The sequence below is a fragment of the Lithobates pipiens genome, unplaced genomic scaffold, assembly GCF_037356315.1.
Source record: "Lithobates pipiens isolate NorthernLeopardFrog02 unplaced genomic scaffold, aLitPip1_a1.2 Scaffold_24, whole genome shotgun sequence".
NCBI lineage: Eukaryota > Metazoa > Chordata > Amphibia > Anura > Ranidae > Lithobates > Lithobates pipiens.
Window position 1 is genome coordinate 16,704,927 of NW_027507786.1, and position 288,358 is coordinate 16,993,284.

The 288,358-nt window shown below is 45.4% G+C and overlaps 4 protein-coding genes across 5 annotated transcripts; 1 reads left to right on the forward strand and 3 right to left on the reverse strand.

The window, feature by feature from the left end:
- Positions 1-17,950: 17,950 nt before the first annotated feature.
- Positions 17,951-144,345, forward strand: LOC143929689 (uncharacterized). 2 transcript variants are annotated; one of them, XM_077453634.1, is made up of 8 exons: positions 17,951-18,073; positions 29,969-30,331; positions 52,279-52,599; positions 80,849-80,941; positions 92,501-92,608; positions 108,961-109,059; positions 120,789-121,253; positions 142,039-144,345. In XM_077453634.1, exons 1-8 carry the CDS (start codon positions 18,016-18,018, stop codon positions 142,086-142,088), a joined length of 1,557 nt encoding a protein of 518 aa, XP_077309760.1. In that variant the 5' UTR covers positions 17,951-18,015; the 3' UTR covers positions 142,089-144,345. The 2 variants fall into 2 exon arrangements, with proteins under 2 accessions (XP_077309760.1, XP_077309761.1); XM_077453635.1 differs by lacking the exon at positions 29,969-30,331.
- On the reverse strand, positions 65,851-74,568 carry LOC143929688 (uncharacterized). Its single transcript, XM_077453632.1, has 5 exons — positions 71,579-74,568; positions 71,414-71,491; positions 70,933-71,001; positions 70,708-70,797; positions 65,851-66,373 (listed from the first exon to the last, which is right to left on the reverse strand). Exons 1-5 carry the CDS (start codon positions 71,769-71,771, stop codon positions 66,003-66,005), a joined length of 801 nt encoding a protein of 266 aa, XP_077309758.1. The 5' UTR covers positions 71,772-74,568; the 3' UTR covers positions 65,851-66,002.
- Positions 144,346-204,074: 59,729 nt separating the features above from the next.
- LOC143929577 (vomeronasal type-2 receptor 26-like) lies at positions 204,075-217,040 on the reverse strand. The gene is made up of 5 exons (XM_077453457.1): positions 216,612-217,040; positions 214,525-214,752; positions 207,753-207,980; positions 205,707-205,830; positions 204,075-204,979 (listed from the first exon to the last, which is right to left on the reverse strand). The coding sequence occupies exons 1-5, from the start codon at positions 217,038-217,040 to the stop codon at positions 204,075-204,077; spliced, it is 1,914 nt and encodes a 637-aa protein (XP_077309583.1).
- A 25,200-nt stretch (positions 217,041-242,240) lies between these two features.
- LOC143929578 (vomeronasal type-2 receptor 26-like) lies at positions 242,241-272,077 on the reverse strand. Its single transcript, XM_077453458.1, has 4 exons — positions 271,331-272,077; positions 267,602-267,829; positions 245,428-245,551; positions 242,241-243,488 (listed from the first exon to the last, which is right to left on the reverse strand). The coding sequence occupies exons 1-4, from the start codon at positions 272,075-272,077 to the stop codon at positions 242,584-242,586; spliced, it is 2,004 nt and encodes a 667-aa protein (XP_077309584.1). The 3' UTR covers positions 242,241-242,583.
- Positions 272,078-288,358: the final 16,281 nt, after the last annotated feature.

The window sequence follows — 288,358 nt, forward strand, 5'->3', positions numbered from 1 at the left end:
TCCTAAACCTTCATGGTTTAGGAGATATTTGCACTTCATGCAGCTGGTGATGTCACTGGCGCATACGCTCTGAAGGGACGGTATATCCGTGGCAGCCCTTCAGAGCTCCGTGCCACGGTCTTTGACTCCCAATCACATGTGCGGGAGTGACGGGCTGAAATCAGACCTGAAACAGTGAATAGAGAGGCCACCGGACTCCTGCTGTGAGCCGCTGTGTCCCTCAGTGTATATCCAGCCTCACTCTGGTTAGAGTTTGCCAGGAAGGGAGGGGGGATGAACCATAGGAGGGCCAATGAGTCCTGCCATGCTTTTTTTTTTATATTCCAAGGGATATTTACATTCCTTGTAATAGGAATAAAAGTGATCCAATTTTTTTTTTTAAAAGGACAGTTTAAAATTAAAAAATAGAAAGTAAAATAAATTAGAAGGAATAAAATAAATGTAAAGTGCCCCGTCCCGCCGTGCTTGCACGCAGAAGCGAGTGCAAACTTAAGTTGCTCCCACAGATGAAAACGATGTTCAAACCACACATGTGAGGCATCGCCACAATCGCTAGAGTGAGAGCAATAATTCTAGCACTAGACCTCCTCTGTAACTCAAAACATATAACCTGTAGACATTTTTAAACCTCACCTATGGAAATTTTTAAGTGACAAAGTTTGTCGCCATTCCACGAGCGGGTGCAATTTTGAAGTGTGACATGTTGGGTATCAATTTACTCGGCGTAACATTATCTTATCACAATATAAAAATAAATGGGCTATAACTTTACTGTTTTCTTATTTTAATAAGTGTATTTTTTTCAATAGAATTGTGTTTGTGAGACCGCTGTGCAAAAACGGCGTGATATAAAGTATTGCAACAATCACAATTTTATATATATATATATATATATATATATATATATATATATATATATATATAATGTTTGGGGTAATTAACCACTTAAGGACCGCCGTATTGCCATTGTACGTCATCGCAATGGCACAGGCAGGCAGAAGCACGTACATGTACGTGCCTGCCTTCCAGCGGGTGGGGGGTCCGATCGGACCCCCTCCCGCTGGATACGGCAGTCCGGTTCACTGCAGGAGCGATCCGTGATGAGGGGATGGCCGTTGGTTTCTGGCCACCCCCTCTGGATCGCTCCTGGCCAATGAGAAGCTTCCTCCCACTGTATATTGTTTACACAGGAAGGAGGAAGTGATGTCATTCTCCTCGGGGCGGTCTTTTTGACCGGACTACGAGGAGAAGACTAAAAGTAAGTGCACCAAAACACTACACTGACACATAGGTACACATAGGTACACAACCCCCCCCACACCCCGATCCCCCCTCCCCCCCAGTCACAGTGTCACTGATTGCATTGATCATTTCTTTACTGATCACTGCATTCAGTGTCAGTTGTAACAGTTAAAACTGTCAGGGCAGTTAGTGTTAGGTCCAGGGTAGCCCCCTATCACCCCCCAATAAAGATTTAACCCCCTGATTGCCCCTAGAGTTAACCCTTTCACCTCCTTTTGCCAGTGTCACTAAGCGATCATTTTTCTGATCGCTGCATTAGTGTCGCTACTGTCGCTAGGTAGCTAGTTATTTTTTTAGGTTCACCGCCAGGTTTTTATATCGCTAGGTACCCCGATATACTACCCAATAATGGTTTTAACCCCCTGATTGCCCCTAGTTAACCCTTTCACCCCCCTTTTGCCAGTGTCACTAAGCGATCATTTTTCTGATCGCTGCATTAGTGTCGCTACTGTCGCTAGGTAGCTAGTTATTTTTTTAGGTTCACCGCCTGGTTTTTATAGCGCTAGGTACCCCGATATACTACCCAATAATGGTTTTAAACCCCTGATTGCCCCTAGTTAACCCTTTCACCCCCCTTTTGCCAGTGTCACAAAGCGATCATTTTTCTGATCGCTGCATTAGTGTCGCTACTGTCGCTAGGTAGCTAGTTATTTTTTTAGGTTCACCGCCAGGTTTTTATAGCGCTAGGTACCCCAATATACTACCCAATAATGGTTTTAACCCCCTGATTGCCCCTAGTTAACCCTTTCACCCCCTTTTGCCAGTGTCACTAAGAGATCATTTTTCTGATCGCTGCATTAATGTCGCTAGTGTCGCTAGGTAGCTAGTTATTTTTTTAGGTTCACCACCAGGTTTTTATAGCGCTAGGTACCCCGATATACTACCCAATAATGGTTTTAACCCCCTGATTGCCCCTAGTTAACCCTTTCACCCCCTTTTGCCAGTGTCACTAAGCGATCGTTTTTCTGATCGCTGCATTAGTGTCACTAGTGTCGTTAGGTAGCTAGTTATTTTTTTAGGTTCACCGCCAGGTTTTTATAGCGTTAGGTACCCCGATATACTACCCAATAATGGTTTTAACCCCCTGATTGCCCCTAGTTAACCCTTTCACCAGCGATCACAGTATAAGTGTCACTGGTGACGCTGGTTAGCCAGTTAGTTATTTAGGTTCCCCGTCAGGTTTTTATATAGCGCCAGGGACCCCCATATACTACCTAATAAAAATATGAACCCCCTGATTGCCCCTAATTAACCCTTTCACCACTGATCACCATATAAGTGTTATGGGTGACTCTGGTTAGTTTGCTTTTTATAGCATCAGGGCACCCACCATTTATTACCCAATAAAGGTTTAACCCCCTGATCACCCGGCGGGTGATATCAATTAGGTTTTAGGGTCAGGGTCTGAGTCGCCCCAGGCAGAGCTAGGTTAGTGCCAGTACCACTAACACCCACACGCAAAGCATAAACCTCCCGTAGTGGTATAGAATCTGAACAGATCAATATCTGATCTGATCAGATCTATACTAGCGTCCCCAGAAGTTTAGGGTTCCAAAAAAACGCATTGTTAGCGGGATCAGCCCAGATACCTGCTAGCACCTGCGTTTTGCCCCCTCCGCCCAGCCCACCCAAGTGCAGTATCGATCGATCACTGTCACTTACAAAACACTAAACACATAACTGCAGCGATCACAGAGTCAGGCCTGATCCCTGCCATCGCTAACAGTTTTTTTGGTAGCATTTTATATTTAAATCCGGAAGGCAGTGCTTGGTTTTCGGGGTCCCGTACGTGGCTAGGCTCCCAAAAAGCCCCCCACATGTGGTATCCCCGTACTCGGGAGAAGCAGCAGAATTTATTTTGGGGTGTAATTTGACTTATGCCCATAGCATGTGTGAGCAATATATCATTTAGTGACAACTTTGTGCAAAAAAAAAAAAGTTTGTAATATTCCCGCAACTTGTGACAAAATATAAAATATTTCATGGACTCAACATGCCTCTCAGTAAATAGCTTGGGATGTCTACTTTCCAAAATGGGGTCATTTGGGGGGGTTTTGTGCTATTTTGGCATTTTATGGCCTTTGAAACTGTCATAGGTAGTGAGGAGTGAAATCAAAAATTTGCACCCTTTGAAATCCTGAAGGTGGTGATTGGTTTTCGGGGTGCCGTGCGCGACTAGACTCCCAAAAAGTCCCACACATGTGGTATCCCCATACTCGGGAGAAGTATCGGAATATATTTTGGGGTGAAATTCCACATATAACCATGGCTAGATTGTAAGCTCTAACGAGCAGGGCCCTCTGATCCCTCCTGTATCGATTTGTATTGTAAGTGTACTGTCTGCCCTCATATTGTAAAGCGCTGCGCAAACTGTTGGCGCTATATAAATCCTGAATAATAATAATAATAATAATAATAATGGCATGTGTGAGCAATATATCATTTAGTGACAACTTTGTGCAAAAAAAAAAAAAGTTTGTAATATTCCCGCAACTTGTGGCAAAATATAAAATATTCCATGGACTCAACATGCCTCTCAGTAAATAGCTTGGGGTGTCTACTTTTCAAAATGGGGTCATTTTGGGGGGTTTTGTGCTATTTTGGCATTTTATGGCCTTCAAAACTGTGATAGGTAGTGAGGAGTGAAATCAAAAATTTGCACCCTTAGAAATCCTGAAGGTGGTGATTGGTTTTCGGGGTGCCGTGCGTGACTAGACTCCCAAAAAGTCCCCCACATGTGGTATCTCCATACTCGAGAGAAGTAGCGGAATATATTTTGGGGTGCAATTCCACATATAACCATGGCATGTGTGAGCAATATATCATTTAGTGACAACTTTTTGTAAAAAAAATTTTTTTTTTTTTTTTTTGTCATTATTCAATCCCTTGTGACAAAAAAAAAAAATATTCAATGGTCTCAACATGGCCCTCAGCAAATAGCTTGGGGTGTCTACTTTCCAAAATGGGGTCATTTGGGGGGGTTTTGTGCTATCTTGGCATTTTATGGCCTTCAAAACTGTGATAGATAGTGAGGAGTAAAATAAAAAATGTATGCCCTTAGAAATCCTGAAGGCGGTGCTTGGATTTCGGGGCCCCGTACGCGGCTAGGCTCCCAAAAAGTCCCACACATGTGATATCCCTGTACTCGGGAGAAGCAGCAGAATGTATTTTGGGGTGTCTTTTCACATATGCCCATAGCATGTGTGAGCAATATATAATTTAGTGACAACTTTGTGCAAAAAAAAAAAAGTTTGTAATATTCCCGCAACTTGTGGCAAAATATAAAATATTCCATGGACTCAACATGCCGCTCAATAAATAGCTTGGGGTGTCTACTTTCCAAAATGGGGTCATTTTGGGGGGTTTTGTGCTATTTTTGCATTTTATAGCCTTCGAAACTGTGATAGGTAGTGAGGCGTGAAATCAAAAATTTGCACCCTTAGGCCGCGTACACATGAGAGGATTGTCCGCCCAACGTAGTCCGTTTCTTCCAATTCATCCATTTTATGTGCCAATACACACTTCTCAGTTACTAATTCCTCCTGCTGTAGCTGGTACCAAGCGTGCAGGGCCAAGCTGCCAAAGGTGGACTAAACCAAATCCAAGTTGTAATAGGAGAGCCATCACCTCTAAATAAATACCCCCCCATAACAGGTCCATTCTGCTTAAATTATATTTAAAGGAAAATGTTCACTTTAAAAAATAAATAAATAAATAAATAATGCAAATTTTTTTGCTGGTAAAAAAATATATATTTTTTCATTTTTTGGAGCCTGTAAAGCATCAGCAGATCACCGGTGCCATGCAGGTCTCATCTAGATCTCACAGTCAAACGAAATCTCCTGCACTCAACAGCAGTGTGATGGCAATGGAAGAAGCCTGGAATTCCTATGGCTCCCAGTACATGCATGGCCCTTGCTGCCCTCCAAGGGTCAGGGGATACCCAATGGAAACACTGTAAAAGAATGTCACCTCTAGATCTGTCAGTATATCTGTGTACCCATACATCCTGTACGGGTAAGATGATACTCACTGACAGGAAGAATCAATAAACTACCACAGAACTCGCTGTGCTCGGTCATTTAGAACTACAAGTCGCCAGCTGCAAAGGATGGCACGGCTGTATTGATTTCTAAAAGTGACAGCTGGTATGGGAAACCTTTCCCTGTACTGCATTTTTTTTAATTGTATTTCAGTGTAAATATGAGATCTAAGGTATTTCTGACCCCCCAGAACTCATATTTAAGAGGTCCTGTTATGCTTTTTTTTTCCTATTACAAGGGAGCTTTACATTCCTTGTAATAGGAATAAAAGTGATACAATTTTTTTTTTTGAAAGAACAGTGTAAAAAATAAAAATAAAGCTTGGCATTCGCTTCTACACACCGAGCTCGCGTGCAGAAGCGAACGCATATATGAGCAGCTTGAACAAAAAAATCACCCTATGTAAATGGGATTATAAGTGACCACCAACACCACACACAAATCAAAAACATGAATATTTTATTAACAAATACAGAACAAAAGATACACATAAATACATTAAAACCAAAGGGGCCACTAAGCAAACAGTGTCACCTTCGGGTGTGGGGCCATCAGCTTAGAGTATGATTAATAATTATTGGTTGTTTTTTTTTTTTTTTATGTAATTATGTGTTTTGCAACACCATTGGGACATTGTTTGCTTAGTGGCCCCTCTGGTTTTAATGTATTTATGTGTATCTTTTGTTCTGTATTTGTTAATAAAATATTCATGTTTTTGATTTGTGTGTGGTGTTGGTGGTCACTTATAATCCTATTTATATAGGGGGATTTTTTTGTTCAAAATATATCAGGGATGAGACCACCACACTAGAATCTTTTAATCCACTGAGAGCCCTTTTCCCTCTTTCGCATATATGAGCAGCGCTCCCACATATGAAAAAAATGTTCAAACCACACATGTGAGGTATCACTGCGACCGGTAGAGCAAGAGCAATAATTATTGCCATAGATCTCTTCTGAATTTTTTAAATGTTGCCTATGGAGATTTTTAAGGGTAAAAGTTTTTTTTTTTGGTTGCAGAAATGTATGTACCAATAAAGATTTTATTTATTTCAAGTGTACAATCAGTAAAGCATTTGTACATACTTGAGCAAACTATATATTCAACTTTAAATAGAACATATTGCAGCGTTGAAGTTTTCTATGGCGGATGTCTCAACATGAGAAACATTTCCTAAGACGGTATGAAAATCAGCAGCTCAGTATACATCAAGAACATCATATTCTTTTTTTTTTTTTGAGTTTCAAAATTTTATTGAACATAAAACTGCATGTACAGCTCAAATCACATAAGAGTCGAGGGAAACAATGCATTGTCAATGCCAACAAACTTAACATGTCATAAGAGTAATTCTGCGCAGCAGATTGTAGAGAAAGAAGAATGGGATATAGAGGTGTTAGGCATAAGAGCATGATACTCTAGCGAGAAAGGAATAACTGGCGGGGAGAGGCTGCCTCAATTCTCTCCCCCTCAGAGCATCCAAAAAAGGGTAAAGAAAGGGTGGAGGATGAGCGGAGAAACAGGTGTGTATGTCATTAAAGAAGAAAAAGAGGGCAGAAATACCTATATGCTATAAGCAAGCACACCGTAGAGGGCTCAGTCTCGTGCCTTATAGGGGTCAGATGGGTTTCCCTCCCCCCACCCGGAAGAAAACATTGACGGGGGGGTTCAAGTGAGAATATTAAGATCAAGAGTGTAACTGAGCTCTAGAGTCTTGTAACCAGCATTGCCAGTTTGCATAGAATTTACCCAATTTCATATGTGCTTTCGCAAACATGAATTCCATCAGCATATGTTCATTTAATATTATGATTACATCTGGGATGGAGGGAGAGCAAGATTGCTTCCAGCGACGGGAAATGGCTAGTCTAGCCGCTATAAGTATGTGCGTAATTATGGTGTGAAATTTAGAGGGCCAAAATATAAGGTCAAGACCAAAGAGAGCCGTCTGCGGTGCCAGCTTGACAGTAACACTTGTTATGCTCTGGATGAAGGAGGAAATTCCGGCCCAAAAGGTAGTTATGGGCGGGCATTCCCACCAAATATGGTAAATATGTCCGTCTTGGTTACACTCTCGCCAGCACTTTCTAGATTGGGATGGAAAAATCCTCGCTAATTTAGTCGGGGTGTAATACCACTTGTAAAGAATTTTCATCACAGTCTCCCAGTGTGACACATTTCTGGATACTACTGCTGGAAAACGGATTGCCCGGTACCAGGTAGCCGGAGAAACTTGTAGGTGTAAAGTTCGCTCCCAAGATACAATCGCCGGAGTGGAGCATTCCGGGCTGGGCTTTGTCAAAAGACCATAGAAGTATGAAATACCCCTTAGTTTGGTGATCGTTGAGGTAAATGCTTGTAATGCCGCGTACACACGAGCGGACTTATGTCCGACAGACTTTCGAAGGAGTTCTGACGGAGTTCTGACGGAGTTCCGGCAGAGTTCTGACGGACTTTCCGAATGAGCGGACTTGGCCACACACAATCACACCAAACTCCGACAGAGTCGAACGTGATGACGTACGACTCGACTCGAATAAGGAAGTTCATAGCCAGTAGCCAATAGCTGCACTAGCGTCGGTTTTAATCCGTCGGAATAGCACACACACGAGCGAATTTCTCGGTAGGAGTTCGGTCGGAAAAATTTGAAGCATGTTCCATTTCTAAAGTCTGTCAGACTTTTGCGAATCAAAAGTCCGTTGCAGCCCACACACGATCGAATAGTCTGCCGGAATCATTCCGTCAGACTTTGGATGTTGAAAAGTCTGCTCGTGTGTACGCGGCTTTATATGTCCTTAGTCAGAGAACCGCTCGACGTATGTACAGAAGAAATAGCATGACGGATCCGTAGGTAGATGTAGAAGTCTTTACTAGGAATGTTAAAGGCTTTAGAGAGTTGAATAAAGGACTTTAGGTGACCATTTTGAAACAAGTCTCCGGGAGTTTTTATGGCTTTTGAGGCCCAGCTATGGTGCGGTAAATCCTGGGACAAGAGTGAAATGGAGGCAAGTGGTAGTTGATATAGAGCTTGTATGTGCAGGCCGCCCGTGGACTGTACGATTGCTTTCCAGTTGTTTGTGAGGGCTTTGACCGTTGGTAGGAGAGAGTGTGTGGGGTGCAAACCCATCCAGATGGCTGCAAGTAAGTGTGATGGAGGAAACGACATATCTGCAATTTCAATCGAGGTCCATGGCAGAGATGAGGTTGGATCCCATAGTTTCCTGGTTTGGTCCAAGATAGTGGCTTTGTAGTATGCCCTAAGATCCGGGACTCCCATCCCAGCATATCTAGTCGGGATGCTCAGCAATGGGGATCTAATACGTGATTTGTGGGCCGCCCATATAAACTTATTGACAATCCTTTGTAAACCAGCTATATCATGTTTCAGAATAGGTAAAGGTAAAGTTCTGAACAGAATATGCGGTAACAAAAACATTTTAGCCAATGCAATTCTTCCTGCCCAGGAAGCTTTAACAGAGAGGAGTGAGGTAGCAGTCTCCTGAAGTTTCTGGGTTAAAATAGAAATATTGGTACGCAACATCAAGGATGCTGGGGAAGTCAGTTGGATGCCCAGATAAGACACGGAAGAGTTGGGTGCCCAGGAGAAGGGAGAGATGGACGATATATTCGTTTTAAGACAAGCGGGAAGGGATATGCCTACCATTGCCGATTTGGAGTGATTCAACTTATACAAAGAGATTTGGCTAAAACTTTGTAGAAGAGCACAAAGCGAGGGGAGAGATTGAACTGGGTCGGTGAGCCAAATGACTATATCATCCGCATATAAGCTAATTTTGTGGCTACATTTGTTGATTTCCAAACCTTTGATGTCCGAGTGGGATCTAATGGCTTGCGCTAGCGGTTCTATCATTAATGCAAAGATTAATGGTGAAAGAGGGCACCCCTGACGAGTCCCGTTCATAATCAGAAAGGGAGATGAGAGTAGTCCTGAAGTCAGGACTCTGGCACTGGGGGTAGAATATAGTCCTAGTATGGCTTGGAGGAATTTGCCCGTGATGCCGAATTTTTGAAGAACCATTTTCAAATAGAGCCAGTTGACCCTATCAAATGCCTTCTCTGCGTCTAACGTTATTAGTAGAGAAGGCATTTGATGATGCTCTGCCCAGGGGAGCATGTCAATTATTCTACGGGTTCCATCTGAGGTTTGTCTTGAGGGGATAAAACCCACCTGATCTGGATGGATCAGGGTGGAAATGTAGCTCGCCAACCTAATGGCTAGGAGTTTTGAATAAAGTTTGGTGTCAGTATTTAGCAGAGATATGGGTCGATAATTTACGGGGTCATGGGATGGTTTGCCTGCTTTATGAATGGTGGTGATAACCGCCTCTAGGGATTCTGAGGGTATCTTCCCAGTCGCTAAAAAGTCATTAAGTGTGGCACATAGATGAGGTAGCAATTGGTCCAAATAGGTTTTATAGTAGCCGTTAGTATACCCATCAGGCCCAGGAGCTTTGTGAAGGGGGAGGTCCTTTATTGTGTCAGAAAGTTCTTGATGGGTAAAAGGCCGGGATAGAAGTTCTAATTGCTCTGGGGAGAGTGAGGGGAGCTGAAGTGGGTCCAGAAATCCAGATATATTCCCCACCTCAGGGTGCGGTTCTGAAGGGGAGCTGGAGAGATTGTACAGCTTAGAGTAGAAAAGACTAAATTCCTCGGCTATTTCTTTGGGATTGCTAATTTTCTGTCCCTTCTGGTTTAGGAGAAAGGGGATCCTATTCTGTGCGGCTCTTTTTTTATATTGTTGTGCTAAGTGTTTTCCCGCTTTATCACCTTGGGAGTACCAAGTGAGTCTTAACCACTTCAGCCCCGGAAGGATAAACACCTTAAGGACCAGAGGTCTTTTTCCAATTTCGCACTGCGCTGCTTTAACTGGTAATTGCGCGGTCATGCAATATTGCACCCAAACGAAATTTGCGTCCTTTTCTTCCCACAAATAGAGATTTCTTTTGATGGTATTTGATTGCCTCTGCGATTTTTATTTTTTGCGATATAAATGGAAAAAGAGCAAAAATTTTGAAAAAAAAAGATATTTTCTTCTTTTTGTTATAAGAAAAATCTAATAAACTAAATTTTAGTCATACATTGAGGGCAAAATTTATTCAGCCACATGTCTTTAGTAAAAAAAATGTCAATAAGCGTATATTTTTTGGTTTGCGCAAAAGTTATAGCGTCTACAAACTAGAGTACATTTTCTGGAATTTACACAGCTTTTAATTTATGACTGCCTATCTCATTTCTTGAGGTGCTAAAATGGCAGGGCAGTACAACCCCCCCAAATGACCCCATTTTGGAAAGTAGACACCCCAAGGAAATTGCTGATGGGTATGTTGAGCCCATTGAATATTTATTTTTTTTGTCCTAAGGGATTGAATAATGACAAAAAAAAAATAAAAATTTACAAAAAGTTGTCACTAAATGATATATTGCTCACACATGCCATGGTTATATGTGGAATTGCACCCCAAAATATATTCCGCTAGTTCTCCCGAGTACGGGGATACCACATGTGTGGGACTTTTTGGGAGTCTAGCCGCGTACGGCACCCCGAAAACTAATCACCACCTTCAGGATTTCTAAGGGTGCAAATTTTTGATTTCACGCCTTACTACCTATCACAGTTTCGAAGGCCATAAAATGCCAAAATAGCACAAAACCCCCCAAAATGACCCCATTTTGGAAAGTAGACACCCCAAGCTATTTACTGAGAGGCATGTTGAGTCCATGAAATATTTTATATTTTGCCACAAGTTACGGGAATATTACAAACTTTTTTTTTTTTGCACAAAGTTGTCACTAAATGATATATTGCTCACACATGCTATGGGCGTATGTGAAATGACACCCCAAAATACATTCTGCTGCTTCTCCTGAGTACGGGGATATCACATGTGGGGGACTTTTGAGAGCCTAGCCGCGTACGGGACCCCGAAATCCAAGCACCGCCTTCAGGATTTCTAAGGGCATACATTTTTTATTTTACTCCTCACTACCTATCACAGTTTTGAAGGCCATAAAATGCCAAGATGGCACAAAACCCCCCCAAATGACCCCATTTTGGAAAGTAGACACCCCAAGCTATTTACTGAAGGCCATGTTGAGACCATTGAATATTTATTTTTTTTGTCCCAAGGGATTGAATAATGACAAAAAATATTTTTTTTTTTTTTTTTACAAAAAGTTGTCACTAAATGATATATTGCTCACACATGCCATAGTTATATGTGGAATTTCACCCCAAAATATATTCCGATACTTCTCCCGAGTATGGGGATACCACATGTGTGGGACTTTTTGGGAGTCTAGTCGCGCACGGCACCCCGAAAACCAATCACCACCTTCAGGATTTCTAAGGGTGCAAATTTTTGATTTCACTCCTCACTACCTATGACAGTTTCAAAGGCCATAAAATGCCAAAATAGCACAAAACCCCCCCAAATGACCCCATTTTGGAAAGTAGACATCCCAAGCTATTTACTGAGAGGCATGTTGAGTCCATGGAATATTTTATATTTTGTCACAAGTTGCGGGAATATTACAAACTTTTTTTTTTTTGCACAAAGCTGTCACTAAATGATATATTGCTCACACATGCTATGGGCAGAAGTCAAATTACACCCCAAAATAAATTCTGCTGCTTCTCCCGAGTACGGGGATACCACATGTGGGGGACTTTTTGGGAGTCTAACCACGTACGGGACCCCGAAAACCAAGCACTGCCTTCCGGATTTAAATATAAAATGCTACCAAAAAAACTGTTAGCGATGGCAGGGATCAGGCCTGACTCTGCGATTGCTGCAGTTATGTGTTTAGTGTTTTGTAAGTGACAGTGATCGATCGATACTGTACTTGGGTAGACTGGGCGGGGGGGCAAAACGCAGGTGCCAGCAGGTATCTGGGCTGATCCCGCTAACAATGCGTTTTTTTGGAACCCTAAACTGCTGGGGACGCTAGTATAGATCTGATCAGATCAGATATTGATCTGTTCAGATTCTATACCACTACGGAAGGTGTATGCTTTGCGTGTGGGTGTTAGCGGTACTGGCACTAACCTATCGCTGCCTGGGGCGACGCAGACCCTGACCCTAAAACCTAATTGATATCACCCCCAGGTGATCGGGGGGTTAAACCTTTATTGGGTAATAAATGGCGGGTGCCCTGATGCGATAAAAAGCAAACTAACCAGAGTCACCCGTAACACTTATACGGTGATCACTGGTGAAAGGGTTAACTAGGGGCAATCAGGGGGTTCAAATTTTTATTAGGTAGTATATGGGGGTCCCTGGCGCTATATAAAAACCTGACGGGGAACCTAAATAACTAACTGGCTAACCAGCGTCACCAGTGACACTTATACTGTGATCGCTGGTGAAAGGGTTAACTAGGGGCAATCAGGGGGTTAAACCCATTATTGGGTAGTATATGGGGGTACCTAACGCTATACAAACCTGGCGGTGAACCTAAAAAAATAACTAGCTACCTAACGACACTAGTGACACTAATGCAGCGATCAGAAAAACGATCGCTTAGTGACACTGGCAAAAGGGGGTGAAAGGGTTAACTAGGGGCAATCAAGGGGTTAAAACCATTACTGGGTAGTATATCGGGGTACCTAGCGCTATAAAAACCTGGCGGTGAACCTAAAAAAAAAAACTAGCTACCTAGCGACAATAGCGACACTAATGCAGCGATCAGAAAAATGATAGCTTAGTGACAGTGGCAAAAGGGGGTGAAAGGGTTAACTAGGGGCAATCAAGGGGTTAAAACCATTATTGGGTAGTATATCGGGGAACCTAGCGCTATAAAAACCTGGCGGTGAACCTAAAAAAATAACTAGCTACCTAGCGACAGTAGCGACACTAATGCAGCGATCCGAAAAATGATCGCTTAGTGACACTGGCAAAAGGGGGTGAAAGGGTTAACTAGGGGCAATCAGGGGTTAAAACCATTATTGGGTAGTATATTGGGGTACCTAGCGCTATAAAAACCTGGCGGTGAACCTAAAAAAATAACTAGCCACCTAGCGACAGTAGCGACACTGATGCAGCGATCAGAAAAATGATCGCTTAGTGACACTGGCAAAAGGGGGTGAAAGGGTTAACTAGGGGCAATCAGGGGTTAAAACCATTATTGGGTAGTATATCGGGGTACCTAGCGATATAAAAACCTGGCAGTGAACCTAAAAAAATAACTAGCTACCTAGCGACAGTAGCGACACTGATGCAGCGATCAGAAAAATGATCGCTTAGTGACACTGGCAAAAGGGGGTGAAAGGGTTAACTCTAGGGGCAATCAGGGGGTTAAATCTTTATTGGGGGGTGATAGGGGGCTGCCCTGGACCTAACACTAACTGCCCTGACAGTTTTTACTTTTACAACTGACACTGAATGCAGTGATCCGTAAATATATGATCAATACAATCAGTGACACTGTGACTGGGGGGGGGATCGGGGGGCGATCGGGGGGGGGATCGGGGGGGGGGGGGTTTGTGTACCTATGTGTCAGTGTTGTGTTTTGGTGCACTTACTTTCACTGTTCTCCTCGTAGTCCGGTCAAAAAGACCGCCCCGAGGAGAATGACATCACTTCCTCCTTCCTGTGTAAACAATACACAGGGGAGGAAGTGATGTCATTGGCCAGCAGCGATCGAGAGGGGATGGCCGGAAACCAACGGCCATCTCCTCATCCCGGATCGCTCCCGGTCAGAAACGGACCGTCGTATCCAGCGGGAGGGGGTCCGACCGGACCCCCCACCCGCTGGAAGGTAAGGACGTAGATCTACGTCCTTATGCCTGTACACGCCATTCTGATGATGTATATTGGCAATACGGCGGTCCTTAAGTGGTTAACCTTCTTAGGTAAAAATCTAAATTTTTGTGAAGAAATGAGCTAAGGTCATTTCTCAGAGTACTAAGTGCTTTGGCAATGTGGGGGGAAGGAGCGTTTTTATTTGTAGTTTCAAGACTGCGTATTTTCCTTAGAAAGGATTCAATCGTTGCCATCCTTTTTTTCTTCTCCTGTGCACCCAATTTGAGGCATACTCCGCGAATGACCGCCTTGTGAGCATTCCAGAGTGTAGTGGGACTAGAGACAGAATCAAGATTAGAGTCAAAAAATAGTGATATCTCGGATCGGATCAATTCTCGAGTCTCCGGCGTAGTTATAAGCGTGGAATTCAAACGCCAGAGTGTATGTCTGGCTACGGGAGGGGAAGTGGCAATGGTGATCGATACTGGAGCGTGGTCGGACCACGTTATGAGGCCCACCGTGGCGTGACTAATTTTCTGTAGTGTCGTTTTCGAAACTAAGAAGAGATCGATCCGAGAATATGATCGTTGGGCATGCGAGTAAAAGGAATAATCCCTCTCGGTACCGTGGAGGCACCTCCATGGATCGTGGAGGTCCTCCTGTAGAGCCACATTAGAGATAGCCGTGGAATGTCTGCACTTCGTGTTAGAGGTGTCTAGCTGGGTGTCAAGAACATCATTAAAATCCCCACAGATCACTAGGTGTTCCTTGGGGTATGGCTGAATTTTGCTCAATATGGACCTGTAAAATTCTTTTTGACCAGTATTCGGGGCATAAAGATTGACCAAGACCAGAGGTTGGTTGTTAAATATGGCTGATAGGATTAAGTATCTACCCGCTGGATCTTGTTCAATATGTGTGAGGGAGAATGATATGGACGATCGTACAGCAAACATCACACCCTTCGTTTTCTTTTCAGAACGAGCGTGGAAGTATTGGGTGAATAGCCTGTGAGAGCATTTTGGGGAGTTTAGCTCAGAGAAATGCGTTTCCTGAACACATAATATATATGCTTTTTGGGCTAATGCTTCTCGCCAAAGTAAGGATCTCTTAAAGGGGCTGTTAAGGCCTTTTGCGTTTAATGAGACTATTCTAATCGACATTTCCCACGGGTAGGAGGCCTGCTATGAATCTGTGTTGCGATAGCGAGAGAGACCACCTCCACTGCAGGGATGAGTGACAACAAGAGGAGACTAGGGCAGTATGCAATGGCTAAGGTAGGTTGGCACACTTGTAACGCAGCCGCTGAGAGGGGTGACCAAGTCAGGCAGTCCTCAAGGGAGACTGAACGCCCTGACCTGGTACCTGTAGCTAGCTATGCGATCACACACAAAAAAGAAAAAAGAAAAAAAAACGGTAGAATAATAGCAAGAACAGCAAAAAAAAACAAAGAACCCAAAAAAGGGACTAGTTATAAAGTAGGGTGTTAGGAACTATCAGGTAAGTCAAACCAGTGGATGTGCATAGCACATCAAAAGAAAATGAGGAGCGTGGAAGGGGTATCACAACCGCTCCCACTCCTCCACAGCATCACTGTATATAGGTGATGTAACACATTAAACAGTAAACATAGGCAGCATAATGTAATCATATCTCTGAGGCCGCGTACACACGCGGGGACTGTTCGCTCAACCTTGTCCGCTGAACAGTGTTTCAGCGGACAGTCCGCTCGTGTGTGGGGCTTCAGCGGACAGTTTCAGCGAACAGTCTGCTGAACAAAGTTTTTCGGAATTTCCCCTCGTGTGTAGGCTTGTTCGTCAAACTAAGTTCCGCGCATGCTCAGAAAGGATTTACACGCCGAAGGTTGCATTGCAGTGTATAGGACGTCGTATTTTTCGTCCCGTCGTACGTGCCGTTCACGTCATCGCGCAAGTTTCAGCGGACTGTTCGTTCGTCGTGTGTGGGCAAGTCCATCCATGCTAATTTTGAGCGGACTGTCCGCTGAAACTGTTTGACCAACAAAGTTGAGCGAACAGTCCCCGCGTGTGTACGCGCCTAAGAATACATATTACCGCAAGGACCCCGGCAGGATCATATTATGTGAGAGCGTGAGAGTCCCAGGGCGTAGTCATTCTTGAGGATGATCTCGTACCAGGTGTGTTAGGCGGCGGCGCTTGGGGGGTCATACCCCAGTTGTGTAGTTGCTTAAGACCTTCCTTTGGCGACTTGTTGATTCCGGTAGGACACCAGGAGCTTAGTGGGATGGCCCCATTTGTAGGCCACTTTTTGTTCGGTCGAGCTTGAGCCGTGGTTGCAGAGATGTCATTAAACAGTAGCACTTTGGTAAAGGGCTCTGGCAGTGTGCGCAAGGTTCTCTCAGCACGCATAATTTCTTCCTTGGCATGAAAGAAGTGCACTCTCGCTAAAATGTCTCTGGGCACTGAGGGTGGGAGGTGTTGTGGCTTATGCAGCCTGTGCGCCCGATCTATGAGTAGATCTTGTGTCGTTAGGGATGGAACAATCTTGCGGAATAACTGGTTTAGGTACGGGATTATATCTGGAGTTGCTAAAGATTCAGATACTCCCCTTATCTTTATATTATTCCTGCGTGAGTGATCTTCGTGGTCTGTGATTTTTAATCGCATTTGGGAAATCGCTGCGGCCTGCTTATCCTGTAAATCAACCATCCTGTTATGCGCAATGGTGGCTTCAGACAGGTGTTGTTCAATATGCTCAGTGCGGCGTTCTAAGACATTAACAGATTAACTGGATTTGATTAACAGATATTTTAAGTTCCCTATGCAGTTCAGCTTGAAGTGACATTAGCATCGCTTTCATACTGTGTTCTGAGGCAGGGCTATCTGTGGAGGGGAACTCAGCAAGTGACTGTGCCTGGGGTTGCGCTAGAGAGGAACTACAAGTCCCAGCGCTGTGCTGTTTCTTAGAGGGAGGCTGTTTGTCAGGAGAGGGAGCAGGGAAATCAGCAAGCCTCTTACCTCTATCCCCCGGAGACAGGCTGTGATTGTCCAGATGATCCATTTCTTCCAGCAGCTCTGGGCCGTCAGAAGCTTCGCTCGCCTGTGAGATCGGCGGGGTCTCTGGTCTCCTGTAGGCGCGGTTGGCCCGGTCGGCGCGGTCTGCGCCATCTTGGCTCCTAGGCCTTGGAGGCTTCATGTAGAAATCCAGAAGCCTTCGGGGTCCTTTCAGCTTGGATTTTTTTCGGGACATACTCTGCAGTATGTCCCTCAGCTGTGCCCTCCGTTCCGGAGGATTTCCGTCTATGTCAGGCTGCCTATTCCGCTGAGTGAGGCTGTGGAGGAGCGGAGCAGACGCTTCAGGCGGCCATCCTCAGCAGCGGCCAGACCACGCCCTTTTAAGGGTAAAAGTTTGTTGCCATTCCACAAGCGAGACATGTTGGGTAACAATTTACTCGGCGTAACATTATCTTTCACAATATAAAAAAAAATTGTGCTAACTTTACTGTTTTATTTTTTAACTAAAAATGTTTTTTACCAGAAAAAGTGCGCTTGTAAGACCAATGCGCAAATACGGTGTGAAAGAAAGTATTGCAACGGCCGCCATTTTATTCTCTAGGGTGTTAGAAAAAAATGTATAATGTTTGGGGGTTCTAAGAAATGTTCTAGCAAAAAAAAATTTTAAACTTGTAAACAACAAATCTCCTCAGAGGCTCAGTCCTTAAGTGGTTAAAAAAAAAAAAAATATAAGTCAGTATCTTTTTATTATCTGGTTCTCTGAGCCCTTTTTATGAGTACATACACACCTTACAGAGATAACACTGATATCACGTGAAAAGTAAAAGTGAAACAAGATTCAGACAAAGCTGGCTACTTTATATATCAGATGTCTCTCACAATTCTCTTGGAGTGGGTCCAATTAGGATGGTACAATGAGGATTGGGCTGAAATTTCTGCATATGATCTTCTTTCTTCTCCTCCTCGGATCAGGTGAGTGTCCCTCTTCTGTATTTAATGTCATTGTACCCGAGGATACATTACAGAGCCGTACAATGGAGGTTGTTTTGGCAATGTTGCCATTACTGTATATTATTATCATTCTAATTACTATTATTATTGTTATTATTGTTTTTATTATTATTATTAATTACTATTACATTACAATACTGAACAACAGAGGTTCTCAGACAGTACTACAATGTGCAAAACAAAACCAAAGAAATTCCCAGCTCAACTTACCGACCAGTCTGTGACCAACCAAATTATCCTGTCTAACAGTATGTGTTAAAAACAGGGGTTTAGTCTGCACACATTTGCAATTAAAGTGTATTGGCCGAGGCACCCCGGTATTTTCTGTAGTCCTAACTCTGAATTATGAGAGCCTCCACAGTGGAAGAGCATGCAATCTTCTGACAGCCCTCCGCTCTGTGTCCAGCAATCCATATGTAGAGGTATAGGGGTTGTGAAGCCTAAACATTTTTTACCTTAATATATTCCTTGTATGTAAAAATGTTTAGGTTTCAGCATCCCTCCTCAGCCCCCCTTTACTTACCTAAACGCGTGTTTGATCCAGCGCCGTGTACTTCTTCAGATCTTCTCTCTCCTCTGGGTCTCACTTGCTTTGTTGGGGCACTGGAAATCCATTGTCTCCCAGTGCTGTCAATCAAAGCCAGCGGCGAGGGAGGGGGGGACGGGACGTCTGTGTCAATGGATGCGGCTCGGGTACAAGCATGCAGGAGTGCCCCCATGGGAAGCGGCGTACCATGGGGGGCACTGGGGAGAGGGGAGGGGCCAGGAGCGGCAGCGGGGGAAACCCGAATAGAGGAGGGCCGCGGCCGCCCTGTGCAATTCAATTGCATGGAGTAGGTAAGTATAGACATGTTTGTTATTTATTTATTTATTTAGTTAATGTTTCTACAATCCTTTTAAAGTGTATTTTAAGGGCAAATAAAACATCTTTTAATATATTTCTACAGTACATGCTCACCACCCCCCCCCCCCCGTTTTATCCCTTTAACCACTTGCTTACTGGGCACTTAAACACCCTTCCTGCCCAGACCAATTTTCAGATTTCGGTGCTCTCACACTTTGAATGACAATTACTCAGTCATGCAACACTGTACTCAAATGAATTTTTTGTCCTTTTTTTTCCCACAAATAGAGCTTTCTTTTGGTGGTATTTGATCGCCTCTGGGGTTTTTATTTTTTGCGCTATAAATGAAAAAAGACCGAAAATTTTGAAAAAAAAACGCATATTTCTTTGTTTCTGTGACAAAATTATGCAAATTATTAATTTTTCTTCATAAATTTTGGCCACAATTTATACTGCTACATATCTTTGGTAAAAATAACCCAAATTAGTGGATATTATTTGGTCTTTGTGAAAGTTAGAGAGTCTACAAGCTGTGGTGCGAATCGCACAAAATTTATCACATCTGATGTACTGGTGGCCTATCTCGCTTCTTGTGACCCGAACAAGTCAGGAAAGTACAAATACCCCCCAAATGACCCCTTTTTGGAAAGTAGACATTCCAAGGTATTTAGTAAGAGGCATAGTGAGCTTTTTGATGTTGTCATTTTTTTCCCACAATTCTTTGCAAAATTAAGATTTTTCATTTTTTTTTCTTCTCATTGTAATAGGTTATTTCTCTCACGTGGCATGTGTATACCACAAATGACACCCCCCAAAAATTCTGCTACTCCTCCTGAGTATTACAATACCACATGTGTGGGACTTTTTCACAGCCTGGCCACATAGAGAGGCCCAACATGCAGGGAGCGCCATCATGTGTTCTAGGAACATAAATTACACATCTAACTTGTTGACTATTTATTACACTTTTGAAATACCAGGACAATGACACGTGACACTGATGACAGATGGCACTGATACATGGCAATGATGACACTTATACGTGGCACTGATGACACGTGGCACTGATGACAGATGGCACTAATATGTGGCACTGATGACAGATGGCACTAATATGTGGCACTGATGACACATGGCACTAATACGTGGCACTGATGACACGTGGCACTAATGACACGTGGCACTAATGACACGTGGCACTAATACGTGGCACTGATGACAGATGGCACTAATACGTGGCACAGATGACGCGTGACACTGATGACAGATGGCACTGATAAGTGGCATTGATGACACGTGACACTGACAACAGATGGCACGTGACACTGACAGGTGGCACTGATGACAAATGGCACTGATGACAGATGGCACTAATACGTGGCACTGATGACAGATGGCACTATGTGGCACTGATGACACGTGGCACTGATGACAGATGGCACTTATACGTGGCACTGATGACAGATGGCACTGGGGACAAATGGCACTGACAACAGGTGGCACTGGGGACAGATAGCACTAACAGGTGGCACTGGGGGCAGGTGGCACTGGGGGCAGGTAGCACTGGGGTGGATGGCACTGGGGCGGATGGCACTGGGGCAGGATAGCACTAGGGCAGGATTGCACTGGGGCAGGATTGCACTGGGGGAGGATAGCACTGGGGGAGGATGGCACTTTTTTTTACTTTTTTTTTTACTTTTTTTTTTTTTTACACTGACGGCAGCTGCAGCCGTTCATCTCTCCCCTCTCACACTCTGTCTGTGTGAGGAGGGAGAGCGGCGCTGAGAGATGATCTCATATGTTTGCATATGAGATCATCTCCCATTGGACACGCCGATCGCGCTGTAAACGGCCGCTGTGATTGGCCGTTTACAGCGATCTGTGTTTGCCTGTCCCCGGGGGACACGGCGAACACAGAACTTCCACGATGGGCGCCCGCGGCGGCACGCATTGCGGAGGTAAACAACAGGACGTCCAGGGACGGCCACCCGGACGAAAGCGCCTGCTCTACGGCCGTCATTCGGCTATAGGGCGGGCATGAGGTGGTTAAACACACTGCAAGTACAGAAAAATAGGAAAATAACTGTTGAAGGGCAGACACAGTTGAGTTCTATCCATGATCTATTTGGACAGTACAACAGTACTTATACACAAAGGTTTAGCAAAATGTTAGGAAAAAATTACTACAGCAACAATTACTGGAAAAATACAAAACGGTAATAAAAGTGAGAAGCTTAGAAAAGATATATAGAGAATAACAAATAGTGGACTATGGAATGGAGGGTTATACAACTATTTGAAATTCTTTTAGAAAGGCCACATTTATTATCATGCATTATTGTCTGTAAATGATTATCCATAGTTGTAAGGTTTTCTTTTCCTATGTTAGTCTCGTTGTGAGAAATAATGGCCCATAGGTGTGCAGGAATCATGTGATGTATTTGGGCTTTAGGTGCCCTTTTTGCCTCTTTTTTTATGAGCACTATGGGGGGGGGGGTTATTTACTAAAGGAAAATCCACTTTGCACTGAAAGTGCACTGGTAAGTGCAGTCGCTGTGGATCTGAGGGGTACATGCGAGGAAAATAAAAAACAGCATTTTAGCTTGTACATGATTGGATGATAAAATCAGCAGAGCTTCCCCTCATTTCAGATCTACCCTTCAGATTTAGAGCCACTGCACTTCCAAGTGCACTTGAAGTGCAAAGTGGATTTGCCTTTCATAAATAACGCCCAAATGTATTAATAAATGAACTTTTTTATCTTTATAATTATGATTAACATTATGATTTTACCATTTAAAAGCCCATCTTTTGCAATGCTTTTCCTCTCTAACATATGCTGGTCTGGTGTCCCCTAGGTGTGGAGTGTGTGGGACATGGGATTCCCTCTCTATTAGGCCCTCACTTTAACCACTACAATGCCGGGCACTTTCGCCCCCCTTCCTTCCCAGCCCAATTTTCAGCTTTCATCGCTCTCGCACTTTCAATGACAATTGCGCGGTCGTGCTACACTGTACCCAAATGACATTTTTATCATTTTGTTCCCACAAATAGAGCTTTATTTTGGTGGTATTTATTCACGACTCCGTTTTTTATTTTTTGCAATATAAGCAAAGAAATCCAATAAAATAAAATTTTGTCATAAATTTAAGCCAAAATGTATTCTGCTACATGTTTTTGGTAAAAAAAATTCCATTAAGTGTATAATAATTGGTTTGTGTGATCACGGACATATGTACGCAAATGATCATGTACAGAGGTGCTCAGGTAATCATTGGGACATGGGATTTTAGTGGGACATATGTGATATATGTAAAAACAGCTCATACTCACTGATCACCAGCCGGCTGCAGCGATCTGCTCTCCTCTCCTCAGTGACGACTTCCGTGTGAGGAGAGGAAAGCCGATTGCCTAGCAACCGGCTGTTTGTTTTGATCACATGACAGCTGTGATTGGACACGGCCATCATGTGATTAGGAGGGCCAATCATAGAGCCCTCCTGCTGATTCAAGATGCGCCGTGTCTGGGTGACACGAGCGCATCGGGATCGCGCTGCTGCGCGGGAACGTGCGCGCGCGATCCCCCTCCTTCTGAAAGACATTCCTGAACGTCCAGACAGAAGGAGGCGGCTCCCACCTGGCCGTATATGTACATTGGCTGGGTGGGAAGTAGTTAACAAACTTTTGTGCAGTAATCATCTTCTTTATGTTCTTCTATGGTATGTGTGTGTATATATATATATCTATATATTATAGCTGTGTCCTCATCGTAAGCCGACAACCTCCTGCCCGTTACAGCACCAGCTCCGGGCCAGGGCAGGGCGTGCAGCTTACAATACACCTGTGACCCAGCTGCAGAGGACAGTGTGCAGCCTTGCCACCTGGGCAGAGATAGTGACATGTATGGGCTCAGCAGGGAAGTAGGAGGAGGTTGAAGGACACATGCCAGGCTGCGGCACTGGAGGTGTTCCAGCCAGGTCAGCTGTAAAAAAAAATTACAGGGCTTTCCTCAACCTTGGGAGAGGGGGGATGGTTTCACCTCTCGAGCGGGTGTCACCTGGGTGTGGACCCCACCCCCCGCACCCCCCTAGCAATGCCACTGTCATCTCTGACAGATGCTTCCATCTTCACCCGTTCTTCCTTCTGGAATTTGCATCCTCCGGCCATCTAATTGACTGCACCATTGTCATGAAAAGGCCCACCCGTTTGTGGCGCTGTTGGTCTCTTGGATTGCAGTACCAGTGTCCAACAGCGGGTGTCTTCTAACACCCAGGGCCTGTAATAAGAGGACCTACCTTCTGGTGGCACTGTTGGACCCTTGGGCTGTAATACCGGTGCCCACCAGTGGGTGTACTCCAGCAGTGTGGAGCAGACAGCACCTTCTGCGCTCAGCTGTTACGTGAGGCTAATCATTGGTAGTCTTATAAATACCCGGCAAGTCCTCACATGCTTGCCTTGGTATTGCTCTCTCCATGTGCCCTGACCTTGTTGCCTGAACTTGGACCTTGAGCCTATATCTGCCTGTCCTGATCCCTCCTGAGCCCATCCTGGACCTGTCCCTCTTGTCTCCTGTTACCTAAGATCCCTGCTCTGCGTCCTCTCCCTCTCCTGCTGGTTCCCCTTCCTTACCCATCTACTGATTCCCCGGTTTATGACCTCGGCCTGGCTTTTGTTGACGACTCTGGTATTTCCCATTTATTGTATATATTACTTGTTGTTTGTGGTTGGTAGTGCACTGTTTGTTTTTCACTTTTTTGTGATTTATAATAAACACTTTTGTTATTTCACCTACATGCGTTTTGGGTTTGCTCTGTGCAGTCCACACAGTCTGGTCTAATAATTCCCTGATAGTATACCAAGGCCATCCCTGACCAGACGTGGCTGCATTGAGGAACCATCCTGACCTGTTAGTCTGCCAATATGGATTTCAATGAAATCTTGTATTATTCTCTGCTGGCAGAAGAGGATGGTGAATATTGTCGCCAGCTTCTAAAAAAGTGTGTCCAGCTGATGGGAACAATCCGATCAGCTCATTCCCTGGTGGATCAGGGCTACATGTCATTTGAGGATGTTCAGCCTTTAATCCAATTATGTGCAAAGCCAGCCCTGTCATGTTATCCTGAAGGAAGTGATGATTCCCCCCCCCCCTTCAATTCTGGCTAAGTGGAATCTCGGGAATGGTTGTTAGAGGATGATCCAGCCTTTTTCATGGAATGTTATTCCTCTTGTCCACAGCAGGTGTTGTCTGATTGTATCCATTCAGTGAAATCTCTGGTTAGTCAGGCTGTGTGTGAATCAGTGTTTGTTCAACCTGTACTACAGGCATGGTCAGATCTCCTGCATTTAGCTAAGCCACAACATTCCAGCCCTGTCATTAATCACCTGCCTTCCCAAGTATCTATCTCCCCATTGCCTATGGCAACCTCAGCTACAGCCCAGTCTACTCCACTTCCTACCAAATACTACTATCCTGTCACCAAGTGTAGCACCTATCCTGCCTTCAATCCACCTGCCTCTTCTTCGCCACCTGTAACAATCCCACAAAACCCTCCTCCTGCCACTGTTCCTTGGTCTTCCTTTTGCCCATATACTTTCTTTTCTTACAGCCCTGCACCTACATACAAAGCTGCAGTGGCTAAATCAAAAAAGAAACTAAAGTTCTTTCCAACTCGCACAATCCTGCCAGTAACCCAAGCCCCCTCCGCACCAACCAACCCAGTCCAGCCTGCATGCATGCCAGTTGTACCCGGTGGCACACCTAAGCCTGACATCCCAGTTCCAGCTACCCAGCCTGACGTCCCAGTCCCAGCTACCCAGCCTGACGTCCCAGTCCCAGCTACCCAGCCTGACATCCCAGTCCCAGCTTCCCAGCCTGACGTCAGAAAGTCCCAGCTACCCAGCCTGACGTCAGAAAGTCCCAGCTACCCAGCCTGACGTCAGAAAGTCCCAGCTACCCAGCCTGACGTCAGAAAGTCCCAGCTACCCAGCCTGATGTCAGAAAGTCCCAGCTACCCAGGCTGACGTCAGAAAGTCCCAGCTACCCAGGCTGACGTCAGAAAGTCCCAGCTACCCAGCCTGACGTCAGAAAGTCCCAGCTACCCAGCCGGACGTACCAGTCCCAGCTACCCAGCCGGACGTACCAGTCCCAGCTACCCAGCCGGACGTACCAGTCCCAGCTACCCAGCCGGACGTACCAGTCCCAGCTACCCAGCCAGACGTACCAGTCCCAGCTACCCAGCCGGACGTACCAGTCCCAGCTACCCAGCCAGACGTACCAGTCCCAGCTACCCAGCCGGACGTACCAGTCCCAGCTACCCAGCCGGACGTACCAGTCCCAGCTACCCAGCCAGACGTTCCAGTCCCAGCTACCCAGCCGGACGTCCCAGTTCCAGATACCCAGCCGGACGTCCTAGTGCCTGCCTTCCAGTCTGATGTCCTGCTGCCTGCCTTCCAGTCCAATGTGCCTGCCTTCCAGTCTGATGTCCTGCTGCCTGCCTTCCAGTCCAATGTGCCAGCCTTCCAGTCTGATGTCCTGTTGCCTGCCTTCCAGTCCAACGTGCCAGCCTTCCAGTCTGATGTCCTGCTGCCTGCCTTCCAGTCTGATGTCCTGTCACCTGCCCTTCAGTCCAATGTGCCAGCCTTCCAGTCTGATTCCCTGCTGCCTGCCTTCCAGTCCAACTTACCAGCATTCCAGTCTGATGTCCTGCTGCCTGCCTTCCAGTCCAACGTGCTAGCCTTCCAGTCTGATGTCCTGCTGCCTGCATTCCAGTCCGACGAGCCAGCCCTCCAGTCCGACGAGCCAGCCCTCCAGTCCGACGAGCCAGCCCTCCAGTCCGACGAGCCAGCCCTCCAGTCCGACGAGCCAGCCCTCCAGTCCGACGAGCCAGCCCTCCAGTCTGATGTGCCGGCGTCCCAGTCTGATGTTCCGGCTTCCCAGATCGATGTCTCTGCCTCCCAGTCTGATGTTCCGGATTTACAGTCTGATGTGCCTGCTTCCCAGCCTGATGTGCCAGCTTCCCAGCCTGATGTGCCAGCTTCCCAGCCTGATGTGCCAGCCTTCCAGTCTGATGTTCCGGCTTCCCAGTCTGATGTTCCGGCTTCCCAGTCTGATGTGCCGGCTTCCCAGTCTGATGTGCCAGCTTCCCAGTCTGATGTGCCAGCCTTCCCGTTCGATGTCTCTGCCTCCCAGTCTGATGTGCCGGCTTCCCAGTCTGATGTGCCAGCCTTCCCGTTCGATGTCTCTGCCCCCCAGTCTGATGTGCCGGATTTCCAGTCTGATGTGCCAGCTTCCCAGCCTGATGTTTGGATATTGGTGTTCCAGTCTGAAGTGCCCATGTCTCAGCCTGAAGTTTCGGTGCCCGTGTCTCAGCCTGAAGTTTCGGTGCCCGTGTCTCAGCCTGAAGTTTCGGTGCCCGTGTCTCAGCCTGAAGTTTCGGTGCCCGTGTCTCAGCCTGAAGTTTCGGTGCCCATTACCCAGTCTGCGGAGTCGGTGTCCGTTACCCAGTCTGCGGAGTTGGTGCCCGTTACCTGGCCTGTTAAGCTTGTGCCCGTTTTCCGGCCTGCCGGACCAGTGCCTGGTGTCCAGCTCGCTGAGCCGGGGCCCGTCACCCAGTTCGCTGGGCCGGGGCCCGTTACTCAGCTTGCTGAGCCAGTGCCTGTGATCCAGCTTGCCCTTACAGTACTTGCTGTTCAGCCTAAGGACCCGGAGATTGCTGCCCAGCTCGACGACCCGGAGATTGCTGCCCAGCTCGACGACCCGGAGATTGCTGCCCAGCTCGACGACCCGGAGATTGCTGCCCAGCTCGACGACCCGGAGCCCTCTGTCTGCCCTGATGTGCCCTCTGTCTGCCCTGATCTGCCCGCTGTCCGGTTTGAAGTACCTGGTACCCAGCTTGACGTGCCCTCATCCGTTGTGCGGTTTGAGGCCATAAACTTTGGACAATTGCACCTAGTTGGAGCGTCCGGAGGCCGCTCCTTTGAGGGGGGGTACTGTCATGAAAAGGTCCACCCGTTGGTGGCACTGTTGGTCTCTTGGATTGCAGTACCAGTGTCTAACAGCGGGTGTCTTCTAACACCCAGGGCCTGTAATAAGAGGACCTACCTCCTGGTGGCACTGTTGGATCCTTGGGCTGTAGTACCGGTGCCCACCAGCGGGTGTACTCCAGCAGTGTGTTACGTGAGGCTAATCATTGGTAGTCTTATAAATACCCGGCAAGCACTCACATGCTTGCTTTGGTATCGCTCTCTCCATGTGCCCTGACCTTGTTGCCTGAACTTGGACCTTGAGCCTGTATCTGCCTGTCCTGATCCCTCCTGAGCCCATCCTGGACCTATCCCTTTTGTCTTCTGTTACCTAAGATCCCTGCTCTGTAGCCCATCCATCCGTCCTCTCCCTCTCCTGCTGGTTCCCCTTCCTTACCCATCTACTGATTTCCCCGGTGTATGACCTCGACCTGGCTTTTGTCGACGACTCCGGTATTTCTCATTTATTGTATATATTACTTGTTGTTGTGGTTGGTAGTGCACTGTTTGTTTTTCACTTTCTTGTCATTTATAATAAACACTTTTGTTATTTCACCTACATGCGTTTTGGGTTTCCTCTGTGCAGTCCACACAGTCTGGTCTAATAATTCCCTGATAACCATGATGACGTCTCGCATGCGCATGGGAGTCACGAACTGTGGCACGGAGCTCTGAAGGGCCACCTCGGATATGCCGTGCCTTCAGAGCGCATGTGCCGGTGACATCACCGGCTGCATGAAGTGTAAATATCTCCTAAACTATGAAGGTATAGGAGATATTCACAGTACCAACAGGTAAGCCTAATTATGGGCTTACCTGTAGGTAGACATGTGCAAAAGGAGAAAATTCATTTAGTTTTGTTTCATTTTAATTCATTGATTAATTAATTCTGTTTAGTTATAGTTGTTAAATTTGTTCGTATTCGGTCGTATTTGAAAATATTTCAACCAAATTTCAACCAAATTCGAAAATATTTCTTCCGGATTCGAAATGATTTCAACATGATTCGAAATTATTTCAACCGCATTCGAAAATATTTTTTGACCCTACTTTACGGCCATGTATCTCGGTGTCACTTAGTGCTAGATACCCCAAATTTGGAAATGTTGTAGTGCTAGTTCTATTGTGTTTGCATACCAAATTTGGTGTTTCTAGCTATAAGTGACCCCGAGATATGTGGCCCCAAATTCGGGTCGCAAAATGTCATTTTCTGCTGCAGAAAAGTACCTGGCATATTGCCCATATTTGGGGTCATTTGGTGGCAGGTGACGTGGCAAGTGGACAATCCACAACTTGGTCACATGGCACTCGTGTCAGGTCACGTGGCACTCGTGGCCTGTGTCGTGACAAGTGGACAATACACAACTTGTGGCAGGTGACGTGGCAAGTGGACAATGACATACAGCATATGCACTTGCCTTGCGATCGACATCCGTGACTTCTTCAATCAGGCATGCTGACAACTTCATTGATACCATAATATAAATGAAATAAGATGTGTGTTTTTTTTGCACTGGTACACTGTAAGTATGAAAAGTTGATGTGACATATATATATATATATATATATATATATATATATATATATATATATATATATATATATATATATAGTAAGTAACTAACTAACCATCTTCCAAAATTTCTAATTCAAATAGAAAAGATTAGAACAGAATAGAAAAAAAAAATGAATAGAGTAAAATAGAAAGAATAAACAACCATCTTCTGAAATTCGAATTTGAATAGAATAAATTTGAATTTCGAATAGTATGAATTCAAATTTTTGATATTATGGAAACAAATAGTAATCTGCAAAAGAAATTAAAAATGAAATAGATAGTATCTATATTCTATTATGTTCTATTGTTTTTCTATTCTATTCTCTATTTTCATTCTAATCTTTTCTATTCCAATTCATTCTATACGAAATTCGAATGTCGAAAAAAAAAAAAAAATGATAGATATAGATTTATATTTAGCAGATGCCAATTAGCAGCAACACATCCAACTCAACTGCTCCTATCTCCTGCACCGCCGCTCATGTTTCCGGAGCCAGCGTGCATTACAGGGGACAGGATGTAGACTGCCTGAAAGACCAGATATGACATCAGTCGCTCAGATTCTATGCATTTTGTGCACAGTGCGTCCTCAGGAAGCTCAGCTGCCATTTTGTTGGAGTGTTATATAGCAAGGGATCAGTACTGATTGGTTGATTTATAATTTTTTAACCCCGAAGGAAAAATTTGGATCTTGCTCCTTTATTGAGAAATCCCATTTACATAAATTGTACAAATTGTTTATGCTAGCCCAGGGAAAGTTTGATATTAATTGCCTGTATGTCTATTGTAGAGTCAGTTGTACTTAAAACCTGTTTTGTGTCTATTTTTTAAGGCTTGATCGCTTATGCCACGTAGACACAGTCAGACTTTCCGGCGGCAAATATGCGATTGGAGCTTGTTGTCGGAAATTCCAACCTTGTGTGGGCTCCGTCTGACTTTTCCCATCCGAATTTCCAACACACACAAAATTTGAGATCTGGATCTCAAATTTTCCAACAGAAAAATCCGTTCTCGTAAATTCCGATGACGTGTAGTCAATTTCAACACACAAAATCCCACGCTGCTCAGAATCAAGCAGAAGAGCTGCACTGGCTATTGAAATTCATTTTTCTCGGCTCGTCGTACGTGTTGTATGTTCTTGACGTTCAGAATTTCTGACCAACTTTGTGTGACCGTGTGCATGCAAGACAAGTTTGAGCCAACAAAAAAACGTGCATTTTGTTGTTGGAATGTGCAATCGTGTGTACGTGGCATAAGTGTCACAAAGCTTATAAGTTGCTACCTGTTTGTGTGAGTATAACCTGGAGTGTCAGAGGGGCTGAGGCTTTTAGTGGGGTCGAGGCAGGAACAGAAGACCCAGTACTACTAGTAGATATGATACACAAGAATTCCCGTACAATTGTCATCAATCTTTTTTGTTCTAATTTTTTTAGGTGATTTTCAGGTTCGGGGGCTGACAGTTACTGGGAAAGATGGTCCTACTGAAGCTCTTAGAGGAGAAAATGTCACCATCCCTTGTCTGCTGTCTGGTGTCCTTATACCGCTGAATCTACAAATTCTATCAGTTGTCTGGAGTTGCAAATTACAAAATGGAACTGAATACAAGGTTCATCAATTTCATGAATCCCACCATCAATCATGGAGGGACGGATCTCACATGAATGACAGAGACCTCCAACAAGGCAACGCCAGTCTTTATATACCCAACATTCAGATCACAGATGAAGGGGAATATCTCTGCTTTGTTATCACCACTCCTCATGCCGGCAGGGCTACATCTACTCTGCATGTATCAGGTACACAGTGATAATGGCAAGAAAAGACTCTAAGGCACATCTAAGACTCCACCAATGAGATGTTTCGTGATTCTTCCTCACTATGGTGGCCTGGACACCACTGATACTCTGGTGAAGAGGAAGAGCCTCAAAATATTTTAAAAGTGGTGACTTAGATGTGGAGCTTGTACGGAGTCATGAGATGTCTGTATTCCCATTGAGGTCCTGGGTAGACATTAGACATGTGCAGAGTAAAATATTTTGTTTCGGAATTTCGTTTTCGTCCGAAAAATACATTTATTTAGTTACTCCCGAAATGCGTTTTTATTTATTTTGTTTTTCGTTCAAAAATTGCATTCGTCCGAAAATCCACATGAATTACGGTCGAATCTGTCTTTGAAGGCTTATGGTGTCTGTCGAATGTATAAAGAAGATTCGATGGAGCTAGTATATAGCATACTTCGTGTGAACTTTAGAACCCTATTAAAGTCTATGGGACTCCAACGTTCAAAATCTAAAGTGCTAATTTTAAAGGCTAATTTGCAAGTTACTGTCCTAAAAAGTGTTTGGGGACCCGGGTCCTGCCCCAGGGGACATGGATCAATGCAAAAAAAGTTTTAAAAATGGCAGTTTTTTCGGGAGCAGTGATTTTAATAATGATTAAAGTGAAACAATAAAAGAATAAAAGTGTAATATTTCTTTAAATTTCGTACGGAGGAAACCTGCCTGTGTTACATCAGAGGGGTGCGGGGTCACCCATACGTCATGGGGAACCCCGGATTTCCCCTTGCATTAGAGGGGGGCGGGGTCAGGTGACGGGTGGCCCCACCCTGCGTATATAAGAAACGTCAGGCCTCCGGAATCCCTGCAGTGTCTCCTCCGTGGAGACAGAAGAAGGATGGATTCGCTGCGCTCATTCAGATGAGCCATCGCTGGAGAGATGATCGTCCGTCGCTGGATAGCAAGAGTGGATTACCACCGCTGGAATCTTTTTTTTATTTTTTTTATTTTTAATAAAGGAATTTTTCAAAAGTGTGTTTGTCTTATTCAACTATTTTTTACACTTTCTTTGTGAAATGGTAGGGGTACTTTTATACCCCCTTACCATTTCAAACGGGGGGACAGGATCTGGGGTTCCCCCTGTTAAAGGGGGCTTCCATATTCTGATAAGCCCTCCGCCTGCAGACCCCCACAACCACCGGCCAGGGTTGTGGGGGATGAGGCCCTTGTCCTCATCAACCTGGGGACAAGGTGCTTTGAGGGGTCACAGATCCCCAAAGCATCCTCCCAATGTTGAGGGCATGTGGCCTGGTACGGTTCAGGAGGGAGGGGGGGCGATCTCTCGCCCCTCCCTCTTTTTCTGTTGCATGCTCGGATAAAGGGTCTGGTATGGATTTTTAGGGAGACCCCCACGTCAATTTTTTAAAAAATTTGACACGGGGATCCCCTTAATATCCATACCAGACCCTTCAGGTCTGGTATGGATATTTAGGGGGAACCCCACGTCAAATTTTTTCTTAAATTTGAGGCAGGGTTCCCCTTAATATCCATACCAGACCTGAAGGGCCTGGTAATTGAATTTGGGGGACCCCCACGCTTTTTTTTAAATTTATTTATTTATTTATTTTTATCAATGACTTCCAATGAGTGTTCTCTGTATTACGGAGCCGACAATTCATAATAGCTGCAAGTGATTTTAAAGGACTTTTTTTTCTGCATAAATGACACTTTGTGCAGGGACAGTTCTAAGCACCAGAAACATGCGCCCCTTCACAGGCATACTATAGACACCCCACTACGAAATTTAAAGGAATATTACACTTTTATTGTTTCACTTTAATCATTATTAAAATCGCTGCTCCCGAAAAAACAGCCGTTTTTAAAACTTTTTTTGCATTGATCCATGTCCCCTGGGGCAGGACCCAGGTCCCCAAACACTTTTTAGGACAGTAACTTGCAGAATCTTTTCTCTCTGTCGAATATTTTCTCTATATAATCTTGGACTAATAGAGGTAAGTAGGGATGAGCTTCCTGTTCGAGTCGAACATACGTTCTACTCGAACATCGGCTGTTCGCCCCTTCGGCGAATTTCGAACGTTATGGGCCGTCCGCGCCAAATTCGTGTGGCGCTCACGGCCCACAATGCACTGCGTCATCGCAGTGCATTGCTGGCTCATGATTGGCCAAGCATGCACTGTGACCCCGCATGCTTGGCCAATCACAGCGCCCTGCCTGTGGCCAATCAAAGCTCAGGCTGTGTAGTACACGCCCCACACTATATAAGGCCGCCAGCGCGGCGGCCTTGTGTAGTGTGTTGGTGTCTGAAGCAGTTAGTGGATGTTCTGTGTACCTTCAACACAGTACACACCGATCGTTTATCGGCCGATTTTCGATCTTGCTCTTCTGTAGTGGTTGTTGTCTGCTTGCCCTGACCGCAGTATACACCGCTATATTCACCTCACCTATATAGCTAGTGATCTATCTTTTATAATAGAGCTTGCAGTCAGTAGTGTTAGGAGCTTGTGCGTGCTGTCTGCGTGCTCTGTACCCAGTACACACCGCTATATCCACCTACATAGCTCTTCTCTATTTGAGCCCACTTGCCATCTGCAGGAGTTATTGGAAGTTGTGTGTGCCTCCAGCACAGTATACATCTGTATATACCCCTTTATCTCTGGTGTTCTATAATAAAGGCATCTGCAGGAGTTAGTGGGTGTTGTGTGACTCCAGCACAATATACACTACCCAACTGCTGTTTTACCCAACTCCCTTCAGGCCATTACCATGTCTGGAAGGCCAGCAAGGAGAGGCAGACAGGCGCAAGCCGATAAAAGAGGGCAAGCAGGCTCTGTGTCTAGAGACAACAGTGCTGGTTGTGGACGCGGTGCATCGTCATCAGCACGTGGCCATGGGACACGCTTGTCCTTCATTTCGACAGCTGGACATGTTGAACCGCAACATGCCAACGACTTGGTAGAGTGGATGACCAAGCCCTCTTCATCCTCCTCATCCTCTCTCACCCAGTCTCAGGGTATTAGCAAAGCAGCTGCCAACGAATCGTCTTCCCTTCCCTCAATGTCATCATCAGTGACTCCTTCCCTAGACCTACCACGTCCTCCTGAGGAGTCTCCTGATCTCTTTGAGCACAATGTTGGGTACATGCTCCAGGAGGATTCCCATTGTTTTGTAGGCTCTGATGATGACACTCAGCAAGAGGAAGGCAGTAGCGTGAGCGCAGAGAGAGGGGATGCTCAAGAAGGACAGCAATCTGGCAGTCATGTTCCACAAGCTGCAGCATACTGCCAGGTTTGCTACAGCGATGAAGAGGGAGAGGATGATGAGGGCACTGATTCCACGTGGGTGCCTGGTAGGAGAGAGGAGGAGGATGAGGAGGAGGCACATGTCCAACGAGGCAGGATGCCCTCCGGGGGCCAGCTTAGGGGCAGCACACGGACTGAATCAGACCGCAGAGCTCCGCCTGTGCAGGGTGCTGCCTCTGCGCGTTATCCAAAAAATTCTTTGGTGTGGGTCTTTTTTGAGATGAGTGCATCAGATCGCACCGCTGCTATTTGCAACATATGTCTCAAGCATATCTCGCGTGGCCAAAACATCAGCCGCTTGGGCACCACATGCTTGACCAGACATATGTTGACCTGCCATGCAGCTCGTTGGCAAGCGTACCTCAAAGACCCACACCAAAGAACAAAGCGGACCTCTCCTTGCTCCTCATCAGCTGGCATCTCCAACCCCACTAGACCTTCAGTCCTCTCTGAAACCTGCTCTGAGAGGAATGAAGTTTTAGAATTAGGTGTGTCACAGCCAAGTGCTTCCGGGCACTCTGCTAGTGGTACACCCACGTCCGATTATAGCAGGCAAATGTCCCTGCCCCAGCTGCTGGACCGGCGAAAGAAGTTCCTTCCCAGCCATCCACATGCCCAGCGGTTGAATGCTAGCTTGGCTAAATTGATAGCACTTCAACTGCTGCCTTTTCAGTTGGTAGACTCGGCCCCCTTCCGTGAGTTTGTACAATGTGCGGTTCCTCAGTGGCAGGTCCCCAAATGCCACTTTTTCTCACGGAAGGCGATTCCGGCTCTCTACTGGCATGTGGAAGGCAATGTCCTTGCCTCGCTGGACAGGGCGGTCAGCGGTAAGGTGCATATTACCGCTGACTCATGGTCCAGCAGGCATGGACAGGGACGTTACCTGTCTTTCACGGCCCATTGGGTCACTCTTCTGGCAGCTGGGAAGGATGCAGGACAAGGTGCAGTAGCGTTGGAGGTTGTTCCGCCACCACGCCTCCAAAATGCTACTATTGGTTGTGACACACCTCTCTCCTCCACCCCCTCCTCTTCTTCTTCCTCCATGGCCTCTTCCAGTGCTCTATCCTCGGAACCAGCGGTGCTCCGTAGGCGTTCCAGGGGCTACACAAGTACGCAGGCAAAATGATGCCATGCCGTGCTTGCGCTGGTTTGTTTGGGGGACAGGAGCCACACTGGGGCGGATGTTTTGTCAGCTCTGCAGGGGCAGGCTGAGAGGTGGTTGACGCCATGCCAGCTTAAGCCAGGAATGGTGGTTTGTGACAATGGCACCAACCTCCTCTCCGCCCTCCGACAGGGACAACTGACCCATGTACCCTGTGTAGCTCACGTCCTTAACCTGGTGGTGCAGCGGTTCTTGGGCAGGTACCCGGGCTTACAGGATGTCCTGAAGCAGGCCAGGAAAGTCTGTGTTCATTTCCGCCGATCATTTAATGCCTGTGCTCGGCTGGCTGAGCTCCAAAAGGAGTTGAACCTGCCCAAGAACCGCCTTATATGTGACATGCCCACCAGGTGGAACTCAACGTTGGCCATGCTACAGCAGCTGCACACGCAGCAGAGGGCCATCAATGAGTACCTGTGCGACTACGGCACCAGGACAGGGTCAGGGGAGCTTGGTTTTTTCTCACCACGCCAGTGGGGCATGATCAGGGATGCATGCACTGTCCTGTCACCATTTGAGGAGGCCACAAGGATAGTGAGCAGTGACAGTGCATGCATCAGTGACACTGTACCTCTTGTCCACCTCTTGGAGCATACGCTGCGTGGAATAATGGACAGGGCACTTGAGGCAGAACAGAGGCAGGAAGAGGAGGACTTCCTTGCCTCTCAAGGCCCCCTTTATCCAGACAGTGTTCCTGCTGTGCCACCCATCACACAGGAAGAGGATGAGGAGGAGGAAGAGGAGGAGGAGGATGATTGTGTCAGCATGGAGGTGGAGGCTGGCACTCAGCATCAGCAGCAGCAGTCTTGTAGGGATGATTTACAGTCCCAAGAAACACGTGGACTTGTACGTGGCTGGGAGGAGGTAGCTGTGGATCATGTTGTCCTTAGTGACCCAGAGGACTCCGGACCAAATGCCTCAGCTAACCTACGCTGCATGGCCTCCCTGATCCTGCAAAGCCTGCGGAAGGATCCTCGTATTCTTCGGATCAAGGAGAGGGACCATTACTGGCTGGCCACTCTCCTTGATCCATGGTACAAGGGTAAGGTTGCTGACCTTATCTTGACATCGCAGAGGGAGCAGAGGATGAGACATCTCCGGGAGGCCTTGCAGAAAGGTCTGTGCAACACGTTCCCAGAGACTGGGAGGTTACAAACTCCTGGTCCTGGACAACGTATTGCTGAGGCATCGGTGAGAAGGAGTGGTGGAGAAGGTGGCCGTCTGACTGATGCTTTCAGACACTTTTTTAGTCTGCAGCCCCAAGGTATGATCGGTTCCAGCAACCATCGCCAGCATCTGATTTACATGGTGCAGGAATACCTAGGGGCAAGGTCAGACTTGGACACCTTTCCCACCGAAAATCCTCTGGCTTACTGGGTCATGAGGATGGATCACTGGCCAGAGCTTGCACAGTATGCAATTGAGCTACTGGCCTGTCCTGCATCCAGCGTTCTTTCGAAACGCACCTTCAGTGCTGCTGGTGGCTTTGTTACCGATCACAGGGTGCGCCTGTCCACCGAATCAGTTGATCGACTGACCTTCATCAAGATGAATCAGTCTTGGATCACCCACAGCTACCAAGCACCTGAAGCTGATGTAACAGAATAATTTTTTTTGAAATATCACATCCCTTCAAGACTGCCTATGCTGATGCTGAGTGACTGTCCTGTTATGTTGATTGTCTATCCCCTTCCTCCTCCGCTGATATGTTGGAAGAACATTTCTGGTTCTGGGTGATGCCATCAGCCCAATTTTTCTGCCCCTGTTTAACAGGGGCGTTTAATTACAATTTTTGATGCAATGCTTTGCAGCAGGGCTAATTCCTGCAATAAAACTAGAGTATATGGGAGAGGTTGCAGTGTGGTGGCACCAGCACCAGTGCCTAAAGCCCAATTTTTCTGCCCCTGTTCAACAGGGGCGTTTAATTACAATTTTTGATGCAATGCTTTGCAGCAGGGCTAATTCCTGCAATAAAACTAGAGTATATGGGAGAGGTTGCAGTGTGGTGGCACCAGCACCAGTGCCTAAAGCCCAATTTTTCTGCCCCTGTTCAACAGGGGCGTTTAATTACAATTTTTGATGCAATGCTTTGCAGCAGGGCTAATTCCTGCAATAGAACTAGATATATGGGAGAGGTTGCAGTGTGATGGCACCAGCACCAGTGCCTAAGGCCCAATTTTTCTGCCCTTGTTTAACAGGGACATTACAATTCTTCATATAATATTTCACAGGAGGGTCCCTTCCTGTGCCCACCCAGAGTAACTGTGAGGACTTATAGTGTTGTGGCACCAGCACCACAACCACCAATTTTTCTACCACTGTTCAACAATGGCATGTAATTACAATTCTTGATATAATCGTTCACAGCAGGGCGCTCCAGCCCCCACCAAGAGTCACTTTGAGGGCTTACAATGTTGTGGCAAAACCAACACCTTGTTCCGCCATTTCTGCAGAGCATATAGGGCAGGCCCCTACTTTCAAACATCCAACTTACAAACATCTCCTACTTGCAAATGGAAGGAGACAACAGCAAGTGAGATGAAAAAAGATGGATGACAAAACACATTATACAGGGGTGATAACCCTTCCCTATGTCTTCCAAAAAGCTTAAAAATAGTTTTTTTGACTGGAGCTACACTTTAAAAATGTACCAGTTGAAAATTACAAACAGATTCAACTTAACACAACAAACCTACACAGTCCCTGTCTTGTTTGTACCGCCTGTATACTGCTGTTTTGAGTATATAGGGCCTGGGGGCCCCACGCATTTCCTTTTTTTAATATGGGTACAGGGTTCACCTTAATATGCGTACAAGACCCAAAGGGGCTGGTAATGGGCAGGGAGGGCTACCCATGCCATTTTTCTCAATGATTTTCAACCATATTGCAGGAACCAGATATAACATTAAAACCGCAAGCAGTTTTCAATGATGTTATTTCCGTTTAATGTCATTTTGTGCAGGGACTGTTCTAAACACCGGAAACACGTGGCACTTCACAGGCATACTACAGACACCCCCCAGGCACCATATTTAAAGGAATATTTCACTTTTTTTTTTCACTTTAATCGTCATTAAAATCAGTGCTCCCTCCAAAACGGCCATTTTTAAAAACATTTTAGGCACTGACCCATGTCCCCTGGGGCAGGAGCCAGGTCCCCAAACCCTTTTTAGGACAGTATCTTGCATATTAGCCATTAAAATTAGCACTTTTAATTTCGAACGTTCGCGTCCCATAGACTTCAATGGGGTTCTAAAGTTCGTACGAATTTGGGGTCCATTCGAAAGTTCTGGTGCGAACCGAACCGGGGGGTGTTCGGCTCATCCCTAGAAGTAAGGTTAGGCACATTCGAACCACAGGTTCTATAGACAGATTGTTATTGTCAGAGTCACGTTGAATCTCCAATTCTATATCGAACTGTTATAACAATGACAACGAAAATAAAGCATTTATTTATGTCAGATCTTTCGTTTTTCGGATTCTGTGCTTTCGTTATCGTTTGTCAAAACGAAAATAGCTGAAATTCGGACGAAAACGAATGCACATGTCTAGTAGACATGTGCAGAATGAAAAAATGTGTTTTGTTTTGATTCATTATTTAAATCATTTTGTTTAGTTAAATTTGTTTTCCGTATTCATTTCATGTATTTGTTTTTTAATTTTGTTTTGGATTTAATCTTTTCAAATTTAAAGAGACAGTTTATATTATTTATATTTTATTCTATTCTATTATTATTTTTTTTTTTATTCACTTTCCTTCTGAAATTATATTCTCTTATTTTCTATTCTGAACCAAATAGATGGCCCCGGGGGACTTTATAGGCAGTAGCCAAGCAGGTAGCATAAATACAAGAAAGTGAAAGAATGTATAAAAATCTGAAGTTTTATTTAACATCATAAAATGATGATGGTATACATAATTTCCATGGATGCCCATGCTATGGTGAGCCTCTGGGGAATCTGCCAGGCCTTGCCAGATGTAGGATCCAGTCCCTCCTTTCCTGGACACTCTCAGGGGACGTGGGCTCCCACAACAGGTAAAGCCTCCCCAGCATTTATAAAGTGGCATCAGAATTTTATTGAAGAAGTGGATCAGATTGCCTAATTTCTGGGGTGACCGCCAGTGGGCCGGGGCGCTTCACTTCCATGGTGGGTAGAGGTGGAGTCTCATCCCATTTCCTCGCTCTGCTACCTTAATACGTGAAGCGAGTATGGTTGGCCAGGACGTCATTTCCGGTTCTCCCATATGTGTACTTCGGGCGGAAGTCTGGGGAGGTATGAAGAGGGAGGGGACCGATAGATGATTGGCTGACTATTATCCAACAGGAATCTAGAATGCACCATCCTCATCACTTCCGGATTCTGATGTATGGATATTGTTTAATGGATGTTAGGCTATAAAAGGGCTTGTTTTAGGTGGGATCCCTGTCTACTGAAGAAGCCCAAGCAGAGGGCGGAATGTGTGTTGGTGGGAGGAGCCAAAGCCTGCTTGTTATCTAAATTTTCCTGTGAGTGTTTTTAATCCTTTTTGGTTTTCAATACATGTGTGGAAACAGAGAGCACTAGGGTTTTTTTTAGTTTGTTTTATGGTTTATTATGCTCTTGACTGAGAAGTAGAGGGAGAGGTAGCAGCCATACCCCTGGATGGGAAGTTCTTGCTGCACCTCCTAGAGGAGGAATCGGTCAAAGGCATATTAGACTGTGTAGTGGGGTTTATTATTTAATTTAAATAACATCATAACATGGTGATGGTATATGCCATTTCCCTGGATGTCCATGCTATGGTGAGTCTCTGGGGAATCTGCCAGGCCATGCCAAATGCAGGATCCAGTCCCTCCTTTCCTGGATACTCTCAGGGGACGTGGGCTCCCACAACAGGTAAAGCCCCCCCAAACATTTATAAAGTGGCTACTCCATCATACTGATAGTCAACCTATCTGTCTACCACTCAGCATACGACACTCTGAATGAGGACATTCACACATGTAAGTTCTACAATCCTGCAATCTGTACCCTGTTTACTGTTTATATTGCTGATATATTTCCCCATCTTTGAGTTGTATCTGTTACAGATGGCTCTCAAGGATGGGGTCCCATCCTTGTCTTTGTGTTGGTCCTCATATTCATTAACATTTGCCCTTAGGAGGGCTCCCCATGTCTGATCCTTGTGAGCATTAATTGGCGCCAATAGTCATTTTCACATCCGCTGATTTTGTCTCATTGTTCCATCTGGGTTACTTTATCCCCCCCTACCATCCTATCAGTGTGAATCTAATGTGGTGGGGCAGACTTTGGAGACGAAAGTTATCAAACCAGATATGTTTCTGTTGTTGTACACGCTCTGAGTATTTTAAGTGCAGATATATACATGGATGTTTTATCTGCATTGCATTTATCCTAAGTCTGTTTATTGACATGTTACTACTATATACTTTTCGAGAACTCAAATACGCTCTGATCTTCCCCTGAAGAAGAAATAACACTATATTTTGAAACATGTTGGGACCTCTGTGGACACCTCTCCAGCTTGGCCTCCCACGAGACCGACCATGTGTTCCAGATTATTAGCATTGCTCCAATTGTGTGGTTCCATATTTGCATAATATGGTTCTGCTTTTAACCATGTTTTTGGTGTATGCCATCACCATTTTATGATGTTAAATAAAACTTTAGATTTTATACATTCTTTCACTTTCTTGTAGTTTTGCTACCTGGTTGGCTACTGCCGATAACGTCCTCCTGGGGCCCTCTCTCTGGTTTAGATTGTCTTTGGGCTGTGGCAGGTAGTGATGGACGAACTTCCGACGGGACGTTTCGCGAACGCGAAACGCGAACGGACACAAACGTTCGCGAAAACGACCGTTCGCCGCGGGCTCCATTGACTTCAATGGGAGGCGAATTTCGCAAACCTTTAGGTCGAATTTGCGGCCACGGGGTAATTATTAGGGGGTAGCACGTAGTCCCACCACCTGGACAATAGCATAATACATGTATGAGGTGAATTTGGGATCGATAACTACAAGCATTTTTTTTTTATTTGGGAAATTGTTCTGACAATTCAGGACTATGGAGCTAATGAAGGCAATGGAGGAGAGGGAAGGTCAGGGACCAGGGTAGGCAAACAAGAGGGTGCAGGAGATACAGAGCACTGACAGCAGCACCGTAATACAGAGCACTGACATCAGCACCGTGACATACAGCGCTGACAGCAGCTCCGTGACATACAGCGCTGACAGCAGCTCCGTGACATACAGCGCTGACAGCAGCTCCGTGACATACAGCGCTGACAGCAGCTCCGTGACATACAGCGCTGACAGCAGCTCCGTGACATACAGCGCTGACAGCAGCACCGTGACATACAGCGCTGACAGCAGCTCCGTGACATACAGCGCTGACAGCAGCTCCGTGACATACAGCGCTGACAGCAGCTCCGTGACATACAGCACTGACAGCAGCTCCGTGACATACAGCGCTGACAGCAGCTCCGTGACATACAGCGCTGACAGCAGCACCGTGACATACAGCGCTGACAGCAGCTCCGTGACATACAGCGCTGACAGCAGCTCCGTGACATACAGCACTGACAGCAGCTCCGTGACATACAGCGCTGACAGCAGCTCCGTGACATACAGCGCTGACAGCAGCACCGTGACATACAGCGCTGACAGCAGCTCCGTGACATACAGCGCTGACAGCAGCTCCGTGACATACAGCGCTGACAGCAGCTCCGTGACATACAGCACTGACAGCAGCTCCGTGACATACAGCGCTGACAGCAGCTCCGTGACATACAGCGCTGACAGCAGCACCGTGACATACAGCGCTGACAGCAGCTCCGTGACATACAGCGCTGACAGCAGCTCCGTGACATACAGCGCTGACAGCAGCTCCGTGACATACAGCGCTGACAGCAGCTCCGTGACATACAGCGCTGACAGCAGCTCCGTGACATACAGCGCTGACAGCAGCTCCGTGACATACAGCGCTGACAGCAGCTCCGTGACATACAGCGCTGACAGCAGCTCCGTGACATACAGCGCTGACAGCAGCTCCGTGACATACAGCGCTGACAGCAGCTCCGTGACATACAGCGCTGACAGCAGCACCGTAAGCAGCCCCAGGAGGAAGTCAGCACAGCACAGGGATGGTGTGATCCCCTCATAATAAGAACCCCCAGGAGGAAGTCAGCACAGCACAGGGATGGTGGGAGCCCCTCATAATAAGAACCCCCAGGAGGAAGTCAGCACAGCACAGGGATGGTGGGAGCCCCTCATAATAAGAACACCCAGGAGGAAGTCAGCACAGCACAGGGATGGTGGGAACCCCTCATAATAAGCAGCCCCAGTAGAAATATGACACCGCTCAACCTCTTCAAAGAGGAGGGTAGGGGCATATAGTACGGTGTGCTTTTTTGGGTCAGGGAAGTGAGCCAAATGAATTAAGAAGGTCTGTGTGCTTGATTCCAAAAATTGTTTATAGACATATACATGGTCTACTGATCACATGTGTTGAATTCCTCCGAGATCCATGCCTCATTCATTTTTAGAAATGTGAGGTAGTTAACACTGTCGTGAGCTAGGCGAGTACGCTTATCGGTCACAATCCCCCCTGCTGCGCTGAACGTCCTTTCGGACAGGACACTGGATGAGGGGCAAGCCAACAGTTCGATTGCAAATTGGGCAAGCTCTGGCCAGAGGTCAAGCCTGCCCACCCAGTAGTCTAGGGGTTCATCACTCCTCAGAGCGTCCACATCGGCCGTTAACCCAATGTAGTCGGACACCTGACGGTCTAGGCGTTCCCTGATGCTGGATCCGGATGACACCTGTCGATGGGTCGGCTGAAAGAATGACCTCATATCCGAAGTCACCAACACATCTTCAAACCGGCCTCTTCTTGCAGGCGCTGTTGGATTGGTACCCGCAAATCCTTCTCTGGGAGTGGGAATTGCTCCTCTGCCAGCGCACGCAAAAGCAGAATGCAGCATTTCTCGAAGCAAGGCCTGGAAGTGCTGCATTCTGACAGCCCTCTGCGACGGCGGTAACATTTCCGCCATTTTGTGTTTGTACCGGGGATCTAAGTACGTTGCCACCCAGTACTGGTCCTTGACCCTCATGCTTTTTATACGGGGGTCCCTATTAAAACACTGGAGCATGAAGGCCCCCATTTGCACTCAAGCGGAAGGTATGTGGTGGTGGTGGTGTTGTTGGTGGTAGTGTCTTTGGGGGTGCACATAGCAGAGAGTGAAGAAGAGGGTGCAGATCGAGAGGATGAGGAGGGTGCAGAAGAATAAGGCTGAGTGAGCCACTCAACCAAGTCTGGTGCGTCCTTTAAAGTAATTGAACGCACCTTCTGCAACTTCCCACTTTGGCTCAAGGCTGTTGCTCCTGCCCTACCCCTACCACCCCTGCGGAAGGGCCTGCCTCTTCCTCTGCCTGTCATTTTTTAAATCACCCTGTGACAAAACTCTTAGTCCCTATACCGCTGAAGGACTGCTGCAGTATAGGGCAGCGGTCAGCAGTAGTGCACGTCAACCCTATGTATTGTGGACCGATAGCGGTCCTTACAGAACAGCAGACTGTAACGCACTCAGGCCTATGTACCGTAGCACCCTATACCAAGTTACCAGTCCTTATAAGAACTTTTGTGGACCAAGCAGGTTGTGTGTTAGTGATTAGCAGACTGTACGTCAGTCCCTATACCAATGAAGGACTGCTGCAGTATAGGGCAGCGGTCAGCAGTAGTGCACGGCAACCCTATGTATTGTGGACCGATAGCGGTCCTTACAGAACAGCAGACTGTACTGCACTCAGGCCTATGTACCGTAGCACCCTATACCAAGTTACCAGTCCTTATAAGAACTTTTGTGGACCAAGCAGGTTGTGTATTAGTGTTTAGCAGACTGTGCGTCAGTCCCTATACCGCTGAAGGACTGCTGCAGTATAGGGCAGCGGTCAGCAGTAGTGCACGGCAACCCTATGTATTGTGGACCGATAGCGGTCCTTACAGAACAGCAGACTGTACTGCACTCAGGCCTATGTACCGTAGCACCCTATACCAAGTTACCAGTCCTTATAAGAACTTTTGTGGACCAAGCAGGTTGTGTGTTAGTGATTAGCAGACTGTACGTCAGTCCCTATACCAATGAAGGACTGCTGCAGTATAGGGCAGCGGTCAGCAGTAGTGCACGGCAACCCTATGTATTGTGGACCGATAGCGGTCCTTACAGAACAGCAGACTGTACTGCACTCAGGCCTATGTACCGTAGCACCCTATACCAAGTTACCAGTCCTTATAAGAACTTTTGTGGACCAAGCAGGTTGTGTGTTAGTGTTTAGCAGACTGTGCGTCAGTCCCTATACCGCTGAAGGACTGCTGCAGTATAGGGCAGCGGTCAGCAGTAGTGCACGGCAACCCTATGTATTGTGGACCGATAGCGGTCCTTACAGAACAGCAGACTGTAACGCACTCAGGCCTATGTACCGTAGCACCCTATACCAAGTTACCAGTCCTTATAAGAACTTTTGTGGACCAAGCAGGTTGTGTGTTAGTGATTAGCAGACTGTACGTCAGTCCCTATACCAATGAAGGACTGCTGCAGTATAGGGCAGCGGTCAGCAGTAGTGCACGGCAACCCTATGTATTGTGGACCGATAGCGGTCCTTACAGAACAGCAGACTGTACTGCACTCAGGCCTATGTACCGTAGCACCCTATACCAAGTTACCAGTCCTTATAAGAACTTTTGTGGACCAAGCAGGTTGTGTGTTAGTGATTAGCAGACTGTACGTCAGTCCCTATACCAATGAAGGACTGCTGCAGTATAGGGCAGCGGTCAGCAGTAGTGCACGGCAACCCTATGTATTGTGGACCGATAGCGGTCCTTACAGAACAGCAGACTGTACTGCACTCAGGCCTATGTACCGTAGCACCCTATACCAAGTTACCAGTCCTTATAAGAACTTTTGTGGACCAAGCAGGTTGTGTATTAGTGTTTAGCAGACTGTGCGTCAGTCCCTATACCGCTGAAGGACTGCTGCAGTATAGGGCAGCGGTCAGCAGTAGTGCACGGCAACCCTATGTATTGTGGACCGATAGCGGTCCTTACAGAACAGCAGACTGTACTGCACTCAGGCCTATGTACCGTAGCACCCTATACCAAGTTACCAGTCCTTATAAGAACTTTTGTGGACCAAGCAGGTTGTGTGTTAGTGATTAGCAGACTGTACGTCAGTCCCTATACCAATGAAGGACTGCTGCAGTATAGGGCAGCGGTCAGCAGTAGTGCACGGCAACCCTATGTATTGTGGACCGATAGCGGTCCTTACAGAACAGCAGACTGTAACGCACTCAGGCCTATGTACCGTAGCACCCTATACCAAGTTACCAGTCCTTATAAGAACTTTTGTGGACCAAGCAGGTTGTGTGTTAGTGATTAGCAGACTGTACGTCAGTCCCTATACCAATGAAGGACTGCTGCAGTATAGGGCAGCGGTCAGCAGTAGTGCACGGCAACCCTATGTATTGTGGACCGATAGCGGTCCTTACAGAACAGCAGACTGTACTGCACTCAGGCCTATGTACCGTAGCACCCTATACCAAGTTACCAGTCCTTATAAGAACTTTTGTGGACCAAGCAGGTTGTGTGTTAGTGATTAGCAGACTGTACGTCAGTCCCTATACCAATGAAGGACTGCTGCAGTATAGGGCAGCGGTCAGCAGTAGTGCACGGCAACCCTATGTATTGTGGACCGATAGCGGTCCTTACAGAACAGCAGACTGTAACGCACTCAGGCCTATGTACCGTAGCACCCTATACCAAGTTACCAGTCCTTTATAAGAACTTTTGTGGACCAAGCAGGTTGTGTGTTAGTGATTAGCAGACTGTACGTCAGTCCCTATACCAATGAAGGACTGCTGCAGTATAGGGCAGCGGTCAGCAGTAGTGCACGGCAACCCTATGTATTGTGGACCGATAGCGGTCCTTACAGAACAGCAGACTGTAACGCACTCAGGCCTATGTACCGTAGCACCCTATACCAAGTTACCAGTCCTTATAAGAACTTTTGTGGACCAAGCAGGTTGTGTATTAGTGTTTAGCAGACTGTGCGTCAGTCCCTATACCGCTGAAGGACTGCTGCAGTATAGGGCAGCGGTCAGCAGTAGTGCACGGCAACCCTATCTATTGTGGACCGATAGCGGTCCTTACAGAACAGCAGACTGTACCGCACCCAAGCCTATGTACCGTAGCACCCTAGACAGACCAAGTTACCAGTCCTGATAAAGAGCTTTGTGGAACAAGTGAGTTGTGAATGATTAGCAGACTGCAGCAGAAGGGCAGCAGTCAAGTATAATATTCTTTCTATATTTGGAAGAAAGAATATTATACGTGTACAAGCCTATTACCGTACCACTGATACCAGTCCTGAAAAGAACCTTTGTGGAACTAATAGTAACAGCAAGTCTTTAAAATTATCCTCACTGCCTGACACACTGCTTCCTGCCTGTCCCTATACAAATTGGCAAAAAAGAGTAGGCTGGAACGATTAGCTGGAACAGCTCTTTTGTGGACCTGATAGTAACAGCTAATGATGATGATGATGATGATGATGAAGAAAGACTAATCTGGCTGAGCTGTCCCTAAAATAGCAGCATACAGCGCTCTGTCCCTTTATCTAAACTGACAAAAGAAACTCAGGCTGCTGACCTAACACCTATACCAGTCCTGAAAAGAACTTTTGTGTACCAAATAGCTAGCGTTTTCTCTGTCCCTACTCCACACAGGATCCTTTCCCTACAGTGACAGAAGAAAGAATGTAAAATGGCCACCGGATCGGGTGTATTTATAGGTTAGGGGGAATGTCCAAGTGTCCATGAGCTGTCATGTCTCAATTGGTTGTCCTGTAACACATGATAAACGTGTCACGAAAGGTTAAAGTTCTTGTATACATTAAACACGTAAGTCCGCCGGGGCGAACGACGGAAAAAGGCGTTCGAACCCGCGGACGGCGAAAGTCGGAAATTCGCCGCGAAACGACCGCCGGGCGAACCGTTCGGCCATCACTAGTGGCAGGTAGTCTCAAGTTAGATACAAGTTAGATACAACAATAATCTATTTCAAATTATACCTTCTTTTCTAGTCTATTAAATTCAACTTTATTTTATTTGAAAATGGAATTTCTATTGTTTCTTTTCTATTCAATTATATTCATTTCTATTCTATTCTACTCAAATTCAAATGTATTCTTTAGAAATTCAAATTTTGGAAGATGATTATAGTCTTTCTATTTTACTCTATTCTATTATTTTGTCTTTTTCTATTCAACGTTATTCTTTTTTTATTCTATTATTTTATATTCTATTTATTCAAAATTAATTTATTTGAAATTAAAATTTTAGAAGATGGTTATATTCTATTTTACTCTATTCTATTTTTTTTTATTTTTCTATTCTAGTCTATTGTATTTTATTATGTTCTATTCCATTCTAATCTATTCCATAATAATGTGAATTTATTCTATTCAATTTTCAGAAGAAAGAAGTTATAGTCTTTCTATTTTATTCTATTCTATAATTTTCTACTTTATTCTTTCTATCCTATCATTTTCTATTATGTTCTTTTCTATTTTCTATTCTATTGAATTATTTTTTTATCTTATTTTAATCTATTCTATGCTTTTCTTTTCTTTTATATATGTAATATCTTTATTAGTTTAGAGTATAACAAATGCAAAAAATCATTTTTTTTAATATGACTAGAAAGTAGAAAACTAGACTAGAAAACGTAATAAAATTTGTTGGAGCAGCTGAACCTCTGGTAGAACACCTTATGCCGCATACACACGATCGGATTATCCAGCGGACTTGGTCTGGCGCCCGTGTGTGGGCTCCGGTGGACTTTTTGTTCCCAAAAGTGGCGGACTTAGAAAGAAGTTTTGACTCAAAATTGTCCTCCGGACTCGGCAGTCGGGCAGACAATCCACCCGTCTGTGTGCTAGTCCGCTGGACTTTTGAAAAGAACAGACTTGCCCACACACAGTGTAAAGGCTCCAGGTAGACAGAACTAGCGAAGGAGGTCAATGTCGTCACCTCCATCGGCGGGATTGACACCTTGCGAGCCCCGAAACCTGGTATGGATTTAAAGGGGAAGCTCTACGCCGAAAACGGCGTGGGGGTCCCCCCAAAGTCCATAGCAGACCCTTATCCATAGCACCTTGTCCCCATGTTGATGAGGACAAGGGCCTATTCCCGACAACCCTGGCCATTGGTTGTCTGGGTCTGCGGGTGGGGGACTTATCAGAATCTGGGAGCCCCCTTTAATATGGGGCCCCCAGATTCCGGCCCCCCCACCCTATTCACCTGGGGAAAAAAGTATACATAAAAAAAACACAACACAGGTTAAAATACTTTATTGGACAGCTAAGGGGGTCTTCTCTTCTTCCATCTTCGGGGGTCCTCTCGCCAGACTCCTCCACTAGCTTTCTCCTTCGTCGCCGCCGCCATCCGGGGGTCTTCTTCCGACTTCAGGGTCTTGTCCCGCTCTTCGGGGGTCTTGTCCCGCTCTTCGGTTCTTCTTGCTGAGCCTCCGCTTTCTTCTTCCAGCTCTTTAACTAGCGTTGGCCCCATCTTCTGCCACTGTCGCTTTTCTCCATGTGTGGGCAAGTCCATTCATTTCAAAAGTCCAATCGTGTGTGGGCAGGTCTGCTCGGGAAAGTCCGGCGGACCTCCGCTGCAATGTCTGGCGGTTGTCCGCCGTACTAAGTCCGCCGTACTAAGTCCGCCGAATAGTCCAATCATGTGTACAAGCCATTACTGCACCTCAGCTCCTATCGCACACAATCCCCTATAGGTAACTCAATGAAGGCCCCGCTTACTCTTCTTTTCTCCTTACCCTCTTTATTATACCCTCTCCCGCCCCCCGCCCTCAAATACCCCCACCACTTTTCTTTCCAGTATCATATATATATATATATATATATATATATATATATACACACACAGTACCTCGAAAAAGTATTCATACCTCTTGACATTTTCCAGATTTTGCCATGTTACAACCAAAAATGTAAATGTATTTTATTGGGATTTTACAAAGTGGCACATAATTGTGAAGTGGAAGGAAAATTATAAATAGTTTTAATTTTTTTTTTACAAATAAATATGTGAAAAGTGTGGGGGTCACTTAATTAGAAAATAGAGTCCACCTGTGTGTAAAGGCAGCGATCAGCAATTTTTATCATGTCTGTGACATTATGGCGGACACTTCGGACACTTTTGACGCTATTTTGGGACCATTGTCATTTATACAGCGATATAAAAAATATAAAATATTGCTATATATGCTATAAAAAATGCAGTGATTACTGTGTAAATGGCACTGGCAGGGAAGGGGTTAATCACTAGGGGGCGAGGAAGGGGTTAAGTGTGTCCTAGGGAGTGATTCTAACTGTGGGGGGGGGTGGGATACGAATGAAAGGACAGTGATCACTGCTTCAAATCACAGAGAGCAGTAGATCACTGTCCTGTCACTAGGCAGAACAGGAATAGATTTGAAACCTGTTTTATTTCTAGGTCCGTCTGACTTTTGGGAAAAAAAAGTTCGCTGGAGCCCACACACAATCGAATTGTCCAAAAGATTCCGGCGGGCCGAACCAAGTCTGCCGGAAAGTCTGATCGTGTGTACGCGGCATTAGAAGAAAAAATTGTCTGCAAAAGACTTGAGACCGGGGCGGAGGTTCACCTTCCAGCAGGACAACGACCCGAAACATCCAGCCAGAGCTACAATGGAATGGTTTACATCAAAGCATATTCATGTGTTAGAATGGCCCAGTCACAGTCCAGACCTAAATCTAATTGAGAATCTGTGGCCAGACTTGAAAATTGCTGATCACAGACGCTCTCCATCCAATCTGACAGAGCTTGAGATATTTTACAAAAGAAGAAGAAGAATGGGCAGAAATGTCCTCTCTAGATGTGCAAAGCTGGTAGAGACACCCCCAAAAAGACTTGTAGAGAAAGGGGGTTCTACAAAGTATTGACTCCGGGGGGTGCCATACAAATGCCCCTCCCCCCACACTTTTCACATATTTATTTGTAAAAAAAATTGAAAACCATTTATCATTTTCCTTCCACTTCACAATTATGTGCCACTTTGTGTTGGTCTCTCACATAGAATCTCAAAAAAAATACATTTGCGTTTTTGGCTGTAACATGGCAAAATGAGGAGCATTTCAAGAGGTATGAATACTTTTTCAAGGTACTGTATAATATTAATAATAGTGTGTGACTGTTGGAGACATTAGAGTGTAAGCTCCTCTGGTACAGAGAAATTACATGGTTTGATGTTCTTTCTCTCCGTGAAATAAGTAACACCTAATAACCTAAAAATATGTTAACCCAACATTTCATACTCCTAATATGCGCCTGCTTTAACATGTACTTGTAGGAAGAAGTCTCATATTCTCTTTGAATTGGTTCCTTTGTGTGAAACCCCTGGTGTTCCTGCCAGGTCCCCTGCTCTTACATTTCAAACTGACCACACTAGGTATGAGAGAACATCGTGTTCAGCTTTCTAGCTGTCAGAACAGCCTGTCTGTCCTCCAGTGATCAGACTGGTGCTGACATGACCTCCCCCACCCCACCCGAAATGCCTTTCACTGCAGAACAGTTTGCTCCTGCCCCCCCCCCCCCCAGATCTCTATGTAGCTGAGATCAGAGGGAATGTGATCACTTATAAAAAAAGAAAAAAAATGAGTAATTTATGTTTTTTTCTATCTATACACATACAGTGGGGATCGAAAGTTTGGGCACCCCAGGTAAAAATGTGTATTAATGTGCATAACGAAGCCAAGGAAAGATGGAAAAATCTCCAAATGACATCAAATTACAGATTAGACATTCTTATAATATGTCAAAAAAAGTTAGATTTTATTTCCATCATTTGCACTTTCAAAATTACAGAAAACAAAAAAATGGCGTCTGTAAAAGTTTGGGCACCCTGCAGAGTTAATATCTTGTACTGCCTCCTTTGGCAAGTATCACAACTTGTAAACGCTTTTTGTAGCCAGTCAAGAGTCTTTCAATTCTTGTTTGAGGTATCTTTGCCCATTCTTCCTTACAAAAGTGTTCCAGTTCTTTGAGATTTCTGGGCTGTCTGTCACGCACTGCTCTTTTAAGGTCTAGTCATAGATTTTCAATAATGTTGAGGTCAGGAGATTGTGAAGGCCATGGCAAAACCTTCAGTTTACTCCTCTTGATGTAATTCCCCGTGGATTTTGAGGTGTGTTTAGGATCATTATCCATTTGTAGAAGCCATCCTCTCTTTAACTTCAGCTTTTTCACAGATGGCATTAAGTTACCATCCAAAATTTGCTGAAATTTTATGGAATCCCTTCTACTCGTGAAATGTTCCCTGTGCCACTGGCTGCAATACAACCCCAAAGCATGATTGATCCACCCCCATGCTTAACAGTTGGACAAAGGTTCTTTTCATTAAATTCTGTGCCCTTTCTTCTCCAAACGTACCTTTGCTCATTCCGGCCAAAAAGTTCTATTTTAACCTCATCGGTCCACAGAACTTGTTTCCAAAATGCCTCAGGCTTGTCTATATGTTCATTTGCAAAGTTCAAACGCTGATTTTTGTGGTGAGGACATAGAAGAGGTTTTCTCCTGATGACTCTTCCATGAAGACCATATTTGTACAAGTATCTCTTTATAGTGGAATAGTGGACCACAACTCCAGTGTCTGCCAGATCTTTCTGGAGGGATCGTGCAGTCAAACGTGGGATTTGAATTGCTTTTCTCACAATCCTGTGAGCTGTTTGATATTTTTCTTGGTCTTCCAGATCTTGCTTTAACTTCTACTGTTCCTGATGACTGCCATTTCTTAATTACATTCCGAACAGAGGATATTGACATCTGAAAATGCTTTGCTATCTTCTTATAGCCTTCTCCAGCTTTGTGAGCGTCAACTATTTTCAGTTTCAGTTTTCTAGACGACTGCTTAGAAGAACCCATGGTGCTGATTGTTAGGGCAAGGTCAGATGAGTCTGGCCATTTAAAACCTTTGAGATTGAAATCACCTGGTCTTCCCAGATGATGATTGAGAACAATCCATGACACTGGCAGGTCTCAGTTTTGCAAAGGGGGCAGTGCATGCTATAAATTCTGCAGGGTGCCCAAACTTTTGCAAACGCCATTTTTTTGTTTTCTGTAATTTCGAAAGTGTAAATGATGGAAATAAAATCTAACTTTTTTGACATATTATAAGAATGTCTAATCTGTAATTTGATGCCATTTGGAGATTTTTCCATCTCTCCTTGGCTTTGTTCTGCACATTAATACACATTTTTACCTGGGGTGCCCAAACTTGCGATCCCCACTGTATGTTTTACCCTTCATTTCTACTTTTAACTGAATGGGTTGTTGTACAAGAGGGTTCATATATACTTTATTATAGAAACAATAAATAACAGCGTGTCTTTCCTTGTACAGTTACACCGCAGACTACACTAAATTATGATAAACACATTGAAGCTGGAATCCCGGGATCAGTTTTTTGTGAAATCAGCAATTTTTACCCAGAAGCTGTGAAGGTCCGATGGGTTAAATACAGTATGAATATGGCCACCGACTCATCTTTGGATAGAGATGTTTCTCTCACAATACCATTGAGGAACAGCGACGGGACGTATAATGCGACCAGTCTGCTGACTGTAAGGCAATCTACTGGAATTGAACCCGGAGATGTATTATTCTGTATTGTGAGCCACCGGTCCCTGAAGGAGGAAATGACTCTCAGTTTCATCATGCCAGGTAAGTAGGGTTGGAATATGATATCTGAAAATGGAAAGTATGCCCAACGTTTTTTTTTCTTTAGCATTAAAGTGGATCATCAAAGTATGAATAATTTTCAATATTTTTTATTATCAAAAAAGTACAAAATACAAATTGTTTCAAGAAATTTTAAATATGAGCTCTGGTCGCAAAATATAAAACAACAAACAATATCCATCAATGATACAGAATGCACATTTACAATGATACTGAGTGTGTTATATATATGTGACATTACATACAGTATGAGTACCTGATATGTAATGTCACATATATATAACGCACTCAATATCATTGTAAATGTGTATTCTGTATCATTGATGGATATTGTTTGTTGTTTTATATTTTTCGCGACCAGAGCTCATATTCAAAATTTCTTGAAACAATTTGTATTTTGTACTTTTTTGATAATAAAAAATATTGAAAATTGTTCATACTTTGATGATCCTCTTTACTGTAAAAAAAAACCCTTGGGGAAACTTTCAGTTTTTTAATTCCAATTTCGGGGGGTGCAGCCCCCTTCAACTCTCAATTATGTGTTTTTTTCCATGCTAGAATATGATATCTGTAGAATTTGGCGCCTACTACCACAAATTCCAGTTCCTTCAGATTAGATTCAACGATTGCTTATTGTGATGTTTGCAAAATGCTGAATTCTTGGGGAACCTTCACACGGGAACATGAACCCCTACAGGCTGTTTTTTTTTTTTTTTACTGTGTGTGTTTTCAGGTACATTCAGACTTGAGTGTTTTTTATTTTAGCTGAAGGGAAGTTACTAGGAAGAGGAGATGCTTGTTTAGGGTTGAAAAACACAAATTTTCAGGTGCTCCTATTGAAGTTATATGAGACCAAAAATGATCCATGCCAAGACCCTGTTCATGTTTTGCATAGCAGAAAACTGAAAATTGTTATCAAATACTTACTGTAATTTTCCTTTCCTGACCCATCCTCATGTCAGCACACAACAGGTTAACACCTCCTTTGGGCCCCACATGACCACCTGTTCCAAGCTGAATAAAAGACAGCCCCCCCCCCAACTAAGATGTTCGATAACATAGTCTGCAACAGGACACTAGAGAGGAAGTCCTGTGCTGATGTAAGGATGGGCCAGGAAAGGAAAATTACGGTAAGTATTTGATAACAATTTTCCATTTTCCTGGCCCACTTCATGTCAGCACACAATGGGATATACCAAAGCTAATATAGGACGGGCGTGAAATAAATGAAAAGAGACACTGACAATCAACGAAAAGTTGCAAAAACCAGAAAGAATTGATCTCTCTCGTTCCAAACTTGCTGACCATGTATTTAGTTTGTAAGGTTGAATGAAGGCCGCACCAGACCTTCAAGCTAGCCCTTACTCATATCTTCCAAGCAATCCTGGCAAAGACTGCCACCCCACTAGTCAAATAGGCTTGCAATTGTTTCAGAGCAGAAAGGCGTACTTCCTGCATGAAAAATGCAATTACCCTGGTAACCCAAGAGTGGATGAATCTTGAGGGCCTGATGGCTAAATGAAAAGATTGTCCTCTTATGACCAAGTACACTGTTAGTAACTTGACCATGTGTAAGAAAACTGAAATCTTGCTGCTGTGCACTCTTGTGTGAAAACTCAGAGGGGCTACTTCCCAGTTTTTCTGGAAACTGGATATCACTTTAAAATTGAACTTTAGAGATAGACATGGTATCCCTATCTCTGGTAAAAAAAGAAAAGAAAAAAAAAAGACATCAAAGGGCCCTTGCAGAAAAGTGTTAACATCCTTCTGTCTGAAGTAGTTGCTGTCAGGAGAACTAGTTTTACCATGAGGTACTTCAATGGAAATTAAACCTATTGGAGCAAAGGGTGCTCTCAGATCCACAGAGAGAACAAGGATTTCCTTCAAGATCATATATAGATTGTCATCTGGAAGAAGCATCTAGTCACTGGCTTTTGCACCCATCTACAGCCCGTGAAAAGATAAAATAGAGATCTGCACCTTAAATGTAGTTGTATGACAGTCCAACCTCTAGGGCTGACTGTAAAATGTAAAGGATATTGGATAGAGCAGGGAACACAGGAGAGAACACTTTAGCTGAGCAAGCAAAACAAACGTCTTTCATATAGGAAAAAAGGTATAGCAATCAGCGGAAAGGATTATGAATAATTAAAATAATGAATGAATGTATATACTGACCTGCCAACCATTGTAAGTGATTTCACAACACCTTAAAAAATATGTATATATAAATCAGTGAAGCACATAAAAATAAAAATATATTCAATAATGAATTCCTAACCTCCGATATATCCCCAAAATCTGGGCCTCCTTCATTTAACTAAACACAATGCACCCATTACCCTACACACTCTATCTGTAACAAACTGGCATCTTCCTCAATTCTCTAGAACATGCACTTGTCAGCCCCATACTTAAAAAAGCCCTCACTGGACCCATCCAATCTTAACAACCTACACCCCATCTCCCTGCTCCCCTTTTCATCCAAACTCCCAGAACGTCTGGTCTACAACCGACTAAGCGACTACCTTGCTGATAATAGCCTTCTTGATCCCCTTCATCCTCGTCCTCAACACTCCACAGAAGCTGCTCTCCTAAAACTAACAAATGATCTACTAACGGCCAAAACCAATGGACACTATTCTGTACTCCTACTCATGGATCTCTCTGCTGCCTTTGATACGGTTGACCACTAGACATGTGCATTCGTTTTCGTCCGAATGCATTTTCGTCCGAATTTCAGGTATTTTCGTTTTCGTTTTGACAAACGATAACGAAAGCGCAGATTCCGAAAAACGAAAGATCCGACATAAATAAATGCTTTTTTTTCGTTTTCGTTGTTACAACAGTTCGATATAGAATAGGAGATTCGAAGTGACCGTTCGATATTGAATAGGAGATTCGACGTGACTCCATGTGTCTATTGAACCTGTGGTCGAATGTGCCTAAGTTTCGTTTACCTCTATTACCTTAGGAGATTCGACGTGACTCCATATGTCTATTGAACCTGTAGTCGAATGTGCCTAAGTTTCGTTTGCCTCTATTACCTTAGGAGATTCGACGTGACTCCATATGTTGTCTATTGAACCTGTGGTCGAATGTGCCTAAGTTTCGTTTACCTCTATTACCTTAGGAGATTCAACGTGACTCCATATGTTGTCTATTGAACCTGTGGTCGAATGTGCCTAAGTTTCGTTTACCTCTATTAGTCCTATTATATAGAAAAGCTTCGACAGAGAGTAAATATTCGACATAGAGAGAACAGAATCGACAGAGAGAAACGATACTGGAATTGGGTGGGGGAAGTAAAATAAAAAAAAATAATGATGATGATGAATGTTATTGGCTGATTGTAACCAGAGAGGAGGAGCAGTAAACTAACAGAACACGTGTACAGCCAACTTACATTCACTTACGATTTGCTAGCAGAGAGAGACAGACACACTGAATTATTTCAGAAGACAGTCAATCTTAGCTAGTCCGTTTGTGTTCCTGAATCATTCAGCAATCAAGCATAAGCACAGCAGCAGAACAATAGTGAAGCAAGCTACAGTTGAACTTAGCTTTTTCCTAAAAATCTGATGCTATAGTGTTAGTGTGAGAAGCTTAGTGATTCTAGTGTTGCTGCTATAGCCTCAGAGGCTGCCTGTGTTGTGTGGGGATCTATTAGACTTGTGTTACCTGTCTGATCATCATCACTGTGATCGCTATCACCAGTCCACCTGTTTCTGTTCAAACGAGTACTAGTATATAATATATATACAGAAATAGCTATGTACCGTTCTGGAAACGCGAAGGCAGGTAGAGGTAGTGGTCGTGGACGCGGTCGCGGTGGACGCCTTGCTAAAAGAAGTGGCAAGGTCTCTGCTACTAGTGTCTCTGACACTTCTGCCACCACAAACATGCTGTCCACAACAGTGGGTGCCACCACCACCACCACCAGTTCTACTATGAGTTTTCCTGCCAGACCACCATCTGCTGCAGCTTCCACTGCCAGTGCAGTGCTTCCTTCTGCTTCTACAGGTGTCATGGCTTCTTATTTTTATGGGATAGGCAAGAAACCTAGTGTAAAACAAGTGGCGTTGCCTGTACACTCACAACCACCAATCACACAGCCAGTGACACTGCCCAGCTCCCCAAACAAGCAATTGAGGAAGACAGCAGCAGAGACAGAGTGCGAGACTTTTATATCATTGTCCCAAGAGAATGATTCTGAATGTGATGCTCCTCTTTCCCCAACCACTGCAGACGTTTTATACACTCTTACCCCACAAGAGTTGCAGCATGACGTAGAGCACGTGCAAGAGGAATATTCTGTGAGGAGTAGGACAGGTAGCAGTCCACTTTTTTCATCTGCTGCTAACTCCCCTTCTCCCTCTGTTATTATAGAGGAAGAATCCTGTGATGATAACACCGACCTCCCCAGCACCCCTGCAACAGCTTCCACCACTGGTGTGCTACCTGCTGCAGCTATATCAGCCCATACTACTACTAGTGATCAGGGTAAAGGGGCTGCATCCCGCCGCAGCAATGTGTGGAAATACTTCCAAACAGTGGAAGGCGGGTTCTTTGCAAAGTGCAAGTTGTGTGGGAAGCAAGTCAGCAGGGGTAAAAAGTTGGGACATTTAACCAACGCTGGTATGAACCTGCATCTCAGAAATCACCACAGTTCTACTTTACTGCGGGCAGAGGCAGAAAAAGATGGTAGAGCAGGAAGCAGCATAACAGACTCTGACTGTACTGGTGGTACCTCAGCCACACCACAGACTCAGAGCACAGCCCATAGAGAGGGTTCAATTAGGACAAACCGTCCACATGCAGTAGTTCCACTGCAGGCCCAATCAGGCTCCTCATCCTCCCAAGGACATTATCAGCCCACCCTAGATAGTTTTGTTGGCTTTAGCTCCAAGGGCATGTCAAAACAGCAGGCCAACAAGATCACCCGCCTCATTGGCCAATTCATTGCTGTTGGAGGAGCCTCTTTTCGCATGATTGAAGGGGAGCCATTTAAACAGCTGATGCATGCCGTTGCTCCACGATACGTTATTCCTGCACGAACAACTTTCAGCAGAAAGATTGTTCCAGCACTGTACCATTCGTGTGCTGCATTACTAAAGGAAAAAATGGCCAAAGCTGAGGGTCAGACAATACATTTGACCACTGATTTGTGGACAGCTCCCAGCGGTCAACATGCTTTCCTGTCTTTGACTGCACACTGGTGGCAGGCCACTGTGCCTGTTGGTGGTGGCACTACTGCAAGAGCTCAAACTTCATCAGGAAGCAGGTCTGCAGCTCAAGACCAGCAGGGTTATCAAGCTTACCTGCTGCACACAGAAGTCCGCGATGATAGACACAGCTCTGCCAACATATTGCGGGCAATTAGAGCGATGTTGGCCAATTGGTTTGGAGAGCAGGCAGACACCAATGTTTCTGTTGGGTTCATAGTGACAGACGGAGGTTCAAACATGGTCAAAGCACTCCAAGATGGATCTTTTGTCGGTGTGCGCTGTTCTGCACACATACTGCATTTAGTGGTCAAGGGTGCAATCCCAGTGGAGAAAAACAACAAGATTGCTCACATTTTGGACCTTTGCAGGAAAATTGCAGGGCATTTCCACCGCAGTGTAGTTGCTAGTCAACTGTTGAGGGAGGAGCAAGAACAATCAGGGCTCCCCATACATCGCCTGAAACAAGATGTCAGCACCCGGTGGAACTATACCCTGGAAATGCTGGAACGCATTTTGGAGCAAAAGACAGCCATCCACAATATATCATCTCACCATAGCATTGGGATTGATTCCACACTGGGACGTGATGACTGGTGTATAATTGGCCAGCTTGTTTCTGTCTTAAAACCTTTTCGCAATGTGACGGAAAACTTGAGTCAGAGCAATGCCAGCCTAGGACAGGTCATACCCTTGTTTACCTATCTCATTGATAAGATGCGATCATTCCTAGAAAGCAGTGAGCCGGTTTGTGGCAGCCCACTTCATGCCGATGTAGCGTCTTTCATCAGAAAGCTACAAGACAATTTAAAAGATCGGCTAAATGACCGTGTCCGCAAAAGCCCTGAACTCATGCTGGCTACCCTGTGTGATCCCAGGATCAAAGGTAAACTGGCACTCAGAGACAACAGCCTTTCCTACTGGAAAGAAAAACTCATTGAAAGAGTCCATAATTTGCAGCAACAAAGAGGTATGCTGAATGAGGCCGATTTGGAACATTCACCTGCAATGACTGCTATTTCAAGGCCTGACACCATCACTCAAAAACAACTGAGTGGAGCATGTGCATGTTGGGTAGAGGCACTTGACAATCTGGTGGATGCAGGTCAAGCAGCAGGTAATCGAGAGGAGAGCAGTGCCTCTGAAATGGTCAGGGCCTACCTATATGAAGCCCCTTTGCTTCCTACAGAGGACCCTTTGACCTATTGGGATGGTAAGAAAAGTGTGTGGCCTGGTCTTTGCCTGGTTGCCCAGAAACTACTATCCTGTCCTCCAACCAGTGTGCAAAGTGAGAGAGTTTTCTCTATTACTGGGAACATCCTTAATCCACACCGTGCACAACTAACACCCCATTTGATGGAACAAATAACTTTCCTCAAATTTAACCTCCCCAAGCTGGGTTACCCTACCCTTAACTTGTGAGACCCGAATTATTGCCACCATGTGAAGAAGATACATGGGGCTCAGAGGAACCATCCAAATGTTGAGGAAAAGCATTTTTTTTTATTTTCTTACCACTTGAAGTTGACATTCACAATAGCAGTTCTCTTCGGTGTGACCCCAAGATTTAAATAGAATTTGTTTTTGTCAAGCAATCCAATTACTCCCTTTATTCCTTCCATCATCCTTTTTTGTAATGAATGTGTGTAATTGTGTATGTGTAGAGTGACTAGAGTGTGTGTGATTGCATGAATGAATGTTGTGTGAATGGACAGTAGCAAGGGTTGAAGCCTTGACGTGGCGCTACTGCTCACGTGTTGCTGTCTTTGTACATACAAATAGCAACCTGTGCTAATTTAACCATTTTTTTGTATGATGGTCTGGAAATAAGAGACAATGATTATTATTGATGGAGCGACTGTCAACTCAAGGATCAGAATATGTTACCAACACAACATAGAACAAAGAAACATACAGCTGGAAACGTGATTCTATGCAAGATAGATTAGTTGGTCACTGCTGAGCTGCACCCAGATGCCCATGACCCCTCATATTTGCCATCTCTGACCCAGGGGACACCAGGGCCCTCTCTGATCCTCTGCCTGTAAGGTCTCCTGAGACCAGGTGACAGATGCACTCCATAGAAGTTAGAAGTGCACTGCTAGGTACAGGTAGCTGATCTTAGGACTGACTGCTGCGGATTGTACCCAGGGAGATTCAGGACACAGGTCTACAGGATCACTAACACAGATCCCAATGGGAGCTGGAGCATAGATTCCCCCTGGGCGCGGAGTCTAAGAGCCAGCAGGTGTTCACCAGAGCCTCCAGTGGTGAGGATGGACTTCGCAGCAGTCTGGCTCCAGGTCGCGGCCCCTAGGGTCTCACAGCTCACACTCTCAGTAGACTACAAGAGAAGGAAGCAGCAGGCTGGGACAACAATGATAGTAAGGGTATAAGGCAGAGTTCAGGGCAACTAGCAGACTGGAACAGAGTACACGCCAAAGGTTCTGGGTCACAGGCAGACAGGGATGGTTGTGGACATGCCAAAAAGTGAAGGTCACAAGCAGACAGGAATCGCTGAGAACACACCAATGTCAGTAACAGAGACAAACATAGAGCACACAGCAAGCAGGAACCCAACCACACCTTGGATACTTTAGTGGTTTCTAATCACTACTAGCTTGCAGTGCACAGGTTAATATAAGGTTCCCTGATAGGGCCTGGGGTGGAGCCATGCTAGAGGAGAGGTTATAAAAACCACCAGGTGGAAGTGTCTGGCCTCTTAGTCTGAACACATGAGGGGAGGTATTGGTAAGCAGACAGAGGAAGATCACTGCATAACAAATAACAATTACACCGCCTGTTTCATGACCATCTGCAATTGTCTGAAGTCACTGGTGTGAGTAATCTACCCTGCTGCCATGTTACTCAAGCCCTGGAAAAAGTGGAAATGATGCCTGCCCTTTGAGCTGTTTCCCCTTGTGATTGTGCTAGCCTCAGCCTGTGAACCTCTGTCCAGTTAACTGTTGCCCTCATGATTGCAAGCCTTCAACCTATGCCCTGTAAACTGTTGAGGGCTGTATGGTTAACCCCTGCTGTAACTATCTGCTGTGTATTCTGGTGGAGGGAAAGCTGAAAGGCGTGACTGGTGGACACCAGAGGCGTAACTAGAAACCTCAGGGCCCCGGTGCAAGAAATCAGGAAGGCCCCCCCAAAAAGCATTATTTTGATACTTTGTTTTTTTTTTACAATGTATAACAAAAGTAAAACATTTCTGTTTCTGATTTAAAGTTACCATAACTGTCAAGAGGAAGCTTCTATGAACAACTTTATCCATGCCCAAAAAATGCAGCTTGCCCATGTCCCCCAATGCAGCGCGTGTCCCCCAATGCAGCGCGTGTCCCCCGTGCAGCCTGTGTCCACCAATGCAGCGTGTGTCCCCCAATGCAGCCTGTGACACTAGTTCAGTGTGTGTCCCCCAGTGCAGCGTGTGACCCCCCATGCAGCTTGTGTCACCAGTGCAGCCTGTGTCCCCCAGTGCAGCATGTGACACCAATGCAGCGTGTGTCCCCCAATGCAGCCTGTGACACCAGTTCAGTGTGTGTCCCCCAGTGCAGCGTGTGTACACCAGTGCAGTGTGTGACCCCCCATGCAGCTTGTGTCACCAGTGCAGTGTGTCCCCCAGTGCAGCGTGTGGACACCAGTGCAGTGTGTGTCCACCAGTGCAGCGTGCCGTGTATCCCCCAGTGCAGCCTGTGTCCCCCATGCAGCCTGTGTCCCCCGTGCAATGTGTGTCCACCAGTGCAGTGTGTGACCCCCAATGCAGCCTGTGTCCCCCAGTGCAGCGTGTGGACACTGGACACCAGTGCAGCGTGTGGACACCAGTACAGTGTGTGACCCCCCATGCAGCGTGTGACACCAATGCTGCCTGTGTCCCCCAGTGCAGCGTGTGACACCAATGCAGCCTGTGTCCCCCAATGCAGCCTGTGACACCAGTTCAGTGTGTGTCCCCAGTGCAGCGTGTGGACACCAGTGCAGTGTGTGACCCCCCATGCAGCTTGTGTCACCAGTACAGTGTGTCAACCAGTGCAGCCTGTGTCCCCCAGTGCAGCGTGTGACACCAATGCAGCGTGTGTCCCCCAATGCAGCGTGTGACACCAGTTCAGTGTGTGTCCCCCAGTGCAGCGTGTGGACACTGGACACCAGTGCAGCGTGTGGACACCAGTACAGTGTGTGACCCCCCATGCAGCGTGTGACACCAATGCTGCCTGTGTCCCCCAGTGCAGCGTGTGACACCAATGCAGCCTGTGTCCCCCAATGCAGCCTGTGACACCAGTTCAGTGTGTGTCCCCAGTGCAGCGTGTGGACACCAGTGCAGTGTGTGACCCCCCATGCAGCTTGTGTCACCAGTACAGTGTGTCAACCAGTGCAGCCTGTGTCCCCCAGTGCAGCGTGTGACACCAATGCAGCGTGTGTCCCCCAATGCAGCGTGTGACACCAGTTCAGTGTGTGTCCCCCAGTGCAGCGTGTGTACACCAGTGCAGTGTGTGACCCCCCATGCAGCTTGTGTCACCAGTACAGTGTGTGTCCCCCAGTGCAGCGTGTGACACCAATGCAGCCTGTGTCCCCCAATGCAGCCTGTGACACCAGTTCAGTGTGTCCCCCCCAGTGCAGTGTGTGACCCCCCATGCAGCTTGTGTCACCAGTGCAGTGTGTCCCCCAGTGCAGCGTGTGGACACCAGTGCAGTGTGTGACCCCCCATGCAGCTTGTGTCACCAGTGCAGCCTGTGTCCCCCAGTGCAGCGTGTGACACCAATGCAGCGTGTGACACCAATGCAGCATGTGTCCCCCAATGCAGCCTGTGACACCAGTTCAGTGTGTCCCCCCCAGTGCAGTGTGTGACCCCCCATGCAGCTTGTGTCACCAGTGCAGTGTGTCCCCCAGTGCAGCGTGTGTCCACCAGTGCAGTGTGTGACCCCCCATGCAGCGTGTGGAGCCCAGTGCAGCCTGTGTCCCCCAGTGCAGCGTGTGACACCAATGCAGCCTGTGACACCAGTTCAGTGTGTGTCCCCAGTGCAGCGTGTGGACACCAGTGCAGTGTGTGACCCCCCATGCAGCTTGTGTCACCAGTACAGTGTGTCAACCAGTGCAGCCTGTGTCCCCCAGTGCAGCGTGTGACACCAATGCAGCGTGTGTCCCCCAATGCAGCCTGTGACACCAGTTCAGTGTGTGTCCCCAGTGCAGCGTGTGGACACCAGTGCAGTGTGTGACCCCCCATGCAGCTTGTGTCACCAGTACAGTGTGTCAACCAGTGCAGCCTGTGTCCCCCAGTGCAGCGTGTGACACCAATGCAGCGTGTGTCCCCCAATGCAGCGTGTGACACCAGTTCAGTGTGTGTCCCCCAGTGCAGCGTGTGTACACCAGTGCAGTGTGTGACCCCCCATGCAGCTTGTGTCACCAGTACAGTGTGTGTCCCCCAGTGCAGCGTGTGACACCAATGCAGCCTGTGTCCCCCAGTGCAGCGTGTGACACCAATGCAGCGTGTGTCCCCCAATGCAGCGTGTGACACCAGTTCAGTGTGTGTCCCCAGTGCAGCGTGTGTACACCAGTGCAGTGTGTGACCCCCCATGCAGCTTGTGTCACCAGTACAGTGTGTGTCCCCCAGTGCAGCGTGTGACACCAATGCAGCCTGTGTCCCCCAGTGCAGCGTGTGACACCAATGCAGCCTGTGTCCCCCAGTGCAGCCTGTGACACCAGTTCAGTGTGTGTCCCCAGTGCAGCGTGTGTACACCAGTGCAGTGTGTGACCCCCCATGCAGCTTGTGTCACCAGTACAGTGTGTCAACCAGTGCAGCCTGTGTCCCCCAGTGCAGCGTGTGACACCAATGCAGCCTGTGTCCCCCAGTGCAGCGTGTGACACCAATGCAGCCTGTGTCCCCCAATGCAGCCTGTGACACCAGTTCAGTGTGTGTCCCCAGTGCAGCGTGTGTACACCAGTGCAGTGTGTGACCCCCCATGCAGCTTGTGTCACCAGTACAGTGTGTCAACCAGTGCAGCCTGTGTCCCCCAGTGCAGCGTGTGACACCAATGCAGCCTGTGTCCCCCAATGCAGCCTGTGACACCAGTTCAGTGTGTGTCCCCAGTGCAGCGTGTGGACACCAGTGCAGTGTGTGACCCCCCATGCAGCTTGTGTCACCAGTACAGTGTGTCAACCAGTGCAGCCTGTGTCCCCCAGTGCAGCGTGTGACACCAATGCAGCCTGTGTCCCCCAGTGCAGCGTGTGACACCAATGCAGCCTGTGTCCACCAATGCAGCGTGTGACACCAATGCAGCGTGTGTCCCCCAATGCAGCGTGTGACACCAGTTCAGTGTGTGTCCCCCAGTGCAGCGTGTGTACACCAGTGCAGTGTGTGACCCCCCATGCAGCTTGTGTCACCAGTACAGTGTGTGTCCCCCAGTGCAGCGTGTGACACCAATGCAGCCTGTGTCCCCCAGTGCAGCGTGTGACACCAATGCAGCCTGTGTCCCCCAGTGCAGCGTGTGACACCAATGCAGCCTGTGTCCCCCAGTGCAGCGTGTGACACCAGTTCAGTGTGTGTCCCCAGTGCAGCGTGTGGACACCAGTGCAGTGTGTGACCCCCCATGCAGCTTGTGTCACCAGTGCAGCCTGTGTCCCCCAGTGCAGCGTGTGACACCAATGCAGCGTGTGACACCAATGCAGCCTGTGTCCCCCAGTGCAGCCTGTCTCCACCAGTGCAGTGTGTGACCCCCCATGCAGCCTGTGTCCCCAGTGCAGCGTGTATCCACCAGTGCAGTGTGTCCCCCAGTGCAGCGTGTATCCACCAGTGCAGTGTCCCCCCCAGTGCAGCCTGTGTCCCCCAGTGCAGCCTGTGTCCCCCAGTGCAGCCTGTGTCCCCCAGTGCAGCGTGTGGACACCAGTGCAGCGGTGGTACTGCAGGGGGGCAATGGTGGTACTGGAGGGGCACTTCTTACTGATCCCATCCCCCCACCGATCTCATCCTTAAACACTGTGCAATCGCAGAGGGGAGAGCTCCTCCGTTGCCTTCAATGAATTGGTCAGCCCAGTTTATTAAGTGTCTGCTCCACATCCCTTACAGTATCTCTGCCTATGGATAGGCGGGGGCGGAGCGCTTCTCTCTCACAGTCTCTCCCCTCACAGTTGATGAAAGCCCCCCTCCCCGCAGCATGAACCTAACAGACACAAACCCCCGACAGGCAGGTGGGCCCTTCACGCGTCGGGCGGGCGGCCAGTGGGCCCCCTGAAGTGGTGAACTACAGGGCCCTATCTCCCGGTAGAGGAAGACACCCAAGGGGCTCAAAGGTCCCCCTCTGAACCCTGAAGCTATTGAGACAAGCTCGCCTACATTTTACCTTGTTGGAGAAGATACAGGAATTGGCTAACTGAATTTAAGAGAGTATGGTGCAAAATCACCTCCCGTTGATACCTTATACCATAAATATCTGAAGCCCTTATGCCAAGTGCCAACCACAGGCTCCTATACATATTAAAGTGTGATGTCGATGTGAAAATCGCTCTATCTGCCTAGAGAAATACTTTCTTGTGGTTCTCCTTTTTCTTCCTGCATATTTCTCTTGGGGTGCCCCCATGAAGAAATGTAAAAAATTGATAAAGCTCCTAAGGAAGCGTTGACCAAAACACGAAACATGTAGAGCGCCAGAATATATTTAAGATTGGTTCTGTAATTAATACCCTGTCTAGCGTAATCCATTCTTATATTGTGATAGATACACACTACTTTTATTGTTAACTACAGGGCCCAGTCCCGCTTGCGACTGTTGCGACTCTGATAATTTCGCCACTGCTGGACACAATATACATGGGATTACCCTCTGCACAGTGAAATAGTGTAGAGAGAAATCTCTTAAATTTTCTAAGTTCAGCCTGATGGTTACATGTAGGAAAAGCACAATTATAAGGCCTCTACTAAGTTTATAACTATAAATGGAGTAGTTAATTTAGAGAAACAACATCACATACATATCATAACGAATCGAACTAGGAAAGCAAAATTCAAGAAAACAAGTAGTTTTAAACAACAATTTTTTTTAATGTAACAAAATATAAAAAAATACAAAAATATGTACAAATAAACAAAAAAAAACTATTTACATATCCTCCTGATCCTCCCCCGACCTGGTGAGCAGACGCTGTAGGGACATATTCATCCCAGTCATCTGCTCACCAAGGTGCCGAAGGCTCCTTCGGCACCTCTCCAGAGCCACATACTGGCGGCGATTGTGGAGGCCCAAGGAACGCCCTAGCCTCCTGATGTAGGTGTACTGCCTTTCTTGGACCTCCAAAATGCGCCGCTGATAATCTATATGTGGCTCTGGAGGGGGGGGGAGGGGGGGGGAAACCGCGGCCTGAGGCACGGAGGAGGAGGAGGAGGAGGAGGCAGCACCCATGGCTGTATCCAGGTGGGGGGGGGGATACTGGAGGATGGAAGGGCCCTGGAGAAGCTGCTGAGGAAGGACGGTCAGGCCAACCAGACGCGGGCAGGTTCGACTCATCCACATCCACGGGGTGAAGCTCAAGGATAAAGACTTCACCTGTGAGGAAAAGGAAATACATTAGATAGATAATACAATACATACATTACACATGGCTTCTGCACTCTAACCATACATAACATGGTAACATGGGGACGGTTACTTTGATTTACTTCATCGGCGCAGAGCACTAGCCTATTGTCAGATTAGCTCAGTGTCATGAATTTTGGTGATACGCAAACAACTGTGTTAGGCTGGGTTCACACTTGTGCGATGCGGGAACCCTGCGATTCCACTACGGGTTCCTCCATCGCACCCGACTCGCACAGCAGTTCACAACGACATATGCGAACTGCTGGGGAGTGTCATACAATGTTAATGACACCCCCATTTCAGTTAGCATGTCGCACTGCAAAGTGTCAGTTTGGACATGAATCAGATCGCATGGGTGCCATGCGATCCGATTCTGGTGCGGAAACAAAAAAGGTTCCAGTGCGAGTTTAGTCCGAATGCGATACGATTTCAGTCATACTATCTGTATGGCTGAAATCTCATTGCACGGACATCGCCTGCAATTTGCACTGCAGTGCAAATCGCATGCGATTTTGCACTATGCAGCAGTGTGAACTGGCCCTGAGCCTAGGTTTCCACAAATTTGATGGATAGCAATGTTAACTGTGAAGTTGACTCAGAATGCAGTTCACATGCACACTAACCCCGCTTTTCATTTAGGCCATTTTAATGTGACTTGAGGTCCATATACCTCCAGAATACACAGGCATGGCTTCAAGTTACGGCAGAATCGTGCAACTTTCAGGCTTTTCAGGCCAACACAGCCTGAAATTTGTACAATTCTGCAATTTTGATGCGACTTTAAAGCAATGCCTGTGTATTCCAGAGGTCTATGGATCTCAAGTTGCATCAAAGTGGGACCAAAGTAGTGCAGGGACTACTTTGAAGTCGCACAGATACAAATATAATACTCATTGGAAATCATAGAGTACAAAGTCGCAGGACAAGTTGCACAAGTGGAAATGGAGCCTAAATGAAAAGTGGGTTTTTGTGCATGTGAACTGCATTCTGATGGGCCAACTTTCCAGTTAACATTGCTAGCCATCAGATTTGCCCGTAGCCTTTACAGCGCATGCGCAGGAACGATGATCAGATTTTACTACCACTACCATGAGCTAGTTTCACACTTGTGCGACTTGAAAGTCAAATGCTTTTGCCATGATTTTTGCCATGACTTGAAGCAATGTTTGTGTAATCTTGATGTCTCTGCCACAAGTCGCATCAAAGTCAGACAAAAGTAGTACAAAAACTACTTTGAAGTCGCACAGATATGAACTGAACTCCTTGGTAATCATGGTGTGTGGCTTGTCATGCGACTTTGCAGTCTCAAGTAGCAGGACTAGTCGCACAAGTGTGAAAGGGCCTGAGGCTGTCCATACCACCTGATCACTGGTTTAGTGTATTTTTTTACTGGTGGTGACTCGTGATTCTTTCAGTGTACTGGGTTCTAAAAACTGATATGACTCTTTAACTCGGTAACAACTTGTATGATTCTTTATTTAACCACTTGCCGCCCACCCTATAGGCAATTGACGGCGGCAAAGTGGTTTCATAATCCTGACCGGATGTATTATGACGTGATCAGGATTATGAGGCGCGCATCACGGCGATCGTTGTTGCGGGGTGTCAGTCTGACACCCGGCAACTACGATCTCGGTAAAGAGTCGTAGTCGTACTCGTAGACGGAGAATCTTTACCACGTGATCAGCCGTGTCCAATCACGGCTGATCACAGTGTAAATGGGAAGAGCCGGTGATCGGCTTTCCCTCACTCGCATCTGTCAGACGCGAGTAGAGGAGAGCCGATCGGCTGCTCCTCTGACAGGGGGGGTCTGTGCTGATCGATTATCAGCACAGCCCCCCCGAGGATGACCACACTGGACCACCAGGGTCACCACCAGACCACCAGGGAAAAGGTAATCCTCCCTAGACCACCAGGGATGCCAGTTAGCACAATGGGTGCCAATCAGTGCCCATAATGGATGCCAATCAGTGCCCACAATGGGCATCACTGATTGGCATGCATTATTGTTTGGCACTGATTGGCATCCATTACTATAGCATAACACCAATGCCGCCTATGAGTGCCCACCTGTGCCGCCTATGAGTGCCCACCTGTGCCGCCTATGAGTGCCCACCTGTGCCGCCTATCCATGCTGACCATCCGTGCCGACCATCTGTGCCGCCCATCCGTGCCGCCCATCCATGCCAATTTGTGCCACCTATCAGTGTCCGTCCGTGTCGCCCATCAGTGCCGCCTATCAGTGCCACTTCATTGGTGCCCAACACTGCCGCCTTATCAGTGCCCATCAGTGTAGCCCCATCAGTGCCCATCAGTGAAGGAGAAAACGTACTTATTTAAAAAGTTTTGAAACTGAAACAAAAAAATATTTTTTTTTTGAAAATTTTCGGTATTTTTTTTATTTGTAGCGCAAAAAATAAAAACCGTAGAGGTGATCAAATACCACCAAAAGAAAGCTCTATTTGTGGGAAAAAAATGATAAACATTTCATTTGGGTACAGTGTAGCATGACCGCGCAAATGGTCATTCAAAGTGCGACCGCGATGAAAGCTCAAAATTGGTCTGGGCAGGAAGGTGTTTAAGTGCCCCCCGGTATTGAAGTGGTTAACTCGGTGTACTGTGAATGAACTCCTGACTCTTGTTTTAAGTTTGTATCCAGTTCCTGAGTGTCACTGTGCTTAGAGTCAGCTGATCTCACTCAAGGATCATATTACCAGGCCTGCTCTGCTATGTATGTACTGTAGTGTACTGACTGAGTGCACAGAGTGAAGTGTTTCAAACGAATCAGTTCACTCAGATAAATCGATTCATCCGACATCCAGTTCACTGAAAATAATCGATTCAAAAGAACGAATCATTCATGAACTGGACATCACTAAATCAGACATCATGAGGAAAGAGTTTAACACCCTAGGCGAAACCTAATTTTGCCGCCCCTTTGGCCCCACCACTGACTCCACCCCTTTTGCCCTGCCCATGTATACAGTACACCACCTTTTTATAGATTGCTAACATTTTGGGGGTGGAGTCCGTCACTGAGCCTGGAGGTGGTGGGTGGGGGCATCGGTAAGTCACCCAGGATTGATGTGTGCTCTAGGCCAGCACCTACCTTGTCTATAGGTAGCACTGGCCCTGTACAGGGGATATGTACACAGATAATTTAAGGCACTGATAATCAGTGCAGGCCCTTCAGTACCACCTATCAGTGCCCATGGGCACTGAGTGATACCTATATGCAGTGTCACCTCCATCACTGCAGCCTATCGGTGGGAACCCGTCATAATGGGCACAACAGGTGTACAGACCTGGGAACTTGGCTCAGGGATGGTGAGAACCCCTCATAATGGGCACAACGGGGGTACAGACCCGGGAACTCAGCACAGGGATGGTGAGAACCCCTCATAATGGGCACAGCGGGTGTACAGACCTGGGAACTCAGCACAGGGATGGTGAGAACCCCTCATAATGGGCACAGCGGGTGTACAGACCTGGGAACTCAGCACAGGGATGGTGAGAACCCCTCATAATGGACACAGTGGGTGTACAGACCTGGGAACTCAGCACAGGGATGGTGAGAACCCCTCATAATGGGCACAGCGGGTGTACAGACCCGGGAACTCAGCATAGGGATGGTGAGAACCCCTCATAATGGACACAGCAGTTGTAAAGACCCCAGAAATTAGCACAGGGATGATGGGAACCCCTCATAATGGGCACAGCGGGTGTGCAGACCTCGGGGGGGGGCAGCATTTTAGAAATTATTGGCTATATTTTTCTCCTGCAGCTGCTGGTGGAAGGGAGAGGAGAAAAAGACAATTTCAGATGCTGCAAGTGAGGGAAAATACAGCCCAGTTCTAGTAAATGGCATGCTGCACTAGTATCAGCAGCAGTAACCTGGAGAATCCCTATGGACTAGTAATGGGCAGCAGCCTGGTCACCAGCAGAAGAAAGAAACAAACAGAGCCAACACACTGACTGCCCTGCACAGCACTGATATCAATAATAGCATTGTGTGTGTAGCTGGACACTGATCATCACTCACACACATCCTCTGCTTCCAACCTGCTGTGCAGTGATCGGGGGAGGGGGGACATTCCAGGGAGCTCAGGGGTTATCAGGAAGAGCTGAACTGAACGCTGATATCATATCATCCTGTCCTTAAAGTTGCAGACAGCGAAGGAACGATTTACTGTGCCATGTAACGGGCGGGCTGAGTGTGTACAGAGCAGTCAGTGTATGCCACCAGCATTTCATATTTAAAATACTATTTCCCTGGAAAATACTAAAAAAGTTGTACTTACTCCCTGCATCTGCCGCGTCTGGCTGGTCACCTTCCAGCGCATCCCCAGCAGCCTCTCCAGGGCAGGTCTCCTCCACCTCCTGCTCAGCAGCTGTTGATCAATTTAATATAGAAAAGACAATTACAATCTGCAGTGTACAACAATCTCACACACATTAGTACAAAAACATTGAAACATGTATGATCACTCAGCAGCAGATATACCAGCAAGATTATACTAACTTACATGTGGGCGTTGCCGCCTCAGCCTCCTCCTCCTCCTCAGTCTCCCCTTCTGACTGCATAATGACGAGACCTATTTAATAATAAAGGAGAAATGATGAACTTTACAATGTTCAAGCTTTAAAGATATTACTATAAATACTGTATAAAGATAAAATTAAATAATTATCCATTAGCATGGCAATCCAAAAATAAATTACAAAAACAGTAAAAAAAAAATAAAAACAGGGAGGCACTTACCTGTCCTGGTTCCAGCGGCGAGTGCTAGGTGCACGACACTGATCAGGCGCCTCAGTTCAGAGCGGCGACGTTCTGTCAGATTACGTAAATTACACAAGCGCTTGCGTTACCTGACAGAACGTCGTAGAGGCTCCACCTGTCACTGCTTGAGTGAGAAGCAATGACATTGGAATCGACAATGGAAGGCTGGACAAATGGAAAAGGATCCTGTATTAGTGTCACTACTACAGTACTACTGTACTTACTGGGTGTTGACGCAGAGGATGATGATGACGAGGACTCCTCCTCCGGCCTCGGCTTCCGGCGGCGCTCCTGGATACGATCTTTAAATAAAATCAAACACAACATGGTGAATGCCCGATGCTTGCCAATCAAAAAACCCTCCTGCACAATGTAATGCTGACACCAACCTTGATGAGCCAGGAGCTGGCTGATCTCCTCCTCCCCTATGCCCGCTAAGAGCTCCGCCTCATGGGGGAGGAGAGGCACCCGCTTCCCTCTGCGACCCGACTGCCTGCGTTTACGTGCAATGGAGCTGCAAAACAAAGAGAGAAGAGAAACGGGTTCCATAATTAATCGACAATTGTAATCTGAAAATGACATCAACACAGGAAACAATTGTAGAATGAACCAGTAGTATGAAATGCAAATGGAATTTTTGGATTAGGCACTTTTTTTCATTTAGCCCAAGATTTTCACTTTTTTTTTATTAACCAAATTCATTTTAAGAAAAAGGTATGCTTTTTTGGTCCATAATAAAATATAAAAGAGTAAATAAATATTCATATAAATGTCCACTGTCCAGTCCACCTTTCTAATTAGGCGCTTGTGTGAACTGTGTATGGTGTAAATTACCTTTCTTGTGTCTTTTGCATTAACCACTTGTGGATTTGGACCCCTCCACATATGGTGGCAGGTCCGCAAGCTGGTTAAGTCCAGCCACCATAACAAAATATTTTTTTTTTATACTTTAGGGCCGGTTCACACAGCGGGCGATGCGAGGCGACACGACTCGCCTCGCCGCTATCTTACAAGTAGCCCCCGTTCTGTACAATGGAACCGTTCTCAGAGGAGCGACTCGAGTCGCTCCGACTCAGAAAAAAGGTTCCTGTACTACTTCTGGGCGACCTCGGGGTGACTTGCATTGACTTCTATACAGAAGTCATTTGCAAATCGCCGCTGAGGTCGCGGCAGGTCGCGGGGAGGCAAGTCGGTGTCGCCTCGCCTTGCCTGCAGTGTGAACCGGCCCTAACTTTTTTTCAATAACAAAATATGTAAAACCCAGTGTGGTGATCTAATGCCACCAATAAAAGCTCTATATGTGGCGGGAAAAGGGCATACATTTAATTTGGGTAGTACATCGCAGGAGCGTCCAATTGTCAGTTAACCACTTCCTGACCGGCACACGACAATGTACGTCGGCAGAATGCCACGGGCAGGCATATTGGCGTACAGGTATGGGCATTTCTATATGCCACCCTGCCATCGCGTGCGTGCCGCCAGTCGGGACCCCCATGAGTCCGGTCGGGGGTCCCGCGGGCTCCATCGCTGTGGGGATACCCGCGATCGTATCGCTGGGCGGATGAACGGGGAGATGCCATAAACAGCATCTCCCCATTCTGCCTAGCAACAAGTGACTGATCTCTGCTACATGTGATTGGAGCAGAGATCAGTGTTCAGTCACTAACACACAGCCACGCAAAGTTAAAGAGGAAGTAAACCCCTTCAAACCACTTTGACCTACAGGTAAGCCTAGATTAAGGCTTACCTGTAGGTCCAAGCAATATCTCCTAAACCTATATGGTTTAGGAGATATTTGGCCGAAAATGGGCACCGCTGTCTACGGCGCATGCGCCGTAGACAGCGGCGCGCAGGCGCACTAAATGCGGCAAGTCCAAGAATGGATTTGTCTAATTTGTCGACTCCCGTGCACATGCGCGGGAGTGACGTCATCGCAGCTTCGCCGAATGGCAGCAGCGGAGCTGCGAGACGCGACTCCCGCGTGCATGCGCGGGAGTGACGTCATCGCGGCTTCACCGATGTCATTGGTCGGAGCTGCGAGACGCCACCAGCAAGATGGATGCGGCGGACTACAGGGGACAGCGGCGACTTCGCTGGCTCCTGTGTCAGGTAAGTGACACATAATGGACTACTATGCGATGCATAGTAGTCCATTATGCTTTACCTTTGTAGGGAAAAAAAGAGGAAGTAAACTCATCAGGGTTTACTTCCTCTTTAAGGCCCATACACATGGTGGGACTTTTTGACAACAAACATGCAAATTAGCTGTTTTGGAGCAACATCCGACTGTGTGTACGCTCCATCGGACAAACTTTTTCTGTTTTCATCGGACTTTTGTTGGCTGTGCGAACGGACAAACTTTCTGGCAACAAAAGTGCGATGGAGCAAAGTCCGAACCGTGTGTACGCAAAAGTATCGGACTTTTGTACAAGGTACAAACACGCATGCTCAGAACCAATGCAAAAGATCAGACAACAATACAGAAGTTCACCAAAGGTAGCGCTGGAGTCACTGAACGTCCTCTTTTGAAGCAGCGTCAGTACGTTGTGACATCATTACGTTCGTGTTTGTTATGAAAAAGTCCGACCGTGTGTATACAATACAAACTTGTGGACCACGCCCTTTGTACAAAAGTCCACGGAAAAGTTTGTACAAAGTCCGACTGTGTGTATGAGGCTTTAGTAACACTCCCCTAGGACAGACTTAAAGTGGAGGGCCACCCTGAAAAACAAAAACATTTAAAAAAATTCTAAAAAAAAAAAATGAAAAAATTTTTTTTTTAACTTACCAGAAATGCCTGTTGCTAGGCACTTTATCCTAATCTTCCTCTTCCCGCGGAGATCTTCTGTCTTCTGTCTTCGTCGCGGCGTCTTCTGGGTAATGAGTCGCGCTGTGTTCTGGGAACTGTGTGTTCCAGAACACAGCGCGTCCCATTCGGAAAGCGCTGCGGGACTCGCGCATGCGCAGTAGCTGCGGGACTCGCGCATGCACAGTAGGAAACGGGCAGTGAAGCCATAAGGCTCCACTGCCTGTTTCCCTTACAGGGAATGGCGGCGCCGGGACCCGAGAGCCGAGGGATGGGTCGGCCTCGGGCAGCCAACATCGCGGGCGCCCTGGACAGGTGATTGTGTTTATTAAGTCAGCAACTGCAGTGTTTGCAGCTGCTGACTTTTTTTTTTTTTTTTTATTTGTTTTTTTGTTTTTATTTTAACCGGCCCTCCTCTTTAACCCCTACACTGCCACCCCCTGGTTAACCCCTTCACTGCCAGTGTCATTTACACAGGAATCACTGCATTTATATAGCAGTGATTGCTGTTTAAATGACAATGGTCCCAAAAATGTCCAATGTGTCCGCCATATTGTCGCAGTCACAATAAAAATCGCCGATCGCCTCCATTACTTGTAAAAAAAAAAAAAAAAAAAAAATGCCATAAAACTACACCCTATTTTGTACACGTTATAACTTTTGCGCAAACCAATCAATAATCCATAATTGGGATTTTTTTTTTTTTTACCAAAAATATGTTGATGAATACGTATCGGCCTAAGCTGAAGGAAAAACATTTTTATAAATAATTGTTTTTTATTGCAAAAAGACAAAAAAAAAAAATAAGAGAGCTTTATTTGAGGGGAAAAAAAGGCCAATTTTATTTGGGAGCCACGTCGCACGACCACGCAATTTTCAGTTAAAGCGACACAGTGCAGAATCGCAAAAATTGGCACTGTAATTTGGCATCCAAATCCTCTGGGGCTGAAGTGGTTAAAATGTAAATACATTTTTTTTTAAATAAATCGGAAACGTTACTTACCGTTTTAGGTCGCTGAATTTTTTGCGACAGGCAGTCGGGTCACGCTGGTGGTGGTACTGCTCCTCCACCTTCCGGGCAATCTCCTCCCACTTCTGCCTCTTCCACTCTGGCGTGGTCTCTCTTGAGCGGGGGCCACACAGCTGCATCCAGCAAGGAAGAGTTTCTCTTACGAGGACCTGCGACTCTATATGAGTCCAGGTGATATTCCTCTTCCTGCTGGATGCAGCCTGTTTCCCCCTCTTGCCCTGTGATCTTCTCCTCCTCACTGGCACTGGCACATCTGCTGCCAGAGTAGATGGCCCTGCCAGTGCTTCCTCCGAGGCCGAGCGCATGTTTGCGCTGGTGTTGTTGCTGCTCGCCGCCATTTTCGATTTGTCTCTGTCTCTCGTCTCTCTCCACTGACTGCCTGGACGGCGGACGGCGGACGCTGGGGCGGAGACGCACAGAAATGAACGACGCAGATTCGACATGAGCGACGCAGTTTCGACATAGCAACTTAAAACATACACGTATAATATTCGGCGGGATCGTTGCACGTTTATAATAATATTCGACGGGATCGTCGCACGTTTATAATAATATTCGGCGGGATCGTCGCAACTATACGACACTGCAATCGTACATTTCGGCAATCGAATGCTCCGCCTATAGGCTATATAGTTTAGCAGCTCCATCGAATCTTCTTTATCCATTCGACAGATACCATAAGCCTTCCAAGACAGATTCGACCGTAATTTATGTGGATTTTCGGACGAATGCAATTTTTGCACGAAAAACGAAATAAATAAAAACGAATTTCGGGAGTAACTAAATAAATAAAATTTAAAGACGAAAACGAAAAAACGAAACGAAATATTCTAGTCTGCACATGTCTATTGACCACCCGCTCCTCCTCAAATAACTGCCTTTGGTCTCCATGACTGTACCCTTTGCTGGTTCTCTTCCTACTTATCCAACCACACCTTTAACATTACTTACAATTCTACATCCTCCTCTCTTCCTTTCCCAGTTGGGGTCCCCCAAGGTTCTGTTCTTGGACCTCTCCTATTTTCAATTTACACCTCCTACCTGGGTCAGCTGATAGCCTCCCATGGCTTTCAATGCCATCTCTATGCTGATGACACTCAAATCTATTTCTCCACCCCTCAGCCCACTCCCTCTGTCTCCTCACGTATCACTAATGTCCTATCAGATATATCAGTCTGGATGTCACATCACTTCCATAAACTTAATCTATCCAAAACCGAACTTCGAATTTTTCCTCCCCCATGTGCAACTTCCCTTGATCTCTCTGTCAATATTGATGACACAACTATAAGCCCATGCCCGCATGCCAAGATCCTAGGTGTAGTCCTGGACTTTGAACTCTCCTTTAAGCCCCACGTCCAATCACTGTCCAAATCTTGCCACCTCAACCTTTTGCAACATCTCCAAAATACATCCCTTTCTAACCAATGACACAACAAAGTTCTTAATTCACTCCCTGGTCATCTCTCGCCTCGATTACTGCAACTCCCTTCTCATTGGCTTACCTCTATATAGTTTATCCCCCTTCAATCCATCATGAATGCTGCTGCCAGACTCATCCACCTGACCAATCGCTTGGTGTCTGCTACTTCTCTCTGTCAATCTCTCCACTGGCTTCCGCTCAGCCAACAAATTAATTTCAAAATACTAACAATTACTTACAAAGCCATCCCCAACTCTGCCCCCATCTACATCACTAGCCTATTCTCTAAATGCCAACCTATTTCTTCTCTTCGCTCCACTCAAGACCTCCTGCTGTCTAGCTCCCTCATCACCTCTTCCCATGCTTTCCTCCGGGACTTTTCCAGAGCCACCCCAATCCTATGGAACTCCTTACCACAATGTTTCTGATTATCTCCTACTCTATTAGCTTTTAGACAATTTCAACCCTACCCACACCTAACAACTGTATTTTCATTTTCTCCATCTGATCATCCCCTACAGCTGTTACCTTTTGTTCCACTTGACCCTCCCTTCTAGATTGTAAGCTCTAACGAGCAGGGTCCTCTGATCCCTCCTGTATTGATTTGTATTGTAACTATAATGTCTGCCCACATGTTGTAAAATGCTGCACAAACTGTTAGCGCCATATAAATCCTGTATAATAATAATAATTCAAAATTATTTATATAATACCCAAAACCGAAAAAAACAGTAAATAAATTCCCCCGTGAATTGCTTTAATGTATCCAAAAACAGTCAATAAATGAATAAATAAATAACAATGTGAACAATCCTCTGAACTTTTAAAAAAGTGTGTTAAAGGGGTTGTAAAGGTTTGTTTTTTATTTTCTACATAGGTTCCTCTAAGCTAGTGCATTGTTGGTTCACTTACCTTTTCCTTCGATTTCCCTTCTAAATGTTTTTTTTCTTTGTCTGAATATCTCACTTCCTGTTTCTCCTCAGTAAACTTCTCACCATCATCCAAGCTGGTGGTTAGTCAGCCAGAACAGCTTACTGAGGAGGAACAGGAAGTGAGAAATTCAGACAAAGAAAACAAAGAAAAAAAACATTTATAAGGGAAATCAAAGGAAAAGGTAAGTGAACCAACAATGCACTAGCTTATAGGAACCTATTTAGAAAATAAAAAACGAACCTTTACAACCCCTTTAATCCTCCACCAAGCAAAGTTCCCCCTCACCTCAGTGTACAGTAAATAAACAGTAAGCTTGTATCTCCTTACAACCTGGTCAGACAGCTCCACTCCTCGTTTCCTCCCTAGTGAGATAAGGAATCAACATGGATAGAAGAAGTCTAGCCATAGACTGAGTATAGCCTCAAATCCAAAATATACGTAATACATATAACCGTACCATCATCCCAATTGATAATTGTCAAGAATTGGGAATTCTAAGGATATCAGGGCAGTTGCTGAGGCTGCTCCCTTGATGTCCACACCCAAAAATGTTTCTTAAAGGGACTATTGCGGTACTAAATAAATAATTCATCGAAGACTTTGTTTTAAAAAATTACAAATACCATATTTTCCGGTGTATAAGATGACCCGGCATATAAGACGACCCCCTAATTGTACAGGTTTTTAAAATGTTTTGCCCGTACTCACCGTTTAAGACTACCCCCCCCCCCCATTCTGAGGCTTCCGACGCTTCATATCCCTCTTCTTCGTTCTTGCTGGAGCCATTTCCTTCTTCCTTCTTGCTGGTGCTGGAGCCAATGACGGCGAGCGATGTATTCTATTAATGAATACAAAGCCTGCTTGGATTGGCAGAGGCTGTAACATCATCAGCCCGCACCTCTCTGAGTCAAAGCCAATCCGAGCAGGCTACTGTGTGTAGCCTGCTCGGATTGGCACAGATTGTTACTCCAATCCGAGCAGGCTCTGTATTCATTTGAATACATCGCTCACTGGGATTGGCTCAGTGTTATATACTGTATGTAGCCAAAGCTACATACAGTATTACCGGACATCCAGAAGGCATCCCAGCAGCAGACCCGGCGTATAAGACGACCCGTCCTTTTTGCCCAGTTTGAAAGGTCGTCTTATACGCCGGAAAATACGGTAATTTAATAAGGGCAAAAAAATTAAATCCATCAAAACTTCCATATTGCTAAAATCATATACACCACAATTTAGTAAACTACCGACGGGTGGCCCCATAAGGTTTCTATTGAAGAGTGGTATAGAAACGTTTCCTCTACCAGTTTCGCGGCAAATCGCTTCTTCAGGAGGATAGTCTACAGAATAAATAAAAATATTTGCAAATAATCAAATAGCAGCGAATCATATAATGACATGATAGAAGATTTACAATAATTTAAATAGTAAGGGGATCAGCTCACCCACAGAGAAGGAAGCAGTGGATCACAGGACCCATCGGTATTTTAAAGTGGGGTTTGGCAATAAACTTTTCCATACAAAGTACACTATGTTTGTCCTTTCTACTTCAATATGTATATAATCCGAGGAGAGCTGTGAGCACGGGATCATTTATCAAAGAGGAGAGAAAGATTGGAGCCGTTTGGGCAGGTGGAGAGGAGATAACAGCCTATGTCTATTTATATTGATTCCTTATCTCACTAGTGAGGGAGGAAACAAGGGAGGAAACAGGAGTGGAGCTGACTGACTGGGTTGTGAGGAGATACAAGCTTACTGTTTATTTACATGGAGGTGAGGGGGCACTTTGCTTGGTAAAAGATTAACTCATTGTTTTAAAAGTTCAGTCACTGGATACATTTCTCATCCATAGGATCTCTGAAAGCAACCGAGTTATAAAAAGGCCAAGACACTTGTTGCACCAGACACTAGAGGGCAGCATCCACACTTGGAAGTGCAGTGCATAAACATACATCAGCCATCTTATATGGATAAAGCTTAGATAACCTGTTACTGTAAATTGGTCTTCTGACGAGGTCTCTGTCATCCCAGAGTACATCAACGAGCACTTTACACTCTATCATTGTGAAAAAGGACCAATCTTCATCAATGAGCATTGTACGCTCTATCATTGTGGGAAAAGACAATCTTGCATCAATGAGCGCTTTTCGCTCTATCATTATGGGTGTTGATTGTGGCATGGATATTTGCAGCATACTTTCTGCTATAGCGGCCTTAATAGGGCTTAGAATTTTGCACAACCACATCTTTGTGAGGCAACCTGTGCAATTTAATTTCTCTGCCACTGCAGACGGCATACAGTCCCAAAATTCATCCCAAGGGAGGTCTCCTCTGATCACCCCCCCTCAGTCCTCCCAGCTGGGGTCTTCTTTAACATAAGGGGGTTCTTATGTTCCTGGAGAGGGTCCCCTCTTATCATCCCCCCTGAAGTCCTCCCAGCTGGGGTCTTTTTTAACTGGAGGGGGTGGGAAGGGGAGTTCCTGTACTCCCAATTGATCACCCCCCTAAAGTCTTCTTAGCTATGGGTCTTCCTTATCTAGAGGTGGGAGGGATGAAAGTTCCCATATTTATGGGTGGGGGTTCCATTCTGATCACCCCCTGCAGTCCTTGCACATCCACTGTTTGTCACTGCGTGCTGTGTGCACCACATTATTACTCTTCTCGGGGCACCCAAAAGTGTTGAAGGTCTTTTACAATCCTGTAGTGTACAGTATACTGCAAAAAATATATAAAAAATTGCTGTGCGCTAAAGTGTTCAGTTTGACATGATGAAAAGGTGGCAACCCTGCAAACAGGCTGTGTTTGGGTTGAGCTCATGATTGATCCAACCCAGAAGCTCATCCCTACTTACTAAAATAAATGTGTAATATTTTTGGGTTCTGAAGAGTTAGCCCTTGTACACACAGTTGGAGATTCCGACGGAATGTGTCCTATCAGACCATTTTGTCGGATATTCTGACTGTGTGTGGTCTCCATCGGACTGTTTCCATCGGAATATCTGACGGACCAAGTTTTCCAACTTACCGGTAAAATTTTCCGACAAAATGCTCCTATCGGACATACTTCGATCATGTGTAGCCTACTCCGACGGAAGTGCCACGCATGCTCAGATAAAATTCCTAGACCAAAGCTATTGGCTACTAGCCTGAACGTAGTTCCGTCCTAACGAAATAACATCATCACGTTATGTACAATCGGATTTTCCGACAACTTTGTCCGACCGTGTGTATGCAACAGTTTTGGACCAAATCAGTCGGACAAAATGCAACGGATTTGGTTGTCAGAAAGTCCGACCATGTGTATAAGGGCTAATAGGATTTGATCATATTGTAAGATCAGCTGGTGGAAGTAAAATAAATGTTACAAATGCAATGATAAATGCACAGTCAGTATAAGAAGAAGTGTTGTGTTTCAGATCACCAGACATGTGGGATTGAAATAATGTTTATTGTGTTTTTCTTTTTTAGGCTGGAGTCCATTAAAGGATATTGTTTTTTCTTTGTTTGCTTTTTGCGTAATAACGTTTTTAATATACCTTTTGAAGAAGTATTATAATAAAGGTAAGTTGCTGACATTTGGTGTGGAAGTCCATATACAATGTAAGGTGTTTATTTGTCATGAGCACTATTATACAACCTCAGATACCAGAACATGTGATATCAGATTGATTAGGAACCTGAAGATCCTCTAGAGCAGTGGTTCTCAACCTCTCTAGTGTTGTGACCCCTTGATAAAATTTCCCAAGTTGTGGGGATCCCCAACAGTAAAATGATTTTCATAGCGTGGGTTGTCAGCACCCAAGGCAAGACAAGTAATTTACGCCTGTAACCCACGGATATTTAGTGCTCCCTTCCACTCTTACAGTATTAAATCCCCTTATGGCACATTTTAGTATGTCCCACTCTTTTTCTTTGTTCTCTTTTCTTTCCCTTTTATCTCTATCTATCCTAATGTCTTGTTTTTTTCCACCATCCCTCTCTCTAGCTGTTTTTCTTGTTTTTTTCTCTCATGCTTTCTCTTCCTTTTTCTTTGTTCATCCCCCTCTTTTCCTCTCCCTTCCATGTACTCTATATTTTTGTTTCTTCTTTTACTCTGTGGTGGGGGGTGGGGGGATTGGGATGAGTGGCAGTGCTGGTGGAAGGAATGGGATTACTGCCAGAGCTGCCGGGGAGTTGGGATTAGTGATGGCCGAACGGTTCGCTCGGCGGTCGTTTCGCGGCGAATTTCGGTCGTTCGCGGTCCGCTCGTTCGGCGGACTATTGGCGTCATTCGCCCCGGCGGACTTACGTGTTTAATGTGTAAAAGAACTTTGACCTATGATGACACATCCATCATGGGGTACAGGACAGCCAATTGAGACATGACAGCACATGGACACTTGGACATTCCCCCTAACTTATAAATACACCCGATCCGGCGGCCATTTTACATTCTTTCTTCTGTCACTATAGGGTAGGGTTGCTGTTTGGAGCAGGGACAGATAAAACGCTAGCTATTTGGTACACAAAAGTTCTTTTCAGGACTGGTATAGGTGTTAGGTGTATATAGGTTTGCTGTGCTACTGATTGTTGCAGCAGCCTGAGTGTCTTTTGTCAGTTTAGAGAAAGGGACAGAGCGCTGTGTCTGCTGCTATTTTAGGGACAGCCAGATTAGTCATCATCATCATCATTATCATTAGCTGTTACTATCAAGTCCACAAAAGAGCTATTCGAGTAACCAGTAATTGTTCCAGTCTCCTCTGTTTTGCCAGTTTGTATAGGGACAGGAAGGAAGCAGTGTGTCAGGCAGTGAGGGTCAGTTTAAAGAGTTGCTGTTACTATTAGTTCCACAAAGGTTCTTTTCAGGACTGGTATCAGTGGTACGGTAATAGGCTTGTACACGTATAATATTCTTTCTTCCAAATATAGAAAGAATATTATACTTGACTGCTGCCCTTCTGCTGCAGTCTGCTAATCATTCACAACTCACTTGTTCCACAAAGCTCTTTATCAGGACTGGTAACTTGGTCTGTGTAGGGTGCTACAGTACATAGGGTTGAGTGCGGTACAGTCTGCTGTTCTGTAAGGACCGCTATCGGTCCACAATACATAGGGTTGAGGTGCACCACTGCTGACCGCTGCCCTATACTACAGCAGTCCTTCAGCAGTATAGGGACTGACGTACAGTCTGCTAATCAGTCACACACAACCTACTTGGTCCACAAAGGTCCTTATAAGGACTGGTAACTTGGTGAAAGGTGCTACAGTTTATAGGGTTGAGTGCGGTACAGTCTGCTGTTCTGTAAGGACCCCTATCGGTCCACAATACATAGGGTTGAGGTGCACCACTGCTGACCGCTGCCCTATACTGCAGCAGTCCTTCAGCAGTATAGGGACTGACGTACAGTCTGCTAATCAGTCACACACAACCTACTTGGTCCACAAAGGTCCTTATAAGGACTGGTAACTTGGTTAAGGGTGCTACGGTACATTGGGTTGAGTGCGGTACAGTCTGCTGTTCTGTAAGGACCGCTATCGGTCCACAATACATAGGGTTGAGGTGCACCACTGCTGACCGCTGCCCTATACTGCAGCAGTCCTTCATCGGTATAGGGACTAAGAGTTTTGTCACAGGGTGATTTAAAAAATGACAGGCAGAGGAAGAGGCAGGCCCTTCCGCAGGGGTGGTAGGGGTAGGGCAGGAGCACCAGCCTTGAGCCAAAGTGGGAAGTTGCAGAAGGTGCGTTCAATTACTTTAAAGGACGCACCAGACTTGGTTGAGTGGCTCACTCAGCCTTACTCTTCTGCACCCTCCTCATCCTCTCGATCTGCACCCTCTTCTTCACTCTCTGCTATGTGCACCCCCAAAGACACTACCACCAACAACACCACCACCACCACCACCACATACCTTCCGCTTGAGTCACAGGAATTATTTTCCGATCCATATCAAGAGGACATTTCTGATGCGCAGCCACTCTTGGTATTGGATCAGGAAGAGGAGGTAGCAACAACCGCTACTCAGCAGTCTGACGACAGTACCCAGATCAGCCCAAGGAGGAGGTTGGTCCCCGGTGTTGCTGCCTACTCCGAGATCTCTACTTACAGCGGTGGGGAAGGTGACGTTGATGATGACGTGTCTAGTGATGTCACGTGGGTGCCCACAAGAGAGGAAGAGGAGGGGAGTTCAGAGGGAGATATGGACCAGCAGATAGGGAGGAGAAGCAGGACTAACTTACATTGCACAGGAGGGACAAAGCAGACTGCAAATGTATCAGGAGCGAGTCATCGACCATGTACGGTCACATCTGGCGCTCCCAGGACACCGGCACATGGCTCCGCGGTGTGGGCTTTTTTTAACGTGTCCGCTGCTGACAATAGCGTTGCCATCTGCAATCTTTGCAGTCAACGCATTAGTCGCGGTAAGCCCAACACTCACCTAGGGATGACTGCCTTAAGAAGGCACATGGGCAGCCATCACCGAGCCGAGTGGGAGCAACGGAACACACAAAGCCACACTGCAGGCTCTCACCGTCCAGCCTCGTCTTCTACTTCTCCTTCTCCTCTCTCCTCACAATTGTCCTCCACTCCACCTTCCATCACGCCAAGCTCACATTTCTCTGCAAAAAGGCAGGCTTCCGTGGGCCTAATGTTCGAGCGTAAAAAAATGATGACGCCGGATAACCCTCTTGCCCAACGATTGACGGCTGGCTTGTCAGAACTCATAGCCCGCCTACTACTGCCATATAAACTGGTGGACTCAGAGGCCTTTCGCAAATTTGTGGCCATTGGAACACCACAATGGCAGGTCCCAGGAAGGAAGTATTTCTCAGAGAAGGGCATCCCAGAGCTATATGGCCATGTTCAGCGGCAAGTGAATGTATCTCTGGCACACAGTGTCGGTGCCAAGATACATCTGACCACAGACAGGTGGTCTAGCAAACACGGGCAGGGAAGGTATATCACTTTTACTGCCCACTGGGTGAACCTTCTGACGGCCGTCAAGCATGTAACCCGTGGCACCCGTGTAGATTTGGTTTTACCGCCACGGATTGCATGCAGGCCTGACTCTTCTTCTCCTCCTCCTCCTACTCCATCCTCCTCCCTCTCCTCCTCAGCTGCCTCCTCCTTTTCTGCTGCTAGCGTCTCTTCCGCTGCACCGCCCAAGCTCCCCAGAACCTATTCGACATGCCAGGTGAGACCTTGCCATGCCGTGCTGCGTCTGTTGTGCCTGGAAGCCAAGAGCCACACTGGCCTGGCACTCCTTACAGCTTTGCGTTCACAGGCAGATCAGTGGCTAACACCGCTCAATTTGACAGTTGGTAAAGTGGTGTGTGACAACGGTGCCAATCTGCTTAGCGCATTGAAACAGGGCAAAATCACACACGTGCCATGCATGGCACACGTCTTAAACTTGGTCGTGCAGCGATTCCTTGTCAAATACCCTGGGGTCCAGTACATCTTGCGGCAGGCAAGGAAAATCTCGACCCATTTCAGAAGATCTTACACGGCCATGGCTCGCCTTGCTGACATTCAGCGGCGACACCATCTGCCGGTCAGACGTCTTATTTGCGATTGCCCGACGCGATGGAACTCAACCTTCTATATGCTTGATAGACTGCTCCAGCAGAAAAGTGCAGTTAACGTCTACCTGTATGAACTCTGCGAAAGAAACGGTTCTGGGGAGCTGGGTTTTTTTTCACCACGCCAGTGGCTGCTCATGCGTGACACATGCAGACTTCTGCGGCCATTTGAGGAGATCACCAAACTGGTCAGTCGCAGTCATGGTTCCATCAGTGACATGGTACCTTATGCCTTCTTTATGGAGCGTGCATTGCGTCGTGTCATTGATCAAGCTGTGGAGGAGCAGGAGCGGGAAGATGAGGAAGTCGCAATGCTGGATGAATTCCCAGGGGGGGCTACTCTATCTGAGACAAGTCAACAACAGGAGTCTGATGAAGAGTCAGAGGAGGATGGTGCCGGGGCAGATGAGGAGGAGCAAGAAGAGCATGCTTTAAACCTTTCTGGGATCCCTGTTGTGCGTGGATGGGGAGAGGAGAATGAAGAGGACGACATTATCCTGGATGATGAGCAGGAGCCAGGCCACAACACTGCTTCCACTTTAGTGCAAATGGGGGCCTTCATGCTCCAGTGTTTTAATAGGGACCCCCGTATAAAAAGCATAAGGGTCAAGGACCAGTACTGGGTGGCAACGTACTTAGACCCCCGGTACAAACACAAAATGGCGGAAATGTTACCGCCGTCACAGAGGGCTGTCAGAATGCAGCACTTCCAGGCCTTGTTTCGAGAAATGCTGCATTCTGCTTTTGCGTGCGCTGGCAGAGGAGCAATTCCCACTCCCAGAGAAGGAGTTGCGGGTACCAATCCAACAGCGCCTGCAAGAAGAGGTCGGTTTGAAGATGTGTTGGTGACTTCGGATATGAGGTCATTCTTTCAGCTGACCCATCGACAGGTGTCATCCGGATCCAGCATCAGGGAACGCCTAGACCGCCAGGTGTCCGACTACATCGGGTTAACAGCCGATGTGGACGCTCTGAGGAGTGATGAACCCCTGGACTACTGGGTGGGCAGGCTTGACCTCTGGCCCGAGCTTGCCCAATTTGCAATCGAACTGTTGGCTTGCCCCTCATCCAGTGTCCTGTCCGAAAGGACGTTCAGCGCAGCAGGGGGGATCGTGACCGATAAGCGTACTCGCCTAGCTCACGACAGTGTTAACTACCTCACATTTCTAAAAATGAATGAGGCATGGATCTCGGAGGAATTCAACACATGTGACCAGTAGACCATGTATATGTCTATAAACAATTTTTTTAATCAAGCACACAGACCTTCTTTCTTCATTTGGCTCACTTCCTTGTCCCAAAAAAGCACACCGTACTATATGCCCCTACCCTCCTCTTTGAAGAGGTTGAGTGGTGTCATATTTCTACTGGGGCTGCTTATGAGGGGATCACAGCATCCCTGTGCTGTGCTGACTTCCTCCTTGGGGTTCTTATTGTGAGGGGATCACACCATCCCTGTCCTGTGCTGAGTTTCTCCTGGGCCTACTTATTATGAGGGGATCACACCATCCCTGTGCTGTGCTGAGTTTCTCCTGGGCCTGCTTATTATGAGGGGATCACACCATCCCTGTGCTGTGCTGACTTCCTCCTGGGGGTTCTTATTATGAGGGGATCACACCATCCCTGTGCTGTGCTGACTTCCTCCTGGTACTGCTTACGGTGCTGCTGTCAGTGCTGTATATCACGGTGCTGGTGTGAGTGCTTAATGTCACGCTTCTGATGTCAGTGCTCTCTATCACGGTGCTGCTGTCAGTGCTGTATATCACGGTGCTGATGTCAGTGCTGTATGTCACGCTTCTGATGTCAGTGCTCTCTATCACGGTGTTGCTGTCAATGCTGTATGTCACAGTGCTGGTGTTAATGCTTTATGTCACGCTGCTGATGTCAGTGCCCTCTATCACGGTGCTGTTGTCAGATGACTCTATCACGGTGCAGGTGTCATTGCTGTATGTCACGCTTCTGATGTCAGTGCTCTCTATCACGGTGTTGCTGTCAATGCTGTATGTCACAGTGCTGGTGTTAATGCTTTATGTCACGCTGCTGATCTCAGTGCTCTCTATCACGGTGCTGCTGTCAGTGCTGTATATCACGGTGCTGGTGTGAGTGATTTATGTCACGCTGCTGATGTCAGTGCTCTCTATCACGGTGTTGCTGTCAATGCTGTATGTCACGGTGCTGGTGTTAATGCTTTATGTCACGCTGCTGATGTCAGTGCCCTCTATCACGGTGCTGTTGTCAGATGACTCTATCACGGTGCAGGTGTCATTGCTGTATGTCACGCTTCTGATGTCAGTGCTCTCTATCACGGTGTTGCTGTCAATGCTGTATGTCACAGTGCTGGTGTTAATGCTTTATGTCACGCTGCTGATCTCAGTGCTCTCTATCACGGTGCTGCTGTCAGTGCTGTATATCACGGTGCTGGTGTGAGTGATTTATGTCACGCTGCTGATGTCAGTGCTCTCTATCACGGTGTTGCTGTCAATGCTGTATGTCACGGTGCTGGTGTTAATGCTTTATGTCACGCTGCTGATGTCAGTGCCCTCTATCACGGTGCTGTTGTCAGATGACTCTATCACGGTGCATGTGTCATTGCTGTATGTCACGCTGCTGGTGATCATCTCCTGCACCCTCTTCTTTGCCTACCCTGGTCCCTGACCTTCCCTCTCCTCCATTGCCTTCATGCTCTCCATAGTCCTGAATTGTCAGAACAATTTCCCATATAAAAAAAGAATGCTTGTAGTTATCGATCCCAAATTCACCTCATACATGTGTTATGTCATTGGCCATGTGGCGGGACTATGTTTGCCCAGCTAATAATTATCTTGTTGCTGCAAATTTGACCTAAAGGTTTGCGAAGTTCGCCTCCCATTGAAGTCAATGGGGCCCGCCGCGAACTTTCCGTTTCGCGAACGGTCGGCCGCGTTCGCGGTCCGCGTTTGCGAAACGTCCCGTCGGAAGTTCGTCCATCACTAGTTGGGATCAGTGGAAGTGCTGGTGGGAGTTCTGATCAGCCAATTTAGGTGCTCTTGATCAAGGTCATGTGCTGATCTGAGAACTGTAATGGGGACTTTTAATGGCAACTCTAATCACAGGTAGTGTTACTCACTGTGTTTCTGACTTTGTGGTGTCTCGTAGCAGTGACACCTATGCCGAAATCAGGAGATAGGGTCTCCTCCAGCCCCTCCCATGTCACATTCCTCACCAGTCAGCTGACTTCTAGTCTCTGCCCCCCCTACCCCCCCAGCCATGCTGTGAACTAAATGGGCTGCTGCAAAGAGGCTGAGTGGGAGGCCGCGGACTCCAGGGACAGCCCAGCTGGGCGGCCGCAAGAAGTCTGGACTTCTTTGTTTAAAAAAAAATTGCACACAGACCCCTTCCAAAAGTCTTCTGTGTATTTTGAGGGACCTTTGTAGGGGTTTGTGTGCTATAAAAACCTGTGAGATCTTCTACCCCGCTTACCACTCTAGACCAGTCTAAGTACACATTATTTGTTGTATCTAATGGTGCGCTCAAGTCAACTTTCTATTACATTGACTGCTAAAAAAAACTATAAGTGCTTCACACAAGCCCACAATGGCTGGGGCTCCCTTACCAATATATATCAAACTATAGTCACCCCTGTGCAAATATACAAATGTGCAAAACTTATGTAAACAAATATCAAAGGGGCAAGGTGCTGTGCAAATAATGCGATATTAAATATGTGCAAACACTAGTATATACCAGGAAATATTTAAATGCCAAATTCTAAATCTATTAAAGTGCAAATTTACTGTTTCCCATCATCACGCCTACTACTCAGCCTAAAATTGCAGATAAACCATATATAATCCAACAATTGTGCAAATAGCAAAAATAAATCTATATATATGTATCTGTGCAGACAACTATAGCAGTGTACTATGCTCAAAAAATACTTAAAATCAATTTATGACCACAGATTAGCATATACGATATTCAGTTAATCCATATCCGTATGTAGTTTCAAATGCAGTAGGATCACGATCCAAAGAGGGTGCCACTATTATCTTCACAATAGCTCTCCAAGTAGTATTACTCGTGATCGTATTATTCAAAAGTATGAACACTTTTCCAAACTATAGTAATCCCGATCGTATTATCCCAGGTCTGAGCACTAAATAAAGAAAGCTTTCATTGCGCAATGATTACCATTCCTGCGTGCTACAAAAACGACAATTTCACTTACATAACCATGACCGCCAAGTAGTGCATTCAAACAATAAGCTGGAAGGAGGCGTTCCCCACACAGGCTTCCCTGCTAGCTGTGTTCATGAAGGCTCCAAACGAACGTCACTGGCTCACACGTTATATATCACCACCCTTTGGACCCTGTAACCAGTTTTATATCTAAGAACAAAGCTTATGGTCCATGCCTGCAGACCTCAGCTTGTATATTAAGTGTTTTTTTAGGGACTGTATCGAATGCTTTTATAAAATCCAGTTACACCACATCCACAGGTCTCCCCCTATCCAGATGGCAGCTCACATCCTCATAGAATGTTAGCAGATTGGTCTGGCAAGAACGACTCTTTGTAAACCCATGCTGATTACTACTAATGTTATTCTTTTCTTCAGAAAATTCTTGGATATAGTCCCTTATCATCCCCTCCAATAATTTACCTTCTATTGATGTTAGGCTGACTGACCTGTAGTTTCCAGGAATTTTTTGAATATTGGTTCCAATTATGCTGTCCACACATATTAGGAACAATGGTCTGGCTATAACCTGACTGAGTTCTCTGAGGACTCTCGGGTGTAAGCCATCTGGTCCTGGTGATTTATTTGTGTTAAGCTTATCTAGTCTTTTTTTGAATCCGGCCTCTGTTAGCCACAAGGGAACGTCCTGTGATGTGTTACTAAGGCCGTGTACACACGCGGGGACTGTTCGCCCAACTTTGTCCGTCAAACAGTTTCAGCGAACAGTCCGCTCAAACTTAGCATGAAGGAACTTGCCCACACACGACGAACGAACAGTCCGCTGAAATCGTGCGCGATGACGTGAACGGCGCGTACGACGGGATGAAAAATTCGACATCCTATACACTGCAATGCAACCTTCAGCGTGGAAATCCTTTCTGAGCATGCGCGCAACTTAGTTTGTCGAACAAGCCTACACACGCGGGGACTGTCCGCTGAAACAAGGTTTCAGCGGACAGTTTTTCGGAATTTCCGAAAAACCTTGTTCAGCAGACTGTTCGCTGAAACTGTCCGCTGAAAGCCCACACACGGGCGGACTGTCCGCTGAAACACTGTTCAGCGGACAAAGTTGGGCGAACAGTCCCCGCGTGTGTACGCGGCCTAACAGTACTGTTGTGGTCGGTATATCTCTCCTTTTCCTGTGTAAAAACAGGAGGAGAAGAAAGTATGTAGTACAGTTGCCTTCTTTGTGTCATCTGTAACCATCCTCCCTTCATCTTCTTTTATGTGGGCAATGTACTCTGACCTCACTTTTTTACTGTTAAGATATCTAAAAAAAAACATTTGGGATTTTTTTTTGCTCTCCTCTTCTATGTGTTTCGCATAGTCTTTTTTAGCCACAATGATTCAATTCTTACACTTCCTATTGCATCCCTTATAGTGTTGAAAAGCTGACGATGAACCATCCCCTGAAAGGAAAAGTGTATTTTTGATTTCACCCTTTAAGAATATGTAAAACCCAATATTTTATACTCCTGATATGTTGTTGCCATGTACAGGCAGTCCCTGGGTTACAAACAAGGTAGGGTCTTTAGGTGTGTTCTTAAGTTGAATCGGTTTTGTAATTTGGAACTGGTACATTTTTAAAGTGTAGCTCCAGCCCAAAAAAGCTTTTTAAGCTTTTTGGATAACATAGGGAAGGGTTATCATCACCCCTGCCTCCTGTCGAGTAGCTTGCTATGGGGGCACCCAAACTGAGCTGCAGCCCTTGGTGTCCATTCAGACAGGGATCTGCCATTCGGCCCCACCCCCTCTCTCCCCTGATTGGCTAACTGACTTTCATTGACATCCGTGGGAGCCAATGGTGCTACTAATGTGTCTCAGCCAATCAGGAGGGAGAGTCCTGGATGGCCAAGGGATTCATGGCCATCACTAGACATGGGGGGGGGGGGGCTCTGGTAAGTATTAGGGGGGCTGAGGGGCTGCTGCACACAGAAGGCTTTTTATCTTAATGCATAGAATGCACCTTCTGTCTTTACAACTCATTTAAGCTTTCTAAAAAGACCCGCTCCCTGCTAAACAATATTTTTTTTTCCAGTACATATGTCCTATGGCAGAGCCCAGCTACTTGTGTCCTTTTATACCTAAAGGGTGCAAATTAGCTTTGAAAAAACAGAACAAAACTTGACTCTCATAGACTTTGTGTGTTTGTGGATTCTCCTGGGATCTGAACCTAGACCAGTTCCCTCTTCACCAGTCGAGAGGCATCCTGGGGCTGAGCATGATAAAAAAAAACTCCTTCTTGAAGAGAATATGGAGAGTTGTACAATCCGATCCTCACAGTTTAGGTTTTGTAGCTGTTAACCACTTCATCCCCGGACCATTTGTCTGGCCAAAGACCAGAGCACTTTTTGCGATTCGGCACTGCGTCGCTTTAACTGACAATTGCGCGGTCGTGCGACGTTGTGCCCAAACAAAATCAACGTCATTTTTTCCCCACAAATAGAGCTTTCTTTTGGTGGTATTTGGTCACCTCTGCGATTTTTATTTTTTGCGCTATAAACAAAAAAATTGCGACAATTTTGAAAAAAACTATATTTTTTACTTTTTGCTATAATAAATATCCCCAAAAATATATATAAAAAAACGTTTTTTTTCCTCAGTTTAGGCCGATACGTATTCTTCTACATATTTTTGGTAAAAAAAATCGCAATAAGCGATTATTGATTTTGTTAGGTGCAAAATTTATAGCGTTTACAAAATAGAGGATAGTTTTATAGCATTTTTATTAATATTTTTTTTATTAGTAATGGCAGCGATCAGTGATTTTTATCATGACTGATTTTTATCATGACTGCGACATTATGGTGGACACATAGAAAAATGTTGGTGCAGTTTTGGGACCATTCACATTTATACAGCGATCAGTGCAATTAAAAATGCACTGATTACTGTGTAAATGTGATGGGCAGTGAAGGGGTTAACCACTAGGTGGCGCTGTATGGGGTTAAGTGTGTCCTAGGGAGTGATTCTAGCTGTGGGGGGGGGCGTGGCTGTGTGTAACACAACACTGATCACCACTCCCGATTACAGGGAGCGGTGATCAGTGACAGTGTCACTAGGCAGAACAGGGAGATGCTTGTTTACATCCCACGATCATGCTCACGAAGCTCCCAGCGGACACGCGCTGCCGCAAGCTGCCTGTTAACGGGCAACATACAGGTACGTGATTCTGCCTGTACGTGCCCTTCTGCCGCAGTATATCTGTGTGAGGCGGTCGGGAAAATTTAAAAATAAAACAAACGTTATAGATATTGGTTTATAGTCAGTAAAGAAGTGCTATGGAAGTTGTTCAGACATGTAGAATTAAAGTTATTTTTATTGTTCTTTTCTTTTATAGGAAGGAGACCATGGATACATACTGTTTTGAGGTTTATTTTTATTGCATCATTCATCATGATAGCATTCTTGATTGTTTCATTAATATACTCCGTGGTGGCTACTGATGGTAAGTTTATAAATGTCCTAACCATAGGAAAAGAAAGCAGAACTTTAGCGGTGCCAACATATATTAACATCACAATCATATATAAAACCTCCAGTATGCATTTGGTACAGTGATTCATTCTATACAGATATCTTCATTTGGGATAAGTGAAGACTTCAAGTAGTGTTTTCAACATGTTTCACCATAACTGGCTTCATCAGGAAAGACATTACTACATTTGTCTTTTTTTTTGTATAATCAGATATATTTATACATTACTTATGTAGCGCCGGGCTCCTAAAGAGCTTGCATATGTCTTGTAAATTTAGTTTTTTCCTAAGACCATAGTTGGGACTTAGGGTTAATTTTACTAAATTGTGGTCTTGGCATAAGTTTAGTTGGACTGTACTGTATTCTGCCTGGTCATGAGTGTGGGTATCACTTCTGACAGGTATTAGAACGCAGTTTGGTTGGATGCATTGTGTACCAATCTCTGAGCCAATCAGTGAGTGAGTTTGTCTCTCTGTGTATTCCGGGAGAGGGTACTTAAGGTGCTGAGGTCACGTGGTTCTGGGTTCCGGTCCAGAAGTACATTCTGACTCTGTGGTCCTGGTTCTCCTGACCAGCCCAAAGAGGCCCTCATGACCTTGGGTGTGGATCCATTCAATTTCCGAGTCTCGGGGCTGGCTAGCCCAAGGCGCAGTAACTGGAAGGAGGGTTCCAAAGTGGTCTGTGTCATCTCGGGTTTGGAGAGGCCCAGCAACTGAAAACCCAACCAGGGGAGGACTCTTCAGAAGAGGGCCACACACGAGGCTGGATGCTCAGTAAGAGCCTGGAAGCTAAGCTCTAAGGACACCAAGTGAATCCAAATTCTTATGGTATCGCCGGACCGGCTGCAAGATACTGGTACTGTAAGAAAGTTCCTAATTTCATCCTTCAGTTATAACTAAGTTCCTGTGAGAGACTTTTTGTTCTATTCTAAGTTCTGCAATCAAGTCTGTGGCAGAGACTTTGCTGAGTTTAAATCACCTGTTGGCTGCTAAATTCACTAAAGCGAATTAATCTGATGGTTGAAATATCCAGTTGCGAATGGCTATTCCCTGGATCATCCAGGGAGGGACAATTTTGAGTGTTGGCATTTCCAAGAGTACCTAAGCTTTCTTACCCATACCCTGTATTCCCAACTGAGAGACTGTGTTCTGTTCAATGTTTTATGCAAATAAAAATTCCTAAAAAGGGATTCAAGTGTCGGTCTCTACAGTTATTGGGCCATCAACCTCGGGAACCCCTCGACAAGAACGAGATGAGGAAGGCAATGATAAGCCCAGCAAAACCAGCCGCTCATTCGGGGGTCAGTGCTACACTTACAAAAATGTAGAAATATATTTACTTTTGTCAATATGCAATCACACCACCAAGAAATCAGTACTATGGAGAGAAGACAAACCGGCAGAAGCAGTGTGACACTTTGGGCAATGTACTGCTGGGAAACCTTCTGTGTATGTATATATTGTCGGGGGTTGGCTCAATGGTGATCACCTTCCCTGGGGAAAAAGGGTAGTCCAAACGGCAGGCTTCTTAAAATCGGACTTGTAGCCAGTTTTATTTTTAAAGGTTGCATGAAAACAGAAAATAAATCCTTGCCCTCCAGTCACTAACTAAACATTGCAGGTTCCTAACTGAACAGGTGAAGGGCTTCTCCCCGTCACCCACAAAACAAAGATAGTCCAAGGTGGCTGATAAAACCCAGACTGGATTACACCTTAGTTCTCTACAAATTAATGCATGCGAGGTGAAACATGATGCCCATCAATCACCTCGCCTTTCATAATGTCACTATATCTATATATGTATATATAAATATATATATATATATATATATATATATATATATATATATATATATATATATATATATATATATATATATAGAAAGGCCAGTATGCTGGCCTGAAATTATGGGAGGAGCCCGGTGGAATATATAACCAGCCCGTTCGCCTGTCCTCCTCGTCGGTTCCGGTGCGCGATACCCGATACGTCAGGTATCAAGCGCCGGCTATTCAGACCAGACGCAGTGAGCCCGTTCGTCAGTTCCCGCATTTTTCGTCCCCGTCTTGACAACTCGTCTTCTCGTTCAGCAGCGTCCGTCGGTTTCGCCGTCGGAGTGTCGCCGTACCCATCGAATTTGTCGTTGCACGTCGGGCTGGCTGTCGCAGGTAGGGCTTCGGCACCCCCTTTTTCAATTCATGTATTCGATGTACCGTCAACATTCCCTGTACTCACGAGCCGCTCGCTGCTTTCAAATCGGATGTTTTCTGTGGCCCTCGTACGCATGTCGCTGTTTTATACTTTCTTTTTTTTTTTTTTTTTTTTTTTTCCACTCAGTGAAATCAATTTAGTATCCATTGGACCACCTCAGCTTACAGCTCAGCGTCCCTGCCATGCAATCACATCATAGTGGCGAGTGGTTTTTTTTTTTTTTTTTTTTGAGAGTGTTAATACCAGGTAAACAGCTTTGCATAATAACCACATCCTCTCTCTCGGTATCACACTCCCATCTTATCCCCCTTCTTATTCTTGCCTCGAGCCCCCCCCCCTCCTACCTATCTGTGGACCACCTTATCCTCTTTTCCCTATGAGAATTTTAGTTTCTATCTAATTTGTACCTTATTGTATCTTATCTACACCTATTTTAGGGTTTTCTCAACCCCTCTGAGATGAGCCATTTCTTCCTAAAATCTACCCAACACTTCCATTTCTCTGTAATTGGTGTACTACTCCGCTCTTCCAAGCTCACTCTCAAACACTCCATCTTATAGGTTTTTTCTACCGAATCCACCCATTCCCACAATGACGGGGCCTCCTTCTCTTGCCATTTTTTCGGTATTAATCTTTTACCTGCATTCAGCAAGTGGGGAATCACCGATTCCTTATATTGTCTGAGCCCAATTTTTGTCCCATGGAATAACACTACCCAGGGATCAGCTTTCACATCTTTGTTTGTGATCTCTTTAATGAAGGCTAGGATTTGGTTCCAGTACGATTTTATTTTTGGACAACTCCACCACAAATGTGTCATCGTGCCCAACTCTCTACATCCCCGCCAACATTCCCTGGCCCCATCCTGCTGAAATTTGCTTTTCCTCTCTGGGGTGTAATACCATCTCGTGATACATTTGACACTCATTTCCGCCGTTCCAGTATCTACCGCTGAGCCATGCACTAATTTAAATATTTTCCTTAATATTGTGTTATCTGGTTGTGTTCCTAATTCCCTCCCCCATTTTTTGATGTACGCAGGTACCCCCAGCTCTACTCCCTCCAACAGCGTTCTATACCATCTCGAAACAATTTTCTTTGACGTTTTTAATGTACATAGCTGTTCCAAAGGAGTTAAATCTTCCGCTGTTCTAATCTGTGAGGGGAGTTTTTTAATAAAACTCGAAAGCTGAGCGTACCTCCACTCATCAATTATCATCATCTCTTTTTTTTGTGCCAACTCGTGATATGGTGCTATCCCCTCTCCTTTCATTACATCTTTTAATTTTACCTCTTCCTTGACCCAATTTCCTCCTATCTCCTGACACCCTGGTAAGAAAAAATTATTGTCCTTTAACGCTATAAGTGGTGAATTATATTTCCCATTAAATTGCCTATATATCTTATCCCAAATCCTCAACGTGTTTCGTGTAATATTGTTCCCTTCAAAAAATACACTTCTCTCATGTGGTGGGTTCCAAATTTGCTTATCCAATTTTGTTCTACATAATTCATGTTCCAATCTCACCCATCTTTTCTCCGTGTTATCCCTTATACTCCATTCGCTCACTCTGGACACTACGACTGCTTCATAATAAGTCTGCACGTCTGGCATTGCCACTCCCCCCCTGTTTTTTGGTTGTCGAAGTGTCGCGAAGGCCACTCTAGCTTTTTTATTTTTCCAAACAAATTTCATTAGGATGGTTTTTAATTTCGACAAGTATACATTGGACAAAGGTATTGGGAGCATCTGGAACCTATATAAGATCTTAGGGAATATTATCATCTTTAATGAGTTTATTCTCCCCAACCACGATAGTGGTCTATAGCTACACCTTTTACATTCTGCCTGTATCTCATCTAATAACGGGATATAGTTACAGCGGTACATTTTCCTTTCTGTTTTTGATAATTTTATCCCTAAGTATTTCAGTTCGCTCCTCCACTGGATTTTCCATTTCTGTTTCATACTATGTGCCTCACGCTTGCTAATATTAATATTCATTATCTCCGATTTTAACCTATTGATTTTAAAGTTTGACACTACCCCATATTGGTCTAGTAAATTTAATAATTCTGGCATAGATGTCTTCGGGTTGCTTAAATACAATAATATATCGTCTGCAAAAGCGGAATATTTGTATTCAACTTTTCCCACTTTCACTCCCTCTATTCCAGGGTCTCCCCTTATTGCCGCTAAAAGTGGTTCCAAAGAAAGTACAAATAAGAGGGGCGAAAGTGGGCAACCCTGCCTTGTACCCCTCTCCATCTCAAAAAACTCTGACTCACACCCATTGACTTTTATACATGTCTTTGGATGATCGTACAATACCTTCACCCTCTGTACCATCTTTGGTCCAAACCCCATCTTCTCCAGTGTCTTAAACATAAACCCCCAGTCTACTCTGTCGAAGGCTTTCTGTGCGTCCAGTGACAGAAGCAGACTGGGGGTTCCGCCCTGTCGCATCTTCTGAAGTAGGAGAAGTGTCTTTATTCCGTTGTCCTTTCCCTCCCGACCACCTATGAATCCTGTCTGATCTGGGTGAACCAGAGTTGTCATTAAATCCTTCAATCGCTCTGCAAGTACTTTAGCATAGAGTTTTGTATCTGCGTTCAACAACGAAATCGGCCTGTAGCTGGTACACTGTATGGGATCTTTGCCTTCTTTCTGGATTAGTGTAATTGTTGCCATTAAATCTTCCCTACTCATTCCATACTCTTCTCCCAACCCATTCATATACCGGCACATTTGGGGGACAAGGGCCTCACTAAATGTTTTGTAATAAAATGTTGTAAAACCGTCTGGTCCCGGGGATTTCCCTGAAGCTGATTTTAGTAGTGCTCTAACTATTTCTTCTTCCGTGACTGGCCTTTCGAGCATCTCCCTTTCAGTGGGGGTAATTTTGGTTAATATAGTTTTTCCCAGAAATTCCCTAATCTTCTTCTCTTTCTCTCCGTTTTTTGCACCCATCTTGCTATCTGAGAATATCCCCTCGAAGTATAATCTGAAGATTTCTGCTATGTCTTTAGTGGTATGGCACATTTTTCCATTTTTATTCTTAATTACCCCAATAAAATTTTTCCCTTTTTTCTTTTTTAACATTCTCGCCAGAAACTTACTTGGTTTATCCCCCCATAAATACTGTTCCTTGGCCAACCCTTTAAACACCCTCCTGGCTTCTTGGTCTAGAAGGTCCTTCAGCTCCATCCTTGCCGTTAATAACATTTTAAGTGCCAAATCTTTTTGTGACCTATTTTTTTTATGGTCCTGTTCCAAATGGTGTATCTCTCTCATTAACTTGTTGATTTTTTCAGCTCTCATTTTTTTCTTTTTAGATCCCATCGCTATCAGAATTCCCCTTATGTAGGCCTTATGAGCATCCCACAACGTATGTCTTTTGATTCCCTCAGTATCGTTATGTATAAAATATTGTTCGATCTCACTCGCAATTTTTATTCTATCCTCCTCCCCAAGCAGCAACTCATCATTCAACCGCCATGTAGAGGATTTCCTCTCTATCCTTGAAATATTCAAGCATAGTTTTACCGGCGCATGGTCCGAGAGGGTCATAACTTCTATCCCCGTGTCCGTCACACATTCCAACAACCCATGGTCTATAAAAATATAGTCTATACGTGAGTACGTCCCATGGACTGTAGAATAAAAAGAATAGTCACGTACCAGAGGATTCTTTACTCTCCATATATCTACTAATTGATTGTTGTACAGCTTTTGTAGTAACTTTTTATGTGCAGAGCTTCTCCCCTTCTTTACCTCCGATGAACTGTCTACTTCCGGATTGAGGCCGAAGTTCATATCTCCCATCATAATTACATAACCTGTTTTAAAATTCATAAGTTTATTTAATGTCTTGTTTAAAAAACTAATTGGATTGCTATTAGGGGCATATATGTTTACTAAAGTACACTCCAATTCCTCTAGAGTACCCTTTAGGAACAGATATCTTCCCTCTGCATCACACATTTTTTCACTTAATTGAAATCTTGTGCTTTTAGAGAACCCTATCGCTACCCCTCTACTTCTAGCCGATATGGTATCGCTATAATGCCAGACCGGGAAATTGCTAGAGTACAGCCTTATGTTTGATGCAAGGGAGATATGGGTCTCCTGGAGAGATACAACGTCGGCCTCATACCGTTTCAGCTCAGCTAAGATCTTATGGCGTTTTGTTGGGGTATTCATGCCCTTAACATTATAGGACATGAATTTCAAGCCATCTGTTTTACTATTGCCCATCTATTTGTCCTAAAGCTCCCCAGCCTTACAAAGGTACTTTGTCTCATGTTTATTTGGGTGGTCCACGTTATTTTCCTTTCTCTTTCCTCCCTAGCCCCTCTTTTCATTTTACTTCCCTTCCCTACCCTTACGCCCTCCCACCTCCCCCCTCGACTCCCCGCCCCAACCCTCCCCCCTCCTCCCAACCCCCGTAGCCTCTTATCGGCCCTTGTTAGGTTAATGGTCGTACATACCCCTACCATCTCCTAATCTATTTGTTATGAGGGTTTGGGGCTTTTTCGCCTGCACCTCTCCCGCCTCTTCCCCTAAGACGGGAGGTATTAAATTCCACATCCTTGTTTTAATCTATACCTTCCTTTCTTTCCTTCCCCTTCACCCCTCTTCCTTTTCCCAAACCCTTTCCCCCCCCCCCTACATTGAGCCAATCATTTCATCTTGCCAGCCTGGGAGTGCAGGCGGGCATATTCCCAATTTCTCGCAGAAATCTTCCAGATCTTCCGGGAAACTCAACTTTGCCGATTTACCATCTTTGTTCCCTATTAAGCAAGCAGGAAAGCCCCATCTGTATTTAATATTATGGGCTTGCAATTCAACTAACAGGGGTTTCAGAAGTTTTTTCCTTGAAAGCGTCTCGGGTGCCATGTCCGGGAATATCTGTATTTCTCTACCATCATAAACAAGTGGGGTTTTTCCCCTTAGCTTTTTCCATATTGCCTCTTTTTCATCAAAAAATGTGAACCGCACAATTATATCTCTCGGTCTGTCCAAATCTCCAGTTCTTGCTTTGCCAATTCTATGAATTCTATCAATCCCTGGGGGGGCTCCCATCACGTTTCCCCACCAGGGGGATAGAATGCTATTTAGTATTGATCTTAAATCTTCACCTTTAGTTTCCGGGATCGAGCGGAGCTTCAAGTTTTGCCTTCTGCTTCTGTTCTCCTGGTCTTCCAATTTATAGAGCATATTCCTTTGTGTTAGTTGTAATATTTTTACTTGGTCTGAAACTTTGTTTAGCTCTTTGGCTTGGAGGTCGATGCGATTTTCTGTAGCTTCTACTCTCTCTAATAGTCCTCCTAAATCTTCTCGAAGTCCCCTAATATCGGTTTTAATTGCATTCTCTAATTTTAAGAGCATCTCCGCCATTTCTCCTTTTGAGGGGGGTAGGTCTTCTATCCTTAATTCTTCTATTTTACTACTCTCCCATTCAATATGTGTTATTGTGTCCTCACTGTCCTGCTGTGCTCCTCCGCCCTTGTATTTGCCTGTTCCCTTCTTATAGTCTGAGGTGGCTGGTTGCCTTTTATCCGATCCAGATTCTTTGGGGCTTGCTCCTTGTGTCATATATTGTTGAATAGTCGAATCATGGCTCTTGTCTTTTAAATTTCGTGAGGCTCCACTTTTCGCCATCTTGTTCGCTGATTTACTCATATTCCAACCTTAACTGGAGCCGAGCACCCCAGAAACTGTTTCCCTTTAGTCCTGAATCCTCATTGAGGTCGCTCCTCCTGCGAATCGCCTTCTATGTGGCTAATTTGTCCTATTTATCTCTTGCTTCCCAATTCTGCTTAGGGGTTCCCAGCCTTCAACCTACTATATGCCTGTGTTCCACTGGGAAGCTTCCCAGGGGTCCCTCGCAGCTAGCTTCCTCTCTCAGTAGATTAATACTGCACCCCGTTATTGTTACTTTAACGGCTTCCCAAAGTTATTCCCCCCTCTAATGGTATAAATATATATCCTGGGGGGCGTTTGTTCAGACCGAGGGGAACCTCTGGGTCTACCAACCTTTCCCTGGGCAGAGGCCTGTGGAACCTAGGGGGGCGAAAAATCGCCTAAATATGTTATCAAGTGACTTTAGCACCAGGCCATCTTGATGTACCAGGCCTAGTGCAGGGAGAACTAACAAACAGGCTGTAGGAGTTGGCCTCCCAACCTTATTCAAACGTATACCACACAGGAACAAAAGGAAAAAAAAGTATATATAACAAAAAAAAAAAAAAAAAAAAAGCACCAACCAAAAAAAGAAAACAAAAAAAAAGTCTGGGGGAAGATACACATTGATCTGATAGCAAATCCCAGAATTAGCTCATGCGACTTTTCAACGTGCTGTTTAATATATACAATGTCATGTGTAATTGAGGTAGTCTATCTTATATTATTCAATTTGTCTCCTGCAGAAACAATGCGTACCTAGCCCACGGATCTCTCGATATCTTAGGGCCCTTTAAATTCCCTACCCCAGATATATCAGGCCATGCGTTTAGGCCTAAAAATGTGTGGTAGCGAATACAGTCCTATTACAGTTTATTCCTCCTTGCTATATCTTCTTTCCTATGATTCTTTAAATCAGATTCACTTATCTGATTATCTTCATGCGTGCCGGGGGAGAAACAAAAAAAAAAAAAAAATATATCCATGCTCTAATCTATATAAACTGATTCTGCACTCAATGTTGCTCACAGGTAGGGGTACTTCTCTCAGCAGGTACACTATCAACATGATAAAAGTGAACTCTCAGAGGCTTCCTCCGCGTATCTGTACGCGGCTCTCCTTGTCAATATATGTTTACCGCCTTAATTTTTAGAACCATGCGACTTTTCTAGCGTGTTGTTCCTCATATGCAATTCGCAAATCGCATACAGTTTGGAGATAGTCTGTAATGTATTATTCAGTTTTATCTTCCGGCGATAATAATATATCTACCCAGCGGATCCACCACTGTCTTAGGACATTACCTTCTGAGCTCCCGACTTAAAATATACCAAGCAGCATCCGACATAGGCATATGTGAAAAGACTACAGTCCTGTATATGGTTTATCTGTCCATGCAAAAACTTCCCTTCTGGAACACTTGAGGTTGCAATATACTCAGCGGGAACACCCAGCCACATAAGTGCACACCTTACTTCAGACACTTTAACCCTCTGTGTACTTCATGCGTGCCGGGGGCGAAACAGAAAGCTCAAGGGAGGGGAAAAAAAAAAAATATATATATATCCATGCTCTAATCTATATATACTGATTCTGCACCCAATGTTGCTCACAGATAGGGGTACTTCTCTCAGCAGGTACAATATCAACAGGATAAAAGTGAACTCTCAGAGGCTTCCTCCGCGTATCTGTACGCGGCTCTCCTTGTCAATATATGTTTACCGCCTTAATTTTTAGAACCATGCGACTTTTCTAGCGTGTTGTTCCTCATATGCAATTCGCGAATCGCATGCAGTTTGGAGATAGTCTAATGTATTATTCAGTTTTATCTTAGGCGATAATAATATATCTACCCAGCGGATCCACCACTGTCTTAGGACATTACCTTCTGAGCTCCCGACTTAAAATATACCAAGCAGCATCCGACATAGGCATATGTGAAAAGACTACAGTCCTGTATATGGTTTATCTGTCCATACAAAAACTTCCCTTCTGGAACACTTGAGGTTGCAATATACTCAGCGGGAACACCCAGCCACATAAGTGCACACCTTACTTCAGACACTTTAACCATCTGTGTATGCAAGACTCCCCTTACCAGCATAGGCTGTCTCCATTTTCACATTAATTGCTGTTCCCCTATACACATATATAATACTCTGCCGAGACATTGTGATGTTAATAAAGTTACCGTCCTTATGTCTGCTGTGTCTCCTGCTGGTTTCCTATTAGTTCCGAGTATAAAAACACCTCCGGATACCTTCATGGTCCCGATGTTTAGGCAGGAGAATCGGCTGTACAGGGGAACGGGGGGGGGGGGGCAAACTGAAGAGCTGTGAGGGTCAGGGGGTGCTCTGTTCCAGGGTCTGTGGAATACTGCAACACCGCTCCGAGCTACTGCCCCGTGGGCTCCCGCATGGCTGGGCTGGGATCTCTCACCTCCCCACTCCACGCCATGTCCTGCTTCTTGTTCAACAGTGCGGTGTGCTGTAGTGCTGACGGCCCCTCCCCTTGGGCGGACGTTACACCCTCTCGTTACTCATCCCACCTGAAAGAGCTGTTTTATACTTTCGATGCAGTCGTTATCACCTTTTTCGACACGTTCGATTACGCCACGTCTGGCGATTCATTCGCAGGTACGGCATTCGAAACCGTTCGACTGCCCGAGCATTTCTATCAGTATCGGTCGAATCGTTCGACTCACAGCCGACTGCTTGTTACGACAAGGCAAGCAGTCCGCACGTTTCGCTTGGTCTGCTTCAATTCGAATATCTCTTCATTCATGCAGTTATGTTATGTATTTCATTCCATCTCATTCCAAGTTATTTCAGTCCCAGTCATTTCTTCCATTTCGAATCATTTCTGTCACTAGTCGCGCTCCGGCGCGAATCCTGTTGCACCTCTGGTGCACCGATTCGCTTTGAAGTGCCCCCAGGGTTTGGCCTCATTTCTGTACATGCTCCAGAGACTGAATCACTCGCAGGTTCACGCACGATCCCTGATTCTTGTCTTTGTCATGGCATATCATTTCTGTCACTTATTACGCTCCAATTCGAATCCTGTCGCATTCTTTTATGCACCGATTCGTCTTGGTGTGCCCAGCTGCTACGCCTCATTTCGGTACATGCTCCAGAGACGGATTCTTTGTAACCTACAGTCCAGTCGTTGAATCCTGTCGCTGTCATGGGATATCATTTCTGTCACTTATTACACTCCAATTCGAATCTTGTCGCATTCTTTATGCACCGATTCGTTCTGGTGTGCCCAGCTGCTACGCCTCATTTCAGTACATGCTCCAGAGACGGATTCTTTATTGTTACCATCACTCCAGTCGTTGAATCTTGTCTCTGTCATGGGATATCATTTCTGTCACTTATTACGCTCCAATTCGAATCCTGTCGCATTCTTTTATGCACCGATTTGTTCTGGTGTGCCCAGCTGCTACGCCTCATTTCAGTACATGCTCCAGAGTCGGATTCTTTGTTGTAACCATCAGTCCAGTCGTTGAATCTTATCTCTGTCATGGCATATCATTTCGGTCACTTATTACGCTCCGATTCGAATCCTGTCGCATTTATTTATGCACCGATTCGTTCCGGTGCGCCCAGCTGTTACGCCTCATTTCAGTACATGCTCCAAGGACAGGATTCATCTGTTGGGTTCAAGGGCTCGTCCTCTGATTCTTGTCTTTGTCATGGGTTTCATTTCATTTCACCTATCACGTTCCGGTACGAATAGTCACATCTGTGTACCAAATTCATCCCGGCGTGCCCCAGGAATGGCCTCATTTCAGTACATGCTCCAAGGACAGGATTCATCCGTTTGGTTCAAGGGCCTCGTCCTCTGATTCTTGTCTTTGTCATGGGTTTTCATTTCATTTCACCTATCACGTTCCGGTACGAATAGTCACATCGGTGTACCAAATTCGTCTCGGCGTGCCCCAGGAACGGCCTCATTTCAGTACATGCTCCAGAATCCGTTTCGTGCTCAGTCGCAAGTTGTGGCATGGCGATCCGGATCTCTGTCATGGCAGCTTCTCTCATCTCACTGTCACATGCCACTCCCCGGTTTGGGTCCAGTTGATTTTTCAAGGTTTGGATGCCTACCAGGGGGGCCTTGCTCCTCGGCCTCATTTCATTATAAAGTTGCCTCAAAAGGGAAAAACACAGCTTCGTTTAGGCATGTTTCGTTGTTTTTCTCCACATTCAAGCGTAGACTTCGTGCAATCGTCGTAAATACACATCCAAGCGTAGACTTCTTGCAATCGTTGCAAGCACGCATCCAGAGATAGACTAATCACAATCATTGTAGACCTCTCGCACTCTTTGCAAGCACGCATACGAGCGTAGACCTCTTGCAGTCGTTGCAAGCACGCATTCGAGCCTAGACCTCTTGCACTCGTTACAAGCACGCATTCGAGCATAGACCTCTCGCACTCATTACAAGCACGCGTTCGTGCATAGACCTCTTGCAGTCGTTGCAAGCACGCATTCGAGCATAAACCTCTTGCGGTCGTTGCAAGCACGCATTCGAGCACAAACCTCTTGCAATCGTTGCAAGCACGCATTCAAGCATAAACCTCTTGCAATCGTTGCAAGCACGCATTCAAGCATAAACCTCTTGCAATCGTTGCAAGCACGCATTCAAGCATAAACCTCTTGCAATCATTGCAAGCACGCATTCAAGCATAAACCTCTTGCAATCGTTGCAAGCACGCATTCGAGCATAAACCTCTTGCAATCGTTGCAAGCACGTGTTCGGGCATAGACCTCTTTCAATCGTTGCAAGCATGCGTTCGAGCATACACCTCTAGCGATCATTGCAAGCACGCATTCGAGCGTAGACCTCTTGCAGTCATGGCAAGCACGCATTCAAGCATAGGCCTCTTGCAATCATTGCAAGCTGATGGCCAGGCACAACTTGTGGCAATCATTGCTGGCAGGCACTTCTGCCTGCTCAATGGGTTGCTTTGGGGAAAGCCTGGATACCTTCCTAAATGTTCGTTGTATTACAGGGTACTTATGCTTATAGGCATAGTTGATCCAGGGAAAATCCGATTGCCTCTCGAGGGGTCAGGAAGGAATTTTTTCCCCTACCGTAGCAAATTGGCCTATGCTCTGTTGGGGTTTTTTGCCTTCCTCTGGATCAGCTGCGGGCGTAGAATTGGGGTGTCGGGTGGTGTGATACCTTATTATTTCGATTTGTGGTTGGACCGGATGGACTTCTGTCTTTTCCGGCCTGGCTACCCATGAAGCCTACTGTAATTCCTTGCAATCGCTGCAGGCACGCGTCCTAGCATAACATCTTGCAATCATGGCAAGCACGCATCCTGGGTAACATCTTGCAACCTCGCAAGCACGCGTCCTAACATACATGCAAGTACAACTCCCGCAGTCTTCGCAGTGCACATGCGGTAACACGAATTGCTCACAGTCACCATGTACACATCTCCTGTGACAAACTCCCGGGCAATTGTCGCAAGCACACGTGCACACACAGCCTTTAGTCACGCCAAGGCTCGCGACTTAGCATAACTTCTGGCAATCATTTGTGGCAAGCACGTTCTCAGGGGGTACGCTAACTGGCTACACGCCATTTTCAGCAGCACTTAATTGGCCACTCGTCTTCTGTGGCTTTTCTTACAAGCCACTCACTGTTGCCCGTCTGTCCGTCTCTTCCTTGGGACAGTTGAGTTCAACTTCCGTCCGCACCAGGATCATGTTGACACACGCGACTGGCTTCTTCCGGTAGCACGCCCAGGCTATTTCTAGCTAGCGTTCAACATTTCTTATCCTTACAATGCTCGGAGAGCCATCGATTGTTACGGCCCATACAGCAAGATCCCCACTACGAGGCGTTCAGAGGCATCAGCCAGTAACCATCGGTCAATGCTCGCCCATTACAACTGCCATCTTTACGGACATATGATACCCTCGCATATTCCCCAGTTTAGTCGTCCAAAAGACACCGACAGTCCCTTCACGGCATGTCGAGCGTCGCCATGCACATTATCCCTCAGGGCTCGCGCCTTTGTGTCACGCCGATTGGTCTTACTGCCCCTCTCACAGGATCCAGAGCAAGTCCTCAGCCGGGTCCCCGCGGCAATAGCAGTCCTTGCTAGGCGGGAGGAATTCCTATCGTCTGGGAATGACGTCTCCCTGTTCGTTCCCTCCGCGTCTTCCCTTTCTCCCCAGGTGATGACCGACGCAGCGGCCCCACGGGCTTGCGGCTGTTTTTTGGCCACCTCTGGCTCACAGCTCCCTGGCCTCCCCAGTTACTGACAATTCCTGGCTGCGCCAAGGCGCCCTCTCCGTTGGTTATGTACTTCCTACGTCGACCGGTCCAGCTCTTGTCGTTGTTTCAGTTCAAACATCCATTCTTCCTTTATCCCCGGTGAATTCAATCAGGCAGCGGACGCCCTCTCCCGCTTTTAACCTTGTCTCATTTTCGCTCAGGTACCCGGAGCCGGGCCAACATCAGCAGCTATCCCGGACTGGTCTCAACTGACCCTGGATTAGCCCCTCACCTCTTAGCGGCTACCCAACTCATTTGATCACTCCCTTTCCCGCAATACCCTCAAGGCCTATCAATCAGCCTGGAGGGCCTTTAACCAACTTCATCACGTATCACAGTACAGAGACGTCCCGTGTCAAGCAAGTCATAGCCTTCATTTCCTACTGCCACTCACAGTTGGTGTTATCCTTTAATACGATCCGGCTATACCTGACCGGTGTACAACATTTCACGTCCCTCCAGGACCCTACCGTACCCTTCCTATTTTCCACGCCGTTCGGGCTGTTATGCGCGGTATCCAGAAAGCGCCAGCCGATGACCAGGACCAAAACGACTGCCTATCACAGGAGACGTCTAGAAATATGTCAGTTTTCCTGGCCACTTCACCTTTTCGGTCTCCACATTGGTGTCATTTACAAGCAGCCATACACCTAGCCTTCTACGGCTTCTTACGGCCAAGCGAGTTTACTTGTTGTAGCCTCACAGCACGCATGCCGTACGAGCACCACCTGGTCCGATACGAAGACCATTTCGTCTTACACTTGGCAGTCTCCAAGACGCAGCAGCTTGGCTCGGGTTCGGACATACACCGCTATAAGTCCAACAACCGCTGGTACCCGGTCGCCATTCTCACGCGCCTGTCGGCCCCTTTTTGGCTGATCAACCAGGAGTTAGTCCTCTTCTGCCATTCCTCACTAAACCTCTGAACGCTGCCCGGTGGAACGTGTCAGGATACTCCCGGGTATCCTTCACCTCTGTCCTACTCACATTATCAAGAAGTTGGGCAGAGGAAGGTCCACCTGTTTCGCCCGCTACATACCCATTCCGCAAGCGGAGATGACCCAGGCCTTTGTCGAGCTCACCCAGTAACAAACTTGGATCAATAAAATGCAACCCCTACCTGAATGTTTTTGCCCCCTTATTTTGGTATACCGTACGTCAGACCAGGGCACACTTTCAGGTCCATTTCAAGTAAGCGAGTTTATGTTAACCTTGTTTGTCATCCTTAACCGTATCGGTCAGAGGGCTCCACACCATAAATAGAAAGGCCAGTATGCTGGCCTGAAATTATGGGAGGAGCCCGGTGGAATATATAACCAGCCCGTTCGCCTGTCCTCCTCGTCGGTTCCGGTGCGCGATACCCACCCACCCATCCCCTTTTTCAGGGCATTTCTCAAGCATCATACTCCTCATGAGAGTACTCATTTCACTCCCTTCATATTCATTTCATTTATCACCCACTTTCTATCTAAGGTATGCCCCCTTATTTTGGTATACCGTACGTCAGACCAGGGCACACTTTCAGGTCCATTTCAAGTAAGCGAGTTTATGTTAACCTTGTTTGTCATCCTTAACCGTATCGGTCAGAGGGCTCCACACCATAAATATATATATACTTTATATATATATATATAGATCGAGAACAGACACAAGACGGAGCTCTGCATAAGTAAATAATCTGGTATTGTCACATACTAATATCATCTACTCAGTATTTGTTTCAGCATGGGGAACTCATCTTATGTAACTTTTCCTTGAGTGGCCTTACTTGCAGGTCAAGGTCATTTAAAAAAAAGTTGTAGCAAAAAAAAAAAACTCTTTTCACAGTGTAGATGTCTGTAGGATAGAAATGTAGAGAACAACCAGAGACACAAATGAAGTCTGATCCATCAATATAATAAATGATGGTCACAAGTCCTTGTTGCTCCTGGAGATCTGGGACCGACTAGAAAAATAAAAATACAAAAAGGAACCCCCAGCACTTGGGATTAAACGATCGGATCATCAATGTGTGACTGACCGGTGTAAGATGTGGCTGTTCAACGTAAAATAAATGTTGTGCAAATGCAGCGATTGGTTTATAGTCATTATATCGGAGAGTGACTAATATTTATATTGTGCTTTTCTTTTGTAGATGTGAGAGTGAAGATATATATTGCATTATCTGGTATCATTATTTCATATTTAATAGGGATGCATTTTGATATGAATTTCTGGAGATTCTTCAAATTCGGTAAGTGTCTAAAAGTTACATAAACAATAATGTGCATATACTGTGTGTGTATATATATATTTATCCAAATCCAATCAATATTTGGTGTGACCATCCTTTGCCTTCTTCTATGTAGACTTGCACACAGTGTCATGGTTATGCAATAGAGTTTGTCTGCTTACCTGTCTCCATGTGTTCATTTCTAGAGACCAGCCGACCCTCACCTAACTGCTTTTATAATCCATCCTCTGGTATGGCTCCACCCTAGCTCCTATCAGAGAACTCTAGATTAACCTGTGCACTGCAGGCCAGCCCTGCTGATCAACCTTTGTGTGTTAGCTTCCTATTACTTGCCGTGTGCTCTGCTGTTATTCCGTTACCGACTTTGGCGTGTCCTTGACCATCCCTGTTTGCCTGTGATCCTGCAGGTTTGGCGTGTCCCTGACTATTCCTGTCTGCTTGTGGCCCCGACCTTGGCTTTGTCCCTCACTATCCCTATCCTCCTGTTGCCTACTGTGGGTGTGAGCTGGGGGACCCTGGGGGTCGCGACCTGGAGCCAGTTGCAGCCAAGTCCATCCTCACCACTCGAGGCACTGGTGAACACCTGCTGGCTCTTAGACTCCGCGCCCCAGAGAATCTTACGCTCTAACCCCGGTGGGATCCATCTTGGTGTTCTGGCGGCCTTGCCTTCCTATCACCTTGAGGCCAGGTGACAGATGCACACCGTAGGGATTAGGAGTGCACCGCAAGGTTGTGGACCCTACGGCTGACTGCTGCGGATGGGGGTCAAGGTGATAGGAAGGCAGGGCCGCCAGAACACCAAGATGGATCCCACCGGGGTTAGAGCGCAAGATTCCCTGGGGCACGGAGTCTAAGAGCCAGCAGGTGTTCACCAGAGCCTTGAGTGGTGAGGATGGACTTGGCTGCAACTGGCTCCAGGTCGCGACCCCCAGGGTCCCCCAGCTCACACCCACAGTAGGCAACAGGAGGATAGGGATGGTGAGGGACAAAGCCAAGGTCGGGGCCACAAGCAGACAGGAATAGTCAGGGACACGCCAAAAGGTCAGGATCACAGGCAAACAGGGATAGTCAAGGACACGCCAAAGTCGGTAACAGAATAACAGCAGAGCACACGGCAGGTAACAGGAAGCTAACACACAAAGGTTGATCAGCAGGGTTGGCCTGCAGTTCACAGGTTAATATAGAGTTCTCTGATAGGAGCTAGGGTGGAGTCATGCCAGAGGATGGATTATAAAAGCAGTTAGGTGAGGGTCGGCTGGTCTCTAGAAATGAACACATGGAGACAGGTAAGCAGATGAACTCTATTGCATAACCATGACACACAGTTTTTGAAGGAACTCAGCAGGTAGGTTGTCATGTGAACATCTTGGCCAACTGCCAGCTGCCTCCATTCCTTCCTCTCAGACAGACTCCATGATGATGGGATCAGGGCGCAGTGGGGGGCCAAACCATCACTTCCAGGACTCCTTGTTCTTCTTCATGCTGAAGATAATTCTTAATGACATTGGCTGTATGTTTGGGGTGGTTGTGTTTGGGGTGGTTGTTCTACTGCAGAATGCTTTTGGGCCTAATCACACGCTTCCCTGATGGTATCAATGTGCTGTTCAAGCTCTTTTGAAGAAGCCCAAAAAAACAGGCAGCGTTGAGGATGCAGTGGTCAGCCAAGGAAACGTGATGCAGCTGATGAAAGACACATCATGCGTACTTCCCTTCCACAAAAACATTTGTCTTCAAAGCTGTACCCTCATTGCAGGCCAAGATAGCCCCTAACATTATTGATCCTGCAAAAAAACAACTTTCTTTCAATGATCTAATTGGGTACTATCCTTGTAAATATGTTCAGTGTGCCAAATGAAAGCCCTCGGTAGAAAAAAATCATGTACTTTTGTTTCCACATTTACTGCTAAATCTTATACAATTAGACAATTTATTACATGCACAACAAACAATTTAGTATATCTTATTGCTTGCCCTTGTGGCAAACAATACCTGGGCAAAACTACCAGATCATTCTCAGTGTGTATAAAGGAGCATATTAACCACTTGCTTACTGGGCACTTAAACACCCTTCCTGCCCAGACCAATTTTCAGCTTTCGATGCTCTCACAATTTGAATGACAATTACTCAGTCATACAACACTGTACCCAAATGAATTTTTTGTCCTTTTTTTCCCACAAATAGAGCTTTCTTTTGGTGGTATTTGATCACCCCTGGGGTTTTTATTTTTTGCGCTATAAATGAAAAAAGACCGAAAATTTTGAAAAAAAAAGCATATTTCTTTGTTTCTGTGACAGAATTATGCAAATTATTAATTTTTCTTCATAAATTTTGGCCACAATTTATACTGCTACATATCTTTGGTAAAAATAACCCAAATTAGTGGATATTATTTGGTCTTTGTGAAAGTTAGAGAGTCTACAAGCTGTGGTGCGAATCGCACAAAATTGATCACATCTGATGTACTGGTGGACTATCTCGCTTCTTGTGACCTGCACAAATCGGGAAAGTACAAATACCCCCCAAATGACCCCTTTTTGGAAAGTAGACATTCCAAGGTATTTAGTAAGAGGCATGGTGAGCTTTTTGATGTTGTAATTTTTTTCCCACAATTCTTTGCAAAATTAAGATTTTTCATTTTTTTTTCTCCACAAAATTGTCATTGTAATAGGTTATTTCTCTCACGTGGCATGTGTATACCACAAATGACACCCCCAAAAAAATTCTGCTACTCCTCCTGAGTATTACAATACCACATGTGTGGGACTTTTTCACAGCCTGGCCACATAGAGAGGCCCAACATACAGGGAGCGCCATCATGTGTTCTAGGAACATAAATTACACATCTAACTTGTTGACTATTTATTACACTTTTGAAGCACCAGAACAATGACACGTGACACTGATGACAGATGGCACTGATACGTGGCAATGATGACACTTATACGTGGCACTGATGACACGTGGCACTGATGACAGATGGCACTAATATGTGGCACTGATGACACATGGCACTTATACGTGGCACTGATGACACGTGGCACTAATACGTGGCACTGAAGACACGTGGCACTAATACGTGGCACTGATGACAGATGGCACTAATACGTGCCACAGATGACAGATGGCACTAATACATGGCACCGATGACGCGTGACACTGATGACAGATGGCACTGATAAGTGGCATTGATGACATGTGACACTGACAACAGATGGCACGTGACACTGACAGGTGGCACTGATGACAAATGGCACAGATACGTGGCACTGATGACAGATGGCACTAATACGTGGCACTGATGACAGATGGCACTATGTGGCACTGATGACACGTGGCACTGATGACAGATGGCACTTATACGTGGCACTGATGACAGATGGCACTGGGGACAAATGGCACAGGCAACAGGTGGCACTGGGGGCAGGTGGCACTGGGGGCAGGTAGCACTGGGGGCAGGTAGCACTGGGGTGGATGGCACTGGGGGCAGGTAGCACTGGGGTGGATGGCACTGGGGTGGATGGTACTGGGGGCAGGTAGCACTGGGGTGGATGGCACTGGGGTGGATGGCACTGGGGCGGATGGCACTGCTGGGGGAGGATTGCACTGCTGGGGGAGGATGGCACTGCTGGGGGAGGATGGCACTTTTTTTTTTTACTCGAGGCAGAACGGCTGCCGCTGCAGCCGTTCATCTCTCCCCTTTCACACTGTCTGTGCGAGGAGGGAGAGCGGCGCTGAGAGATGATCTCATATGTTTACATATGAGATCATCTCCCATTGGACACGCCGATCACACTGTAAACGGCTGCTGTGATTGGCCGTTTACAGCGATCTGTGTTTGCCTGTTCCCGGGGGACACGGCGAACACAGAACTTCCACGATGCACGCCCGCAGCGGCGCACATTGCGGAAGTAAACATCAGGACGTCCAGGGACGACCACCCGGACGAACGCGCCTGCTTTTCGGCCGTCATTCGGCTATAGGGCGGGCGCGAGGTGGTTAATAATATCAAAAAAGGTATGAAAGAACACACAGTCCCCCAAAAATGATGGCTATTGTCACAACAGAGACCCACAGGGGACATCATTTGTGGCCACAGACAAATATGTGGCACCATGGAGAGGGGGATCAACCAAGAGAGAGGTCTCCCAATTGGAGTCCTGGTGGATTCATAAATTGAGATCTTTTTTTTCCCATAAGGCATGAATGTCGAATGGGATAAAAAAAACTATACATAACTTTTCCCTTTCTTGTTCAGCATGATTATTAACCATATAACTTATTAGATTTGATTCTTTAGTGAAACATAAGGTTTCTTTTCTCTATTAAATACTAATTGCATGGATTTTAGGTATTCTTTTGTTTTGTTTTTTAGTTGATGATTTATATTTTATTGTTGTGTTGGTAGAGGTCCACATGATAGGGAACAGCCTTACATACCAATGAGATTTTTCTTCCTTGGTCTGTGTTTTTTACCAACTCATAAAGTTTCACCAATATCAGTTGATTTATCTTTTTTTACGTTATTGAGTATATATATATATATATATATATATATATATATATATATATCGAGTATATGTATTTTTTTTATTTTGTATATACTTGTTTTACAGACCAATTTAGTCTCTTTCTTTTGATGAACCAATCAAGGTCTGGTTTATGTGTAATACAGGAATATGGCCATCTCAGCATGAAGATGAGGTTTAGCTATTTTTTACCAATTAGACGTGTACATTGGATACACTTGTTGGATCTACATAAAATTGGAATTTGCACACTTTTTTGGTATCATGGATTGTTTTACCACTTGGGACTCACTTTTTGATTTATATGCACTAAATTTGTTCAGTGGAGAACTTTAGTGAACAAAGGTGCTTAAACCGCGCCCTATTAAACACCACTCCGCGCCACTTGGAATAATACCTAATGGTTAAAAATATACTGGTAATGATATACCTTTAAGCAGCTACTTTGTTAGAAAACAATGTGTAAAAGACAATATAAAAAAAGTTCCCAAATACATGTTCTTTTAAAATATTGCAGCAGCGCTTTTTATCCACGATAAGGTGCAGATACACAGTCTTATATAAAATCGACCAATAAGAGAAGCATCCAAAGTGGCAAGGAGAAAGTCTTTGCTGTGATCTGTATAAAGCTTCTACCAATATTTCACCAGGCGCGACAAAAATCTCCCCTATGGGGATGCACTCACCAGAAAACCAGCAATATTCACTGCAGCTGGAGGCGAGAAGTCTGAGTTAATTAGCGGGAGAGGAGCTTCTGTAACCCAGGTATTTTCTGGAACTCTCATTTTGCAATACTGACATCTGGTGGAGGTTATCAGTGGAGCAGTGGAAAAGTGGAAAAGATTTTCTATATTGAAAGGCTGAATATTGCTGGTTTTCTGGTGAGCGCATCCCCAAAGGGGAGATTTTTGCCGCATGTGGTGAAATATTGGTAGAAGCTTTATACAGATCACAGCAAAGACTTTCTCCCTGACACTTTTGATGCTTCTCTTATTGGTCGATTTTATATAAGACGGTGTATCTGCATCTCATTGTGGATAAAAAGCGCCGCTGCAATATTTTAAAAGAACATGTATTTGGGAACTTTTTTTATATTGTCTTTTACACAGTGGAGAACTTTGTCAAAAAATTATTATGTCCCTATCAATCATGGATATCAGAAGCTATAGTTCTCCTCAGGTAAGACTCCAGTTCCATCTAATGCCACGTACACACGAGCGGACTGTATGGCGTACTTAGTCCGTCATACAATCCGACGGACAGTCCGTCGTACTTTCCACTGAACGGACTTGACCACACACGGATACACAAACAGTCTGTCGAAAGCTTGTGCGATGACGTGTACAGCACGTACGATGGGACTAGAAATAGGAAGTCCAAGACACAGCAAAGCACCCTTCCGCCGTGTAAATCCTTTCTGAGCATGTGCCATTCTTAGTCCGTCGAACTAGCCTACTGACGAGCGGATTGTCCGCTGAAACCAAAGTACGACGGACAGAATTTCGAAAAAACCGAAATACTTAGTACTCCGGACTGCACGCTGAAAAAGTCAGCTGAAGCCCACACACGAGCGGATTGTCCGCTGAAATGTGTTTCGATGGGCCAAGTACGCCATACAATCCGCTCGTGTGTACGCGGCATTAGGAAGAAGTCTTTGAAACATGGATAGATAAAGCTTCCCAAGCACGAGAAGAATGAGATATCCTTTAAGTATTGAAGAAACAGAGAACTAGTTAGAGTCTCAGGGGCCCTGCTGCTGAAATGATCCTTAAGGCCGGGTTCACACCGGAGCGATGTGGGAATGCCACGAATCCGCTGCGTTTTCCCGCATCGCATGCCTCCCGCCGGAAGTTCACACTGCCCTATGCGGACTGCTGGGAGTGTCAGTGAAACCTTAATGACACCCCCAGATCAGTTCGCATATCGCAGTGCGATCTGCAAACTCGGACAGGAATTGGATCGCATGGTGTGAACACCCATGCGATCCGATTCTGCTGCGGACCAAAAAAAGGGTCCTGTGCGAGTTTGTGGCGGGTGCGATGCGAATTCAGCCATACTATCTGTATGGCTGAACTCGCATCGCACAGAGATCGGATGTGATTTGCACTGCAGTGCGGTGCGAATCACATCCGGTTCTCGCTGCCGCAGCAGTGTGAACCCAGCCTCAAGGATCCCATTTCTGCTCTGGGCCCCTCCCTCCCAGCAATCTTCTGGGGCACATCACAGGTCCCAGAAGATTGCTTGGCCACTCATGACGTGCAGTGCGACTCACGCATGCGCAGTGCACACCCAACTGTGAAGCCGCAAGCTGTCACAGCCGGGTGCAGTAGTGATGTTGGTGCTGTGGAGAGGAGAGGGAGAGGAGCGAGGGTTCAGGTGGCCACATCGCTGGACTGTGGGACAGGTCAGTGTGTGTTCATGAACAGTCAGCAGCTACACCTTTTTGCAGCTGCTAACTTTTAATAAACACAAAAATGGGTGGAACCCCACTTTAACTTAAAGCTGGGAAAGCCGGACTCAGTAGCCTTCGGCTATATTGAGGCAACGTTTGCTGATTTTTGATTGATTCTGTGATCACTCCCCAATATCTTAGCAATATCAAGAGTGCTGCATCCCTCTGAAAGACTTCTTCCAATTTTTGACTTTTCAGAGTCAGTTAAATCTCTTTTTTTGGCCCATTTTGCCCGAGGAAAAGAAGCTTCCTAATAATTATGCACACCTTGATACAGGGTGTTGATCTCTTTAGGCCATACCCTCCCTCATTACACAAATACACATCACCTGATATTCTTAAAGTGTAACTCCACTTTTGTTGAGAAAAAAACATTCCCCTTTGGGTGATCTCTGTACATTGCAAGGTTTATAACAACCTTTGTTGCAGATTCCGACCTTTTGTTATTCTGAAGAAATCCATGTGTGTTTCTCTGTGTCTCTGTGCAACGTCAGTCTAATGGGAGGGGTTTCATAATTATCAGTCAGCTGCAGAGCACTAATGAGGAAATCTGCTGGGCCTGCATCCCTTTGGATGTGTTCCTATCAGCGCTCACCAAAAAAGGACATTTTTGTTGCAGGGGATGCCTGAAATCTGACTTGTATCTTAGTGTAGACTGGGAAAATTGGTGAGCCAATCACACAAGGAGGAAATTATGTTTCTGGGGGAGTGGTCAGTACATGTTTATTTTCATGTTATTTTTTTATCCATTTTTTTTCAATCCAATTTTGTATATTTAACTGTAAATAAAATTATTAGAAGAAAGAATAATCTCATTACATTGAGTTTGAATGTGATCTGTTCTTATCTTTATGATACAATGGCTGAATGAAAAGTGATGCCTGTACTTTCATTTCTGGTGGTCAATAGGCGGCGGCAATAATAAGTGACACATTGAGGTGGATTTACTAAATAGTAAATAGACTGCAGTTGCTCCAGAGCTTAGTAAATGAGCAGAAGCTCTGCTGACTTCCATCCTCCAATCAAGTGCAAAAATGCATTTTTTTTTTCCTTGCACGTGATTGGGTATTCTTTGTAGGGTGAAGCTTCTTCTCATTTACTAAACTCTGGAACAACTGCACTTTGCAAAGTGCACAGTCTATTTGTCATTTGTGTAGGTTCTTCTCTATCACTGCTGTTTAAAGTGGGTCATTGCAATGATACCATTTTTAAAACTGAGTGTATATCCTCATCAGTGTGCTGTGATTGGGATCCTGGCAGCAGAAAGTGTTGCTTCAATACAAATTCACATTTGTACACCCCTCACATTTTTGTAAATCTTTTCTTCTCTCTTTTCATGTGACAACACTGAAGAAATGACACTTGTCTACAATGTAAAGTAGTGAGTGTACAGCTTGTATAACAGTGTAAATTTCCTGTCCCCTCAAAATAACTCAACACACAGCCATTAAGTGAAAATGTCCAAATTGGGCCCAATTAGCCATTTTACCTCCCCGGTGTCATGTGACTCTTTATGTCCCATACACATGATCGTTCTATCCGGCGGACTTGGTCGTGTGTGGGCTCCGGCGCACTTTTTTTTCCCAAAAGTCCGGCGGACTTAGAAAGAAGTTTTGACTCAAAATTGTCTCAAGAAGATTGACTCAATCCGCCCGTCTGTGTGCTAGTCCGCTTGACTTTTGAAATGAACAGACTTGCCCACACAAGTCCGTGAAAGTCCGTTCATTTTGAACGTGGCTCCAGGTAGACGGGACTAGCAAAGGAAGTCAATGTTGCCACCTCCATCGGTGAGATTGACACCTCGCTAGACCCATCACCTGGTATAGACTTAGAGGGGAAGCCCTATGCCAAAAAAACGGCATGGGGGTCCCCTCAAATTCCATATGAGACCCTTATCCACTTAAGCACTCTGCCCAACCAGTCACAAAAGGTGGTGGGGATGAGCGAGCGCCCCCCCCCCACCCCAAAGCACCTTGTTCCCATGCTGATGAGGACAAGGGCCTCTTCCCGTCAACCCTGGCCATTGGTTGTCGGGGTCTGCGGGAGGTGGGCTTATCGGAATCCGGGAGCCCGCTTTAATAAGGGGGCCCCCAGATACCGGCACCCCACCCTATGTGAATGAATATGGGGTACACCGGAGAGAAAACAAGAAGGCGGTGGCGGCGACAGCAACAGAAGACCGGGCCAACGCTAGTAAAAGAGATGGAAGAAGAAAGCAGAGGCCTGGCAAGAAGAACCGAAGAGGGGGACAAGACCCCCTGAAGAGTGGAAGAAGACCCCCGGACAGCGGCGACGATGAAGAAGCTGGGCTCCTCCGCTAGTAAAAGAGCTAGAAGAATATAGCGAGGAGTCCGCCGAGAAGACCCCCAAGACGGAAGACCAACGGAGCTGTCTAATAAATTATTTTAAAAACTTGTGTTGTGTTTTTTTTCATTGACACTTTTCCCTCAGGTGAATTGGTAGGGGTAAGTTGTACCCCATACTCATTCACATAGGGTGGGGGGCCCGTATCTGGGGGCCCCCTTATTAAAGGTGTCAATCTCGCAGATGGAAGTGGCAACATTGAATTCCTTCGCTAGTCCCGTCTACCTGGATCCACGTTCAAAATGAACGGACTTTCCTCCGTGTGTGGACAAGTCCGTTCATTTCAAAAGTCTGGTCGTGTATGGGCAGGTCCGCTCGTTCGGAAAGTCCGGCGGACCTCCTCTGCAAAGTCCGGCGGTTTGTCCACCGGACTAAGTTCGCCAGATAGTCCGATCGTGTGTACGCGGAATTAGTGTTACAAGGTCTCAGGTGTGAATGGGGAGCAGGTGTGTTAAATTTGGTGTTATCACTCTCACTCTCTCATACTGGTCACTGGAAGTTCAACATGACACCTCATGGCAAAGAACTCTCTGAGGATCTGAAAAAAAGAATTGTTGCTCTACATAAAGATGGCCTAGGCTATAAGAAGATTGCCAAGTCCCTGAAACTGAGCTGCAGCACGGTGGCCAAGACCATACAGCGGTTTAACAGGACAGGTTCCCTTCAGAACAGGCCTTGCCATGGTCCACCAAAAAAGTTGAGTGCACGTGCTCAGCGTCATATACAGAGATTGTCTTTGGGAAATGGACCTATGAGTAATATCAACATTTCTGCAGAGGTTGTAGGGGTGGGGGGGGTCACCCTGTCAGTGCTCAGACCATACGCCGCCCACTGCATCAAATTGGTCTGCATGGCTGTCATCCCAGAAGGAAGCCTCTTCTAAAGATAATGCACAAGAAAGCCTGCAAATAGTTTGCTGAAGACAAGCAGACTAAGGACATGGATTACTGGAACCATGTCCTGTGGTCTGATGAGACCAAGATAAACGTATTTGGTGTCAGATGGTGACAAGCGTGTGTGGGGGCAACCAGGTGAGGAGGACAAAGACAAGTGTGTCTTGTCTACAATCAAGCATGGTGGTGGGAGTGTCGTGGTCTGGGGCTGCATGAGTGCTGCCAGCACTGGGGAGCTACAGATCATTGAGGGGACCATGAATGCCAACATGTACTGTGACATACTGAAGCAGAGCATGACCCCCTCCCTTCAGAGACTGGGCCGCAGGGCAGTATTCCAACATGATAACCACCCCAAACACACCTCCAAGATGACCACTGCCTTGCTAAAGAAGCTGAGGGTAAAGGTGATGGACTGACCAAGCATGTCTCCAGACCTAAACCCTATTGAACATCTGTGGGACATCCTCAAACGGAAGGTGGAGGAGCGCAAGGTCTCCAACATCCACCAGCTCTGTGATGTCATCATGGAGGAGGGGAAGGGGACCCCAGTGACAATCTGTGAAGCTCTGGTGACCTCCATGCCCAAGAGGGTGAAGGCAGTGCTGGAAAATAATGGTGGTTACACAAAATATTGACACTTTGGGCCTAATTTAGACATTTTGACTTAGGGGTGTACTCACTTTTGTTGTCAGCGGTTTACTTTACATTGTAGACAAGTGTCATTTCTTCAGTGTTATCACATAAAAAGATAGAAGAAAATATTTACATAAATGTGAGGGGTGTACTGACTTTTGTGACATACTGTATGTGAGCTGTTTATGGGGATCACTGTGCTGATTGCATGACTGGGCCAAATTATGCAAACATATAAAAAATGATTATACGTAAAAAATAACATCTTCTTAGCCCTTGTACACACGGGTCGGACATTTCGACAACAAAATCCGTTGGATTTTGTCCGACGGATTTTGTCCAAAACTGGTGTTGCATACACATGTTCGGACAAAGTTGTTGATGACGTTATTTCGTTACGATGGGACTATGTTCAGGCTAGTAGCCAATAGCTTTGATGTAGGAATTTGATCTGAGCATGCGTGGCACTTTGTTCGATCGGAATTCTCTACACACAATAGGACAAAGCCCGATCGGACCATGTTGTGGGAAAATGTTATAGCCCAGCTCTAAAACTTTGTCGGTCAGATATTCCGACGGAAACAATCTGATGGAGCCCACACACGGTCAGATTATCCGACAACACGGTCCGATCGGACATTTTCCGCCGGAATGTCCGACCGTGTGTGCAAGGGCTAAGAATATCTGTGCTTAATTTATTGCAATTATTCCTGAGCAGTCCGGACTCCTAGACATGGAGACATTGCTTTTCATTCAAACCTCTTCTCACTTTATTCTGTTCCCATATGAGAACACGTCCTTCTTATGGTGTATGGAGGAATATGAAATGTATTTTACTCCTTCTCATTGTTTTCTAGGTGTACCTTCTCTATCTGAGATCTCAGGGGATCGATATATTCCTCATATGAAGAGAACGACTCTAACCTGTCAGATAACAAATTTCAGACAACAAGAAATCCAGATAAATGTATATCTGAGAAGATGCCATGAAATTAAAAGACAGCTTATTGCCTCCTGGGATTCCACAGACCAGACACCATCCAATAAATCTATTAAAGACTCATCGACAGCTGGAGACCAGAGGGACAATAAAGTCCTTTTTCTGCCTCTTGTAGAAAAAGGTGATGAAAACCGTACATTGTTACCTGTGGAAATGGATGTTAAAATAACAAAATCCTGGTTTGGATTGTACAACTGTCTCTGCTCCATTACTATAACCCCGAGTGCAGATACAGATGACGGTGCGGCGCTCTCTGTAGAAGTGGAACATGCTTCTCTGCAATCGCCCATCTCTGTATACAGAACTCTGACTATGTACAAAGGTAAGTAGTGGTCATGTTGTAGGTACTGAAATTGTGCTATACACTTAAAAGAGATCTGAGGTCACAGCATACACTTTCCTTTTACAGCATCAGCATTGTAATAATACAAACAATAATACTGTATATATGCACACATGTGTTTGTACTGGGAGTGCCCTGCACAGCGTTCTCCCAGGACAGGGGACCAGACTCTCACCAAGAGCCCCGGGTCCTGTACTAACATTCAGGAACTGGGATGCCAGGATCCTCATCAGCTGATTGCTGTGCAGCACACTCATGTTTTTTTTTTATTCTCCTCTTAAATATAGAAAAAGATGCATTCTATACTAAAGAAGAAAAATATAAAAAGAAACAAATATGTGTTGGAAAAAAAAAAAAAAGAGAAAAAATATGAAGATCAGGGTTGTATCTATGTCCGTGATGGGGTTAGAGTTAGGGTCAAGGTAAGGGTAAGTGTATTTTAGGAAGGAATAAAATAAAAATAATTTTTTGTTAATTAGTATCAGTATGTTTTAGGTAGGATAAAAAAAAATGCACTGTAGTTTATGGACTATGAGTACAAATGACAAAATGACATCCACATGTGTGGTATTACTGCAATCACCAGGAGCAGGAGAGTTTACTTTGGGTTTTTCTTCAGTGGAAGTTTATGGTAACAGCAAGAAATATACAGCTACATTTTAAAAATATACAGTATTTTTTTTACTATTTCGTGCCAGCTTTTAATAATGATAAAAAAAAAAAAAAATCAAGCTACACTCATTACCATTTACCACCAAATAAAACCCCAATTTGTGTTAAAAAATGCAGTCTAATTCATCTGGATACACAAAGTAGTTGGGTTGATGTGCACAGCTATACTAACACATGTCGTCCCCTCCTCTTTCCTGACCTGCTCAGCTCCATGCTCAGATGAGGGTCTGGTATAGATTTGGGGGGGGGGGGGGGACTCAGCGCCGCTTTTTAAAAATACATTTCAATGTTTTATGCATGCTACAGATGGACCAGTTTAAACAGCAACACTCATTTCTACTAATAGTCCACAACATAAATACATAAAATAGTGAAAATTCATATATAAAATCCAAAGTGCAACGTGTTGCAATCCTATAGTCGCATAAAAGTGCAAATATTCCAATGTGCCGCTGTGGCTGATAAAACAATAATGCTCGTTGCTATTAGTGTAAAATCTACAACATAAAACCGTGAAATAATAAAAACAAGAAAAAAGAAAAAACACAATATAACATTCAAAAGTGCAGCGTGTTGCGATCCTAAAATCGCATAGAATGCAGGTGTTCTGTTGTGGTGCACATAGGCAAACCTTCAAACATAAATAATAATTAAGTGACAAAAAATATAAGTGTATCAGACAAAAAGTCCGTTTTCAGTGCAAAGTGCTGCAATTATTCTCAAAATCGCATAGGATGTGACTTCTTCAGCAAGATATACGACGTGGAGCTGTTGCGATGGGAAGGGCAGTGGTGCTGGTGGAAGGGGATGTGGCCTTGGTGGTCCCGTATATACCAGTAATGGATGTCCCCTTACCTTACCGCTGTAAGGTAACAGCGTATATATAGAGGGCTTTTTGGGATCCTTTAGCGGAATTTTCCCTTTACTGTGGGGTGCCCAGGTCCTGGCCAATGATATGGTCCCTTTAAGGGGGTTTCCTCTGTGGTATTGCAGTCAGGGTTCCTCAGTGGTATGGCATATACATGGGTTTAAGCAGAGATGGAGGAAGAATACTCCATAGTGTAAAGTGCTTCAACAGGTTTATTGTTATTAAAGTGGGAGTCCGGCCGGGACTCCGCGTTTTTTTTTTTTTTAAAGCCAGCAGCTACAAATACTGCAGCTGCTGACTTTTAAAATAGTGACACTTACCCGTCCAGCGCGCCCGCGATGTCGGCACCCGAAGGTGATCTGTAGATCGTTTCTCGGGTGCTGCCACCGCCATCTTGGTTATGGGAATCAGGAAATGGAGCCTTTCGGCTTCATTTCCCGGTTCCCTACTGCGCATGCGCGAGCCGCGCTGCGCAATAAGGACGGTCCCCGCTGCCTCTGGGATCTGTGTGTTTTCCCAGCAGGCAGCGGGGCACTTGCGGAAAGGGGCGGGCACTTGCGGAAAGGGGTGTAATCTACGCCCCTTTCCGCAGAGAGCTATCCCGGAAGTGGGTGCAGTTACCTGGATTATCCAGGTAACTGCACCCCCTCCCCCCTGAAAGGGGCCAATTGTGGTGCCGGAGGGGGGGAGGATTCCGATGAGCGGAAGGTCCATTTTAGGGTGGACCTCCGCTTTAAAACAGTTTAAAAATACTCACAAACAAACAGTCTGTACAAGCAGTGTATAAACGAGCTGCAGGCTTGGTCTACGTCACTTCCTGGTTGCTGTGTCCCGACGCGTGTTCGTCACGGGTCACGTGACTTCATCAGGAGATAAACACAACAGTAGGAAGTGTCCTTAAATAGCTTAAACAGAGCTAGTATATGGCAGCCATTATTATGGAGACCCGGAAGTCAGCCGGCGGCCATTTTGTTGTTGATAATGTCGCCGGAAAGGGGACCGTGGCCATTTTTTTGGTGTCTGGCATACTTATTGTGTTTTAAAACCCGGAAATGGATAGAAGGCACCCACCCATCTATCCATTAAACAGGAAATGCGGCCGGCGCCATTGATATGGTTAGTTATATGTCACAGAATGGTTAGTGAACATACTGGATATAGAGGACCGTTTTACATATGTAAATATAAATAAAGAAATGTGAACACAGATAAAACAAGCAAGATTGCTAGTTAAGGGACGTATTGAGTTATGTGGCACTGAATAAACCATACACTGTTAAAATATAAAAAATATATTAATAGATATGTGTATGTATATAACAATAGGTATATATATAACTATAAGGGGAAAATGAAAATAAAAATAAAATTACATTTAATATAATCGGAGGGGAAGGGAAAGAAATTATTAAAAATTCCTGGAGAAAATATTTAAAATATTAGAGGAATTTTTCTAAAATTAATAAAGCACTAGCGTAAAAGTCGCATAATTAATAAATATATCAGAACATTTTAATATATATTATATATATACCTATTGATATATACATACACATATCTATTAATATATTTTTTATATTTTAACAGTGTATGGTTTATTCAGTGCCACATAACTCAATACGTCCCTTAACTAGCAATCTTGCTTGTTTTATCTGTGTTCACATTTCTTTATTTATATTTACATATGTAAAACGGTCCTCTATATCCAGTATGTTCACTAACCATTCTGTGACATATAACTAACCATATAAATGTTGCCGGCCACATTTCCTGTTTAATCGATAGATGGGCGGGTGCCTTCTATCCATTTCCGGGTTTTAAAACACAATAAGTATGCCAGACACCAACAAAAATGGCCGCGGTCCCCTTTCCGGCAACATTATCAACAACAAAATGGCCGCCGGCTGACTTCCGGGTCTCCATAATAATGGCTGCCATCTACTAGCTCTGTTTAAGCTATTTAAGGACACTTCCTACTGTTGTGTTTATCCCCTGATGAAGTCACGTGACCCGTGACGAACACGCGTCGGGACACAGCAACCAGGAAGTGACGTAGACCAAGCCTGCAGCTCGTTTATACACTGCTTGTACAGACTGTTTGTTTGTGAGTATTTTTAAACTGTTTTAATAACAATAAACCTGTTGAAGCATCTTACACTATGGAGTATTCTTCCTCCATCTCTGCTTAAACCCATGTATATGCCATACCACTGAGGAACCCTGACTGCAATACCACAGAGGAAACCCCCTTAAAGGGACCATATCATTGGCCAGGACCTGGGCACCCCACAGTAAAGGGAAAATTCCGCTAAAGGATCCCAAAAAGCCCTCTATATATACGCTGTTACCTTACAGCGGTAAGGTAAGGGGACATCCATTACTGGTATATACGGGACCACCAAGGCCACATCCCCTTCCACCAGCACCACTGCCCTTCCCATCGCAACAGCTCCACATCGTATATCTTGCTGAAGAAGTCACATCCTATGCGATTTTGAGAATAATCGCAGCACTTTGCACTGAAAACGGACTTTTTGTCTGATACACTTATATTTTTTGTCACTTAATTATTATTTATGTTTGAAGGTTTGCCTATGTGCACCACAACAGAACACCTGCATTCTATGCGATTTTAGGATCGCAACACGCTGCACTTTTGAATGTTATATTGTGTTTTTTCTTTTTTCTTGTTTTTATTATTTCACGGTTTTATGTTGTAGATTTTACACTAATAGCAACGAGCATTATTGTTTTATCAGCCACAGCGGCACATTGGAATATTTGCACTTTTATGCGACTATAGGATTGCAACACGTTGCACTTTGGACTTAATATGAATTTTCACTATTTTATGTATTTATGTTGTGGACTATTAGTAGAAATGAGTGTTGCTGTTTAAACTAGTCACATAGACATACCCAGACCTGTATTGTTTACTGGATATCCCCCCATTGCGAATTTTATATACTGTTTTTATCAATAGATATATCCTCCTTGTGTACAGCGCACCACTACCTTTCTTACTCATTATTCCCCGGGGTTCAGATATTTCCCTTTCAGTGTGTGCAGCAGTACCCTATCTTCCTCTATTTCCCTGACGTGGCGCAGGAATACTTCTTTTCCACTCACTTTACAGGCACATTACAGGGACCTCCAGGTACTATATTTAATGGATTTTTTTCATTTTAATGTTTCAGTTTTTAGCATAAATAAAATCACTGCTCCTGAAAAATAAAACAATCTTTTTTAAAATGTTCTTTTATGCCGGCTGGCTTGTGGCGGGGAGCTTCGTGATGATGTAGGCACTGTCACGGAGGCAGGGGCTTGAGTGAACCGGCCGGGCACGAAGCCTCCCCAGTCTCCGGAAGCCGGGGGAAAGCAAGGAGAGTGTGGGGTGAGAGAGACCCCGGCGGCGGACGAATTCCCGAGCGCTGACATTTCCCCCCGCAGGATTCCAAGGGGTTGGGTGTGCCGGTCAGGCGGAAGAGGGAGAGCAGAAGCGAGAGGGGGGTGATGAACGGGGGGACACCGGCCTGACGGGAGAATGAGATCCCGGCGGAGCTACCCCTCCCTCCCCCCCCCGCTAATTCACAAGCTATGGTTGCGTGCATCCGGGAATGGATTTGGGAAGTCGTAGTTCTCATCGCATCCAGTGACAGCAGGTGTCAGAAACCATCAGGGTAAGCAGAGGCAACAACTATGGAGAGAGCCGTGAGTATACTCCAATGATCTATTTTGATAAATCCACCGAGAAGAGGTAAATGAACAGTTGAAAGTCTATATACAAGAGGTTTGCCTGAATAAGCTGAAGCAATGTGCAGCTGAGTGTCAAATGTACATGAAGATTGTTAAACTTGCCGAAGTTTGTTATGGCGGAAGGTTGCTGACCAGAGCTGCACATTTACTTCTATGGTACAAGCATTACTAGAATCATTGGAAAGTGGGGTTCTTGAAGAGAAATACCTATGGCGTACCCCCGATGGGTCTGACTCAGTATAATATTAAGGCTGTAAGCAGGGCACCGTCTAGCAAAACATATTTCTGGTATTTAATAGCCAGGAAATATAAAATCAAAACAGCCCCTATCATGGTACGCCATTGTTTCTAGAGTGAGAACTACTTAATACAGATGGTGAATGAAGCCCCGATCCCCCCCCATCCTTAAATTGTAGCTCCATAAATACCCACCCTTTGGAAGGAGGGGCGATTCTAAGAAATAATAAAATACAATGAACATTAATAATCATTATTAAAGAAAACCTTGTGCACCCAGGACCTGGGATTATTAATAATGTAAGGCTTAGCCGGGGACTGTCAGACTTACTGCCTCGATCTGGAGGCCGGCAAGGGACTCTGGACTGGAGGAAGTTAGGTGGAGAGACCCCCAGAGAAAGGAAGAAAGTAGAAGACATAATACACCAGGGAAGCCAGCAAGGAAGGGGAAAAGGTGCAACATGAGTAAGTCCGAGAATAAAGGGCCGAAAGGGGGTGGGTCAAAAACTCAGAAAGATCAAGTAAGTTCCATCAAACAATATATGAGTCAGGGAGAAAGCCCTCATAGTAGTCAACAGAGTAAACAGGACCAGACAAAACTGGATAAGAAAAGGAGTGCTGACAAGAAGATAGAGAAACATCTGATCAGTCCAGAGAAGATCTCACAACAGAGAGTGAGCTAGAATCTAGTAGAGTGGATGAACTAAATGTGTCTGCAGCAATACCCGCTAAAGGAGATATGCAGGAGATGTTTTCTAGACTGGAGAAGATGATTGGAGCAGAGCTGAACTTATTGAGAGGAGATCTGGGCCAGGTCTTGGCGAGGGTAGAGGCAGTGAAAAAGAGAGAGTCAACGAACTGGCGCTTGAGACTGGTAATTTAAAGCAACAGCTCACAATCGCACAATAAAATCAGAGAAACCTCCTATATAGACTTGAAGACCAGGAAAACCGGTATAGAAGGCAGAACTTGAGCATCCCGTTTGGTTATAGAGGAGAGAAGAGAAGATCTAAAGGAGATTATTAAAATAATGGTCAGCCCCTTATTAGACAGAGAGCCAAGTAGCTTTCCCCCAATAGAGACAATACACCATGTTGGGAAAACAGGAACCACTAGACCAAGAGACATCATAGTCCGATTTCAATTGTTTGCAGACAAGGAGGAAATATGGGTCAATCTAAGAGGGAAACCCCCCCCCCACAATTTCTAGGGCAGGAGATCCAGATTTTTGCGGACTTGGCTCTCCAAACTTTAGCAAGAAGACGACTCTTGAAGCCCCTACTAGGCCAGATGCAGGCACAAAATATAAAATATAAGTGGGGGTTCCCAGCCAGTCTGATTGGATTTAGGGACAGGAGATCAGCTAGGCTGAGATTCCCAGAGCACCTGGTTGAGTTTTGTAATATACTAGATATAAGTGTTCCTGAGCTACCAGGATGGGGGGTTGGGGGAAGTGGAACTTGATCTGCTCTGGGATGAGGGTACAGAACAGCCTGTTTAAAAAGAAAAAAATAAATAGAAAAGAGAGGGGGTGGGGTGGGTGGGGATGGGGGGTTATGAGGGGGGACTGGTTGGGTGCCGGTGCACCCCCTCCCCTGCTCCAGTGCCCCCATGAGGGGTGCCGGGGCGAGGGGGGCACAATCCCTGAGCCTCACCTCGAGACAGAGAGGGCTGGAGAGGGCCACGAGATTCAGGTTCTCGGACAGCTCTATGGCCTGGTCAGGGCCGGTTGGGTGGGAGGGGCTGAGAGGGGAGGGTAGGGGGGAGGGAGGAAGCAGGAGGGGAAGAGGGTAGAGGGGATAGGGGTAGGGGAAAATAGGTACCTCCGGCAACAGAAAAGAAAGGGAATCTTAGAGGGCAGGAGTATTGTGGGGGACATTAAAAGAAAAGCTCAAATAAGAAGGAATGACAGATATTAACTTTATGACCTATAATGTAAGGGGCCTAAACACCCCCAGAAAGAGTCATAAGATACTAAAAGAATTGAAAAGATATAGGGTGGACGCAGCGTAACTTCAGGAGACACATCTTCCACATACCTCCAGAGTGTGATTATACTCAAATAGCCATCCTATGTGGTATTATGGGGACACAATAACTAAAAGGGCAAGGGGAGTAGCAATAGGCTTTGCAAGAAGAGAACAGTTTAAGCTGGAAGACAGGAAGTTGGATCCAGAGGGCAGATTTTTGTTTCTAAGGGGGATATTAGAAGGAATGGAGTGTACCTTAGCAAATATATATGCACCTAATCAAAACCAGATAAATTACCTCCTGGGAACTCTAGACAAATTAATTGACTTTAAGAGAGGCCCAGTTATTTTGATGGGGGATCTTGATTTTTTCTTAGAGCCAAGAGTAGATAGATGGTCTCGTGCATGGGGCATATCGGACGTGCAGCTAAAAAAGATTTAAAAAAATGCATATGAGTCAGCTAGCTGATGTGTGGAGGAGCCAGCATCCTAGACAATTAGACTGCACATTTTATTCCCCCATGCACGAGACATATTCAAGGATCGATTATATACTGGTGGAGCATAACAGGCGACCGACCACCTTATCAGATCATGCTCCAGTAATCATGGAATTGGTAGTGCAGGGGCTGCAGAGACATAGAGGGAACTGGCGATTAAACAAAGAGTTGCTCCGGGAAGAAGTAGATACGGAAGAGATCGCAGGATCAATTCTATGGGAGGCGCACAAAGCCTATATTAGGGGGCTACTTATAGCAATGGTTTGAGGAAATCTATAGAGTGGAACAAGAACATAAATCCGGACAGGACCACAAGAGAGAGAAACATTGAATAATAGTCACTAAAAGGGATGAGTTGAAAGAGCTCCTGGAGCAAGAAACAAAAAAACTTTTAACAGAATTACCAAGGAGAGATATTTGTGGGGCAACTAAACAAGTAAACACCTCACTAGAATACTCCAAAAGAAGAGAGCAATAAATTATATGGAAAAAATACAAAAAATGGAGAGCTAGTATTTAAAACAAGTGAAATAGCAGAAACTTTTAGGGACTATTATAAGGCTCTGTACGCAATAGAACCTAAAGAAGGGCCTCATGGAGAGAAAAGATAGAATAAAAAAGTTTCTGGATAATGCAGCTCTGCCGAAAATTACTGAAAGTGAAAGGGAGATGTTAGAAAAGGGTAAAGGGTAAAGATAAACGGGGCGGTTTCCGCACTCTTTGAGCTTAAAAATGGGATGAGACAGGGCTGCCCCTTGTCTCTAGGGATGGCCTTGAGGTACGCCCAGCGGTCGGTTCGCTGCGGATTTTGCGTGTTAGCGATTCGCCAAACGGTGGACTTCTGCCGCTGTTCACCCGGCGGACACATTGTGAAAGAACTTTGACCCATGATGACACATCCATCATGGGGTACAGATCAGCCAATTGAGACATTTCAGCACATGGACAATTGGACATACCCCCACCTTATAAATAGACCTGATCTGGTGGCCATTTTACATTCTGTCTTTTGTCAGTGTAGGGAGAGGTTGCTGTGTGGAGCAGGGACAGACTGTAGTGACACAAATCACTAGCTATTAGGTCCACAAAAGTCCTTTTAAGGACTGGTATAGGTGTACAGTATATAGGGTTCTGGTGCACTGCTGCTGACTGCTGTACTGCTGATTGCTGAGTGCACTGCTGACCGATTCTGCAGCTGCCTTTTAAGATAGGAGAGGAGGATCACAAACTCGCCGTGTTCACAGACGATGTTTTATTTTTTGTCAGTCAGCCCAGGAGCACAATGCCTAAACTACTTAAGACTCTGGCCAAATACGGGGAAATTTCTAACGTCAAGATAAATTTTACGAAAATCAGAGATATTAAATATAAATCTAGATAAAAATGAAGTTAAAAAAATGCAGCAGGAATTCAGATTTCCATGGCGAAAAGAATTAAAATATCTAGGAGTGAAGCTTGTGAACTCCTTGAAAAAGATATATAAGGTAAATTCCATCCCTTTGTTGGACAAAATCAAAAGCGTAATCAAAGAGCTACTTAATAGGCCTCTGTCATGGATAGGGAGAGTGAACACACTAAAAATGACCATACTTCCCAAAATTACCTACAAGTTTCAAATGCTCCCAGTCCCCCTTCTACAATATTACTTCAGGAAACTAAAGGCATTGGCGATGAACTTTGTTTGGAAGAATAGAAAGCTTAGGATCTCTGATCAAATACTAACACAGGATAAAAGTCACGGGGGGTTGGCAATCCCTGACATTAAAAAATATTATGACGTGGTGGTCTTATCAAGAATCCCAGAGTGGGTGAAGGAAAAAAGTGAGAAAAGGTGGGTAAAAGCTGAGAAAACACTGAGTAAGGTAAGGTTAAATAGTACAATTTGGGAACCCCCAAAAATTAGGGCACTAGATGAGAAAACACAAAATACTTTGAAAATATGGGATAGGCTTTATAAGAAGCTAATTGGGAAATACAATTCACCATTAATTTCACTATATGAAAGTAATTTTATTTATACCAGGGAAAAGGTCAATAGGGGGGAGATGGATGGGGGAGCAGGTACAATTAAGAGATATCACGAAGGAAGGTAAAATATTGTCACTTAAGGAAATTGAAAAGAAAAGCAATCTTAGTGGAGTTATGGAGTGGCGGTATCTTCAGTTGCGGCATTTTATAAAAAACTTACCTCAGCCCATTAGAGGTAATGATGATTTGCTACCATTAGAAAGGCTATGCATAATGGAGAATACAAAGAATATGATATCAAAAATGTATAGCCTGTTGTTAAAGATGGATGAACTGGAGATCCCGCCATTCATTAAGAAATGGGAAAGGGAATTGGGAACACAAATTGATAGGAACACGATAGTAAAGGTGATGAAATTAACCCACAGCTCTGCAGTAGATAGCCGAACCGCGGAGATGAACTAGAAGTGCTTAACTAGGTGGTATACTACCCCAGACAAGATTAGCAAATACCAAACTGCCAACTCATCTGACTGCTGGAGAGGTTGTAAAACCTTAGGGACTATGGCTCACCTGTGGTGGGATTGTCCCATTATAAAGGATTACTGGGAAAAGATTCTGGGATATATAAGGATAATCACTGAACAGGAAATAGGGAATGATCCCTGAGCCATATTATTACATGGAGTGCAAGGAGAAACAGCACAGTATAAAAACTTGTTAGTCCCATTGCGGACAGCCCAACACTTTTGGAGTGGGTAGATGCGGTGGAAGAAACATATAAGGCTGAATGTTTAAAGTATGATTTAGAGGAGAGGAATGAGGGGACCAGGGAAAAATGGAAGTCTTGGAGGGAATTTAAAAAAAAACTGGAGTGATGTCGAAGCCCTGAGGTTCTAGTACGGGCAGTTAAAAACAAACAAAAAAAAAGAGCTAGAAAAAGGCCGCAACGGAGGGTGGGGGTGGGGGGGGGGTTGGGATGGAAGGGGGATTGAAGTGTAAAAAAAATTTTTTCAATAGGAAAAGTGATTACTTTGGGAAATCATAAGAAGAAGGGGGGGGGGGGGGGAGAGAGAGAAAAAAAAATATATATATATAAAATACCCCTCCCATGAAAAAGATTAATGAACTAAAAAATGTATATAATAAGAATAAAAATATTCTTTTGGAATAAAATCAATATGAAGGCACGATGATGTGGAATTGTGCAGAGACACAAGGAGAGACAATATGACCTAGGTCTCTTGAATGATTAAGCTGAGGTGGCAAAAAAAAAAAGAAAAAAAAAAATGTTCTTTTTTTTGCAAAACAGAAAAAGATAGGCTGCGCTAAAACTAACAAAACATAATCTAAATTAATAAAAAGTCCATAAATCATTAATTAGTGAATAAACGATTCATTAGTGAATAACAAATACAAGCTACAACATAATATTGTTTGTAAAAATAAATAGAAGATAAACAGTCCAATGGAGATATCAAAATAAAAGACTGATCCGTAAACCAAGCAAAATGGAAGTTCCACAGTGTAAAATGAAGCCACAGATGGATATTGATACATGTTCCCCAGGGTAGTACCCAGACCCCCATAGCCCTTTTATTACCAATGATGTGCATATAAGCCTTTCAAATTAGGACGTTTGATTTTTCATGTCCCATGGACTTTAATAGAGTTTGCATGTTCGGTAGAACTTTTTCCCTGTTCAAATATTTTGGTGTGAACTGAAGGGGCGGAGCGTTTGGAGCTCATCACTAGCTATAGGTAACACTGAAGGAGCTCTGTGATAGATAGAAGGAGAACCAGGTGAGAGCAGAGTCTTGAATAAGGATGAGCCGAACATCCCCCGGTTCGGTTCGTACCAGAACTTTCGAACGGACCGAAAATTTGTGCGAACTTTAAAACCCCATTGAAGTCTATGGGACTCAAACGTTCGAAATAAAAAAGTGCTAATTTTAATGGCTAATATGCAAGATATTGTCCTAAAAAGGGTTTGGGGACCTGGCTCCTGCCCCAGGGGACATGGGTCAATGCCTAAAATGATTTTAAAAATGGCAGTTTTTTCGGGAGCAGTGATTTTAATGACGATTAGAGTGAAAAAAAAGTGAAATATTCCTTTAAATATCATGCCTGGGGGATGTCTCTAGTATGCCTGTGAAGTGCCACATGTTTCCCGTTTTTAGAACAGTCCCTGCACAAAATGACATTTAACGAAAAAAAAGTCATTTAAAACTGCTTACGGTTTTAATGTTATATCTGGTTCCGGCAATACGGATGAAAATCATTGAGAAAAATGGCATGGGTAGCCCCCCTGCCCATTACCAGGCCCTTTGGGTCTTGTATGAATATTAAGGGGAACCCCGTACCCATATTAAAAAAAGGAAAGACGTGGGGCCCCCAGGCCCTATATACTCAGCAGTATAAAGGTGGTGCAAACAAGACAGGGACTGTGTAGGTTTGCTGTGTTAAGTAGAATCTGTTTGTAATTTTGAACTGGTACATTTTTAAAGTGTAGCTCCAGTCAAAAAATCAATTTTTAAGCTTTATGGAAAACATAGGGAAGGGTTATCACCCCTGTATAATTTTTTTTTGCCGTACGTCTTTTTTTTCATCACTTCCTGTTGTCTCCTTCCATTTGCAAGTAGGAGACATTTGTAAGTTGCATGTTTGAAAGTAGGGGCCTGCTCTATTTGCTCTGCAGAAATGGCGGAACAAGGTGTTGGTGTTGCCACAACATTATAAGCCCTCAAAGTGACTCTTGGTGGGCGCTGGAGTGCTCTGCTGTGAACGCTTATATCAAAAATTGTAATTACATGCCATTGTTGAACAGTGGTAGAAAAATTGGGCCTTTGGTGGTTGTGGTGGTGGTGCTGGTGCCACAACACTATAAGTCCTCACAGTTACTCTCGGTGGGAACAGGAACAGGTCCTGCTGTGAAATATTATATCAAGAACTGTAATTACATGCCCCTGTTAAACAAGGGCTGAAAAATTGGGCCTTAGGCACTGCTTACTGGTGCCACGACACTGCAACCTCTCCCAGATACTCTAGTTGGAGTGCAGGAATGAGCCCTGCTGCAAAGCATTGCATCAAAAATTGTATTACATGCCCCTGTTAAACAGGGGCTGAAAAATTGGGCCTATACACTGCAAACTCTCCCATATACTCTAGTTGTAGTGCAGGAATGAGCCCTGCTGCAAAGCATTGCATCAAAAATTGTAATTACATGCCCCTGTTAAACAGGGGCTGAAAAATTGGGCCTTAGGCATTGCAATCTCTCCCATATACTCTAGTTGTAGTGCAGGAATGAGCCCTGCTGCAAAGCATTGCATCAAAAATTGTAATTACATGCCCCTGTTAAACAGGGGCTGAAAAATTAGGCCTTAGGCACTGCAACCTCTCCCATATACTCTAGTTGTAGTGCAGGAATGAGCCCTGCTGCAAAGCATTGCATGAAAGATTGTAATTACACGCCCATGTTAAACAGGGGCTGTAAAATTGGTCTGGTGGCATCACCCAGAACCAAAAATGTTCTTCCAAGACATCAGCGGAGGAGGAAGAGGACAGTCACCCAGCATAACAGGACAGTCACTCAGCATCAGCATAGGCAGTCTTGAAGGAATGTGATATTTAAAAAAAATTATTCGGTTACATCAGCTTCAGGTGCTTGGTAGCTGTGGGTGATCCAAGACTGATTCATCTTTATGAAGGTCAGTCGATCAACCGAGTCGGTGGACAGGTGCACCCTGTGATCGATAACAAAGCTACCAGCAGCACTGAAGGTGTGTTCCAAAAGAACGCTGGATGCAGGACAGGCCAGTAGCTCAATTGCATACTGTGCAAGCTCTGGCCAGTGATCCATCCTCAAGACCCAGTAAGCCAGAGGATTTTTGGTGGGAAAGGTGTCCAAGTCTGACCTTGCCCCTAGGTATTCCTGCACCATGTAAATCATACGCTGGCGATGGTTGCTGGAACCGATCATACATTTGAGCTGCGGACTAAAAAATTGTCTGAATGCATCGGTCAGATGGCCACCTTCTCCACCACTCCTTCTGACCTCAGCAACACGTTGTCCAGGACCAGGAGTTTTTATAACCTCCCAGTCTCTGGGAACACGTTGCACAGACCTTTCTGCAAGGCCTCCCGGAGATGTCTCATCATCTGCACCCTCTGCGATGGCAAGATAAGGTCGGCAACCTTACCCTTGTACCGTGGATCAAGGAGAGTGGCCAGCCAGTAATGGTCCCTCTCCTTGATCCGAAGAATACGAGGATCCTTCCACAGGCTTTGCAGGATCAGGGAGGCCATGCAGCGTAGGTTAGCAGAGGCATTCAGTCTGGAGTCCTCTGGGTCACTAAGGACAACATGATCCACAGCTACCTCCTCCCAGCCACGTACAAGTCCACGGGTTTCTTGGTACTGTAAATCATCCCTACAAGACTGCTGCTGTTGATGCTGAGTGCCAGCCTCCCCCTCCATGCTGACACAATCCTCCTCCTCCTCCTCCTCTTCCTGTGTGATGGGTGGGACAGCAGGAACACTGTCTGGATAAAGGGGGCCTTGAGAGGCAAGGAAGTCCTCCTCTTCCTGCCTCTGTTCTGCCTCAAGTGCCCTGTCCATTATTCCACGCAGCATATGATCCAACAGGTGGACGAGAGGTACAGTGTCATTGATGCATGCACTGTCACTGTTCACGATCCTTGTGGCCTCCTCAAATGGTGACAGGACAGGGTATGCATCCCTGATCTTGCCCCACTGGTGTGGTGAGAAAAAAACGAGCTTCCCTGACCCTGTCCTGGTGCCGTAGTCACACAGGTACTCATTGATGGCCCTCTGCTGCGTGTGCAGCCACTGCAGCATGGCCAACGTTGAGTTCCACATTGTCACATATAAGGAGGTTCTTGGGCAGGTTCAACTCCTTTTGACAATCAGCCAGCCGAGGACAGGCATTAAATGATCGGCGGAAATGCACACAGACTTTCCTGGCCTGCTTCAGGATATCCTGTAAGCCCTGGTACCTGGCCAAGAACTACTGCACCGCCAGGTTAAGGACATGAGCCACACAGGGCACATGGGTCAGTTGTCCCTGTTGGAGGATGGAGAGGAGGTTGGTGCCATTGTCGCAAACCACCAATCCTGGCTTAAGCTGGCGTGGCATCAACCACCTCTCGGCCTGCCCCTGCAGAACTGACAAAATATCTGCCCCAGTGTGGCTCCTGTCCCCCAAATAAACCAGCGCAAGCACAGCATGGCATTGTTTTGCCTGCGTACTTGCGCAGCCCCTTAAACACCTACGGAGCACCGCTGGTTCCGAGGACAGAGCACTGGAAGAGGCCATGGAGGAAGAAGAAGAGGAGGGGGTGGAGGAGAGAGGTGTGTCACAACCAGTAGTAGCATTTTGGAGGCGTGGTGGTGGAACAACCTCCAACACTACTGCAACTTGTCCTGCATCCTTCTCAGCTGCCAGAAGAGTGACCGAATGGGCAGTGAAAGACAGGTAACATCTCTGTCCATGCATGCTAGACCATGAGTCAGCAGTAATATGCACCTTACCGCTGACCGCTTTGTCCAGCGAGGCAAGGACATTGCCTTCCACATGCCGGTAGAGAGCAGGAATCGCCTTCTGTGAGAAAAAGTGGCATTTGGGAACCTGCCACTGAGGAACCGCACATTGCACAAACTCACGGAAGGGGGCCGAGTCTACCAACTAAAAAGGTAGCAGCAGTGCTAGCATTCAACTGCTGGGCATGTGGATGGCTGGGAGTGAACTTCTTTCTATGGTCCAGAAGCTGGGCAGGGAAATTTGCCTGCTACAATCAGACGTGGGTGTACTGCTAGCAGATTGCCCGCAAGTACTTGGCTGTGACACACCTAATTCTACACCTTCATTCCTCTCAGCGCAGGTTTCAGAGAGGACTGAAGGTCTAGTGGGGTTGGAGATCCCAGCTGATGAGGAGCAAGAAGTGGTCCGCTTTGTTCTTTGGTGTGGGTCTTTGAGGTACGCTTGCCAACGAGCTGCATGACAGGTCAACATATGTCTGGTCAAGCATGTGGTGCCCAAGTGGCTGATGTTTTGGCCACGCGAGATACGCTTGAGACATATGTTGCAAATAGCAGCGGTGCGATCTGATGCACATGCAGAGGCAGCACCCTGCACAGGCGAAGCTCTGAGGTGTGATTCAGTCAGTGTGCTGCCCCTAAGCTGGCCCCCGGAGGGCATCCTGTCTCATTGGAGATGTGCCTCCTCCTTCTCCTCCTCCTCTCTGCTACCAGGCACCCACGTGGAGTCAGTGCCCTCATCATCCCCTACCTTTTCATCGCTGGAGCAAACCTGGCAGTATACTGCAGCTTGTGGAACATGACTGCTAGATTGCTGTCTTTCTTGATCATCCCCTCTCTCTGCGCTCACGCTACTGCCTTCCTCTAGCTGAGTATCATCATCAGAGCCTACAAAACACTGGGCATCCTCCTGAAGCATGTACCCAACACTGTGCTCAAAGAGTTCAGGGGACTCCTCAGGAGGACGTGGTGGGTCTAGGGAAGGAGTCACTGATGATGACATTGAGATGAGGGAAGAGGATGCGTTGGCAGCTGCTTTGCTAGTACCCTGAGCCTGGGTGAGAGAGGATGAGGAGGATGAAGAGGGCTTGGTCATCCACTCTACCAACTCTTCGGCATGATGCCGCTCAACACATCAAGCTGCTGAAAATAAGGACAAGCGCGTCCGTTGGCCACGTGCTGATGACGATGCAGCGCGTCCACGACCAGCACTGTTGTCTCTAGACACAGAGCCTGCTTGCCCTCTTTTATCGGCTCATGCCTGTCTGCCTCTCCTTGTTGGTCTTCCAGACATGGTAATAGCCTGAAGGGAGATGGGAAAACCAGCGATTGGGTAGTGTATATTGTGCTGGAGGCCCACAACACCCAGAAACTCCTGCAGATGCCTTTATTATAGAACAACAGGAATTAAAGGGTAGATACCGGTGTATACTGTGCTGTGCTGGAGGCACACAACACCACCTAAATCCTGCAGATGGCAGATGGCTGAATTAGAGAAGAGCAAAATAGGTGGATAAAGGTGTATACTGCGCTCAGGGCACACAGACAACACCCACAAACTCCTGCAGATGGCTGATAGCTAAATTACAGAAGAGCAATATAGCTATATAGGTGGGTACAGGTGTATACTGCACTCAGTGCACACAGACAACACCCAGAAACTCCTGCAGATAGCTGATAGCTCAATTACAGAAGAGCAATAGCGCTAAATAGGTGGATAAAGGTGTATACTGTGCTCAGGTCACACAGACAACACCCAGAAACTCCTTCAGATGGCTGATAGCTCAATTACAGAAGAGCAATATAGCCATATAGGTAGATAAAGGTGTATACTGCACACAGACAACACCCAGAAACTTCTGCAGATGGTTGATAGCTCAATTACAGAAGAGCAATAGCGCTAAATAGGTGGATAAAGGTGTATAATGCGCTCAGGTCACACAGACAACACCCAGAAACTCCTGCAGATGGCTGATAGTTCAATTACAGAAGAGCAATATAGCTATATAGGTAGATAAAGTTGTATACTGCACACAGACAACACCCAGAAACTTCTGCAGATGGTTGATAGCTCAATTACAGAAGAGCAATAGCGCTAAATAGGTGGATAAAGGTGTATAATGCGCTCAGGTCACACAGACAACACCCAGAAACTCCTGCAGATGGCTGATAGCTCAATTACAGAAGAGCAATATAGCTATATAGGTGGATAAAGGTGTATACTGCACTCAGGTCACACAGACAACACCCAGAAACTCCTGCAGATGGCTGATAGCTCAATTACAGAAGAGCAATAACGCTAAATAGGTGGATAAAGGTGAATACTGCTCTCAGGGCACACAGACAACACCCAAAAACTCCTGCAGATAGCTGATAGCTCAATTATAGAAGAGCAATAGCGCTAAATAGGTGGATAAAAGTGTATACTGCTTTGAAGGTACACAGAAAACACCCACTAACTCCTGCAGACGCCAACACACTACACAAGGCCGCCGCACTGGTGGCCTTATATAGTGTGGGGCATGTACTACACAGCCTGAGCAATGATTGGCCACAGGCAAATGGTTGTTGTAAGTGAAGGAGAAGCTAAGACGGTTGTAGACTAAGCGTTCTAAAAGTTCTGCAAATGGGAGCAAGGAAATGGGTCTTAAGTTGTTCAGGCTGGTGGGGCCCTGTGATTGCTTTTTAACTATGGGGGTGATCAGGGCATGTTTTAGAGGGGAGGGGAAGATGTCAGTGGAGAGACTGAAGATGTGAGTGAGGGAGCATAGAATAGAAGAGGGTGACCGTAGTAGATGTGAGGGAATAGGATCCAAGGGACAGGTGCTAAGGCTTCTGAGTAAAGTTTAGCGACCTCTTCGATAGTAGCAAGGTCAAAAGAGGAAAATGTTGAGAGTGGATTTGTATAGGGTATGTTAAGTAGGATAGATTTCTGTGCAGTGGAGATGCCCCCACAAATTCCATCAATCTTGATTTTAAAGTGATTTGGCAATCTTATGAGCAGTGAGCAATTTACTAGGTGGAGATGGTGGTGAAAAATGTAGAGAAGAGACGACGAGGACTAGAGGACAGAGTATTAATGAGAGTGACAAAGTAGGCTTGTTTGGCAGCATGGAGGAAGGAATTGTTTTTGAAGAATTCAGATTTATATTGGGTGAATGCATTCTGGGATTTGGTTTCATGCCACACTCGCTCCAGTGTACACGCTATGTCTCTTAAGGTTTCTGGTGTTGTCGATCTGCCAAGGTTGTAATAGCCAGGGGGTGATATTTTGTGTAGTGAAAGAAGTAAGAGAGTCCAGTGTGGATGAAAGTGAACTGTTGTAGACAGAAGTGATCATGTTAGGGCAAGACAGGGGTGAGATTTTGTCATGGAGGTGGTCAGTTGCACAATAGAAAAGAGAAGGGTTAAAGTGGCGAAGGTTTCTGTGGGTAACTGTTTTCTGCTCGGAGGGACAGGTGGCAGGAGACAAGGACATTGTGAAAGTGATGAGGCTGTGGTCAGAGAGAGGAAAGGGGGAATTGGTGAGGTTGTAGGGGGTGCAAATATGGGAGAAAACAAAGTCAAGGCTATTACCATCAGAGTGAGTGGAGTACTGTGTCCAATGTGTTTGGTCAAAGGATGAGGTTAAGTTAAAAATTTGGGATGTAGCTGAGCCGTTAACGTTAGTTGGGATGTTAAAATCACCAAGAATGATGGTGGGTATTTTAGTGGAGAATAAGTAGTATACCCAGACAGAGAAGTCATCAAGGAAGCATGACACAGGTCCAGGAGGCAGATAGATCACTTCAATCCCTAGGGAAATTGGAGAAAACAGACAAATACAGTGTGTCTCAAAATAAGAGAAATATAGAGAGAGAGGGGTAGGAGGGACTTGAAAGGGGCTCAGTGGGGATAAAAGCAAACCAACTCCACCTCTTTTCCATCCACTAGGTTTGGGTGAGGTAGCCAATGGAGGCCTCCATGGGAGAGAGCTACGTGCAAAGCAGAATCTGACTCTTGAAGTCATCTTTCTGTGATTGCAAAACGGTTAAGGGAGTGGGAGACAAAAAGTTAATGGACAGAAGTGAGCAGAATAGAGGGGGCATATTAAAGGGTAAAGTGGATAGGATTAAGACTTGTAAAATGCCTTCCAAAGTGGTGGTGTGCAGTCAGACCGGAGTGGAGCAGAGCTCTTTGTGGTCTTTTCTTGCTGCTTTCGTTATCCTGCTTTAGTTAAACTGTTCACCTGCTAATTAAACCTGCAGAAAAATGACTAATGGCAGAAAAATTGCTCTGCCTGAACCCACTGTCTCTGACTTCTCCCAGAGGCTCTACTAAAATTAAAAGGTAGTTGCTTTTGTAAAGTTGATATGAATGAGAACTCTATGATAAATTTGATCTCTTCTGAGCATTCTGTTCCTAAGAATCTTCATATCACAAAAGACTCCATTCACTAAACTATAAGGAGTATTAAGTATTTGATCAAGTCAGACTCAAAACAGAGGCTCAAAAGAGTCTAAAATAAAATTAATAAACGCAAATATACACAGTACTGCTCCACGTGATGGGATTAAAACCACAAAACATTTATTATAATCCAATATTGTATCTTTTCTGCTCCCTAGAATAATCTGTGTAATAAAAAAAGTCTGTAAAAATAAAAATAAAATAGTTAGATTAGGAATTGATCGAAGTTAGTGTTAGTGTGTTTTAGGTGGGATTTAAAAAAAGTTTTTACATTTAGTGTCAGTGGTTATGAAGATTTTGGTTACCACTTGGCCAAGACTTTTTTTTTTTTTTTTTTATAAGTCTTCCCATCAGTGTTTCATTATACTGTATCTCTTGGTCTATACAAAGTTTTTATCTGGAATTACAATAAATGTTTTGTGGTTTTAATCATATTATGTGGTCTTGATATGGTACTGAATAGATTATAGTTTGTCCATGAGCTCCCATTTTGAGCCTGACTCACTCGTTTATTATTTTATTCTTCTGTTAAGAAAATTATATTATAATAATGAAAAGTATATGGCCTGAAATATGACTGATGATAACCTGTACAAATGTCTTTTGGATTCCCAATAAAAACATTTTGAAAAAAAAAAGTATAAGATGGTAGACACCTTTAGTGCAATACAGAAGAGAAATGGTGCAGTATTTCCTACCAAATCCCTTCATCAAGATTACCAAATCTATTTATATTTTTTTTCTGTATACAAGAGACCTTAACAAGTAACACATTTATTCATTTTCAGATAATAAACCCAGTTTATGGAGAAGATGTAAGAAGTATGTTATTAAATGAATCCGTAATATTTATGGAGCAAATCTGTTTGGGATCTTCAGTGTACTACCATAATGGAGTCCTGGACATATCACAGCCTGTAAAGGTAGACAATGACATTTTTTAAGGGTTGGCTGGTTATTACCAGTTTGTTACTTTCGGTTCCAGCACCCCACATGGAATGAACGTTTTCCACAGCAGCTCCCACTGAGCAGTAAAGCATTGAATTTAAAATTCTCCCATGGCTGCCTAACTGATTGGTCTCTCCCCACTCAGCCCTGATACCATCATACGGAACGGTTTCTGAATAAGAGTGGCCCCAGCACTCAACAGCTACCCTGGCAGCCCAGTAATGCAGAGCCAACACAGGATCCCAATATGGCAGGGGACTCAGTCATACATCACAGTGGCTCCAGCTCACAGTCAGCAAGCCCAGCCACAGATCCCTCCCATGAAAGGATCAATCTGGATGTAGCATCCCTGCTCTCCCCCACTATTGCGGATGCAGTAGAGAAAGTGTATTAACTGTCATGGAGCAGATCAAAAAGGAGATGAGTTAGCACTTTTAGCGCTTATCTGAGTCAGAGCACAGGGTCTCATCCATGAAAGATGAGCTCCTGCAAACACAAGATGTGATCCAACAGCGCTCTAAGATTCAAAAGTCTGTAATTCAGAAAATAGAGGACTTAGAAAACCGGTCAAGGCACAACATGCAAATTACTGACCTTCCTGAATCATATAAGGTGAGCTCATTATTGGATATTTGTTCTGTGTATATACCTGAAGCCCTGAGTATGAAACAGCCTTGCATGGCTGAAAAAGCTCATTGTCTGGGTGCCCCCTTGGACGATCAAACACCCAGACCAATGATCATAAAAATGCTTAAACTTCGTGGATAAACTCGCCATACTTCTATGTCCTCACCATGCACATGCATGACAGTCACAATTTCTATTATTTGTGGACTACTCCCAGGAAATGTCCCAAAGGCAAAAAGTCATCCAATGAGTCCTCTTTTTAAATGCATACAATTCACCCTAGCATACCCAGCCATACTATATCTTCGCTTGTCCAATGGAGAATGACTATCCTTCAAATATCCTTCTGAAGCAGAGTCCCTTTTACAGTCCCTCAACTTGGAAACCAACAACAACCCAGCTGCTTGAGACTTAGGCCCTCTTTGTCCTATGGAGAAACATAGCCCCAAGAAGAACCCACCCAATTCACCCAAGATGTATTCACATGGTAGTCAGTCAAAACCCAGCTGACCACAGCCCACCTGCTTACGAACATGGATCGTCTTATTGGAATACAGTCTATAAAGCTATCCAATGATCTCACAGAAAAAAAACTGCTATCACAATATAAAGAGGCTAGCACATGCCTTAAGGAAACCCAGAGATCCCTCTTCCTTCACAATTTCTGGCCAAGTTAATTTATGGGATCACTTAATACTCTAAGGATCCACTGTTTGTTATTCAGCTATTACTCCCCACCGGTCCCGTCTCCCTCAAAATGGCTAGAGGACCCTACTGGCCCCTTTCATTAAACTCACACCTGTCTGCCGGTTGTATTCAGATCCATACTCAAAAAATGGACGTCCTCTATGGCACCCACCATCTCAGATATTAAACATGAGCTGACAACCTTGCTCTGTACAATGAAACTTGACATGGACCTTTGCTCTTCTCTTCTCTCCATAATTTTTTAAATAAGTAGCAAATGTTTTTCTTTACATCAACCTCCACGAAAAGGTTGCCCTAATGTCTTCCCTCCAGTTCACCGGAGACCTCTTGCTGCCACCTTGCATACTAGTGATCGGTTATTCTTTCCACTTTGCCCACTCACCTGATACTCCCCCTTGGGCTGCAAGACTCCTCTAATCATACTTCACTGGAGTAACACTCTAGAGCCGCAAAAACTTTGGTCTATAACCCCAGGTTGCTCTTATTTTTGTATAAATATAAATATGGTCTGTCTGTTATATTATTGTCTCTCCCCCCCTCTTCTTCCCCTTGCCCCATTTCCCTTCCCTTCATTGTCGGGGGCATCCCTAGAGAGATCTTATCTCCATCCAAACCTTCGTGTTTCACTTAGATCAACCAAAATAGATCTTGTAAAGTGTTTCAGCTGATGTGATTTAACTAATTTGACTGTTATGGGAAGTGTTTTTTTTTTCTTTTATGTTAAGTTTCAGAATTTCTAGCGCTGGCTTTATGTGTACTGTGACCATATTCATCTGTAAAACTCAATAAACTGTTTCAGTTTTTTTAAGAAATTACCATTTCTTGACACTTGGATTGCCTCACAGTGCCGAGAATGCCCTCAAAAGCGTGATTTAAGAACACAAGGTTTGTGTAATATTCCATGTCCTTCTGCCCTACTGTGAATTCCCATTACAATTTGCTTGAAATTGTAACTGTAAAGGTTGTGGCTGTAAAAAACATACAAAAAAAAACAGTCTGTCTGACCCAATGTGTTACATGCCACTTGTACCAGTTTCCTGTGCCATTACAATAGCGTGGGAGGCTTTGTTAACCACTTTCTGATTGCATGCATTTATGTGTCCTCATGGAAGTGGGTATTTATCTGTAGGGCTGCATATATGCACTGCTGTGTTAGTGCTGATGCTTCCAGCACAGAGATTGAGCTGTTAGTGACAGATCCAGGTCTTCCACTAGCAATCAAGAACCAGGAGGCGCAGTTGTCAATCACTTGATCATTGTGATATCCTCTGATTGGCTATCACTATACAGCCTACCCATCTTGTCTTCTCTTGAATGGAGAAAAAATACATTTTATGTACAAGATATATTATATAATATATTGTATACATGCAGGATTCTTTATATAATACATTGGATACATACAGGATCCATTATATAATACATTGTAAACATACAGGAACAATTATATAAGACATGGTATATACAGGATTAATTATATAATACATTGTATACATACAGGATACATTATATAATCCTCTGCAGACATACAGGAAACATTATATAATACATTGTATACATGCAGAATACATTGTATAAATATAGGATCAACTATAGAATACATTGTATATACTGGATCCATTATATATTACATTGTATATACAGGATCCATTATATAATACATTGTATACATACGGGAAACATTATACAATACATTGTATACAAAAAGGATCCATTATATAATACATTGTATACATAAAGGATCCATTATCTAACACATTTTATACTTACAGGATACATTATATAATGCATAGCCTATATAGATATACATTACCAGCCTAGTGCATTATACCGCAGCATTTATTTAATAAAAAACATAATAAAATATACTTACAACCAAGAACCAGGAGGCGCGGTTGTCAATCACCTGATCATTGTGATATCCTCTGATTGGCTATCACTATACAGCCCACCCATGTTGTCTTCACTTGAATGGAAAAAAAATGCATTGTATGTACAGGATATATTATATAATATATTGTATACATACAGGATCCTTTATATAATACATTGTTTACATACAAGATGGATATGTTATATAATACATTGTATACATACAGGATACTTTATATAATATATTGCATATGCAGGATTCTTTATATAATACATTGGCAACATACAGGATCCATTATATAATGCATTGCATACATACAGGAAACATTATATAATGCATTGCATACATACAGGAAACATTATATAATGCATTGCATACATACAGGAAACATTATATAATGCATTGCATACATACAGGATCCATTATATAATAGACATGTGCATTTGTTTTAGTCCAAATGCATTTTAGTCCGAATTTTGAGTATTTTCATTATCGTTTTAACAAACGATAATGAATGTGCAAAATCCGAAAACCGAAAGATCCGATAAACAAATTCTTTATTTTCGTTTTCGTTGTGACAACAGTTCAATATAGATAGGAGATTCGACATGACGCTGACAATAACAATCGAATGTGCCTAACCTTAGCTCTATTAGTCCAAGATTATTCTACATAGAGAGAAAAGATTCGACATAGAGAGAAAAAATTTGACATTATAGAGACAATAGACAAAGAAAGAGGGGGAGGGGAAGAGTTGGGACTTTAAATGAGGCATTGAATATAACAATTCAACTACCTCCATCCCTGTTTCAATATAAACAAAAAAAAAATATTTTGTGTTGGGACTTTAAATGAAGCATAGCTGCACAGTAGGTATGCAAGGACATGTCTGAAATTGATTGGTTTAGTTATAGGATTCAGAAAGTTTAAAATAATAACATCATAAACAATAGTATCAATAGGTTATATTTCATATACATATATATATACAAGCGCATATTGCAACATGATTTACAGTAGTAATCAACATCTTGATAAAATCCATAATTGTAAAAAGAGCAAAAATAGTCTTCCATTAGTTGAAGCATATGGCATTGTAGATACAATAAGAGGGGGGGAAATTTCAGACATATGCTTGCAGATGGTAGCATAAAAAGCGCACATGGCGCCAGGCGGCTGGCTTGGCGAGTGTCCATCTGCTATAAATATAGGGTAAGTGCAACTGTCGGCCGCCGAACACTGCCAGCTGTTGGAACACCGACACCGCCTCCTCCTTAGATTTTGCAGCGTAACGTAGGTGGTCTTTGGGGCCATATCGCACCACCAGTTGATACACGCAGTTTGTGTTGTTTCCTTCACAACTTCTTTGCACCCTGTTTGACACTCATTTGCTTTAGTTATTGGCAATTATGGGTTGTTTGGTATATTTTAATCTTCGTCTTTGTTTTTTTGTTTGAACTGTACACACTAATCTATTGTTCACTCCTAGTGTACTTAATCTATCGAGTTGGGCGACATGCCTCCCCTCACTTTACTCACCTTATTCATCGACTCTATCACCCTCTGCACTGTTAATTTCGATTAACATATTCATGTATAGACACATCTACATACTTAATCAATTCACTCCTCTACAGAGGTCCTACGGAATTCCCCTACATAGTCACTCTGGGATTACAGTGCTTTAGAGCTCGTCACCCTTGACTAACTGTGGTGCTTTGTGGTCTTTGAGATTTCTGCCTCAGCTCCGGAGAAGACTTGTTCTCATAGTGTCCTTATTTGCTAATGGTTTTGTCCCGTCAAGTTACATTTTCATTGTAGGTAAGAGTGTTTGAGGGAGCTGAGTTTCTCCCCCCCCTCTGTTCCTCTGCACTTTTGTGCTGTTCCTGTTTGATCCTCATGTGTTTACTTATCTCTTTGTAGATAATTTTAACCCCCGGAATTGCTCCTGATGAGTGGATGAACTCCACGAAACGCGTAGAGCGCTTTTTATGCTACCATCTGCAAGCATATGTCTGAAATTTCCCCCCCTCTTATTTTATCTACAATGCCATATGCTTCAACTAATGGAAGACTATTTTTGCTCTTTTTACAATTATGGATTTTATCAAGATGTTGATTACTACTGTAAATCATGTTGCAATATGCGCTTGTATATATATATATATGTATATGAAATATAACCTATTGATACTATTGTTTATGATGTTATTATTTTAAACTTTCTGAATCCTATAACTAAACCAATCAATTTCAGACATGTCCTTGCATACCTACTGTGCAGCTATGCTTCATTTAAAGTCCCAACACAAAATATTTTTTTTTGTTTATATTATAGAGACAATAGCAAAAAAGGTGGAATGTGCCTATCCTAACTCTATTAGTCCAAGATTATTCGACATAGAGAGAAAAGATTAAGCATAGAGAGAAAAGATTCAACATGAAGATTCCACGAAGCAGTCGCCGCGAGCGGACATTGATGGTCAGATGCTCCGCCCATAGGTTATAGAAGAATTCTAATGTTGGTTGACTAGTAATAATAATGAATAAATATAATTATTACTAGTGTCATACAACATTAGAATTCTACTAGAGCTTGTAGGCGGAACATTCGACCGGAAATGTATGATTGCGCCGTCGAATCTTCTTAGAACATTTGACAGACACCATAAGCCCTTCAATGATAGATTCAACCTTAATTATTTCGGATTTTCGGACAAATGCATTTATTAAGGAAATGAAATAAATAAAAACAAATTTTGGAAGTAACTAAATACATTTATTTTTCGAACGAAAACGAAATTCTGAAACAAAATATTACAGTGTGCACATGTCTATTATATAATACATTGTAAACATACAGGAACCATTATATAATACATTGTATACATACAGGTTATGTTATACACCGTATTTATTGGCGTATAACACGCACCTTTTTCCCTTTAAAATCAGGGGAAGATGTTATATGTTATATGCCGATCCCCCGCCATTGTGAGCCTCTGAGTGACTTTCAGCCGCCTTCGGCCCTTCTTGGCATCTTTCGGCCGTTCTCTGCAGCTTTCCGCCTCCTTCGGCCATTCTCAGGCACAGAGTGTGGCCAAAAGCCGCTGAGAGCAGGCGAAAGCTGCAGAGAATGGCTGAAAGCTGCCTAGAACGGCCGAAGGCGGGCCGTGAAATACTGAGCGGCGCTGTTTTTAAAAAAAAGCTGCAAATAAAACTGACAAATGATGGACGAGGCTGCAATTGACACTGACAAGGGTGCAACAATGGACAAGGCTGCATGACAAAGCTTCATATGACACTGACAAGGGTGCGAATGATGGACAAGGCTGCATTGATGGGCATTTAAATGTAAGTTTTTTTTCCTTAAACTTCCCTCCTAAAAGTTTTTTTTTCTTAAAATTCCCTCCTAAACTTGGGGTGCGTGTTATATGCTGATAAATACGGTAATATATCGTCTACATACAGGATCCATTATACAATCTTCTGTATACATACGGGAAACATATAATACATTGTATACATACAGGATCAATTATAGAATACATTGTTTATACAGGATCCATTATATAATACGTTGTATACATACGGGAAACATTATATAATACATTGTATACTTACAGGATACATTATATAATACATTGTATACGTGCAGGATCCATAATATAATACATTGTATACATACGGAAAACATTATATAATACATTGTATACATACAGGATACATAATAATAATATATAATGCATAGCCTATATACATATACACATCACCAGCCTAGTGCATTATCCTACTGCATTTATTTAATAAAAAAACTGAATAAAATTTACTCACAACAATGTGAATTAAAACTGATTATCGAGCTACACGTTTGTAACCCAGTATTCCCAAGCAGGCTCCACAGTACAGGGGGACCTCCCCGGGATTCTGACTGACTGACACGTTTTGAAGGATGTACCTTTTTCACCAGAGCCAGTGTTCATCCCTCGAAATGCGTCATCCAGTGAGGATCCTGTTGAGGTCCCCCTGTATTGTGAAGCCTGTTGGGTCTCGGACTTCTGGCCTGCGTGTAGCTCGATGATCGGTCTTAATTCACACGTCTGTGAGTATATTTTATCCTGCTTTTTTTTAAATAAAAGTGTGGGATAATTCAGGAGGCTGGTAGTGTCTTCAGTACATCCCCAATCCTAGAGGGCAGCAAGGCGCGAAGTGACATTTTCTCTGACGTGGACTTTGCATCAATACCTGTACAGGGCTATCACACTTGTGCTCAGGGGAATTTCATTTTTGTGCTTTCAAAATCGATATTTTGTTTGTTTATTTTTAGCAATTTTCAAAAATGCAAAGCGGGCTAACAGAAGAAAAATCCAAATCCAATTATATCTGGTGTCACTACCCTTTGGCTTCAAACCAGCATCAGTTCTTCTAGGTACTTGCAGTGCTTGTGGGGCAGGAAGTGAGGTGTGACCTTCACAATGACAGCAATAAGAACTGGAAAATAGTATTTACTTTTGCAAATCTGAAAAAAAAGTTGTGTCTGTAGTTGGGATTTTTAGGTGACATTGGGCTTCAGGAACTGGGAAGAGCGGTGGTACAAGCAGAACGCTGCGCCAAATGATTGTGCCATAGCAGGGCTGCTATTAGAAGTTATGGGGCCCCATACAAACTACCTGGCAGGGATAAGGGACAATAAAATAGTACATAATGTTACACTACTAAAATGCTTGAAATATATTCAATATATTACAGTGCTAGCACACCACCAATGCGAAGCCTTTCGCTGCCAGGTCCATATGTTGTACAATACAGCCACCGGGATTGTGTATGAAACTGATAGGCAGCAGTGCCATCCGATTGCTCTCACGCACCCCCCAGTACCAGTGCTTCCCCTGCATGCCTCCCGGGCTCCTTTTGCCCATCTGCAGGCCCGGGACCAACATAGCAGATGCTGGTGGATGCAGGGGAAGGAGAAGAGCGTACACACGTCTGCTCTCCTCCCCTTCTAGCTGTGACCTGGAAAGCAACGCTCCACAACGTCACTTCTGGGTCAGCATCTAGGTGTCCCCAGCTAGTTTAGCTGGGAAGGATGTTCTGCAGGGCGATCTGCATTGTAAAACATTCAATGGAGTCCAAAGGAGACATTGGGGGGTCTTTTAGACCCTGCATAGCTCAATAAAGAAAACCTGTCACATTAAAATCAGCACATAGGGAACTTTTTGTCCCCTATGTGATGGTAAAAAAATTTTTGCAAGAAAATTAAGTTACACCCAAGCACATAACCCCCCATTTTTTTTAATAATTCTTTCTAGAATACATATATTTCTATTTTGTGTAGGATCTGGGCCTGCTGTCCCTCCATACCTCTCTCCCTCTCCCTCCATCCCTTGTTCATCTCAGACACTAACCACACCACCTTAGAGCCACGCCCACTATTTTAGGTTTGGCACCCCCCATCCTAAAACTTCACCAGCCGCCACTGCCTGTCAGGTGTTTTATCTCTCCCATTAGGGAGATTTACCTTTGCTTCCTGTCCCATAGCCAAAACCGGAAGTGGGAGGAAATCCCTTTGGTACTCCCAGGTCACTAGAATTAGTGTCCCCATTGGAAGATTTTCCCTCTATTACTTTTCTGGGGACTTTCTTTTACTTTCAGTGATAATTGTAAACATGATAAACAGAGAGGGTGATTCTTCCTAATGGGGGGCACACAAAGCAACAAAAACTGACAGGGGGTCTAATCCCTCTCGACTCTATGAGAAACAAGAAAAGAGCTTTGCTTTAGTTATACTTTAGTGAAGATTGTTTACTCTAAAGCCTGGTACACACGATCGGATTTTCTGCAGACAAAGCGTAGGACTTTTGTCTGAAGGGCCTTGGGCCGTGAACTTGTATAGCATACAAACGGCAAAGAATTGTCGGCCAACAAACACAAAACTACGTGGTTTTTCAGCTTTTTAGCGTCACTGTTTGAGCACCTTCTGCTAATGTTGTTTTTGATGAGCATTGATTCCGAGCATGCGTGCTTTGGACTTTTGTCCGACGGACTTGTGTACACACACGATCGGAAAATCCGACAACACACATTTATTGGCGGAAAATTTTAAAGCATGCTATCCAACATTTGTCTGCAGAAAATCGGACAACACTTGTCTGATGGAGCGCACAAACGGTTGGATTTTCCGACAACAGCCTGTCATCACACAATTCTTGTTGGATTATCCAATCAGGTTTAACTTTACCTTTATAAAAGCCAGTTATGTTCTTTCAGGCTGGATTAACACTGTTGCTTTTTTAACCACTTCAGCCCCGGACCATTTTGCTGGCCAAGACCAGACCACTTTTTGCGATTCAGCACTGCGTCGCTTTAACTGACAATTGCGCGGCCATGCGACGTGGCTCCCAAACAAAATGTACGTCCTTTTTTCCCCACAAATAGAGCTTTCTTTTGGTGGTATTTGATCACCCCTGCGATTTTTATTTTTTGCTCTATAAACAAAAATAGAGCGACAATTTTGAAAAAAGCGCATTTTTGTTTACTTTTTGTTATAATAAATATCCCCCAAAAATATATAAAAAAAACATTTTTTCCCTTAGTTTAGGCCGATACGTATTCTTCTACATATTTTTGGTAAAAAAAACAACGCAATAAGCGATTATTGATTGGTTTGCGCAAAAGTTATAGTGTTTACAAAATAGGTGATAGTTTTATGGCATTTTTAGTAATAATTTTTTTTTTACTAGTAATGGCGGCGATCTGTGATTTTTATTGTGACTGCGACATTATGGCGGACACATCGGACATTTTTGACACATTTTTGGGACCATTGTCATTTATACAGCAATCAGTGCTATATAAATGCAGTGATTCCTGTGTAAATTACACTGGCAGTGAAGGGGTTAGGCAGTGTAGGGGTTAAGTGTTCCTAGGGGTGTGTTACTAACTGTTGGGGGGCTGGGCTTTCTTTTAGTGAACACTGATCTCTACTCCAATCACATGGAGCAGAGATCAGCGTCACTTGTTGCAAGGCAGAACAGAGAGATGCTGTTTACAACGGCAACTCCCAGTTCAGCCGCCTCGTGAGACGATCGCGGGTATTCCCGCGGTGAACGAGTCCGCGGGACCCACGACCGGACTCAAGGGGGTCCTGACCGGCACGTGAGCGTTTTGCCGGTGGTGCGCTCGCGATGGCAGAGTGGCAAATTTAAAGGGACTTACAGGTATGCCCATTTGCCTGCCCGTGCCATTCTGCCGACGTACATTGGCGTGCGCTGGTCGGGAAGTGGTTAAGCATTAGTTTGAACATGCAGAAGCATGAGTGTTAATACTTTCATTGCCAAACAATTTTTTTTTTTGCCAAACGTGCTTTAAACCATCATTTTAGGCATGTAGACTTGTTAAAATCCCCCAAAAGTACATAATTCCTGAAAGCAGAGGCCCTGGAGAACAAAATAGTGGTAGTTCCAGATTTTTATGCCACACAATATTAGCTCAATTGTTTATTAAGCATCAATTTTCAGTAAATACACTAGTTATTTCGAGGGCATAAAAGCACAATATATTACCCCACTTTTTATACAATATAAAAGACAAGGCTGTGCTGAGTAAATAGATACAAAAAAGCCTTTACATTGTATGCACCCATGAAGACAAACTTCAATACCTTAAAAATTCCATATGCAACACTTTGCAAGCCCCTACAGGTTATTTGTTTAGAGTTATGCTGCGTACACACGACCGGACTTTTTGACAGCAAAGGTCCGACGGAACGGGTCCGTTGGACAATTCGATCATGTGTGGGCTTCATTTGAACTTTGCTTGCCAAAAATACGGCAGACTTTAGAAATAGAACACGTTTTACATTTTCCCACCGGAACTCCGCCGGACCGAGAAATCCGTTCGTGTGTGTGCTAGTCCAACGGAAAAAAAATTAACGCTAGGGCAGCTGTTGGCTACTGGCTATGAACTTCCTTATTCTAGTCCGGTCGTACATCATCACATTCAAATCCGTCGGACTTTGGTGTGATTGTGTGTGGCCAAGTCCGTTCATTCGGAAAGTTTGACGGAACTCCGCCGAAATTCAGTCGGAAAGACCGTCGGACCTAGTCTCTTGAAAAGTCCAGTTGTGTGTACGCGGTATAAAGCCTCGTACACACGATCGGATAATACGACGGGAATCGTGTGATGACAGGCTTTTGTCGGAAAATCTGACCGTTTGTACGCTCCATCAGACAATTGTCATTTTTTCCGCGGAGAAATGTTGGATAGCAGGCTTAAAAATTGTTCGCCAACAATTGTGTGTTGTCGGATTATCCGATCCTGTGTACAAAAGTCCAAAGGACAAACACGCATGCTTGGAAGCAATGCTCACTAGACATGTGCATTCGTTTTCGTCCGAATGCATTTTCGTCCGAATTTCAGGTATTTTCGTTTTCGTTTTGACAAACGATAACGAAAGTGCAGATTCCGAAAAACGAAAGATCCGACATAAATAAATGCTTTTTTTCGTTTTTGTTGTTACAACAGTTCGATATAGAATAGGAGATTCGAAGTGACCGTTCGATATAGAATAGGAGATTCGACGTGACTCCATATGTCTATTGAACCTGTGGTCGAATGTGCCTAAGTTTCGTTTACCTCTATTAGTCCTATTATATAGAAAAGCTTCGACAGAGAGTAAATATTCGACATAGAGAGAACAGAATCGACAGAGAGAAACGATACTGGAATTGGGTGGGGGAAGTAAATTAAAAAAAAATAATGATAATATTCGACGGGATCGTTGCACGTTTATAATAATATTCGACGGGATCGTTGCACGTTTATAATAATATTCGACGGGATCGTCGCAACTATACGACACTGCAATCGTACATTTCGGCAATCGAATGCTCCGCCTATAGGCTATATAGTTTAGCAGCTCCATCAAATCTTCTTTATCCATTCGACAGATACCATAAGCCTTCCAAGACAGATTCGACCGTAATTCATGTGGATTTTTGGACGAATGCAATTTTTGCACGAAAAACTAAATAAATAAAAACTAATTTCGGGAGTAACTAAATAAATAAAATTTACGGACGAAAACAAAAAAACGAAACGAAATATTCTAGTCTGCACATGTCTAATGCTCACCATAACACAACATTAGCAGAAGTTGCCCAAAGGGTGGCGCTAAAGAGCTGAAAAATTGCGTAGTTTTGCGTTTGTTGGCCGGCAGTTCTTTGCCATTTGTATGCAAGGCAAGTTCCTGGCCAACGCCCTTCAGACAAAAGTCCTACGCTCCTACCAAAGTCTGATCGTGTGTACCAGGCTTTAAAGTGATTGTAAACCTCAGACATGAAATATGAACAAAGCATATCCCTCATGGTATCTCTATTGAAGCTTTCAATTTCACATCACAGGTTCCTGTGATGAGTACTTTAATAAAGATACCAGGCAGTGCAGCAATATTCCGGATTTGTGCATGTTGCTGGGAGGATTGCTGGACCAAAGCAACTTCTCTGCTGTCTTCATTCTCAGCCATTTTGAAGCAAAAACACCCAATGGTTATGATATTATCTCTCACACTCTGACAATAGGTCAGCACTGATAATGTGCAGCTGTAAATTGCAACTCTAATGCCACATACACATGATCGGAAATTCGGCCAGCAAAAGACCGTTGAGAGCTTTTGGTCGGAAAATTTGACCGTGTGTTATGCTCCATTGGACTTTTGCTGGCATAATTCCCGCCAACAAAAGATTGAGAGCAGGTTCTCAATTTTTCGGTTGGAAATTCCGATCGTCTGTAGCAATTCCGACGAGCAAAATTCCTACGCATGCTCGGAAACAATTCGACGCACGCTTGGAAGCATTGAACTTCATTTTCTCGGCTCGTTGTAGTGTTGTACGTCACCACGTTCTTGACGGTCAAAAGTTCAGCAAACTTTTGTGTGACCGTGTGTATGCAAGCCAAGCCTGAGCGGAATTCCGTTGGAAAAACCATCCAAGATTTTTTCTGATGGAAAATCTGCTCGTGTGTACGGGGCATAAGCCCTCGTTCACATCAGGCCGATTTTACATGCAATTTGTCAAATCGTATGCCAAATCTGATGCCTATTGTCAGCAACGGCACCATCCGAATCATTGCGATGCTGACTTTGCGGGCGCCGTACTGTTTCCCAAAAGTAGCTCCTGCACTACTTTTAATGACTTTGCAGACGATTTAAATAGACTTCTGTGCAGGAACCCACACAGACACTACAACACAGGTACTGAAATGTGAGGGCGACCCTGAACTCACACAATTTAAAACCCCCCCTCAGTGTGAATGAGGGCTAAAACTAAACTCAGGGCACAAGAAAAGAAAATACCCTTAAAGTAGGGCAATGCTCACACTGCTGTTCACTCTGACAACTCCCTCCATCGGCCCATCCAGTCCCAAAAAGCTTCCCTTCGAGGGCACACCTGCCTTCTTCACTGGCTGTGGTTGACAGCAACAGGAGTCAATGGCTCCTGCTGCTGCCTCAGCCAATGTGGAGTGAGAGTCCCCAGAGAGCCGAGGCTCTTGTGCATCATCGCTGGATCAAGATGGGCTCAGGTAAGTTTTGGGGAGGGGGGGAGGGGGCTGCTACACACAGAAGGTTTTTTACCTTAATGCACTTGATCAGCGGAATAAACTAATGTCAGATTTTAACACAGAGGCCAAAGGTTGAGCGTTCTTACATTTTTAGCATAGTTAGGAAGTTTACAAATCTATGAGTTCAGTTGTCTACATTTATATGCATAGCTCCCAACTGTCCCTGATTTGGAGTCCCTCTGTCCCTCTTTCCTCCTCATTTGTCCTTAATTATGGTCTGATCCATATAGTTGTATATAAAATGCACTTTTTATCTTTCAAAAAGGTGTTTCCCAGCGTTACACCTTCCATCTCATTTCTAAATCGCTGCATTTGTAAATTTAAAAGGCCAATATAACACAGTTAGCTCCCTTTAGCGGTGCTGGAGCTCGAAAGCTTGCCCCCTACTTGGGTTCAGATGAGTTCGGGGAGGGAATGAGCGCAGGTTACACGCCTTTATTTGACGTTTTCTTAATGATCAACTGACAAGACCCAGCAGTTTAGAACCGTATTCTGTGGATTCCATTCTGGGCACCATGGTCAGCAAATGTCTTTGGGCGACATAATACTATTGTCTGTAATACTAAGCAATGTTTATGATACTTTGTCTGCTTCTTTGTATACTCAGTAAAAACGTATTGAAATTAAAAAGCCAATATAAAGGAATAGTAGTGGTAAAAAAAAAAGCACTTGTGGGTTTAACTAATCATTTAAATAAGTCTCCTTTAAGGGGGCGTGGCAGGGGGTGTGTCCTATGCACACATACTTTTGCTGATAGGTGTCCCTCATTCCCCCTCTCAAAAAGTTGAGAGGTGTGCATATCTAGTGGTACCCTTACATGGAGTTGCTGAGTGTTGTGGTCCATCTGTCACCCTGCCCCAGCCCGACACACACTTATCTTTCATCCAGGGACATGAATGCAGTCCTTGCACTTGTTTTTGTTTGTTTTTTTATTGAGGGATATTAAACTTGGATAGGGATGGGGACTAATGAGATACCCAGGTAATCAAACATAAGAAATTGGGACTTTTATATACGTCCTGTATATATTGCACATCGCTCTATACTCCTCCTGCACATCACTTCCTCTCTTTCCTTCTCCTGACTAGCTAGTACTGTAGGACTGACACCGGCTCAGCCAGGCCCAAAGCAAAAACCCTTTACAGGCAGGGGCTACGGGACCCTTATAGTATAGCAAATAGAAAAGACTGGCTCTGCACCTATAACAGACTGCTGCATCTCAGTCCTCTCAGACATGCCTCTCAGTCCTCCCGGCAGTGTTAACACTCACCAGCCCTCTTGGCTGCCTCTGTGGAAATCCTGGAGACTTGCCCGGCAGTGTTCTCGCACTGTCCTCTCTTGCTCCTCCTGTGACTCCTGTCCAGCACACCTCCACATTTTCTTGGAGGGCCCCGTCCAAACCCGAGCCCAGGCCCAAGGTCACCCCCAGACTGGGGAGCTCCCTCAAAGGCCACGAAAGCCTAACACTCCATCTCCACTCTTCCACCCGATCAAATCCTCACCAGCTGGGCTGACCCTTGGTATTTAAGAAGGCCTGCCCCTTGCCAATCCAAGTTGGAGATTGGTCAGAGCTCCTTAGAACACCCCAGGTGGCTCCTCCTCCCCTTTAGCCTCTCTTTCCAGAAAGCACTAGAAGATTCTAGAAAGGAGTAGGAGGTCCTAGTGATGCCACCTGTGAGTCACCCAGCACTACGCTGAGCCACTCTCAACCCAGATCACAAAACACACCCATGCTTGGCTTCCAACCAAGGCTGGAAATTTACCTGTCCTAAGAGAAAAAAAAAACACTTTACTCTCTTAGCACACTAGAGGGTGCTACACATACTAAATATCCTATTGTTTGTGGAAAAGGGGCAAAGTGTGGTGCAATGTATGGCAAATACACTCAATATGCATGTCTGTTTCTAATCAGCACAAGTGGAACTTCTATTGATTGACAGAGAAAGACTATAGCCCAATGGGTAGCCACACAGGTTGTGTATATTAACCTTTCAGAGGCACATAGGAACAAAGAGTAAACAATTAGCCATGGATAGTGTGAGAGAGTTACCTGCTAACTTAAATATGAGCTTGCTAACCTCGCCCCAGGTTGGAACTATTTTTGCAAGATCAAAATATATGCACAAAGTTACCAGGAAGGGGACAACCTTGGAAACAAATCAAAGATATTGTGGGATAAATAGCCTTATGTTGGAGGTAAAGTGGTTGTGAAGTCATATTCCTAAATTACATGGATCCACGATTAAGTACAGTGTGTCAGTTTTAAAAAAAAAAATTATAATCCTAAATACCTTTTTGCACAGCAGTCATGTGACCTCCATCTGCTCTCCTTCCCGGATCTATGGTGTGCAGCAGGAGGGGCTGAGATTCTCCTCTGATGTCAGCTGGCCAGCAGAGGGAGACCATGTGACCACAGAGTATTGCTTTGCATGAAGGTATTTAAGATTACAATTTTTAAAAAGACTGACACAATGTCCTTAAAGTGGAGTTCCAGTCATTTTTTTTATTTATTAAAAGTCAGCAGCTACAAAAACTGTTGCTGACTTTCAATACACAGCAACTCACCTGTTGGATGATCCAGCAGTGCACTCACCTCAGCCGTGTTCTCTCCGTGTCCTCACTCAGTGGCGCTGGTACCATGGTCAGTACTAGGGGTGGGTGGGAGGGGCATCTGTCTTGGGCGGGGTGACTTAATGTGAGAAGAGGGCGCAGTTTGCAGGGTACAACCTTTCCCATTGTGCAACATATATCAGAGGCAGAGAGCAGCTTTGTCCCTGCATGTAGATCGTAGCACTACACCTCCCCCCCCCCCCCGCCTGCACAGTACACTGTACTAGTCTTTCAGCAACAGTAGAGTGAAGCAGGTGGGGCACGTGAGGTTGGGAAGGTATCAGCACTTTCCTGATTCAGACTACATGCATACAACTTTCCCTCTCCTAGACAGTGGCTTCTCTCCCCCCTCTCCGCTCATTTCTATCACTCCTGCTTTATCTCTCACACTGTCCTGATGTCTGTGGGAGATCATCACCTCCGCCCCCCCCCCAGCCTCCTGTTATCTCTTCTTGCTCTAGAGATCTCAGAGCCTTTTCCTGCTCTGTATAGTGACTCCCCTCCCCTCCTGTGCCCTTCTCTTGGACTCCTTCCCCCCTGTGCCCTTCTCTCGGACCTCCTCCTCTCCTGTGCCCTTCTCTCCGACCCCCTCCCCTCCTGTGCCCGTCTCTGCGACCCCCTCCTCTCCTGTGCCCTTCTCTCTGACCCCCCCTCCTGTGCCCTTCTCTCGGACCCCCTCCCCTCCTATGCCCTTCTCTCAGACCCCCTCCCCTCCTGTGTCCTTCTCTCTAACCCCTACCTTCCTGTGCCCTTCTCTCTGACCCCCTCCCCTCCTGTTCCCTTCTCTCTGACCCCCTCCCCTCCTGTGCCCTTCTCTGGGACCCCTCCCCTCCTGTGCCCTTCTCTCGGACCCCCTCCCCTCCTGTGTCCTTCTCTCTAACCCCCTCCCTTCCTGTGCCCTTCTCTCTGACCCCCTCCCCTCCTGTGCCCTTCTCTCTGACCCTTCCCCTCCTGTGATCTTCTCTGGGACCCCTCCCCTTCTGTGCCGTTTCTCTCGGACCCCCTGCCCTCCTATGCACTTCTCTCTTACCCCCTCCCCTCCTGAGTCCTTCTCTCTGACCCCCTCCCCTCCTGTGCCCTTCTCTCGGACCCCCTCCCCTCCTGTGCCCTTCTCTCCGACCCCTCCCCTGCCCTTCTCTCGGACCCCCTCCCCTCCTGTGCCTTTCTCTCAGACCCCCTTCACTCTACCTGCATAGCCAAACTGAGTGCTGTTCTCTCCTCTGTGCTGCTGACTGCCTTACTCAGTCAACAGGTAACAGTAGCATACTTTCAGAATTCATATCACTGTTAATTGCTTTGAAGACAACTGTTATTTCAGATTCTATTTTTAGTAAGGGCCCATTTACAAGGGGTGCAAACATGCATCTCCCAGGACTGGCATTTATCAGCACAGGGTTACATAGGTGTTGTGCACATCTTCATGTCAGGACCCCATTTATATCTACTGCAACATGAGGCTGCATGGACACAGACTCTGTATCCTAATATGGCATGGAGGTGCGGGTTCCAATAGAAGTGAATGGGACACTGGCACAGTGATATGCACACAATGCCCATACATCCCCGTACTGATAAGAGAGCCCTTGATAGAACACACATGTCTGCACCCCATGTGAATGGACACTAAAGAACTCATGTACATGGAGGCTTAGTGAGCTCCCCAACTTCCCAGTCATAAGAAAACAACTGGAGCTACTAAACCTGGCCATAGATGGGTGGAAATGTAACTGGTCCAGCAAGGACCGGACAAGTTTCAATCCTTCTATAGTCATTCTTGCAAAAGAGACATCAATTTAATGATCGACTTCTCTCAAACCAGCAGAAATTTTTCCTTAGATTTACAGCACCGACATCGATGTCTCAGCAGAAAGGATTCCCTCATCCACCTTAGTTGTGTGGATTGGGGGATCCATTCAATTTTTTTTGATCAGACGCTGACTGATAAAATAATAAAGCCTCCACCTTACCTTACATTATACAATCTGATTATACAATATCTTTTGGATCTACCATCAACCACGTAGTACAAAGGCCTGCTTGATTGGATACTACTTAAATTAATTGCTTAGGTTGTCCATATAATACAGAGTTTTCATAAATCTAAAGAAGATTGTGCAGAGACTGTACAATCAGGACAGGTCTTGTGGCAGGTGACATGACAACTGATGTGGCAGGTGGACTATCCACAACTTGTGCCAGGTGACGTGGCAATTGGCATGGCCAGTGACGTGGCAAGTGATGTGGCAAGTGGACAATCCATAACTTGTGGCAGGTGACGTGGCAGGTGACATGGCAAGTGACGTGGCAAGTGGACAATCCACAACTTGTGGCAGGTGATGTGGCAGGTGACATGGCAAGTGACGTGTTAAGTGGACAATCCACAACTTGTGGCAGGTGACGTGGCAAGTAACGTGGCAAGTGGACAATCTATAACTTATGGCCGGTGACGTGGCAAGTGATGTGGCAAGTGGACAAACCACAACTTGTGGCAGGTGACATGGCAAGTGACGTAGCAAATGGGCAATCCACAACTTGTGGCAGGTCATGTGGAAAGTGACGTGGCAAATGGGCAATCCACAACTTGTGGCAGGTCATGTGGAAAGTGACGTGGCAAGTGGACAATCCACAACTTGTGGCAGGTCTTGTGGCAGGTGACATGACAGGTAACGTGGCAGGTGGACAATCCACAACTTGTGGCAAGTGACGTGGCCGGTGACGTGGCAAGTGATGTGCCAAGTGGACAATCCACAACTTGTGGCAGGTGATGTGGCAAGTGACATGGCAGGTGACGTGGCAAATGGACAATCCACAACTTGTGGCAAGTGATGTGGCAGGTGACGTGGCAGGTGACGTGGCAAGTGACGTGGCAAGTGGACAATCCATTAACTTGTGGTAGGTGACGTGGCAAATGACAATCTGCAACTTGTGGCAGGTGACGTGGCACGTGAACAATCCCCAACTTGTGGCAGGTGACGTGGCAAGTGACATGCTAAATACAAGTACACTGCTGCTCTCACAGCTGCTGCTACTCACTCTGGTCTTCCAAAATGGCTGAAATAGTTAAATAATACTGTTTTTTGAGCTTGGGGAGGGTCTTATGAGGTTATCTTATAAACGCTTCTAGACGAAAATGCAGTAAAACGCAGTAAAATGCCGCTAAAAGCGGCATACAATCGCGGCAAAACAGGAATTTCTAAGTGCCGGTTTCAGCTTTTAAAAACATGCGTTCAGCAAAGTTTGCACCGGCGTCTCATGTGCATCAGACCTTAGGCTGCGTACACACGGGCGGACTGTTCGCCCAACTTTGTCCGCTGAACAGTGTTTCAGCGGACAGTCCGCTCGTGTGTGGGCTTCAGCGGACTGTTTCAGCGGACAGTTTGCTGAACCAAGTCTTTCGGAATTTCCGTAAGACAGTCCGCCGAAACTTGGTTTCAGCGGACAGTCCGCTCGTGTGTAGGCTTGTTCGCCGTACTAAGTTGCGCGCATGCTCAGAAAGGATTTCCACGGCGAAGGTTGCATTGCAGTGTATTGCACGTCGAATTTCTCGTCCCGTCGTACGTGCTGTATACGTAATCGCGCAAGTTTTCAGCGGACTGTTCGTTCGTCGTGTGTGGTCAAGTCCGTTCATGCAAATTTTGAACGGACTGTTTCTCAAACTGTTCAGCGGACAAAGTTGGGCGAACAGTCCGCCCGTGTGTACGCGGCCTTAGTTGTGTGGATTGGGGAGATCCATGCAATTTTTTTCGATCAGACGCTGACTGATAAAAAAAATAAAAACGATCCATCTATGGCCAGCCTCCAGCTTACCTTACATTATACAATCTGATTGTACAATATCTTTTGGATCTACCACCAACTACGTAGTACAAATGCCTGCATGATTGGATACTACTTAAATTAATTGTTTAGGTTGTCCATATATTACAAAGTTTTAATAATCTAAAGAAGATTGTGCATGGATTCTTCAATCGGATTGTATAACGTATGCTATACCTACAGCATAGCGTTCTTGTGCATAAGTACTAACAGTGACAAATGTAATGCGCATTTTGGCATCTTCGCCCTTGGCTCCGGAATACATTGTCCCGCCAAATATCTTTTCTGGGATGTGCCATTATTTTGCTCTGACTTTTCCCTTTTGTCTACCAACTGGTTTAAATAGGGAGTGGTAGATCTCTAGGTCATTCCCCACAACTCTTCCTCTGTTTAGCTTCTCCAGGAACCACAAAGTTTTGAATAATGGATATTTGACAACACACAATATTTTTTTTTTACTTTTTAAAGAGGGGGGGGTCTTGTATTATTTTGAAAAAAAAATCTTGATAAGAAACATTGTGCCTTGTACCGCTCTGTCTTGCTGCATGTTTAAGATCTTTATTAAAAACTTTAAAAAAAAAAATGGAGTAAGTGTCACGTACCTTACAGCGGAATCAGACTGTTGAGGGTGGCCTCTCGCACGGTTCCGGTATCCACACCCCTGGAGGTGGTAACAGGGAGTGTGAAGACAACGAAAGGGTGCAGGTGCCTGCAGGTGGAAGTTGAAGACCTGGAGACGCTGGGTCCTCACGGAGGAAGAGGTGTAGATTGGTCACGGAGGTAGGCAGCGGAAGTTCAGCAGGTATGCAGGAAGCACTGCACGTCTAGAACAGGCAAGGTCGGCAACTGGCGGGCAATGTGGTACAGGAACGAGAGGCAGGTGCGTAGTCAAGGACGAGCAAGGGTCTGGTAACGTGCTAGCAAATGAGGTACAGAATCAGGAAGCAAGCCAAAGTCGAAAGTCCAAGCTGAGGTCAGTGGTAGTCCAGGAGGTCGTAACAAGGGGTATCCAAGGAATGGGTATCAGGAACAAGGTCACAGGAACAAGGGCACAGGAACAAGGTCACAGGAACAACGATCAGGTCTCTCAGGAGTAGCTGAAGACGATCCAGCACTGGTGTCAGGCCAGGATCCTGTTTATATAGAGAGGAGTGAGCCAGGATTGGTGGAAGTGGCCGTCCGTGCGTGAGTACGTACATACGTTCAGTTTGCGCGGATGCCTCCGCGTGTTTGGATTGGTGTACGTCCACATGTTCGGATTAGCGTGCGTCCGTTCATCCTGAAACTCGTACGCCTCTGATGGGGACACAGCGCATGGCGGCTAGAACGAAGAAGAACTGCTGCTATACGGGGACGGGCATACATACGGTGAGTTCCCTGACAGTGCCCCCCCTTAAGGGCAGCCTCCGGGTGCCCCTTTGAACCGACCTTTGAGAGTGATGAAAAGCCCGTATAAGCCTCTGGGCATGAAGATTTGCTTCGGGTTCCCAGGAATTTTCTTCAGGACCAAAGCCTTTCCACTTAATCAAGTATTGGTTTTGTCCTTGACGTTTCCTGAAATCCAAAATGGCTTAGATCTCGAACTCCTCCTCCCCATCTACCAATATAGCTTCTGGAGGGCCTAACTCCCGATCTGGAAAGGAATCGGGTACATCAGGCTTAAGTAGAGAAGTATGGAATACAGGATGGATTTTGAATGAGCCGGGAAGTTCAAGTTCATAGGCCACTGAATTCATTTTCTTTTTAATTGGAAAAGGTCCCAAATATCTGGGTCCCAATTTTTTAGAGGGACACGCCAGTTTCAGGTTTGCGGTTGAAAGCCATACAAGATCACCGACCTTTAAATCCAATTCCCCCCTTCTTCTCTTGTTAAAAAATTTTTTATCGTCCTCCTGTGCCTTGGAAAGGGTTTCTTTAAGTACCTGATTGTTGGTAACAAAGAAATTTAGCCTATCCTGGATGGCTGGTACAGGAGAATCCAGTATGGATGTTGGCAGGAAAGAGGGATGAAAACCATAGTTAGAATAGAATGGTGACTGGTTTGTGGCAGAGTGAGTAGAGTTATTGAATGCAAATTCTGCCAAGGGTAATAATGAGGCCCAATCCTCCTGAGAAAAGGAAGTAAAACAACGTAAGTATTGTTCCAATGTCTGATTAGTATGTTCGGTCTGCCCGTTTGTTTGGGGATGGTAGGCTGAAGAAAAATTTAATTTGATATCCAGAGCTTCACACAATGACTTCCAAAATTTTGACGTAAACTGGACTCCACGATCAGAGACAATATCACTGGGAATTCCATGGAGTCTAACAATTTCTTTCACAAATATTCTGGCTGTCACAGTTGCAGATGGAGTTCCCTTCATGGGAATGAAGTGTGCCATTTTGGAAAAGCGATCCACCACCACGAAGATAGAGGAGAACCCTTCAGAGGGAGGAAGCTCAACAATAAAGTCCATTGCGATCTTATCCCATGGTCTTTCAGGGATGGGTAATGGTCTCAACAATCCCCAGGCTTTATTTTTGCTATTTTTATTCTGGAGACAGGTTGAACAAGAGCTAACATAGTTTCTGCAGTCCTTTGCAAGGTTTGGCCAACAGAAGTGTCTTTGTACTAAATTTATAGTCTTGTGACCCCCAAAGAGACCTGCCAGGGGATAGTCATGACAAGCCTGTAGAACGGAGGTGCGGAGGTTTTGAGGGATGAATAGTTTACTCCCTCGACAGAGGAGACCATCTTTTTCTTGGAGGTTAGTATCTGGAGGGACTGATGCTCCTCGGGATGACTGGCGAACCTGTGATAGAAAACTGGTTTGTGTTAGTAAAAAGTTTCCAGATTGCAAAATAGTGTCCGGAGGGGATGAGGCTTCAGTTTCAGAGAACATACGGGATAATGCGTCAGGTTTACCGTTCTTGGATCCTGGTCTGTAGGTTATATGGAAACTAAAGCGGGAGAAGAAAAGAGCCCATCTTGCTTGCCGGGGCCTGAGGCGTTTGGCTGTTCTGAGGTATTCCAAATTTTTATGATCTGTATAGATCAATATCGGATGTGTTGCCCCCTCCAGGAGATACCGCCATTCTTCTAAAGCCAAATTGATTGCCAGAAGTTCCCGATCTCCCACATCGTAGTTCCTTTCCGACGCACCTAGTTTTTTGGAAAAGAACGCTACGGGGTGCATTAATGACTTAGGCCCTTGGCGTTGGGACAGAATGGCGCCTACAGCATTCTCTGAAGCGTCCACTTCCAGAGTGTAAGGTAGAGCAGGGTCAGGGTGTTTAAGTATTGGGGCAGATGTGAATAGTCCTTTTAGTTTATCGAATGCAGCTTGAGCCTCAACAGTCCAATGAAAACGGTTTTGTTTGCTGGTGAGTTGCGTGATGGGTGCTATAACACTGGAAAAGTTTCTGATAAATTTCCTGTAAAAATTGGAGAATCCAATGAAGCGTTGTACCCCTTTCTTGTCAGTTGGAGGTGGCCAGGATAAAATGGCTGAAACCTTTTGAGGATCCATTTCTACTCCCTCTGTTGATATCACCAGACCAAGGAAGTGAATGGTCTGACGTTCGAACTCGCACTTCTCGGCTTTAGCATAGAGCCCATTTTGCCTTAACCTCAGAAGAACCTGTTTTACATGGTCACGATGGGTTTCTAGAGAGTTTGAGAATACCAAAATGTCATCCAAATAAACAATTACAAACAAATCCAAAAAGTCCCTGAAAATGTCATTAATAAAATGTTGAAAAGTAGCTGGTGCGTTGCAGAGTCCGAATGGCATGACCAGATACTCAAAGTGGCCAAAGCGTGTCCGAAAAGCCGTTTTCCATTCATCCCCCTTACGGATTCTGATTAAGTTATAGGCCCCTCGTAAATCTAGCTTTGTAAATATTTTTGTTGATCGAAGTCTCTGGAATAATTCCGGAAGTAATGGAAGGGGATAGCGATTTTTAATCGTCACCTTATTCAAATCCCTGTAATCGACACATGGGCGGAGCGAATGGTCCTTCTTTTCAACGAAGAATATTCCAGCACCGGCTGGAGAAGAGGAATGTCGGATAAATCCTTTCTTGAGGTTCTCATTGATATATTCTTTGAGGACCAGAAGTTCAGGTTCCGATAAGGGAAATATCCTTCCGAACGGAATTTCGGCTCCAGGCAATAATTCGATTGGGCAATCGTAGACCCGGTGAGGAGGGAGCGTGTCCGCCTTTCGTTTGTCAAACACATCTAGGAAATTATGATATGTGGTTGGGACCAGTCTCTGGGCCTCAGATGTAGGGCCTGAACAGGCAATGACTGGGACCAGGTGGTGTGAGATCTTGATGCAATTCTGGAGGCAGTAAGTGGACCGAAAAACTACCTCGCCAGTTATCCAGTTTATTTGGGGATTATGAGCTTGTAACCAGGGCATTCCCAAAATGATTGGGAATAGTGGTGAAGAAATGACATCCAGGCGGAGTAGTTCTTGGTGATCGGATAGGATGTTGGCGGACAATGGTTGAGTCTCATGGGTAATGGGACCCGATCTGATGTTGGATCCATCCGCTAACCATATGGAGAGTTGGCATTGCTTGGGTATCAATGGAATGTTGTGTTGCAGAATGAGAGCATGGTCAATGAAGCAGCTACAGGCGCCAGAATCAATTATAGCTTGAACCTGCAGTGTTCCTTCTGGAAGCTGTAAGGAAAGGGGAACAGCAATATGAATTGATTTTGTCAGAGGTAATGCATTGGGTTCAAGAGATGAGTTTTTTAACTTACGGATCTTATTAGGACATGTATTTGCATAATGACCAGCTTCCCCGCAATAAAGACAGAGATTTTTCTGGCATCGGCGTAGCTTTTCCTCCGAAGATAACGGTGAACGAAGCAATCCTATTTGCATTGGCTCTGGAGCTTCGGAAGTGGTAGCTGGTGTGGAAATGGGAGGATGATTCGGGACCTTGGGTAACATCCAAGTGGGACGAATCTGGCCAATTCTCTCAGATCTCCGTTCCCTGAGAGGGCGGTCGATTTGGATTGATACCTGTATGAGGTCCTCTAAAGAACTGGGAACTCCGATACGGGCCAACTCATCTTTTAATGGCTCGGAATTGGTAACGTAGGGCGGCGTCATTCCATTGAGTATCAGAACTCCACCGCCTAAAGTCCGTCACATAATCCTCTACAGGTCTGCGACCCTGTTGCAGAGCATGGAGACTGGCCTCAGCAGTTGTGGCACGCTGAGGATCGTCATATAATTTAGCCATCTCGTTCAAGAAAGAGTCCATTTTATCAAGCAGGGGGCTGGCCTGTTCCAATAGGCGGTGGGCCCAGGTCTGAGGTTCCCCCCGAAGCAAGGAGACGATGAACCCCACGTTTGTGCTTTCCAAGGAGAAGGTGCGAGGCTGTAGCAGAAAGTATAATTGGCATGCATTACGAAAGGCGCGAAATTTGCTGCGATCTCCGGAAAACCGCTCTGGAGTAGGAACTCGAGGCTCAGGGGATGGCACCACTACTGCAGGTATAGATGCTGAAGTTGCCAGACTGGCGGACCGGGATGCTGTAGCCCCTTGGGAAGCAGCAGTGTTTGGCAGTAATGACTCCACTCTCTGCTCAAGTTGGTGGTAACCATCTTGCAGGCCCTGAACTGCCTGGGTAGTGGCAGAGATCTGTTAGCACAAGGCTTCCAAAGGTGAGGCCCCCCTGTCTGACTCCATTTTTCTGGCTGGATCATACTGTCACGTACCTTACAGCAGAGTCAGACTGTTGAGGGTGGCCTCTAGCACGGTTCCGGTCTCCACACCCCTGGAGGTGGTAACAGGGAGTGTGAAGACAACGAAAGGGTGCAGGTGCCTGCAGGTGGAAGTTGAAGACCTGGAGACGCTGGGTCCTCACGGAGGAAGAGGTGTAGATTGGTCACGGAGGTAGGCAGCGGAAGTTCAGCAGGTATGCAGGAAGCACTGTACGTCTAGAACAGGCAAGGTCGGCAACTGGCGGGCAATGCGGTACAGGAACGAGAGGCAGGTGCGTAGTCAAGGACGAGCAAGGGTCTGGTAACGTGCTAGCAAATGAGGTACAGAATCAGGAAGCAAGCCAAAGTCGAAAGTCCAAGCCGAGGTCAGTGGTAGTCCAGGAGGTCGTAACAAGGGGTATCCAAGGAATGGGTATCAGGAACAAGGTCACAGGAACAAGGGCACAGGAACAAGATCACAGGAACAACGATCAGGTCTCTTAGGAGTAGCTGAAGACGATCCAGCACTGGTGTCAGGCCAGGATCCTGTTTATATAGAGAGGAGTGAGCCAGGATTGGTGGAAGTGGCCGTCCGAGTACGTACATACGTTCAGTTTGCGCGGATGCCTCCGCGTGTTCGGATTGGTGTACGTCCACATGTTCGGATTAGTGTGCGTCCGTTCGTCCCGGAACTCGTACGCCTCTGACGGGGACACTGCGCATGGCTCCTAGAACGAAGAAGAACTGCTGCTATACGGGGACGGGCATACATACGGTGAGTTCCCTGACAGTAAGAGGCGAGGACACCTTACTGCACTCTCTTAAAGAGCAGAAAGACTATATGTTTGAAGCATTGACTGCCTGGGTCCATGCCTCGTCCACAGGATGTTCTACTGACAAGGTTCCTTGACTGTTTCCTGAAGGACAAGGAGGCATCTTCTGTCTGAGAGCTTTTCCACACAAAAGGACTTGAGCACAGCTACACAATCATTGAGAACTGGATTATCATGTACAATGTGGACCTAGGATTGAAGGCTTCATCTCACTCAAAACTCTACAAAGCCTCCAGGCTCCAACAACCAGAACATCACTAACTCTGAGAAAGCCACACATCTTTTAGCACTCACCTTGTGTGGGTGAGAAACCTAGGTGACACAACTACCGTCCACAACCCTGCCAGCCAATCTCACAGTGGTTAGAGATTCCACTTAGACCTGTGCAATTCGTTTAGTTCCGAACTCGTTTTTTAACCAATTTCAACAAATTACTTAATTCAGAAATATCCAAATTAACGAAAACTTGATTAACAAATTTTTCCAAATATTTGTAAACTTGAAAATTCCTAAATTCGTAAATTTGAAAACACATAAATTTGAAAACTCGTAAATTTGAAAATTCATAAATTTATAAATGAGAAAATTCTTGAAAATTCCTAAATTCATAAATTAGAAAATTTGTAAATTAAAAAATTCCTAAATTCATAAATTAGAAAATTCGTAAATTAGAAAATTCCTAAATTCCTAAATTAGAAAATTCCTAAATTCCTAAATTAAAAAATTCCTAAATTAGAAAATTCATAAATTCATAAATTAGAAAATTCATAAATACAGAAATCCGAAAACTCATAAATTAGAAAATTCCTAAATTCCTAAATTAGAAAATTCGTAAATTAGAAAACTCATAAATTCATAAATTAGAAAATTCAGAAATTCAGAAATCCGAAAACCCGTGAATTTGAAAATCTCAAATAATACCTAACTAATAATAACGTAACTATTAATAACTATTAAATTATACGTATTGGAATTTCCTTTCAAATTTGGCTGTTAGTGAACGTAACGAATACAAATTTATCCGAAGTTACGAATTATCTAAAATAATGAATGCCGTATCTAAACAAATGGAATGTAACAAATTAATAACAAATACATAACAATAATAATAATAAGAAATGTTTTATTATTATTATTCATTATTAATGCGCTACGTTCCATTTTTTTTAGATGCGGCATTATTTCAGATCATTTGTAATTTCAGATAAATTCGTATTTGTTACGTTCACCAACAGCCACATTTAAAAGGAAATTCCAATACCTATAATTTAATAGTTAGTTATTCTCTCCAATTTTTTTATTTTCTTTCTTATTTTCGGATTTAAAAATTTTAAAATGTACGAATTTTCTAATTTACGAATTTCTGAATTTACGAATTGCAATCATAACAAAAGACCCCGAAAAATATAAAAAAAAACAAAAAAAACAAATTAAACGAAAACGAATGATTGGCAGTGCACATGCTTAATTCTTCTCATGCCTAACTTTTTGTAATTTAACCACTTGAGACCCGCACTACGTCTATTGACGTCATGGGGTTTCGCTGGTTATATCTAAATGATGCCTGAGGCCACAGACATCATTCAGATATTGCCATTTTCAGCCGGGGATTCCCTACACCATAAGAATGATCATAGTGGCTGTTCCACCGCTTGATCGCTCTTACGGGTGGCGGGAGGGGACGCCCCCCCTCCCGCCGCCCTCCGGTGCTTCTACCGACTCACTGTTTCCATCGGTGAGTCGGTCACAGGATCCGCCAGCCCCAGCAAGTGATCATAGAGATTTCTGGCAGACTAGATTGTCCCCGGAGTCTCTATGGTCGTTCGGAGGCCGGGCGTGATGTCATAACATCAGTATTCAAATTAACGGCGCCGATCTGGCTAGGAAACCATGATCGTTTTTTTTTTTGTTTTTTTTTTTATTCTTCCCAGCCTAGAGGTGAGATATGGGGTCTTATTGACCCCATATTTCACTGTAAATAGGTCCGATCGTGCCATATTCCTATTACAAGGGATGTTTACATTCCTTGTAATAGGAATAAAAGTCATCAATTTTTTTTAAAAAAAATTTTAAGTGTAAAACTAAAAAAATAAAAATAAAAATAACAATAAAAAAAAAAATTTAAAGCGCCCCTGTCCCCGTGAGCTCGCACACAGAAGCGAACGCATACATAAGTCCCGCCCACATATGAAAACGGTGTTGAAACCACACATGTGAGGTATCGCCGCAAACGTTAGAGCGAGTGCAATAATTCTAGCCCTAGACCTCCTCTGTAACCCAAAATATGTAACCAGTAAAAAAATTTAAAGCGTCGTCTATGGGGATTTTTAAATACCAAAGTTTGGCGCCATTCCACGAGCGCGTGCAATTTTTAAGTGTGACATGTTGGGTATCTATTTACTCGGCGTATCCTCCTTATTTACATTATGCAAAAAAATTGGGTTAACTTTACAGTTTTTTTTTTTTTTAAGCATGAAACAGTTTTTTTTCTGAAAAAAACGCGTTCGAAAAATCGCTGCGCAAATACCGTGCAAGATAAAAAGTTGCAATGACCGCCATTGTATTCTCTAGGGTCTTTGCTAAAAAAACATATATAATGTTTGGGGGTTCTATGTAATTTTCTAGCAAAAAAATTAGGAATTTTACATGTAGGAGAGAAATGTCAGAATTGGCCTGGGTCCAAAGTGGTTAAGCTGGGTTCAGACTGCAGCACGGAGCCGCTCACAGCAGGGGGTCCGGTGCATCTCCATTCACTGTTTCAGGTTCAATTTCAGCCCAAATCTTTGGCTGAATTTGGACCAGAAACGGACCAGAAGACGCACAGGACTCCGGAGATGTGTGAACCTCCTCTATAGCGAGCCGGCCTCAATCTCCTGCTATGCGAATTTGATGCGGGGAAATGTACATCTAATTTGCAATAGTGTGAACCCAGCCTTACACCTTTTCTCTGAAAAATCTGTTAAGATATTCGTTTTACATCTTTTAACTGTGAAAAAATATATTATCTTTAAAAAAAAAAAAATGATATATGAAGTTAAGACAAAACAGTACAAATGGAGTGTATGCATGTGGCGCAGGACTACAAAAGGAAAATGTTCTACATGGTGCATCATCCATTTCATTCAAGCCTGAAAGTCAACCTTCCAAAAAGAAGAAATGATTGACAGATCCTAAGCACATATTTGCCTAAAAATGTTTGTTAGATATAAAGACTAGGGATGGCCGAACAGTTCGCCCGGCGGTCGTTTCGCGGCGAATTTCGGCTGTTCGCGGTCCGCCAGTTCGGTGGACTATTGGCGCTGTTCGCCCGGCGGACACTTCTGTGTTTTTACTGTGTAAAGGAACTTTGACCTGATGACACATCCATCATGGGGTACAGGACAGCCAATTGAGACATGACAGCACATGGACACTTGGACATTCCCCCTAACTTATAAATACACCCGATCCGGCGGCCATTTTACATTCTTTCTTCTGTCACTATAGGGAAAGGTTGCTGTTTGGAGCAGGGAGAGATAAACCACTAGCTATTTGGTACACAAAAGTTCTTTTCAGGACTGGTATAGGTGTTAGGTTGTAAGGCTGGCCGCAGGCCAGCCTGTATTTGTAGAAGGAGCCTGAGAGGGCTATTTAAACCTCCTCCTCTGGCAGGGCCAGTGTCGGTAGGTTTTCTGGGTGGTAGCATGTCGTTTTCAGAGCTGTGGTCGGCCGCGGCCTTGGTTCCCCCCCCCCCCCCCCCCCCATCCCTGGGTCCACACTGGCTTATGGAGGCCACCCTGCCGCCCCCCCTTTATCTTATTTTTCAGCCCATATTCCAGCATGGAGGGGGGTGGCAAGCTGTCGGCAGTGGCTTCTCCCAGCGTTCAGGCATGGGGGCGGGACAGTCCATCTCTCCTGCTCTAAATCTCCCCACAGCTTCATGGGGACAGCCTGCAGCCCTCCTCTCCCATTCAGGCACGGAGTGCCCGCTGTTCGTGGGGGGGGGGGGTGATCGGCCGCACTGGCTCTCCCCCCCCATATGCAGTGCACCTGCCGATTCTCCTGGCGGGGAAGGGGGAGGTAATCAGCCGCTCTGGCTCCCCCTTGCCCGCGCCAGCTCCACTCTCCATGCTGCATTCCCTCAAGGGAGCCGCACGCATGGTGGGTCTCGGGTGCAGTGGGGGATGTAAGATGGGTATCTTGTGGGATGCAGCACTGGACGAGTTTTCTCCCGTTATGGGGAGAGGGGGGTCGGCTGGCTCCGCCCGCCGATTCTCCTGGCGAGGGGAGGTGGAGATAGTCGGCCGTGCCGGCCCCCCCCCCCCCCCCCCTCACTTATGCTATACACCCACCGATTCGGCCGTCCTTCGCCTACACTCTCCCCTCCCTCAGCTCTCCAGCGGGCAGTCCGCTCGGGATTCCTGCCGGGGGGGAGGGGGGGTGATCGGCCGTCCTCCGCTCACATTCTCCCCTCCCGCGTGCAGTCCGCCCTTCCCCCCCGGTTTCCCACCGGGGGGAGGGGGGTGGGCAGTCGTCCTCCGTCTTGCGATCCCCCCCCCCGCGGCTCCGGGTGGCCAGTGTGCAGCCGCCCAGCGCTCATGGGGGGGGGGGGGGGTTCGTCTGCCTCCTCGCACCTGCTTTCCTGGGCCCTTCCATACATCACAGTGCACATCCTTTCCCTTGAGCTGCCCCTGATTGGCTAACTCACATTGATTGACTCCATCAGTCATTTAAGATAGATGTCCAGAGCAGCCCACCCCGATATATCAGATGTCAACAGCACCAAACCATCAGATGGGTGCTTGCCAATTCTCCTGGCAGGGGGGAGAGGGAGGTATTCGGCCGCGCCGACTCCCCCCTCCCCCCTCACATTTGCAGGGTACCAGCCGATTCTCCTGGGGGGAGGTATTTGGCCACGCCGGGTCCCCCTCCCCCCTCACATATGCAGGGTACCCGCCGATTCTCCTGGGGGGAGGTATTCGGCCACGCTGGCTCCCCCTCCCCCCTCACATATGCAGGGTACCCGCCGATTCTCCTGGGGGTAGGGGGAGGTATTCGGCCACGCCGGCTCCCCCTCCCCCCCTCACATATGCAGGGTAACCGCCGATTCTCCTGGGGGGGAGGGGGAGGTAGTCGCCGCTGTCGGGTCCCTCCCCCCCCCCTCGCATAAGCGTTTTTCGTCCGGCCATCTACAACTATCATATCATTGGAAACCGTGAGTGTGCCAGTTGGGATTTCCTGTTCAATATAGATTGTGGGTCTTCACATACTGGCTAAAATACCAATATTTAACAAGAGGTAAGTCGATAATATGACTAGTAGTAATGTACAGCATTGCAGATCATTCCATCTTCCGGGTCTATTCTTATTGAAGTCCTGTGCATGTGGGGGCAATAAGAAAAAAAAAAAAAAAAAAATGCAAGCAGTACATCTCTGCAAACATACACTTCCCCAATTTTTTATCCCGTAACCTCTTGCCGACGGCATTCAGCGTGTGCGACAGCAAGAAGTTGACATTAACGCCCAGCCGCCACATACACTGTATTTCCAAAAGTGTTGGGACGCCTGCCTTTACATGCACATGAACTTTAATGACGTCTTGATCCGTGGGGTCCGGTGTTGGGTTGGCCTGCCCTTTGTGGCTGTGACGGCTTCGGCTCTTCTGGGGGGGCTGTCCGCGGGGGCTGGGGGTGTGTCTGTGGAAGTGTTTGGCCGTTTTCCGGAGGCGCGTTTGTGAGATCGGGCATTGACGTTGCACAAGACTCTCGTCCAATCTCGAGATTCTCGTTCTGGGTCATACCATGGGTGTTTCTGTCGGGTTGAGGTCAGGACTCTGTGCAGGCCCCCCCCCCCTCCTGAGCTCCACGTGGTGGGCCTCCTGAGCGCCATGTGATGGGTCTCTTCCCCCCCTCCTGAGCTCCACGTGGTGGGCCTCCTGAGCTCCACGTGGTGGGCCTACTGAGCCCCCCTCCTGAGCTCCACGTGGCGGGTCTCTCCCCCCTCCTGAGCACCATGTGGCGGGTCCCCCCCCCCCCTCTGAGCTCCACGTGGTGGGCCTCCTGAGCTCCACGTGTTGGGTCCCCCCCCCCCCTCTGAGCTCCACATGGTGGGCCTCCTGAGCTCCACGTGTTGGGTCCCCCCCCCCCCCCCCTGAGCTCCACATGGTTGGCCTCCTGAGCTCCACATGGTGGGTCCCGTCCCCCGCCTGTGCTCCACGTGGTGGTTTTCCTCCTCCCCACCCGCCTGAGCTCCGCATGGTGGGACCCCCCCCCCTCCTGAGCTCCGCATGGTGGGACCCCCCCTCCTGAGCTCCGCATGGTGGGACCCCCCTCCTGAGCTCCACATGGTGGGCCTCCTGAGCTCCACGTGTTGGGTCTCCCCCCCCCCCCCCTCTGAGCTCCACGTGGTGAGCATCCCCCGCCTGTGCTCCACGTGGCGGGTTTCCTCCTCCCCACCCGCCTGAGCTCCACGTGGCGGGTCTCCTTACCCGCCTGAGCTCCACGTGGCGGGTCTCCCCCCCCCCCCTCCGCCTTAGCTCTACGTAACATTTGTCGCAGCGCTCAGTCTAGCATTTCTGTCGCAGCTTTTCTGTCGCAGCGTTCTGTGCGGCTTTTCCGTCACAGCATTCCGCGCTGCATTTCCGTCACAGCGCTCTGCGCTGCATTTCCGGCACAGCGTTTCTGTGCAGCATCTCCTGTCAGCGGTCATTACTGTCATAGCTGTCTGTCCAGCTTTTCAGTCATAGCGTTCTGTTCAGCATGTCTGGCATAGCGTTTCTGCCCCTGGTTACCTGTGATAGCGTTCTGCCCCGGCATGTTTGTCGTAGCTTTTTGCCCCAGGACTTCTGTCTTAGCGTTCTGCCCTTGGACTTCTGTCTGCCCCTGGACTGCTGTCATAGCGTTTTCTGGCATTTCATTTATGCCTCAGAGTTTTAGACTTGGTTGTTGCTGTCATTGCGTTTTGCCTCTGTTTCTGTCACTACATTTCTGCTTCAGCATTAAGTTTCAGCGTTTTCTGTCATGGTGTTTTTTATCATGGCATGTTGCGTTTTCTGTCTCAGCGTTTTCTGTCTCAGCGTTTTCTGTCTCAGCGTTTTCTGTCTCAGCGTTTTCTGTCTCAGCGTTTTCTGTCTTTGTGTTGCTGCCAGCATGACTGTCATGGTTTTCAGACTTGGTGTTCAGTCTCAGAGTTTCTCAGAGGGGCGTTGTTCACTCATGGCATACTCTGGTAGTCGTTCGTCCTTGTTGATTGTCATGTCCCATCGTGTCTGTGTCATGTTTTGTACCTGGGTCAGGTAGCTAGGGCTCACACGTCAGGATCTGTCACGTCTATAGATCCATACGGGCTGAGGTTTCGTTTGTTAATTGATTGTTGTCCTCAATCTTCTCGCCCGTATACCATACGTCATACGTTCCATGTTCATTCACCACATATATACGACTACCCACCACGGCCTGTGGGTACGCTAGCCCTGAGTTTTCAGTTAATTACCTGCCTCTGCACTGCAGGTTACTCGGGCTCACTTACCACTTACATGTTGGGGGGGGGGTCCATCCGTCAGTTTCTTTTAAGCGCAGTGGTCTTGACTTTTCTACTCATGTTTCATTCAGTTAGGCAGGGGGTATTGTTGTTCTCATGTCTGGTTGTCTGTCATTTCTCTAGTTTGTGTTTCAGGTTGGGCCATCTTGGAATCCCTACCGATATCATCCATGCTTGCTATCACTTCCTTCAGCCCGGCCGTTGTTGGGGGCTAGTTGATTGGTGCTGATGTCTTTTCACCACTGGGCTCACCCTTGGGTCAGAAGCAGTCAAATTTTTCCTTCAGTTGATGTCCTGTTGTGTTGAGGCCCTGGTTACTGCCCAGGGATGTATAGTCTCTCTCAGGGTGTTTGTTAAGCCACGTCCCCGTGACGGTCCTTGGGGGGTAGGTTGGGCAGATGTCACAATGGTTTTGGATTGCACTCTTGGCTCTGATCTTGTTGGAACTTATTGCCTGGAGTTCCACTTAGGGACATCAGTCCAGTCGTCTTTTCCGATCCCCAGCTTGTTCCAAGTAGGGGGGCTTGGGCATGTCTGTATCATGCCATGGGGACTATTTCCCTGGGAGGGAGTTTTGGCCCTCCTTGGTTCAGGACTCTGTCCCAGCTGTTGGGTTCAGGCTGTAGCATGACCCGATCGTATCCGGTGGGACCTGGGTCCTGCGTCCGGTATGGTTTCTCCAGGTTGACAGTATTGTTGCCATGTTGCCTTATCTGCCTACTCCGTCACATCCATCAGGTTTCCAGCTTTTCACACTCCTGCTAGTGGTCTTTTTGCCACTCACCCTCTCGGGGGGTATGTCTCTGGGCTATTTCACTGGTGTTCATTGGGGTATTTTGCGATCTTTGCAGGGGTTTTTCTTGGGCCAGGCCTTGTTCCATTCCCCTCTCATATCTTCTCATTTCACAAGCAGTTCATTCTCGGGTCTGGGTGTCGCGGCATCCGGCTCAAATCAATCTTTCAGGGGATGTTCAGTTGGGTTCAGGGTAGTGTCACGGGTTCGATAGGGGGTTCCTTCTCATCACCAAGTCAGGAGTCAGTGTGTTCTTTGCCATTGCAACCACTTTCCAGTTACTTGCTGGATACGTACTGCTGCCGTCCGAGAGCACACCTTTATCCGTGATGGTTCTTTACCTTCCCTTCTTCACCTAAATTTTGTGTCTTTTTGCCCTCTTCTCAGGCATACCGACCAGCTAGGCCAAGGCACACCTCAGGCCTTGGTTCTTAGGAGTATCGCATTTCCCGCTTGAAGACTCTGACTACAAGTTGTAAGGCTGGCCGCAGGCCAGCCTGTATTTGTAGAAGGAGCCTGAGAGGGCTATTTAAACCTCCTCCTCTGGCAGGGCCAGTGTCGGTAGGTTTTCTGGGTTCCCACCCACCCGTTCCCCAGTTTCATACATTCTCATAGTATTTTGTTCTTATTCTTACATTCAGGGTATGCCCTCTTCTCAGGCATACCGACCAGCTAGGCCAAGGCACACCTCAGGCCTTGGTTCTTAGGAGTATCGCATTTCCCGCTTGAAGACTCTGACTACAAGTGTATATAGGTTTGCTGTGCTACTGATTGTTGCAGCAGCCTGAGTGTCTTTTGTCAGTTTAGAGAAAGGGACAGAGCGCTGTGTCTGCTGCTATTTTAGGGACAGCCAGATTAGTCATCATCATCATCATCATCATTAGCTGTTACTATCAGGTCCACAAAAGTGCTATTCGAGTGACCAGTAATTGTTCCAGTCTCCTCTGTTTTGCCAGTTTGTATAGGGACAGGAAGGAAGCAGTGTGTCAGGCAGTGAGGGTCAGTTTAAACAGTTGCTGTTACTATTAGTTCCACAAAGGTTCTTTTCAGGACTGGTATCAGTGGTATGGTAATAGGCTTGTACACATATAATATTCTTTCTTCCAAATATAGAAAGAATATTATACTTGACTGCTGCCCTTCTGCTGCAGTCTGCTAATCATTCACAACTCACTTGTTCCACAAAGCTCTTTATCAGAACTGGTAACTTGGTCTGTGTAGGGTGCTACAGTACATAGGGTTGAGTGAGATACAATCTGCCGTTCTGTAAGGACTGGTATCGGTCCACAATAGATAGGGTTGAGGTGCACCACTGCTGACCGCTGCCCTATACTGCAGCAGTCCTTCAGCAGTATAGGGACTGACGTACAGTCTGATAATAATCAGTCACACAAAACCTACTTGGTCCACAAAGGTCCTTATAAGGACTGGTAACTTGGTGAAGGGTGCTACAGTACATAGGGTTGAGTGAGGGACAGTCTGCTGTTCTGTAAGTACCGGTATCGGTCCACAATAGATAGGGTTGAGGTGCACCACTGCTGACCGCTGCCCTATACTGCAGCAGTCCTTCAGCAGTATAGGGACTGACGTACAGTCTGATAATAATCAGTCACACAAAACCTACTTGGTCCACAAAGGTCCTTATAAGGACTGGTAACTTGGTGAAGGGTGCTACAGTACATAGGGTTGAGTGAGGGACAGTCTGCTGTTCTGTAAGTACCGGTATCGGTCCACAATAGATAGGGTTGAGGTGCACCACTGCTGACCGCTGCCCTATACTGCAGCAGTCCTTCAGCAGTATAGGGACTGATGTACAGTCTGCTAATCAGTCACACACAACCTACTTGGTCCACAAAGGTCCTTATAAGGACTGGTAACTTGGTGAAGGGTGCTACAGTACATAGGGTTGAGTGAGGGACAGTCTGCTGTTCTGTAAGTACCGGTATCGGTCCACAATAGATAGGGTTGAGGTGCACCACTGCTGACCGCTGCCCTATACTGCAGCAGTCCTTCAGCAGTATAGGGACTGATGTACAGTCTGCTAATCAGTCACACACAACCTACTTGGTCCACAAAGGTCCTTATAAGGACTGGTAACTTGGTGAAGGGTGCTACAGTACATAGGGTTGAGTGAGGTACAGTCTGCTGTTCTGTAAGGACCGGTATCGGTCCACAATAGATAGGGTTGAGGTGCACCACTGCTGACCGCTGCCCTATACTGCAGCAGTCCTTCAGCAGTATAGGGACTGACGTACAGTCTGCTAATCAGTCACACACAACCTACTTGGTCCACAAAGGTCCTTATAAGGACTGGTAACTTGGTGAAGGGTGCTACAGTACATAGGGTTGAGTGTGGTACAGTCTGCTGTTCTGTAAGGACCGGTATCGGTCCACAATAGATAGGGTTGAGGTGCACCACTGCTGACCGCTGCCCTATACTGCAGCAGTCCTTCAGCAGTATAGGGACTGACGTACAGTCTGCTAATCAGTCACACACAACCTACTTGGTCCACAAAGGTCCTTATAAGGACTGGTAACTTGGTGAAGGGTGCTACAGTACATAGGGTTGAGTGAGGTACAGTCTGCTGTTCTGTAAGGACCGGTATCGGTCCACAATAGATAGGGTTGAGGTGCACCACTGCTGACCGTTGCCCTATACTGCAGCAGTCCTTCAGCAGTATAAGGACTGACGTACAGTCTGCTAATCAGTCACACACAAACTACTTGGTCCACAAAGGTCCTTATAAGGACTGGTAACTTGGTGAAGGGTGCTACAGTACATAGGGTTGAGTGAGGAACAGTCTGCTGTTCTGTAAGGACCGGTATCGGTCCACAATAGATAGGGTTGAGGTGCACCACTGCTGACTGCTGCCCTATACTGCAGCAGTCCTTCAGCAGTATAGGGACTGACGTACAGTCTGCTAATCAGTCACACACAACCTACTTGGTCCACAAAGGTCCTTATAAGGATTGGTAACTTGGTGAAGGGTGCTACAGTACATAGGGTTGAGTGAGGTACAGTCTGCTGTTCTGTAAGGACCGGTATCGGTCCACAATAGATAGGGTTGAGGTGCACCACTGCTGACCGCTGCCCTATACTGCAGCAGTCCTTCAGCAGTATAGGGACTGACGTACAGTCTGCTAATCAGTCACACACAACCTACTTGGTCCACAAAGGTCCTTATAAGGACTGGTAACTTGGTGAAGGGTGCTACAGTACATAGGGTTGAGTGAGGTACAGTCTGCTGTTCTGTAAGGACCGGTATCGGTCCACAATAGATAGGGTTGAGGTGCACCACTGCTGACCGCTGCCCTATACTGCAGCAGTCCTTCAGCAGTATAGGGACTGACGTACAGTCTGCTAATCAGTCACACACAACCTACTTGGTCCACAAAGGTCCTTATAAGGACTGGTAACTTGGTGAAGGGTTCTACAGTACATAGGGTTGAGTGAGGAACAGTCTGCTGTTCTGTAAGGACCGGTATCGGTCCACAATAGATAGGGTTGAGGTGCACCACTGCTGACCGCTGCCCTATACTGCAGCAGTCCTTCAGCAGTATAGGGACTGACGTACAGTCTGCTAATCAGTCACACACAACCTACTTGGTCCACAAAGGTCCTTATAAGGACTGGTAACTTGGTGAAGGGTGCTACAGTACATAGGGTTGAGTGAGGAACAGTCTGCTGTTCTGTAAGGACCGGTATCGGTCCACAATAGATAGGGTTGAGGTGCACCACTGCTGACCGTTGCCCTATACTGCAGCAGTCCTTCAGCAGTATAAGGACTGACGTACAGTCTGCTAATCAGTCACACACAACCTACTTGGTCCACAAAGGTCCTTATAAGGACTGGTAACTTGGTGAAGGGTGCTACAGTACATAGGGTTGAGTGAGGAACAGTCTGCTGTTCTGTAAGGACCGGTATCGGTCCACAATAGATAGGGTTGAGGTGCACCACTGCTGACCGCTGCCCTATACTGCAGCAGTCCTTCAGCAGTATAGGGACTGACGTACAGTCTGCTAATCAGTCACACACAACCTACTTGGTCCACAAAGGTCCTTATAAGGACTGGTAACTTGGTGAAGGGTGCTACAGTACATAGGGTTGAGTGAGGTACAGTCTGCTGTTCTGTAAGGACCGGTATCGGTCCACAATAGATAGGGTTGAGGTGCACCACTGCTGACCGCTGCCCTATACTGCAGCAGTCCTTCAGCAGTATAGGGACTGACGTACAGTCTGCTAATCAGTCACACACAACCTACTTGGTCCACAAAGGTCCTTATAAGGACTGGTAACTTGGTGAAGGGTTCTACAGTACATAGGGTTGAGTGAGGAACAGTCTGCTGTTCTGTAAGGACCGGTATCGGTCCACAATAGATAGGGTTGAGGTGCACCACTGCTGACCGCTGCCCTATACTGCAGCAGTCCTTCAGCAGTATAGGGACTGACGTACAGTCTGCTAATCAGTCACACACAACCTACTTGGTCCACAAAGGTCCTTATAAGGACTGGTAACTTGGTGAAGGGTGCTACAGTACATAGGGTTGAGTGAGGAACAGTCTGCTGTTCTGTAAGGACCGGTATCGGTCCACAATAGATAGGGTTGAGGTGCACCACTGCTGACCGCTGCCCTATACTGCAGCAGTCCTTCAGCAGTATAGGGACTGACGTACAGTCTGCTAATCAGTCACACACAACCTACTTGGTCCACAAAGGTCCTTATAAGGACTGGTAACTTGGTGAAGGGTGCTACAGTACATAAGGTTGAGTGAGGTACGGTCTGCTGTTCTGTAAGGACCGGTATCGGTCCACAATAGATAGGGTTGAGGTGCACCACTGCTGACCGCTGCCCTATACTGCAGCAGTCCTTCAGCAGTATAGGGACTGACGTACAGTCTGCTAATCAGTCACACACAACCTACTTGGTCCACAAAGGTCCTTATAAGGACTGGTAACTTGGTGTAGGGTGCTACAGTACATAGGGTTGAGTGAGGTACAGTCTTCTGTTCTGTAAGGACCGGTATCGGTCCACAATAGATAGGGTTGAGGTGCACCACTGCTGACCGCTGCCCTATACTGCAGCAGTCCTTCAGCAGTATAGGGACTGACGTACAGTCTGCTAATCAGTCACACACAACCTACTTGGTCCACAAAGGTCCTTATAAGGACTGGTAACTTGGTGTAGGGTTCTACAGTACATAGGGTTGAGTGAGGTACAGTCTGCTGTTCTGTAAGGACCGGTATCGGCCCACAATACATAGGGTTGAGGTGCACCACTGCTGACCGCTGCCCTATACTGCAGCAGTCCTTCATCGGTATAGGGACTAAGAGTTTTGTCACAGGGTCATTTAAAAAATGACAGGCAGAGGAAGAGGCAAGCCCTTCCGCAGGGGTGGTAGGGGTAGGGCAGGAGCAACAGCCTTGAGCCAAAGTGGGAAGTTGCAGAAGGTGCATTCAATTACTTTAACCACTTTCAGACCGGACCATTTTGCTGGTAAATGACCAGAGGTCTTTTTACACTTTGGCACTGCGCTGCTTTAACTGGTAATTGCGCGGTCATGCAATGTTGTACCCAAACAAAATTTGCGTCCTTTTCTTCCCACAAATAGAGCTTTCTTTTGATGGTATTTGATTGCCTCTGCGATTTTTATTTTTTGCGATATAAACGTAAAAAGACCGCAAATTTTGAAAAAAAATGATATTTTCTACTTTTTGTTATTAGAAAAATCCAATAAACTCAATTTTAGTCATACATTTAGGCCAAAATGTATTCAGCCACATGTCTTTGGTAAAAAAAAAGTCAATAATTGTATATTTATTGGTTTGCGCAAAAGTTGTCACATCTACAAACTAAGGTACGTTTTCTGGAATTTACGCAGCTTTTAGTTTACGACTGCCTATCTCATTTCTTGAGGTGCTAAAATGACAGGGCAGTACAAAACCCCCCCAAATGACCCCATTTTGGAAAGTAGACCCCCTAAGGAAATTGATAAGAGGCATGTTGAGCCCATTGAATATTTTATTTTTTTGCCTCAAGCGATTGAATAATGACAAAAAAAAAATTTTTTTTTTTTTTTACACAAAGTTGTCACTAAATGATATATTGCTCACACATGCTATGGGCGTATGTGAAATGACACCCCAAAATAAATTCTGCTGCTTCTCCTGAGTACGGGGATACCACATATGTGGGACTTTTTGGGAGCCTAGCCGCGTACGGGGCCCCGAAAACCAAGCACCGCCTTCAGGCTTTCTAAGGGCGTAATTTTTTGAGTTCACTTCTCACTACCTATTACAGTTTTGAAGGCCATAAAATGCCAAGATGGCACAAAACCCCCACAAATGACCCCATTTTAGAAAGTAGACACCCCAAGCTATTTGCTGAGAGGCATGTTGAGTCCATGGAATATTTTATATTTTGCCACAAGTTGCGGGAAAATTACAAACTTTTTTTTTTTTTTTTTTTCACAAAGTTGTCACTAAATGATATATTGCTCATGCATGCCATGGGCATATGTGAAATGACACCCCAAAATAAATTCTGCTGCTTCTCCTGAGTACGGGGATACCACATATGTGGGACTTTTTGGGAGCCTAGCCGCGTACGGGGCCCCGAAAACCAAGCACCGCCTTCAGGCTTTCTAAGGGCGTAATTTTTTGAGTTCACTTCTCACTACCTATTACAGTTTTGAAGGCCATAAAATGCCAAGATGGCACAAAACCCCCACAAATGACCCCATTTTAGAAAGTAGACACCCCAAGCTATTTGCTGAGAGGCATGTTGAGTCCATGGAATATTTTATATTTTGCCACAAGTTGCGGGAAAATTACAAACTTTTTTTTTTTTTCACAAAGTTGTCACTAAATGATATATTGCTCACGCATGCCATGGGCATATGTGAAATGACACCCCAAAATAAATTCTGCTGCTTCTCCTGAGTACGGGGATACCACATATGTGGGACTTTTTGGGAGCCTAGCCGCGTACGGGGCCCCAAAAACCAAGCACCGCCTTCAGGCTTTCTAAGGGCGTTACAGTTTTGAAGGCCATAAAATGCCAAGATGGCACAAACCCCCCCCCCCCAAATGACCCCATTTTAGAAAGTAGACACCCCTAAATTTAGGGGTACACTAGTGAGACTAGGTAATAAATGGCGGGTGCCCTGAAACTATAAAAAAATAACTAACCAACCAGCGTCACCTGTAACAGTTATATGGTGATCACTGGTGAAAGGGTTAACTAGGGGGCAATCAGGGGGCTTTATGCAGTAGTATATGGGGGTCCCTGGCGCTATAAAAAGCTGCGGCGAACCTAAATACCTACCTGCCTAACTAGCGTCACCTGTGACACTAATACAGCGATCAGAAAAACGATCGCTTATTAGGCTGGGTTCACACTGGAGCGATGCGGGAACGCCACGAATGCGCGGCGGGTTCCCGCATCGCATGCCTCCCGGCGGCAGTTCACACTGCCCTATGCGAACTGCTGGGAGTGTCAGTGAAATGTTAATGACACCCCCAGATCAGTTCGCATATCGCAGTGCGATCTGCAAACTTGGATCGCATGGTGTGAACACCCATGCGATCCGATTCTGCTGCGGACCAAAAAAAGGGTCCCGTGCGAGTTTGCGGCGGGTGCGGCGGGTGCGACACGAATTCAGCCATACTATCTGTATAGCTGAACTCGAATCGCACAGAGATCGGATGTGATTTGCACTGCAGTGCGGTGCGAATCACATCCGTTCTCATAAACCGCTGCAATGTGAACCCAGCCTTAGTGACACTGGCGACGGGGGGTGATCACGGGGTTAAACCTTTATTGGGGGGGTTAGGGGGGTACCTTAGAACTAAAGGGGGCTAACCCTAACTGCCCTAACAGTTATTAGTCACAAATGACACCTGCCGGGTGATCAGGGGGTTAAACCTTTATTAGGTAATAAATGGCGGGTGCCCTGAAACTATAAAAAAATAACTAACCAACCAGCGTCACCTGTAACAGTTATATGGTGATCACTGGTGAAAGGGTTAACTAGGGGGCAATCAGGGGGCTTTATGCTGTAGTATATGGGGGTCCCTAGCGCTATAAAAAGCTGCGGCGAACCTAAATACCTACCTGCCCAACTAGCGTCACCTGTGACACTAATACGGCGATCAGAAAAATGATCGCTTATTAGGCTGGGTTCACACTGGAGCGATGCGGAAACGCCGCGAATCCGCGGCGGGTTCCCGCATCGCATGCCTCCCGGCGGCAGTTCACACTGCCCTATGCGAACTGCTGGGAGTGTCAGTGAAATGTTACTGACACCCCCAGATCAGTTCGCATATCGCAGTGCGATCTGCAAACTCGGATCGCATGGTGTGAACACCCATGCGATCCGATTCTGCTGCGGGCCAAAAAAAGGGTCCCGTGCGAATTTGCGGCGGGTGCGGCGGGTGTGGCGGGTGCGGCGGGTGCGGCGAATGGCTGAACTCGAATCGCACAGAGATCGGATGTGATTTGCACTGCAGTGCGGTGCGAATCACATTCGTTCTCATAAACCGCTGCAATGTGAACCCAGCCTTAGTGACACTGGCGACGGGGGGTGATCACGGGGTTAAACCTTTATTGGGGGGGTTAGGGGGGTACATTAGAACTAAAGGGGGCTAACCCTAACTGCCCTAACAGTTATTACAGTCACAAATGACACCAATGCAAAAAAAAAAAAAAAAAAAATGACATTGGTGTCACTGTGACTGGGGGGCAGGGGTAATTGGGGGGGTGATCGGGGGGTAAAGGGGGGGTGTGAGTGTGCCTGGCATGTTCTACTGTGTGTGGGATGTGTTGGTGCAACTCACTGATCCGCTCTCCTCCGTGTCGGAACGAAAAATACCGACACGGAGGAGAGAATACATCACTTCCTCTCCTGTGTTTACATTACAGGAGAGGAAGTGATGTCACCGGGGATTTCCATTCGTCGGGAGCGATCGCGAGGGGGTGGCCATGAATGAATGGCCGTCCCCTCGTCCGGGATCGCTCCCGAACGAAAACCGACCGCCGCAGGCACCGGGCGGGGGCCCGATCGGGCCCCCGACCCGCGGGAGGCAAATCACGTACATGTATGTGCTTATGCCTGCCCGTGCCATTCTGCCGACGTACATCGGCGTGCGGCGGTCGGCAAGTGGTTAAAGGACGCACCAGACTTGGTTGAGTGGCTCACTCAGCCTTACTCTTCTGCACCCTCCTCATCCTCTCGATCTGCACCCTCTTCTTCACTCTCTGCTATGTGCACCCCCAAAGACACTACCACCAACAACACCACCACTACCACCACCACATACCTTCCGCTTGAGTCACAGGAATTATTTTCCGATCCATATCAAGAGGGCATTTCTGATGCGCAGCCACTCTTGGTATTGGATCAGGAAGAGGAGGTAGCAACAACCGCTACTCAGCAGTCTGACGACAGTACCCAGATCAGCCCAAGGAGGAGGTTGGTCCCCGGTGTTGCTGCTGCCTACTCCGAGATCTCTACTTATAGCGGTGGGGAAGGTGACATTGATGATGGCGTGTCTAGTGATGTCACGTGGGTGCCCACAAGAGAGGAAGAGGAGGGGAGTTCAGAGGGAGATATGGACCAGCAGATAGGGAGGAGAAGCAGGAATAACTTACATTGCACAGGAGGGACAAAGCAGACTGCAAATGTATCAGGAGCGAGTCATCGACCTAGTTCGGTCACATCTGGCGCTCCCAGGACACCGGCACATGGCTCCGCAGTGTGGGCTTTTTTTAACGTGTTCGCTGCTGACAATAGCGTTGCCATCTGCAATCTTTGCAGTCAACGCATTAGTCGCGGTAAGCCCAACACTCACCTAGGGACGACCGCCTTAAGAAGGCACATGGGCAGCCATCCCCCACCGAGTGGGAGCAACGGAACACACAAAGCCACACTGCAGGCTCTCACCGTCCAGCCTCGTCTTCTACTTCTCCTTCTCCTCTCTCCTCACAATTGTCCTCCACTCCACCTTCCATCACGCCAAGCTCACATTTTTCTGCAAAAAGGCAGGCTTCCGTGGGCCTAATGTTTGAGCGTAAAAAAATTATGACGCCGGATAACCCTCTTGGCCAACGATTGACGGCTGGCTTGTCAGAACTCATAGCCCGCCAACTACTGCCATATAAACTGGTGGACTCGGAGGCCTTTCGCAAATTTGTGGCCATTGGAACACCACAATGGAAGATCCCAGGAAGGAAGTATTTCTCAGAGAAGGGCATCCCAGAGCTATATGGCCATGTTCAGTGGCAAGTGAATGTATCTCTGGCACACCGTGTCGGTGCCAAGATACATCTGACCACAGACACGTGGTCTAGCAAACACGGGCAGGGAAGGTATATCACTTTTACTGCCCACTGGGTGAACCTTCTGACGGCCGTCAAGCATGTAACCCGTGGCACCCATGTAGATTTGGTTTTACCGCCACGGATTGCATGCAGGCCTGACTCTTCTTCTCCTCCTCCTCCTCCTACTCCATCCTCCTCCCTCTCCTCCTCAGCTGACTCCTCCTTTTCCGCTGCTAGCGTCTCTTCCACTGCACCGCCCAAGCTCCCCAGAACCTATTCCACATGCCAGGTGAGACGTTGCCATGCCGTGCTGCGTCTGTTGTGCCTGGAAGCCAAGAGCCACACTGGCCCGGCACTCCTTTCAGCTTTGCGTTCACAGGCATATCAGTGGCTAACACCGCTCAATTTGACAGTTGGTAAAGTGGTGTGTGACAACGGTGCCAATCTGCTTAGTGCATTGAAACAGGGCAAAATCACGCACGTGCCATGCATGACACACGTCTTAAACTTGGTCGTGCAGTGATTCGTTGTCAAATACCCTGGGGTCCAGGACATCTTGCGGCAGGCAAGGAAAATCTCGGCCCATTTCAGAAGATCTTACACGGCCATGGCTCGCCTTGCTGACATTCAGCGGCGACACAATCTGCCGGTCAGACGTCTTATTTGCGATTGCCCAACGCGATGGAACTCAACCTTCTATATGCTTGATAGGCTGCTCCAGCAGAAACGTGCAGTTAATGTCTACCTGTATGAACTCTGCGGCAGAAACGGTTCTGGGGAGCTGGGGTTTTTTTCACCGCGCCAGTGGCTGCTCATGCGCGACGCATGCAGACTTCTGCGGCCATTTGAGGAGATCACCAAACTGGTCAGTCGCAGCCATGGTGCCATCAGTGACATGAATGAATGAATGAATGAAAATACTTGTATAGCGCACAATGCGAACTGAATCGCCTCTAGGCGCTGTGGCGAGCTTTGATCATCTGCTAAAAGAGGAAGGTCTTGAGTTTTTTCCTAAAAGCCAGGTGATTTTCTTCCAGGCGGATGTTGATTGGTAGAGCATTCCATAGCCGAGGCCCTTGGACAGCGAATCTCCGATCACCCTTGGATTTATACCGGGCTTTGGGCACAAGGAGGAGGTTTTTGTTGGCTGATCGAAGACTGCAGTTTGGTGTGTAATGATTTATTTTCTCCATTAGGTATTGCGGAGCTTCTCTATGCACGCATTTGTGGGTGAGGCAAAGGGTCTTGAACGTGATCCGATTTTTTACGGTTAGCCAATGTAAGCTCCTCAGTGAAGGAGAAATGGATTCCCAGGGTTTTTTTCCTGTTATCAGCCTTGCCGCCTTGTTTTGGATCAGTTGTAATCGCGCAAGTTGATATTGTGGTAATCCTATGTAAAGCGAGTTTGCGTAGTCCAGTCATGAATTGTTCCAACTACCACTGCTTTGTCATTCTTTGGGATAAAAGGGATGAGTCTGCGAAGCATGCGCAGCAGATGGTGAGATCCACTGACTACAGATCCTATTTGCGCATCCATTGACAATTGTGCGTCTAAAATAACCCCGAGACTCTTCGCTTTGGTCTTTGGGGAGATAGTCTGCCCAAAGACGGTTGGTGGAGACCAGAAGGTTTTGTTTGCGGGCTTATGATTTGGGTGTAAGATAAGAAGCTCTGTCTTTGATTGGTTCAGCTGGAGGGAATTGGTGGTCATCCAATCCTCTATTGATTTGAGGCAGTTTTCAAGTTGTTGTTGGTGATCTTTTTTTCCATTGATCCGGAAATAAAGTTGCGTGTCGTCAGCGTAAGAGTGGAAGCAGAGATCTGAGCATCTGATGATTTGAAGGAGTGGGCGAATGTAAATGTTAAAGAGAACGGGTGACAACGGAGAGCCTTGAGGGACTCCGCAGGTCACTGCCCGAGTATCGGAGAGGAATTTTCCTAGTTTCACTGTCTGTGACCGATTTCCTAGGAAGGACGCGAACCATTGGAGATCTATGTCTTTGACTCCGGCTACTTCTGTGAGGCGGACGAGTAGAGTATTGTAATCTACTGTATCAAACGCTGCACTTAGGTCTAGCAGTACGAGGAGACACGGCTCTCCGTCATCTGCTGCTTCGAGGGCGTCATCCCAAATCTTGAGGAGAGCTGTTTCTGTTCCATGACCCGGGCGGAAGCCTGATTGCAGCGGGTCCAGGAGTTTGTGAGTATCCAGGTGAAGTTGTAGCTGATGTACTACAGCTTTCTCTATGATCTTAGAAATGGTGTTGAGACTTGTAATCGGCCTACGGTTGTTTGGATCCTGAGGGTCCAGGTTTGGTTTCTTGAGTAGAGGTTTGACGATGCCTTGTTTGAGGATGCTGGGAACAATCCCTTCGTGGAATGATCGGTTTATGAGGTGGGTTATGGTTGGAGCCACGATGTCGGAGCATTCTTTCAGTAGTTTTTTTTTTTTTTTTTTTTTCAAAATAGTTTATTGTGGTTTTGAAATATAACAAACAGAGCATACATAAGCAAAAAGATAAACATCAATGTATCATCTCAGAGACATACAATGCAAATACATATTCAATGTAACACTTAAGCCTAGAGATTTGGTGAGGAAGCATACCTGAAACAACTATTGTTTATAAAAGGGGAGAGAGCAAATAATTGAGCAATATAAGTGGGGTAATGAATTACATGAGGTCCACTACTGTCTATCATGTTGCTTAGAAGACTAGGACATAAGAGTAGTGGGCGTAATAGTGATGGATATGAATACCCCAAACAGCAGTAGCTACTAAAACCCATTACAGGTCAAAAAGGATAAAATGTAAACCTAGAAACGTGCATCAAGTCTCTGGTAACAGCATCCACCCCATATGGGAACTAACTGTGGATGAGAGTAACACACCCGGTAGAACAACCGAGGAGTATGTGTGGAGACTTGATGGAAAACATTGTAACTGAACAAGCCATTTTTGTTTTTAAAAGAAAGATTTAAAGGATAACAAAAGTTAGATCCCAATCGAATAGAGAACATATGGGGGGGGGACGAGGAGGAATGAATGGGGAGGAAAAGTGAAGTAAAGTTGACTAGAGCAAAAAATACCAAGATCATGTAAGCATCCCAATGTTTATTTAGGACGATGAAGAGGGTGGTAGATGAGTATCGGTATAAGTAGGGGATAGCTTGAAATGTATCCAACATGCCCAGGTGTGAGTGAATCGTGAGTGTGTGTCATGAGCTTGATGTATAAGTCTTTCCATTTCTTCAGTATGATTGATTTGTCTAAACCAATCAGTCAAGGTAGGAATCTTGGCGGTTTTCCAATGTCTGGGGATGCACATCGTGGCGGCATTTATCATGTGTAAGGCAAGAGACTTCCTATAGCTGCTCTGTGGGATCTGCGTGTGATGAAGGAGATATTGGGCTGGTGAATAGTTCGGAGTGTATGTCGTGATCTTTACTACATTGTCATGGACTGCTCTCAAGAACGGTTGAAGTACTGGGCAGTCCCACCAAATATGTAAAAAGGAACCAATATCAGAGTCACATCTCCAACAAGTCGGGGGGATGTCTGGAAATAATCTATGTATTTTTTCAGGAGTGCGATACCATCTAGAGTATATCTTATATCGGTTCTCTTGTGCCGATACGTTTAAAGTACCCTTATGTGTATGTTCATGTGTTCGCAGCCAATCTTCAGTGGTCAAGGGAGTTAACAGGTCATTGTCCCATTGCAGTTTAACAGTATCCTGTGCTTTGGTGTCCGAGTGGAGTAAAGCAGTGATGGTGGAAATCAAGTGTTTTTGGGGTTCGGAGCTGTTGCATAAAGTTTCAAAGGGGGTAAGTTCCCTATTCCAGAGTGTCAGTGGTTGTGAAGTAAGGAAGTGCCTGATTTGGAGATATTTAAAAAATGGTAAATGAAGTTCTGGAAATTTAGAAACCATATGTGGGAATGAGAGAATCTCCCCGCGTTCAATGAACTGGGATGTTCTGTAAGTCCCTGTCTGGTGAGGAGGTCTATGTTCTGAGATACCGGGGGGAAAATCCGGGTTAGAGGATAAAGGAGTCATAGGCCCTAGTAGTCCGTCAACGCAGAGAGTGGCACTCGTACGGTGTAGAGCCTGTATAGTTGGGCCTATAAAGGGGTGAGTCCGGATCGACATGGGGAGTGCTGATTTAGCTATCCAAGGGAGATTGGTCAGAGGAAGTGGAATCATGTCTTGTTCTAGGTGGATCCAAGCTTTATTGTGGTGATGAACATGCCAATCCACAATTCTAGTGAGCAGACAAGCGTGATAATAGTTGTGTATATCTGGTATACCCAGGCCACCATCATGTTTGGGGAGAATAAGTTTGGCCCAGCTTAGCCTTGGGGCACGGTATCCCCAGATAAATTGTCTGCACATATGTTTATATGCACGGAAAAAAAGTTTGGGAAGAAGTATAGGGATTGTTTGTAGGAGGTATAATAGTCTAGGAAGGATATTCATTTTGAGGATTGCAATCCTTCCAAACCATGAAAATGGGCCTTTGTGCCAGGTAACAAGGTCTTCTTGAATTTTAAGAAGCGTCGGGCCAAAATTCAGATCATATAATTTGGATAAATCAGAGGGGATGTTTATACCTAGATATGTTAGGGCCTGACGCTCCCAACTGAAGGGGAAGTTGCGCTTGCAGTGAGCCAAGTCAGAATCCGATAAAGTGATATTCAACGCTTTCGATTTTTCGAAGTTTATTTTTAAATTAGAGAGGGTTTGGAAGGATTGCAAGTTCCTCAACAAGTTTGGGATCGAGATTATCGGGTCTGTAAGAAAAAGCAGTATATCGTCTGCGTACGCAGCAATTTTATATGATTTACCCTTTATGTCTATCCCACGTACATCAGGATTATCTCTCAACATTCGAAGAAGGGGTTCAAGGGTCAGAACATAAATGAGTGGGGATAGTGGACATCCCTGACGGGTACCATTGGCGACGGAGAAGGCACTCGACAGACGACCATTAACTCTTATTTTAGCCGTGGGAGTAGAGTAGAGGACCGCAATCATGGACAGAAGTCGCGGAGGAAGGCCAAGATGCTGGAGCACAAGATGCATGTAATCCCACGCCACTCTGTCGAATGCCTTCTCCGCATCCAACGAAAGAAAAAAGCCTTTCTTTTTTGTGTTAGTCAGCCAATGGTGAAGGTTCAGAGCTTTTGTTGTGTTATCTCTGGCTTCTCTACCAGGGATAAAGCCCACTTGGTCAGTTGAAACGATATCAGAAAGTAGGGGGGAAATCCTATTAGCTAAAATCTTAGCATACCATTTAATGTCCACATTAAGCAAGGAAATCGGGCGGTAGTTGGGGATCAGTGTTGCATCTTTACCTGGTTTGGGGATCAGTGTGATGTGTGCTTCGAGTAAATCTGTAAGTGGTCTAGTGGATGTTGAGAGGTCATTAAACGATGCAAGAAAGCGGGGAATCAATACCTCAGACAAGGACTTATAATAAGCTGCAGACAGGCCATCGGGGCCTGGGCTTTTGCCCGCTTTCAGTTGTTTGAGGGCAAGGGTGGCTTCAGACAATGAAAGGGGGGCATCTAGTGTTGTCGTAGTAATGGGGTCTAGAGAAGGAGGTGCGTAATTAGAAAGAAAATCAGATATAATGTCTGTTCTAGAGCGTGTCATATCTGTATGTGGTTGGTGCGGTAGATTATACAGTGAGTGAAAGTAAGTCACAAAATTTTTTGCAATAGCATCAGAGTCAACAATTGATTCTCCAGCTGGGGTAACAATCTTATGGATAGTATAGGACGCTTTCCGTTTCTGAAGGGCTCTGGCTAACAATTTACCAGCTTTATTGCCCAATTCGTAAAACAATTTGTGGGTAAGAGCAAATTTGCGCTTCAAGGTTTTTTGCAGTTCGTCTAGTAGCTCAGCTCTAACTGCCGTAAGCTCAGCCAGATGCGATTCAGCCAGTGTGCGCTTATGAGCCCTTTCCAACAAGTGAATACGTTTGTATAGTTCATCTAAATGTGCTTTCTTTAGTTTACGTCTCTGTGAAGTCATAGATATAAGTAAGCCGCGGACAACACATTTATGCGCCGCCCAAATGGCTGCACGGGGCACATCGTCTGTCGCGTTTTCTGTAAAATAGTTAGATAGGCATTCTTTAAGGGAGGCAATATTGGCTGTGTCTAGTAATAGAGAATCGTCAAGTCTCCATATGGTGGATCGAGGAGGATCTTGTGATAATAAAAGGGAGATTGTTATAAGGTTGTGGTCAGATAGGAGTAACGGTTCAATCGTGGCCTTTTCCAAACTGGCAATGTCTGCTTGTGAAAGAAAGAAATGATCTATCCGGGAATATTTGTCATGCGGAGGCGAGTAGAAAGTGAAGTCTTTAACCGTTGGATGAAGCGTGCGCCAGGTATCATGCAGGGATAGTAATTGGAGTTGCGATTTGATATCTCTTAATGCCCGAAAAGTAACACAAGAGGAGCCATTAGAGGTATCAAGGGAGGGATTTAGGGGAACATTAAAATCTCCACCTACAATAAGGAGTCCAGTCTGGAATGTCGTAAGTAGGGAGAGAGTTTCTCTGAAAAAGGAAACTTGGTGAGAGTTTGGGGCACAAATGTTAGCTATAGTCACCTGTCTGTTGTAGATGCTGCCTTTGAGGAAGAGATATCGTCCTTTTTTATCACAGAGCACGTCAGACACGATTAAAGGGCAGGATTTTGAAATGAGTATAGACACCCCTTTCGATTTAGCGTCATCATTAGTTGCATGCTATACTAGGGGGTAATTGGCATTTTGGAGTTTGGGGATTGCGTCAGTACGAAAATGTGTCTCTTGGATAAGGGCAATATGTGCTTTAGCTTTGTGCAGTGTATATAACAATTGTGATCTTTTTTCGGGGGTATTTAAACCTTTAATGTTTAAGGAATAGCAGATAGTAGGGGAGGCAATCTGTGATAAAGCCCTAGGTGCATTTGTGGAGGAATCTGGGACCTCCATATTGCAAGGGTATCGGGGAAATTGGGGTTGTGGAAAAGGAAAGATACGGGGGGGAGAGACACAAAAAAAAAAAAAAAAAAAAAAAGTAAAATACCACTGTTTCAGGTGGTAAAATGTAGGTGACGGTGTAAGGAGAATCAGGGAACCCCACACCGGAGAGATGTGTGACCCCTTATCCACCCCACAGCGGGGTTGACCAGAACAAAGCCCAATGGAGGACTGGCAGAAAAAATTGTGAATGAACAAATAGGTAGTATACAGTATATAATATATAATATATAGAGAAACGGTGGTACGGCCCTCGGGACTAAGGAGACGGGCACAATGTTCATGAGATATAATGGGTAACATGGAGATTTGATAAGTAAACAGCGGTTATCACATTAGTGTATCCATGGATATAGCACAGATATAATAGATAGTACAGGTACTCGGAAAGGTGAACAGGTAAGTTACAATCTGGATAATGGGCAATGGACAGGTGGATTACTGGAAGAGTGTAGGTTGATCTGAGCTAGCTCATTAGAGGAGGAGAGGCATAACAATGAATTATGGGGGTTTACAGCTAAGGTCTGTGCAACATGTAATGCTACATCTTGTCGATAGGGGTGTGCAAGCAAGAAAGAAAATTAGGTGATACCAGAGCAATTAAGGCCTAGAAGACATTTTGAGTCATATGGAAACAGAAATTAAAGCATAGCAACTATAGGGGATACTAAATTAGGATTAGGCTCATGGAAGTACCTAAAGATTGGAATAAAATCACAAAGCAACAAATATTATTAGCCATTGTTAACAAACTTAGTAAATGGAAACCTGCAGGCTGTAGATACAATGCAGAAACCGAGTAGGCAGGGTAGTGGTACGTTCACTTCCTGAGATGTAGAAAGGGTTCTTGGTGTTCATACGTTCGTACCAGGTAAGCGGCATATATATTATTGCAGCCTGTATATACTTAGCCCGCCATGAGAAGAAACCTAGCAGGAGAGTAAACTTAATGAGCAAGTCAGAAATCTGTAGCTGAACAAAAGATAATCGTACCAAAAGATTCTTCAGCACGGTACGAACGACAAATTTAGTTTCGTATGGCCGCAGCAACAATCCGAACGAAGATCCGTGGAGATAAAGTGTAGAAATAAGATACATCTAGTGGAAAGTAGAAAGTACAACCTTTGAAATCCGCTATGTGTTCCAGTTGTCGTAACGTGGAGGAACCTTTTCAGATGCGAAAGCTTCATAGGGGACAAGTAGGGTGGGTATCGAAAGCCGTCCGCCTATGTAATCCGCCGGCATCCATCACATTGCCAGGTTACCCGTTTAAGGAGGCAATATAAGTTAGGGCGCGTACACACGCGCGGACTGTTCGCCCAACCTTGTTCGGCAAACAGTTTGTCAAACAGTCCGCTCAAAATTTGCATGAGCGGACTTGCCCACACACGAGCGGACTGTTTCAGCGAACTGTTTGCCAAACAGTTGGCTCAACTTTTGAAATGAACGGACTCGCCCACGTAAGGAGGAGGCAAATCCGCCCATTTCGAGCGCGTGTACAGGTAGGCGGGGCCCGCGAAGGAGACGTCGCGGGCTCCGCCGCCTGGAATGGGCTTAAAGGGGAACCCCAACGCCGAAAAAAATCGGCGTGGGGGTTCCCCCAAAGTCCACACCAGACCCTTGTCCGAGCACGCTACCCGGCCGGCCAGGAAAGGGGGGCGAGCGAGCGCGCCCCCCCTCCTGAGCCGTACCAGGCCGCGTGCCCTCAACATGGGGGGGTGCCTTGGGGAAGGGGGGGCCGCGCGGCCCCCCCACCCCAAAGCACCTTGTCCCCATGTTGATGAGGACAAGGGCCTCTTCCCGACAACCTTGGCCGTTGGTTGTCGGGGTCTGCGGGCGGGGGGCTTATCGGAATCCGGGAGCCCCCTTTAAGAAGGGGGCCCCCGGATACCGGCCCCCCACCCTATGTGAATGAGTATGGGGTACAATGTACCCCTACCCATTCACCTGTGAAATAAAGTACAAAAAAAAACACAACACATGGAAAAAGTATTTTATTGCACAGCTCCGGGGGTCTTCCGTCTTCGGGGGTCTTCTCGCCGGACTCCTCCGCTATGTGTGTGTAGCTCTTTTGCTAGCGGAGGAGTCCGGCTTTCTTCCTCCCCGACTTCGGGGGTCTTGTCCCCCTCTTCGGTTCTTCTGCCGGGCCACCGCGCCTTCTTGTAGCTCTTTTACAGGCGGTGGCCCGGTCTTCTGTCGCCGCTGTCGTCGCCGCCGTCGCCGCCGCCGCCGCCTTCCGTTCTTGTTCTTCTTCTTGTTCTTCTCCTGGAGATGTTGACTCGACGAGCTCTCCGGCCGGAATGCCAGAGCCGCGCTGTGCGGTCACTTATATAGTGACAATGGGGCGGGGTCACATGGTATATGTCACATGGGTTGGTCACATGGTGACCCCGCCCCCTTACGATGTCATAGTCCCCATGTGACATCAACCCATGTGACCAACCCATGTGACATATACCATGTGACACCGCCCCATTGTCACTATATAAGTGGCAGCGGAGCGTGTCCCTGGCATTCCGGCCGGAGAGCTCGTCGAGTCAACATCTCCAGGAGAAGAACAAGAAGAAGAACAAGAACGGAAGGCGGCGGCGGCGGTGTTTTTTTTTGTACTTTATTTCACAGGTGAATGGGTAGGGGTACATTGTACCCCATACTCATTCACATAGGGTGGGGGGCCGGTATCCGGGGGCCCCCTTCTTAAAGGGGGCTCCCGGATTCCGATAAGCCCCCCGCCCGCAGACCCCGACAACCAACGGCCAGGGTTGTCGGGAAGAGGCCCTTGTCCTCATCAACATGGGGACAAGGTGCTTTGGGGTGGGGTGTCTGCTGAAAGCCCACACACGAGCGGACTGTCCGCCCAAACACTGTTCAGCGGACAGGGTTGGGCGAACAGTCCGCCCGTGTGTACGCGGCCTTAGATGTACAGTCAACCAAGACGAACGAACTAGTAGTAGATGATATGTCCAGAAGAACGAAGGTAGCAGTATGGACAACAGCCGTCAAAGCCCAGGTACTGCATGAAGTTAAGGAAGTAGACATCTGAGATGTCAATAGTCCCTTCGTGCTCTGCGCGAGCGTGGAGAGGAAATTGGGCTGTAATCTCTGGTAATGGTACCAGAGTGTCGGGTCCCCCTGGATCGAGATGTAGATCTTCTCCTCCGATACGGGGTAGCTTGAGTGTCCATCAGGTCGTCAGGAGGAAGCATAGGTTTAGGTATCAGCGGACGAAAGTTAGCATACCAATTCGGGATTGCGATCGGAGGCAAGTCCAGTATAGCACAAAAGTTGGGCAGGTCTTCTGGTACCTTAAGATGAGCTGTACGTCCGAGATGAGAGGCGGTAAGACAGAACGGAAATTTCCATTTGTATAAAATACCTCTAGATTTCAGCACATCCAAAAGCGGCTTCAAATCTCTGCGGTGTTGTAGGGTGATACCAGAAAGATCTTGGAATATCTGTATATGGGCGGATTCATATGAGATTTGCTGTTGAAGTCTAGCAGCCTTCAATATGTCTTCCTTAAGTCGGTAGTCGGTTAAGCAGCATACTACATCTCGTGGGGGATCAGTGTCCCTGCCTTTGGGTCTGAGCGCTCGGTGGATCTGATCCATGCTAATGGCAGTGTGTGAAGGCCTATCCAGCACGGAATTAAAGATGGCCGAAATCGCGGGAGTTAAACGGTCACCTTCAACGACTTCAGGGAGGCCTCGGACTCGGAGGTTATGGCGCCTCCCCCTGTTGTCCAAATCCTCCATGTGCCTTTGCATATCCCTTAGTTGTAGGGTATGGCTGTCAATTTTCCTAGTGGAGCGACGAATGTCCAATTCGTGTGATTCCGTCACCTTTTCCACAGTATGCACGCGGTCCGATAGCATTTTAAGATCAAGGCGTAGTTCAGCAATGGCCGCCGATAATGTATCCTTGATGTCCGAGGCAATCGTGCGGAGGTCGTTCATATTAATAGCTGCGGAAGAGGTTTCCGAGCGTGGGCTGTCTGGAGAACTGGCATTAGCCGGTGTCACGTCCGAGGAAGCCTCAGAGAGCACGATAGCAGTGTGGGAGCGAGAGCGCGCGTTTGAGGCCTGTGAGGAATCATGGCGCGACGGCGCCATGTTTCCCCTCTGTGAGCGGAACATCTCCGGGATATTATGCTCTCGTCCGATCGCGTTTCCCCTCGGGGAGCGGGAACGTGAAGCTGAAGATGTCCGAGAAGCCGTTCCCATGATACGTGCCTATGTAGCAACTGATGTACCTCAAATCTGCGGTAGTGTTCGTCCCGAGGTGCCGGAGCTCACCTATTACACGTCCGCCATTGAGCTCAGCTAGGCCACGCCCCCTCTTTCAGTAGTTTTACATGGTACCTTATGCCTTCTTTATGGAGCGTGCATTGCGTTGTGTCATTGATCAAGCTGTGGAGGAGCAGGAGCGGGAATATGAGGAAGTCGCAATGCTGGATGAATTCCCAGGGGGGGCTACTCTATCTGAGACAAGTCAACAACAGGAGTCTGAAGAGGAGTCAGAGGAGGATGGTGCCGGGGCGGATAAGGAGGAGCAAGAAGAGCATGCTTTAAACCTTTCTGGGATCCCTGTTGTGCGTGGATGGGGAGAGGAGATTGAAGAGGACGACATTATCCTGGATGATGAGCAGGAGCCAGGCCACCACACTGCTTCCACTTTAGTGCAAATGGGGGCCTTCATGCTCCAGTGTTTTAATAGGGCCCCCGTATAAAAAGCATAAGGGTCAAGGACCAGTACTGGGTGGCAACGTACTTAGACCCCCGGTACAAACACAAAATGGCGGAAATGTTACCGCCGTCGCAGAGGGCTGTCAGAATGCAGCACTTCCAGGCCTTGCTTCGAGAAATGCTGCATTCTGCTTTTGCGTGCGCTGGCAGAGGAGCAATTCCCACTCCCAGAGAAGGAGTTGCGGGTACCAATCCAACAGCGCCTGCAAGAAGAGGAAGAGGCCGGTTTGAAGATGTGTTGGTGACTTCGGATATGAGGTCATTCTTTCAGCCGACCCATCGACAGGTATCATCCGGATCCAGCATCAGGGAACGCCTAGACCGTCAGGTGTCCGACTACATTGGGTTAACGGCCGATGTGGACGCTCTGAGGAGTGATGAACCCCTGGACTACTGGGTGGGCAGGCTTGACCTCTGGCCAGAGCTTGCCCAATTTGCAATGGAACTGTTGGCTTGCCCCACATCCAGTGTCCTGTCCGAGAGAACGTTCAGCGCAGCAGGGGGGATCGTGACCGATAAGCGTACTCGCCTAGCTCACGACAGTGTTAACTACCTCACATTTCTAAAAATTAATGAGGCATGGATCTCGGAGGAATTCAACACATGTGACCAGTAGACCATGTATATGTCTATAAACAATTTTTTTAATCAAGCACACAGACCTTCTTTCTTCATTTGGCTCACTTCCTTGTCCCAAAAAAGCACACCGTACTATATGCCCCTACCCTCCTCTTTGAAGAGGTTGAGCGGTGTCATATTTCTACTGGGGCTGCTTATGAGGGGATCACACCATCCCTGTGCTGTGCTGATTTTCTCCTGGTCCTGCTTATTATGAGGGGATCACACCATTGCTGGCTGTGCTGATTTTCTCCTGGGCCTGCTTATTATGAGGGGATCACACCATCCCTGGCTGTGCTGATTTTCTCCTGGGCCTGCTTATTATGAGGGGATCACACCATCCCTGGCTGTGCTGATTTTCTCCTGGGCCTGCTTATTATGAGGGGATCACACCATCCCTGTGCTGTGCTGACTTCCTCCTGGGGGTTCTTATTATGAGGGGATCACACCATCCCTGTGCTGTGATGATTTTCTCCTGGGCCTGCTTATTATGAGGGGATCACACCATCCCTGTGCTGTGCTGACTTACTCTTGGGGGTTCTTATTATGAGGGGATCACACCATCCCTGTGCTGTGCTGATTTTCTCCTGGGCCTGCTTATTATGAGGGGATCACACCATCCCTGTGCTGTGCTGACTTACTCCTGGGGGTTCTTATTATGAGGGGATCACACCATCCCTGGCTGTGCTGATTTTCTCCTGGGCCTGCTTATTATGAGGGGATCACACCATCCCTGTGCTGTGATGATTTTCTCCTGGGCCTGCTTATTATGAGGGGATCACACCATCCCTGGCTGTGCTGATTTTCTCCTGGGCCTGCTTATTATGAGGGGATCACACCATCCCTGTTCTGTGCTGACTTACTCCTGGGGGTTCTTATTATGAGGGGATCACACCATCCCTGGCTGTGCTGATTTTCTCCTGGGCCTGCTTATTATGAGGGGATCACACCATCCCTGTGCTGTGCTGATTTTCTCCTGGGCCTGCTTATTATGAGGGGATCACACCATCCCTGGCTGTGTTGATTTTCTCCTGGGCCTGCTTATTATGAGGGGATCACACCATCCCTGTGCTGTGCTGACTTACTCCTGGGGGTTCTTATTATGAGGGGATCACACCATCCCTGTGCTGTGCTGATTTTCTCCTGGGCCTTCTTATTATGAGGGGATCACACCATCTCTGTGCTGTGCTGACTTCCTCCTGGGGGTTCTTATTATGAGGGGATCACACCATCCCTGTGCTGTGCTGCTTTTCTCCTGGGCCTGCTCATTATGAGGGGATCACACCATTGCTGGCTGTGCTGATTTTCTCCTGGGCCTGCTTATTATGAGGGGATCACACCATCCCTGGCTGTGCTGATTTTCTCCTGGGCCTGCTTATTATGAGGGGATCACACCATCCCTGGCTGTGCTGATTTTCTCCTGGGCCTGCTTATTATGAGGGGATCACACCATCCCTGTTCTGTGCTGACTTACTCCTGGGGGTTCTTATTATGAGGGGATCACACCATCCCTGGCTGTGCTGATTTTCTCCTGGGCCTGCTTATTATGAGGGGATCACACCATCCCTGTGCTGTGCTGACTTCCTCCTGGGGGTTCTTATTATGAGGGGATCACACCATCCCTGGCTGTGCTGATTTTCTCCTGGGCCTGCTTATTCCTGGGCCTGCTTATTATGAGGGGATCACACCATCCCTGTGCTGACTTACTCCTGGGGGTTCTTATTATGAGGGGATCACACCATCCCTGGCTGTGCTGATTTTCTCCTGGGCCTGCTTATTATGAGGGGATCACACCATCCCTGTGCTGTGCTGACTTACTCCTGGGGGTTCTTATTATGAGGGGATCACACCATCCCTGTGCTGTGCTGATTTTCTCCTGGGCCTGCTTATTATGAGGGGATCACACCATCCCTGGCTGTGCTGATTTTCTCCTGGGCCTGCTTATTATGAGGGGATCACACCATCCCTGGCTGTGCTGATTTTCTCCTGGGCCTGCTTATTATGAGGGGATCACACCATCCCTGTGCTGTGCTGATTTTCTCCTGGTCCTGCTTATTATGAGGGGATCACACCATCCCTGTGCTGTGCTGACTTACTCCTGGGGGTTCTTATTATGAGGGGATCACACCATCCCTGTGCTGTGCTGATTTTCTCCTGGGCCTGCTTATTATGAGGGGATCACACCATCCCTGTGCTGTGCTGACTTACTCCTGGGGGTTCTTATTATGAGGGGATCACACCATCCCTGTGCTGTGCTGACTTCCTCCTGGGGGTTCTTATTATGAGGGGATCACACCATCCCTGGCTGTGCTGATTTTCTCCTGGGCCTGCTTATTATGAGGGGATCACACCATCCCTGTGCTGTGCTGACTTCCTCCTGGGGGTTCTTATTATGAGGGGATCACACCATCCCTGTGCTGTGCTGATTTTCTCCTGGGCCTGCTTATTATGAGGGGATCACACCATCCCTGTGCTGTGCTGACTTACTCCTGGGTGTTCTTATTATGAGGGATCACACCATCCCTGTGCTGTGCTGATTTTCTCCTGGGCCTGCTTATTATGAGGGGATCACACCATCCCTGGCTGTGCTGATTTTCTCCTGGGCCTGCTTATTATGAGGGGATCACACCATCCCTGGCTGTGCTGATTTTCTCCTGGGCCTTCTTATTATGAGGGGATCACACCATCCCTGTGCTGTGCTGATTTTCTCCTGGTCCTGCTTATTATGAGGGGATCACACCATCCCTGTGCTCTGCTGACTTACTCCTGGGGGTTCTTATTATGAGGGGATCACACCATCCCTGTGCTGTGCTGATTTTCTCCTGGGCCTGCTTATTATGAGGGGATCACACCATCCCTGTGCTGTGCTGACTTACTCCTGGGGGTTCTTATTATGAGGGGATCACACCATCCCTTTGCTGTGCTGATTTTCTCCTGGGCCTGCTTATTATGAGGGGATCACACCATCCCTGTACTGTGCTGACTTCCTCCTGGGGCTGCTTACGGTGCTGCTGTCAGTGCTGTATATCACGCTGCTGGTGTGAGTGCTTAATGTCACGCTGCTGATGTCAGTGCTCTCTATCATGGTGCTGCTGTCAGTGCTGTATATCACAGTGCGGTTGTGAGTGCTTAATGTCATGCTGCTGATGTCAGTGCTCTCTATCACGGTGCTGCTGTCGGTGCTGTATATCACGGTGCTGGTGTGAGTGCTTAATGTCACGCTGATGATGTCAGTGCTCTCTATCACGGTGCTGCTGTCGGTGCTGTATATCACGGTGCTGGTGTGAGTGCTTAAGTTAACGCTGCTGATGTCAGTGCTCTCTATCACGGTGCTGCTGTCAGTGCTGTATATCACGGTGCTGATGTCAGTGCTGTATGTCACGCTTCTGATGTCAGTGCTCTCTATCACGGTGTTGCTGTCAATGCTGTATGTCACGGTGCTGGTGTTAATTCTTTATGTCACGCTGCTGATGTCAGTGCTCTCTATCACGGTGCTGTTGTCAGATGACTCTATCACGGTGCAGGTGTCATTGCTGTATGTCACGCTGCTGGTGATCATCTCCTGCACCCTTTTCTTTGCCTACCCTGGTCCCTGACCTTCCCTCTCCTCCATTGCCTTCATGCGCTCCACAGTCCTGAATTGTCAGAACAATTTCCCATATAAAAAAAGAATGCTTGTAGTTGTCAATCCCAGATTCACCTCATACATGTATTATGTCATTGGCCATGTGGTGGGACTATGTTTTGCCCAGCTAATAATTATTTTGTGGCTGCAAATTTGACCTATAGGTTTGCGAAGTTCTCCTCCCATTGAAGTCAATGGGGCCCGCCGCGAACTTTCCGGTTCGCGAACTATCGGCCGCGTTTGCGAAACGTCTCGTCGGAAGTTCGTCCATCACTAATAAAGACATGTTTGCTTAACAGGTGGTTTTATGTAGCATATGATTAGGGGGGTGGAGGGCAATCAGTTAAGCAGACAATACATTCTTATGGAAGGTGCACTTTAACTTTAATTTTTTCGGTACAAATCTTTAATATCACCGTAAAAAATATTAGTTGCATATGTTGTCAAGCAAATGCTTCCTTGAATTTAAATGGGGGTAAAAAAGAATTATGTAGCATTTTGAAAAAAATATACAAAGTAGAAGTCCAGCATTTGAGGTCAGAATGGCAAAAATCTCCACAGCCACCATGTATTTTCCTTTGGTGCTCAGATAGGCCGGGATCATGGCAATCCAGACACTGCAGAACACCAGCATGCTGAAGGTGATGTATTTGGCTTCATTAAAACTGTCCGGTAATGTCCTTGCTAAAAACGCTGAAATAAAACTGACAGCAGCCAGGATCCCCATATATCCCAGGACAGAGTAGAACCCGATAACTGACCCTTCATTACACTGAACGATGATCTTTGTTTGATATGATCGTTTTTCCAACTCCTGGCAGGGGGGAGAGATCGACAACCATGCAATGCAGATTAAAACTTGCAATGATGAGCAGATGAAGACAACAACATTGGGCAGCTTTACTCCAACCCATTTCTTCCACACACTGCCTGGTTTGGTGGCTTTGAAAGCAAGCCAAACCATCACAGTCTTGCCCAACACAGAGGAGACCGCTATGGTAAAAAGAAATCCAAAAGATGTTTGGCGTAGCCAGCAGGTTGTATCCAAGGGACGACCCAGGAACAAGAACACACAGAGGAAACCCAACATGATGGAGACCAGGAGGACAAAGCTGAGGCTCTTGTTATTGGCTCTGACAATGGGGGTGTCTCCATATGCGATAAATACAATCATTGTCAAAAAAGTTAAAATGCAAAGGAATAATGAGATAACCATGAAAAATAAAGATAGATTATCAGTATAAGACAAAAACTCCATCTGCTTGGGATTACATTCAGTTTTGTTCTCATTTGGCCATTCGTGGTCCAGACACTTCATGCAGTTCTCACTTCCTAAAAAATAAAACCAATTGTGGATTTTTACAACATATTCACATTTTTTTTCATGCAGAAATCAGAAAGACTGGTGAACAAACATTTAAGAGGTCAGCACAATATTTTTGATATGGAAAAAGGCAACATTATATATATTAATAACTCTCTCCAGTACGTATAGTGCAGTGGAGTTGTTTTCTTCTTTCTATAAGGTTTCTGGGACTGCCCATAGGGAAGTACTGCATACATGAGAGTTTGGTGGGGTGCATGTGACATCATCAATGTAGCCTGACGACTACAGAAAAAACTAAATATAATACAGTTATATCTGTTTAAAGTGCAAGGAACTGTTCAGGGTCCTAATATTAGAGGATGCTGCCCATTCAGAGAAGCCTTTGCATTTTGTGAATTAGTTCACATAATACAAAGGCTTCTGTGATTGAGCAGGAGGAAGGGGGGGAGTCATAGCAGCTGCAGTTACTCTACTGTTGAAGATGTTGAGACCTGAAGGATCAATGTCAGCGATAGCTGTCTCCGGGAGTATTATAAACCTTTCGGATATAAAGAAAAGAGATTGGTTCAGGAGATGACTTGCTCCTCCTTGGACTTAACTCATAGTGTGCCTGTACTTTTTACAAAGGAGCTAAATACAAAAAAAATTACTTTGTTTCCAGTCCCTGCCTTGAGTTTCTTTACATTGGTTTTAAGACCAACTGGAGTCTTACAAAGTAATAATAAAATCCACCTGTTTCATTGGACATCTCTCCTTCTGAGCACGGGACACAATCATAACAACATTCATGTATGTTTGAGCTGGGCACTTTTCTTTTTCCAGGTAAACAGTCCTCAGAACACTGCGATCTCGGTATCTAGACAAAAGATATTTCAAGTAATATTTTTATGTAACAATATATTCCCTTTATTTTTACTATTTTTACCATAAGGTGCCATGCCAGCTATAATACTTGTGCATGGAGAGTCAATTTACATTTAAATGGGTAAACTGAGATAGATTTATACAGAAAAAAAATGTTATAGGGCTTAGAGGGCATGGTGCTTTCCATCATCTGCAAACATTTTAACTGGCAAAAAATGCTTATAAAACACAACTCCTGAAAACTCTCTTTTGCAGACTATTGTGCTTAATCTGCTTAATATGGATCAAAAAGTGAAGATTTTCTGTCTTTTAGAGAACATCTAGTAAGGTTAATTGCACCTAAGTAGCACCTTGAGAATGAAACTTTTGTCTCCTGTTTTTCTATATTCAATGCTGTATATCTGCAGTGTGAGATCATCTAAGGGACTGCTTCCTCTGACTGATGGTCGCACCAGATGATTTGGAGTGAGATTTGGTGATGTCACAAATGTGCTGCTCACTGTTCTCATTGCTGGAAAGAAAATTGTACCTGAGGGTCTGCAGAGCAGGGATCTCTCTGCTTCTTCTTGATCTATTCTGTGGGTATGTGCTTCCTCCACATATCCTACAGCTTCTTAAAGTCATTGTAAAATCTCTATTTTTCTTTTTTTTTTTAAATAACAAACATACCATACTTACCTCCACTGTGCAGCTCGGTTTTCACAGAGTGACCCCCAACCTCGTCTTCTGGGGTCCCCCGGCAGTTCTCACGGCTCCTCCCCACATCAGATAACCCCCTAGGAGAAGCTCTCTCCCGGGGGGGAGTTATCTTGCAGGCGCGCTCTTGAGTCCAGCATTTGCGCTCCTAGACACAATGCCAGACTCTGCTCAACCCCCCAGTCATTGATTTTATCGACAGCAGCGGGAGCCAATGGCTGCACTTTTATCAATCTATCCAATCAAGATTGATCTTGACCCCATGGAGAGAGGGAGAGCATGTTTCCACCAAGTGAATGAAGGGGCTGGGGGTGTTGGGGGGGGGCAGTCACCGCCAGGTGTTTTTTCACCTTAATGCATAGGATGCATTAAGGTGAAAAAACACAAGGGTTTTCAACCCCTTTAAATATTTCCTAACTAGACAACATTCATCAAGGGGGAAGATCTGACAATCGGAAAAAAAATCCCTGCTCCTCCACCAGGATAGTCACCCTTTACAGAGACATGAAAAAGTTAAGATTTTCTGTCTTTTAGAGAACATCTAGAAAGGTTAATTGCACCTAAGTAGCACCCTGAGAGTTATTTTTTTGCCTCCTGTTTTTATATATTCATAGCAGTATATCTGCAGTGTGTGATCATCTAAGGCAGTAGTTATCAACCCTGTCCTCAGGGCCCACTAACAGGCCAGGTTTGCAAGATAACTAAAATACATCACAGGTGATATCATTTGCTGCTCAGTGATTTCAGTATTGTAGTCTGCATCTCCCCAAGGTAATACATAAAACCTGACCTGTTAGTGGGCCCTGAGGACAGGGTTGATGACCACTGATCTAAGGCACTGCTTCCTCTGACTGATGGTCTCACCAGATGATTTGGAGTGAGATTTGGTGATGTCACTACTGTGCTGATCACTGTTCTCCTTGTTGGAAAGAAAGCTGTACCTGAGGACATGCAGTCAAGGAATCTCCCTGCCTATTCATTATCTATTCTGTGGATCTGTGCTTCCTCCACATATCCTACTGCTTCTTATATATTTCGCAACTAGATGACATTTATCAAGAGGGTATTTCTGACATTAGGAAGCAAAACCATACTCCTCTACCAAGATGGTCACCTTTACAGACCCACGAAAAAGCATGATAGGCCAGTGTTAGGGAAAAGATCAACTTCAAGGAGACCACAGCCATCTTACACAATACAGGTCCTTTTTAATCTTACCTCTTTCTGGTCATTCTTCCATTTTATTAAACTTGCATTGATAAAAATGTTCCGATCACTGGAATTAGACTGCTCAAAAAATCCAACATCATTAGTGAGAATAGTTTTGTTGACTAATAAATGATTTTGGATAACATATTGTGTAACAAATTCTCCGTCTTCATTAAAGTATTTATGTAAAGCGTTTTCTGAGAAGTAGCATGACGCTTGTATATATCGATACAACTTCTGTAGAAAAACAAGAATTTGATTGAAGCTATAATTTTTAATGGACCTCGTGTTTCTAGAGGGCTGGGCATATACCACACCATTATTAGATGTGTTGTTAATATTTCAAGTGCGGCCACTTCTCCATCTTCTCAATATACCCGGTATGTACTAAGATTGGCAAACTACTCTAAAGTCCACCCTACCTAATATTCAAATTTTATGTGAATCTCAGCGGTTCATGTAGGTTCTCCTGGGCCTGCTTATTATGAGGGGATCACACCATCCCTGTTCTGTGCTGACTTACTCCTGGGGGTTCTTATTATGAGGGGATCACACCATCCCTGGCTGTGCTGATTTTCTCCTGGGCCTGCTTATTATGAGGGGATCACACCATCCCTGTGCTGTGCTGACTTCCTCCTGGGGGTTCTTATTATGAGGGGATCACACCATCCCTGGCTGTGCTGATTTTCTCCTGGGCCTGCTTATTCCTGGGCCTGCTTATTATGAGGGGATCACACCATCCCTGTGCTGACTTACTCCTGGGGGTTCTTATTATGAGGGGATCACACCATCCCTGGCTGTGCTGATTTTCTCCTGGGCCTGCTTATTATGAGGGGATCACACCATCCCTGTGCTGTGCTGACTTACTCCTGGGGGTTCTTATTATGAGGGGATCACACCATCCCTGTGCTGTGCTGATTTTCTCCTGGGCCTGCTTATTATGAGGGGATCACACCATCCCTGGCTGTGCTGATTTTCTCCTGGGCCTGCTTATTATGAGGGGATCACACCATCCCTGGCTGTGCTGATTTTCTCCTGGGCCTGCTTATTATGAGGGGATCACACCATCCCTGTGCTGTGCTGATTTTCTCCTGGTCCTGCTTATTATGAGGGGATCACACCATCCCTGTGCTGTGCTGACTTACTCCTGGGGGTTCTTATTATGAGGGGATCACACCATCCCTGTGCTGTGCTGATTTTCTCCTGGGCCTGCTTATTATGAGGGGATCACACCATCCCTGTGCTGTGCTGACTTACTCCTGGGGGTTCTTATTATGAGGGGATCACACCATCCCTGTGCTGTGCTGACTTCCTCCTGGGGGTTCTTATTATGAGGGGATCACACCATCCCTGGCTGTGCTGATTTTCTCCTGGGCCTGCTTATTATGAGGGGATCACACCATCCCTGTGCTGTGCTGACTTCCTCCTGGGGGTTCTTATTATGAGGGGATCACACCATCCCTGTGCTGTGCTGATTTTCTCCTGGGCCTGCTTATTATGAGGGGATCACACCATCCCTGTGCTGTGCTGACTTACTCCTGGGTGTTCTTATTATGAGGGGATCACACCATCCCTGTGCTGTGCTGATTTTCTCCTGGGCCTGCTTATTATGAGGGGATCACACCATCCCTGGCTGTGCTGATTTTCTCCTGGGCCTGCTTATTATGAGGGGATCACACCATCCCTGGCTGTGCTGATTTTCTCCTGGGCCTTCTTATTATGAGGGGATCACACCATCCCTGTGCTGTGCTGATTTTCTCCTGGTCCTGCTTATTATGAGGGGATCACACCATCCCTGTGCTCTGCTGACTTACTCCTGGGGGTTCTTATTATGAGGGGATCACACCATCCCTGTGCTGTGCTGATTTTCTCCTGGGCCTGCTTATTATGAGGGGATCACACCATCCCTGTGCTGTGCTGACTTACTCCTGGGGGTTCTTATTATGAGGGGATCACACCATCCCTTTGCTGTGCTGATTTTCTCCTGGGCCTGCTTATTATGAGGGGATCACACCATCCCTGTGCTGTGCTGACTTCCTCCTGGGGCTGCTTACGGTGCTGCTGTCAGTGCTGTATATCACGCTGCTGGTGTGAGTGCTTAATGTCACGCTGCTGATGTCAGTGCTCTCTATCATGGTGCTGCTGTCAGTGCTGTATATCACAGTGCGGTTGTGAGTGCTTAATGTCATGCTGCTGATGTCAGTGCTCTCTATCACGGTGCTGCTGTCGGTGCTGTATATCACGGTGCTGGTGTGAGTGCTTAATGTCACGCTGATGATGTCAGTGCTCTCTATCACGGTGCTGCTGTCGGTGCTGTATATCACGGTGCTGGTGTGAGTGCTTAAGTTAACGCTGCTGATGTCAGTGCTCTCTATCACGGTGCTGCTGTCAGTGCTGTATATCACGGTGCTGATGTCAGTGCTGTATGTCACGCTTCTGATGTCAGTGCTCTCTATCACGGTGTTGCTGTCAATGCTGTATGTCACGGTGCTGGTGTTAATTCTTTATGTCACGCTGCTGATGTCAGTGCTCTCTATCACGGTGCTGTTGTCAGATGACTCTATCACGGTGCAGGTGTCATTGCTGTATGTCACGCTGCTGGTGATCATCTCCTGCACCCTTTTCTTTGCCTACCCTGGTCCCTGACCTTCCCTCTCCTCCATTGCCTTCATGCGCTCCACAGTCCTGAATTGTCAGAACAATTTCCCATATAAAAAAAGAATGCTTGTAGTTGTCAATCCCAGATTCACCTCATACATGTATTATGTCATTGGCCATGTGGTGGGACTATGTTTTGCCCAGCTAATAATTATTTTGTGGCTGCAAATTTGACCTATAGGTTTGCGAAGTTCTCCTCCCATTGAAGTCAATGGGGCCCGCCGCGAACTTTCCGGTTCGCGAACTATCGGCCGCGTTTGCGAAACGTCTCGTCGGAAGTTCGTCCATCACTAATAAAGACATGTTTGCTTAACAGGTGGTTTTATGTAGCATATGATTAGGGGGGTGGAGGGCAATCAGTTAAGCAGACAATACATTCTTATGGAAGGTGCACTTTAACTTTAATTTTTTCGGTACAAATCTTTAATATCACCGTAAAAAATATTAGTTGCATATGTTGTCAAGCAAATGCTTCCTTGAATTTAAATGGGGGTAAAAAAGAATTATGTAGCATTTTGAAAAAAATATACAAAGTAGAAGTCCAGCATTTGAGGTCAGAATGGCAAAAATCTCCACAGCCACCATGTATTTTCCTTTGGTGCTCAGATAGGCCGGGATCATGGCAATCCAGACACTGCAGAACACCAGCATGCTGAAGGTGATGTATTTGGCTTCATTAAAACTGTCCGGTAATGTCCTTGCTAAAAACGCTGAAATAAAACTGACAGCAGCCAGGATCCCCATATATCCCAGGACAGAGTAGAACCCGATAACTGACCCTTCATTACACTGAACGATGATCTTTGTTTGATATGATCGTTTTTCCAACTCCTGGCAGGGGGGAGAGATCGACAACCATGCAATGCAGATTAAAACTTGCAATGATGAGCAGATGAAGACAACAACATTGGGCAGCTTTACTCCAACCCATTTCTTCCACACACTGCCTGGTTTGGTGGCTTTGAAAGCAAGCCAAACCATCACAGTCTTGCCCAACACAGAGGAGACCGCTATGGTAAAAAGAAATCCAAAAGATGTTTGGCGTAGCCAGCAGGTTGTATCCAAGGGACGACCCAGGAACAAGAACACACAGAGGAAACCCAACATGATGGAGACCAGGAGGACAAAGCTGAGGCTCTTGTTATTGGCTCTGACAATGGGGGTGTCTCCATATGCGATAAATACAATCATTGTCAAAAAAGTTAAAATGCAAAGGAATAATGAGATAACCATGAAAAATAAAGATAGATTATCAGTATAAGACTAAAACTCCATCTGCTTGGGATTACATTCAGTTTTGTTCTCATTTGGCCATTCGTGGTCCAGACACTTCATGCAGTTCTCACTTCCTAAAAAATAAAACCAATTGTGGATTTTTACAACATATTCACATTTTTTTTCATGCAGAAATCAGAAAGACTGGTGAACAAACATTTAAGAGGTCAGCACAATATTTTTGATATGGAAAAAGGCAACATTATATATATTAATAACTCTCTCCAGTACGTATAGTGCAGTGGAGTTGTTTTCTTCTTTCTATAAGGTTTCTGGGACTGCCCATAGGGAAGTACTGCATACATGAGAGTTTGGTGGGGTGCATGTGACATCATCAATGTAGCCTGACGACTACAGAAAAAACTAAATATAATACAGTTATATCTGTTTAAAGTGCAAGGAACTGTTCAGGGTCCTAATATTAGAGGATGCTGCCCATTCAGAGAAGCCTTTGCATTTTGTGAATTAGTTCACATAATACAAAGGCTTCTGTGATTGAGCAGGAGGAAGGGGGGGGAGTCATAGCAGCTGCAGTTACTCTACTGTTGAAGATGTTGAGACCTGAAGGATCAATGTCAGCGATAGCTGTCTCCGGGAGTATTATAAACCTTTCGGATATAAAGAAAAGAGATTGGTTCAGGAGATGACTTGCTCCTCCTTGGACTTAACTCATAGTGTGCCTGTACTTTTTACAAAGGAGCTAAATACAAAAAAAATTACTTTGTTTCCAGTCCCTGCCTTGAGTTTCTTTACATTGGTTTTAAGACCAACTGGAGTCTTACAAAGTAATAATAAAATCCACCTGTTTCATTGGACATCTCTCCTTCTGAGCACGGGACACAATCATAACAACATTCATGTATGTTTGAGCTGGGCACTTTTCTTTTTCCAGGTAAACAGTCCTCAGAACACTGCGATCTCGGTATCTAGACAAAAGATATTTCAAGTAATATTTTTATGTAACAATATATTCCCTTTATTTTTACTATTTTTACCATAAGGTGCCATGCCAGCTATAATACTTGTGCATGGAGAGTCAATTTACATTTAAATGGGTAAACTGAGATAGATTTATACAGAAAAAAAATGTTATAGGGCTTAGAGGGCATGGTGCTTTCCATCATCTGCAAACATTTTAACTGGCAAAAAATGCTTATAAAACACAACTCCTGAAAACTCTCTTTTGCAGACTATTGTGCTTAATCTGCTTAATATGGATCAAAAAGTGAAGATTTTCTGTCTTTTAGAGAACATCTAGTAAGGTTAATTGCACCTAAGTAGCACCTTGAGAATGAAACTTTTGTCTCCTGTTTTTCTATATTCAATGCTGTATATCTGCAGTGTGAGATCATCTAAGGGACTGCTTCCTCTGACTGATGGTCGCACCAGATGATTTGGAGTGAGATTTGGTGATGTCACAAATGTGCTGCTCACTGTTCTCATTGCTGGAAAGAAAATTGTACCTGAGGGTCTGCAGAGCAGGGATCTCTCTGCTTCTTCTTGATCTATTCTGTGGGTATGTGCTTCCTCCACATATCCTACAGCTTCTTAAAGTCATTGTAAAATCTCTATTTTTCTTTTTTTTTTTAAATAACAAACATACCATACTTACCTCCACTGTGCAGCTCGGTTTTCACAGAGTGACCCCCAACCTCGTCTTCTGGGGTCCCCCGGCAGTTCTCACGGCTCCTCCCCACATCAGATAACCCCCTAGGAGAAGCTCTCTCCCGGGGGGGAGTTATCTTGCAGGCGCGCTCTTGAGTCCAGCATTTGCGCTCCTAGACACAATGCCAGACTCTGCTCAACCCCCCAGTCATTGATTTTATCGACAGCAGCGGGAGCCAATGGCTGCACTTTTATCAATCTATCCAATCAAGATTGATCTTGACCCCATGGAGAGAGGGAGAGCATGTTTCCACCAAGTGAATGAAGGGGCTGGGGGTGTTGGGGGGGGGCAGTCACCGCCAGGTGTTTTTTCACCTTAATGCATAGGATGCATTAAGGTGAAAAAACACAAGGGTTTTCAACCCCTTTAAATATTTCCTAACTAGACAACATTCATCAAGGGGGAAGATCTGACAATCGGAAAAAAAATCCCTGCTCCTCCACCAGGATAGTCACCCTTTACAGAGACATGAAAAAGTTAAGATTTTCTGTCTTTTAGAGAACATCTAGAAAGGTTAATTGCACCTAAGTAGCACCCTGAGAGTTATTTTTTTGCCTCCTGTTTTTATATATTCATAGCAGTATATCTGCAGTGTGTGATCATCTAAGGCAGTAGTTATCAACCCTGTCCTCAGGGCCCACTAACAGGCCAGGTTTGCAAGATAACTAAAATACATCACAGGTGATATCATTTGCTGCTCAGTGATTTCAGTATTGTAGTCTGCATCTCCCCAAGGTAATACATAAAACCTGACCTGTTAGTGGGCCCTGAGGACAGGGTTGATGACCACTGATCTAAGGCACTGCTTCCTCTGACTGATGGTCTCACCAGATGATTTGGAGTGAGATTTGGTGATGTCACTACTGTGCTGATCACTGTTCTCCTTGTTGGAAAGAAAGCTGTACCTGAGGACATGCAGTCAAGGAATCTCCCTGCCTATTCATTATCTATTCTGTGGATCTGTGCTTCCTCCACATATCCTACTGCTTCTTATATATTTCGCAACTAGATGACATTTATCAAGAGGGTATTTCTGACATTAGGAAGCAAAACCATACTCCTCTACCAAGATGGTCACCTTTACAGACCCACGAAAAAGCATGATAGGCCAGTGTTAGGGAAAAGATCAACTTCAAGGAGACCACAGCCATCTTACACAATACAGGTCCTTTTTAATCTTACCTCTTTCTGGTCATTCTTCCATTTTATTAAACTTGCATTGATAAAAATGTTCCGATCACTGGAATTAGACTGCTCAAAAAATCCAACATCATTAGTGAGAATAGTTTTGTTGACTAATAAATGATTTTGGATAACATATTGTGTAACAAATTCTCCGTCTTCATTAAAGTATTTATGTAAAGCGTTTTCTGAGAAGTAGCATGACGCTTGTATATATCGATACAACTTCTGTAGAAAAACAAGAATTTGATTGAAGCTATAATTTTTAATGGACCTCGTGTTTCTAGAGGGCTGGGCATATACCACACCATTATTAGATGTGTTGTTAATATTTCAAGTGCGGCCACTTCTCCATCTTCTCAATATACCCGGTATGTACTAAGATTGGCAAACTACTCTAAAGTCCACCCTACCTAATATTCAAATTTTATGTGAATCTCAGCGGTTCATGTAGGCCTCAAGGAAAAAATAAAACCTTCTGATTGGGACAAAGGCCTCATCCTCACATTCCTGTCCCAACGGACATGGAAGCCTATTGGGAGGACTTATCAGAATCTTGAAACCCCTTTAGAATAAGGAAACCCAGATATCCAGGCCCTTGTCTATAATTAAACCAGGGGTACGCCCAGTAACCCACTTAAAAAGAAAAATGAAAAATAAATACAACACACATAAACTGTTCCTAATAAAAGCTGGGAGCTGTCATATGCAACAAGAGTATTGTCAGGAAGTATTGGTGGGACCTCATGGCGTCATTTATCATGACTGATGTTGGATCTACATCCCTAGACAAGGCAACTGATGTTGGATCTCATATGGTGGAAGCTGAGAGTGACCGCTGAAGAATCTCAGGTTATGGAGTTGCATCAGGAAGCGTGATGGCGGTGAACACTGGCAAGGTGGAGACTATGCAAAGCTGTAGGCTGACCAACAAGCAGGGGTATTAGCTGTCCTGCAGTTCATCGGCGTCCCTTATTTGTCACCCCACTCGGAGAAGGTTGGTAAGGTTCAAGAGACCATGAAGATGGCGTGCTGCCATGGAGGGTTACATGTTTCAGGGCTCTGCCCCTTTATCAAATCAATGATAAGAGGGACAGCTATAGATGGGCATAATTTATAGGGGACTTGGGAGCGGCTAAATTCAAGGGTGACTCCTATGAACGTATGAGTGGCAGTTAATGTGTAATACAAGCCGATCTGGAGACTGATCAGGACATGCATGGTCAAATGGTGGGGATCTTTTCGATAAAGAACAAGACTGTATAAAACGATTATCTTCAAATACAAAGGAAGATCTTCAAGTCAATTAAAGATGTTTGAAAAAGTTAGAAAAATGTGGGGTCGAAGAGAAAAATAAAAAATAAATAATAAATAAATAATAAAAATGAAAATAAAGATAAAAATGTTTAATGATGAAAAAACTTTAATAATGAAATAAAGAGAAAAAAAGAAAAAGAAAAAAGAAGGAATAGTTAAAAGCAACAAACGTGAGCCATGTATGGTGGATGAATGTGGATATAGGTTGGAGAGTTAAAAAGTGAAAGGTATATGGAGGGGAATATGTTGAGAAAAAAAGGGGAATGTTACGAGTGGATGTAAAAGGGTAGATAGGTCTATGTAAGTTAGTAGACAAATGTTCCTGGGTAGATAGGGGGTGTTAGAAGGTAATATGGTTAACTGGTAAGTGGTAAAGGAAGTGGTTTAGATGATGGTATTCATTTCCAATTCTTCCTTGAGTCCCTGGGGGGTCAAAGTATTTAAGGAAAAAAATCCAAAACGTTTCTTGTTCACAAAGCTTTTTGAAACGTTCTACACTTGAAAGGTGGGCTGGGATGCTCTCCATGATCCATACTTGAAGTCCTTTGCTGGATTGTCCATGGTTGTCTTTAAAATGTCTGGGGACACTATAGTCAGTGCTGCCTGCTTCTATGGCCCAGCGGTGTTCTCCAAATTGGGCCCTCAGTGGTCTCTGGGCATTGTAGAACATAGACCACATAGTCAGTGGAAGATTTTTGCCTGTGTTGTACAAAAGGACAGGTTGAATATTTAATTGTGCAGCACTGGAACATTCCGGACAAATTCAAGACCTGGAGTATGGTGTTACTGGGATTCTTTTTCTTTTTGGTCGGTTTACTGAGAGCTATATGACTTTCTAGGTTCCGTGCTCTGCCGTAGGTGACTAGAGGTCTGGCTGTGAAGGCTGACTGGAGAATGGGGTCCTGTAAGAGAATGTTCCAATGCTTTTGGATGATCTTTTCCATGAAGAGATATTTGGGGTGGTATTGTGTTATGAAATGGAGCGGGCCTGGTCTTTGTTGGGCTGTGCAATCTTTGACGCTTTTGATATAGTCTAGATGTGAAGTAAAGGCTTCTTCAATGAGATTCTGACTATAACCTTTTTTGGAGAAATTCTGAGAAATATGTATCCAATGTTCAATTTCTTCGTAGTCTCTGGAATTGGCTCTTGGAGATATTGGTTTACCACCTTGGGTGGTGATTAGTGCCAAAATGTACATATGAGTTCCCTACGGTACTTTTGAAGTGTTTTTTGGATGTGATGGTTGATTCATTGTGGCGTAAGTCTAAGTCCAAAAAAACAAGGTGATCTCTATTAGTAAGATGGGTAAAAGACAGGCCAAAGTGGTTATTATTGCAGTAATGGACAAATTCGTGACGAAAGCAGCAGGACTGTTACAGATGATTACAATATCATCTATGTACCTTCTGGAGAAGTAGATATATTGAGAAAAGGGGTTATTGTGATGAATTTGGTATGGTTCCCATAGGCCCAGGGTCAAATTAGCGCAGCAGGGGGCAAAGGAGCCCCCATCGCTGTGTTTTTAGTCTTTAAATAGAACTGGCCTGTCAAATTTAAATAAGTTGTGTCCCAGGCAGAATTTTGTGGCTTTTACGATGAAAGCAGCTTGCTTATGTTTAATTTCGGAATGTTGTGATAAGTAATCATCGACCGCATTAAGGCCTATGGGATAGGGGGTGGAGCTATAGAGTGAGGCGATATCTCTCTATTTGAACTCTAGAAGGCTAGCACCCTCTTCCTCCACTTGTATGATTTATTTGGTATTGCTGAATCTTGGCTTTATTCTTCACATGACTGGTCTATTAATATTCCTGGCTATACTCTCTTTAAGGAAAGACTGGGTAAAACGGAGAAGTGTCTGTCTCTATGTGAGGAGTGATCTCAAAGCGAGTGGGAATAAGGACCTAGTTGATGGAGAGTGTGATGAGGTTGAAGCATTATGGGTGGATCGGCACATGGGTGTGCGACGTGTACTGCAGAGGTAATCATTGAAGTTTATTATAAGCCACCCAGTGTTAATGAGGAGGTGGAGATGCAGCTCCTTGCACAAATAGAGCTGCAAGGCCTGGGGCAGTAATAATAATGGGGTATTTTAACTATCCAGTAATTGACTGGAGTAATGGCACACATAGTCCCACCACATGGCCACTGACATAACACATGTATCAAGTGAATCTGGGATCGACAACTACAAGCATTCTTTTTTTATCTGTGAAATTTTGACAATTCAGGACTCAGGAGCGCATGAAGGCCATGGAGGAGAGGAAAGGTCAGGGTAGGCTATGAAGAGGGTGCAGGAGATGATCAACAGCACCGTGATATAGAGCACTGACACCAGCACCGTGATAGAGTGCACTGACATCAGCACCAAGATAGAGTGCACTGACACCAGCACCGTGATATAGAGCACTGACACCAGCACCGTGATAGAGTGCACTGACACCAGCATCGTGATAGAGTGCACTGACACCAGCACCGTGATATAGAGCACTGACACCAGCACCGTGATAGAGTGCACTGACACCAGCACCGTGATATAGAGCACTGACACCAGCACCGTGATAGAATGCACTGACACCAGCACTGTGATATATAGAGCACTGACACCAGCAGCATGATAGAGTGCACTGACACCAGCACAGTGATAGAGTGCACTGACACCAGCACCATGAGAGCACTGACATCAGCACCGTGATAGAGTGCACTGACACCAGCACCGAGATAGAGTGCACTGACACCAGCACAGTGATATAGAGCACTGACACCAGCACCGTGATATAGAGCACTGACACCAGCACCGTGATAGAGTGCACTGACACCAGCACCATGATATAGAGCACTGACACCAGCACCGTGATAGAATGCACTGACACCAGCACCGTGATATAGAGCACTGACACCAGCACCATGATAGGGTGCACTGACACCAGCACAGTGATAGAGTGCACTGACACCAGCACCGTGAGAGCACTGACACCAGCACCGTGATAGAATGCACTGACACCAACACCGTGATAGAGTGCACTGACACCAGCACCGTGAGAGCACTGACTCCAGCACCGTGATATAGAGCACTGACACCAGCACCGTGAGAGCACTGACACCAGCACCGTGATAGAGTGCACTGACACCAGCACCGTGAGAGCACTGACACCAGCACCGTGATAGAGAGCACTGACACCAGCACCGTGATAGAGTGCACTGACAGCAGCACTGATACCAGCAACTCGCTGCTGGGCCCCAAAAATATGACACCACTCAACCTCTTCAAACAGGAGGGTACGGGTATATAGTACGGTGTGCTTTTTTTGTACAAGGAAGTGAGCCAAATGTAGAAAAAAGGTCTGTATGCTCGGTTAAATAAATCGTTTATACAGATATACATGGTCTACTGGTCACATGTGTTGAATTCCTCCGAGATCCATGCCTCATTCATTTTTATAACTGTGAGGTAGTCAACACTGTCGTGAGCTAGGCGAGTATGCTTATCGGTCATGATCCCCCCTGCTGTGCTGAACGTCCTTTCGGACAGGACACTGGATGAGGAGAAAGCCAACAGTTCCATTGCAAATTGGGCAAGCTCTGGCCAGAGGTCAAGCCTGCCCACCCAGTAGTCCAGGGGTTCATCACTCCTCAGAGCGTCCACATCGGCCGTTAAACCGATGTAGTCGGACACCTGACGGTCTAGGCGTTCCCTGATGCTGGATCCGGATGAGACCTGTCGATGGGTCGGCTGAAAGAATGACCTCATATCAGAAGTCACCAACAAATCTTCAAACCGGCCTCTTCTTGCAGGCGCTGTTGGATTGGTACCCGCAACTCTTTCTCTGGGAGTGGGAATTCCTCCACTGCCAGCGCACGAAAAATCAGAATGCAGCATTTCTCAAAGCAAGGCCTGGAAGTGCTCCATTCTGACAGCCCTCTGTGACGGTGGTAACAGTTCCACCATTTTGTGTTTGTACCGGGGTCTAAGTACATTGCCACCCAGTACTGGTCCTTGACCCTTATGCTTTTTATACGGGGGTCCCTTTTTGGAAATGCACTATACTATGCTTTCTATATGTGCAAGTATTTTATATGTGTATTACACACCTATATACTGCACACCAAATAGTACACCTATACCAGTCCTTAAAAGGACCTTTGTGGACCTAGTAGCTAGTGATTTGCAGACTGTCCCTCAGTCCCTACACTGATAAAAGACAGCTGCAGAAACGAGCAGTAATCTGCAGCACAGCAATGCACCAGCACCCTTAGCTGTGGATCTCTGCAGCTCCTCCAGATTTACCATGGACCTTTTGACTGCTTCTCTGATGAATGCTCTCCTTGCCCGGCCTGTCAAGTTAAGTGGATGGTCATGTCTTGGTAGGTTTGCAGTTGTGCCATACTCTTTCAACTTTAGGACGATGGGTTGAACAGAGCTCCGTGAGATGTTCAAAGCTTAGTAGATTTTTTCATAACCTAACCCTGACCTGTCTGGTGTGTTCACTAACAAACCTCTGAACCACAGAACAGCTGCATTTAAACTGGGAATAAATTACACACAGGATGCGTTGTTCGGTGACTTATATAGGGATAAGGGGCGGGGTCACTGGTGATGTCACATGTGACCCTGCCCCTTATGATGTCACAGTCCCAGAGGATGCTGAGACTGTGACATCATAAGGGGCGGTGTCACCATGTGACATCACCGGTGACCCCGCCCTTTATCCTCACCCATGTTGAGGGCACGCGGTCTGGTACGGCTCGGGAGGGGGGGGCATTCGCTCAGCCTCACCCCCTTTCCTGACCGGCGGACAATTTTGAGTCAAGACTTCTTTCTAAGTCCGCTGGAGTTCTGAAGGCAGTTGGTTCCACTAGATTTTAGTTAGGAGTATCAGAGTAAAGGGGGCCGAATACAAATGCCCCCCCACACTTTTTACATATTTATTTGTAAAAAAAAAAGAAAACTATTTATAATTTTCCTTCCACTTCACAATTATGTGCCACTTTGTATTGGTCTATCACATAAAATTCCAATAAAATATATTTACATTTTTGGTTGTAACATGACAAAGAAATACTTTTTCAAGGCACTGTATGTAGGCTGCGCTCACCTGGTGTTTAAAGCTAAAAACCTGACTTCCAGATGTTGGTGTCTTCATGAATCCAAGCAAGTCATGTAAGGCGGCGGCCATAGAGTAAACAGCAAGATACACGTGGTGGACATTACCGCCATGGAAGAAGTGTTGGATATCACTAATACGTTCTGTGCCATTGCACTCATGAAGTGACCTTTTATATACATATTGAAAGAGAAGATTTTTGCGTTCATCTACAGAAGAACAACCAAATTCCATCATCCACAGATCTTCAAGTAATTTGTCGTCTGGCTTTTTATGAGGTTGGAATTCATCAACAAAATTCTGAAATTCTGCAATTCTTGTGGACTTGGCCCCAAGGGACAAACTACAATTAAACATTTCTGGGTGTTTACCAATGAGGACAACGTTTGCCGCCCAGACAGGACTAAGGACGATCGTTCTGTCTTCTACATAACTTCTTATAAGGTGTACAAAGTCAGTCTCAAGGTCAAACAACGTCCCACAGATTACAATGACATTGACATTTTCAATAGAATGTGCTTGTTCCTGTAAAAGTCTACGCATGGATCCCCGGCCAGTAATTTCTATTTTAAAAGAAATGCAAACTTTATAGAGATTCATGACTTCCCTCAAAACCGAATACTCTTCGCTCCCGCTGTCAACCTGAGATCTAATAATTCCTATCCAGGTCCAGCCAAAGTACTTCAGCATTTGAGCCAATTTAGAATAAATGACAAAATCATTTCGTACCATCCAGAACAAGGTTGGGAAAACCCTCCTGTCATTCAGTGTTGGACTGGTTGCACCATAACTGATCTATAAAACATGAATTGACAAAGCTAAAAGTATATAAAAACATGGTGGACCTGGCTGGTCAAACATTACATTTCAGTTTTCAGCAGATTTTTTTTTTATAATCAACGATGACAATGACACGTTACATACTAATCCCCATGATGACTACCAGGCCAAGTGAGGACGTGCTGATCAATGTTTTTTGTTAAAAATATATAAATAAAATACAGAATAACCCAAATTAATATTAGACCTGCTCACAATATAAACTGCGTTCCCTGAGTCAGCTTCAGTTCTGAAATAAAAAAAAGGTTTAAGGCTTGGTTCACATCTATGCAGGATGCGGTTAATGTGTTTTTTTTTTAGTGCGTACTGCGGTACATTTTGCATTTTGAACATGTGTTTTTATGCACTTTTGATGCATTTTTTTTAATGCACTCACCTGTACATAACGATATAACGCCAATATCTGTGCTATAGATGTGGTGGTTGCAGAGCTTTGGTCTCCAATGAAGCCCAGTATTTTTTTACGTTCTCTGCAAGAGTAATTTGGGACCATCTTTCCCGGTCCGGATAAAATCTGCAATGTGTTCTTTATCGCCTTCCTGGTTTCCGCACAGGAGTCATATATGTGATATCCAAGAGTAATATTTGGTAACATTGTAGGGTTCTTGTTAATTTCATCAATGGCAAAAAAGAAAGTCAACAGATCCTTATAAAAGTGTGGCTGAGGACTGTAAAACAAAACACAAAAAAGAGAAAGAATGTTTATAGTGGACACATTTATTTCCAGTACACGTTGGATTTTCTAAATAGCGCCAGGCGGTTGTTTCCTTTCAGGTGATTTGTCTCTAATTGCAACATATGCAGCAATTGAGTAGTTTATTAGCAACTTTGTAGAGGAATTGAAAGATATTGGTCTAATGCCGAGTACACACAATTGGCAGGGGCGTAACTATAGGGGGTGCAGCAGTTGCGACCGCAACTGGGCCCTGTGCTGCAGGGGGCCCATGCAGCCCCCTCTACATATGGCTGGCAGCAACATAGGCAGCTAGAGGTACCAGTGCACCATGCACACGGGTGGCTGGAGGTGGAGGGTGACTAGCAGAGCTTCATGCTCGACTATCGCACTGGCTGCTCTTTAGTTGTGCATTCCCTGCATGACCTGTGTCCTCAGCCGGCTCCTCATCTCCTGCTCCATGCATTGCTGCTCAGTTTGATGTCTGTTTTCCCCAGCCAGAGTCCCGCCCCCCCTGAGTCTGGCCCACACTGCACTGCATACTTCTCCCGGGTAAACAAACTTTAAGCACACAGATGCAGTGCAGCCCTATGAGAGCCCCCTTGGAGGGCACTGCAGGCTTGTCTGCCACCCCCCTCCTCCCCCGTCATACACAGATGATGAAAAGTCTTTCTGGGAGATATGCTGATCGTCTGTCCAACACACTGGATGGAGCCCAGGCCAACATGGATGAGTGCGCGGCCTACAGCTTGGTCATGGTGAGTGAGAGGACCCCATCCCCCACACACCATTACATACCCCCTCCATCTCCCCCTGGGGACAGGGACCCCTTCTCACGTGGGGACAGGGACACCCACCTCCCCTGGGGACAGGGACCCCTTCTCACCTGGGGCAGTAACTTCATCTGCCCTGGAGAAAAGGACCTTATCTCTTCTGGGGATGGGGACCCCATCCTACTTAGGGACAGTCCCCCAATGGGGCACCTAAAAATTTAAAAAAAACTAATAAAAAAAAACTACTTATACCAGTGGTGGAACTACAGGGCTCACAAAGGTCATACCTGTGACCACGCCCTGGAGTTCCACCGCCGGACTCGGAGGGAAGGGCCCTGGCTGGGGTTCAGGGGGGCCCTTCATGATTTCTTGCATCGGGGCCCTGAAGGTTCTAGTTACGCCACTGATGATTGGATTATCTGGCGGACTTGGTCTGGTGGACCAGAGTTTGCTGGACAATCCGCCCGTGTGTGGACTCCGGCGGACTTTTCGTACCCAAAAGTCCAGTGGACTTAGAAAGAAGTCTTGACTCAAAATTGTCCACCGGACTCGGCTGTCGAAAGACGGACAATCTGCCCGTCTGTGTGCTAGTCCGCCGGACTTTTGAAATGAACGGACTTGCCCACACATGGAGTAAATTCCTATCTTTTTGAACGTGGCTCCAGGTAGACGGGACTAGTGAAGGAAGTCAATGTTGCCACCTCCATCGGCGAGATTGACACCTTGCTAGCCTTGCTAGCCCGTCACCTGGTATGGATTTAAAGGGGAACCCCTACGCCGAAAAAATGGTGATCCGCAAACTGGATCCCCCAAAGTCCATAGGAGACCCTTATCTGAGCATGCAGCCCGGTCAAGAAAGGGTGTGGCGATCGCCCCCCCTCCTGAGCCATACCAGGCCGCATGCCCTCAACATCGGGGGGTTGCTTTGGGAAAGGGGGCCCTGTGGCCCCCTCCCACCCCAAAGCACCTTGTCCCCATGTTGATGAGGGCAAGGGCCTCTTCCCAACAACACTGGCCGTTGGTTGTCGGGGTCTGCGGGCGGGGGGCTTATCAGAATCCAGGAGCCTCCTTTAATAAAGGGGCCCCAGATTCCAGCCCTCTACCCTATGTGAATGAGTATGGGGTAAGAAGTACCCCTACCCATTCACCTGGGGAAAAAGATGTACATAAAAAAACACAACACAGGTTTTTAAAGTACTTTATTAGACAGCTCTGGGGGTCTTCTTCCATCTTCTGGGGTCTTCTCGCCGGACTCCTCCGCTATCTTCTGCTCTTTTGCTAGCTCTTTTACTAGCTTTCTCCTTTGTTGTCGCTGCCATTCAGGGTTCTTCTTCCAACTTCGGGGGTCTTATACCGCTCTTCGGTTCTTCTTGCCGGACCTCCGCTTTCTTCTTCCAGCTCTTTTACTAGCGTTGGCACTGTATTCTGTCACTGTCGCCGCCGCCGCCTTCTGCTTCTTCTTCTGCTTCTTCTGCCTTCTTCCGATGTTGAAACAATGCTTTCTCTGTCTGTAATGGCAGGGACGCCTTGTTCGGCGACTTATATAGGGATAAGGGGGGGGGAGTCACCGGTGATGTCACATGTGACCCTACCCCTTATGACGTCACAGCCCCAGAGGATGCTGGGACTGTGACATCATAAGGGGCGGTGTCACCATGTGACATCACCGGTGACCCCACCCCTTATCCACCCCCATGTTGAGGGCACGCGGTCTGGTACGGCTCGGGAGGGGGGCATTCCCTCAGCCTCGCCCCCTTTCCTGACCGGCGGACAATTTTGAGTCAAGACTTCTTTCTAAGTCCGCTGGACTTTTGGGAACAAAAAGTCCGCCAGAGCCCAACACGCCTCACGGGCAGTTGCGTAGATAGTGTCCAGATCCCCGACAATATATGGACAAGTTGGCTTGTCGTCTCCGTTGCCTTTCATCAGGGGTGAGTGGAGATGGGACCAGTCCTAATTGTATTGGTTCACTCTCCGGAGTGGAGACAGAAGGAGTCGGGAAAGGAGGGTGTACTGGGGAAGGCTTAGGTAGCATCCAGGTGGGTTGGGAGAACTGAAAGCGACAGGAGTGCTGTTCACGTATGTGTCTGTCCAACTAAATGGCCAATTGCATTAAGTCTTCCAAAGTAGGTGGAGTCTCGACCTGGGCCAGCTCATCCTTAAGAGCCTCAGAAAGACCCTGACGATATTGGTAATTGAGGGCGGCTTCGTTTCATCCTGTATCCGCTGACCATTTGTGGAATCTTTGATCTTTTCCCTTGGGAGAGGGTATGTAGGATGACTTCGGCAGTGGCAGTGCACTGAGGATCATCGTACAGTTGGGCCATAGATTCAAAGAAAGTGTGCAATGAATTTAATATAGGTCTCCTCGGCTCCATAAGGCTATGGGCCCAGGCTTGTGGCTCTTTGGATAATAAAGAGATTATGAATCCCACCTTCACAATTTCGGAGGAGAAAGTTTTGGGTTGGAGGGCCAGGTACAAGGAGCAGGTGTTTTTAAATGCCTTGATTTTTTTCCAGTCGCCAGAAAATCGCTTGGGTGTGGGAACCCTGGGTTCAGAAAGGGCCATTACCACAGTAGAGCTGTTCTGCGCCTGAGAAGGGGTGGCCCCAGAGGAAGGTGATGGAGCTGCGGCAGCTGGAGCAGGTGACCCGGACCGATGCTGGACACGACCCTCAATTAGGACATAACCCTCCTATCATTTCTGAACTGCCTGAGTGAGAGCCGCAGCTTGCTGGCAAGGGTCTCAAGTAGGGATGAGCTTCGAGTTCAAGTCGAACTCATATTCGACTTGAACATTGCCTGTTCGCCTGTTCAGCGAACAGTGAACAATTTGGGCTGTTCGCGGCAAATTCGAAAAGCCGGAACACCCTGTGCAAGTCTATGGGAGAAATCTAAAGTGCTAATTTTAAAGGCTAATATGCAAGTTACTGTCCTAAAATGTGTTTGGGGACCTGGGTCCTGCCAGACCTGCCATCTTTTATGCGCACGATCCCACCAGAAGTGATGGGTCAGTACTGACCCCTGACATCATTTCCGGAGCAGGCGCCCCTGGAGGCGTGCATGCCCCCAAGGACCCGCTGGACGGTCCTAAGGGCGCAGGCGCCATATATCCTGCGCTAAGAACTGCGCAGAAGGGGATAAGGGAGGAAAACTAGTTCCTCCTTTCCAGCACCCGAACATCTCCACTAATAACTGCATTTTTCTACACTATTTTTGCCTGACCCCCCCCCCCCCCACCGTAGTAACATATGGGCTTTATAAATATGTTTTTAAAAAGTAAACTAGTGGGCAACAGAACAACATTACCATGCCCGTGTTTTGACTGGAATAAGCACCTTATTGCCAGTCTTGTGCCCCATATACCGAGGGCTAATCAGACAATAATACATTTAAATATAAACATATACTACCTTCTAGTCAACTACCCAATAGCCAATCTACCTCCTCTCTATCCTCTATTCTCTATGTACAATCTTGCAGGTATTGCATATACGGGATTAAATATCTCTATGGTGCTATCCATTAACCACTTGACAACTGGGCACTTAAACCCCCCCTCGTGACCAGACCAATTTTCAGCTTTCAGCACTCTCACACTTTGAATGACAAGTACTCACTGTAACATTGTATCCAAATACATTTTTTGTCCTTTTTTTCCCACAAATAGAGCTTTCTTTTGGTGGTATTTGATCATACCCCCCAAATTACCCCTTTTTGAAAGTAGACATTCCAAGGTATCTAGTAAGAGGCATAGTGAGGTTTTTGATGTTGTAATTTTTCCCACAATTCTTTGCAAATTGAAGATTTTTATTTCACAAAATTGTCATTGTAATAGGTTATTTCTCTCACTTGGCATGTGTATACCACAGGTGACGCCCCAAAATAAATTCTGCTACTCCTCCTGAGTATTACAATACCACATGTGTGGGACTTTTCCACAGCCTGGCCACTCAGAGAGGCCCAGCGCCATCAGGTGTTCTAGGAGCATAAATTACACATCTAACTTGTTGTCTAACTATTACACCTTTGAAGGCCCTGGAGCACCAGGACAATGACACATGGCACTGACGTGGCACTGATGACAGATGGCACTGATACATGGCACTGAAGAAAAGTGACACTGATGTGGCACTAATGACAGATGCCACTAATACAGGGCACTGATGACATGTGACACTGATGACAGATGGCACTAATATGTGGCACTGATGACAGATGGCACTTATACATGGCACTGATGACACGTGCCACGAATACATGGCACTGATAACAGATGGCACTAATACGTGGCACTTATGACAGATGGCACTAATACGTGGCACTGACACATGACACTGATGACAGATGGCACTGATACGTGGCATTGATGACACGTGACACTGATAACAGATGGCACGTGACACTGACAGGTGGCACTGATGACAGATGGCACTAATACTGGGCACTGATGACAGATGGCACTAATATGTGGCACTGATGACACGTGACACTGATATGGCACTGATAACAGATGGCACTATGTGGCACTGATGACACGTGGCACTGATGTGGCACTGATGACAGATGGCACATATACATGGCACTGGGGACAGATGGCACTGACAGGTGGCACTGGGGACAGATGGCACTGACAGGTGGAACTGGGAACAGGTGGCACTGGGGGAGCGCGCAACGTGGAAGTAAACAGGAGGACGTCCAGGGACGGCCTCCCGGCAATTGGCGTCCACGCTGCAGCCGTCTTTCGGCTATAGTGTGGATGCCTAAGGGTTAATATCTTTCAATATTTTGTCACCATTTCATAAAGTAATGTGGGTTAGTTAACCCCCCCCCCCCCCGTCTTCAATAATACTCTGTGGAATAGGAGGGGGAAGTTATATATAACAAGTTATATGCTATACATAAAGGTTTTGATCCTTTGAACAACATTTACTTTTTGTATTGGTCAATTACAAATGACTGAATGTGATCATTCCACTAAATCCATAGATTGCTTTGATCGTAATCCCGACAAGTAACACAATCCAATATCTCCACTGACCAACCCTGGTGGATCTGACCTCCACCAGGAAGTTTCCGTAGTTGGTAATCTAGCAACAGCTGGTCCTTGAGCACTGCCGTGGTTGGCCAAGTCAACAAATTCCACAAGTTGGGTGAGCACGTCTAGCGATTGCTATTATTATATTATGAACAATTTTATGAATGTCTAAAGTGTGATTGTTTGGTACTATACTAATGGTATACTCTTATGAAACCCAGATGAAGCTATAGATGCATGCGACGCCTTGAAGAAGTAGGAATCTGCGAAACATGTCGGCCTCTCTGCACATCCAAACATCTTGTTTCTTGTATTAATCATGGCCAATTCATAGTCAACAAATCCACTTAAGCGCCCCTTAATTACTGTTATTAATAAATCCATTATGACTTTGTGATTTTTATCTAGTATTATATAATAAAATTGTACTAAAGTGCAAATTACTCAAGTGCTGGTGAGGTAAAAATACTCAAAGAATTACTCAAATTAATAATCCCTTGAGAATGTCACGTGACCTGTGACGCAACGCGTCGGGAGGAGGAGCCAGTGACGTCAAGCCCTCATTGTTCAGAGGCACGGAGAGGCTGTGAGGAGGAGCACAATCTGACATTCTGCCAATATCCCATGCTTTAACTGGTTTTGTGAGTGGATCGGCGTGTATATATTAAGCTCATTCTTTATCGCAGTAATACACTATCCCTTGTCTCTCTTCTCTCTTTTTTTTCCCCCTATGGCAAAATGAAAGATAAAAAGCAAGGAGATAAATGTTATATGTACTGTAGTGGGATAGAAGTGTGTTGTGGACATCATTTACAGGACTGAGGGTGATAAGTCATCCTTAAGACCATATCTGAAGCTTTGTGGAGATCACCGCACGGGAGTGTTTCTGATTAGTGCAGACACAGGAGCTGTTTGTGATCGGACTCTGATCCACTTATCCCATTAGGAATAGCTTTATATGCACGGAAGGCATTAAGAAACACTATTTATTTTATTATATTATATATTAATTAATTTATTATTATTATTATTATTACTATTATTATTATTATTATTATTATTATTATTATTATTATTATTATTATTATTGTTATATTAATTTATATTTATTTATACATATATGCACAGAAGGTATCAATTAAGGAATTTTAATTTTAATTTTTATTTATTTATGCACAAGGTGGTTATATTCATAGAGAATTGATTTATGTAAATCACATTTAATTTATTTGTTCACTCATACGGCTATTTATTTATTTATATATTTATTCTCATAATTGTTGATTTTTATCGTATTGAGTATTGATATTATCGCACTAATAATTTATATAGTTTTTTCATATAATAAAATTGAATATCTTCTTAAAAATCTTATGGTATGTGTGCTCACCTTGGTAACAGATGCTAATATCTCCTACTAAAATCCTCAGAGGGAGCGGTGTCACTCTCCTCTTCTCTTTTTATACAAAGTAACATTGTTTATAAACATTTTTCAGATGTGACATTAATGCAGGCCATACACGGTCGAATTTCGAACGAATTTTCTTTTCAAAATCAGAAAATTCATTTTTTTTTGTGATCCGATGGCGCCACCATTGATTATCGAAATTCGGCCGACCAAGCCTTCAATTTCACCTCATGTTGCTACAGAAAAGAATTTTCTTGGCTGGGAATCTTCTTTTCTCTCCGTAAATTTTCTTTTCTCTCCGTAAATTTTCTTTTCTCTCCGTAAATTTTCTTTTCTCTCCGTACATTTTCTTTTCTTATTACGTTTCTCGCACGATTCTCCCATCATTGATTAGAAAATCGTTAATTTTCTAAAAATTTCCAACAAGTCCGATTCCTCAAATTTTATTTCCGCACGAAAATCGACTGTTGCTGCAGCCCACTAATGGTGCGAAATTCATACGAAAATTCTTAGATACAATTTTCGAAAGAAAATTCTTTCGAAATTCGAACTGTGTATGGCCGGCATAAGAGATAAAACGTTTTTTTTTTTTAATAAACATTGATCAGACTGAATATAGAGAGATACAAAGTATCAATGTTTGTAAAAATTGTTCAGGTAGAAAATGGAGTGATACAAAGTAACATTGTTTATAAGCATTGTTCAGACACCGACAGATACAAAGTAACATTGTTTAGATGGAAGATATAGAGATACATATTTAATTATTTTTATAAACATTTATCAGATGGGTATTCATGGAGAATTGATTTATATAAATCACATTTAATGTATTTGTTCACTCATACGGCTATTTATTTATTTATATATTTATTCTCATAATTATTGATTTTTATGGTATTGAGTATTGATATTATCGCACTAATAATTTATATAGTTTTTTTCATATAATGAAATTGAAAATCTTCTTAAAAATCTTATGGTATGTGTGCTCACCTTGGTAACAGATGCTAATATCTCCTACTAAAATCCTCAGAGGAAGCGGTGTCACTCCCCTATTCTCTTTTTATGCAAAGTAACATTGTTTATAAACATTTTTCAGATGTGAGATTGTGTTTTAAATAAACATTGATCAGACTGGATATAGAGAGAGATACAAAGTAACAATGTTTGTAAACATTGTTCAGGTAGAAGATGGAGAGATACAAATTACTATTGTTTATATACATTGACCAGGCAAGAGATAGAGTGATACAAAGTAACATTGTTTATAAGCATTGTTCAGACACAGGCAGATACAAAGTAACATTGTTTAGATGGAAGATGTAGAGATATACATTTAATTATTTTTGTAAACATTTATCAGATGGGGGTTAGAGAGATACAATGTGGCATTGTTTATAAACATTGATCAGGCAGGAGATAGAGTAATACAAAGTAACAGTGTTTATAAGCATTGTTCAGACACAGGCAGATACAAAGTAACATTGTTTAGATGGAAGATATAGAGATACATATTTAATTATTTTAATAAACATTTATCAGATGGGAGTTAGAGAGATACAAAGTGACATTGTTTATAAACATCGATCAGATGGGCGATAGAGAGATACAAAGTAACATTGTTTATAAACTTTAATCAGACAAGAAATAGAGAGATGTAAAGTAACGTCATTTATAAACATTGATCAGGTGGAAGACAGAGAGATACAAAGTAACATTGTTTATAAACACTGATCAGATGGGAGACAGAGAGATACAAAGTAAAAAAATGTTATCAACATTTATTAGACTGGTGATAGGGAGAATGAGGCTGGGTTCACACTGGTGTGATGTGGGAAACCCCCAGATTGGTTCACAGATTGCAGTGCGAAGTGTGAAAAGGGTGTGAACGCCCATCCGATCCGAACCCAGTGCAGACCAAAAAAAAAGGGTCCTGTACTGTTTTGGTCCGAATGCGATGCAAATTCGTCCACACAAATGGTACTGCTGAATTTGCATCATGCAGACATCGCATGCGATCTGCACAACAGCGCGATGTGAATCGCATGCGATATCTGTGTTTATAGCAGTGTGAGCCGAGCCACAAAGTAACATTAAAACATTGACTAGAGATAGAGAGACGAAAGCAACATTGTTTCTTTTGTATTTACTTTATTTCATTCATCTGCAGATCAAAGCTATTTTTTTTTTTAAATAAGAAGTGTTCTTTGTTAATCCCTAGTTTCCCCTATTCATCCCTAATTAACTCCTTATTTTCTTTCCCTCTCCAATTTTTTTTTCAGTGTCACATTAAAAATGTTCAACATTCAAAGAGAAAAAAAAAAGATTTTATTTCATTTGTAAATACTGTTGCAATGCTTTGTACCAGAATCATCATTTTAATGACATTTTCTGGCACTTCGCTCCTACATGTAAAAAAATCATCATTTTTTTTTTTTGTTAGAAAACTACTCAGAACCCCCCAAACATTGTATATGGGTTTTTTTTTTTTTTTTTAGCAGAGACCCTAAGGAATAATATGGTGGCCATTGCAACTTTTTATGTCACACGGTATTTGCGCAGCAATTTTTCAAACGCGTAAAGAAAAAAAAAGAAAAAAAAAACAAAGAAAAAAAACAGTTTCTTGAATTAAAAAAAAAAAAAAAAAAAACACGAAAGTTAGCCTGATTTTTTTTTTGCATAGTGTGAAAGATGAAGTTACGCTGAGTAAATAGATACCGAACATGTCATGCTTTAAAATTGTGCACATTTGTAGAATGGAGCCAAACTTTGGTATTTGAACATCTCAATAGGCTACGCTTTAACCACTTCCCGACCAGCGCACGACGATGTACGTCGACAGAATGGCACGGGCAGGCATATTGGCGTACAGGTACGTCCAATATTCGATGCCGCCCTGCCATCGGAAGCGCGCCACCGGCGGCGCGCTCCCGCGCTGGTCGGGACCCCCGTGAGTCCGGTCGCGGGACCCGCGGACTCAATAACCGCGGGCATCCCCGCGATCATCTCACGGAGCGGCTGAATGGAGGAAATGCTGTGTAAACAACATTTCTCCATTCTGCCTAGCAACTAGTGACGCTGATCTCTGCTCCATGTGATTGGAGCAGAGATCAGTGTACACTAAATGAAAGCCCAACCCCCCCCCCCCCACAGTTAGTAACACACCCCTAGGAACACTTAACCCCTACACTGCCACCCACTGGTTAACCCTTTCACTGCCAGTGTCATTTACACAGGAATCACTGCATTTATATAGCAGTGATTACTGTATAAATGACAATGGTCCCAAAAATGTGTCAAAAATGTCCGTTGGGTCCCCCACAATGTCGCAGTCACAATAAAAATCACTGATCGCCACCATTACTAGTAAAAAAAAAAATAATAAAAAATTATTAATAAAAATGCTATAAAACTCCCTATTTTGTAAACGCTATAACTTTTGCGCAAACCAATCAATAATTGCTTATTGTGATTTTTTTTACCAAAAATATGTAGAAGAATACGTATCGGCCTAAACTGAGGGAAAAAAATGTTTTTTTATATATTTTTGGGGGATATAATATTATAACAAAAAGTAAAAAATAATGCGTTTTTTTCAAAATTGTCGCTCTATTTTTGTTTATAGTGCAAAAAATAAAAACCGCAGGGGTGATCAAATACCACCAAAAGAAAGCTCTATTTGTGGGAAAAAAAGGACGTCAATTTTGTTTGGGAGCCACGTCGCACGACCGCGCAATTGTCAGTTAAAGCGACGCAGTGCCGAATCGCAAAAAGTGGTCTGGTCTTTGACCAGCAAAATAGTCCGGTCTGCAAGTGATTAAACATATTTTTATTATTTTATTTATTATTTATTAGAATTATTAATCTCGCTCTGACATTTGCGGTGATACCTCACATGTGTGGATTGAACACTGTTTAGATATGTGGGTGTGACATACGTATGCATTTGCTTCTGCGCGGGGGCATGCGGGGACGGGGGGCACTTGAATTTTTATTTTATTTTTTATTTATTGTTTATTTAATTTTCATTTTTTATTTCTACACTTTCCCTTTAAAAAATTTTATTTGATCGCTCTTATTCCTATTTAAAGGAATTTAAACATCCCTCCTAATAGGAATATGGCCTGACAGGTCTTCTTTATGAAGAGATGTGGGGGGGGTCATAAAGACCCCACATCTCTCCTCCAGGCTGGAGAGACTGAGATAGAAAAAAAAAAAAGATATTGGCTTTCTATCCAAGTACACGGCAGTATTTACAACTGCCAGGCGTGACATCATAACGTTGCAACCCGGCCTCCGAGAGATTGCTGGGGACCATCTGGTCACTGGTATTCTCTATGGTGAACGTGTGCACGCGGTGTAGGGGGCATGTTCTGAAACACGGATCTCTCTTTTCCTTCATTAGCATTGATCCCGGCTTTGTCTGCTTCGCCTCTAATCTCACCGTGTGTCGGGGTTCCCGCGTACGGTGAAGACCGAGCCGGCAGCAGACCGGTGTCGTCCCCAAACATACACAGACGCCTTCGATTCGTAATTGGAGGTGTTGAGTAACAGAAAGTCAGAATCTGGATTTTCTATCAAACACAAACTTGAGGCACAGGAATCCCGCACACGGTGAGATCAGAGACAAAGCAGACAAAGCCGGGATCAATGCCGAGGATACAATGTAAGAGCTGAAACTCGAGCAACGCCGTGTTAGACTTCACACACAGGAAAGCAATCAGACGTAACCTGATATTAGAATAGACGTGATCCCAATCACTTCAATCTCATAGAAGCTTTAACATGTTAATGTCAAAAGTCATTTTCAGTCTTTGTAGATCTGCAGCTTTCATGAAAATAAAGCCTGGTGATCCTGCCATGGAGGTCCTTGCTCAGGGTATTATAGGGTGGTAAAGCTCTGTCCCCACGTCTCCTAATTCCTTCCTTGTGGTATCAAAAGCTTTTAATGGAAAACACAAGTGTCTGTTACACCACACATTACACAATACCGTCATCAGACATCGCTGGAGTTTACGTAGACATGGTATGGCTGCTAAGGGGCTGCTGGAGATCAGAATCACTGAGGTACAGCAACAGGTGAAAATAAAGAGAAAACAAGGGATTTTCATTTAGCAAAGGGTACTTACCGATGACACACAGCGATTTATTTCTTTAAAAAATTTTAAAAAACAAGGCAGGATACTCACTTCAAGCACCACATTATAAAAAAAATTTTGGATATAGTTAGAGAGTCGTAGTATGCTCCTCTTAAAAGACTATTGACAGTGAAGACCCCTCCGATTATAACGTCTCCATCCTGATAATACTCATAGTCTTCATGTGCGGCGGCTGCCTCCGGCACGTAGGTTGATGCCAGTCTTGGGTCTTCGGTGTCAGTGGTACAAGGTGTCACATACAGAAGGAGCACACACAATTTTCCAATCTGTGTATGAGATGTCAGTATAAATCTACACAACACAACAGCAAGGAGATGAAGGGAGGTCACTATAACCCGGTATAACATTATCTGGGGATACACAAGGCTACAGATCATGTCTGTCTATGTAATAAACTTGCATCCTCTTATCGTCTTATATAGAGTGACATCTAAGACAAGACAAAGGACCCCGCATTTTGATGCCGGTGATACGGTTATAAAAAACGATTTTATTTTCTGTTAATATCAGAGTTGCATTAAGAGAAGAAGTACATGCATTTGTAAGTGAGCCTTTTTTTTTTAATGTTACCATCAGCAGCCGTTAGTTATTTATTCCTAACCTGTGTTATCTGAAAATACATGTCACTATTTGGGATGAATTGAGCATACATGGGCTCGGTTTGGGGGAAGTTCCTGAAGTTCAGGTGCTGAATCGGAATCCCTCTGACACCTTTACTCCCTCCTTTTCTCACCAAACCTTGGATCCATCCTCCCATCCCCCTGTGATGGACCCCCATACTCAAGAGGAGTATGTCCGCCATATACACTTCCCTTGCCCGGTACCAGCACAATCCAAGATCCCTTAGCCCACCCAGTCATTTAGTGTATCATAAGACTGTTTATTCAAACACAGGCACAAAGGGATATACATTCAGGGGACAGTCCCCCTTCTTTGCATAATGACACAGGGCGAGATAAATTATATCCAGTAACATGACACACAGGCAGCCTTTAGGGAGGACTGCAGGGGAACCGCCCCAGCAGCTAATCCCCATAGACATATACATCCCATAATTGTTTTCTCCTAAGGCAGACCGAAACAATAGAACAATGGGATACAAACAATAGAACAATGGACACTTAACAAACACATAAAAAACCCCACCCCACCTCAAACGATCTAGCAATGGTCTGAGACACTCCTACAATATTCTAGCAGTATGAAAGGTGGAATTAATTTATCTTCATATATTTCTTGAGGGATATTGTTCAGAAACATTACTGTCCCAAGTGAAAGAGCCCCTTCATTCTCTCAACACAAACCCCACATGTAGAACCCTGGATAACAGGGGTAAAAGGAAATGCTGAGTCCGGTGCGATTGTATGGTGAGTCTGGTTAGTGCTGACCCGACTTCTCGAGTACCCTGTGCCCCTAATAGACGCAGGGTATCTTACACATAGGAGGGGCCAGGAAAAGGAGTTTCCCAACTTCTCTAAGGTAAGCTGGGTTCTACAAGCCCCCCGCCCAAGGTGACTCCTATCACATATCTCCCCTTTCGGAAGGAGACTAACACAGAAGGAGACCCCAAATGGGTTGACTTTGAAGTTAGCCCGTAGTTTTAGTCCCCCAATGTCTGTACCCACACAGTACGCCAAACAAATTGTCACAAACAGAGTGTTAAGCACCCAGCCAACCTCTGCCTCTCTTGTAGAACATGCCCACTGCTGAGAAGTGCAGACTGGTCCTTCTCCCTGGAGTCCTTTCAGCCACTGGAGAGAAGACAGGGTGACTGGGCTCACTCCATCATGCTGTTGGAGATCTGGTCTGACTGCCCAGCCTCCCTGGGGTATACAGGTGAATACTGTAGTCCTATCCACTTTTACTATATGAAAATCCCCCAGTGTTGGCAGAGCAAGGCTTATATCCTTCTGTCCCAATGCCAGACCTATTTCTGGGGTTGTATCAGTGAAAACTGAAGTCCTATCCACTACCACAGGAAATATCTCTTCTGTTAGTTGAGGGCAGAGGCCGGCAGTGTTCTGCCCTGTAAGTGCTTCAGCTGGGGACCCCACATCATCCACTCTGGCTGACTATTGGGGAGGGAGGAAGACAACCTCATCTCCCTTTTCTCCCTGGATCCTGATCTGCTGCTGATCAGTGACTGTTACCTTCTCACCCTGGGCCTCTGGAACTGCCACAGGTGTGGGGCAGGGGTCTTGGACCCTCTGTCTGGTTGTCAGCACTCCGCAGATGCTTCTGGCAGGAAATCCCATGTCCCTGTCAGTGTTGTGGGAGAAAGGCCGACTGCCTCTTCTCTCAGGAAGGCTGAGGCTGCTGTTGGTGCCAGGCAGAAGCTAGCAGAGCTCAACTCACTTTAGTTTGAATTTTAGTGAATGTTACATCCTTCAATGAAAATTCAATGAAAGCCATACTTTCTGTGACCTGTGGCCAGATATCCCCACACAAAGTCAAGAACGTCATATGACGGCCCGGCGGGAAGTGGTTAAAATGCATTTTTTTTAGCACAAAGTTGTCCATTTATACAATATTTCTAACACATAGCATGTACATAGCAAAAATGACACCCCAAAATTGATTCTCCTACTCCTCCTGAGTACGGCGATACCACATGTGTGAGTTCCACAGCCTGGCCACATACAGAGGCCGAGTATTGCCGAGCAAGGCTGAGTATGGCTGGGTATGGCTGAGCATGGCCAAGCATGGCTGGGTATTGCAGAGTATCACCGAGTATGGCTGGGGTATTGCAGAGTATCACCGGGTATGGCTGGGTATTACCGAGTATGGCTAGGTATTGCAGAGTATGGCTGGGTATTGCAGGGTATCACCAAGTATGGCTGGGTATTGCAGAGTATGGCTGGGTATTGCAGGGTATCACCGAGTATGGCTGGGGCATTGCAGAGTATGGCTGAGTATTGCAGGGTATCACCGAGTATGGCTGGGGTATTGCAGAGCATGGCTGGGTATTGCAGGGTATCACCGAATATGGCTGGGTATTGCAGGGTATCACTGAATATGGCTGGGTATGACAGAGTATTGGCAGGGTATTGCAGGCTATTGCAGAGTATTGCTGGGTACTGCAGTGTATTGCTGGGTATTGCAAAGTATTGCTGGCTATTGCAGGGTATTGCAGTGTGTTGCTGGGTATTGCAGAGTATTGGCAGGGCATTGCAGAGTATTGGCAGGGTATTGTAGAGTATTGGCAGGGCATTGCAGAGTATTGGCAGGGTATTGCAGAGTATTGGCAGGGCATTGCCGGGTATTGCAGAGTATTGGCAGGGCATAGCAGGGTTAATTGTCGGTGAGCAGCGCTGTGGGCACTGCAGATCCAGCCCACAGCGCTGATGACACCGATCTCTTCCCTCTCACTATACCGGTCGGTACAGAGAGGGGAGGGAGGAAGCGGCGTCATAACATGACGCCGGTTTGTTTACAAGTGATCGTTCTGTCATTTGACGGAGCGATCACGTGGTAAATGGCCACGATGATCGGATGCTCTCTCGCTCGCCCCAGGGGGCGAGCGAGAGCGGAATTCTGGGAGGACGTCATATGACAGCCTCCCAGAGTTAAGCAACCGCCCTGTAGCCATCATTTGGCTATGGGCCGGTTGTTAACTGGTTAATAAAGGAATTGTCCCAATGCATGTCTTGTCTTTTTTTTTTTTACCTTTGTACCCGTTACCATTTCACATGGATCTGGGGGTCCCCTTGTTGAAGGGGGCTTCCATATTCCGATAAGCCCCCCGCCCACAGACCCCCACAACCACCGGGCAAGGGTTGTGGGGATGAGGCTCTTCTCCCCATCAACATGCGGACTAGGTGCTTTGGAGGGCTACCCCAAAGCACCCTCCCAATGTTGAGGGCATGTGGCCTTGTACGGTTCAGGAGGAGGGGCGCTCTCTCTTCCCCCCTCTTTTCCTGCGACCTGCCAGGTTGCGTGCTCAGATAAGGGTCTGGTATGGATTTTTGGGGGGACACCACGCTATTTTTTTTTTACGTTTTGGCATGGGGTTCCCCCTAAAATCCATACCAGACCTGAAGGGTCTGGTATGGATTTTGAGGGGGACCCCACTCCATTTTTTTTTTAATTTTGGCGCAGGTTCCCCTTAATATCTATACCAGACCTGAAGGGCCTGGTATGGGATTTGGGGGGACCCCCACACATTTTTTTTTTAATTTAGTTCGGGGTTCCCCTGTGAGGAAATTCCATGCCATTTTTATCAATGAACTTTTATGTGTATTGCCGGACCGACAATTCATTATAGCCACGAGTAGTTTTAAATTACTTTTTTTCCTTTAGAAATTTAATTTTGCTCTCGGACTGTTCTAAACACGGGAAACATGCGCTCCTTTACAGGCATACTATAGCCCCCCCCCCCCCAGGTATGAAATTTAAAGGAAAATTACACTTTTATTGTTTCACTTTAAGCATTATTAACCCTTTCATGACTAAGCCTATTTTTAACATTTGGTGTTTACAAGTTAAAATCCGTATTTTTTCCTAGAAAATTACTTAGAACCCCCAAACATTATATATATATTTTTAGCAGAGAATCTAGAGAATAAAATGGTGATTGTTGCAATAATTTATATTACATAGTATTTGTGCAGCTGTGTTTTAAACACAACTTTTTGGGAAAAGGGACGCTTTCATGAATTTTAAGAAAATGAAACAGTAAAGTTATCCCAATTTTTTTTGTATAATGTGAAAGATGATGTCACGTCGAGTAAATAGATACCAAACATGTCACGGTTTTGCACACACTCGTGGAATGACGACAAACTACGGTACCTAAAAATCTCCATAGGCAACGCTTTAAAAAAATGTTTACTGTTACAAGGTTAGAGTTACAGAGGAAGTAGTCTAGTATTAGAATTATTGCTCTCGCTCTGACGATCGTGGTGATACCTCACCTGTGTGATTTGAACACCGCTTAACATTGCGTTTTCTTTGCTGCGCGAGCTTGCGGCGACGGGGGCGCTTTAAACATTTTTTTCTTATTTATTTTAAAATTAATAAATAAATTAAAAAAAAAATGATCACTTTTATTGCTGTCACAAGGAATGTAAACATCCCTTGTGACAGTAATAGGTGGTGGCAGGTACTCTTTATGGAGGAATCGCGGGTCTAAAAGACCTCCAATCCCTCCTTTTCGGCGATTCTGAATACTGTATATATTTTTTTTAAACCAGTGCCATTGGCAGCCGAGTAAACGGGAAGTAACGTCATGACGTCGCTTCCATGTTTACGATCAGGAGACTGGAATGAAGCCACCAGTCTCTCCTTAGCCGCCAGAAGCGGCAGTTTGTTGATCAGGGGGGGGGCGTCCCCCTGCTCCTCCGGTATAACAGCCGAGCGGCTTTTAGCCGCATCGGTTGTTACAGTGGGGATCGAAAGTTTGGGCACCCCAGGTAAAAATGTGTATTAATGTGCATAACGAAGCCAAGGAAAGATGGAAAAATCTCCAAATGGCATCAAATTACAGATTAGACATTCTTATAATATGTCAAAAAAAGTTAGATTTTATTTCCATCATTTACACTTTCAAAATTACAGAAAACAAAAAAAATGGCGTCTGCAAAAGTTTGGGCACCCTGCAGAGTTAATATCTTGTACTGCCCCCTTTAGCATGTATCACAGCTTGTAAATGCTTTTTGTAGCCAGCCAAGAGTCTTTCAATTCTTGTTGGAGGTATCTTTGCCCATTCTTCCTTACAAAAGTGTTCCAGTTCTTTGAGATTTCTGGGCTGTCTGTCACGCGCTGCTCTTTTAAGGTCTATCCATAGTTTTTCAATAATGTTAAGGTCAAGAGATTGTGAAGGCCATGGCAAAACCTTCAGTTTACGCCTTTTGATGTAATCTCCTGTGGATTTTGAGGTGTGTTTAGGATCATTATCCATTTGTAGAAGCCATCCTCTCTTTAACTTCAGCTTTTTCACAGATGGCATCAAGTTACCATTCAAAATTTGCTGAAATTTTATTGAATCCATTTTTCCATCTACTCGTGAAATGTTCCCTGTGCCACTGGCTGCAATACAACCCCAAAGCATGATTGATCCACCCCCAGGCTTAACAATTGGACAGAGGTTCTTTTCATTAAATTCTGTGCCCTTTCTTCTCCAAACGTACCTTTGCTCATTCCGGCCAAAAAGTTCTATTTTAACCTCATCAGTCCACAGAACTTGTTTCCAAAATGCCTCAGGCTTGTCTATATGTTCATTTGCAAAGTTCAAACGCTGATTTTTGTGATGAAGACGTACAAGAGGTTTTCTTCTGATGACTCTTCCATGAAGACCATATTTGTACAAGTATCTCTTTATAGTGGAATAGTGTACCACAACTCCAGTGTCTGCCAGATCTTTCTGGAGGGATCGTGCAGTCAAACGTGGGTTTTGAATTGCTTTTCTCACAATCCTGCGAGCTGTTCTGTCTGATATTTTTCTTGGTCTTTCAGATCTTGCTTTAACTTCCACTGTTCCTGATGACTGCCATTTCTTAATTACATTCCGAACAGAGGATATTGACATCTGAAAACACTTTGCTATCTTCTTATAGCCTTCTCCAGCTTTGTGAGCGTCAACTATTTTCAGTTTCAGTTTTCTAGACAACTGCTTAGAAGAACCCATGGTGCTGATTGTTGGGGCAAGGTCAGATGAGTCTGGCCATTTAAAACCTTTGAGATTGACATCACCCGGTCTTCCCAGACGATGATTGAGAACAATCCATGACACTGGCAGGTCTCAGCTTTGCAAAGGGGGCAGTGCATGCTATAAATTCTGCAGGGTGCCCAAATTTTTGCAGATGCCATTTTTTTTGTTTTCTGTAATTTTGAAAGTGTAAATGATGGAAATAAAATCTAACTTTTTTTGACATATTATAAGAATGTCTAATCTGTAATTTGATGCCATTTGGAGATTTTTCCATCTCTCCTTGGCTTCGTTATGCACATTAATACACATTTTTACCTGGGGTGCCCAAACTTTCGATCCCCACTGTAAAGCTGGAAAGCCGATCGCCGGTTCTAAAACCAGCAGCTGCAGGCATCATCCTGGTATAACCCCCGAAAGCCAAGTATGCACATCTGCGTATGCTCGGTGGCAAGGGGTTAAAATCACTGCTCCCAAAAAAACTGCCATTTTTAAAACTTTTTTTGCATTGATACATGTCCCCTGGGGCAGGACCCGGGTCCCCAAAACACTTTTTTAACACAATAATTTGCATATAAGCCTTTAACATTAGCACTTTTGATTTTTCATGTTTGTGTCCCATAGACTTTAATGGTGTTCATGTGTTCAAACAAAGTTTTTGCCTGTTTGCATGTTCACAGGGGGGGTTTCGACCCATCCCTAGTGAAGACAGAGATTCGTGTTTCTGCTCGGCAGAAACACGGATCTCTATATCTTCTTCCCTGTCAGATCGTCGTTCTGCCTCTCTGGGGAACAATCGAGGGTGGCCGGTGGACATCGGGTTTACCGGACCTGCTGATTGGCTCCTCCTCCATCCAATCAGCACACACGCCTCCGGCAGCACTTGTGCCCCCAGTGTCTATTGCACAAAATGTCATGCGGGTACGTAGTTTCGTGCAATAGAACTGACCTGCTGCAGTATATCTGCGGTAGGCGGTCGGCAAGTAGTTAAGGTAACATGTAATTGGGGGTTGGAGGGCTAGCAATGAAACTGACATTTAATTTTCATGACTTTAATCAGTAGGTACAAATCTTTAATGTCATCGTAAAAAAATATTATTTGCATCTGTTGTCCAGCAAAATCTTCCTTGAATTTAAATCAGGATGACAGAGAATTATGTAACATTTTGAAAAAAATATACAAACTAGAAGTCCAGCATTTGAGGTCAGGATGGCGAAAATCTCCACAGCCACCATGTATTTCCCTTTGGTGCTCAGATAGGCCGGGATCATGGCAATCCAGACACTGCAGAACACCAGCATGCTGAAGGTGATGTATTTGGCTTCATTAAAACTGTCCGGTAATGTCCTTGCTAAAAACGCTGTAATAAAACTGACAGCAGCCAGGATCCCCATATATCCCAGGACAGAGTAGAACCCGATAACTGACCCTTCATTACACTGAACGATGATCTTTGTTTGATATGATCGTTTGTCCAACTCCTGGAAGGGGGGAGAGATCGACAACCATGCAATGCAGATTAAAACTTGCAATGATGAGCAGATGAAGACAACAGAATTGGGCAGCTTTACTCCAACCCATTTCTTCCACACACTGCCCGGTTTGGTGGCTTTGAAAGCAAGCCAAACCATCACAGTCTTGCCCAACACAGAGGAGACCGCTATGGTAAAAAGAAATCCAAAAGACGTTTGGCGCAGCCGGCAGGTTGTATCCAAGGGACGACCCAGGAACAAGAACACACAGAGGAAACCCAACATGATGGAGACCAGGAGGACAAAGCTGAGGCTCTTGTTATTGGCTCTGACAATGGGGGTGTCTCCATATGAGATAAATACAATCATTATCGAAAAAGTTAAAATGCAAAGGAATAAAGAGATAACCATGAAAAATAAAGACAAGTTATCGGTATAAGACAAAAACTCCATCTGCTTGGGATTACATTGAGTTTTGTTCTCATTTGGCCATTCGTGGTCCAGACACTTCATGCAGTTCTCACTTCCTGAAAAATAAAACCAACTTTGAACTTTTAGAGCGTGTTCACAATTTTTTAAATACATAAATTAGAGTCTATTGAAGAAACATTATAGAGGTCTACACATTTTGTTCATTTGGAAAAAGGAAATGTAATATACAGTAACCTCTTCCTAGCAGCCACAAGCAGATATGCAACATCTCGGCGGGTGGGCTTTACTGCCAAGAGGCCGCACATATGCCGCCCAGTGTAAAATACAAAACGATGGCCCTGTGCATTCTCAGCACAATCACTGGCGAGAACCTGAACGCTTCTGATGCATACTTGCAATTGGGAGCTTTCTAATCATGTGACTGTTGTGACAGCCTCATCACAGCGGTCACATGACCCGAATGCCCGCCTCCACCTTCTGACAACTAGAAGTTCTTCAAAGGTTGGCAGGTGGCAGCGGGAAGGGGTTAATAATTCTCTCCATTAGGTATAGTGTGGTGGAGTCATTTTATTATTTTCTGCCCATAGCAAAATACTGTAGACATGTGCAGTTAATTCTATTCTGAATTGAAATTCTGACAAATTTCTTGTTATTCGGAAATTTGGATGCCCCTGCTCTCTTTGCACATAGTGTTAGAGGCGGCAGAGGACTGTGTCTGTGTCCCGAATCCCAAATGAATGGAAGCAAGCAAGCATTCATTGATGGGCACTGGTGAGGCTGCAGTGATGGGCACTGGTGAGGCTGCATTGATGGGCACTGGTGAGGCTGAATTGTTGGGCATTGGTGAGGCTGAATTGTTGGGCACTGGTGAGGCTGCATTGATGGGCACTGGTGAGGCTGCATTGATGGGCACTGGTGAGGCTGCATCGATGGGCATTGGTGAGGCTGCATTGATGGGCGCTGGTGAGGCTGCATTGATGGGCATTGGTGAGGCTGCATTGATGGGCGTTGGTGAGGCTGCATTGATGGGCGTTGGTGAGGCTGCATTGATGGGCACTGGTAGGCTGCATTTGACTTCATTAAAAAGGTGGGGCATACATGGTCAGGGCAAAGAGGGTGGAGCCAAAGGTGGAACCGGGGGGGTGGTGCGCTCGCGTGCTGGTCGGGACCCCTGTGAGTCCAGTCACGGGTCCCGTGGACTCGATCGCCACGGGCATACCCGCGATCGTCTCACGGGGTGGCTGAACGGAGAGATGCCGTTGTAAACAGCATCTCCCCGTTCTGCCTAGCAACAAGTGGTGCTGATCTCTGCTCCATGCGATTGGAGCAGAGATCAGTGTTCACTAAATGAAAGCCCAGCCCCCAACAGTTAGTGACACACCTCTAGGAATATTTAACCCCTACACTGCCACCTACTGGTTAACCCCTTCACTGCCAGTGTCATTTACACAGGAATCACTGCATTTGTATAGCAATGATTGCTGTATAAATGACAATGGTCCCAAAAATGTGTCAAAAATGTCCGATGTGTCCGCCACAATGTCGCAGTCACAATAAAAATCGCAGATCGCTGCCATTACTAGTGAAAAAAAATATATTGATAAAAATGCCATAAAACTATCCCCTATTTTGTAAACGCTATAACTTTTGCGCAAACCAATCAATAATCGCTTATTGCGATTTTTTTTACCAAAAATATGTAGAAGAATACGTATCGGCCTAAACTGAGGGACAAAAATGTTTTTTTATATATTTTTGGGGGATATTTATTATAACAAAAAGTAAAAAATAATGCGTTTTTTTCAAAATTGTTGCTCTATTTTTGTTTATAGCGCAAAAAAAATAAAAACCGCAGAGGTGATCATGCACCTCCTTGGACTTAACTCATAGTGTGTCTTCACTTTTTATAAAGGAGCTGAATTCCTGGAATTCAGCTTTAATATAATAATGACTTTATTTCCAATGCCTGCTATGGGTTTCCTTGCATTGCTTTTACCACCAACAGAAGTCTTACAAAGTAATAATAAAATCCACCTGTTTCATTGGACATCTCTCCTTCTGAGCACGGGACACAACCATGACAGCATTCATGTCTATCTGAGCTCGGCACTTCTCTGTTTCCCGGTAAACAGTCTTCAGAACACTGCGATCTCGGGATCTAGACAAAAGATTTTTCAAGTAATATTTTTATGTAACAAGATGTCATATTCGTGTGGCGCTCACGGCCCACAATGCACTGCGCCATCGCAGTGCATTTCTGGCTCATGATTGGCCAAGCATGCACTGTGACCCCGCATGCTTGGCCAATCACAGCGCCGGTAGCGAGGAGAGCCATGATTGGCCACAGGCAGGAGGCCTGTTTCCAATTATAGCACAGGCTGTGTAGTACACACCCCACACTATATAAGGCCGCCAGCGCGGTGGCCTTGTGTAGTGTTCCGGCGTCTGCAGGAGATAGAGGATGTTGTGTGTGTGCCTTCACCGCACAATACATCTGTATCTACCCTTCATTGCTGTTCTGAGTGCTCTCTAATTGAGCCATCTGCCATCTGCAGTAGTTAGTGGGCGACTGGGTGTTGTCTTTGTGCCAGCACCGCAGAATACACCTGTATCTACCCATTGTTGCTCTTCCCTAATTGAGCCATCTGCCATCTGCAGTAGTTAGTGGGCAACTGGGTGTTGTCTATGTGCCTGCACCGCAGAATACACCTGTATCTAGCCATTATTGCTGTTCTCTACCTCCAGATAGCAGCCCCTCACCCTATGTGAATGAGTAGGGGTACAATGTACCCCTACCCATTCACCTGTGAAAAAAATGTAAAAAAAAACACAACACACAAGGGTTAAAATAGTTTATTGCACAGCTCCGGGGGTCTTGTGTGACCCTTGTGTGTTGTGTTTTTTTTTACATTTTTTTCACAGGTGAATGGGTAAGGGTACATTGTACCCCATACTCGTTCACATAGGGTGGGGGGCCACTATCTGGAGGCCCCCTTATTAAAGGGGGCTCCCGGATTCCGATAAGCCCCCCGCTCACAGACCCCGACAACAAATGGCCAGGGTTGTCGGGAAGAGGCCCTTGTCCTCATCAACATAGGGAAAAGGTGCTTTGGGGTGGGGGGCCACGCGGCCCCCCTTCCCCAAGGCACTCCCCATGTTGAGGGCATGCGGCCTGGTATGGCTCAGGAGGAGGGGGGCGCTCGCTCGTCCCCACCCCCTTTCCTGACCGGCCGGGCTGCGTGAATAGAAGTCTGGTATGGATTTTGGGGGGACCCCACGCTGTTTTTTTCGGCGTAGGGGATTCCCCTTAAAATTCCTACCAGACCTAAGGGCCTGGTATGCCCCCGAGAAGGCATGCGGGCTTCATGAGTGAGGCGACATTATCGCCGCTCTCTTGCTCTCGCTACTATAGGAAAATTACATTTTCCTATTGCAGCCAGCGCGAGAACCAGCACAACGGGATTGCGCTGGTTAGAGGAGCCTGTCGCCGGGAACCAGCGCAACAGTATTGCGCTGGAAACACAATATCGGCGGCACCTACTGTATCTACTCATTGTTGCTGTTCTCTAATTGAGCCATCTGCCATCTGCAGGAGTTAGTTGGTGTTGTGTGCCTCCAGCACAGCACAGTATACACCTGTATCTGCCCTTTTTTGCTGGTGTTCTATAATAAAGGCATCTGCAGGAGTTAGTGGGTGTTTTGTGCCTCCAGCACAATATACACTACCCAATTGCTGGTTTTCCCATCTCCCTTCAGTCCATTACCATGTCTGGAAGGCCAACAAGGAGAGGCAGACAGGCACGAGCCAATAAAAGAGGGCACGCAGGCTCTGTGTCTAGAGACAACAATGCTGGTCATGGACGCGGTGCATTGTCATCAGCACGTGGCCATGGGACACGCTTGTCCTTATTTTTGGCAGCTGGACGTGTTGAGCCGCATCATGCCGAAGACTTGGTAGAGTGGATGACCAAGCCCTCTTCATCCTCCTCATCCACTCTCACCGAGGCTCAGGGTACAAGCAAAGCAGCTGCCAATGCATCCTCTTCCCTCGTCTCAATGTCATCATCCCTAGACCCACCACGTCCTCCTGAGGAGTTCCCCAAACTGTTTGAGCACAGTGTTGGGTACATGCTCCAGGAGGATGGCCAGTGTTTTGTAGGCTCTGATGATGATACTCAGCTAGAGGAAGGCAGTGGCGTGAGCACAGAGAGAGGGGATGCTCAAGAAGGACAGCAATCTAGCAGTCATGTTCCACAAGCTGCAGCATACTGCCAGGTTTGCTTCAGTGATGAAGAGGTAGGGGATGATGAGGGCACTGACTCCACGTGGGTGCCTAGTAGGAGAGAGGAGGAGGCACATCTCCAAAGAGGCAGGATGCCCTCTGGGGGCCAGCTTAGGGGCAGCACACTAATTGAATTACACTGCAGAGCTCCGCCTGTGCAGGGCGCTGCCTCTGAGCGTTATTCTAAAAGTTCTTTGGTGTGGGCCTTTTTTGAGACGAGTGCATCAGATCGCACCGCTGCTATTTGCAACATATGTCTCAAGCGTATCTCGCGTGGCCAAAACATCAGCTGCTTGGGTACCACATGCTTGACCAGACATATGTTGACCTGCCATGCAGCTCGTTGGCAAGCTTACCTCAAAGACCCACACCAAAGAACAAAGCGGACCTCTCCTTGCTCCTCATCAGCTGGGATCTCCAACCCCACTAGACCTTCAGTCCTCTCTAGACATGTGCAAAAGGAAATAATTTGTTAAGTTTCATTTCGTTTTAATCCATTAATTAATTAATTTTGTTTAGTTATATTTGTTAAATTCGTTAAATTCGTTTACGGATTTTGTTTCTTTTTCTACCGAATTCAAAAAATCGGTCACATTCGAAAATATTTCAACCAAATTCGAAAATATTTCTACCGGATTCGAAATGATTTCAACATGATTCAAAATTATTTCAACCGCATTCAAAACTATTTCAAACGGATTCAAAAATATTTTGCGACCCGACTTTAGGGCCATGTATCTTGGGGTCACTGGCCCCGTGAAATTCAAATTTCAAATAGAATACATTTGAATTTCGAATAGTATGAATTCAATTTTTTTAATTAATTAATTTTAAATCTGGATAGTAAAGATTATAATAAAATAGAAAATAGACTAGAAAAACGATAGAACAGAACAGAATAGAATATATTATATTTTATTCTGTTCTGTTCTATTGTTTTTCTAGTCTATTCTTTTATATTCTATTAAAATCTTTTCTATTAAAATCGAAATCATTATATGCTAAATTCGAATTTCGGAAGATGGCGGTTTTATAATATATATATAAATTTCTTTCCGACATTCGAATTTCGTATAGAATGAATTCGAATTTGATTAGAATAGAAATAGAGAATAGACTAGAATAATAGCAATATTATATTTTATTCTATTCTGTTCTATTATTTTTCTAGTCTATTCTTTTATATTCTATTAAAATCTTTTTGAAATCATTATATACTGTGAGTTTCGGAAGATGGTTTTATATATATATATATATATATATATATATATATATATATATATATATATATATATATATATATATATATATATATATTATTTTTTTTCTATTCTATTAAATTATATATTTTTTTCTATTCTGTTCTAATCTTTTCTATTTGAATTAGAAATTTTGGAAGATGGTTAGTTACTTATACTTACTTATATATACCTGTCACATCAACTTTTCATACTTACAGTGTACCAGTGCAAAAAAAACTCACACATCTTATTTCATTTATATTTATGGTATCAATGAAGTTGTCAGCATGCCTGATTGAAGAAGTCACGGATGTCGATCGCAAGGCAAGTGCATATGCTGTATGTCATTGTCCACTTGCCACAAGTTGTGTATTGTATTTGTCCAATTGCCACGTCACCTGCCACAAGTTGTGTATTGTCCACTTGCCACGACACCTGCCACTAGTGCCACGTGGCCGGCCACGAGTGCCACGTGATGGTGACCAAGTTGTGGATTGCCCACTTGCCACATCACCTGCCACCAAGTGACCCCAGATATGGGCAATATGCCAAGTACTTTTCTGCAGTAGAGAATGACATTTTGCGACCCGAGTTTGGGGCCACGTATCTCGGGGCCACTTGTAGCTAGGAACCCCAAATATGGATTGCACAGTAGAACTAGCACTACAAAATCACCATATTGAAATGATTGCAACATGATTCAAAATTATTTCAACCGCATTTGAAACTATTTCAACCGCATTTGAAACTATTTCAACCGCATTTGAAACTATTTCAACCGGATTCGAAAATATTTTGCGACCCAAATTTAGGGCCATGCATCTTGGGGTCACTTGGTGCTAGAAACCCCAAATTTAGAGATGTTGTAGTGCTAGTTCAATTGTGTTTGCATACCAAATTTGGAGTTTCTAGCACCAAGTGACCCCAAGATACGTGGCCCCAAAGTCGCATCGCAAAATGTCATTCTCTGCTGTAGAAAAGTGCTTGGCATTTTGCGACTCGACTTTGGGGCCTCGTAACTCGGGGTCACTTGGAGCTAAAAACCCCAAATTTGGAGATGTTGTAGTGCTAGTTCTACTGTGTTTGCATACCATATTTGTGGTTTCTAGCTTCAAGTGGCCCCGAGATACATGGCCCCAAATTCGGGTCGCAAAATGTCATTTTTCAAATTTGATTCGAATTTTGTCCAAATTCGGTTGAATTAGTTAGCATTGTAATTCGGTAATTCGGATGCATCCGAATGTCCGAATAATGAAAATTCCTCCAAATTTCGATTCGGAACAAAACTGAATGCACATGTCTAGTCCTCTCTGAAACCTGTGCTGAGAGGAATGAAGGTGTAGAATTAGGTGTGTCACAGCAAAGTGCTTGCGGGCACTCTGATAGCAGTAAACCCACATCTGATTGTAGCAGGCAAATTTCCCTGCCCCAGCTGCTGGACCGGCGAAAGAAGTTCACTCCCAGCCATCCACATGCCCAGCGGTTGAATGCTAGCTTGGCTAAATTGCTAGCACTTCAACTGCTACCTTTTCAGTTGGTAGACTCGGCCCCCTTCCATGAGTTTGTACAATGTGCGGTTCCTCAGTGGCAGGTCCCCAAACGCCACTTTTTCTCACGAAAGGCGATTCCGGCTCTCTACCAGCATGTGGAAGGCAATGTCCTTGCCTCGCTGGACAGGGCGGTCAGCAGTAAGGTGCATATTACTGCTGACTCATGGTCCAGCAGGCATGGACAGGGAAGTTACCAGTCTTTCACGGCCCATTGGGTCACTCTTCTGGTAGCTGGGAAGGATGCAGGACAAGGTGCAGTAGTGTTGGAGGTTGTTCCACCACCACGCCTCCAAAATGCTACTACTGGTTGTGACACACCTCTCTCCTCCACCCCCTCCTCTTCTTCTTCCTCCATGGCCTCTTCCAGTGCTCTGTCCTCGGAACCAGCGGTGCTCCGTAGGCGTTCAAGGGGCTCCGCAAGTACGCAGGCAAAACGATGCCATGCTGTGCTTGCGCTGGTTTGTTTGGGGGACAGGAGCCACACTAGGGCAGATATATTGTCAGCTCTGCAGGGGCAGGCCGAGAGGTGGTTGATGCCACACCAGCTTAAGCTAGGATTGGTGGTTTGCGACAATGGCACCAACCTCCTCCCTGCCCACCGACAGGGACAACTGACCCATGTGCCCTGTGTGGCTCATGTCCTTAACCTGGTGGTGCAGCGGTTCTTGGGCAGGTACCCGGACTTACAGGATGTCCTGAAGCAGGCCAGGAAAGTCTGTGTGCATTTCCGCCAATCATTTAATGCCTGTGCTCGCCTGGCTGAGCTCCAAAAGGAGTTGAACCTGCCCAAGAACAGCCTTATATGTGACATGCCCACCAGGTGGAACTCAACGTCGGCCATGCTGCACCGCCTGCACATGCAGCAGAGGGCCATCAATGAGTACCTGTGCGACTACAGCACCAGGACCGGGTCAGGGGAGCTCGGTTTTTTCTCACCACGCCAGTGGGGCATGATCAGGGATGCATGCACTGTCCTGTCACCGTTTGAGGAGGCCAAAAAGATGTGAGCAGTGACAGTGCATGCATCAGTGACACTGTACCTCTTGTCCACCTATTGGAGCATACGCTGCATGGAATAATGTACAGGGCACTTGAGGCAGAACAGAGGCAGGAAGAGGAGGACTTCCTTGCCTCTCAAGGCCCCCTTTATCCAGACAATGTTTCTGCTGTCCCACTCATCACACAGGAAGAGGAGGAGGAGGAGGAGGATGATTGTGTCAGCATGGAAGTGGAGCCTGGCACTCAGCATCAGCAGCAGCAGTCTTGTAGGGATGATTTACAGTCCCAAGAAACCAGTGAACTTGTACGTGGCTGGGAGGAGGTAGCTGCGGATCATGTTGTCCTTAGTAGTGATGGCCGAACGGTTCGCCCGGCGGTCGTTTCGCGGCGAATTCCGGCCGTTCGCGGTCCGCTCGTTCGGCGGACTATTGGCGCCGTTCGCCCGGCGAACTTTCGTGTTTAATGTGTAAAAGAACTTTGACCTATGATGACACATCCATCATGGGGTACAGGACAGCCAATTGAGACATTACAGCACATGGACACTTGGACATTCCCCCTAACCTATAAATACACCCGATCCGGCGGCCATTTTACATTCTTTCTTCTGTCACTATAGGGAGAGGTTGCTGCGTGGAGCAGAGAGAGATTGCAGTGACCCAAATCGCTAGCTATTTGGTACACAAAAGTTCTTTTCAGGACTGGTATAGGTGTTAGGTGTATATAGGTTTGCTGTGCTACTGATTGTTGCAGCAGCCTGAGTGTCTTTTGTCAGTTTAGAGAAAGGGAAAGGACGGTGTGTCTGCTGTAGGGAGAGTCAGTTTAGTCATCATCATTAGCTGTTACTATCAGGTCCACAAAAGTGCTATTCCAGTTTTTGTTCCAGCAGCCTCTGTTTTGTCAGTTTATATAGGGACAGGCAGGAAGCAGTGTGTCAGGCAGTGAGGGTCAGTTTAATCAGTAGCTGTTACTATTAGTTCCACAAAGGTTCTTTTCAGGACTGGTATCAGTGGTATGGTAATAGGCTTGTACACATATAATATTCTTTCTTCCAAATATAAAAAGAATATTATACTTGACTGCTGCCCTTCTGCTGCAGTCTGCTAATCATTCACAACCCACTTGTTCCACAAAGCTCCTTATAAATAAGGACTGGTAACTTGCTCTATCTAGGGTGCTACAGTACATAGGGTTGAGTGAGATACAGTCTGCCTTTCTAGAAGGACTGGTATCGGTCCACAGTACATAGGGTTGAGTCGCACTACTGCTGACCGCTGCCTTATACTGCAGCAGTCCTTCATTGGTATAGGGACTGACGTACAGTCTGCTAATCATTCACACACAACCTACTTGGTCCACATAAATTCTTATAAGGACTGGTAAGGTATAGGGTGCTACAGTACATAGGGTTGAGTGAGGTACAGTCTGCTACTCTATAAGGACTGGTATAGGTCCACAATACATAGGGTTGAGGTGCACTACTGCTAACTGACCGCTGCCCTTTACTGCAGCAGTCCTTCATTGGTATAGGGAATGACGTACAGTCTGCTAATCATTCACACACAACCTACTTGGTCCACAAAAGTTCTTATAAGGACTGGTAAGGTATAGGGTGCTACAGTACATAGGGTTGAGTGAGGTACAGTCTGCTACTCTATTAGGACTGGTATAGGTCCACAATACATAGGGTTGAGGTGCACTACTGCTAACTGACCGCTGCCCTATACTGCAGCAGTCCTTCATTGGTATAGGGACTGACGTACAGTCTGCTAATCATTCACACACAACCTACTTGGTCCACAAAAGTTCTTATAAGGACTGGTAAGGTATAGGGTGCTACAGTTCATAGGGTTGAGTGAGGTACACTCTGCTACTCTATAAGGACTGGTATAGGTCCACAAAACATAGGGTTGAGGTGCACTACTGCTAACTGACCGCTGCCCTATACTGCAGCAGTCCTTCATCGGTATAGGGACCGAAGTACAGTCTGCTAATCATTCACACACAACCTACTTGGTCCACAAAAGTTCTTATAAGGACTGGTAAGGTATAGGGTGCTACAGTACATAGGGTTGAGTGAGGTACAGTCTGCTACTCTATAAGGACTAGTATAGGTCCACAATACATAGGGTTGAGGTGCACTACTGCTAACTGACCGCTGCCCTATACTGCAGCAGTCCTTCATCGGTATAGGGACTGACGTACAGTCTGCTAATCATTCACACACAACCTACTTGGTCCACAAAAGTTCTTATAAGGACTGGCAAGGTATAGGGTGCTACAGTACATAGGGTTGAGTGAGGTACAGTCTGCTACTCTATAAGGACTGGTATAGGTCCACAATACATAGGGTTGAGGTGCACTACTGCTAACTGACCGCTGCCCTATACTGCAGCAGTCCTTCATCGGTATAGGGACTGAGAGTTTTGTCACAGGGTCATTTAAAAAATGACAGGCAGAGGAAGAGGCAGGCCCTTCCGCAGGGGTGGTAGGGGTAGGGCAGGAGCAACAGCCTTGAGCCGAAGTGGGAAGTTGCAGAAGGTGCGTTCAATTACTTTAAAGGAAGCACCAGACTTGGTTGAGTGGCTCGCTCAGCCTTACTCTTCTGCACCCTCCTCATCCTCTCGATCTGCATCCTCTTCTTCAATCTCTGCTATGTGCACCCCCAAAGACACTACCACCAACAACACCACCACCACCACCACATACCTTCCGCTTGAGTCACAGGAATTATTTTCCGATCCATATCAAGAGGACATTTCTGATGCGCAGCCACTCTTGGCATTGGATCAGGAAGAGGAGGTAGCAACAACCGCTACTCAGCAGTCTGACGACAGTACCCAGATAAGCCCAAGGAGGAGGTTGGTCCCCGGTGTTGCTGCCTACTCCGAGATCTCTACTTATAGCGGTAGGGAAGATGACGTTGATGATGACGTGTCTAGTGATGTCACGTGAGTGCCCACAAGAGAGGAAGAGGAGGGGAGTTCAGAGGGAGATATGGACCAGCAGATAAGGAGGAGAAGCAGCAATAACTTACATTGCACAGGAGGGACAAAGCAGACTGCAAATGTATCAGGAGCGAGTCATCGACCATGTACGGTCACATCTGGCGCTCCCAGGACACCGGCACATGACTCCGCAGTGTGGGCTTTTTTTAAGGTGTCTGCTGCTGACAATAGCGCTGCCATCTGCAATCTTTGCAGTCAACGCATTAGTCGCGGTAAGCCCAACACTCACCTAGGGACGACCGCCTTAAGAAGGCACATGAGCAGCCATCACCGAGCCCAGTGGGAGCAACAGAACACACAAAGCCACACTGCAGGCTTTCACCGTCCAGCCTCGTCTTCTACTTCTCCCTCTCCTCTCTCCTCACAATTGTCCTCCACTCCACCTTCCATCACGCCAAGCTCACGTTTTTCTGCAAAAAGGCAGGCTTCCGTGGGCCTAATGTTCGAGCGTAAAAAAATGATGACGCCGGATAACCCTCTTGCCCAACGGTTGACGGCTGGCTTGTCAGAACTGATAGCCCGCCAACTACTGCCATATAAACTGGTGGACTCGGAGGCCTTTCGCAAATTTGTGGCCATTGGAACACCACAATGGAAGGTCCCAGGAAGGATTTCTCAGAGAAGGGCATCCTAGAGCTATATGGCCATGTTCAGAGGCAAGTGAATGTATCTCTGGCACACAGTGTCGGTGCCAAGATACACCTGACCACAGACACGTGGTCTAGCAAACACGGGCAGGGAAGGTATATAACTTTTACTGCCCACTGGGTGAACCTTCTGACGGCAGTCAAGCATGTAACCCGTGGCACCCGTGTAGATTTGGTTTTACTGCCACAGATTGCATGCAGGCCTGACTCTTCTTCTCCTCCTCCTCCTACTCCATCCTCCTCCCTCTCCTCCTCGGCTGACTCCTCCTTTTCCGCTGCTAGCGTCTCTTCCGCTGCACCGCCCAAGCTCCCCAGAACCTATTCGACATGCCAGGTGAGACGTTGCCATGCCGTACTGCGTCTGTTGTGCCTGGAAGCCAAGAGCCACACTGGCCCGGCACTCCTTTCAGCTTTGCATTCACAGGCAGATCAGTGGCTAACACCGCTCAATTTGACAGTTGGTAAAGCGGTGTGTGACAATGGTGCCAATCTGCTTAGCGCATTGAAACAGGGCAAAATCACGCACGTGCCATGCATGGCACACGTCTTAAACTTGGTCGTGCAGCGATTCTTTGTCAAATACCCTGGGGTCCAGGACATCTTGCGGCAGGCAAGGAAAATCTCGGCCCATTTCAGAAGATCTTACACGGCCATGGCTCGACTTGCTGACATTCAGCGGCGACACAATCTGCCGGTCAGACGTCTTATTTGCGATTGCCCGATGCGATGGAACTCAACCTTCTATATGCTTGATAGGCTGCTCCAGCAGAAACGTGCAGTTAACGTCTACCTGTATGAACTCTGCGGAAGAACCGGTTCTGGGGAGCTGGGGTTTTTTTCATCACGCCAGTGGCTGCTCATGCGCGACGCATGCAGACTTCTGCGCCCATTTGAGGAGATCACCAAACTGGTCAGTCGCAGCCATGGCGCCATCAGTGACATGGTACCTTATGCCTTCTTTATGGAGCGTGCATTGCGTCGTGTCATTGATCAAGCTGTGGAGGAGCAGGAGCGGGAAGATGAGGAAGTCGCAATGCTGGATGAATTCCCAGGGGGGCTACTCTATCTGAGACAAGTCAACAACAGGAGTCTGAAGAGGAGTCAGAGGAGGATGGTGCCGGGGAGGATGAGGAGGAGCAAGAAGAGCATGCTTTAAACCTTTCTGGGATCCCTGTTGTGCGTGGATGGGGAGAGGAGAATGAAGAGGACGACATTATCCTGGATGATGAGCAGGAGCCAGGCCACCACACCGCTTCCACTTTAGTGCAAATGGGGGCCTTCATGCTCCAGTGTTTTAATAGGGACCCCCGTATAAAAAGCATAAGGGTCAAGGACCAGTACTGGGTGGCAACGTACTTAGACCCCGGTACAAACACAAAATGGCAGAAATGTTACCGCCGTCACAGAGGGCTGTCAGAATGCAGCACTTCCAGGCCTTGCTTCGAGAAATGCTGCATTCTGCTTTTGCGTGCGCTGGCAGAGGAGCAATTCCCACTCCCAGAGAAGGAGTTGCGGGTACCAATCCAACAGCGCCTGCAAGAAGAGGCCGGTTTGAAGATGTGCTGGTGACTTCGGATATGAGGTCATTCTTTCAGCCGACCGATCGACAGATGTCATCTGGATCCAGCATCAGGGAACGCCTAGACCGTCAGGTGTCCGACTACATCGGGTTAACGGCCGATGTGGACGCTCTGAGGAGTGATGAACCCCTGGACTACTGGGTGGGCATACAGTGTCCTGTCCGAAAGGACGTTCAGCGGGATCGTGACCGATAAGCGTACTCGCCTAGCTCACGACAGTGTTAACTACCTCACATTTCTAAAAATGAATGAGGCATGGATCTCGGAGGAATTCAACACATGTGACCAGTAGACCATGTATATGTCTATAAACAATTTTTTTAATCGAGCACAGAGACCTTCTTTCTTCATTTGGCTCACTTCCTTGTCCAAAAAAAGCACACTGTACTATATGCCCGCACCCTCCTCTTTGAAGAGGTTGAGCGGTGTCATATTTCTACTGGGGCTGCTTATTATGAGGGGCTCCCACCATCCCTGTGCTGTGCTGACATCCTCCTGGGGCTGTACCTCTGTTGTGCAAATTAGGAGGGGCTCCCACCATCCCTGTGCTATGCTGACTTCCTCCTGGGGCTGTATCTCTGCTGTGCATATTTTGAGGTGCTCCCACCATCCCTGTGCTATGCTCATTATGAAGGGCTCTCACCATCCCTGTGCTATGCTGACTTCCTCCTGGGGCTGCTTAAGGTGCAGGTGTCAGTGCTGTATATCACGGTGCTGATGTCAGTGCTTTATGTCACGCTGCTGATGTCAGTGCTCTCTATCACGGTGCTGCTGTCAATGCTGTACATCACGGTGCTGGTGTGAGTGCTTTATGTCACGCTGCTGATGTCAGTGCTCTCTATCACGGTGCTGTTGTCAGATGACTCTATCACGGTGCAGGTGTCATTGCTGTATGTCACGCTGCTAGTGATCATCTCCAGCACCCTCTTCTTTGCCTACCCTGGTCCCTGACCTTCCCTCTCCTCCTCTGCTTTCATGCGCTCTACCGTCCTTAATTGTCACAACAATGTTCCATATAAAAAAAGAATGCTTGTAGTTGTCGATCCCAGATTCACCTCATACATGTGTTATGTCATTGGCCATGTGGTGGGACTATGTTTGCACAGCTATTAATTATTTTGTGGCTGCAAATTTCACCTGTAGGTTTGAGAAGTTCGCCTCCCATTGAAGTCAATGGGGCCCGCCGTGAACGTTTGGTTTCGCGAACGATCGGCCGCGTTCGCGGTCCGCGTTCGCGAAACGTCCCGTCGGAAGTTCATCCATCACTAGTCCTTAGTGACCCAGAGAACTCCAGACCGAATGCCTCAGCTAACCTACGCTGCATGGTCTTGGACAACGTGTTGCTGAGGCATCGGTCAGAAGGAGCGGTGGAGAAGGTGGCCGTCTGACCGATGCGTTCAGACAATTTTTTAGTCCGCAGCCCCAAGGTATGATCGGTTCCAGCAACTATCGCCAGCGTCTGATTTACATGGTGCAGGAATACCTAGGGGCAAGGACAGACTTGGACACCTTTCCCACCGAAAATCCTCTGGCTTACTGGGTCTTGAGGATGGATCACTAGCCAGAGCTTGCACAGTATGCAATTGAGCTACTGGCCTGTCTTGCATCCAGCGTTCTTTTGGAACGCACCTTCAGTGCTGCTGGTGGCTTTGTAACTGATCACAGGGTGCGCCTGTCCACCGACTCGGTTGATCGACTTACCTTCATAAAGATGAATCAGTCTTGGCTCACCACCACCTACCAAGCACCTGAAGCTGATGTAACCGAATACTTTTTTTTTGAAATATCACATCCCTTCAAGACTGCATATGCTGATGCTCAGTGACTGTCCTGTTATGTTGATCTGGTCTATCCTCTTCCTCCTCCGCTGATAACTTGGAAGAACATTTTTGGTTCTGGGTGATGCCACCAGCCCAATTATTCAGCCCCTGTTTAACAGGGGCGTGTAATTACAATTTTTGATGCAATGCTTTTTAGCAGGGCTCATTCCTGCACTAGAAATAGAGTATATGGGAGAAGATGCAGTATATAGGCCCAATTTTCCTGCCCCTGTTTAACAATTTTTGATGCAATGCTTTGCAGCAGGGCTCATTCCTACACTACAACTAGAGTATCTGGGAGAGGTTGCAGTGTTGTGGCACCAGCAAGCAGTGCCTAAGGCCCAATTTTTCAGCCCCTGTTTAACAATTCTTGATATAATATTTCACAGCAGGGCCCATTCCTGCACCCACCGAGAGTAACTGTGAGGACTTACAGTGTTGTGGCACCAGCACCACTACCACCACCGCAACCACCAAAGGCCAAATTTTTCTACCACTGTTCAACAATGGCATGTAATTACAATTTTTTATATAATCGTTTACAGCAGGGCACTCCAGCGCCCACCAAGAGTCACTTTGAGGGCTTACAGTGTTGTGGCAACACCAACACCTTGTTCCGCCATTTCTGCCGAGCATATAGTGCAGGCCCCTACTTTCAAACATCCAACTTACAAACGTCTCCTACTTGCAAATGAAAGGAGACAACAGGAAGTGAGATGAAAAAAGACGGACGGCAAAACAAATTATACAGGGGTGATAACCCTTCCCTATATTTTCCAAAAAGCTTAAAAATAGATTTTTTGACTGCAGTTACACTTTAAAAATGTACCAGTTCAAAATTACACACAGATTCTACTTAACACAACAAACCTACACAGTCCCTGTCTTGTTTGCACCGCCTGTATACTCCTGTTCTGAGTATATAGGGCCTGGGTGCCCCACACCTTTCCTTTTTTTAGGGGTACGGGGGTTCCCCTTAATATCCGTACAAGACCCAAAGGAGTTGGTAATGGGCAGGGGGGCCCATTACCAACCTATGCCATTTTTCTCAATGATTTTCATCCATATTGCCGGAACCAGATATTACATTAATACCGCAAGTAGTTTTAAATGACGTTATTTCCGTTAAATGTCATTTTGTGCAGGGACTGTTCTAAACACGGGAAACACATGGCACTTCACAGGCATACTATAGACTCCCCCAGACCCGATATTTAAAAGAATATTTCACTTTTTTTTCACTTTAATCGTCATTAAAATCAGTGCTCCCGAAAAAACGGACGTTTTTCATTTTAGGAATTGACCCATGTCCCCTGGGGCAGGAGCCAGGTCTCCAAACCCTTTTTAGGACAATATCTTGCATATTAGCCATTAAAATTAGCAGTTTTTATTTTGAATGTTCGAGTCCCATAGACTTCAATTTTCGGTCTGTTCGAAAGTTCTGGTGCGAATCGAACCGGGGGGTGTTTGTTCATCCCTACTCCACACATGTTCCAGTTTGCTGGTGGAAGGAGTCTGGTGGTTCATTTGCTGGATGTATAGGAACAGATTGAAAACTAAATCATTGGACTTTAAAGGCACACTGGTAGGTAATCTAAAAGGTATTAGAATTTATTCATTAAATACAAAGATAAAATACAAAATTTGCTGGATGGCTCTGCTTCAGGAGAACCGGGAAGTCAGAAGCTCCTCGCTGACCAGCTTGAACCACGGAAACGGAAATGGCGTCACCAGCTCGGGGCAGGAGGAAGGGATCAGTGCTGTCTGTATGAAGAAAAGGCTTAGCTCTTTGAGCTCACAGCTCCTTCTACTGGCCAGAAGTGGAAGTGGAGGAGCCAAGAGAGCCATTGAGGGACCCCAGAAGAGGTGGATCTGGGCCTTTCTGTGCAAAACCAACTGCACAAGAGGAGGTATGTATGATATGTTTGTTATTTGAAAAACAAAACAAACTTTTACAACCACATTAATGTGGCTCTGAACACAATAAGTAAAGATTTTCTGTTCTGTTAGAGAATAGTGATGGACGAACTTCCAACGGGATGTTTCGCGAACGCGACCAAAAGTTTGCGAACCGCAAGGTTCGTGGCGGGAACCCATTGACTTTAATGGCAGGTGAACCTTAAAAACCTCCAGGTCATATTTTCAGCCACAAAATACTTACTAGCTGTGCACACATAGTCCCACAACATGGACACTGACATAACAAAAGTATTAAGTGAATCTGGGATCAACAACGACAAGCATTCTTTTTTTATCCGTGAAATTTTGACAATTCAGGAGTGCATGAGGGCCATGGAGGAGAGGCAAGGTCAAGGCAGGCTATGAAGGGGGTGTAGGAGATGATCAGTGCCACAGTCAGGGCAGCGCAGTCCTGTGCCAGTGTCCCAGTGTGCCAACCTGTGCTTGAGCCCCTCCCTCTGCCTGGCCCTTACCTCCACCTATGCAGGGCTCCCCTGCAGTGGTCTGGAGGTGCCAGTCCAGTGCTGATCCTCAGCCATGGTGCTGGCACTGCCTGCTGATTGGCTTCTCCGCTGCTATCTCCCTCACTGTCTGAAACCAGCAAAGCAATAGAGACTGAGCACTGACACCAGCACCGTGATAGAGAGCACTGACACCAGCACCGAGATAGAGAGCACTGACACCAGCACCGGGATAGAGAGCACTGACACCAGCACCGAGATAGAGAGCACTGACACCAGCACCGAGATAGAGAGCACTGACACCAGCACCGTGAGAGCACTGACACCAGCACCATGATAGAGAGCACTGACACCAGCACTGTGATAGAGAGCATTGACACCAGCACAGAGATAGAGAGCACTGACACCACACCAGCACCGTGATAGAGAGCACTGACACCAGCACCGTGATAGAGAGCACTGACACCAGCACCGAGATAGAGAGCACTGACACCAGCACCGAGATAGAGAGCACTGACACCAGCACCATGAGAGCGCTGACACCAGCACCATGATAGAGAGCACTGACACCAGCACTGTGAGAGCACTGACACCAGCACCGTGATAGAGAGCACTGAGACGACACCAGCACCAATATAGAGAGCACTGACACCGGCACCATGATAGAGAGCACTGACACCAGCACCGTGAGGGTACTGACACCAGCACCGAGATAGAGAGCACTGACACCACACCAGCACTGAGGTAGAGAGAGAGCACTGACACCAGCACTGAGATAGAGAGAGAGAGAACTGGCACCAGCACCGTGATAGAGAGCACTGACACCACAACAGCACCGTGATAGAGAGCACTGACACCAGCAATGAGATAGAGAGCACTGACACCAGCGCCATGATAGAGAGCACTGACACCAGCACCATGATAGAGAGCACTGACACCAGCACCGAGATAGAGAGCACTGACACCAGCATCAAGATAGAGAGCACTGACACCAGCACCATGATAGAGTGCACTGACACCAGCACCGAGATAGAGAGAGAGCACTGACACCAGCACCGAGATAGAGAGCAGTGACACCAGCACTGATACCAGTAACTCGCTGCGGGACCCAAAAATATGACACTACTCAACCTCTTCAAACAGGAGGGTATGGGCATATAGTACGGTGTGCTTTTTTTGTACAAGGAAGTGAGCCAAAGGTAGAAAAAAGGTCCATGTGTTAGATTAAATAAATCGTTTATAGAGTTATACATATACATGGTCTACTGGTCACATGTGTTAAATTCCCCCGAGATCCATGCCTCATTCATTTTTATAAATGTGAGGTAGTCAACACTGTCATGAGCTAGGCGAGTGCACTTATCGGTCACGATCCCCCCTGCTGCGCTGAACGTCCTTTCGAACAGGACACTGGACGAGGGGCAAGCCAACAGTTCCATTGCAAATTGGGCAAGCTCTGGCCAGAGATCAAGCCTGCCCACCCAGTAGTCCAGGGGTTCATCACAGAATGTCCACATCGGCTGTTAACCCAATGTAGTCGGACACCTGTCGGTCTAGGCGTTCCCTGTTGCTGGATCCGGATGAGACCTGTCCATGGGTCGGCTGAAAGAATTATCTCATATCAGGAGTCACCAACACATCTTCAAACTGCCCTCTTCTTGCAGGCGCTGTTGGATTGGTACCCGCAACTCCTTCTCTGGGAGTGGGAATTCCTCCTCTGCCAGCGCACGCAAAAGCAGAATGCAGCAAGGCCTGTAAGTGCTCCATTCTGACAGCCCTCTGTGATGGTGGTAACATTTCCGCCATTTTGTGTTTGTACCGGGGGTCTAAGTACGTTGCCACCCAGTACTGGTCCTTGACCTTTATGCTTTTATACGGGGTCCCTGTTAAAACACTGGAGCATGAAGGCCCCCATTTGCACTAAACTGGAAGCGGTGTGGTGGCCTGACTCCTGCTCATCATCCAGGATAATGTTGTCCTCCTCGTTTTCCTCTCCCCATCCATGGACAACAACAGGGATCCCAGAAAGGTTTGAAGCATGCTCTTCTTGCTCCTTCTCATCCGCCCCGGCACCATCCTCCTCTGACTCCTCTTCAGACTCCTGTTGTTGACTTGTCTCAGATAGAGTACCCCCCCGGGAATTCATCCAGCATTGCGACTTCCTCATCTTCCCGTTCCTGCTCCTCCACAGCTTGATCAATGACACAACGCAATGCACGCTCCATAAAGAAGGCATAAGGTACCATGTCACTGATGGTGCCATGGCTGCGACTGACCAGTTTGGTGATCTCCTCAAATGGCCGCAGAAGTCTGCATGCGTCGCACATGAGCAGCCACTGGCACGTGAAAAAAAACCAAGCTCCCCAGAACCTGTTCTGCCGCAGAGTTTGTACAGGTAGTCATTAACTGCATGTTTCTGCTGGAGCAGCCTATCAAGCACATTGAAGTTTGAGTTCCATTGCGTCAGCAATCGCAAATAAGACGCCTGCCCGACAGATTGTGTCGCCGCTGAATGGCAGCAAGACGAGCCATGGCCGTGTAAGATCTTCTGAAATGGGCCGAGATTTTTCTTGCCTGCTGCAAGATGTCCTGGACCCCAGGGTATTTGACAACGAATCACTGCACGACCAAGTTTAAGACATGTGCCATGCATGGCACGTGTGTAATTTTGCCCTGTTTCAATGTGCTAAGCAGATTGGCACCGTTGTCACACACCACTTTACCAACTGTCAAATTGACCAGTGTTAGCCACTGATCTGACTGCGAACGCAAAGCTGAAAGGAGTGCAGGGCCAGTGTGGCTCTTGGCTTCCAGGCACAACAGACGCAGCACAGCATGGCACCGTCTCACCTGGCACGTTGAATAGGTTCTGGGGATCTTGGGTGGCACAGCAGAAGAGACGCTAGCAGCAGAAAAGGAGGAGTCAGCTGATGAGGAGAGGGAGGATGGAGTAGGAAGAGGAGAAGAAGAGCCAGGCCTGCATGCAATCCGTGGTGGTAAAACCAAATCTACACAGGTGCCACGGGTTACATGCTTGACGGCCGTCAGAAGGTTTACCCAGTGGGCAGTAAAAGTTATATACCTTCCCTGCCCATGTTTGCTAGACCATGTGTCTGTGGTCAGATGTATCTTGGCACTGACACTGTGTGCCAGAGATACATTCACTTGCCGCTGAACATGGCCATATAGCTCTGGGATGCCCTTCTGTGAGAAATACTTCCTTCCTGGGACCTTCCATTGTGATGTTCCAATGGCCACAAATTGGAGTCCACCAGTTTATATGGTAGTAGTTGGCGGGCTATCAGTTCCGACAAGCCAGCCGTCAACCGTTGGGCAAGAGGGTTATCCGGCATCATAATTTTTTTTACGCTCGAACATTTGGCCCATGGAAGCCTGCCTTTTTCCAGAAAAACGTGAGGACGGAATGATGGAAGGTGGAGTGGAGGACAATTGTGAGGAGAGAGGAGAAGGAGAAGTAGAAGACGAGGCTGGATGGTGAGAGCCTGGAGTGTGGCTTTGTGGGTTCCGCTGCTCCCACTGGGCTCGGTGATGGCAGCTCATGTGCCTTCTTAAGGCGGTCATCCCTAGGTGAGTGTTGGGCTTACCACGACTTATGCATTGACTGTAAAGGCTGCAGATGGCAACACTATTGTCAGCAGCGGACACGTTAAAAAAAGTCCACACTGCGGAGCCACGAGCGGCGTCTTGGGGGCACCAGATCGAGTGTGGCTTTGTGTGTTCCGTTGCTCCCACTCGGCTCGGTGGTGGCTGCTCATATGCCTTCTTAAGGCGGTCATCCCTAGGTGAGTGTTGGGTTTAACGCGACTTATGCGTTGACTGCAAAGGCTGCAGATGGCAACACTATTGTCAGCAGCAGACACATTAAAAAAAGCCCACACTGCGGAGCCATGTGCCGGTGTCCTGGGGGCGCCAGATGTGACCGTACATGGTCGATGACTCACTCCTGATACATTAGCAGTCTGCTTTGTCCCTCCTGTGCAATGTAAGTTTCGCCTGCTTCTCCTCTCTATCTGCTGATCCATATCTCCCTCTGAACTCCCCTCCTCTTTCTCTCTTGTGGGCACCCATGTGACATCACTAGGCACATCATCATCGACGTCACCTTCCCCACCGCTATAATTAGAGATCTCAGAGTAGGCAGCAACACCGGGGACCAACCCCCTCCTTGGGCTGACCTGGCTACTGTCGTCAGACTGCTGAGTGGCGGTTGTTGCTACCTCCTCTTCCTGATCCAATACCAAGAGTGGCTGCACATCGACAATGTCTTGTGATGGATCGGAAAATAATTCCTGTGACCCAAGCGGAGGGTATATGGTGGTGGTGGTGTTGGTGATAGTGTCTTTGGGGGTGCACACAGCAGAGAGTGAAGAAGAGGGTGCAGATCGAGAGGATGAGGAGGGTGCAGAAGAGTAACGCTGAGTGAGCCACTCAACCAAGTCTGGTGTGTCCTTTGATGTAATCGAACACACGTTCTGCAATTTGTCACTTTGGCTCAAGCCTGTTGCTCCTGCTCTACCCCTACCACCCCTGCGGAAGGGCCTACCTCTTCCTCTGCCTGTCATTTTTTAAATGACCCTGTGACAAAAGTCTCTAGAGAAGTGCAGTATGTATGTGGAAGAAGGTATATAACACCCCGCTTCAATCTGTCATTTTGGGGGGCCACTGGTCTATCACACCAGTTATAATACTTTCTTTTATTTGCATTTGTCACTCTTTATAGCATCGCTGCTGAACCGCTCAGCAGTCACAATGCTGCACAGTGGAAATGCACTATACTATGCTTTCTATATTTGCAAGTATTTTATACGTGTATTACACCCCTATATACAGCACACGAAATAGTACACCTATACCATTCCTTAAAAGGACCTTTGTGGACCTAATAGTAGCTAGCTAGTAGCTAGTGAATTGCAGACTGTCCCTGCTCCAAACACCAAACTGTCCCTCCCTACACTGAGAAACAACAGCTTCGGAATCGGTCAGAAGCACAGCAGTGCAGTGCACTTTAATATGCTTTCTATATTTGAAAGAAAGTATATTATACGTGTATTACGACCCTATATTCTGCACACCTATACCAGTCCTTAAAAGGACCTTTGTGGACCTAGTAGTAGCTAGCTAGTAGCTAGTGAATTACAGACTGTCCCTGCTCCAAAAACCAGACTGTCCCTGCTCCAAAAACCAAACTGTCCCTCCCTACACTGAGAAACAACAGCTGCAGAATCGGTCAGCACTCAGCTCAGTAGCACAGCAGTGAAGTATAATATGCTTTCTATATTTGAAAGAAAGTATATTATACGTGTACAACCCTATATACTGTCGATCTATACCAGTCCTTAAAAGGACCTTTGTGTACCTTGTAGCTAGTGAATTGCAGACTGACCCTGCTCCAAACACCAAACTGTCCCTCAGTCCCTACACTGATAAAAGACAGCTGCAGAATCGGTCAGCACTCAGCAGCACAGCAGTGCACCATAATATACTTTCTATATTTGAAAGAAATTATATTATACATGTACAACCCTATATACTGTACACCTATACCAGTCCTTAAAAGGACTTTTGTGGACCTAATAGTAATAGCTAATTAGCTAGCCAGTGATTAGACTGACTGTCCCTGCTCCACACAGCGTCCTTTCCCTACACTGACAAAAGATAGAATGTAAAATGGCCGCCAGATCCGGTCTATTTATAAGGTAGGGGGTATGTCCATGTGATGAAATGTCTCAATTGGCTGTCCTGTACCTCATGATGGATGTGTCATGGGTCAAAGTTCTTCACAATGTAAACGAATATGGCCGCCGCGAACAGCGCCAGAAGTCTGCCGGTTTGGCAAATCGCGAATGACCAAAGTTCGCCGCAAACCGACTGCCGGGTGAACCGCAAGGCCATCGCTATTTGAGAACATCTAGAAAGCTTAGTAGCACCTCAGTAGCTTCCTGAAAATTAAACTTTTGTCTCCTGTTTTTTTTTTTTTTCAGAGCTGTATGTTTGCAGTGTGAGATCATCTAAGGAGCTGCGGCATCTGACTGGTGATTTGGAGTGAGGTTTGGTGATGTCACTAATCCATCATGTCCCCTGTTAGAACGGGGATCTGCCTTATTTACATAGGCAGATTCCCATTCTGCCTTTGTATAACGCGATCGCAGGTCACATTAAGTCCGCTGGACCTGTGGACGAGCTCCCGCATCGCACACCTGCTGTATCACATGCATGGACCGACATACACCTATGGCGATTTCCGCTTTCCAGCCACCTTGCCGCAGTATGACTGCAGCGGGTGGTCGGGAAGCGATTAAATATTTTCCCACTAGCCATCATTCATCAAGGGGTTAGCTCTGACATTTGAATGAAAAACCCTGCTCCTCTTGACCACCTTTACCGAGACATGACAAAGCATGATAGGCCATTACAAAAGAGAAATGGGTGGCCCCTGGAAGTTGCTCATCCAAGATATCCTAGAGAAGTGAAGAGAGTGGCAACCTCAGCCTGGATTCCAACCAGGCCATGCCCTAAACGCGTTTCACTCAGCGCCCCCAACCCCCCAGAGATTAGTCATGGGGAGGCCAGTGATAGGGAAAAGATCAGCATCAAGAAGACCACAGGCATCTTCCTCAATACGGGTCCTTGTTAATCTCACCTCTTCCCGGTCATTCTTCCATTTTATTAAGCTTGCATTGATAAAAATGTTCTCATCACTAGAATTAGATTGCTCAAATAATCCAACATCATTAGTGAGAATAGCTTTGTCGACTAATAAATGGTTTTGAATAACATAATGCGACACAAATTCTCCATCTTCATTAAAGTATTTTTGTGAAGTGTTTTCTGAGAAGTAGTTTGAAGCTTGTATATATCGGTACAACTTCTGCGGGAGGACAAAAATTGAATTGAAGCTAAAATGCATTTTTCATGGACCTTTTTTTTCAATGATGGACCTCGTTTTTCTGGAAGGCTGGACTTCTTCCACACCCTCACCAGCAATGCTGTTACTATCTTTAATGCTGCCACCCATCTTGTCAGTATGCCTGGTATGTACTAAAATTGGCAAATTACTCTAAAGTCCAACCTAATATTTTCACTTTATGTGGACCTCAATGGTTAATTGGGACAAGGGCCTTATCCTCACATAACTGTCCCAGTGGACATGGAGGTCTTTGGGGGGGGGACTTATCAGAAACTGGAAGCCCCATTAGAATAAGTAGACCCCAGATATCCAGGTCATTGCTTTTGAATAAATAAGGGGATTACTAAATAAAAATTTGGATCTGTCAGGTGCAACAAGAGTAGTGGCTGGAAGTACTGTTGGGCATCTTGACATCATTGATCATGACATCTAGACAATGCAATTGAAGTTGGATTTCATAGAGGGACAATGCTTTCCATTTATTTATTGTTTATTTATTTATTTTTAATACAGGACTTTTCAGATTATCTTTTTGTTAACTTGTTTGTGAATAGGCAACAAGGGGTATTATACACTCCTTACTCACTCACATGAGGGGGCAGGGCATCTGGGGGAACACCTTATCCTAAAGGGGGCTTTCAGATTTTGATTTCCTTCACAGCCCCTCACATCCACTGAACTAGGGAAGTGAGAATGAGGCCATTGTTACCATTGAAAATGGAGACCAAGTGCCCTTACAGTGGGATCTTGGCAGGGAACCATTCTAATGGTGATAACATGTGACCTGGTATGGCTCAGGAGTTTCAGAACAATTCAAATTTGGATCAGTCAGAAAAAGATCGGCCAATTAAAATTCTGAGTGAAGAATAGCTGCTTCTTAAGGAACAGACCAGGTAGTTGGCCGCCATGTCCTTAACAACCGATGACACATCAGCTGTCAGTTGGCTTCCCCACTAACAGCTGAAATATAATCAAAAGAATCAAAAGAATGCCGGCAATGAAAAAATATGTAAAAAAACAGCATGTTGTCCCCCCAATCCATATCAGGTCCTTATCTGAGCATGTAGGCTGGCAGGCCAGAAAAGAGGGAGGAAAATTAGCACCACCCTCTCCTAAACCATACCAGGCCACATGCCCTCAACATGGGGGAGTGATTTAAAAGAGAAAGGATTTACCTCCAACAGAAAGCACCTTGTCCCCATGTTAATCCTGGGCGGTGGTTGTAGGGCTATGAAGGAAAGGGGCTTACTGCAATCTGGAATATAGTACCCCCTACCCATTCACCAAAAAAAAGTGTAAAAAGTGAATAAAGACACAACACAACTTTTTGATAATTCCTTTATTTTAAAAAAAATGTCCCCCAGTGTAGATTTATTGTTAATCATGACACCGGCTGCACTGCTGGACCCGAAAATAGAAAAAAAAAAAAAAAACCTTCCGATCTCTTTGAAGGCTCCTGTCATCTGCCTGCTCCTCCATCTGACATTTCTTAAATAACTAAGGGGTGCAGTCACCCAATGATGTCATCCACCCAGCATGCCTTGGTCGATGACATCACAAGAAGGTGAGGCCACTCAGTGATGTCCCACCCAAAGCTATTTAAGAACTGTCAGGAGGCGGAGAAGGCAGACGGTGGGAGCCTTCAAGAAGACCGGAGGTTTTTTCTTTTTTTCTCTTTTTCGGGTCCAGTAGTGCAGCAGACATCAAGACTGAGGATGGATCTACATTGGAAGATTTTGTTTTTGATTTTTTAATAAAGGAATTGTAAAAAAACTTGTGTTGTGTCTTTACTTTTTACACTTTTTTGGTGACTAGGTAGGAGTACTATATACTCATACTCATTCACATAAGGGGAGTGGGATCTGGGGCCCCCCTTCTTAAAGGGGGCTTCCAGATTCCAATAAGCCCCCATCCGTAGACAGCCACAACCACTGCCCAGGGTTGTGGGGAATAGGCCCTTATCCTCATGGGGACAAGGGGCTTTGAGGTTAGGGGCAAACTCCCTCCTGAACCATACCAGGCCACATGCCCTCAATATGAGGGGACCATGCCAGATGGCCCAGTGGTTTTTGGGCTCTGTGGGCAAAGGATATATCATAATCTGGAAGGCCCCTTAGATACAGGCCTCTTCTATGTAAATGCATCAGGGGCACATAATACTTCTAATCATTCACAGAAAAAAATGCCACCTAGAAATAAGACATGAAAAAGTTTGACAAGTCCATTACTACAATAAAAAATGTATTCATTCTATGGAACTCTCACTAAAAGAATAAACCCAATGAATCTGGTGCACATGACCAATCACCATGGTACTCCTAGCCGATTGAAAGCTCCCCAAACTGTCATCAGCTATACACTATAAGAAAAGGGTCGGAGATAGTACTGACATAATTGATCAATTATGGCAGTGGGGCAAGTAATGGACAGGATTACCAAGGATTTCCATCTACAAAATAGCTTTTTGGAGATGTGGACTTTAAATATTCTATGACAGTTGACCATCCCCTCCTCAAAAAAAAACTCAATTTGCTTGGTCAAAATGGTTGCACTCTCCATTGGTTTGAATCTTACCTATCTCATTGCGCCTTCAGCGTCACTTACAACTCCACTTCCTCCTCTCCAACTCCTCTTACCGTTGTGGTCCCCCAAGGTTCTGTCCTTGAATCTCTACCATTCTTGATCTACATGGCCTCCTTGGATCAGCTGATAGCCTCCCATGGCTTCCACTACCATTTATATGGCGATGACACCCAAATCTATATATCTGCCCCTCAGTTCACCCTATCAATCTCCTCATGCATCACTGATTTACTAACAGACATATCAGCCTGGATGTCAAACCACTTCCTTAAACTGAATCTTCCCCCACGTGCCCCTTCCCCTGACTTCTCTGTCAAGATCAATGGCCCATCTATCAGTCCATCCCCACATGCCAGGGGTAACCTTAAACTCTGAACTGTCCTTTCAGGCCCACATACAATCCCTGTCCAAATCATGCCACCTTAGCCTCTGCAACATTTCCAGAATATGCTCCTTTTTAACTAATGACACCACCAAGCTTCTATTTCACTCCCTGGTTATCTCTCGCCTCGACTACTGCAACTCCCTCCAACATTCTTTTAGGAGTTTGTCCTATTCTCTAGTTTACCTGTTGAACTTGTCAGAAATGGGGTGCCTTTGTGAAGCATAAACAATGTTATCTTTCTTATGTAAACTGATAATTCTATGAACCCCCGTTAAAAAGGGGCATTAACAATGGCAGGCATGTTTAAGGTCCAGCCTAGCCGGCAAACATGGCTTCCTCCATAGCTACAGTGGAGGAGTGAGCAAAGTCACCCATGCAGAAGTAGTGTGTTATTTACTGGATTACCAAGTAAGTTAAAATGAAAAAAAAAAAAAAATAATCATTCTCCACCTCTAAGGTTTAGATATGATTACTTTTATCTAGGATTCACTCACCTGGTGTTTAATGCTAAATAACTGACTTCCAGATGTTGGTGTCTTCATGAATCCAAGCATATCATGTAAGGCGGCTGCCATAGAGTAAACTGCAAGGTACACTTGGTGGGCATTACCGCCATGGAAGAAGTGTTGGATATCACTAATGTGTTCTGTGCCATTGCACTCATGAAGTGTCCTTTTATATACATATTCAAAGAGATCATTTCTTGTTTTATCTATAGAAGAACAACCAAATTCACTCATCCACAGATCTTCAAGTAATTTGTCTTTTGGTTTCTTATGAGGTTGGAATTCATTAGCAAAATTCACAAATTCTGAAATATTTGCAGACTTGGCCCCAAAGGACAAACTACAATTAAATATTTCTGGGTGTTTACCAATGAGGACAACGTTTGTTGCCCAAGTAGGGTCAAGGATGACTGTTCTGTCATCTATATAACCTCTTAGAAAATGTAAAATGTCAACCTCAAATTCAAACAATGTCCCAAAAAGTACAATGACATTGACAGATGTTTTTTTAAAAGAATGTGCTTTTTCATCCAATTGTGTCATTTGGGATGTGTGGCCATTAACTGATAAATCAAACTTAATACAAATTTTATAGAAATTCATGACGTTCATCAAAATCATGAACTCTTCTCTCCCACCGTCATCACCGGATCTAATAATTCCTATCCAGTTCCACCCGAAGTACTTCAGCATTTGAGCCAATTTAGAGTAAATTACAAAATTATTTCGTACCATCCGGAACAAGGTTGGGAAAACCCTCCTGTCTTTCAGTGTTGGACTGGTTGCACCATAACTGATCTATAAAACATGAATTGACATTGATAAAAGTATAAAAAAAAAAACATGGTGGACCTGGCTGGCCAAACATTACATTTCAGTTTTCAGCAGAATATTTTTTATAAACAAGCAAGCGATGACAATGACACGTTACACTCTAACCCCCATGATGACTACCAGGCCACGTGTGGACATGCTGATAATCAATGGGTTTTGTAAAAAATAAAAAAATAAATAAATACAGAAGAACCCAAAAGAATATTAGACCTGCTCACAATGTAAACTGTGTTTGTCAACTCAAATTCTGGAGTAAAAAAGGTTTAAGGCTTGGTTCACATCTATGCAGGATGCGGTCAATTTTGTTTTTTAGTATGTACTGCGGTGCATTTTGAACGTGTGTTTTTTTTATACACATTTGATGTATTTTGCTATATTTAATGTAAACAAGGCAGATTGCCAAGGCCACAATGTTGCGGCCCCTCTAAAAATTGCTGATTGCCACCACTACTAGTAAAAAAAATGCCATAAAAATATCCCATAGTTTGTAGACGATATAACTTTTGGTCAAACCAATCAATATATGCTTATTGGCATTTTTTTTTTTACCAAAAATATGTAGCAGAATACATATTGGCCTAAATTGATGAAGAAATTAGATTTTTATTGGATGTATTTTATAGCAGAAAAAATATTGTTGTTTTTTTTTTTCAAAATTGTTGGTTTTTTTTTTGTTTATAGCCAAAAAAGAAAACCGCAGAGGTGATCAAATGCCAACAAAAGAAAGTTCTATCTGTCGGAAAAAAGGGAAATCAATTTGATTTGGGTACAGCATCACACAACCGTGCAATTGGCAGTTAAAGCAATGCAGTCCCGAATCACAAAAAATGGGCTGAACATTAAGGGGAAAAATTCATTCATTCTCATTCCCTTCAGAAAGTCAGGTGACCTGTGACGCAACACGTTGGGAGGAGTCAGGGACGATATGTCCGGTGGCTTATATCATAGGAAGTATAGTGAGGAGGAGAGCTGTCATGATCAATTGATTATACAAGGCTTTTTACAAGATGATACAAATGTGAGTGAATCTATTTATTGATGATCTTTCGTTTGCTTTGAGAATACAAATTTGGAGAATTTGATTCCAAATATATGGGGAGAAGTTTGCAGTATCCTGGATCAAACAGGCTGCCGGTATCCCCGCAGTGTCTCCTCCAGTGGAGACAGAAGATGGATGGATTTGCTGTGCTGGACGGAGAGATCACCCGTTGCTGGATCAGATCAGCCATTGCTGGACCCCGGAGAGATGATCATACGTTGCTGGATAGCAAGAGTGGATTACCACCGCTGGAATCTTTTTTTTTATTTTTAATAAAGGATTTTTTCAAAAGTGTGTTTGTCTTATTTAACCATTTTTTACACTTTCTTTGTGAAATGGTAGGGGTACTTTTGTACCCCCTTACCATTTCAAACAAGAGGGGGCCGGGATCTGGAGGTCCCCTTGTTAAAGGGGGCTTCCAGATTCTGATAAGCCCCCTGCCCGCAGACACCCACAACCACTGGCCAGGGTTGTGGGGATGAGGCCCTTGTCCCCATCAATATGGGGACATGGTGCTTTGAGGGGTCACAGACTCCCAAAGCATCCTCCCAATGTTGAGGGCATGTGGCCTGGTACGGTTCAGGAGGGGGGCGCTCTTTCGTCCCCCCCTCTTTTCCTGCGGCCTGCCAGGTTGCGTGCTGGGATAAAGGGTCTGGTATGGATTTTTAGGGGGAACTCCATGCCATTTTTTTTTTAAATTTGACGTGAAGTTCCCCTTAAAACCCATACCAGACCTGAAGGGCCTGGTAATTGAATTTGGGGGAAATCCACACTTTTTTTTTTTTATCAATGACTTTCAATGGCTTCTCTGTATTATGGGGAGCCAATAATTCATTATAGCCATGAGTGATTTTAAATTACTTTTTTTCCTGCAGAAATGACACTTTGTGCAGGGACAGTTCTAAGCACGGGAAACATGCGCCCCTTCACAGGCATACTATACACATCCCCCAGGTACGAAATTTAAAGGAATATTACACTTTTATTGTTTCACTTTAATCATTATTAAAATCACTGCTCCCAAAAAAAATGCAATTTTTAAAACTTTTTTTTGCATTGATCCATGTCCCCTGGGGCAGGACCCAGGTCCCCAAACACTTTTTCGGACAGTAACTTGCATATTAGCCTTTAAAATTAGCACTTTAGATTGTGAACGTTCAAGTCCCATAGACTTTAATAGGGTTCTAAAGTTCACACAAAGTTTAGGTCTGTTCGCAGGTTCTGGTGCGAACCGAACCGGGGGGGGGGGTGTTCGGCTCATCCTTACCCTTAACCATAACCCTATCCCTTTACCATAACACTAACCCTTATCCGTAACTTTAACCCTTATCCTAACCCTAGCCCTTAACCCAAACCCTTAATTATAATCCTAGTCATTAACCCTAACCCAAACATTTAACCCTTAACCCTAACCATGTACCATAACACAAACCCTTAACCCTAACCCTTAACCATAACCCTAGCCTGTTACCATAACACTAACCCTTACCCTTAACCATAACCCTAACCCTTTACCATAAAACTAACCCTTAGCCATGACTCTAACCCTTAACCTTCATCCTAACAATAGCCCTTAACCCAAACCCTTAATTCTATTCCTAGCCATTAACCCTAATCCAAACATTTAACCCTAAACCTAACCTTTAAACCTAACCATTTACCATAACACTAACCCTTAACCCTAACCCTTAACCATAACCCTACCATAACCCTAGTCCTTTACCATAAGAATAACCCATAACCCTAACCATAACCCTAGCCCTTTACCATAACACTCATCCTAACCTTAGCCCTTAACCCAAACCCTTAATTTGAATCCTAGTCACTAACCCTAACTCAAACATTTAACCCTAAACCTAGCCCTTAATCCTAACTCTTTACCATAACACTAACACTAACCCTTAGCCATAAACCTATCCCTTTACCATGACATGAACCATTAACCATAACTCTAACCCTTAAACTTCATCCTAACCCTAGCCCTTAACCCAAACCCTTAATTCTAATCCTAGCCATTAGCCCTAACCCAAACATGTAAACCTAAACCTAGCCCTTAACCCTAACCCTTAACCATAATCCTAACCCTTAACCATAACCCTAGCCCTTTACCATAACACTAACCCTCAAACCTAACCCTTAACCATAACCCTAACCCTTTACCATAACACTCATCCTAACCCTAGCCCTTAACCCAAACCCTTAATTCTAATCCTAGCCACTAACCCTAACTCAAACATTTAACCCTAAACTTAGCCCTTAACCCTAAGCCCTTGTACACACGGTCGGACATTCCGATGGAAAATGTCCAATCGGACCATGTTGTCGGATAATCCAACTGTATGTGGGCTCCATCGGACTGTTTCCATCGGAATATCCGACCGACAAAATTTTAGAGCTGGGCTATAAAATTTTCCAACAACATGATCCGATCGGACTTTGTCCGATTGTTTGTCAAGAATTCCGATCGGACAAAGTGCCACGCATGCTCTGATCAAATTAAGAGACCAAAGTTATTGGCTACTAGCCTGAATGTAGTCTTGTCGTCACGAAATTACGTCATTACGTTTTTTGTTTTCGGATTTTGTTGTCGGAATGTCCGACCGTGTGTACAAGGGCTTACTCTTCACCATAACACTAACCCTTAACCACTTCAGCCCCGGACCAATTAACAGCCTAAGGACCAGAGGTCTTTTTACAATTTCGCACTGCACTGCTTTAACTGGTAATTGCGCGGTCATGCAATGTTGTACCCAAACAAAATTTGTATCCTTTTCTTCCCACAAATAGAGCTTTCTTTTGATGTTATTTGATTGCCTCTGCAATTTTTATTTTTTGCGATATAAATGGAAAAAGACCGAAAATTTTGAGAAAAAATTATATTTTCTAATTTTTGTTATAAGAAAAATCGAATAAACTCAATTTTAGTCATACATTTAGGGCAAAATTTATTCAGCCACATGTCTTTAGTAAAAAAAAGTCAATAAGCGTATATTTATTGGTTTGCGCAAAAGTTATAGCGTCTACAAACTAGAGTACATTTTCTGGAATTTACACAGCTTTTAATTTATGACTGCCTATCTCATTTCTTGAGGTGCTAAAATGGCAGGGCAGTACAAACCTCCCCCCCCAAATGACCCCATTTTGGAAAGCAGACACCCCAAGGAAGTTGTGGAGAGGCATGTTGAGCCCATTGAATATTTTTTTTTTTGTCCCAAGTGATTGAAAAAAAAAAAAAAAAAAGTTTACAAAAAGTTGTCACTAAATGATATATTGCTCACACATGCCATAGTTATATGTGGAATTGCACCCCAAAATATATTCTGCTGCTTCTCCTGAGTACGGGGATACCACATAAGTGGGACTTTTTGGGAGTCTAGCCGCGTACAGCACCCCGAAAACCAATCACTGCCTTCAGGATTTCTAAGGGTGCAAATTTTTGATTTCACTCCTCACTACCTATCACAGTTTCGAAGGCCATAAAATGCCAAAATAGCACAAAACCCCCCCAAATGACCCCATTTTGGAAAGTAGACACCCCAAGCTATTTACTGAGAGGCATGTTGAGTCCATGAAATATTTTATATTTTGCCACAAGTTGCAGGAATTTTACAATTTATTTTTTTTTGCACAAAGTTGTCACTAAATGATATATTTCTCACACATGCTATGGGCATAAGTCAAATTACACCCCAAAATAAATTCTGCTGCTTCTCCCGAGTACGGGGATACCACATGTGGGGGACTTTTTGGGAGCCTAGCCACGTACTGGACTCCGAAAACCAAGCACTGCCTTCCGGATTTAAATATAAAATGGTACCAAAAAAAACTGATCGCTGCAGTTATGTGTTTAGTGTTTTGTAAGTGAAAGTGATCGATCAATACTGCACTTGGGTGGGCTGGGCAGAGGGGCAAAACGCAGGTGCCAGCAGGTATATGGGCTGATCCCGCTAACAATGCGTTTTTTTGGAACCCTAAACTGCTGGGGATGCTAGTATAGATCTGATCAGATCAGATATTGATCTGTTCAGATTCTATACCACTACGGGAGGTTTATGCTTTGCGTGTGGGTGTTAGCGGTACTGGCACTAACCTAGCGCTGCCTGTGGCGACACAGACCCTGACCCTAAAACCTAATTGATATCACCCGCTGGGTGATCGGGGGGTTAAACCTTTATTGGGTAATAAATGGTGGGTGCCCTGATGCTATAAAAAGAAAACTAACCAGAGTCACCCGTAACACTTATACGGTGATCACTGGTGAAAGGGTTAACTAGGGGCAATCAGGGGGTTCACATTTTTATTAGGTAGTATATGGGGGTTCCTGACGCTATATAAAAACCTGACGGGGAACCTAAATAACTAACTGGCTAACCAGCGTCACCAGTGACACTTATACTGTGATCGCTGGTGAAAGGGTTAACTAGGGGCAATCAGGGGGTTAAAACCATTATTGGGTAGTATATCGGGGTAGCTAGCGCTATAAAAACCTGGCGGTGAACCTAAAAAAATAACTAGCTACCTAGGGGCACTAGTGACACTAATGCAGCGATCAGAAAAACGATCGCTTAGTGACAATGCCAAAAGGGGGTGAAAGGGTTAACTAGGGGCAATCAGGGGGTTAAAACCATTATTGGGTAGTATATCGGGGTACGTAGCACTATAAAAACCTGGCGGTGAACCTAAAAAAATAACTAGCTACCTAGCGACACTAGCGACACTAATGCAGCGATCAGAAAAATGATCGCTTAGTGACACTGCCAAAAGGGGGTGAAAGGGTTAACTAGGGGCAATCAGGGGGTTAAAACCATTATTGGGTAGTATATCGGGGTACCTAGTGCTATAAAAACTTGCCGGTGAACCTAAAAAAATAACTAGCTACATAGCGACACTAGCGACACTAATGCAGCGATCAGAAAAATGATCGCTTAGTGACACTGGCAAAAGGAGGTGAAAGGGTTAACTAGGGGCAATCAGGGGGTTAAAACCATTATTGGGTAGTATATCGGGGTACCTAGCACTATAAAAACCTGTCGGTGAACCTAAAAAAATAACTAGCTACATAGCGACACTAATGCAGCGATCAGAAAAATGATCGCTTAGTGACACTGGCAAAAGGGGGTGAAAGGGTTAACTAGGGGCAATCAAGGGGTTAAAACCATTATTGGGTAGTATATTGGGGTACCTAGCGCTATAAAAACCTGGCGGTGAACCTAAAAAAATAACTAGCTACCTAGCGACACTAGCGACACTAATGCAGCGATCAGAAAAATGATCGCTTAGTGACACTGGCAAAAGGGGGTGAAAGGGTTAACTCTAGGGGCAATCAGGGGGTTAAACCTTTATTGGGGGGTGGTAGGGGGCTACCCTGGACCTAACACTAACTGCCCTGACAGTTTTTACTTTTACAACTGACACTGAATGCAGTGATCAGTAAATAAATGATCACTGCAATCAGTGATACTGTGACTGGGGGGGGGAGGGGGGCGGGGGGGATCGAGGGGCGATCGGGGGGGTTGTGTGCCTGCGTGTACCTACATGTCAGTGTAGTGTTGGTGCACACTTACTATCTGTCTTCTCCTCGTAGTCCGGTCAAAAAGACTGCACCGAGGAGAATGACATCACTTCCTCCTTCCTGTGTATACAATACACAGTGGGAGGAAGCTTCTCATTGGCCAGGAGCGATCGAGAGGGGATGGCCAGAAACCAATGGCCATCCCCTCATCTCGGATCGCTCCTGCAGCGAAACAGACTGCCGTATCCAGCGGGAGGGGGTCCGATCGGACCCCCCACCCGCTGGAAGGCAGGCACGTACATACGTCCTTGTATCTGCCGGTGCCATTGTAATGACGTACATTGGCAATACGGTGGTCCTTAAGTGGTTAACCATAACCCTAACCCTTAACCATAACACTAGCCCTTTGCCATAACACTAACCCTTAACCATAAACCTAACCTTCATCCTAACCCTAGCCCTTAACCCTAACCTTTAATTCTAATCCTAGCTAGGGATGAGCTTCGAGTTCGAGTCAAACATTGCCTCTTCGGCGAACAGTGAACAATTTGGGGTGTTAGCTGCAAATTCGAAAAGCCGCGGGACACCCTGTACAAGTCTATGGGTGAAATCGAAAGTGCTAATTTTAAAGGCTAATATGCAAGTTATTGTCCTAAAAAGTGTTTGGGGACCCGGGTCCTGCCCCAGGGGACATGTATGAATGCAAAAAAAAGTTTTAAAACGTGAAATTTTTTTCGGGAGCAGTGATTTTAATAATGATTAAAGTGAAACAATAAAAGTGTAATATTCCTTTAAATTTCGTACCTGGGGGGTGTCTATAGTATGCCTGTAAAGGGGTGCATGTTTCCCATCAGGGTCAAGTCCTGGGGAAAAAATGTGTGGGAACTCCCACCCAAGATCCACTACCCCACCAAAAAAAAAAAAATGATACACTCATATGCACGAACGTTTCAAAAGTGGTATTTTTCATCCAATTTTCGTATTTTGTGTATGAAGCTCAACTGTTAGTACATAAAAAAAAAACAAAAAAACAATCCTCAATAAACATAAATCCGGTAATTCTCTGAATAATCAGCATTCATTCATTGTGCTTCCATGTAATGTGAACATCATGTTCTGATCTTTATTGGGGATGTTATTTTGTATATAGAGTGTTTATGTGGTGAGTTTACACTTTTCATTGAACAGAGTTTGGATAACACAGGGTTATACGGAAAGGTCATAATTGAACTGCACATTATCTGGATAGAATGCTTGGGGAGATAGTGATGTGCTCCTGCTTAGGAGATGTATGTTAGTTTGGAGGGGGCTGCAAACTCTGCAGGGGCTCCAACACACACTCGCTGCTATTCCAACCCTTCACATATTTCCACATAAACTTCCCTCGTGGCATTAAACTTTGCCGGGTATTGTGCTCACCTTACCACCCCAAACTGATGTTCCTCCCTCAGCTCACCTCTCTCCCTGCATGTCCTGTGAGCAGAATAGCTGTGCTCCTCCTCTGGGGTCTCTCATCATATGGCACTGAAGATAGAGGGGGGGGATTCAGCGGGACACACAGAGCAAGTATAAGGAGACTGGGGGGGAGGGGGGTGATGAGGAGACAGAAAATCAGGAAGGGTCGGCGGGGAGGAGCATCACGAGAGGTCTGACTAAATACAATCTCTTAGCAGCAGGGACCTGATCTACCCGTCAGCTAGCTATGATTGACAGATGGATCGAAGAGGAAGCTGTCATTGGGCCCCCTACTGGCAATGCCTGAATGGTCAGGTGTGCGGCACTTACTATTGCAAGCTGTGTCGGTGGCTGCTGGTGTAGCACCTGCCACACAGCTTGCATACTTCAAAGTCTTGCAGGATGTGGCTGCTAACGGGAACTGCATTCATGTGGTGGACAAAGTACAGGAACGCCGTTCCCATGTGTTCCCGCAGGACTTGAGCTCTGTTTCCCGTGCTTAGAACTGTCCCTACACAAAGTGTCATTTCTGCAAGAACAAAAGTCATTTAAAATCACTCGCAGCTATAATAAATTGTCGGCTCCCCGTAATACAGAGAACAGTCATTGAAAGTCATTGATAAAAAAAAACAAAAAAAAAACGTGGGGTTCCCCCAAATTCAATTACCAGACCCTTCATGTCTGGTATGGATATTAAGGGGAACCTCACATCAAATTTTAAAAACAAATGACGTGGGGTTTCCCCTAAGTATCCATAGCAGACTCTTCAGGTCTGGTATGGATTTTAAGGGGAACTCCACGCCAAATTAAAAATAAAATGGTGTTCCCCCTAAAAATCCATACAAGACCCTTTATCCGAACACACAACCTGGCAGGCCGCAGGAAAAGAGGGGGGACAAGAGACTGCCCCCCCTCTTGAACCGTACAAGGCCACATGCCCTCAACATTGGGAGGATGCTTTGGGGGTCTGTGACCCCTCAAAGCACCTTGTCCCCGTGTTCATGAGGACAAGGGGCTCATCCCCACAACCCTGGCCATTGGGGGGCATGTAGCCTGGTAGGTTGCGTGCTCGGATAAAGGGTCTGGTATGGATTTTTAGAGGGAACTCCACGTCATTTTTTTTTTATTTGACGCGGGGTTTCCCTTAATATCCATACCAGACCTGAAGGGTGGGAACACCACGCTTTTTTTTTAAAATCAATGACTTTCAATGACTGTTCTCTGTATTACAGGGAGCCCGACAATTCATTATAGCCGCGAGTGATTTTAAATGACTTTTTTTTCTGCAGAAATGACACTTTGTGCAGGGACAGTTCTAAGCACAGGAAACATGCACCCCTTCACCGGCATACTATACACACCCCCCAGGTACGAAATTTAAAGGAATATTACACTTTTATTGTTTCACTTTAAAGGGGTTGTAAAGGTAAATGTTTTTTCACCTTAATGCATTCTATGCATTAAGGTGAAAAAACATCTGACAGTGCCTGTGCCCCCAGCCCCAACGTTTTACTTACCTGACCCCTTGAAAATCCTGTGCTCGCCCCCGCCGTCCTTTCCACCGTTCAGCCTGGCCGCTGATTGGCTGGAGTGGACGGATGGAAAGCAGCGCAGCCATTGGCTTGCACTTCTGTCAATCACATCCACTGACGCGGAGCGCAGGGGGGCGGGGCCGTGTGATACAGCGAGCAGCTATAGCCGCTGGCTGTATCACAGGAGCGTGCCCGCAGGTGCTCCTCACCATGCGAGGGAGGTCGCGTAAACGCGAGAAGCACCTGCGGGAGGAAGCCGAGACAGCCGCTGAGGGACCCCAGAAGAGCAGGTTCGGGGCCACTCTGTGCAAAACGAGCTGCACAGTGGAGGTAAGTATAACATGTTTGTTATTTAAAAAAAAAAAAATCACTTTACAATCCCTTTAAGCATTATTAAAATCACTGCTCCCGAAAAAAACGGCCGTTTTTAAAACTTTTTTTGCATTGATACATGTCCCCTGGGGCAGGACCCGGGTCCCCAAACACTTTTTAGGACAGTAACTTGCATATTAGCCTTTAAAATTAGCACTTTAGATTTTGAACGTTCGAATCTCATAGACTTTAATAGGGTTCTAAAGTTCACATGAAGTTTAGGTCTGTTCGCAGGTTCTGGTGTGAACCGATCCGGGGGGTGTTCGGCTCATCCTTAATCCTAGCCATTAACCCTAACCCTAACATGCGTCTTTGGACATATAAAGGTTCCTGCACTACTTTGTTGTGACCTTGATGCTATTGGAGTGCCAGAGAGTGTAAAGAGTGCATCAAAATTGCACTGCATGAACAGAATTGTCATATTTTCCTATTAGCAGAAAAGAAAAATGCAGAACGCATCAAAACCATGTCAAAAAAGCATCAAAAACACAACACTTGCAAAAATGCAGCTGCTGAAAAAACACATAGATGTGAACGTGTCCCATGTTAAATGGACTGCAAAATGTAAAACCCACAACAAAAATGCATAGGTGTGAATATAGCCTTACTGACCTGTACATAACGATATAAAGCCAATATCTGTGCTATAGATGTGGTGGTTGCAGAGCTCTGGTCTCCAATGAAGCCCAGTATTTTTTTACGTTCTCTGCAGGAGTAATTTGGGACCATCTTTCCCGGTCCGGATAATATCTGCAATGTGTTTTTTATCGCCTTCCTGGTTTCCGCACAGGAGTCATATGCGTGATATCCAAGAGTAATATTTGGTAACATTGTAGGGTTCTTGTTAATTTCATCAATGGCAAAAAAGAAAGTCAACAGATCCTTATAAAAGTGTGGCTGAGGACTGCAAAACAAAACAGGAAGCTGAGAAAAAAATGTTTATAGTGGACACATATATTTCCAGCACATGTTGGATTTTCTAAATAGCGCCAGGTGGTTGTTTCCTTTCAGGTGATCTGTCTCTAATTGCAACTTCATATGCAGCAATTGAGTAGTTTATTAGTAACTTTGTAGAGGAATTGAAAGATATTGGTCTAATGCCGCGTGCACATGATCGGATTATCTGGCGGACTTGGTCCGGCAGACCAGAGTCCACTGGACAATCCGCTCGTGTGTGGGCTCCGGCTGACTTTTTGTTCCCAAAAGTCCGGCGGACTTATGCCGCGTACACACGATCAAACAATCGGGTGGAAAAGTCCGGCAAACTCAAGTCCGCCGGACAATCCCCCCGTGTGTAGCCTCCGGCATACTTTTTTAACCCGAAAGTACGGCGGACTTAGAAAGTAGTTTTGCACTCCAATCTTCCCGCCGGACTCGCATTTCGGCGGACAATCCGTATGCCAGTCCGCCGTACTTTTGAAATGAACGAACTTTTCCCGCCCGGAGAAAAGTCGGCTCATTTTGAGCACGTCTCCAGGTAGGCGGGGCCCGCGAAGGATGCGTCGCTGGCCTTGCCACCTGGTATGGGCTTAAAGGAGAACCCCAATGCCGAAAAAATCGGCGTGGGAGTGCCCCTCAGGTCCACATCAGACCCTTGTCCGAGCATGCTACCCGGCCAGCCAGGAAAGGGGAGACGAGCGAGCGCCCCCCCCCCCCCTCCTGAGCCATACCAGGTCGCGTGCCCTCAACATGGGGGGGTGCCTTGGGGAAGGGGGGGTGCACGGCCCCCCCACCCCAAAGCACCTTGTCCCCATGTTGATGAGGACAAGGGCCTCTTCCCGAAAACCCTGCCCGTTGGTTGTCGGGATCTGCGGGCGGGGGGCTTATCAGATTGAAACTTCATATGCAGCCATTGAATACTTTATTAGCAACTTTGTAGAGGAATTTGTACAAATTTGCCTAATACATGCTGAAAATGTATTTTTGTGCTCTCAGATCAATATGGATCAATGTAGAGTTGTGCATGTATAGTAATAGCATGAAAATATTGCATCATTTAGTGGAAATAAAAAACAAAAAAAACAAGAAGCATGATCGGGGTATTGTTAGGGATGCCTTCCTGTTCTTAGTGATCAGTGTCCAGACTAGCGATAAGGTTCGGGTTCAAGAGGAATCCTGAGAGTGTGGGATTTGCAGTTCCTGTGAGATTTACCTGTGAAGATTTGCAAGGGGGCCCCCAGATCCCACCCCCCCATGTGAATGGGTAGAGGTACATTGTACCCCTACCCATTCACCAAAAAAAGTAAAAATTACAGGAGACAGGTTTGGACAATTCCTTTATTTAAAAAAAAAGTGTCCTGTGATGTCCTTTCATCTTCAATCACAGAACAGATGACCCGAGAAAAAAAAAAACTGAAAAACTCCACCTCCATTGGAGGCATCCCCTCCAACTGCAGCCTTTTCATGATGAAAGCTGTTATATAGCTAAGGGTGATGTAATTGGGTGACCTCGCCCCTCTCTGACATTACGTGATGTCACATGACGTTGGAAGGGGTCACGGTCACCCAGTTACGTCACCGAGTGGCCCCGCCCTCAGCTATATAAGAGCTGTCATCGTAAAAAGATTACAGTCACGGTGGCGTCTCTCATGGAGGTGGAGTTTTTCAGGTTTTTTTCTCTGGACCATCAGTGCTGTGATTGAAGATCAATGAACATCGCGGGACACTTTTTTTTTTAAATAAAGGAATTATCAAAAACTGTCTCCTGTCTTTTTTACTTTTTTTACACTTTTTTTGGTGAATGCACAGGGTGATATTGTACCCCATACCCATTCACAATGGGGGGGATCTGGGGGCACCTTGTTAAAGGGGTCTTCCCGATTCTGATAAGCTCCCCACCTGCAGACCCCCACAATCACTGGGTAAGGGTTGTGGGGAAGAGGCCCCTGGGGACATTAACATGGGGACAAGATGTTTTAGTGGGGACCGCAAAGCACCATCCCCATGTTGAGGGCATGCGGCCTGGTTTGGTTAAGGAGGGGGGGCTCCACTCTCTCATCCCCCCTTTTTCTGCAGCCTGCCAGGCTGCGCGTTTGATAAGGGTCTGGTATGGATTTTAGGGGGACCACGATGACTTTTTTTTATTTTGGCATGGGGTTCCCTTTTAATATCCATACCAGACCCAAAGGGCCTGTTAATGGACTGGGGGGGGGGACCCATGCTGTTTTTTTCAATGATTTTCATCTATATTCCTGGGATTTGACAATACATTATAGCCGCAAGCAGTTTTAAATTACATTTTTTCCTTTAGAAATGTCATTTTGCTGTGGTACTGTTATAAACACGGGAAATATGCTCTACTTTACAGGCAGACTAAAGAGATCCCCCAGGCATGATATTTAAAGGAATATTTAATTTTTATTGTTTCAATTCAAGCATTATTAACCACTTGCCGCCTGCCCTATAACAAATTGACGGTGGCAAAGTGGTTGCATAATCCTGATCGGACGTCATATGACGTGATCAGGATTATGAGCCGCTGCGCGCCCCCGGGGGTGCGCATCGCGGCGATCGTTGTTGCGGTGTGTCAGTCTGACACTTTACATTTTACCGTGTAAAATAGAAAAAATGCAACCATCACCATTTTATTCCTTAGGTTCTCTGCTAAAATGTATAATCTTAGTTTTTATAAATGATTTTCTAGCAAGAAATACAGATTTAAACTAGTAAACAAAACGTGCCAGAAAAAGCCTGGTCTTCACGTGGTTAACTAACATTGATAAAAGTAGAATTGTTGTTACATTTTGTTACATTTTATGTCTATAGGTTGCATAACAAATTCTTTCTTTTTTTTGCAAGACAATATCAGTAAAGGAATACATTTTTTGTCCTTAAAAACAATATATGTATTACAGTGGTGTGAAAAAGTGTTTGCCCCCTTCCTCATTTCCTGTTCCTTTGCATGTTTGTCACACTTAAGTGTTTCGGAACATCAAACCAATTTAAACAATAGTCAAGGACAACACAAGTAAACACAAAATGCAATTTGTAAATGAAGGTGTTTATTATTAAAGGTGAAAAAAAATCCAAACCATCATGGCCCTGTGTGAAAAAGTGATTGCCCCCCTTGTTAAAACATACTATAACTGTGGTTGTCCACACCTGAGTTCAATTTCTCTAGCCACACCCAGGCCTGATTATTGCCACACCTGTTCACAATCAAGGCATCACTTAAATAGGAGCTGCTTGACACAGTAAGGTCCACCAGAAGATCCTTAAAAGCTACACATCATGCCGAGACCCAAAGAAATTCAGGAACAATTGAGAAAGAAAGTAATTGAGATCTATCAGTCTGGAAAGGGTTATAAAGCCATTTCCAAAGCTTTGGGAATCCAGCGAACCACAGTGAGAGCCATTATCCACAAATGGCGAAGACATGGAACAGTGGTGAACCTTCCCAGGAGTGGCCGGTCGCCCAAAATTACCCCAAGAGCACAGCGACGACTCATCCAAGAGGTCACAAAAGACCCCACAACAACGTCCAAGGAACTGCAGGCCTCACTTGCCTCAGTTAAGGTCAGCGTTCATGCCTCCACCATCAGGAAAAGACTGGGCAAAAATGGCCTGCATGGCAGAGTTCCAAGGAGAAAACCACTGCTGAGCAAAAAGAACATCAAAGCTCGTCTCAATTTCTCCACAACACATCTTCATGATCCCCAAGACTTTTGGGACAACATTCTGTGGACCGATGAGACAAAAGTGGAATTCTTTGGAAGGTGTGTGTCCAAGTATATCTGGCGTAGAAGGAACACTGCATTTCATAAAAAGACCATTATACCAACAGTAAAATATGGTGGTGGTAGTGTGATGGTCTGGGGCTGTTTTGCTGCTTCAGGACCTGGAAGACTTGCCGTGATAAAAGGAACTATGAATTCTGCTGTCTACCAAGAGATCCTGAATTAGAATGTCCGACCATCTGTTTGTGTACTCAAGCTGAAACGAACTTGGGTTCTGCAGCAGGACAATGATCCTAAACACACCAGCAAGTCCACCACCGAATGGCTGAAGAAAAACAAAATGAAGACTTTGGAGTGGCCTAGCCAAAGTCCTGACCTGAATCCTATTGAGATGTTGTGGTATGACCTTAAAAAGGCCGTTCATGCTCGAAAACCCTCTAATGTAACTGTATTAGGACAATTCTGCAAAGATGAGTGGGCCAAATTTCCTCCAGGACGCTGTAAAAGCCTCTTTGCACGTTATCGCAAACGCTTGGTTGCAGTTGTTGCTGCTAAGGGTGGCCCAACCGGTTATTAGGTTTAGGGGGCAATCACTTTTTCACACAGGGCCATGATGGTTTGGATTTTTTTTCACCTTTAATAATAAATACCTTCATTTACAAATTGCATTTTGTGTTTACTTGTGTTGTCCTTGACTATTGTTTAAATTGGTTTGATGTTCCGAAAAACTTAAGTGTGACAAACATGCAAAGGAACAGGAAATGAGGAAGGGGGCAAACACTTTTTCACACCACTGTACTTTGTTATCTTCAGTAAGTGCTGGATGAACAGGCTCATAGCACAAATGTAAAAATTGGTTTTGGAGGTGTGAGAGCTGAACTGATTGAATGATAATGATGTATTGATTTGTGTCTTTAATATCTACAAGGAGATGAATTGTGCTTCATATAATATTTGTACATCTCAGAAGTTTGAATCCTATGGGTAATAGGTCTGTGAAGGTTCTCATTTATCCAGGTCATGGTATAGCTCAGCCATTCTCAACCAGGGTTCCGTGGAATCCTGGGGTTCCTCCAGAGGTTGCTAGGGGTTCCTTGAGCTGTGGCTGATGAACCACCTATTTGATGATGCCTACAGAGTTCAAGGTTCAGGACCACTTAGCAAAGCCAACAGCGTGACACCAAATATCTTTTTAGCTGCCTTTTAGGTGGCATTCTAAACACCACTTTATGGGGGACGTTCTTCTTATTGACCACTAATATAAGGAGCATTGTTCCTATTGAGCCCTGATGATTTGGTTTTGGTAAGGGTTCCTCAAGACATGAAAATTATTTTTGGGGTTCCTCTTGGGTTAAAAGGTTGAGAAAGCCTGGTATAGCTTGTCATAGTCACATTCATTCATGTAATGCTGAGGACAATTCATAGCTTATCAAAGCCACTTTATTACTGATATCTGTAAGCCCTTGTACACAGTCGGACATTCCGACAACAAAATCCGTCGGATTTTGTCCGACGGATTTTGTCCAAAACTTGTATTGCATACACACGGTCGGAAAAAGTTGTCGGAAAATCCGATTGTTCGGAACGTGGTGATGT

Excerpts from the sequence above, each read along its gene's own strand:
- LOC143929688 (XM_077453632.1), bottom strand. The coding sequence starts at position 71,771 with ATGTCATTTTCAGATTACAATTGTCGATTAATTATGGAACCCGTTTCT. Across the intron at positions 71,492-71,578 it reads CCAGCTCCTGGCTCATCAAG|ATCGTATCCAGGAGCGCCGC; the intron begins GTTGGTGTCAGC and ends TTTTATTTAAAG. Across the intron at positions 66,374-70,707 it reads AGACGCGGCAGATGCAGGGA|GTGAAGTCTTTATCCTTGAG; the intron begins GTAAGTACAACT and ends TTTTCCTCACAG.
- LOC143929578 (XM_077453458.1), bottom strand. The coding sequence starts at position 272,077 with ATGGTACGAAATAATTTTGTAATTTACTCTAAATTGGCTCAAATGCTG. Across the intron at positions 267,830-271,330 it reads TATTTAGCATTAAACACCAG|AAGTTGTACCGATATATACA; the intron begins GTGAGTGAATCC and ends GTCCTCCCGCAG. Across the intron at positions 245,552-267,601 it reads GGAAGAATGACCGGGAAGAG|ATCCCGAGATCGCAGTGTTC; the intron begins GTGAGATTAACA and ends TCTTTTGTCTAG.
- LOC143929577 (XM_077453457.1), bottom strand. The coding sequence starts at position 217,040 with ATGTACATTTTGGCACTAATCACCACCCAAGGTGGTAAACCAATATCT. Across the intron at positions 214,753-216,611 it reads CCAGTAACACCATACTCCAG|AAGTTGTATCGATATATACA; the intron begins GTCTTGAATTTG and ends GTTTTTCTACAG. Across the intron at positions 204,980-205,706 it reads AGAGATGTCCAATGAAACAG|GAAGTGAGAACTGCATGAAG; the intron begins GTGGATTTTATT and ends TTTATTTTTTAG.
- LOC143929689 (XM_077453634.1), top strand. The coding sequence starts at position 18,016 with ATGAGGATTGGGCTGAAATTTCTGCATATGATCTTCTTTCTTCTCCTC. Across the intron at positions 18,074-29,968 it reads TCTTCTCCTCCTCGGATCAG|GTGATTTTCAGGTTCGGGGG; the intron begins GTGAGTGTCCCT and ends TAATTTTTTTAG. Across the intron at positions 109,060-120,788 it reads CTGGAGATTCTTCAAATTCG|GTGTACCTTCTCTATCTGAG; the intron begins GTAAGTGTCTAA and ends ATTGTTTTCTAG.